This window comes from Bos mutus, chromosome 6, assembly GCF_027580195.1.
Source record: "Bos mutus isolate GX-2022 chromosome 6, NWIPB_WYAK_1.1, whole genome shotgun sequence".
Classification (NCBI taxonomy): Eukaryota; Metazoa; Chordata; class Mammalia; order Artiodactyla; family Bovidae; genus Bos; species Bos mutus.
In genome coordinates, this window is record NC_091622.1 from 19,491,662 (window position 1) to 19,716,629 (window position 224,968).

The window sequence follows — 224,968 nt, forward strand, 5'->3', positions numbered from 1 at the left end:
AAATTTCCCCTTCATTCTTAGTAAAAATACCTATTTCAGAGAATTGTCTACTATATAATAACATTTGATTTTAAAGACATAAAGAAAGAACAGAATTACATTAGCATTCCTTTCCTTATATGCAGGGATGTCACCAACAGGCCTGTCTTTTTAAACTTCTTGAACACTTACACACATATGGGATTTTATTTCCCTTAGACCCAACAAAATAATGCCTGACTAAAAAATTACAATTACTTGATTTTAAATAATATACTTTTAAAATATATATATTGTATAATTTTTTTTAAAAAGCCTAAATAGCATATGAAATGTAGGTCGTATTTTTAAAATAGCAACAGCATTGCTTTATAGTAATGCATATTTGCCACAATAGTGGGGAACTGCAGAAGGTGGCTTCACTGGAAGTCTTGCTCAGTTACTAACTGCAGCTGTGATTTCAGTGGTGTGGTTTCTTCTAAGGTCAGACAGGAAGCATCAATCTTAGGACTACACAGGTAGACAGAACTTCTCCTATACATCTACATCTAGTCACTTATTTCAGCCAGAAAACCAGATATGTGTTGTTTATATAATTCTTCATTTCAGGGAGGAGTATTTAGGTCACAGCTAATTTATATAAAAATTCCTCACTAGTTGTTGGTAGATTCATGATATGCCACAAGTTACAAGTTTGGATTTCCTTTTGCTTTATCCTAAGCAAACTGGAATTTACTTATGTTTCACTATTGAATACAAAGGACCCTTTAAAAGACAAAAAGTTGCTGTACATCCAATCTTTTGGTACCTGACTCAAAACAAAGTTTTATGCAGAAACAACTTATAAATAGAACCTGATAAACCTTGTTTAAGAATTTTAGAAACAATATCATAAAATATAAATTTTTCTGTCATGTAATGTCTTCTCATGAATTTCTATGGTTGTACATGCCCTGTGTATGTTAAAGGTCAACAGCTCTCTGAAAAACGGCATTCTTCATTTTTTTGTATTCCTCAGTAACAGATGTAATAATATGTAGTATTGAGATCAAATCTTTGAGAGTAATTTTAACTTTAAAATTTTAAAATTTAATATATTAACACATTTTATATGGACAATGAAAATCTACCTTAGTTTGGTTTTTAAAAGAAACCACTTAGTCAAATTTAATCTTTATTTCTATTCCAAAGAAACATCTTTCGTTCAATAAAATGTCTTGAGACAAAACATGCCTGAAATCTTAGAGGACAGTTCTGAGCTATTCCTAAATGAAAGTTCAGTGTCCCGGGACATTGTGTTATAGCAAGTGCTATCCTCAATGCCTGCCTTGTCTAAGTACAAATCAGCAACTAAGAATATTTACATCTTGGCTCAGAACATGGAACACATATTCCTCATTCATCATCTACATGATTGAGTGATCCAAAAATATTTTCTCATTAAAGTATCGTTAGTGATCATGTTGGATAGTTTTTAAACAATTTCACTTTCAACAATGTTTAAGCAAAAAATAAAAATAATAAACTTAGGTACTTCCTATTCTCTAAGCTAATCATGGAAGTTCCAATAGCCCTTGATTTTGAAAAATTTCTCAATACTTAAATATGGACCTAAGAGGAAAATGGTCCTCATCAGCATTGATTATTTTTATCACTATGTTCTTTGCTGATAGTAAATATATACCATGTAATGTTTATGGGTATGGACCTCTATAACTAGATCTAGGTTTGAATTTCAGCCCTGCCACTTACTAGCAATGTAACTTGGGCTAAATAAATTATTTCATCTATTTAGGCCATAGTTTCCTCATAATGTTTTGAGTATCAAATAATTTACCACATATAAAGCATTTATAATAATGTCTGGCACTTGATATGCATTCAGTAAATGTTAGATATTACCATTATGTTAGTCAGGGTTCTTTTAAATTCAAAACTTCCATTAAAGAGAGAGTCACGTAATTAAGTAATCGATTTCTGTTCTTATGTCTTTTTAGTACACTCCCTGGTTCATGCATATATATGTATAATCTGTACCACATAGTACACATACATGTGTGTAAAACCATGTAATGTTATGGTATATATGTGTGTGTAGGTATATACATGCATGCGTGTTCAAAAGAGAAAAATATAAAAACAAAAACATTTAAGGCAAAATATATAATACAGAAAAATAAAATACAGTAAATTGAAAAACCTTTATCTTAGACCCAGCCTTTCATGATGATAAAGAATACATTTACCCTTTCGGAAGATCACTTTTAAGGAGTTGATAGTTGGAGCTTTTGGCTGTGTGTTTCGCCGTTCTGTGTGTTTGGTGTTTCCTTCAACATGCATTCCTAATTGTACATTTTGAAATAATCTTGTTTGGAAGCATAGTCTTCCTTAAAATCTGAAATGGTGTCAGCTCTTAAATTAATAGTTTGGAGGTTTCTTGATTTCTAGGCCAACATGTTGTAATGGCAGTTTTATGAGGTAGTCAATCAACAACTTGCCAGATAATGAAAGTCAAAGGCTTATTTTCTTAAGCATAAGTCATCTTCCCAAGGTAGTTAGCTGGAACATAGCCTTTCTGTCCTTGAACTTCAGCTAACCACCACTCTTTATTACCACTTAGGTCACAAAATCTAAGTATATGAACTCTTTGGTATTCCTGAAGGCTAAGTTCATGGTCACTCCGTGCTTGAAAGGCATGAACTGCATAGAAAATCTAGACAAAGAAGCAAATGATATTATTAGAAGCAGAACCTAAAAATTTAGACAAACATAATAAAGATTTCCAAGATTTAGAATTTCATAAAGTTACATTTCCCCAACTCCTTTGTTGGATTTATTTTGCCAAAGTATGGTCCAAGATGAAAACAGTGAAATTGCCATTCTTATTGTTCTGTTGGAAGGAGTCTAAATTATTCATTCTTGAAGGCAATTTGGAACTTTTTATTAAATCTTTTTAATGTTAGCTTTTTTTGATTCAGTAATAGCTCAAGAGTCTCTTCTACAGAAATGGAAACACTGGAAGAGATTATTGCATAATAATGTTAATGTAATACCCACTTATAAGGTGAAAAGTGGGAGGGAGGTGGAATAACATTAAAGGTTCAGTAAACAATAGTTAAATTCTAGATGCTTACACTAAGGAAATTTGTAGTCATAAAAATACTGTTTTCTGAGACAACACAGGAAAATGCTTATGATAAAATACTCAGTCAAAAAGAAACCAGATGTACAATATAAGTCTAATACTGTTAGGTGGTTTTCTTTGAATAGTACAATTATTATAGACGAACATAATAAAGATTTCTAAGATTTAGAAGTATTACTAAATTTTTCTTGTTTTTATTTTCTTATTTTATAAACTTTTATAATGACAGTGTATTAAATTTATAATTTTAAATTCTTTGAGTGACCATAATTTTTCTTTAACCTTAAAACTTCATAATTATTAGATGCAGAAGAAGCCTCTAAGTGTTTAGTCCCTCTTCCACCAAGACTGTTAATAAAAATGTTTAGTTATGTTATAAAATTAAGCAGTCAGCTAACAATATTTATTCATTCATTTATTTAATTAAAAATTACTATGTATTTATTAGTTGCCAGATATTATATTGTCAGAGCACTTATAACCCCACTAGGGAAAAAAATGCCAAAAAAAATGGGAGTACATGCAAAAACAACAAAGCAAAACAAAACAAAAAAAACCATGCAAATGCAGGTGATACATACACACATAAATACACACATATATATGTGTGTGTGTGTGTGTGTATATATAAGCTAGTTTGTGAGCTGGGTTTTGGAAGAAGTAACCTTTTATAGGTCACAAAGTTAATAAAGAGGGTAGATATTTCCTATTCAAAGGTACAGAGATGAATACACGGAAACAGTACCTGGAAAAGGCAGGCAGATTCACTTTCTCAAAACTGAGGGTCAGGATAAAAAGGAAACGAGAAATAAGATAAATCCATTGAGCAGGAGACTGGGTTGTGGAGCGGGGACTACAGTTAATCCTTGGGCAATACCCAACTGAGTGGATCCACTTACACACTTTTTTTCAGTAAGTATATTGTAAAAAAAATGGGGAGATTTGTGATTATTTGAAAAAACTCACAAATGAACCACATAGTTAAGAAATATTGAAAAGATAAAAAATAAGATGTCATGAATGTATAAAATACTAAATTACTAAAGCAGATGAGTGATATTTAACATAAAATTAATAATGTTATAATGTTTTCTTACTGTTTGATAACTTTGCTTTCAAAGAATTATATTACCATTCAGTATGCCTCTCATAACTGAAGAGACTGCATATCAGCCTATCATCATAGGTAAGTGATTTTTTTAAAAAGTGTAACATTTCCAGTTTGTATTAGTGGGCAAAAAATTTGTTTGGGTTTGTTTGGATTGTTCAAAAAAACCCAAAAAAACTTTCTGGCCCACCCAATACTATGACTATGACTGTAATACTGTATGCCAAAAAAATTTTATGATTTAGTCATTAGTGCATAGGTTAGGCTACTGTGAAGCAATCATACTGATTATACTAAGCTACCATAAAACAATCCGAGTGCTTCTTTGTTTTCGATGCATAAATTGTTATACCTGTAAATAAATATGATTTTCTTTTTTATATAATTTTTTCATTTCTGATGTCTAGCATTAGTAATGCAAATAAAATTACATTTGCTTTATATCATATAATGTTGATGTATTAAGAAATGATTCATTTTGTAAATGACATAAACTTACATATTGGTAAATACAGTAAAGTATTTTAAATGTATTCTTTTCCTTATGATTTTCTTAATATTTTTTCTAGCTTTATTGTATGTATATATATAAAATACATAAACATAAATGTTAATCAAGTGTTTATATCATCATCAAGGCTTCTACTCAAAGTAGACTATTAGGAGTTAGGTTTGGGGGGAATCAAAATTTTTTGTGGATTTTCAGCTGCCCAGGGGTCAGCTCCCTCACCCCAGAGTTGTTCAAGGGTCAATGGTACAGATACAGCGTAAGCTGTTCTTTAGAACTTGAACTATTTAGCTTTTGATGGTATTCTGACACCACTGACATGTATCATTTCAACAGCTCTAGCATGAGCTAGAGGAGACAAACCACATTTTAATTTTTCTCCATTGACCATATCAATGATATATAGTAGGAATTCAAATATATGTTGGTTTGTTTTGAAAGTAAGGCTGAAAGGCTTGAATATCATATGAGAACACATGAGATTATCTTGAGTCATACAAGATACATACAAGACAGACTGGTGGGTATGTATCATTTTGCAAATTAAAGAAGTAAAGAGAAAACCAAAAAGGAGATGCCATAAATTCTTGAGCAGTGGAATGGTAACAATCAGTTCAGTTCAGTTCAGTCACTCAGTTGTGTCTGACTCTTTGTGACCCCATGGACTGCAGCACACCAGGCTTCACTGTCCATCACCAACTCCCGGAACCTACTCAAACTCAAGTCCATCGTGTCAGTGATGCCATCCAACCATCTCACCTTCTGTCATCCCCTTCTCCTCCCTCCTTCAATCTTTCCCAGCATCAGGGTCTTTTCCAGTGACATGGTTCTTCACAGCAGGTGGCCAAAGTATTGGAGTTTCACCTTCAGCATCAGTCCTTCCTATGAATATTTAGGACTGATTTCCTTTAGGATTGACTGGTTGGATCTCCTTGCAGTCCAAGGGACTCTCAAGAGTCTTCTCCAACACCACAGTTCAAAAGCATCAATTCTTCAGTGCTCAGCTTTCTTTATAGTTGAACTCTCACATCCATATCCATACATGACTACTAGAAAAACCATAGCTTTGACTAGACAGACTTTTGTTGGTAAAGTAATGTCTCTGCTTTTTAATATGCTGTCTAGGTTGGTCATAGCTTTTCTTCCAAGGAGCAAGCATCTTTTAATTTCATGGCTGCAATCACCATCTGCAGTAATTTTGGAGCCCAAAAAATCTCTCAATGTTTCATTGTTTCCCCATCTATTTGCCATGAAGTGATGGGACCGGATGCCATGATCTTACTTTTCTGAAAGTTGAGGTTGAAGCCAACTTTTTCACTTTCCTCTTTCACTTTCATCAAGAGACTCTTTAGTTCGTCACTTTCTGCCCTAAGGGTGGTGTCATCTGCATATCTGAGGTTATTGATATTTCTCCTGGCAATCTTGATTCAAGCTTATGCTTCATCCAGCCCAGCGTTTCTCATGATGTACTCTGCATATAAGTTAAATAAGCAGGGTGACAATATACAGTCTTGACGTACTCCTTTCCCTATTTGGAACCAGTCTCTTGTTCCATGTCCAGTTCTGTTGCTTCTTGACCTGCATACAGATTTCTCAGGAGGCAGGTAGGGTTGTCTGGCATTCCTATCTCAGATGAGAGATGGTAGCAATAATGACCACCTTTTATAGCTCTCACAACAGTTTACATGTCAAATGTGCTGTCTCCTTAACAACCCTGTGAGATGAAACTTGGAGAAGTAACATGCTCCTAATCATAGAGCTAGTTGGTACTACTTGGACTGTATCTTCCAACTCCAAATCGTGTGCTTCATTCATATCTCATAGTACTTTAGGAACCAAACTCTTCTTCTAGCAAGGATGTGCAGAGTGTATTCTTGTAGAAAGGGACTGGAATCTCTAATATACTGTTGCTGCTGTTTTTGTTGTTTAGAAAGTGAAGGCATTGAATATACCCATAAGAACAGAGTGGAAGATATGGTTTGCAAAAGCTTTCAGGAATATGATATATTATAATACAGCTTCTGAAATAATCTTTTAAGAGCCCACATTAGTAGTTGCTAGCCATCTTTTGCAATTTTTATACATATTATGGGGCTTCCTAGGTTGCGCTATTGGTTAAGAACCTGCCTGCCAATGCAGGTAGACATAAGAGACATGAGTTTGATCCCTGGGTCAGGAAGATCCCCTGGAGGAGGGCATGGTAACTCACTCCAGTATCTTTGCCTGGAGAATCCCATGGACAGAGGAGCCTGGCAGGCTGTAGTCCATAGAGTCACACAGAGTTGGACACGACTGAAGCAACTTAGCATGCATACATGCATACATAATATACATACTTTATCAGTGCAGCTATAGATTTTTTATCAAGTCAAATTACCTACTAATAATATGATTCCTAAATATTTATGGTGGTCTTTCAATTTGGGAGATATACTCTCAGGGAGAATAAAAAATCTACCTAGCAAAGCTTATATTTTAAACATTCAACATAAACACTCATAAAATTTTAAAGTTAAATTACAAAATTATACACTTTGAATACTTTAGATGATCATAGTCCATAGTTAGCTTAGGATGAGAATTTTTCAATTTTTAGATATGTTTGTGCCTCCATTTAACACAAGATAAATATTCAAAATGGAAGTAAATCTGCTTTTAAAGAGACAGTAGTTGATAACATTAGACTACAAGTTAGAAATTTTCAGTTATGAATTTAAGAGCTAAAGGTTTTCTCTCTTTTTAAAAAATGTTTTCATTGTTCTAAGCCATATCCTTCAACTTTCAATGTTACTATGTTTTGGTCCAGACACATTTATTACAGTTTTAGAAATTTAAGCCATAATCATCTGATCCTTTCCTTGGCATTCAGTAAAATATATTTTATTAATTACTTCTTTGCAATATATAAAGCTCTGGTTCATTTTATGTACAATATTCTGTGACTACAATCCAGTTCTCCACATTTCCTTTTTTAATAACACCCTGTATTATTGTATTATTGACCGATACCCAATGTATTACTTGCTGTTTACAACCACCAGCTCTTTCCTTGCGGTGCCACTGCCAATTCGCCATTTCCTAATTCTGTAACTGTGCATTTAATTATTCCTCACTTAGTGAGCCACTCTACCTATCTTCACTCATTTTACTGATTTCATCCCAGTTCTCTAATTGGCAGCAACTAAAATCATAACATATCTTAATCTTCCTTTCCAAAACTAAAAAATCTGCAAAATGAGCATTTACAATATTACATCATATTAGCTCAGGAAGCCAAGATAGTCATATTGCGTGAAAAATGCTCATTCTCTCTCACCCACAAAAGCAAGCCTTCATGTTCTTTAGTTAAAAAATATAAATTGTTATCATGCAAGTAATTTTTGTAAAAGAAAAGTTTCAAATAAAGGTAAGCACACAAAAATTTACCCAATTTCTGTGAATACCTTGTTCTTTTATCCTTTATTCCTTGTCCTCTTCTTTTCTTTCTACCTACCTAAAGTGGTATTAAGTATGTAATTATAGTACACATAATTTTTGCAACCTGCTTTTTCACTTCAAGATATATTTTAAAATCTTTTCATCTCAATAAATAGCTCTCTAAAGCATCATTTTAATGACTAGTTAGATACATTATGTTACAGCCTTCTAACTTTTGAAGCACTTTTTAAATGATTACATGCTAGACATATAGCATTATTATAAGCAGTTGAAAAACATTAAGAGGGGGGATCAGATAGTGAATCTAGAATTATTACAAAACAACCAACTTTTCAGAAGTCAAAAATTATGTTCTCAGTATTATTCACATGGAAAAAGAAAAGAGCACTGATTCTCAAGACATTACTTCCCTCTAGAGCTGGATTTTAGCCATTATTAAACTTGGTCTTCTTTGAGAAGTACCAAAGATTGTGCCAGCAAGAAAATGGAAGCCTTGGTCTTACTGGAACAAGGAACTAAATTCTGCCATCACCACGAGCTTGGAAGAGGATCTTGAATTTCAGAAAGAAGCACAGCCAAGCAAACGTCTAGACTGCAGCACTATGAGATTCCAAGCAAAGCACCCAGCTAAGCTGTGGTCTGGACTGCTGACCAAGAAAATGATAAGATAATAAATTTATGTTGTTTTAAGCTACTTAGTTTGTGATAATTTGTTATGCAGCATAGAAAACTAATATAGACCATGCCATTATTATTTAATGGAAGAAATCTGAAATTTGAGTTGGGTTATTTCAAGTCAAAGGAAGGGTGCAGGGGATCCTATGTGTTCACAGATCTGAGCTGCCTTTTCTAATTCAGTTGTACCAGTAATAATATTTGTATTTATATCCATGACACCATAGCCTATTTTGAATTGGTTTGAATCTCAGAGGAAAAGGAGAACAAACAGCACTTTGGGAAGATGTCATTAATATACTTTGTTTTGAGCAAAAGAAGATTCTTATTTTCCCCCTCAGTAATGGAAACTTCTAATGGACCTAATTCCCATGATGCATATTGATAGGATTACTCAAAGCAATTAATTACTCTGCAGTGGCAGTAGCTACTGGCACTAGATGCAGTGTTAAACTACAAAATCCATGCTGAGCCTAAGTGAGGCACTTCATCTAAAAGTTCCTATAAAGCCAAGTAAAAACTAGAACTCAACATCTAACCAGCTTTAGGGTGTCTTCACAAATTTCGTCCTCCAATGTCTGTCCTTCCAGGTTATTGAGGTAAGGCAAAGTCAGCCAGGACATTTAATCAAGTATATGGATTTCACTAAAAAAAGTTCATTAATCAGTTGGTATTGTAACATTATATAGTCTTATAAAAACTCTGAATAAGCTGAGAGTGAATAAGTGAAAAAAGGGTTTTGAAACTTCAAGACAGGAAAGTGGTAAAAACACACAGGAATGTAGAGATGAGTTTAGAATCAGCCATGGCTGGGAGAAAATACTTGCAAATTACATATCTGATAAAGAACTGTATCCAGAAAAATAAAGAATTCTTAAAACTGGATAATAAGAACAGAAGTGAACCCAATTTTTTAAATGGGCAAATACCCGAAAAGACATTTCATCAAAAAAAACAACCAGGAATGGTCAATAAGAACATGAAATATATTCAACAGCATTAGTCATTAGGGAAATGTAAATCAAAACTACAATGAGATACCACTTCACTTCCATTAAGACGGCTGTGAAAAAAAAAAAAAAAAGCAATAAGGCAAGAATGTGAAGCAACTGCAGTTCACAATCCTTACGGATTGTTGTTGGATACATAAAATGGTGCAATCACTTTGAAAAACAGCTTGACAGTTTTCTAAAAATTTAGTGGTACCAATAAGCAACTCCACTCAAGAAAAATGAAATTCACACAAAGACTTGCACAAAAATGTTCATAGCAGGATTATTCATAATAGAAGTTATCCCAGATGTCCATCATTTGGTGAATGGATAAACAAAATAAGCTATATTCGAAGAATAAAATACTATTAGGCAATAAAAAGCAACAAACTACATATCCATACTACTACATGGGTGAATCTCAAAAAACATTATGCTAAGTGAAAGCAGCTGTCTGTAAGACACCACATACTGTGTGGTTTCATTAATACAAAAAATACAAAGAAGGCAAATCTATGGAGGAAAAAAGTAGATTAAAGATTTCTTGGGGCTAAAAGTGGGAAACAGGAAGGGCTCCAAAATGAGTGCAAAGAATCTTTTAGGGTAAAGCAAATGTTCTAAAGTTGGATTCAGGTAACTGTTAGTATACTAAATGTCAGTGAATTGTATATTTAAATTGTATAAATTTTATGATATGTAAGTAAGTACTTAATAAAACCATTTTTAAAGTTTCAGACATGAATTGGACAGCATTCAGTGTATTGTTGAAAGAAATTGAATAGATAAAATATTTTTGAAGAGCAGTATGGCACTGTCTATCAAGACTTTATATCTCCTTTGATGCTCCAATATTTTTAGGAACTTGCCTTATAGATATACTCATTTAAGTGTATAAAAATAGATGAATAAGGATCTTGCCTGAAATATTGTTTGAAATTTTTAAAAAGCTCAAAATATTCTGAATGTCTATTATTATGGTAATAGTTACATAAACTGTGATATATCTGAATAATGAAGTGTTATGCAGAATTTGTTAAGGAAGAAGGTAGATATTTAAGTATGGTTGTGTCTAAGATATATTGTTAAGTGAAAAGAAATTATGTACAACATATATGTTCCCACTCATGTAAGTATAAACATACTCAGATAAATACAGTATTTGAAAAGATATACCTGCATGTTATCTCTGCAAAGTAGGACTGAGGAGAGAATAAAGATCTTTACTTTTAATTTACGTATATTTTTCTACTATTTTGACTTTTCACAAATAACATGTATTAACCTTATTTTTTTAAAGAAGTTAATATTAATTAATAAAGCCAGTAAAGAAAAAAGCAAGTTTAAAAAAAGGAACCAGTTAATTGGTCACCACTGGGGATTAACAAATATACCGAAACTTTCTGAGGTAGCAAAAGGAGCCCTATATAATAGTTAACTTACCATTTTGGGAAAGGATTATGCCAATAGACTTTGCACTGGTTAAATGGGGGAATGGTAGCTTTTCAAAGTTTCAGTATATAGTATACGTCATTATGTGGTGGTGTTATGCTAGAGATTAAAAACAACCAATTCATAGATAGCTCACTTACACATTATTTCTAATCCTCGCATCAACTTGGCCAAGTGGGGATTACTGTCTTCTTTTCCTCATTTGAGGAAACAGGCTCAGAGAATTAAATCCCTTGAAAAAGGTACACAAAACGGAAGCTGACACTTCCCGAGTCTCACGGTAAGAGAGAACATATTTCATGATTTGAACAGCCAAGCCTCTTCACATCAAGGTTCAAATTCTTACCTGTTCATCTGCCTCTTGAAGACTGTCAGCGTCGGTACCATTTGTTTCAGACTTCCCACATGTTCCACTAAGAGATGAGCTGCTACCACTTATGCTACCTTCTGGGGTGCCTGCGACACTGTCCCTGGCTGGCCGTGAAGACACAAAGAGGCTGATGTTATCAAAATCGTCATCGCAGAACCTGTTCTCAGCATCCACCTTCTGCACTCTTGCTGGATTGTAGGGTTTTAGGAAGGAGGAATACACATATCCTTTTATAACTGGGTAGGAAATAAAAAGAAGAAACAAGGTTATTTATATACTCTTTCCAAACAGTTGCACTTGGAGAAGCACACAGAGGCCCCTGGGAAGATTTCAAGCAGTAGAGAGGTGGAAGTTCTTTGCATCTTATGCAAAAAACTCACTTCCTGTGTCAACAAGCCACCTGCTGGTACTCCCCAGTGGATCTTTTTGTTCGATCACAGCCACCAACTCCCCTTCCAGAAGATTGATGTCATATTCTTGTGTGGCATTGCACTTGCGCTTAGCTTGGTAGAGTGCCTCTGTGCTGTATGTGGATAGAAGTTTGGAGCGGTGAGTGTCCGTCTGGCGTGGCACTTCTGGCTGGAAAGTTAGGAGAGATGTTTATTTAGACAGATGTATAATAAAATCCTCACAAATAAATACTGGTAAGTATTTCTTCTCTGGAGGTTTTTTTAAATGTGGAACCCAAACATTAATTTGGGATTATTTCAATGTTGAGGCATAGATCAGGTATTATTGTGAAAGTATTTAGCTGACTTACGCAGTGAAAAATTTTCTAGTTAGCACATGAGGGCAGTGTTGTCGAGAAGAAAGAAAATTCGGCTGAGAATAAAAAGGCAGAGGTTCTAATCCTTCTTGGTTGTTGAACATTTTTAAATTTTTTGCGATGTTGTAGGCACTTATGTATTAAGCACTTGATAAACAATATTTAATTAATTACATTGTATATGTGCATGTATTTTTCTGGGAAATAGTAAATTAGGCAGGAGTCAAGAGGCTTGGCCCCTATCCCAGCTCTACTACTAAGTGACATTGAAAAAGCCACTTCATCTCTGCAGAATAAGATTCCTTATCTAGAAAAATGTAAGGTTTAAACTGTAATGATTTTGCTCTGTAAAATTCTGTTCATTCACCTACCAGATATTTATACAGTGCCTACCTGCGTCAAGTACACTTAGGCACTTGTTCTGTATACATCTTGTACAAAACAGATAAAAACCTATGACCTTATGGAGATCATAGTGCAGAAGGTAGAAATAAATGAGAAATTCTATGTGTAATAAGTAGGTAATTATAAGATACTAGAATGAAATAAGTGATATGAAAAATAACATACTATGATTTGAACAAGGAAAGCAAGTGATAGTCATCATTGTTACTGAATGCTACCAAACTCACCAGAGTTTGCACAGGCTTCTTCTTTTCAAAACTAAGTTTCCTCTCAATAAAGGTAGCACTGTTATCCTTTACAAAATTCAGGTTTTGAACCTCTTCTAGTACTCGATTCTGAATTTCAGAGATGCTTGAAGCCAACTGTGGTACCTAAAGGTAGAAATGATACAACATTTCTCTTGGGACACTTTAGGGAGACTCTAGTCACTATAGAAGAAGTCCAGTTGCACTGGCGTCACCATATTAAAAGACCATCTTGAAAGATCCAGTGGGAGTGGGGTGGAAGGAGTGGGGTATCTGCAACCCCAGCTATTCCAATCTCCAACTGCTTGAGTCTTCTATCATCATCCAACCACCAACCTTAGACAATGGCCTGAGAAAATCTTTGTGACACTTCAGCCCCGGTTATTATCTGACTGAGACACTGAGAGTGATTACCTGACCCCAGTGAACCCCAGAACCATGAGAGACCATAATAATAAGTGACCATTGGTTGTTTCACACCACCATGTTTGGTGTAAACTGTTATGCAGATATAGACAACTGGAACTGTTCTGAAGCATTTGGATCCCAAGATTCCTTCTCCATCTCAGTGAATCTTGGTGACTTTCAATACTTGAGCAGAAGATGGAAGTTTTCTTCTCTGCAAATGGTAAAATGGAGAGTCTCTAGACTGGGACACTAGGCACAAATGACAGTGGGGACCCAAGTTAGAAAGAGGGTGATTAAGTGAGTGGATATAGACTGGATCCAGAGACCCTGCCAACCGGGCTTCACAGTCAACCATTTCCCTTTGGACAGAAAACTTGAAAGGACATCTCTGAAGATTCTGAACAACACAAGAGGAAAGACCTGTTGATGGCTATCACCAGGAGTTCCCGAATGAAATTGCAATCAGATCGCTCCACACACTAGTGGACACTCAGAAATCTCTCCTAAAGATATTAATACATTTGCTCACATATAAAATCACTCTTGCACTATTTGTAATAGAAAAAGATTGGAAATAACTCAAATATCTATCAATCAGTTCAGTTCAGTTCAGTCGCTCAGTCGTGTCCAACTCTTTGCGACCCCATGAACTGCAGCATGCCAGGCCTCCCTGTCCATCACCAACTCCCGGAGGTCACCCAAACCCACGTCCATCAAGTCGGTGATGCCATCCAGCCATCTCATCCTCTGTCGTCCCCTTTTCCTCCTGCCCCCAATCCCTCTCAGCATCAGAGTCTTTTCCAATGAGTCAACTCTTCGCATGAGGTGGCCAAAATACTGGAGTTTCAGCTTTAGCATCATTCCTCCCAAAGAACACCCAGGATCTCCTTTAGAATGGACTGGTTGGATCTCCTTGCAGTCCAAGGGACTCTCAAGAGTCTTCTCCAACACCACAGTTCAAAAGCATCAATTCTTCAGTGCTCAGCTTTCTTCACAGTCCAACTCTCACATCCATACATGACCACTGGAAAAACCATAGCCTTGACTAGATGGACCTTTGTTGGCAAAGTAATGTCTCTGCTTTTGAATATGCTATCTAGGTTGCTCATAATTTTCCTTCCAAGGAATAAGCGTCTTTTAATTTCATGGCTGAAGTCACCATCTGCAGTGATTTTGGAGCCCCAAAAAAGAAAGTCTGACACTGTTTCCACTGTTTCCCCATCTATTTCCCATGAAGTGATGGGACCAGATGCCATGATCTTAGTTTTCTGAATGTTGAGCTTTAAGCCAACTTTTTCACTCTCCCCTTTCACTTTCATCAAGAGGCTTTTTAGTTCCTCTTCACTTTCTGCCATAAGAGTGGTGTCATCTGCATGTCTGAGGTTATTGATATTTCTCCCAGCAATCATGATTCCAGCTTATTCCACCCCAGCATTTTCATGATGTACTCTGCATATAAGTTAAATAAGCAGGGTGACAATATACAACCTTGACGTACTCCTTTACCTATTTGGAACCAGTCTGTTGTTCCATGTCCAGTTCTAACTGTTGCTTCCTGACCTGCATATAGGTTTCTCAAGAGGCAGGTAAGGTGGTCTGGTATTCCCATCTCTTAAAGAATTTCCCACAGTTTATTATGATCCACACAGTCAAGGCTTTGGCATAGTCAATGAAGCAGAAATAGATATTTTTCTGGAACTCTCTTGATTTTTCCATGATCCAGCAGATATTGGCAATTTGATCTCTGGTTCCTCTGCCTTTTCTAAAACCAGCTTGAACACCTGGAAGTTCACGGTTCATGTATTGCTGAAGCCTGGCTTGAAGAATTTTGAGCATTACTTTACTAGCGTGTGAGATGAGTGCAATTGTGCAGTAGTTTGAGCATTCTTTGGCATTGCCTTTCTTTGGGATTGGAATGAAAACTGACCTTTTCCAGTCCTGTGGCCACTGCTGAGTTTTCCAAATTTGCAATAGGGACAGATTAATATACACAAGAATACATGCTGTGTGATTTCATTTATATAAAATACAAACCGGGCCAAACAGTGCATGGTAATATAAGTCAGAAGAGTGGTTACCTTTGGAGGACTGTAATCTGGAAATTATAGTTCCCTAACAGGGAACCACAAAAGGCTTATATCTAGATCTGGGTGGTGGTAACTCAGATGCATATATGTGCAAATATTCATTGAGATATACACTTCAGATAGATGCATTTTACTGCATATAATCTTATAAGCTACACTTCAATTTTAAAAGTTTAAAAATGGGGGGGATTAAAAAATTAAAATAGGGGACTGATCAGAGAAATGCAAATCAAAACCACAATGAGTTATCACTTCATATCCATTAGGACAGCCATAATAAAAAGACAGATTGAGGAAACTGGAGCCCTCAATCATAATTAATGAGAATGTAAAATAGTGCAACCACTTCAGAAAACAGACTGGCAGTTCTTCAAAAGGTTAGCATAGAGTTAGCTTATGATCCAGAAATTCCACTCCTAGGTATGCACCCAAGAGAAGTGGAAACATATATCTATTAAGAACTTGAATGTTCATAGCAGCATTATTCATGATAGCCAATAGGTACAAATAACCCAATTGTTCACCAACTGATGAATGGATACATAAAATGTGATATACCCATAGAATGTAATATTTGGCAATAAAAAGAATTAAGTTGTAAAACACATCTGCAACATGAACAAAACTTGAAAACATTATACTAAGTGAAAGAAGCCAGTCACAAAGAACCACATGTTGTAAAATTCTCCTTATACCAAATGTCCAGAATAAGCATATCTGTTGAGACAGAAAGGAGATTTGTGGTTGTCTGGGACTGGGGAGGCTAGGGGAAAAGTGGAGTCACTGCTAATGGCACAGTTTCTTTGGGGGGTGATGACCATTTTCTAAAATTGTGGTGATGGCTGCATGATTCTTGTGAATCTACAAAAATCATTGAATCGTTATATTTTAAACAGGTGGAGTATATAGTATGTGAATTATATCTCAATAAAGTTGTTACCAAAAAATATTGTACAAGTATGCAGTAGACATATAAAGATGTAGAAGAAATGACGAGGCTATGTACTGACATGGATGTTAAACACAAGTTGCAGAAGGGTACTACAGTTTGCTAGTTTGTGTAAGAAATAAAACACATATTTGCATTTATTAGACTTTTAATGGCACAATAAAAATAAACTAATATCAATGGGGGTGAGAGCAGGAGATGAGGTGGTTTGGAGTCAGAATGGGTGTGAGGCTGCTTATACATTTTTATATAGCTTTTTCTCTTGAGCCAAGTAAATGTAGCACCTATTTATCCAACTTAATTCAGAGGATAAGTTAAAAGTTAATTATACAATATATTTTTCTCCAAATGTCCATTAGATATCTAACCAGCTGAAAGATAAGTAATACACTTGAAAGGCCAGGTAACAAAGCTAATTTTTTTTAAGTTGATATTAGGGTGTAAATATCTTTCTTCTTCTTCAGAAAATGATTATAAAATTATACCCTAATGGAAAGTTAAGATATATAGGTATAGATATATATTTTTCGTACTACTATATCTATGTTTTATATACACATGCATGCTCAGTCGCTTCCGTCATGTCCGAGGCTTTGTGATCCCATGGACTGTAACCCACCAGGGTCCCCTGACCATGGGATTTTCCCCACAAGAATATGGGAGTGGATTGATCACCATTTACTCCTCCAGGAGATCTTCCTGACCCAGGGGTGGAACCCACATCTGCACTGCAGGTGGCTTCTTTACTGCTGAGCCACCAAGAAGCCCTGTTTTAGATATATGCACATATATATGCACATATTTCTCACACACACACACACACACATACACACACACACATCAGGCTTCTATTCCTCAGAGAAACACAAAAGCAAAACAAAGACTGGTTTGACGGATATCCTATTTCTGTCACTACACTGAGATGGCCTTATTTTTGGATCCATGTCTTAGTCGTGGTTAACATTTAGAAACTGTTGAATAGGAAGATAATACAAAATATAAATTGATAAGCTTCAAGATCGCATCAGGCAGATGGAGCTACTTTGGCTCTGCCAACAAAGGGAGCCAAGCTGAAAGATGTTCGGTGTTTGAAAAGGAATCTCCAAAAAGAACTCCGTGTGTGTAAGTCACAGTAAACCTGCACTAGGAAACTTGCTTTTAGCTTCCTGTGGGGAAGAGGGATAAGGCGCAGAACACTCTCTGCCTGGCTTCAGTTAAAACGGACACCACACACATGCACACCACACTCAGGCACGCTATGAGCAGGCTGTTTTGCACGGCGTGGTTTCTGACAGATCCTGCTGCTGTGCTTACCGGCACCGTGGTGGTGTGAACCCCCTGGGCCACGATCATCAGGTCCCTGAGCAGGGTGACGAAACTGCACAGACAATTGAGGAGGATCTTCCGCGCGGCCAGATTGAACACCTGGAGCTCTTCCACCAGCTGGGCATTGAGGGCCTCATATTCCCTTTTGGCCAAGTCTGACTCATCCGCCGCCGCCCGCTGCAAGTAGCTGTTATAGTCCAGCAGTTTGTCATAGCGTTTCTGGATTAGCTTCTGAGGCCCTGGGAACAGGGACAGCAGGGCTGACAGGGGCGTCAGGACGAGCTTCTGCAAATGAGCTGCCTGCCAAAAGAGCAGAACAACGCCATCACGGAGTGAACACCCGATACCAAGCCCAGAGCTGTTAGCAACAGGCTTACTTCCTCTTTGCTGGAGCACAAAGGAAGGCAGAAAAGTACCCAGCCAAGTTCGAAGAGCAAGGGATCATGTTGTGTTTCTTTCTTTTTTTTTTTTTTTGTCTAGCTAAACCTGTGCAAGGACCTAAAATAGCAACTCTAGACTCTAACGTTGGAACTGAAGAGTGAACAGGAAGAAGAATACAAAAGTTGAAACTTGCACACCCAAACTATGCTCCAGTCTTCTCTCCACAACTATTGGCTTTGTCAGTGGGGTCATCTCCCTCCACACTTTCCCCTTCCCCTTCTTTCTAATCTCAGAGCCAAGTGGAGCTCCTCCCGAATATAGCATTGCAGGTAATCTCCACCTTGGACTACCAAACCTGTATTATTAATAATGCACATATCATTCGCCTCCTTTGCTAGCAATAAAAGGAGGACAGTTGGTCTTAGGAGAGGCTGTGTCTGTTCCTCCCACACCTGCAACGCCCACCCCTTCCCTGTCTACCCTGCTGGTTAAATTTGGTAGTGCAATTGTATCCTCTATACAGAGAGTACCCCCTTATTACAGGTATTTTGTTCCTGTTACGGAAATGGCTAGATAGTTATTGCTTCCTCTTTAAATACCTTGCAAGATTAAGCTGATGCTGATCCTGTGTCCTAAATTGTTCTATTTGTGGGTCTGAGGCATTGAAAATGAACACTGAATCACTGTTTAGCTCCATGCCAGCACCCGAGCAGTCTAGATTTAATTTCTTTTGTTTCCTCTTGCCTCCCCTCTGTTCTAAGTCTCCTATGTTTGCTAACTACCCAATATTTCCCTTTATTATATAGGCTTGGGTGTCATGATTAGGCTATAGCAATTTGGAAAAAGATTTCTCTTTTGTACCCTGAAAGATGTTCTAGTGAATCAACATCTGAGTAGCTGCTGCTGCTGCTGCTAAGTCGCTTCAGTTGTGTCCGACTCTGTGTGACCCCAGAGACGGCAGCCTACCAGGCTCCGCCGTCCCTGAGATTCTCCAGGCAAGAACACTGGAGTGGGTTGCCATTTCCTTCTCCAATGCATAAAGTGAAAAGTGAAAGTGAAGTCGCTCAGTCGTGTCCGACTCTTCGGGACCCCATGGACTGCAGCCTACCAGGCTCCTCCGTCCATGGGATTTTCCAGGCAAGAATACTGGAGTGGGGTGCTATCACCTTCTCCGTCTGAGCAGCAGTTTGTATTAAATAACTTATGTGATCCCTGGTAGGGCTTCCCAGGTGATGCTAGTGGTAAAGAGCCTGCCTGCCAGTGCAGGAGACTTGGGTTAGATCCCTGGGTTGGGAAGATACCCTGGAGAAGGACATGGCAACCCACTCCAGTATCCTTGCTTGGCGAATCCCATGCACAGAGGAGAGTTGGACACGACTGAACGACTTAGCACACACTCATGAACTCTGGTAACTTTGTCTGAACTCATGGGAACTGGAGAAGAGGAGGGAAACCAATCTCATATTGGTGCCAGCAATAGCCAGCACAGATTAAATTTGATATCTAGCTTATAAAATAATCAATATACACCTTCAGATTATTTAATGAGTCTGTCAACTAAGCAAAGAATCTGTTTACTGTTCTGGGATGAATTACTGTGTTTGTGACATAGTTGAATGAATAATCTAATTACAATGCTCAGTCACTCAGCCATGTGCGACTCTTTGTGACCCCATGGACTATATCCTGCCAGGCCCCTCTGTCCATGGAATTTTCCAGGCAAGAATACTGGAATGGGTTGTCATTTCCTACTCCACTAATTACAATATTAGAATATAGTTACAATATATATGTTCTGTGACACACAGACATGAACCAGTTCATCTGTACATAGGAATTATGATTGGAACAGATAAGAATCAGATTTTATTCTCATATTTTGTGCTATACAAAATGTGTAGATAGATATTCTCATGGTTAGATAAAAATAATTGCTCTGCCTTTAGATAGATTTGAGTGCTTAATATTTGATTTTTTAAAAGAGAGTTCAATACACTTTGTTTATACAAAGGTACTTTTATATTGAGCTTTCTAATTTAGCCTAATTTATCATCCTGTGGTTTTATGCAAGGTAGGGAAGGATACCTTATCTCTTCATTCTGTCAGGTTCTGGAGCATGCTTGATGATGGGGAAGCTATATACTATGGTCTTACAGGGTGTTCAATAAATATTTATCACCTTAATGAGTCAGAATTAAACCAGAGAGCAAACCCATGAGGACTTTTCTAAAATGTGCTCACTGTAATTAAGTCCAGAAAACATATAAAGAACTAGGCACATTTTTTCCATTTAACATGTTATAAAAACCCTCTCCTTTCTCCTTGCCTCTCCCAGCCCCTTCCTTCCTCCCATCCATCTAATCTACCATGTTAGTTTCAGATGTAATCATGACTTTTCATTACCCAGTGCCAGGAAAGCTAGATGTCTCTGGGTATTTTTCTACTGGAGTGGGTGCTGTATCACTTCCCAGGATTCGAAAATATGAGATGGCAGACATTTACTGGGGTTCAGAGCCTGGTAGGAAAGCTAAATATCCTCCAATACAAAGGCCACTCAGTGAAGATTCATCTGACCCCAAATGCCAATAATACCAATACAAAAATAATGTCATTTTCAAGGACCTTCAGAATGATGGAGGAGTCTATTATATCTTTTATATAATACTTGAAATATTATTATGAAATAATAATACCTATCTAGCCCAAGATACTAAATTAAAATAAATATTACTCAGACTAGTTTGCTGCCCAAATACTTTCTTGCCTCAAGCATGTTTTTAATGATTCCCAATTTATGCTTTATAATTCTGTATATTTTATATAATTCTTAGGAAACAAATATTTTACCACAGAACAGAAGATCTATGACTCTTAAATAAAAGCCCCTTGCGAACAGAAAGGTCTTACTTGGCTTCACTGGTAGCTCAGCTGGTACAGAATCCTCCTACAATGCAGGAGATGCCTAGTTGATTCCCAGTCAGGAAGATCTCCTGGAGAAGGAATAGGCTACCCACTCCAGTATTCTTGGGCTTCCCTGGTGACTCAGATGGTAAAGAATCTGCCTGCAATGTGGGAGACCTGGGTTCAATCCCTGGGTTGGGAAGATCCCCTGGAGAAGAGAACAGCTACCCACTCCAGTGTTCGGGTCTGGAGAATTCCATGGACAGAGCAGCCGGGCAGGCTACAGTCCACGGGCTCGTAAAGAGTTGGATACAACTGAGCGACTATTACTCTCTTACATTCCAGTGTATAGTATGTTAATAAAAGTCATCCTCACAGAATATCTTCACTCCTCCTGTAAAAACTCTAGGCATTTCCAGAGATTCCTCTAAGAAAATCACAGCTTCCTAACTTAATAAATCCCTAATATACCATTTGCAGACTTAAACTAAATGTTGATTTTAAAAGCTGCACAGACACTGGATATCCTACAAACACAGTCTGGAGCCCTCTTAAATTTTGATTATAATAAAAGCCTCACAAATCCACTTCAAAATATTTAATGATTAAAAAAACTCCTGTTTAAATCTACTAATTTTCACATTAGTATTTGCTTTAGTGCACGTTTTATTTTTAGTTCCAAAGAAGTAAATGAAAAGCAGCTTTTCTTCTCACCCTACTATTTCCATTTGCATTCATCTGTGAATATAAATAACTTACAAAGTCTTCAGAGGGATTTGGGGCATTACTTGGAGACTCTGAATAGCTGCTCTCCTCCTCATCTTTGTTGTGTGAAATCTCCTGGAGCTCCATCATGCTCTGCAGAGCTAAAGGCATGGCATCCTGGAAGCCAAGAGCAAAGTTACCAAAAGTGCAAAGTTCTGAAGTGAGTACAAGGGAGTGCATCCTAAATCTGCACTTCATCAATATAACTGGTACCACCGAGAGAAAAAGACAAAGGGAAGGAAAAATTCTGTAAACACTTTGCACAGTCACGTTACTTGTAATGACCTATATCCTTACTTTTCCCTTTGTCGCTTTCTCATATTTCTCCGTTGGTACGACACCCTTTTTTATTAAGTAGAATCCATCTTAAATTCCCTTGTTGGCTATTTTTAATCATTCAATTCTTACAGATCTCTTATTTAAAAAATCACTCCTTTTTGATTTATGTCATCAGTTTTCCTTGATGAATTTAATCTTCTCTTTGAGAGAAGACGATCACACTTTTGTTGAATCAGTTAGTGGAAATAGAAGACTTTTCTGTAGATGTTCCCAGGAGGCACTGACTTCTTGAAAAGTGTTTCAGGCACAGGGTTTCCACTGCTCTCTGGATGTTATAACTATGGTTTGATTTTCCTTTCACAGAAATCAGGGCTTTAGGAAGAGATTAGCAAATCTGACTGCAAAATCAGGTTTTGCATCAGTTTATAAAAAGAATATGGCTTGTTGGTTATGTAACATAGAAACTTGTCTCCAAATCACTATGCCTGTCAGCTTAATCTTCTGTATGATCGTCTTTTAAAGCATGCAAACATCTTCCAAAACATATCCAAGAGAAAAACTAGAAAATAGGAAGGGACCATTTATTAACTAGGACTTCCTAAGTGGCTCAGTGGTAAAGAATCCACCTGCCAGGGCAAGAGATGTGAGTTTGATCCCTGGGTGGGAAAAATCCCCTGGAGAAGGATCAGAACTGTAAAGGGGGTGTTACAAATTACCAGTTATAAAATAAATAGAGATATTTGGTTTGTCTTAAAATTGCATGATCATATCTCCATTTGGGGGTTGACTGGGAGGTAGCCTACAGCTAAATTTGAGATGCACATGTGGGTTTTTGTGGTTTTTTATGATCATGGCATCTGGTCCCATCACTTCATGGCAAATAGATGGGGAAACAATGGAAACAGTGAGACTTTCTTTTCTTGGGCTCCAAAATCACTGAAGATGGTGACTGCAGCCATGAAATTAAAAGACACTTGCTCCTTGAAAGAAAAGCTATGACCAACCTAGACAGCATATTAAAAAGCAGAGACATTACTTTGCTGACAAAGGTCCTCTAGTCAAAGCTGTGGTTTTTCCAGTAGTCACAAATGCACGTGAGAGCTGGACCATAAAGAAAGCTGAGTGCCAAAGAATTGATGCTTCTGAACTGTGGTTTTGGAGAAGACTCTTGAGAGTCCCTTGGACAGCAAGGAGATCAAACCAGTCAATCCTAAAGGAAATCAACCCTGAATATTCATTAGAAGGACTGATGCTAAAGTTCTAATACTTTGGCCGCCTGATGAGAAGAACTGACTCGTTAGAAGAGACCCTGATGCTGGGAATGATTGAAGGCAGGAGGAGAAGGGGACAACAGAGGATGAGATGGTTGGATGGCATCACCAGCTTGATGGATGTGGGTTTGGGCAGGTTCCAGGAGTTGACAATTAACAAGGAGGCCTGGTGTGTTGCAGTCCATGGAGTCTCAGAGTCAGACACGACTGAGAGACTGAGCTGAACTGAACTTATGGCCTTTATATTATGCACTTTTTACTTTTTAATTTCTCTAGTTTTATTTTTTCCCCTCTTTTGGTTTTCTTTTTTCCCTCAGTCCTAATCTTAAATTTGCAAATATGTGTTTTCAGGCCAGGAAAAACATATGTTGGTATAATCAAACAAATAATGTTTCTACCTCGTCTGCCATTTAGCATATTATAAAGAAACTATGCTAATGGTCCGGCCCCATGTGGCAAGCATGTGAACCATGCTTGTCCCACTGTATGATGACTTAGATTAGGGGAAGGATGGAGGAGGAAGGGGACAGAGAGCAAAATCCAAGTCTTTGTATTTGCTTCCTTCACCAGCACCTTGGAGCCTCCCAAATTTGGTCCAATAGGTGTCATCATATAAATGAATGAACAGTCACATCTACTCCTTATTAAAACCAGAGACATCAAGACCTTCTTGTAGAGAAACATTGAAAAAGACAGTGGTGTCGCACCCACCTGTACGTGTTGGAGACAGGATGAAATGTTCTTCACACAGTGCCTCACAGTCTTTTCTAAAGATCGAAATAGCTTTTCTTCTCTGTTAAAGGTATTGTCTTTCACCTAAAATATAGATGAAATTATTTTTATAATTCAGAGGAATCTGGTATTTTTTTTTTAAGAAAACCACAAACCATGTTGGCCCAGCATGTTACGAAAAAACTCCTTGTTTAGATGAAAACTTTTCATACTATGCTGACTGTCTTAACACAGTCCTTTCTTTGTCCAGCAATTGACACAACTGATGTTCAATAGTGCAGCAGAGCTGTGTGCTTCACCCAGTCACAGTAGATGTGGGATGCTAAACTTCCCTCTAGAGTTTTTAATGGCATGTATTATATGTGTTCTCCTAAATTACACTGCATTTGTAGGTCTATCAGATAATTAATAAAATGTAAAATGAAATTAAAAATTTGATCTATTGAGTAGAATTTATCATTTTGCAGATATGATTCATCCCTATTTATTTCCCAGTGGTTACTCAGAAAATATTCTTAGGGTCTTGGCTAAAGAAATATCATAATTCGTTACCAGCTCAAATTTGAAAGATGATGAATAATCTTAACAAAAACAGTTCCAGTAGTAAAACTCTGCAGAGTTAAGATGGTGCCCACATGTGTTCAGTTTTTTGTTGTCATTGGTATCTTACATGTATACCTGTTAGCATTCAGAAAAATATGCTTTTTATGTGCTTGTGGCAATTTCTAAGAAGACATTATGCTGTTAATGACTAGAAATATATCTTGACATTCAAAATTATACAAAAAAAGATCAGAACCAGCTTTGTATCGGCAAAATCTGTGTGAACACACGCCTGTTTTATGGAATATGGTATGTCTAATCAGTTTGGTACTGGCTAATAACTGAAGTTGTTCTCAGTTCTTACATCCATTAGTTTACATGGTTGACCTTAGAACTGAATGCATAGAAAATGGTGACATTTTATTTTAATATTTTTAAGTCCTTTAAAATTGTTTATCTGCAAAGCTTTTCTTTTTTTAATTATTATTATTATTTTTTACTTTACAATATTGTATTGGTTTTGCCATACATCAACATGCATCCGCCACGGGTGTACACGTGTTCCCCATCCTGAACCCCCCTCCCACCTCCCTTAGCCTCATTCTTTGTAATCTGCACAAAATTCATCACCCTCTGCCCTAGGAGCTCTATGCTCTGAGCCAGTTTGAAGCATAATGCTTGGACAGATTTCTTTGAAATGTAGTTTTCAAGGACCAACTACTTTACTCTGTGTGTCCTGGCTGGGACCCAGATGATGCTAAAATAAGAGTTTCAAGGATCATGGCATGAAAAATATTTCCCGGTTCCACTTCCCTATTTCCAAGCCTTCTCATGCTGTGCTATTTTGCTGGATTATGCTGCTGTCCCTTTTCTTCTCTGCAAAGTCCTGTTTATTTTTTTTAAAGACTTGCTCAACTGTCACCCCTGCTACAACTCCTTCCTCTAATTCCTGTTCTTTCCACTCCAGAAAATTAATTGCACCATCCTATGTGCTCTCACTAGTTAATGATTTAAGCAATTCTCTCCATTGATGGATTGCAAGCATTGGAAAGGAAGTATTTTTTATTAATAATAATAATCTGTAACATTTACTAAACACTAACTATGTTTTCAGACAGTAAAGAGCCTGCCTGCAGTGTGGGAGACCTGGGTTCAATCCCTGCGTTGGGAAGATCCCTTGGAGAAGGAAATGGCAACCCATTCTGGTATTCTTGCATGGAGAATCCATGGACTGAGGAGCCTGGTGGGCTATACCATAGGGTTGGAAAGAGTCGAACATGACTGAGTGACTGACACTTTCACTTCACTTTCAAATGTGTTTTAGACACTTATGCTAAAACCTGTCTTCCGTTTTCTCATTTAAGTCTTACACAACCCTATGAAGTAGATACTATGATTACCCCCATTTTAGAGATAAAGAAACAGAAGTTCCAGGAGGTGTGGCAGACATTTTGAACATTCCCCATGTCGACCTTCTACCGATAGAATCTGCCCTTTTAGTTTAAGATGGACACACAGCTGCCCTGGTAGACAGCCCTTCCCAGACTCCCTTGCAGCTGGTTCTGCCCTGGTAACTGGGTTACACGGCAAATTTGGGCAAATAGGATGTGAGCGGAAGTGATGCATTTCATTTCTGAATCTTGGCTTACAACATTGTCCTTGGGACTTTGACTGAAGACATGGCAGTGACCCAGCTTTAATGAGGCAGATGAAGACAATATGTTTAGGGAAGAGCACAGCATAAAACTGGGAACTGGGATCCTGGAGGATCTTGTGCAGCACAGCACATCTGGATGATTATAAGAGAGAGAATCTCTCTGTGACCTAATATAAAAAGTTAAAGAAACTTACCCATGTTAATAGGACTAGGATTCCAGCCCAAACTGTCTGAATTTAGAACTCTTTGCATTTGCAATCTCTAACAGTGTTGGGTACAAAGGAGTTCAATATATGTGTGATGAATGGAATAGAATCTTCCTCTTGGGTAACAGTTTTATACCCTAACTCCACCAAATATTTCACTTGAGCTGCTGACAAGTGCAAAATTGACTGATTTGAGATTTATCTTTTCTACAGTCCAGCATATGCAGCTGATTTTCTGATTAACAGTGAAATGCTTCATTGCTGACAGGACATCCTCTCAAAAGATTAATGGGAAAAAATCTAATTAATATCCCTTCAGGCTACTTTAACTACAATTCACTTTAAGTTTGCAGTTGGAAAATATCAGAAGTTGACGGCAAATGCATTAAAGACTGGAACAGCTTCTACAGGAGCCTGCCCAGGATTAAGACCTGGATATTGTTCCTCAACAGTATTGTCTTGGATCAGAAGCAACATTTTAAAGAGTAGAGGAGAATTGTTTACATTGCATTTACACATGTTCATGGAGGCTACGGTCTCTTCTTCAAATGAATTCCCAATTCAATTCTGTTACTATGACCACACGCCATAAATGTCCCAAGCTTCCCATGTTATAGTTCCACATTGAAGAGAGGGAGGCCTGGAATTATCTCCTCTATTCAATGGAAGAAAAGCAAGAAGTAAATACAGGATGATATAAGCCATATGTTGTAAGAATATCCATATTGGGTATGGTAGGGAACGGACAATGCAGCCACAGGAGGAAAAGAGAATGAAGCTTGGAGGTTGATTATACTCACAGGTCCTAGAGAAGTGGTCACCGTATGTCATGCAGGATCACAGGGGAATCAGTGAGATTGCGTCATTTGGCAGGAAGGAGCAAGGGAAAAGTCAAGGCTAGAGTCTTTATTGGAGTTTCTGTGAGAAATCACAGAGAAGGAGCTGGGGCAGGGTAAAATGTTTAGAACTAGCCAGTTTGAATAATTCCAGCAGGCTTTGGGCTATAGAAGTGGTTCTGGTTGCCTGGTACCTGGCCTTGGAATGATCGAGGGCAGAGAAATATTGGTTTCACCTGTGAGATTTAGATAAGGAGATGGTTGTGGCTCTAGACCCAGGATTCGTTGGTCTGCAAATGAAAGAAGCAATTCCAGCTGAGTTCTTTGCCCTCTGTAAGAGTGGGTTAGCCCTACCAGTGGCATTTTCTTTGGCCTGCAAGCTTTTTTAAGATGGCAAAACATCATAAAACACAGGAAGTATAAGATATGATTAATACATTAAGCATAAAGAAGTTTTATCTGCAAGGGAGTAAGAAGTCTGCAGGTTAAAAGATAAATAACAGTATTTTATATGCAAAATAAGATAGTGATGATGATAGCCAATATATTGAATACTTACACATTATGTTAAGTACTTTTTAAAATATGTATCATTTCATTGTGTTAGGCAGTTAGAATAGGAAAAAGGAGTCCAAAATGGCAGTGGCTAAAAGACAAAGAGAGGAAAAAAACCTGCAAATATGGAACAAAAGAAAACCCGAGGACAGGAGTGAGAACCTCAGGTGAAACCAACAGGCCCCCTGCTCAGCCAGCCCAATTTGCATAGGGCAGGCTCAAGGGGTGGAATAGACAAACATAAAAAAGAGGAATCCAAGACGGATAGATGCCTCTCCTTAGGGCGTCTATCCTTTGGGGTCAGCCTGCCCTCATGCCTTGAGGGTGTACTATCCTTTGCCAAATAAAACTCTGAGCTATAGCACTCGTCTGCCATTTCAAATCTTTGCTGCGGCAAGACAGAACCAAGGCCATTACACGCTCCCCCAACAATTGAATCCTCACAACCACTTCCTGTATTAGGTCCTACTATAATCCACTACTATAATTTACAGATGGTTACAAGGAGATCCAACCAGTCCATTCTGAAGGAGATCAGCCCTGGGTGTTCTTTGGAAGGAATGATACTAAAGCTGAAACTCCAGTACTTCGGCCACCTCATGTGAAGAGTTGACTCATTGGAAAAGACTCTGATGCTGGGAGGGATTGGGGGCAGGAGGAGAAGGGGATGACAGAGGGTGAGATGGCTGGATGGCATCACCGACTCGATGGACGTGAGTTTGAGTGAACTCCAGGAGTTGGTGATGGACAGGGAGGCCTGGCGTGCTGCGATTCATGGGGTCGCAAAGAGTCAGACACGACTGAGCGACTGAACTGAACTGAACTGAATATTGAATTTATGCACCTAAAGAAAAATATTTATTAAGTGGTAAAATTGAGGTTCAAACCCAGGTCTGAATGACTTCAGAAACTTTGCTCTTAATTTCTGTGCTGACTCCTGCGAATACTAACAGGGCCAAGGCTGAGATACATTGAGTAAGTGTGTCAGGCGTTCAGAAGAGAAGAGACCACTTCTAGCTTAGTGGTCTGAAAGCTGCAAAGACTTAATGAAACGAAAAAAAAACACAGCAGCCAAACAGTGAGGTAGATAAGAAGAGTCAGAGCTGAACCAGTTGCCTCTAGTTCAAAGTAAAAACTTTTGTTAGAGATGCTAACATAATGAAGAATGAAATCAGGCACAGGAAAAGGGGGGTCGGGAAGTACTATCTAGTATCTTAAGAACTGTTCTGCCTACTTTTGGTTAGAGGCCCACTGTATTACCACTTCTGGGCCTTGACCTTTCTATCTTGTGATTTTCAATTTCCAGATCGATCAGCTTAAAAGTATCTGGAGTCTTTATAAAAATACAAACTTTGAGGTTACACGTTTGAACCAAGTGGAACCCAGGAATTTATATTTTGGCAAGTTCCTCAGGTCATTCTCATGCACATTAAAGCTTGAGAGGCTTTGCTAATCCATTAATTGTTTATTAGGGATTCAGATGAAAGTGTTCAGGATGACACCAAAGAGTTACCCAGGAATATAATGCACCTGAGAGTAGGGGAAGAGGTAAGGGATAACAGGTAGGAAAAATCACACTAAGATAGGCCTCCAAACACTATAGGTGAAATAAATATAAGATGAACACGAAGGGTACTAAAAGAAATGAGATTTTAAAAAGCAGAAAGGAGACAGATGAAAGGAGGGCATTGCCTTGGGTGAGATTATGTGCTAATTTGGATTCCCCGGTGGCTCAGATGATGAAGAGTCTGCCTACAATGCGGGAGACCTGGGTTCGATCCCTGGGTCCCCTGGAGAAGGAAATGGCAATCCACTCTTGTAATCTTGTCTGTAAAATCCCACGGATGAAGGAGCCTAACAGGCTACAGTCCACGGGGTTGCAAAGAGTTGGACACAACTTTCTTTCATGTGCTAATTGATGGTATCAGGACTCCTGGGGCATCTTTTGTTGATCCCTGTCCTGTCCTTATCTCTCTTTTGTCCTCTCCATGAACGGAAGCACCACAGCTAAAATAGAGTCAAAACTACCCTCTAAACCACCACCACCCAATGCATTATCCCACAGGAGGGAGGGAGGGGGCGGGGAGAGAGAGAAAGAAAGGAACAGCTCTGGGCAGTTACCTCGATTGTCAGTGTGTTCCAGAAACAGCTCTGATAACAATAAAATGAAATCTCACAAAAGTATCAGTGTTCGTGTTCCCCAGGAAAATGTTTGTGGCCCAAGAAGAAAATTTACCTGTGATTCTCCTCTGGTCAGAATCTTTAGATGATTTGTCACTCTTTTTGATTTCTTGCTAATTGAATGAATATTTAGTTTAGACAATTTATCTTTAAGTGATTCTTCCTCATCATTCTTCTTGTATTTCAGAACTGAAATGGAAGAAGGCAATAACATATTCGAACATATGCGGTACAGAAAGTGTGTGTTTCATCCAAAGTATTTAAGAATAATATTTATATTTGAGATAAAACTCTGAGTTTTGGCTCATGCTTGTTGCTCTTCCCCACCACTAACCTTCAGAAACCATCCTAGGACTTGAGCTCCTCAAAGCCCAACTGCATTTACCTCCCACATTAGAGAAATTCCTGATACTGGGGGAAAAAACTAAGCTCTTTTCTCTCTTCTTAGACAATACGCTTGTTATTTGGGATCTCCAGAATGAAGCATCAAGACCTAATGGAAAGACAACTGCAGCCAACATGAGACCTCATATCCATCCTAAAATTGTCTCCACTAGCTGAGAGATTTAAGGTAAGTTGAGCCATCCCTCTGAGCTATACTTTTTTATCTTTAAAATTATTTTCCCTCTCATATTGTTCAAAATGTTAACTATCCCCAACCTTCAGCTTTGGTAAGGATGTGGTGAGAGTGGCATACTAATACACCATTGATGAAGAGTAAATCAATATAGTTTTTGTACAGAATAATTTGGCAGAACCTTAAATATAACAATAGTATAGTCTATGACCAGGAAGTCCATGTAGAGAAATATACTTCCCATAATCAAGCCTACAAAGTTTTATTTGCTAGAGCATTTTTCCTAACGGCAGAATGTTGGAAACAATCTAAAAGTTTATCCATAGAGGTATAGTTTAATAAATTATGACACATTTTTAAATGGACTACTATGGAGCCATTTAAAAGAAGACCACATTAACTTGAAAAATGTTCATGATATACAATTAAGTTTTTTGAAAGACCCAGAAAACAGTAGTGTCATACATGTTGCAGAAGGAAGGGAAGAAGGAGGAGAGAGATGAAAGAAAATAGAAAAAAAAGGATATGAAAATTCTAAAGAAAACTTACTAAAATGTTAGTATGCAAACTGGAACCATGGAGTAGAAAAATTTTCCTCATTAAAACTTTGAAATTTGAAGATTAAGCAAACAGCAAAGTTAATTTAATACAACAGCTATTGTCCATATCCCAGCTTTATCAAACACTCACATTTTGCCTTGTTTCTAATCTTTTTATTTAAAAAAAATCACATAATAGTTGAAGCTTCTCTGATCCCCATCTTTGATCCCTAAATGGTGATACTCAATTATGAGCTTTATTATATCTGTATCTATTTCCATGCCTTTATTTTGTAGGTATGTAGTCATATACCATATAGTATTATTTTGAATATTTTCAGTCTTTTTTAAAAATGGTACCATATTGCATTCATTCTTCTGTCACTTGCTAGTTTACTTTTTTAAAAAAGTCAACATTGTGTTTTCAAGATTTATCCAACTGATACATGTACTTTAATTTTATGCTCTTATGGTACCGTAGTTTATAATACACAGTTTATCTATCTGAATTAATATGGAAGCCACTCTCCATTTTCTTTGTGTGCTTGTTTCTTTCTTTTTTTTCCTTTTGCTATTATGAACATTGCTAGTTACTTGTATACCTCTCCACCAGCATATGAGCCAGTTTCTCAAATATCTAGAAACTGATTTTCTGTGTCTTGGGTGTATGCATTTTCAACTTAATAAGTATTGTCAAATTGTTCTCCAAAGTGGTGATTCCAATTTACATCCTTCTGTTCAGTTCAGTTCAGTCACTCGGTCATGTCTGACTCTTTGCAACCCCATGGACTGCAGCACACCAGGCCTCTCTGTCCATCACCAACTCCTGGAGCTTACTCAAACATATGTCCATTGAGTCAGTGATGCCATCCAACCATCTCATCCTCTGTCTTCCCCATCTTCTCCTTCCTTCAATCTTTCCCAGCATCAGGGTCTTTTCAAAGGAGTCAGCTTTTTGCATCAGGTGGCCAAAGTATTAGAGTTTCAGCTTCAGTATCAGTCCTTCCAGTGAATATTCAGGACTGATTTCCTTTAGGATTTACATTCTTACCTGCAAACTAATACTCAGCACTTAACATTATTCACTAAAAATCTCATTGCCAATCTTATGGGCTGAAAACACTTGTCATTATGTTTTTAATTTGCATTTCCCTGATTACTAGTGGATATTAGCATTTAAAAATGTATTGGTTTTTTTCTGTGAGTTGCTCATTTTATTATTAACATTTTTTTGTATTAGAATATTTTTATTATTTATTTAGTATCAATAATTATATATTCTAGATAGTAATCCTTTGTTTATGGGCTATTTTTTATGGCATCTTTTGTTCTGCAACTTTCCCTTTTCACTCTATGCTCTTCTTTATAGTTACAATTTATTAATACAAATACATACAATTTTTAAAATAAAAATTAGAAAATAAAGGCAATAAAAATAAACACAGTGGTTGGATCAATTAGCTCCACAGTTCTACCATTGCTCTAAATGTTGAACTGAGATTTAAAGTTAGAACTACAAAGCCAATTAAGAATTTATGGACACAAATCACACTGAGAGAGGACCCATAGTCTACCCCAATGCACTGCTAACTCTGAGAAGATAGAAACCATCTAATTGTGCTTCCTGTTTTAAAATCTACATTCTCCTTGAGAGGTGAATCTTACCTCTTAGCTGGGCTTCCCTGGTGGCTCAGATGGTCAAGAATCTGCCAGCAGTGTGGGAGACCCATGTTCGATCCCTGGGTTGGGAAGATCCCCTGGAGTAGGAAATGGCAACCTGCTCCAGTATTTTTGCCTGGGAAATCCCATGGACAGAGGAGCCTGGCGGGCTATAGCTCATGTTGTTGCAAAAAGTTGGATACAACTGAGTGACTAACACTTGACCTCTTAGCTAATGAACAGTTAAGAATAATTTGTTAATCTGAGAAAGAAATATAATTGCTCCCTTCATGGAGCAATTATTGCCCAAAATACCCATTCTCTGTGTTCCAGAACCAAATAAGCCTGTTGTTTAGCCAGGTCATCCTCCCTGTATCCACCTTTCTCACCACCGCTTTTCAGCTCTAGCTATTCACTGCTCCCAACTACCTGGCCATTCCTTCTGCCATATATATATAACACCAAGAACAGGAGGATCATATGCTGTAGGTTTCTTCAGCCCATAATATGTCACCAGGCATGTGGTGGTCAAAAGAGGTTGAGTGTAGGGCTGTTTGATGAAAAGTTGTCAAAGTTTGTGTCTCGTGATCTTCTTCAGAACCTAGCTAGAAAGGCAAAACCATCCTCTCCTCCCTGGCCTGTATCTCTAGATATAAAATGATCATTATCACGGCACCTTCTGTAACTTCTGACACATTCTGATCCTCCAAAAGATAAACAGAAGATTTCAACCCAAAACTCCCACTTCATCATATCTCCTCTTACCTAAATCTTTTCGTCTTTTGAGTTCATTAATGTTTACATTAATGTGTTTCACGGCGGCATAGGCATCTTCCAGTGCTTGGAAGTCTGGGTGAGAGGAAGGGGTGGAATTCCGGAGTTCACACAGTAATAGCGGGTACTTCATCACTCGCTGAATTGGCTTGATCATCAAAGAGCCCATGTCCAGTAAGTTTGGTTTGCCTCTGCAATAAAGATACATCATATCAGTTTCACAAACATTTGTCTTCTTAACTCCTTTTTATTTTTGTGATTTTTTTTATGATTAATCTTGAAGATGATTTTCACCCTTTTCTTCTCTGATTTGGCTATGTTCAATTTCTAAATGAAGCAAGGGCAATAGGTGACAGAAAGAAGCAAGGCTGAAAGAGTCTACTTCTAAACAAAATTTAAAAGAAAACAAGTATATTTGTCTACCTAAAAGGACTGAAAGCATGATTTCCAACTATGTTCCACTTACAGGTTTTTTTAAATAACAGGCTTCATAATAATAGTGGGAAACAATTTTAGACTGCACTTTTCCATGACAACGAAGAAAAATGCATTTTCTTGATGTTATTTTTGATATTATTAAGTGAGGAGAATAAAGTCATCATTTAAAAATCTAAACACAAAGTTTGTTTTCTTTCTTCTACCAAATTGAGAAGTTAAACTTACAGTGTTCCAGAGGTTCCACCACAGTCCCCAAAAGAGATTTATAATAAATGCAATGCTGCTGCTGCTAAGTCGCTTCAGTCGTGTCCGACTCTGTGCGACCCCATAGACGGCAGCCCACCAGGCTCCTCTGTCCCTGGGATTCTCCAGGCAAGAATACTGGAGTGGGTTGCCATTTCCTCCTCCAATACATGCATGTGACCCTACAGACGGCAGCCCACCAGGCTCCTCCATCCCTAGGATTCTCCAGGCAAGAATACTGGAGTGGGTTGCCATTTCCTTCTCCAATAAATGCAATACTTCTCTAGATATTATTAATGCCATGACTATCACTGATCATTACTAGTACACAATGCCTTTCCATGTGGACTTCCTCTTAGCCCACAGGTCTTCAAATGGCTACACAAAAGTGAGCACTCACCCCTGGCTATCCCCTTCAGAGCTTCTGAGATGAGCCTAGAGTCAATCCCACTAGCCGAGAAGTCTACAGGAAAAGAAAAAGCTACAAACTTGATCATGCCATTGTCCACTGGACATCCATTGTCCAACCAACTGGATTCATTTTTTTTCAGCCAGAAATCAGTGGTTTCTAAAAGCCTCTTTATGCAAAGAGGCAAAAAAAGAGACACTGTAAGAGGAACATGGATGAAAATTGTGTTTTGAGCCCCTTCTGATGGAAAGATATACTCATTGGTTTTCCTTTAGATTTTTATTTAGAAGACAGAGAATACAGACAGACATGGCTTTCAAATTCTGATGGGTGAATGTTTCATTCTTCAATTATTTTTCAAGTACTTTATGGATAGACAACAGACTACATAATTGAAATGGTGAAATGGATCTAAAAACTTGGAACAAAGTTAGCAAAGTTACATCACTAGAAAAGAAATGAAGATACCCCAGAGATCATCTATTTGAACTCTTCATTTGATAAATCAGAAACTAAGGAAATTTATCACACATAAGTGCAAATATGGTGCACACACACACACCAATCACTCTGTCACATGTGCTCATTTTATTTTCACTACAGCACTTAGCACTATCTGGAATTGTCTTTTTTTCTCTATTGATCAGTTTATATTCAATTTGTCTGTCACCATTATATGTCCAACATGACATATAATATTCTCTCAATGAATATTTGTAGCTTGAAATAATAGATTACTTACATTTTCTGTAATGTGCTGTTATTTTACATTGAACTTTTTCCCCAAAAAACTTGCACAGTAGTCCTGAATAAATGACTGAGTTTTATTTACATGTTGAGAAAATAATTGGTATCCACAGAGACAAACGGTGAATCAACCCAAAAGACAACATTTTTTAAAGGAAAACCAAAATAAATGTTAAAGGTTTGCAAGGGAGTAAAGAATTGCTTTTTATTAGCTTAAAATTTCTTGAAGTATAGTTGATTGACAGTGTTGTGTTAATTTTTACTGTACAACAAAGTGACTCAGTTATACCTATATATTCTTTTTCATATTCTTTTCCATTGTAGTTTATCAGAGGACATTGAATAGAGTTCTGGTGTTACACAGTAGGACCTTGTTGTTTATCCATCCTGTATATAATAGTTTGCCTCTGCTAACCCCAAACTCTCAGTCTTTCCCTTCCCTATACTCTCCTCCCGATTGACAACAAGTCTGTTCTCTGTGAGTCTGTGAGCCTGTTTCTGTTTCATAGTCGAGTTCATTTGGGTCATATTTTAGACACATATAAGGATATCATGTGGTATTTGTCTTTGTCTTTCTCACTTACTCAACTTAGCATGATAATCTCTAGATTCATCCATGTAGCTGCAAATGGCATTATTTCATTTTTATGGCTGACTGATATTCCATTACTCAGTGTGTATTTATAGTGTCTTCTTCATTCATATGTTGATGGACATTTAGGTTGTTTCCATGTCTTGCCTATTGTAAACAGTGCTGTTATAAACATGGGAGAGAATGTATCTTTTCAAATTATAGTTTTGTCTGGATATCTACCCAGGAATGGGATTGCTAGATCCAATGGCAACTCTATCTTTAGTTTTTTGAGGAATCTCCATACTGTTTCCACAGTGGCTGTACCAATTTACATTCCCACCAACAGTGTAAGAGGATTTCCTTTTCTCCACACTCTCTACACCACTTATTATTTGTAGACTTTTTAATGATGGCCATTCTGACTGGTGTGAAAGAGTACCTCATTGATTTTGATATGTATTTCTCTAGTAATTAGTAACACTGAGTATTTTTTCCTGTGTCTATTGGCCATCTATATGTCTTCTTTAGAGAAATGTCTATTTAAATCTTCTGTCCATATTTAAAAATTGGTTTGTTTGTGTTTTTTTTTGTTGTTGTTGTTGTTGAGTTGTGTGAGCTATTAGTATACCTTGAAATTAAGCCCTTGTCAGTCCCATCATTTGTGAATATTTTCTTCCATTCCATAGGTTGTCTTTTCATTTTGTTTATGGTTTCTTTTGCTGGTTACAGTTTTCAAAGATTATAAGTTTGATAAGATCCCATTTGTTTATTTTTACTTTTATTTCTACTGCCTTGGGAGATTGACCTAAGAAAACATTGGTACTATGTACATCAGAGAATGTTTTGCCTATGTTCTTTTCTGGGACTTTTATGGTGTCTTGTCTTATACTTAAGTCTTTAAACCATTTTGAGTTTATTTCTGTGTATGGTATGAGATGTGAAGTTGCTCAGTCATATCTGACTTTTCGCGACACCACGGACTGTAGCCTACCAGGCTCCTCCATCCATGGAATTTTCTAGGCAAGAGTACTGGAGTAGGTTGCCATTTCCTTCTCCAGGGGGTCTTCCCAACCCGGGGATCAAACCCAGGTCTCCCACATTGCAGGCAGATGCTCTACCCACTGAGCGACCAGGGAAGCCCATCTGGTCTGAGGGTGTGTTTTAACTTCATTGATTTACATATGGCTATCCAACTTTTCCAGCACCACTTGCTGAAGACACTGTCTTTTCTCTGTTGTATCAATACATTCTTGCCCACTTTATTGAGAAACTGTTGCTTTAGTATGATTTATCTTGCACTTTCTACTCATATGCACCAAATCTACTAAGGAAGGGAGGTAAGGAGACAGGGTGGAAAGAGGAAATGAGGGAAAGAAGGAGAAGGAGAAAGAGATGTTATTGGTTTCCAAGAGGACTGGGTAAAATGGATGGGAAAATATGTAATCTTTTATGAATACTAAAAAATAATAACTAAAAACATATTTTCTAACTGCTATATCAATAGCAGAACTTTTGAATCTGAACTATAGCAGCCTTATATATCTTAACTGTAAGTTCATCAATAATACAACAATTTAGACACTTAAATAGAAATAATTTCCTTAAATAAGAACAAGTCAGGAATACGGAAGGTACTAACTTGAGTAGAAGAAATCATATTATCCTTATGAATATGATCAGATTTCTTCTGAGTTTTTCTTTTTACTATCACAGATATTAATTTGAGCTTCCCTGGTGGCTCAGATGGTAGAGAATCCACCTGCCATGTGGGAGACCTGGGTTTGATCTCTGGGTTGGGACGATCCTCTGGAGGAGGGCATGGCAACCCACTCCAGTATCCTTGCCTGGGCTACAGTCTATGGGGCCACAAAGAGTCAGACACAACTGAGCAACACAGCACGGCACAGGATTAGTTTATTTAATCTTTTCAAATCACTGAAAGTACTATCAAAAGGTAGATGTAATCAAACAATTTGATCAAATAAAGTCAATTTTATTAAGATAGTTTATCAGTGTGGTCTATTGTTATACACATATTTTAAAACTTTTAATTACAAAAAGTAAATCCCCAGATATATTAAAGAATGTACTTGTATCTTTGAGCTGCTCTCCTTCTTCCCTTATCAGGATCCATCAAAAACCCAACCTAGGCCCTTTAGTTCTGTCCAAATCTAATCATTACTTTTTTGTATCACTCTTTGGCATAAAAGTTCTATTCTCTCCCTTTCAGGCTTCAAATGAAAGCAATAACAATTATAAATAATAACTGTTTCTCTTAAAAGCATCACAAATGTGAATACTAAAAAAAATTTTTCTCAAAAGTGAGAAATCTCCCAGACACCTTTGTCTTAAGATAAGCACTTTGGACAGTTGCCCAAGTGATGAGCAATGATGCTCTGATACCTGCATTACACAGACAAGCAGTGTGGTAGAAAAGATAGAATGTATTACTAGATAATGACGCTCCAGGCATTCAGTGCCACAATTCTTACCCAGTCTAATTCCTCCCAGTAAGACTGAGTCTGACAGCTGTGCAAGGTAGATGAGTCTTATATGTGATATAACTTTCTTAGCCAAGCAGCCAATTATCACTAGCCTACCCCCTAGAAAGTAATCAAATGCATCACAATTCCCCATTTATGTTGTGCTGAAAACTAAGGTAGTTATTAAATTGTAATTATGTTTCATATTCTTCTACATTATCATGAACACTTTGGCAAATATTTAGTACCAAAAGTAGCTACACTAATCTCATTACAAATTATTATCAAAAAATTACGAAGTCAAGTAAACACAGCTGGCTTTGTTTTAGAAGCATCCAGTTTTGCTATAAAGATTTTGCATCAAGTATAAGAAAACAGTTGCACAATGAAAATTAAAGTGATATTTAGCAATGTAAAAACTATGATGAAAACAAAAAATCAGATTCAACACTGAGATATATCTATATTTCTTAATATGAAGGAGAAAATGAAAAGAAAACTAATCATGTAGCTATTGATCAAACTACTTTGAATTTCCTCTATTTTATGGCCACAAGAATCCTAAATTTAATATTTAATCAACAGAAGCTACAAACCATCCATACTGCTATCGAATTTTTTTCCATTTACTCTTCTTTAAAAACATCATAAGTCAACTTGAGAGGAAACTATATATTGCTGCACAAATAATAAACAAATAGCACTTGTCATAATTTTAAAATAGCTTTGAAAATAAATACAGAACCACTAGCAAATCTTAGAAGATTTAAAGGAGATGAGCAAACGGTAATTGACATAGCAGACCAGAAAGAACCAGTAATATGAAGTAGTTATTTCATCACTCCTCCAAAGTTTCATTAACTAGAGTCCTTGAAAATATATGGAAGTAAAGGGAGAAGGGTGTGGGTTTTATAATAAAAAGAACCAGTTGAAAACCTCTTTAAGAAACAGTGTAATTCTTAAGGTGCTATACAAATAAGGGAGATCATTTGGAGGATTAAGGAAGAGCTCTTGGAAACTAAAAGGATAACAGCAGAAATAAAAACTCGTAAATGTTGGAGAAAATGTTCAAGAACTTTCTAGAGGAAAGAGCAAAAATGCAGAAATGGAAGAAAATATAAGAAAATTAGAGGATCAGCCTAAAAGGTCCAATATCAAAATAATAAGTCCCAGAGAGAAAGAAGAGGGCACATATGGGAAGGAATTCGTCTGTAAGATAATTCAATGCAAATGAGTTAGCGCTTTGAAAGAACTTGCTGAGGTCACAGCACAGTGAATGAAACTGCCTCACACCTCGGAATTATTAAAACTTCAAATTATCAGGGACAAAGAGAAAAGCCTACAGTCCTTCAGAGAGACGTGTAAACTAAGCAGTTACAAACAATTAGGAGTCAGAAAAACCGTTGAATTTCTTGTAGCAACACTGAAAGTTAGAAATGATGAAGAATTACCTATATATTCTGAAGATGAATGATTTTCAATTTAGAATTCTATTCCAAACCACACTATATATAAGTCAAGTGTGAGGGTAAAATAATGACCTTTTGGATGTAAAGGTTCTTAAAATTTCCTTCCCATGTATTCTTTGATGAATAGAGGAAATTATTGAAGGATGTCCTCTACTAAAAACAGGCAAGAGACAAAGAGAAACTAGGTATGGCAGTTTGTATGTATGCGCTGAGTTGCTCAGTTGTGTCTGACTCTTTGTGATCTCATGGACTGTAGCCCACCAGGTTCCTCTGTCTTTGGAGTTTTCCAGGCAAGGGGAGTTAGTGATGTCCAGTGTAATTTGTCCAAACTCAATAGGTCAGAAGTCTCTAGGAAAGGGTTTTACAGAGAGATGAAATGGATAGCCTACAAATTTCATCAGGCTGACTTTAAGATGATTAGCTGTGAGTTTGGCATTAATGATTACAAAGAAAAGAAAAGTAAAGGGGAAAAAGATAATAGTTAATTCCCAGCAAAATAAGTATTTGTTTATTCCAAGGTTTATCTCTGAAAAGAAATTTACTCAGGTATAACAATTCAAACACTAATTATTGCTCTTATCCAAATTATAATGTAACTCCATAGGGAGAATGGAGAGGTGAGAAGGATATGTGTGTGTGTGTGTGTGTGGTGGAGATCAGCTAGGGAAGAAAGATAAATTCTTGTCTTCCATAGAGAGAAGTGAATACATAAGAAGGAAGAGTCAAATGTGTTTTTAGAGTCATGAAAATAAATACCAAAATTGTCAACTAAATGAATATACTTGAGTTCTGGTGAGGAGCATTTAGGGGAAGGGGAAAAGGATTAGTGAAAGGGATTAGTCTTTTCCTTTTCTTTTTTAAATTAACTAACTTTTTGATTGAAGTATAGTTAATTTACACCATTGTGTTAATTTCTGCTGTACAGCAAAGTGACTCAATTATATACATATATACATTCTTTTTATATTATTTCCCATTATGGCTTATCCAAGGGGATTAAATATAGTTCCCTGTGCTATACAGTAGACTACTATTTTTCTTATAACTTTTAGAACTATTGGGCTTTTCAAACCATGTGTGTGTTAGTCACTCAGTCATGTCTGACTCTGCAACCTCATGGACTGTAGCCCACCAGGCTCCTCTGTCAATGGAATTTAAGCAAGAATACTGGAGTGGGTTGCCATTGCCTTCTCCAGGGGACCTTCCTGACCCAGGGATCGGACCAGGTCTCCTGGATTGTAGGCAGATTCTTTACCATCTGAGCCACCAGGGAAGCCCTTATAAACCATGAGTAGATATAATTTTAACAAAAGAGAATGTTTTTAAAGAAGGAAACATGCAAGAATATTCAAGAAAATTTTGAAAAGGAAGAATACTAAGCTGAGATTAGTTGTATGCGTGTGTGTGTTTGTGTGTTTAGTCGGTAAGTCATGTCCAACTCTTAGAGGCCCCATAGATTGTAGCCCACCAGGCTCTTCTGTCCGTGGGGTTCTCCAGGCAAGAAAACTGGAATGGATTGCTTTTTCCTTCTCCAGCAGATTTTCTTGACCCAGGGATCAAACTCACATTTCCTGCATTGGCAGGTGGATTATTTACTACTGTACTACCAGGGAAGCCCAGAGATTAGTTATACCTGATATCAAAATATAAAACTACAAAAATGAAGGCAATTTGGTATGGACATATGAAAATCAAGCACAAAATAGAAAATCGAGGAATAAATACAGGTATGTATGGAAATTAAGTACATGGTAAATGTGACATTCCTCCTCAGTAGAAAAGAGGAACTATTCAATATCAGGTATTGTGATAATTAGCTAACCATATAGAAAAATAAAAATTAATTCATTACAGCAAAATAATTTCCAGATCAAAAATTTAAATGTTAAAAATGAAACTATACAAGACCTTTGGTGAAAACATGGGATTACAGTTTAAAAACAAACTTGAAGTTTCTAAGTGAGATACAAAATCCAAAAGCTACAGTACAAAAAAGTGATCAATGTATTTTAAAATTTAGCTCTGTAAAACTGAACAGATAAAAACATAAACAGAAGCAACTATTGTTGTTGCTGTTGCTGCATCGCTTCAGTTGTGTCCGACTCTGTGCAACCCCATAGATGGCAGCCCACCAGGCTCCCCCGTCCCTGGGATTCTCCAGGCAAGAACACTGGAGTGGGTTGCCGTTTCCTTCTCCAATGCATGAAAGTGGAAAGTGAAAGTGAAGTTGCTCAGTCATGTCTGACTCTTCGCGACCCCATGGGCTGCAGCCTACCAGGCTCCTCCATCCATGGGATTTTCCAGGCAACAGTACTGGAGTGGGGTGCCATTGCCTTCTCCTGGAAGCAACTATATACTATGTTAAAAGTCAAGTAATAAGAAGGAAAATTATTTACAGTACATAAGATAGAAAAATGGATAATACACTCACTAAAGAGCCATTATCAATATTTTAGAAAAAGACAAACATCTCCAAAAAAGTGAATAATCAATTAAAATGATAATTCATTAGTGGTGAAATACAAATGGTTAAACACATAAAAATGCTCAAGATCATTTTTAATGGTAATGAAAACATTACAATGCTATTTTTGGCCTATGATATTGCCATAAATTGTAAGGATCCAAATATTTTATCTAGTGCTAGCAAGTAGTAGATAAATGGGCAACTCATACATAGTAGTAGGACTAAAACTTAGTTCAACTTCTCTTAAATTATCTGGCAATAAGTATCAAAAACACTTTGATCTAGAAATTCCAGTTTTAGAAATTCATCAAAAGAAAATAAACTGTTGTTCAAAATTTTATGTAAGAATGAACACATAAAGTCATCTGCAAGACATATAATTCAAGTATCTGTAAGAGTTTGGTAAACTAAATTATGGTACATACATCAAATAGAATATTATGTAGTCATACAGCAAGATGGATTTATATTTACTGACATAGAGAGATGTCCATGATGTATTGATGAAGAGGTAGCAAGTTGACATACAGGAAATATATAGCTGTCCTATTTCAGTCAACATGTATCTGTATAGAGGAAAAAATGGCAGGAAAGTGAGGGACTCATGTCATGTTAAAGTAGTTCACTCTGGAATGTAAGAACCAATCGTTCTTAATGTCCTCATTTTGATTTTCTATGTTTTGCAGTGTTTCTTCAATAATTAAAAAAATAAAAACCTTAACAAACAAAATAACTTATAAAACTTTTGAGATTGATTAAAATCCTGCAATGCAAAGGTAGAAATAGCTGGTCAGACTACTTCTAAGCATATAGAAGAGTCTAAATAATTAAGATAAAGAAGTTTATTTCTGGAGGTAAATTTATAATAGGGATATTTTTCTAGCTTTAGAACATGGTACTTGGATCAGATGCTTTGAGGGAGACTCTGGTAGAAGAATCTATGATTCTTGTCACTTTAATACTGTCTTTGATGTTTGCATTAGATTATAATTCAAAGTAAACCTTTCAGAAGTTATAATATCATTGCCTTTCTGTATTTTTAAAAATGTAGATTGCAAAAAAAAAAAAAAAAAAAGACCATTTTTAGTTTCAGTAAGTAAGAGATCTTTTTTTCAAAAAAGTCATTAAAAAACCCACATCCCATAAACGCCACTCTAGCTGCAACATTTTGGCCTTGGCTACTGAGGAGCTCAACAATTACATAGCACTTGACATTGCCTTTTACCCCTTTATGTAGTAGCGTGTGTGATGCCTGACCTGAATGAGAGAATCAGGAAGGAAAATAACTCAAGGCAAATGTGGCTTTGATGTTTGTCCAGTTACACACTGTGATTCTTCTTCCTCTTTTCGAGTTCTTAAGCTATAGAACAGGCTAGAAGGGCACATGCAGTCAGCTAGTCCCACACAGCAGGACTGTGGCAAAAGCTAGTGCAATTTTCAAGCAGCATTTCAATACAAGGTACTGTTTGTTTAAGTAGTCTGTATGTAGGAGCCTGTGCATGCTAACGTATTAAAAGAATTGCTCTGGAGAAGGAAATGGCAACCCACTCCAGTATTCTTGCCTGGAAAATCTCTTGGACAAAGGAGCCTGGCAGGCTATGGTCCATAGCATCTCAAAGAGTTGGACAAACCTTAGCAACTGAATAACAAAAACACACAATCAGGTACATGGTGATTTGGGGAAATACTTTTTGATGGAAGTGCAGCATAAAATGGAGAGTGATGGGATCTAACAATAGGGGATATATAGTTTTGTAAGAAATTGAAATTTGTGTATAGAATAGTAGTTGCAAATATTCAAATAATAAAGTCTGTGGCTAAAGGAAAATTAAAATAAAAGAATTGCTCACTTTCCTCCTCACAATCTATCCTGTTGATGTAAATTTTCAGCAGTTTAGAATACATACAGATACACCTACACACACACACACACACACACAAAGCAAACACACAAACACACTAGGAGCTCAGGACTTTAGATTGTTCCTGAGCATGCTAAGGCAGATGTGCTGTATTAAGTCCTGGTAAATATGAGTTCATATTTAAGTCAATATCATCCTTTCACTATTAGGCTAGATATGCTTTCTTTCTATGAAATGGACATCTTTCAAAGTAGGTGTATGTGTGTGTTGCTTTTATAATTTCTATATTGCCCTCAGTTCAGTTCACTCGCTCAATCATCGTCCGATTTTTTGCGACCCCGTGGAAGGGGCATGCCAGGACTCCCTGTCCTTCACAAACTCCCAGAGTTTGCTCAAACTCATGCCCTTTGAGTCAATGATGCCATCCAACCATCTCATCCTATGTGACCCCTTCTCCTCCTGCCTTCAATCTTTCCCAGCATCAGGGTCTTTCCCAATGAGTAGTTCTTCACATCAGGTGGCCAAAGTATTCGAGCTGAAGCTTTGGCCTCAGTCCTTCCAATGAATATTCACGACTGATTTCCTTTAGGATTGACTGGTTGGATCTCCTTGTAGTCCAAGGGACTCTCAAGAGTGTTCTCCAACACCACAGTTCAAAAGCATCAATTCTTTGGCACTCAGCTTTCTTTATGGTCCAACTCTCACATCCATATATGACTACTGAAAAAAAACCATAGCTTTGACTAGTCGGACCTTTGTTGGCAAAGTAATGTCTCTGCTTTTTAATATACTGTCTAGATTTGTGATACCTTTCTTTCCAAGAAAAAAGTGTCTTTTAATTTCATGGCTGCAACCACCGTCCTCAGTAATTTTGGAGCCCAAGAAAATAAAGTCTGTCATTGTTTCCATTGTTTCCCCATTTATTTTCCATGAAGTAATGGGACTGGATGCCATGATCTTAGTTTTTGAATGTTGAGTTTTAAGCCAGCTTTTTCACTCTCTTCCACTTTCATCAAGAGGCTCTTCAGTTGCTCTTCACTTTCAGCCCTAAGGGTGATGTCATCTGAAGTTATTGATGTTTCTCCTGGCAGTCTTGATTCCAGCTTGTGCTTCATCCAGCCTGGCATTTTGCATGATGTACTTTGCATGTAAGGTAAATAAGCAGGGTGACAATATACAGCCTTGATGTACTCCTTTCCCTATTTGGAACCAGTCTGTTGTTCCATGTCCAGTTCTAGCTGTTGCTTCTTGACTTGCATACAGATTTCTCAGGAGGCAGGTAAGGTGGTCTGGTATTCCCATCTCTTTAAGAATGTTCCACAGTTTATTGTGATCCACACAAAGGGTTTGTCATAGTCAATAAAGCAGAAGTAGATTTTTTCTGGAACTCTTGCAATTGATGTTGGCAATGTGATCTCTGGTTCCTCTGTCTTTTCTAAATCCAGCTTGAATATCTGGAAGTTCTTGGTTCACATACTATTGAAGCCTCGCTTGGAGAATGTTGAGCATTACTTTGCTAGCGTGTGAGATGAGTGCAATTGGGCAGTAGTTTGAGCATTCTTTGGCATTGCCTTTCTTTGGGATCGGAATGAAAACTGACCTTTTCCAGTCCTGTGGCCACTGCTGAGTTTTCCAAATTTGCTGGCATATTGAGTGCAGCACTTTCACAGCATCATCTTTCAGGATTTGAAATAGCTCAACTGGAATTCCATCACCTCCACTACCTTTGTTCACAGTGATGTTTTCTAAGGCCCACTTGACTTCGCACACGAGGCTGTCTGACTCTAGGTGAGTGATCACATCATTATGGTTTTATGGGTCATTAAGATCTTTTTGTGTGTAGTTCTTCTGTGTATTCTTACCACCTCTTCTTAACATCTTCTGCTTCTGTTAGGTCCATACCGTCCTTTATTGTGCCCATCTTTGCATGAAAGTTTCCCTTGGTATCTCTAATTTTCTTCAAGAGATCTCTAGTCTTTCCCATTCTATTGTTTTCCTATATTTCTTTGCATTGATCACTGAGGAAGGCTTTCTTATCTCTCCTTGATATTCTCTGGAACTCTGCATTCAGATGGGCTTATCTTTCCTTTTTCCTTTGCCTTTCACTTCTCGTCTTTTCTCAGCTATTTGTAAGGCCTCCTCAGGCAATCATTTTGCCTTTTTGCATTTCTTCTCCTTGGGGACGATCTTGATCACTACTGCCTCCTGTACAATGTCACAAACCTCTGTCTGGAGCTCTTCAGGCACTCTATCAGATCTAATCCTTTGAATCTGTTTGTCAATTCCACTGTATAATTGTAATAGATTTGATTTAAGTAATACCTGAATGTCCTAGTGGTTTTCCCTACTTTCTTCAATTTAAGTCTGAATTTGGCAATAAGGAGTTCATGATCTGAGCCACAGCCAGCTCCTGGTCTTGTTTTCACTGATTGTATAGATCTTCTCCATCTTCTGCTTCAAAGAATATAATCTTTTTTTTTTTTTGGTGTTGACCGTCTGGTGATATCTATGTGTAGAGATGTCATCCAGTTATTTCATCTTCACACATACACATGTGTGTGCACAATTTTTTTCTCTGCAAATCAGAGTCTAAGTCAGAAGAAACTCAATATTTTACTATAATGAATAAGTAATCTCTTATACATTAATCTATATAACCTTAAAAAACATTATGGTATTAATCTAAAATTTTTTAGACTAATGTTTCCTTAGGAAGAAGTGTTTTTGGACACATTAAGATTCTTTAATACATGTGTGATGAACAATTCCCAAAGAGTTCCTGTTACCAGCAAACTTGTGATTTAAGTAAATTATTCCCCAAGATTCTTCCAAAAAGTTTAATAAGGTTAAGATAATAATAATCTAATATGTAAAATCAGCTGAGACAAATTGGAAATAAATGCATCAAGAATGTCTAGGGTAAATGTCTTTGAAATCTTGACTTACTTATTAAAAGCAATGAACATCATTATAAAAACTAAAAATCCTAATTTGCACAGAAATATTCATTAGCTTTTTCCCTGATTTTTATATTTGCTATTATTTAAACAAAAGTACTTACTGTTGCATGTATATGTTCCTACAAGAGAAGAAAAAAAAAGTAAATTAATATAAATCCAGTTATCTGAGGTAATGAGCAAAGATTATAAAAATTTTAAAATCTTATGTAAAATAGCAAGTCATTTTCATGAATGTTTTTGTAGAATTAGTCGTATAATCATGTCCCTAAAATTTTATTTTAGTATGCATCTACCATATTTGTTTCACACTTTATATAAACTTAGCAACTCTTGATTTAAACTATAGTTAGTAAATTTTAGTCTTTTGAAAATGGATTTAAATGTCAACATTTGTTTCTATTATGAAATAAGAATCTATTAAACATATTAATAGTAGTAGGAGAAACAGATTACAAGATTACAAAGGAAAGTGTAACTGGCATGCAGAAAACTACAATCTCTGTCTATAAAGTTTTATGTAGATTGATTATAGACAATTCATCTATTCAGTGAGATAATTTCCATAGAAAATTTCACTCGGCATCACTAGCTTTTGTGGCTTCCATTTCACTCAAGCAAAACTAAAGTCCTCCCAAGGCAATGCAGTCTGCCTCTCCTCCCCTTCTCTCCCTCGTTCCCTGTTGTTCAGCTACTCCCCATCTTTGGCAATTGCAGGCTTCCCTGCCCTTTTCAAAGAAGGCAGGCAGGCTCCTGCCTTGAGGTCCGTGCACTTGCTAACTACCCTTCCTCCAGTTACCTGTAGGACTCCCTCCTTATCTCCTCAGGTCTTTGTTCAAATGCCCCTTCCCAGTGAAGCCTTCCCTGCCTGGCATTTTAAACATTGTACCTGCCTCTCATTGGACTCTTTATCCTCATTCCTTATGTTTATTTATCCCCATAATGCTTTGTCACTTTCTAAAATAATGTATTTATTTGGTTTATTGTGTTTATCTCTCCACTCCCAGATGCCAGCAAGGGCAAGGATTTATGTTCGTCTTGTTCTATGTTGTAGCCCCAGTTCCTGAAAAACTGACTGGCATATGGTAGGATCACAAAACATACTTGTCAAATTAATTAAACAATTAGAAAATGGGAATCTTTCAAGTTAAATTTCAAGGATAAAGGAGATACAAGCCTCATGTGGATATAGAGAAATACAGTAATAACCTGTATTTAAAACTGATCACCTTGACCTCTGCTTTTCAGTCTTTTGGAATACAACGATTGTTTCCAGCACAAAAACATTTTATGGGGACTTCCCCGGTGGTCCAGTGGCTGAGACCTGGTGCTCTCAGTGCAGGGGGCCCAGGTTTGATCCCTGTTCAGGGAATTAGATCCCACATGCTGTGACTATAGATCCCACTCCAATGCAGCCAAATAAATAAATAAAATTAGAATAATAATAATAAACATTTTAAAAATAATAAATTAAAAAATTATGATACCATCACATTCTACTAGGTGGTCTTTTCATATTCAATGATTGAGAAAAAATTCAACAACTGTGCTGAATTTCATAAATTTTAATGGACTTAATAAATCAAAAAAATTAATCCTAGTACTTTATATATGTATAAAACAATGGTGTACATATATGTAAGGCAATTACCCTTCACTCTCCTGACATAGTGTATGAATGGATTCCTAGACATCTTGAAATAACTAGGTTTTACTGAATCCCAAACCTCCCAGCTGGGAATCCAACAAAGGATTATAAACTTTTAAAAATCAGCAGGTGCTACAATTTCAGACAATTATTAACTGCTGTTTGAAGAACTCTTCTATCTCAATGAAAGAAAATACTCCACCACTACCCCCTACCCAGTATTTCTTTCCATTCCTTTCTTTTAAACTCACATTCTTTCCCTGATTTCTATCTCCTTCTATTAAGGAATTTCCTTTCTCATTTTGCTCTGTGAGTCATAGATGAGAAAATTTGGGACAGAAGTTGAGTAAAAATAAAAATGCAGTTTTCTATGAAAACAAACAAGTGAAAATGTGATCATTTTGGAACCAAAACACATACTTTGAAGTTGAAAGACAAGATTGTTCTTTTTAACTCCTAGAGAAGACATGGACAATTTTTTTTCTCTATTTCACTTATTTCAATGAAATAAAGCCTACATATTATAACATATATTAAATACTGTATTTAATATAAATGCAGGCTTCCCTGGTGGCTCAGCTGACAGTCTGCATAATGTGGGAAACCTGGCTTCGATCCCTGGGTTGAAAAGATCAGAACCTGGAGAAGGGAAAGGCTACCCACTCCAGTATTCTGGCCTGGAGAATTTCATGGACTGTAGAGTCCATGGGGGAGAAGGCAATGGCAAGCCACTCCAGTACTCTTGCCTAGAAAATCCCATGGATGGAGGAGCCTGGTAGGCTGCAGTCCATGGGGTTGCTAATAGTCGGACGCGACTGAGCGACTTCACTTTCACTTTTCACTTTCACACAATGGAGAAGGCAATGGCAACCCACTCCAGTGTTCTTGCCTGGAGAATCCCAGGGACGGCGGAGCCTGGTGGGCTGCCGTCTATGGGGTTGCACAGAGTCGGACACGACTGAAGCGACTTAGCAGCAGCAGCAGCAGCAGAGTCCATGGGGTCACAAAGAATCAGACACAGCTGAGCGACTTTCACTGCTACAATGTAAATACAACATTATATGAAAACAAACCTGAGATTTTCCAACAGGGAAATCTAGCTGGAGTTGTGGCATAGTGGTACTTTATTATAACAACTCCTTTTTACTTGTTTATCATTTAAAAAAAAAAAAATCTCCTTTTTAGGCTAAAAGTTTCCAGGAGTTAACCCCAGCCAAGGACACTTCAGGAAAGAGGAAGTTAAGTTGGGTCCATTTACACTTTTGGGGCGGGTAAAGTAACTTAATATATTCACCACCCCACCTTACACCTTCATGGGCTCATTATAATTTGACTTACCATTAACAAAAGTTTTTATGTGGCTATTTCTTAAGGATTATCGTCTTTGTTCAAACATGATACCACATAACCAGGAAATGAATGAGTTTCCAAAAGAGATTTTAATTTTCATTTGGAACACCCTATTAGAATAATATTAAGATACATAAAACATGGTGAACAAATTTAAATCTATTCCTTTGATGCTGCGTTGCATGAGCTTTTAGCTTCCTTCCTACTCCCTGTATGGAGAAACTACAGCAGCAATCTGATCAGTCAAAATGTCTAGATGACTACAGGTTGGAAGTTTTCCTCCTGAGGATGGTGACCTTGGTTAGGAAGAAGAAAAATGTAGATAAACTTGTCATAACTAGACATGAAACTAGAAATGCATCTTCCTGCTACCTCCCAAAAAACTTGGAAAAGTTCCTTCATTCTTATCCTATTACAAATAAGTCTCTAGGACCTCTGAAAGGCATCAGAGACTTGGTGGTATTTATAACTAGAAAAACAGACAAAGGAGGCTACAGACAGCCTATTCTAATTATAGCTACACTTGCATTCATGGCTGTTCTATTTTTCATTTTCCTCACACAGATCAGAAACCTTAAATAACTCCAAAGAGGCTAAGGAACTAGATCCTTAGCAAATAACTTGCATAAATTTAGAAACTGTACTGAATCAATATTTCATGTAATCTTAGAGGTCACTAATATGACTCCGTAAATACTTATTGTTGAATAAATTAAAAACTTGCAGATTTCCAATTTATAGGCTATAGACAAAGATGTGGGATTGTGCTTCTGGATTGTTTTGGCCTTTTCTTTCTTAACGTCTCCAAATCCTGAAATTACTACTTAGATTGTATCTACAGTCATGGAAACAGCTTCAGGGAAAGCAGGAAATGGGTACCATGGGCATGCTTTCTCCTCCTAAAGTAGGTCTTTTTTTTTTAAAGTAGGTCTTAATTTGAGTGTGTATGCACGATTACCCAAGGGAGCTTGTTAAAGCACAGGTTCATGGCCTGGATGCCCAGCAATCCTAATTTTTCTGGTCTGGAGCAGAGCATAGGCACCTGCTCCTTTAATACGCATCCCTTTCAGGTCTGATGCAGGAGGACTCACACAGCAAGAAACACTGCCCTGACCTTTCAAGGGGAATCAAAATTATTTTCTGGATACAAATATTATGTGTTCATTTGAAAGATACTGGGCTTCAAAGGATAGCCCTAGGTTATGAGCGCAAGTCTCCCGGTTACCGGACCAGGAAATCTTTCTACTCTCCTTTTGGAAATTAGTCTTGAACCTCACCGTGACAGCTTCTAGTATGTTATTTAAATTAACTTTTGTATTATTGTTAAGCTTTCCACATAGTTTTGTTTATCTACCAACTGGAAGGTATGTTCCCAGGAGGCAAGAATTATGCTTACATATTTGAAAAAAAAAATTTTCAACATTATTTAGTATTTATAATAAATATTAATTAGGCCCTCAATAAACATTTTAATTTTGGTTAAAATGCAACCTCTGTGGCTTTAACTTCTGAGGCATAAAGCCACCTTCTCCGTGGATACCGCTTCAAACACACTTGTTCCAATACCCTCCGGCCTGGTAGAAAATGGAGGCCATACCTAATACCCATTAGAAATTGGCAACTGTGTACTTGGGCTCTGTTATTTAGCCACAAGAAAAAGGCAGAGCCCCAGTAATAGCTTTGACTGATTACCTGGCAAGGGAAGTCAAGCCCTTGGGGTGTTCCAGACTCTCTTTGGCCTATAAACCTGTTTGAAAACCTGTTTCTCAGAATTTAAAGCTTAGCTCGTTTGAGGTCAGTATTATACTAATGTTAATAATTCTCCTGCTCTCAGCTTTCAGGCAGACTAGTACAATTCATCATTAACTTTATTTTCATGGCAAGGCAACTTTGGAGAAAATAGATCTAACTTAAACTATTTTATTTTGATTTTCTTTCCCTGAAGAAATAGTCCTGCCAATATTACTTCCTTTGGATTTTGTGCTTTGTAAACCTTAGCACCTTCCAACACCTGAAATAATTCCCTAAAATCAGAATGGGGCAGAATATACAAGATTTGGGATATCACCAGGGCAAGAACTTGAGGCTTTTAGAAAAAAACGTCAAATAAGCTGCTGGATCTGAAAGTAATTTTCAGTAATGAGGAAGTTTCCAAACCACCTCTGCTTTAGCTTACTTTTTAGGGGATATGATCCTGACCTGTACTGACTGATGGACTATTTTGACAGAGTTAATTTCTTCCTCTTAGGACTCAAAAGCTATTGTGCACCCCACTCTGAACAGACTGCTTCACTTCTGGTCAGTTGTCAGAAGCACGTGCCAAAATAAACTACATCCTCTCCCCATATCGACTTCCAGTCCTGGGGTTGGGATTGGAGTGAGGATTCGAGGTGCTACTTTTCACGTGCTGTTAAGATCTCTCTCTTTTATTTCTGGAAACTGAAGAAGGAAAATGACTCAAGATACACATTTATTGGATCTTGTCACTAGTTTAAGATAAGAAAGGTCATCCTTCACACTGAGGATAAAACTATTATTTCCTCTTTGGAAAAAGTACCTGTAAATTTAGATGTTGCTTCTAATATATGAATTTATTAAGATGGATACAACTTCAACTTTAAAGCTTACCTAAACTGATTTGCTAACACTGAACTAAACAGTAATTAATGGAGAAATGGTGAACTGAAATCACTCATTGCATATTATCTTTAAGAATTACCTAATCATATGGAGCTGCTTGTGGGCAGGGTCAAAGACTGATTTATTTTTGTATTTTCAGGAACCAGATCAACGCTTGCTATAACAAGTACTATGTAAATGCTTGCAATTTAGTGACTCAAAATTGTTATTTTTCCACAGGATGAAAAATGGTTAAAGAACTGCAGTTACTTAATGGCCAGTAGAGGGCAATAAAGTTAATTTTAAGAAATTTGTCAGGTCCAATTTAAACCCATTTTCAGTCCCAGTTCCAGTCTGGAAAGGCATTATCCAGAACAGTCTCATTTAGCTTCCTGATTTCACTCTAGTTCAGTTGTACTATATCAGGACCACCCTCTGCCCCCATAAGAGAGTACATGAAAGGGGAGAATCAGACGGGTTGGGGTGCATTGATTTAAATACCATAGCACTCTGCTTGGTTCATTCTTAGCCTAATCAAAACCATTTGACAATGGATAAACCTTAGAAGTGAAAAACCACAATAGAACCATGTGGTAGGATGTAGAGTAGGGCAGACATTTTGGCTTTAAACTTCATTTGGTAGAAAACTGTAGATAAAGCCAGATACCAATTCCATTTATAAGAATCAACCCAATACATCTTCATATTTATGCATACAAATAGGATCAGAAAAAGTGCAAACTGTGGTTTTTAATCCATGGTTAGTAAAGAATTAATAGATGGAATAGTAAGGTTTTTTTTTTTTAATCTTATTCATGCTTTTTAGTGTATTTTTTTCAGATTTTTTTTTTTTTTTGGAGGGGGCGGCATATATGTGGCTTGCAGCATCTCAGTTCTCTTACCAGACATTGAAGCTGGGCCACAGCCTGGAATCCTAACCAGCAGGCCACCAGGGAACTTCCTTTTTCAGATTTTTATAGCAAACAAATATTTCTACCAGATTAAAAAAGAACACAACAACACTGTACATTACATAGCACTTCCCATGAACAATTTAGAGAAGAGGAAGGCATAACTAATTTTCCTGAAACTACCTCTAAAAGGGCCTGACCTGTCTTTGCCAGTCTCCCCTCGGGCCCCCGTCTCAGAGCAGCCAGGGGCATTCAGAGGGTCCTGGGACATCCCCTAGCTCTATTATTTGATGCGCTCCCGTGACCGTGGTGCCACACGGGCTTCCACTTATTTCTTGACCTAGGTGGGAGCAGACAAGTAACCACAGCCTGAAGAAAGGCTTTTCTTCTACGTTTCATTTTTTGATATTGCGTTTTTTCTATCTCTACAGAGCCCTGTATCTTTCCTGTGTTATTTTTAGTCATCCTTGCAGGGAAAAAAAAAAAGTCAATCAGGGTTTCTGGCATGTCAGCTTTTCATGAAGAGAACACAAAGTAGTGCTCCCAGCAAGCCTCATAAAACATAAGATTTATGGGAGACCTTTCATCTACATCCAGTTAAAATGTTCCCTGCTAGGCGACTGAGAGTGCATGGAAACCATCATTTGAAAAGGCCTTACTTTAAGGACTGGATACAGAGGCTCAAATGTTGCTTCAGCTCCTCTTCCTTTTCATAGGACTCCAGTACACTATGCGCTTCATCGTGGTGATAGCAGTAGATTTTATAAATATCTTCCAGTGGCCCTTTAATCTGCAAGAATACTTCTCCTGATAAATCCAAAACAAAGGCAAGATGACATCAAGTCAGACCAAACTGGCACTTCACGTATTTGTTTTGCAACAATGTTGATTAGCATTAAAAAGTTGGGCAGGCTGCATTTTATGCCCATGTTATGTCGGGGTGGCGGGGGGAGCAATAGACAACACTGAGTCACCTTCTTTACTCCCTTTTTTTTCTTTTTCTTTGCACCCTCCTCCTTCTCTTCTCTTTTCATCCCTTTCCTCTTTTCTTTTATAAAATAAAGGATAATGAGCTTAATGAAGATGGGCAGCAAAAGAAAGCTGGTTTTCTCAGATTATGCACTTGGCTGGTGTAGAGAGTTCTGGTGTAAACAGAGAAAAAGGGCATCCCTCCCCACCTGCTTCTATGAGGGCTGTCCCCACGCACTGTAACTGCCCACCCTGAGAGGAATTCAGGATGAAAAACCACAGAGGCACTTGGTTCTTTGGATAAACAGGCCCTTTGATAGTTGGGTGTATGTCTCAGGAAGCATTTCAATGACCCCAGACTCTTGCATCTTGCCGTTCATAGAAAAGCACTAAAATTATTAACTTGGAATATCTGTTCTTTGTGACTGGCAGCAATCTTTTACCAAGACGTATGCTTGATTGCATGTATTTCCTAGCTCCCAAAATCATGTATGAATTGGCTTCTCTTCCCCCTCTTTGGCATAGCTTCCTCAGAGCCACTGAGAGGCCATCTCCTGGGCTAGAGTCCACGGTAAGTTCCTGAATAAAACTTAAACTCATGACTCTTACTTTGTGGGTTTTTCTTACATCGTGGGTTTTTCTTTGACATGAGTTAAAGCCTACACTTAGACTCAGTCTGTATGGTACAGGCCAGGCTGTGCAACAGACTTGGACAGGTTATGACTTGGACAGGTTATTTTTTACTCTTTGAACCTGTTTCCTCACATATAAAGCAAAGACATTAATAGATCCAGTTTCATAGGGTCATTACAAAATTAAAGAGATAGTGTATGCAACAGTCAGATTACAATACATAGATAGCAAATGCCCCAAATGGAGCAGATATTGTCAGTTTGTTAGAGTGAGTGCATGCATGCTCAGCCGCTTCAGTTGTGTCCAACTCTTTGTGACCCTAAGGACTGAAGCCTGCCAGGCTCCTCTGTCCATGGGATTTCCCAGGCAAGAATACTGGAGCAAGTGGCCATGCCCTCCTCCAGGGGATCTTCCCAATCCAGCGATCAAACCTGCATTTCTTATGTCTCCTGAAATGGCAGGTGGATTCTTTACCCCTAGTTAGAGGTATGGAGAGTGAAATTTCAGGGTCTAGGTCAATTATTTTTCTGTTTATTTTACTAACATTTCCTGAGTTTGTCTGAAACATGCAATGAAGTTGAGGAAAATATTTTCTCTTACATGATAATAGAATTGGCCATCATTCCTGTTATAAATCAGTTGCATAATACTATAAACCAGTGTTATGACTATTCATAAAGCAACTTGGGCTAATTATGTCCAGGCATTTAAGGAGTCCTTTTTGATATTTTGATATATGATAAAATGGGATCTATCACTGATGGCTCAAGTCCATATTGGACAATAGTTTGATTTAATTGTCACTTCATCTAATAAAAATGCATCCACTATCCAACCCAGAATTGTGTTAAGGTGATTTGGGAAACACAGAAGAAATATGTAATAGATCTGCTCTCAAAAACATTGTGAATTTGGGATTGATAATGATTGGGACTGAACTGATTGCAAGTGATATGGACCTGCTAATCTGGGTCTATTATAATAACAAAAGGCATTCTTCCTACAGAAAAAGAAGTGCCCTTTAGCTTTTCAACATATTTTGGTTACATTAACTACTTGAATCCTTATACATATGAGGAGAAAGGGGCTTATTTATCCATATTAAATAAGAATGGACAAATCTAACTTCAAAACAAATACATGGTTTTTCCACAGTTCTATCAGGAGGTGGAGAGCCAGGATTAGAGGCCATATTCTCCTCATTTTCTCCTTAGATTTTAGCCCTTCCCATAGGAGAGTTTTGCTGTATGCAGGACACAGTGACGAGTTGGCAGAAACACTGGAGTCAGAATCAGAAATCATTGTCTAGGATTGTGTGGTGACTGCAGGAATGACTTAAAAAAAAAATTCTTTGAGCCTTAATTCTTTCAGATGTAAAATGGAGATAATAGTTACACTTGAGATGAATTTGAGAATTAAATGAGATGCGGATGTTAAATCAGCTGGCACTGACTAGTTCCTCCATATATGTCACTTGCTTTCTAATGCTGCTCTACTGTCTCGAGAATTAAAACACTAGGTCTTCAACTTTTAAAAAATTTTATGGAAGTGTAGTTGATTTATAATGCTGTGTCAGTTTCAGGTATACAGCAAAGTGAATCAGTTATATACATATATGACTGGTGTATATATATATATCCATTCTTTTTCACATTCTTTTCCCATATAGGTTATTACAGAATATTGAGTAGAGTTCCCTGTGCTATACAGTAGGTACCTGTTAGTTATCTATTTTATATATAGTAGTGTGTTAATATGTTAATTCCAATCTTCTAATTTATCACTTCCCATCATATTCTCCCTTTGGTAGCCATAAGTATAATTTCCAGATCTGTGACTCTGTTTGTGTTTGTGAATAAGTTCATTTGTATCATTTTAAAATTAGATTTCACATATAAGTGATATCAGGTGGGATTTGTCTTTCTCCGTCTGACTTATTTCGCTTAGTATAATAATCTCTAGGTCCATCCATGTTGCTGCAAACGGCCTTAGATTTATGGTTGAGTAATATTCCATTGTATATATGTACCAAATCTTCTTTATCTGTTCTTCTGTGGATGGACATTTAGGTAAATTTCATGTCTTGGCTATTGTAAATAGTGCTACAATGAATATTGGCATACATGCATCTTTTCGAGTTATGGTTTTCTCTGGATATATGCCCAGGAATGGGATTGATGGATCATACGATGGGTCTATTTTTCATTTTTTAAGAAACCTCTATACTGTTCTCCATAGTGTCTGTACCAAATTACATTGCCACCAACAGCGTGGGAGGGTATACTTTTCTCTACACCTTCTCCAGGATTATTGTTTGTAGATTTTTGATGATGGCAGGGCTTCCCTGATGGCTCAGATGGTAAAGAATCCTCCTGCAATGAGGGAGACTTGGGTTCAATCTTTGGGTTGGGAAGATCCCCTGGGGGAGGGGCATGGCAACCCACTCCAGTATTCTTACCTCAAAATTTCCATGGACAGAGGAGCCTGGCGGGCTACAGTCCATGGAGTTTCAAAGAGTCAGACATGACTAAGCAACTAAGCACATTCTGACCAGTGTGAGATAATACCTCATTGTAGTCTTGATTTGTATTTCTCTAATAATTAGTGATATTGAGCATCTTTTCAGGTGCTTTTTGGTCATTTGTATTTTTTTTTTTTTTTGGAGAAAAGTCTATTTAGATCTTCTGCCCATTTTTTGATTAGTTTTTTTATATTGAATTGCATGAGCTGTTAGTATATTCTGGAGATTTACCCCTTGTTGGTTGCTTTATTTGCAAATATTTTCTCCCATTCTGAGGGTTATCTTTCCATTTTATGATTTCCTTTGCCGTGCAAAAACTTTTAAGTTTAATTATGTTCCATTTGTTTGTTTTTGTTTTTATTTTTACTAAGATACTAATAATTTTAAAGTATTATAAAGTGTTATATTATTTTCTAATTTGTGCATGCTAACTCGTTTCAGTCACGGGCAATGATTTGCAACCTCATGGACTGTAGCCCACCAGGCTCCTCTGTCCATGGGATTCTCCAGGCAAGAATACTGGAGTGGGTTGCTGTGCCCTCCTCCAAGGGATCTTCTGGAACCAGGGATCGAACCCACATCTCTTACGTCTTCTACATTGGCAGGCAGGTTCTTTACTACTGAGCCACCTGGGAAGCCCATTTTCCTAATTTACATACAACTAATAAAAGATGTTTCTTTCTTTTCACTTATGGGATTTCCCTATGATTAAAATTAGACTCTGCATGTGTGTATATGTTTTACTTTTATTTTTTTTTTATGTTTTTTTGGACTTGTAAGAAAATGCAGTGACTGTAAGCATTTTGGGAACTGAAGGGATGAGGGCTTCTTATTAGATTTCTGGGATTTTACTGAATTGATCCTCTTGCCAGTGGAGGTCTTGTAGATTCACCCTTCACGACAGTTAGCAACACAAATAGTAAGAAAAGAGAGTAGTTAAAGGAGGAGAGAATAAAATAGGACAGTGGCTAAATTTAGTGTTGGGCATAAAAAAAGGCAAGCCTTGCAGTCACTGCAGCAGGCAGCAAATAGGAGCGAGGGCTTTGGCTGGCCTAGGGAGTCAACGCTCAGATGGGCTTGGCAGTAAGTCAGGAAGGGTGAACCTGAATACCTGCAGCCCAATGCCAGAGGAAATTGTAAATACGTATGTTCACTACAAAGCAGCTTAGAGTACAGACAAAGGAAGAAAGAGGTCTGGACAATCTCATAAATCCACAATGGGATCAAGTCAGAAAGTCAAAACACAAAGGACAAAGGCATTTATTTTACACGCAATGAAACCATTAATTGTAAATTCGCTTGTATTTTCTTTAAGAGAAATGTTCTAGCTTGAAAAAATTTATAGCTCTCTCCTGAACAGCAGAGTTGAATTTTTTACTCTTTTCCAAGTAAAATTCTGTTGGGCCTCTAATAACAATGATTAAAGTTAAAAGATATTTAAGCACTCTAATTGAAAGTCATCTATTCACCCAGAGGCCAAGCACAATACTGGCGGGCAGAATATTTGATTCCCCTCCCAGCCCTACCAATGTATTCTGCTTCATAATAGTGCAGATGAAGCGATGTGTCTTGAAGCAAAAAAAAAAAAAAAGATTCTGTTTCCACGGTAACGTAACTCTGGGCTGCGTTTCTTCAGTGGTGAAGGACAACTGCTCTGTCTACTGTATGTGAGTTTGAAGGGATGATTAAGAGTGGAGAAGGGTCTGAGCCAAGATTGGCGAAGGTAATTTCCCTCCTGGATATCTGTCACAAAAGCACCAGAATCCTATGTAATAAATATAACTATCGTGTGCTTCTCTTTAAAAAATTCTGCATCCCAAGACTTTCTACATTGGCTTCCCCTCAGAATAACTGCCATGCAAAAGGAGGAAGAAAATGCACTTTTTAAAATGCACTTACTTATCTCCTTTAAGAACAACTCTCAGGATTATTGAACACATTTTATGTCCTGGCATCACTATCCTGTGGGGCACATTGCTCCCTTCACTAATGTAAACATATTCATGTTCTTCTTGGCCCACCTCTTTACCTCCAGACTCTCATGTCCATCCCTAAGATGTACCAAACCAAGTGATAGGCGTCTATATTATTCTGACCCCACATCTAGATGAATTTCCCTTGCAGGTTAGTGATCCGGGGTGAAACCAATGATGCCCAAGAAGCCTATCAGAGGCCTTGTTTAGGAAAATGGCATAAAAGGAAATGAAGCAATTATAGTCTTTATTTAGTTCATCCTAAAATCACTGCAGATGGTGACTGCAGCCATGAAATTAAAAGACGCTTACTCCTTGGAAGGAAAGTTATGACCAACCTAGATAGCATATTCAAAAGCAGAGACATTACTTTGCCCACAAAGGTTCGTCTAGTCAAGGCTATGGTGTTTTTTTTTTTTTTTGAAAGAGATTTCAAGTAGTTTTAAGGTTATGGTTTTTCCAGTGGCCATGTATGGATGTGAGAGTTGGACTGTGAAGAAGGCTGAGCACCGAAGAATTGATGCCTTTGAACTGTGGTGTTGGAGAAGACTCTGGGGAGTCCCTTGGACTGCAAGGAGATCCAACCAGTCCATTCTGAAGGAGATCAGTCCTGGGTGTTCTTTGGAAGGAATGATGCTAAAGCTGAAACTCCAGTACTTTGGCCACCTCATGCGAAGAGTTGACTCATTGGAAAAGACTCTGATGCTGGGAGGGATTGGGGGCAGGAGGAGAAGGGGACGACAGAGGATGAGATGGCTGGATGACATCACTGACTCGATGGACGTGAGTCTGAGTGAACTCCGGGAGTTGGTGATGGACAGGGAGGCCTGGCGTGCTGCGATTCATGGGGTCGCAAAGAGTCAGACACTACTGAGCGACTGAACTGAACTGATTTGATAGCCATTTAATGAGTGACTGTGATGGTGCATGCTCAGTCATGTCTGACTCTTTGCGACCCCATTGTAGCCCACCAAGCTTCTCTGTCCATGGAATTTTCCAGGCAAGAATACTGGAGTGGGTTGCCATTTCTTCTTCCAGGGGATCTTCCCGACTCAGGGATGGAAGCGGGGTCTCTTGCATCTCCTGCTCTTTGGCAGGTGGATTCTTTATCACTGTGCTACCTGGGAAAGCCAATGAGTGACTAGCATGCCCTGAGTACTTTGGTAGGTCTGCAGAGAAAAAGAATCAACACTTCCCTCAAGGTCAGTAAAGGATAGAGAAGAGTAAACTCCATTTAGCATGCTGTGGGAAAAGTATGACAGTAACTATAAATACAGAGGGTGAGCCATTCTGCTCTTGAGAAACTTTGAGCTCTTTCCATAAGAGTCTACCCTTGAAGTAGGAGCTATGAGTGAGTACAAAAGCACAGAGATGCATGGAGGAAGCAAGTTCTGCTCAGAAACTGCAAGTGATCTCAGTTGGCTGGCTGGTGCCACACCTGGGGGGAGGTTTCAGAAGAAGCTGTATAGGTAGGCAGGGGCCAGACCATGCAAGACTTTGTGCATTATTAAGAAGTTGGAACTTTAACCTGAAGGTGATGGAGAAGCACTGATGGATTTTAGGCAGCAGATTAACACGATGAGACTGTATTTTAGAAAGTTTTCTGTGGGAGTTAGTCATCTGAACAATGGAATTTGGGGGAGGAGTTAGGGAGATTAGAAAAGAGAAACCAATTGAAAGACTTCTATAAATATTCAAGAAATAAATAATAAGGGCTAAAGTAGAATGTTATAGCGGTTGAGAGAATGCTCTCAAATCAACTGCCTGGTATCAGATTCTGGTTTTACCATTTACTCATGTGACATTTGGGAAAATTCCTGATTTCTCTGTTTCTTAATTTCCTCATCTGTAGTAAGAAACCATCATAATGGAAGAGTTGTTTAATGATTAAATGAGTTAAAATATGTAATGTGTCTATATGGGCATGTGCAAATGTTCATTAGATGTTAGTTATAACCATGAGAGCAAAATCAGGGAGGATGAAGAAGAGAGAACAAAAAAAGGACATTGAACATGTAAGAGATGAAGAGGATAACTCCATGCATATCTCAGGAAGCTGATTTCAGTAAACACGTGGATAGACAATGATGAGAAGATAAAGAGGGTGTTTTTATGGGAAGACAACAAGTTTAATTTTAGAAGTATTGAATTTGAGTCACCCATAGAATATTAAAGTGAAGAGCCCTTTATAGAATTGCAATATGAGTCTGGGATTCAGGAAATAGAAGATCTAGAAAAGAGATTAGGGCTTCCCTGATAGCTCGGCCAGTAATCCTCCTGCAACTCAGGAGACCCCAGTTTGATTCCTGGGTCGGGCAGATCCCGTGGAGAAGGGATAGGCTATCCACTTCAGTATTCTTGGGCTTCCCTTGTGGCTCAGTTGGCAAAGAATCTGTCCACAATGCGGGAGACATGGGTTCAATCCCTGGGTTGGGAAGATCCCCTGGAGGAGGGCATGGCGACCCACTCCAGTATTCTTGCCTGGAGAATCCACGGACAGAGGAGCCTGGCAGGCTACAGTCCATGGGGTTGCAACACAGAGTCGGACACTACTGAAGCAACTTAGCACGCATACATCTTATTTGAGCTGGTAAGGTTTTGTTCTTTGACTTTATGTTTAGATAAGAGGATGGGTGTTCTGTAAACTCATTGTGATAATCACTTTATGATGTATGTAAATGAAATCATTATGCAATACACCTTAAACCTATACAGTGTAATATATCAATTACATCTCAATGAAACTGGAAGGAAAAATTCTCAAGCATAAACTGTGATCTAAGATCTATCCCAAAAGGCAGTTCTGCAGTTCTGAGTAAAACCTGATTATCAGGACAGAGCATTCAGAATACAGAGACAGGAGTGGGACCTCTCTGAGGACAGAGCATAGGTATGACCCCCTTCCAGAAAAGAAGTTCTGAGATCCGAGTAAGATAATACAAGCCTCTGAATGACACTTCCTGGGTGAGTAAATATGCCATCATGAGATGAAAAAGCTCCCCTGGCAGCTTGCAGCAGACTGACTGGGAGAGTTTCTCATGGTCTGCTGTCCTCCCTGGACGGAAGCCCAGCCACTGGGACGAAGCAAGGCAGCAGCTCAGCCAGCCCATATGCCAGGTGCATACATTTCATTCCTTTTATTCTGAGCCTCCTCTGTTCTCCAGGGGAAGGCAAAATGAGGAGGGAGGTGAGAAGGAAGAGGTTGTAGAGTAAACGCTGCTTACAGAAGCCACTATCCTTTGCCTTTGGTCTCGTTCAGTTCCTGCCTCGCCTGGGGATAACACTGAGTACTGAGAGATACTCCAGGGACGCTGGTTAGGGTTATGAAATTCAAACCCAAGTGCCAGGTGGAATATGTAGCCACAGGATTCAAACGAGCATGTCCCTTGAGTATGAATTTTATAAAGATATTTGAAGAAAAAAAACATTATTTTCATGTGAAAGGATAGCATGGAAAATTTACTTGAATTCTTAAGATAAAATGAGATTTCAAATTATTTCATGCCTGTGGCTGTGGCTTCAGGTTGGAACTCCACATTCCCTGGGGCTCATGAAATTTCTCTTCTGATGTTAGGAATTATTCGGTTAAAAATTTTCAGAAGTGCTGCTGCTGCTGCTGCTGCTAAGTTGCTTCAGTTGTGTCTGGCTCTGTGCGACCCCATAGACAGCAGCCCAGTAGGCTTCCCTGTCCCTGGGATTCTCCAGGCAAGAACACTGGAGTGGGTTGCCAGTGCCTTCTCCAATGCAGGAAAGTGAAAAGTGAACATGAAGTGGCTCAGTGGTGTCCGACTCTTAGCGACCCCATGGACTGCAGCCCACCAGGCTCCTCCATCCATGGGATTTTCCAGGCAAGAATGCTACCATATGATAAATTCAGAAAAATGTGTTCATTGGATTTGACAATTCTGAGGTCTCTGGTGATGTGGTAATAGCAATTTTAGAGTAGTGGTTTTAGGAGGGAACAGGGCAATGGCACCCCACTCTAGTACTCTTGCCTGGAAAATCCCATGGACGGAGAAGCCTGGTGGGCTGCAGTGCATGGGGTCGCTAAGAGTCGGACACCACTGAGCGACATCCCTTTCACTTTTCACTTTCATGCATTGGAGAAGGAAATGGCAACCCACTCCAGTGTTCTTGCCTGGAGAATCCCAGGGACAGTGGAGCCTGGTGGGCTGCCATCTATGGGGTAGCACAGAGTTGGACACGACTGAAGCAACTTAGCAGCAGCAGGGTAAGACCAGTAAGAGACTGATAGACCATAAAAGGAAAAAAAGAGAAAGGAAGGGAGCCAGAGCAGACTGTGGGGTCCTGTCCCATGACCACAGTTGCATCCAGTGCCACAGAGGACAATGTCATAATTGTGCTGGGGTCTCTCAAAGGAAAGGCTATTCCATCACTGACAGTGTAACAGATGGGCAGGATAAACTGGGGAGCAATAGTAGGCAGTAGTAATGGACAGTATGTAATATGTAATAAGACCTATATCAGGAAGAGCTAGGGCTCCCTTATAACTGTGTCTGGAATTAGTGATGCTATTTGGAGAAACTCAGGCTCTTAGCTTTTTCATCTGAACAGTGAGATGGTTGGATTGGAATTGGGCTTCCCTGGTAACTCAGATGGTAAAGAATCTGCCTGGAATGCAGGACATGTGGTTTCGATCTCTGGGTTGGGAAGACCCCATGAAGGGAATGGCAACCCATGCTAGTATTCTTGCCTGGAGAATTCTAGGGACAGAGGAGCCTGGTGGGCTACAGTCCATGGGGTCACACAGAGTTGGATAAGACTGAACGACTACACTTTCTTTTCTTTTTAAGTATTAGTCTAGAACTAACACTAACACTCAAGGAGGAGAAGGCAATGGCATCCCACTCCAGTACTCTTGCCTGGAAAATCCCATGGACGGAGGAGCCTGGTAGGTTGCAGACCATGGGGTCGTGAAGAGTCGGACACTACTGAGCAACTTCACTTTCATGCATTGGAGAAGGAAATGGCAACCCACCCCAGTGTTCTTGCCTGGAGAATCCCAGGGACGGGGGAGCCTGGTGGGCCGCCGTCTATGGGGTCGCACAGAGTCGGACATGACTGAAGTGACTTAGCAGCAGCAGCAGCAACACTCAAGGATAAAACTGTTGATTTTGATAATAACTCAAGGTCTCTTCCTGAACCTTTTTGACTTCCTGGATACCTTAACTCTATGATGGGCTTTTTATAACAACTCACACATTAAGGAAACATTGGTTCTCTGAGAGTTGAAAGTTAAAACGTTTCTGCTGCCTAGGTTGGGAAAAGGTACAATAACTTTTCCCTCCTCAGGATTGATAATGCTAAAGACCCCATTCTCAGCCCACCTTGGTAAATACCTCTCTTGAGAATGCTTGCCTCTGCTAGTTGCTCTTCACCACCTACCAGCCTTGGAAAACAACACAGGAAAAACCACAGGAGGACTTGGTAACAACAAGAGCAATGACAATGACTGTATTCCCTCAGTGTACCAACTGGCATCCTGGATATTGAGCATTGTCTCCGCCATTCATTTCATTCATTCACCAAGTACTTATTGAGGACACTGTTCCAAGTGCTGGTAATACAACAATAACAAAACAGACAAGAAACTCCCCCCACCTGGGGCTTGTGTCCTAGACAGGTGCACTCTCTGTCTCTCCCCTCTACCACCAAGGTCTGGCCATCCCCATTGGAAAAAATGAACCAGTGAACCTGCTTTCTGTTGCCAGTTGCTTATCTATTCTCTCATCTCCCAAACTTTTATTGTTTGGACCACACATGCACCCAGTTAAAAATACTAACCTTTTCCCCAGTCTCTGGTAGTTCAGGTGGTTAGGTCTCTGTGTGTGTGTGTGAGAGAGAGAGAGAGAAAGGGAGGGAGGGAGAGAGAGAGAGAGATGGAATAATGTGTGTGTAAAATGAGATCATGAGGTATAGGAGAAGTCACTGGGAAAGCTTTCTATTTCCCCCAAATGAAAAGAGCCAGAGCAGGAGATGGTTTTGCTCTTATTACCTGCAGGAAGCATGCTTGGCAGTGGAGTAACCATCTTGAGGCCATGAAGCCAAATACCACAAGTTAAGTACTGGGAAGGAAAAAGCTGGAAGTAGCCAGCAAGTAGCTGTCTCTGTTCTAGGCTATTGAGTTATGGATTTCTTGTTATGTGAGGGAAAAAGCTAAGTCTTTTTGGTGAAGTTTCTATTCCAGGCAGGCGAGGGCAGTCCTCACTGATCAAGTGACTTGCCCCAGCACGGGGGTAGCAGTGATGGAGCCAGTGTCAGGGCACCGATCTGGCTCCCTCCTAAGGCTACATTCCTGCCAGGCTCTTGTACCCCTCAAGTGTGGCATCCCTGCTAACAGCTTCTCCTCTGACTTCCTAACAGTTGGGAAAGTGTTCAGGGACTCACAGCACTCTTACACTCACAGAAGTTTAGGACTTCTGTGTGTATTCTGTACAATATCTGACTTTCCACAACTCCTTTCAAGTCTAACAGCACAACTCAGCCACTGACCCCCAGGAGCCAGCTCCACATTGTAGAACTTCACTTTCTCCTCAGAGAACAGAACTATAGAACTTGTTACTAAGCCCTCCCGGTTTTCTTTTTATTATGAGAAATAAGTCCTGGTAGACCTGGGGCCCACCCTGACCTCACTCAGGAGACCGGAGGTCCAGCTTCTGCACTGTGTCCTGGTGACTGCCTCCTGCTGATTTTTTCCTTTCCTCTGTGGATTTGTGTGTACTTGACCTTGAACCACCCCCCTCCACCTTTTTTTCTGTCCTGTTTTCTGAAGCCGACAGCTTTCTTGTTACTGACAGTTTTTGGAATAAAACGCCCTGACCTTTCGCTGCTGTGTCCGGGTCTCTCTCCACCTGCTGGCCTCACATATCCCACTGAGCAGGGGGGAAGCTCCCAAACCTGCCCTCACTGGTCAGGATGAACAAGCCAGGCCTTTCCATGTTCTGAGTAACACACACACACACACCCACACACACACGTGTGCACACGATATAATAGTACCAGAACAGTGATTCAGGTGAACTACTTTGTGGCATCTCCCACACAGCATCACTGTCAATGACTAATCTCTTTTCACAGAATCACTGCTAAGGGCACAGATTCCTGCTTCAGGGACATACAAGAGACACAGCTTCAGGAGAACAAAGGACTGCCACAGAGTAACAGTGCTTCACCCACTCCATCTTCAAAGAACAGAAAGCTCTATACCGTCTTTGTCTCCGAGGATAAACTCACCCTGAGGAAAAAGCATGTGAGAAACTGTAATTCCTATACCACAAGCTTCTGTCAGCTCTGGTTCTCTTTACCCTGTGTGTGAAGTAAGCAGAGAAAGTAACCTCACATGTGTTCATAACTCAGTCTTTTAAAAATACTTTGAAACATTACAACATTGTTGAAAATTTATAGAAGAGGACACAGCCCTGTTTTGGTTCTCTGTCATTATGTAACAAACCACCCTGAAATTTAGTGCCTTAAGACCAGAGACCATTTGATCTTCTCTCCTGATTCTGTGGAGAAGGCAATGGCACCCCACTCCAGTACTCTTGCCTGGAAAATCCCATGGACAGAGGGGCCTGGTAGGCTGCAGTCCACGGGGTCACTGGGAGCCGGACACGACTGAGCGAATTCACTTTCACTTTTCACTTTCATGCATTGGAGAAGGAAATGGCAACCCACTCCAGTGTTCTTGCCTGGAGAATCCCAGGGATGGAGGAGCCTGGTGGGCTGCCGTCTCTGGGGTCGCAGAGTCAGACACGACTGAAGCGACTTAGCAGCAGCAGCAGTAGCAGCCTGATTCTGTGGGTTGGCAGGTATCAGCTCAGTGGTTCTCCTTTACTTGAGATTTGCTGGGGCTGCACTCATTCAGAGGGTTAACTGGCTGGATGGTCTGAGATGGCTCATTCCCAAGTCTGGGTGCCTTGGCAGGGAGGCTGGGACAGTGGGACCACTTTCTCACTAGATAGTCTCAGCTCTAATCTTTCTCCATGTGATATTCCACTGGCGTAGCTGGATTTCTTAAATGGCAGGCTCCCCAAATCAACAAAATGTAGAAACATCCAGCTTTCTTAAGGCCATGCCAGACTTCGGCACAGGGTCTCCTCCTATGCATTGTATTAGTTGATGACTCTCAGGGCCATCTAGAGGCGTTATGGGACCAGACTGCATGGCAGTGTGAACACCAGAAGGCTCAGTTCCTTGAGGACTACTACTGCAATTGCTGTTCACTTTATCAAATGTGGAAACGATACTTGGTATCTCAAATCATCCTGCATAGGAGGAAACATGTTGCCAAAGTACCAATAGATAGATAAATGATCAAGATGCACACATATGGGGAACACCTGGAAACCACACAGGCCGGTGAATCTTTGAAAAACATGATCAGGATCTCTAAAAAGTTCACATTTTGCATATAAGAAATCAAGCTTTGTGAATAAGTGGGTATGTTTAATATTCTCAGGGTCCTAACAAGTTAGTAACATCATGCATTGGCTATTGATGAAGGATGGGCACTGGTTATCATTATATACATTATTTTATTTAATCTTCATAAATGCTCTGTAGGGTAGGTATTATTGCCTCAAATTTAGTTCAGTGGGGCTTTGTGACTCGCCTACAAGCCCACATCTAGCAACCGCCCACATCTAGCAACCGCTGAGCCTGGATACAAACTAAATCAGCCTGAGATTGCAGCCTGTGTGTTCTTCAACTCTGCACTACCACTTCACTTGTTTGGTCCTTGTTCACTATTCATTTGTTACAAAATGATCTTTAAGTGGAAACAAGAGTCACTTCTCACACTCCCATCCCTAAAAATTTCAAACCCATTTCCTGTCTAGGCAGCTTGCTCAGTCAAGATTTTAAAATCCAGTTTCTATCTTGGTATGATAGTCCAGACAATTTCCCAGAGTTCTTGGATCTACAAACATGTGCTCCGCTGTGCTTAAACTTGAACCTCATCCAAATCCCAAGTTCTTTTTTTTTTTTTCTAATTGAGTAAAGCTCTCCTGGCTTATCTATGTATCAGGAAAGTTTCTCCTTTGGCATTAGAACTATGAATCACAAACTCTTTCATGCGATCTAAGGACAAAAAAATGGAACAGCTGTGCTTTTCATTTTGTGGCAGCATGACTTTGGAAATCTCACCCCAAATCGGTTTACCTTTTGGAAAGCAAGATGAAAGATTTAGTGATGGCAAGTGCCAGTGAACTCCATTGATATGGCTACTTGTACTCCTTGTCACTGTGCTCCAGTCACATTGAACTGCTGTCCTCTATAAGAACTTCCCGTACTCTTCTGCTTTCTGCCTCTATGTCATTTGAGAAGTCTTTTGCTCAAATCTCCATCTTTGTAAATTCAAGTCCTCGCTTAAAAGCCACCTTCTAAATCAAGTTTCTCTTTATTATCTGAGCTGAATTAGTTAATTTCTTCTCTGTATCTGTATTAGTTAGCTGTTGATGCAGGAAATCACCCTCCTTCCCTGCCCCAAGAAAATTTTAAAGGCCTAAAACAACGCTATTTATCTGCTCATGATTCTCCAGGTTGATGATATGAGTAGAGCTCAGCTGGGATGGGGAGAAGGCAATGGCACCCCACTCCAGTACTCTTGCCTGGAGAATCCCATGGGTGGCGGAGCCTGGTGGGCTGCAGTTCATGGGGTCGCTAAGAGTTGGACACAACTGAGCGGCTTCACTTTCACTTTTCACTTTTGTGCATTGGAGAAGGAAATGGCAACCCACTCCAGTGTTCTTGCCTGGAGAATCCCAGGGATGGGGGAGCCTGGTGGGCTGCCATCTATGGGGTCGCACAGAATCGGACACAACTGAAGTGACTTAGCAGCAGCAGCAGCAGCTGGGATGGCCTGTTTCCTTGTGGTGTTAATGGGATTTACTGATAGGTTTGCAGTCTGTAGCATGAAGTCAGCTGGCCAAGGAGGGCCTGACTCACATGTTCAAGGCCTTGACCGTGTTGACTGGCCTGACTGGGTTGTTTGAACCTTCTCTCTCCCTGAGCAGACAGTGACTGTCACAAGGCCATTGTAGAAGATCACTTTGCTGCATTTTATTGGTCAAAGAAAGTCATGAAGCCAGGCCAGATATAAAGGGTAGGGAAATTAAAATTATGCCTCCAACTCTTTCTTTTAAATTATGGTCCTACTGGTTTACTTTTTATTTTCATAAATTTTCTATAATTTTCCTCAGTATTGCAATTTATCATTAGTGAACTTGAAATTGCGAACAACTTCAATTGGGTTTTATCTGCAAACCATTATATATTAAGCATTTTGAATTAATTTTATGTTTTATAGGAAAGTTGCAAAAATAGTACCAGTAGTTTTCAAATATCCCTCACTCATTTTCCCCAATATTCCATCGACATAGTACAATTTTCAGTAAAAGGAAATGACATTTGCTCTAATACTATCCACTAAAAACTTTACTTGGAATTGTGACACTAATGGTCTTTTCCCATTCTAGTCTATATAGGCTCCCACTTGCATTTATTTGTTACTCCTCCTTCGTCTTCTGCAGTCTTCAAGAGTTCCTCCTCAGTCTTACAATGTCTTTAATGACTTTGGCATTTTAGAACCATATTAATCAGTTATTTTCAGCGTCTTTCACTGAATTTGCTATTGTCTAATGTTTTCTAATGATTGGATGTGATTGCACATCTTTTTGGACAAAAGTACCACAGATATGATGTTGTGCCCTGTGTCACAAGGTTCGTGATATGAATGTGTGTTATTTCCTGGTACTGTTGACCTTGATCACTTGCTTGGTTAAGATACTCTTTGCCTGGTTTCTCAGTGAAAAGTTACCATCTTTCCCTTTGAAGTTAACACTTTTGTTGGAGACAGTTTGAAACTATGAAAATATATTTCTCCTCAAACTTTCACTCAATAAATCTGGCATCACTCAGTGGAGTCTTCGATAATAATTATGACTACAGTTTTTACCTAATGGAGATTTAAATTTTTCCTCTTTCCTTTATATTTACTTGCTGATATTTAAGTAAGGAAGAGCTTTCCTTTCTCCTCATTTATTCATATCAGTGTGGACTCTGTTTTATTCTATGGTTAAAATCTAATGCTAGTATTATTTATTTGGCTGCTCAAATATATAAACCATAATATTTTTAATTGTGGAAATACTTTCCTCCTAACACAAAGGTACCTCATAAGCTAGGAGAAAATTCTACTAAATGTAAGATATTAAAATTCAGATTATATATTGCTCTATATTAAAATATATAAATATTTGAGTTTAAATATTTTCAAAGTTCTGTCTTCTTGCTTCCATTTTCTTTTCTCTCTTTTTGCAAAGTAAAACTCATCAAACAAGTTGTTTCTATTTGTGATTTTTAGATATTTTTCTAGATGTTGTAAAATCTGGTACAAAGTATATTACTTTATCCTACTAAATAGAAGTTCTGCCAACAGCTTCTTTTCATAATTCAAGTTTTCCAAAATACAATTACAAAGTTTCACAATTAAATCTGTTATACAGTATAATCTCTCATTGTTTAATTATCTTTCAGTTAATTCCTTGTTTCCATAAGGGTAAATTTTGTTTTCAGTAATTGCAATCATGAAGACTAACAAACTGAAGTTACTTTTTCCATCTGTTTGTTGAATATCTTAACTAAAGACTTCTACTGATTTTGAACAAAATGCAATTTCTAAAAGCTAGTGACCAACACCAAAAAAAGTGTGCATATTCTCTGAATATTATATATAGTTCACTTCAATTTTATATACGTAAAACTGCATGTGAGCTTTAACTACAGTTACCATTTCAATTAATAAAATATCACAGGTCTATTACATACACACCACAATACTTTTGTTTCAGAGATTTCTTACTTTAGTAAAAAGCATTATTTTACTGTGATGCTCCACCAAAATATGTATTCATATGATAATCTACATTAACGCATTTTCCGAAGTAAAGTTAACAGTAGCATTTACAACATGGTCAGAAAATTCACCTTTGACACAAATGGCCTCCACTTTCTACACGTATTTCATTTGCATCTAATCTTTAATTCTCTACGTATCCCTCTAAACCCACTGACTGTCATTCTAGGGGCTTGATGCCTCCCACTAGTCATGGCATAGGGCATAAGCCACCCAGTGTGGGTCATGACCCCACTTGCTGCTCTACCCAGTGGCTGCAGGACTTACAGCATCAAGTACATCTCCCACCCTCACCAGAACAGGAAGCAGTTAGATCTTGCTAGCTATTCATTTCCAAAAGTCTTCATTTTATCAGTCGTTTCCCTGTGTGCTGTACTTCAAAGGAAGATATAAGTATCCTTGAGACTAGAAAAAGTTGGGAAAAGAGAGACGGGCTCTCTTTTAGAGTTTACCACATAAGAACTCTTTAAAATGCACCTGACTCTTAACATTCTGCTAAGAGAAGCCATGTCAGAAATTAAAGCATGATGAAGAGGTCTTACCAAATCTCTGTGGCGCAACTATAAATAACGATCGTCCTTAACAAATGAGGAAGTCCGGGACAAATGCTAAACTGGACTGGATGCTTGAACAGGCTAAAACCAAGATGTTCTAGACAAATCAGAATACAAGACTTTTTACACCTGGAACTGTTTTTGATTCCAGCAAATACAACCAACCCCTACATTTTGTTTGTGCTTTTTCTACATTTCTCTTGAATCTGACACCTATTTTCTATTCTCAGTGTATCCACCTTAGCCTAGCTGCTTCTTACCACATGGCTAAATTATCTATGACTTGTTTACTGGTCGAGGACTCATTTTCTCTTTCTATCCATTCTTTTCATACCTGCCATAGTTTCTTTTCTCCAGAAACTTTTGTGTCTCATCACATCCTTGCTGAAAAATCTTTTAATGGCTCCTCATTATCTGCAGAGTAAATTCCAAACTTTGATTCCAAGTACAGCTGGTCCCTGTTCTACACTTAACAGATTCATTTCTCACTCCTCCCTATGTGATTTCTTCACTCCAGCTCAGCTTGGTCACTCACCGTTTCCTAAACACACTTGTCATTTTCTGTCCATGGTTTTGTTCACGCTATTATTTCCACTTAGTCTTCTCAACATGGACCTCACTTGCTGAAATCTGACTTAATACTTTAAGCCCAAGTAACATTTTCAAGAATTCTCTGATTCCCCATATAATATATTCTCTTTATGGCCTGAAGTTCTGCAGTATATAAGGGGGACATTTAATCACAAGAAACGACAATTAAAAACTGTGGGGGAATATTTTTAAGTGGGGTGGCCTTTTGACATGTAAAACACTACAAATGGCCCAGGTTGTTTCACCTTTGTGTAAGATCAATCTTGCTTATTAAATTTTGGATCTTCCTTAAATATGAAACAAAATCAATTTCATGCCATTTTTCCGTTGTGTGTGTGCATGCTAAGTCTCTTCAGTTGTGCCCAACTCTTTGAGATGCTATGGACTGTAGCCTGCCAGACTCCTCTGTCCATGGGATTCTCCAGGCAAGAATATTGGAATGGATTGCCATTTCCTCCTCTGGGGGATTTTCCGGACCCAGGGATCAAACCTGCATCTCCTGCAGCTCCGGCATTGCAGGCAGGTTTTTACCGCTGAGCTACCTGGGAAGCCCCATTAACAAACACATAATGAGGGGGAATAAAAACACAAGGTGTGAGTGTGTGTGTGTCTCAAAGGAAGGACGCATATCAAACTGACAATAATGGTTATTTAAGGGGATGCTCATTGCGTTGGTGGGTTGAATTACACTGTATACTCCCAAATTGTTTTAATATTTTGTAATGAGCATATATTAAATATTTTTTGTGAAACAGAAAAAATGATTACAGCACATTAAAAAATGTTTGGCCTACATGGCACTGTGTCTGTGGTATCTTGGTTGTGGCAATCGCCTTCAAGTAGTTCACAACACCACATTCCCTTGAAGCTCCTAAGAATCCTGGCATATGCTACTGTTTAATAGATACTCATTAGGTGATTTGATACATAAATGCCCAATGAATGGAGAATATAGAGGGAACAAAAATTTGACCCAACACTTTTTCAGTGATTTCTCTGTATTTTTTTTCAAAATCTTATCAGAATAAGAAAATTATCTATGACTGTGTGAGAGTAGAAACATATTTGAAAAGCAAATAATATAGAGAAAAAGGAAAAGCATGGAAAAGTCATTGTTAAGTTGTTTTAATAATCATATAAACTCTCCTTGCAAATGTTACAATCCCCAAATCCGTGGATTCCTAGTCATAAGATGAATAAGAGACATTGTGACTAAAATCAGTAAAGCTATTAAAGTATTTAAATGTTTAATTCTTTAAGAATCAAGTAACTGTTGGCCATAAAACTAAATAAGAGAACATCTGGAAGGCAAAGAGGTTGAAAGATTGGAAATTAAAAAAGCAAATGGTGTGCTTAGTGCTACTGAGGGACTTCGGCAAATGGATATAAACCCATGTGAAAATAAATACAGAGTGTGTGTAATTACAATGAGCCCTAAGATGCGTTAAGCGTTTATATATCTCCTGGGAAGCTTGGTGAGTCAGAAACATAAAGCCAAAGCAACGGGAGGCTATTAAAATATTATTTCCTGTTGTATTGGAGAACTTGAGAAGAGAATAAACATACCGATTACTTGCATGGCTGGTTCTACGTCTGTCGTGGCCTCTTCCAGCAATGACAGCAGCTTGGCTGATATCTGATGCACCGATTCGATGTTACTAAACAAGCTATCCACATCCAGCCGATCAACCTGAAGAAACACAAACACTGAGCACCAGCTGATGGAGAGAGAGATGCACGCTATTTAAGACGTTTCCTCCTGCTAAACAGTAAGCATTTTATATGCCAGCCCATACTGCTTTCATCAGCTGCCTCTGTAAACATTCTTATTTGGGGTTCCTAGAGGGAATGTGCAGTTCTTCATGCAAGAGATTGGGATGGTGCATCTGTTGTTACCTTCCTCTTTTTCTTTATTTTGACTTAATTTTAATGAGTTGAGTATACATCTACATAACCCCCTGTAAGAACCAGAGTGTGAAGAAGATATGGGGTCCATAATTGGTATTTTATTAATTGCCCTCTATGAGGGTATGTATGAGTACATATGAATTTAGAACATTTTACTGCTTATACAGCAGAAGTCAGACCTTACTCTAGGCAAGTAACTATTTTCAAAGTTGTTTTAAAACCACAGATGTTCTGAAAGTGATGACAAGTAGATGTGCTGAGTTGTTTCCTGCTTTCTTTCCTTAAAAGAAATGTAAATGGAAATCTCCACCAAATATGTTCTACTAATTAAAGATTCATCATATTTTATAAATTCATGCACACCTTCAAAAGTGCTTCCCAGGCGGCGCTTGTGGTAAAGAATCTGCCTGCCAATGCAGGAGATGCAGGTTTGATCCCTGAATTCAGAAGATCCCCTTGGAGAAAGAAATGACAACACACTCCAGTATTCTCGCCTGGAAATTTCTATAGACAGAGGAGCCCGGCAGGCTACGGTCCTTGGGGTTGCAAAGAGTGGGACACAACTGAGTGACTAAGCACACACACACACACCCTCAAAAACCAGTGTAATGGGTTCTAGATGTTATAGCTGGTGCTTATAATAATTTATTCATTCTTTTACTAAATAATTTCTGAAGTCCTTTTATGTACTAAGAATTGCAATGGAGGCCAATCTCTGTCAAAGGCATTGTGTGATTAGTAAGGGATGGCCCATGATCCTAACCTATCCAGGAAGAGCATGATGAGCTATGTGCCAGATTTTGCTGGATCCTACTCAAAATCTTTTTGATGATTTTAAACCAGATCTCATTTCATAATCAAACAGCATCTTGGTTCAGGCTCCACTCAGCTGCCACAGGGAAAAGGAGCAGATGTCTTTTATTTATGGTTTTTTTTGTACATGAGGAATAGGTGGATAACTAAGTCATCAATAGTCAAGTCATGGAGAAGCTTAAAAGATGAAAAACAGAATTACTTGTCCAAAACAAGTCTGGCAAAATTAAGGGTGAGAGAGAGACAGCAAGTTCATCTAAGGATCAGAAGAAAAGGAGTCAAGAAATGAAGGGAAATTGGGAACAGGATATAGAATAAGAGACAGACCTGGAAGAATTCCGGGAAATGAAGGGCAACAATTGCCGCTTCTTTTTTATGCTTTCAACATCAGTTTCTTCTGTGAGTTAAGAAGCAACAGTTAGAACTTGACATGGAACAACTGACTGTTTCAAAATTGGGAAAGGATTACAACAAAGCTGTATATTGCCACCCCGCTTATTAACTTACATGCAGAGTACATCGTGCAAAATGCCAGGGTGGATGAATCACAAACTGGAATCAAGATCGCTGGTAGAAATATCAGTAACCTCAGATATGCAGATGATACCACTCTAATGGCAGAAAGTGAAGAGGAACAAAAGAGCCTCTGGATGAGGGTGAAAGAGGAGAGTGAAAACCCTGGCTGAAAACTTAACATTAAAAAAAAAAAAATGAACATCATGGTATCTGGTCATATCACTTCATGGCAAATATTAAAAGTGGAAATAGTGACAAATTTTATTTTCTTGGGCTCCAAAATTATTGCAGACAGTGACTTCAGCCATGAAATTAAAAGACACATGCTCCTTGGAAGGAAAGCTATGACAAACCTACACAGCATAATCAAAAGCAGAAATATCACTTTGCCATCAGAGGTCCATATTGTCAAAGCTATGGTTTTTACAGTAGTCGTGTACGGATGTGAGTGCTCGACCATAAAGAAGGCTGAGTGCCAAAGAATTGATACTTTTAAGCTGTGGTGTTGGAGAAGACTCTTGAGAGTCCTTTGGACAACAAAGAGATCAAACCAGTCAATCCTAAAGGAAATAAACTCTGAATATTCATTGTAAGGACTGATGCTGAAGCTCCAATACTTTGGCCACCTGATGCAAAGAGCCAACTCACTGGAAAAGACTCTGATGCTGGGAAAGATTGAGGGCAGGAGGAGGAGGGGGTGACAGAGGATGAGATGGCTAGATGGCATCACCAACTCAGTGGATGTGAATTTGGGCAAACTTTAAGAGATAGTGGAGGACAGCAAAGCCTGGCATGCTGCAGTCCATGGAGTTGCAAAGAGTAGGACGTGACTTAGCGATTGAACAACAACAGTTTCTTCAGGAGTGCTGCGTATATTTAGGAGGCAGGGAGGAGGCGGGCTGCTCATTTTTTATCCCATCCTTTTTTGGACATTGATCTCATTCTTGAAACCTTGTTCCACAACTGGACATGGATATTAGTTTGATCAGGATGAAAGTGAAAGCCACTCAGTCCTGTATGACTCTTCGTGACCCCATGGACTATACAGTCCATGAAATTCTCCATGGACTTTCATGGAGTCCATGAAATACTGGAGTGAGTAGTAGCCTTTCCCTTCTCCAGGGGATCTTCCCAATCCAGGTTGCAGGTGGATTCTTTACCAGCTGAGCTACTAGGGAAGCCCAAGTTGATCAGGATGTTCTGAAACATGAAAGCAATACTACATATTGCACCTTGCTTAAAATTTTGTGACTATGTCAGTTGCTTCCTGTGGAATATATTCTGGCTGGATATATGGATTTCAACCATCTTGGGAAATTCCTCACCTTATTATCATTAGTCTGGTCCTCAAGAAAACTATAGGACAGGGCACACGTGGCTCTTCTGCCTAATATCTATGGGTTTTCAAGACTTTATTTTATATTAGTAAGTATGTTTAGTATTATACAAAAATACCTAAAAGGCAGATAACAATCATATGACTTTTTGTTAATTATAATTTTAAATGACACATATCTCTTGAGTACACATATCAATTGAGTAATGTATTGAGCATTAATTAAATCACAAAGGCATAACTGCATAGTGCAAAATACGTTTAACAAAAGTTCTGTATGAGTCAATTTTTTCTAGATTGATTGATTCTAGATGTGCTAGTTTAACATTTTGTAAAATCATATTTTGAAATAAATCCTTCTAAAGTATCAAATTTCATCCCTAATTTACTTGTTTTATAAGGAAATATTTCATATAGTGTACCCTATTATTTGACCATAAAAAAGGCTGATGCTAAAGAATTGATGCTTTCAAACTGTGGTGCTGGAGAAGACTCTTGAGAATCCCTTGGACAGCAAGGAGATCAAACCAGTCAATCCTAAAGGAAATCAACCTTGAATATTTATTGGAAGGTCTGATGCTAAAACTGAAGTTCTAATTGTTTGGCTTCCTGATGTGAAGAGCTGACTCACTGGAAAAGACCCTGATGCTAAGAAAGATTGAAGGCAAGAGGAGAAGAGGGCGACAGAGGATGAGATGGTTGGATGGCATCACCGACTCAACAGACATGAGTTTGAGCAAGCTCCAGGAGTTGGTGATGGACAGGGTGGCCTGGCGTGCTGCAGTCCATGAGGGTCGCAAAGAGTTGGACACTGAGCGACTGAACAATAACAACAACCTTACTATTATTTCATTTATTTGGGGGTCTTCATTCAGAAGGACATAAAGTGCTTAATATTTATTATTTCCTATATTGTTCCAACTTCTCTGTAAAATATGAATCAGTGTGAAAACAGGGAAATTCATGCAGAATGAAGAGAGTTACCATGCCCAAAATTATGAAGTTCAAGACAGAGTTTGAGCTGGAAATTGACCTTTTATTTCTATGCTACAGTCCATAATAATACATAATAATAGAATACTTCATCATCTCTGTTTGGATTTTTTAGCTTGAAGTTTTCACAAATTTGTCACCTCTACAATTTATTTCTCAAGGTCAGAATCCCACATATCTAATTTATATTTTAAATTCATTTTAGTAAGGATCTAACTCTGTATTCTATCTACAATCAGAGCTTGATGCAATGAATTCTAAATAAAAAAAACATAGGTTTTGATTTCTTTTATTTCTGAAGGACAGAAAGTATTAAAACATCAATTGGTACAGTTTCAATCACCAGTATCACCATAGCCCATGGGGATCTTGTGAATCATGAGATGAATTCACATTTAGTCTCTACTATGCCAAGGAACAAACAAATGTCTCATCTAAATAGGCTTTTAAAACTGGTAGATGATTTTATAATTACTGATGTAAGTTCAAGGAAGCATTTGCATACATTTATTATTTACTAGAAATGGGCAGTACTCAGCCTAGGCTGAGTTGTATTTTAAATGAAATAAAATTCACTTTTTGATAAAGAGATTTAGTTTAAGTGTATACATTATTCTAAGCAAAGTCAATATATAATCTTTTGAAAATACAAGACTGAAATATTAAAGGTCAGTGTTTTGGTGACAGTTTAATTTTTTGCTTCACAAAAGTATTCACAGGATATACTTCAAATAGTAAGTTCCCATTACATTTAAATAATTGCTGTATGTATGGTTGCATGTATATGCAAATCTGCCCAGCCATAAGTGTCTAAGTAAAAGAAAACACATCATTAAAATTTTCTCTGTTCAGAGACTCTAATCATCAGTATAGACTTCCTCTGTCACCACCAGCATCTTGTACTCACTCTTTTCAAAACGTATTTTGCATTTTCCCACGATCACATCCCAGCCCCAAGCTCTTTCCTTTGCTCACAAAGGCTTTGCCCTCATATACCTTACAACACTCTACCCATCTGAAATGAAATATGGTAATGGTAGCATTTGCCCAGTAGTTTTGCTCAGCTCCCTGTATTTTCTGTTGCTTCTGGGAGAAGCCACGGTTGCCCAGTTCTACCTGATCTGGTGGAATTATCAGTCATGGTGCCTGCCCCTGCCCAACTCCCTCCAGTGGTGAGCATGTGACCCACTGCCATAGCAATTGGCCTAGGATGGCAGGTTGCTAAGCAGAGCCAATGAGAATCTTCATTGATTTTTAATCAATAGTTGTTGGGAAATAGAAGAGCCTAGATTGCCAGCCCTAAGAATGTAAGTTTCTGTCTTTAGCAGTCATCTTTGTGGAGAACTTGACTGCTGCAAAGCCAACACAGAGAGGAAAACTGAATCTGACATCATCATGTTAGCTCCTGTATCTACCTTGCCTAAAGCAAGACATCCTTATTATAGAAGCTGATGAGCTGATTTTTAAAATTCAAGTTAGTTGGAATTTTGTTTCAGTAACTAACAGGGGACTAACACACTTCTCTTTATTCAGAAGTGAGCCAGAATCTCACTTCCTCTAAGAAATCTTTCCTGCTCCCTTGGTTGGAATTAACCTCTCCCTGTCCTGAGCTGCCATGACTCTTGCTCTGATGACCCAGTGCTTATATTGAAGCCCATTTTATATTTAGGAGATATTTATTAATTTGTCTGTCTTTATGTAAAAACTGTGAGTTCCTCCAGGACATTTGTCTTCATGAGTTATTTGAATGCCCCACTGTTTCTAATACAGTGCTAGACTCCCACCTAGTTACTCAATAAAAGTTTGACAATTTGAATTGAATTGAATCACTACAATTGAAATGATTGATTTTCTCTGTGGGAACCATCAATAAATATCCTTTTTCTCTACTCTACTGGGCCTTGAGTCACAAGTATGAGGAGATCAAAGTGGTTTAAAGAAAAAAAAATCAAAATCATCTCATTTGGTTGTTCAAAATATCACATTTAGTGGCTATTTTATAATTTTCTGCTAAATTTTATCTGCAAAGAAAACTGTTGTGCTCAGTTTGGCCATTACTAAACCTGGAAGATTTGCTAACAAAGGCTACACTTCCTCCTTCATTTACAGCTGGGAAATCCCTGCTTGTTGTCTTCTGTTTAATGAGCTTTGGGACGGTCAACCTACACACAATCAAAGACAGGAATAACCAAACCTTCTCAGGTGTTGCGCAAACCCCAACCACAAACACCTTTAAAAGTGACCATTGAAAAGAAGTTGAGGAACAAAGTTAAAAAAAATTTTTTTTTCCAGAAAAGTAGTTCATGTACACTGTAGAAAATGGTTCTGTGGTGGATTCATTTTGATATTTTTTTAAAAAAAAAAAAAGAAAAAGAAAAAAAAGAAAAAAAAAAAAGAAAATGGTTGCTCTAGTGGCAAAGAACCCGCCTGCCAAAGCAGGGAGACATCAGAGGCATAGGCTTGATCCCCTGGAGAAGAAATGGCAACCCACTCATTTCATACTGATGAGAAACATACTGATTCTTACCTGGAGAACCCCATGGCCAGAGGAGACTGGCAGGCTACAGTCCATGGGGTTACAAAGAGACAGATACGACTGAAGCAACCTCGCACACACAGATAACTAAAAGAAAGAAAATGCCATTGCATATAATTCTACCCCACAGAAATGACCACTGACATTGCGAGGTATGTCCTGCCATATTGTTTTTCTCTGTGTGTGTGTACAACTGTACAAAAGATTTATATACTTTCAACCCTGTTATAAGTTGTGTTTTTTCAACTTAGTATAATATGAACATCTTTTCATGTCATTAATTTTTCACAGTTGCACTATTTTAAATGTCAATATTATATGGAAATACTGTAGTCTACTTAATTAGTCATTAAATCTTTGAAATCTAGATAGATTGCTGTATTCACTATGATAAGCAGCTCTTCTGACTAAAACCATATTCACACATCCATGATTATTTCCTTATGATAAATTTCTTAAGTGTAATTATTGAGCTAATGTTATTAATATTTCTTAAGGCTTTCTAACTAGTCTTGGCAAATTATAGCAGTAATTACATTGTTTTCCTCTAAAACCCAATGAATTAAAAACCCACAGTTGGATATTACTGCCCTGACCTCAATGTGGAAATGTATTTTAAGCTTCTAATTTGATGATCAAAATCACACAACTTTAATGTTCAATGTATATACATACAACAGTTCTAGAATAAGGAAGAAAATAAACAACATTGCTTTTGAGGACTATTGTGATTGCCACCATCCAAATGCTTCTCTGGAAATTGTTTCTAGAGAAGACTTCAATATTTCTATTTGATGTGGTTTGACAATAAGTCTAGGTTCAATATGGGCTTCCCAGGTGGTAAAGAATCCACCTGCCAATGCAGGAGATGCAAGAAATGTGGGTTCAATCCCTGGATGTGGGTTGGGAAGACCCCCTGGAGTAGGAAATGGCAACTTGATCCAGTATTCTTGCCTGGAAAATTCCATGGACAGAGGCGCCTGGTGGGCTATAGTCCATGGGGTCGCAAAGAGTCAGACACAACTGAGTGTGCACACATACAAACACAAACACACACACATACAAAGTAGGTTCAATATAAGGTCCAACTCTGAACCCTGTATTAGAGTTCATATAGAGGAAATCCATCTTGGATATCATCTGACTCAGTCTCAGAAAACCTGGGTCCTATCTGTCCTTTCTACAAGCCAGTACCATGCACACAGCATTATGGTGAAGCCTGGGCATGGTCACTAAATTAGTTTGCTCCATTATTAATGTTGAAAGCTAAAAGCCCAATGATATTAAGATTTTAACTGTAACAAGGTGAGAGTGGAAGAACAGTGAAAATGTATTAAAAACAACTCTAGGAAGTGGGGACCCAGGAGGGATGTTCTGAAAGGGAAGAACCAGGTCTAGTTTTATTTTTTGGTGAGGCAACTGAGAAGAGGAAGCCTTGTGAGACAGAAACTGCAGCAAGTGGGGAAGAAGGATGTTGGCAGAAGGCCCTGGCAACTGCAGGGCTGGAATAATTATCTAATTACGATGGCATTTACTCAGATGGTTGGCTTCTAGATTGCAAAGCTTTTCAGGGTAAACTAGCCATTATTTCATCAGGTTTCTCAAAACTACTGATTTGTATGTGTGAACTTTCCTGCTGTGAAACTAGACTCTAAACTGGCTAATTGAGTTAAACTGCAAGTTAAGTCACTATCACAGCTAGACAGCAAGCCTTTTCACTAATCTTGCAGTTAAATGCCCCAGTTACTTGATACCTGCCCGGAAACAGTCCCAGGCTGGGAGACATTCACGTGGAAAGGCCTGATCATGCAGAAAGTAAGGCTGGGACCCTGGGACAGACCCCTCAGGATGAGCAAGAGAAGGAGCACAGCCAAGAGAGGTGAGTGACGAGAGTCTTCATTAGACCAGAGACTGTGGTCAAATGTCAGAGCTTTTTGGAGGCCTCTGAGAGGAGCTACTCCATGTTCAAGGTCAGGAGGGGCGGCCGTGAGGAGATACCCTCATCCAAGGTAAGGAGCAGCGGCTGTGCTTTGCTGGAGCAGCCATGAAGAGACACCCCATGTCCAAGGTAAGAGAAATCCAAGTAAGACGATAGGTGTTGCAAGAGGGCATAAGAGGGCAGACACATTGAAACCATAATCACAGAAAACTAGCCAATCTGATCACATGGACCACAGCCTTGTCTAACTCAATGAAACTAAGCCATGCCGTGTGGGGCCACCAAAGACAGGAAGGTCATGGTGGAGAGATCTGACAGAATGTGGTCCACTGGAGAAGGGAATGGCAAACCACTTCAGTATTCTTGCCTTGAGAACCCAATGAACGGTATGAAAAGGCAAAATGATAGGATACTGAAAGAGAAACTCCCCAGGTCAGTAGGTGCCCAATATGCTACTGGAGATCAGTGGAGAAATGACTCCAGAAAGAATGAAGGGATGGAGCCAAAGCAAAAACAATACCCACTGTGGATGTGACTGGTGATAGAAGCAAGGTCCGACGCTGTAAAGAGCAATATTACATAGGAACCTGGAATGTCAGGTCCATGAATAAATGCAAATTGGAAGTGGTCAAACAGGAGATGGCAAGAATGAACGTTGACATTCTAGGAATCAGCGAACTAAAATGGACTGGAATGGGTGAATTTAACTCAGATGACCATTATATCCACTACTGAGGGCAGGAATCCCTCAGAAGAAATGGAGTAGCCATCATGGTCAACAAGAGTCTGAAATGCAGTACTTGGATGCAATCTCAAAAATGACAGAATGATCTCTGTTCGTTTCCAAGGCAAACAATTCAATATCACAGTAATCCAAGTCTATGCCCCAACCAGTAACACTGAAGAAGCTGAAGTTGAATGGTTTTATGAAGACCTACAAGACCTTCTAGAACTAACACCCCCAAAAGATGTTCTTTTCATTATAGGGGACTGGAATGCAAAAGTAGGAAGTCAAGAAACACTTGGTGTAACAGGCAAATTTGGCCTTGGAATACGGAATGAAGCAGGGCAAAGGCTAATAGAGTTTTGTCAAGAGAATGCACTGGTCATAGAAAACACCCTCTTCCAACAACATAAGAGAAGACTCTACACATGGACATCACCAGATGGTCAACACTGAAATCAGATTGATTATATTCTTTGCCGCCAAAGATGGAGAAGCTCTATACAGTCAGCAAAAATAAGACCAGGAGCTGACTGTGGCTCAGATCATGAACTCTTTATTGCCAAATTCACACTTAAATTGAAGAAAGTGGATAAAACTACTAGACCATTCAGGTATGACCTAAATCAAATCCTTATGATTATACAGTGGAAGTGAGAAATAGATTTAAGGGACTAGATCTGATAGATAGAGTGCCTGATGAACTATGGATGGAGGTTTATGACATTGTACAGGAGACAGGGATCAAGACCATCCCCATGGAAAAGAAATGCAAAAAAGCAAAATAGCTGTCTGGGGAGGCCTTACAAATAGCTGTGAAAAGAGAAGCAAAAAGCAAAGGAGAAAAGGAAAGATATAAGTATCTGAATGCAGAGTTCCAAAGAATAGCAAGAAGAGATAAGAAAGCCTTCCTCAGCTATCAATGCAAAGAAATAGAGGAAAACAACAGAATGGGGAAGACTACAGATCTTTTCAAGAAAATTAGAGATACCAAGGGAACATTTCATGCAAAGATGGGCTCGATAAAGGACAGAAATGGTATGGACCTAACAGAAGCAGAAGATATTAAGAAGAGGTGGCAGGAATACACAGAAAAACTGTACAAAAAAAAGCTTCATGACCCAGATAATCATGATGGTGTGATCACTCACCTAGAACCAGACATCCTGGAATGTGAAGTCAAGTAGGCCTTAGAAAGCATCACTACGAACAAAGCTAGTGGAGGTGATGGAATTCCAGCTAAGCGATTTCAAATCCTGGAAGATGATGCTGTGAAAGTGCTGCACTCAATATGCCAGCAAATTTGGAAAACTCAGCAGTGGCCACAGGACTGGAAAAGGTCAGTTTTCATTCCAATCCCAAAGAAAGGCAATGCCAAAGAATGCTCAAACTACTGCACAATTGCACTCATCTCACACGCTAGTAAAGTAATGCTCAAAATTCTCCAAGCCAGGCTTCAGCAGTACATGAACTGTGACCTTCCAGATGTTCAAGCTGGTTTTAGAAAAGGCAGAGGAACCAAAGACCAAATGGCCAACATCTGCTGGATCATGGAAAAAGCAAAAGAGTTCCAGAAAAACATCTATTTCTGCTTTATTGACTATGACAAAGCCTTCAACTGTGTGGATCACAATAAACTGTGGAAAATTCTGAAAGAGATGGGAATACCAGACCACCTGGCCTGCCTCTTGAGAAACCTATATGCAGGTTAAGAAGCAACAGTTAGAACTGGACATGGAACAACAGACTGGTTCCAAATAGGAATAGGAGTACATCAAGGCTGTATATTGCCACCCTGCTTATTTAACTTCTATGCAGAGTAAATCATGAGAAACGCTGGGCTGGAGGAAGCACAAGCTGGAATCAAGATTGCTGGGAGAAATATTAATAACCTCAGATATGCAGATGACACCACCCTTATGGCAGAAAGTGAAGAGGAACTAAAAAAAAACCTCTTGATGAAAGTGAAAAAGGAGAGTGAAAAAATTGGCTTAAATCTCAATATTCAGAAAACTAAGATCATAGCATCTGGTCCCATCACTTCATGGGAAATAGATGGGGAAACAGTGGAAATAGTGTCAGACTTTGTTTTTTGGGGGGCTGCAAAATCACTGCAGAGGGTGATTGCAGCCATGAAATTAAAAGACGCTTACTCCTTGGAAGGAAAGTTATGACCAATCTAGACAGCATATTAAAAAGCAGAAATATTACTTTGCCAATGAAGGTCCGTCTAGCCAAAGCTATGGTTTTTCCAGTAGTCATGTATGAATGTGAGAGTTGGACTGTGAAGAAAGCTGAGCACCGAAGAATTGATGCTTTTGAACTGTGGTGTTGGAGAAGACTCTTGAGAGTCCCTTGCGCTGCAAGGAGATCCAATGAGTCCATCCTAAAGGAGATCAGTCCTGGGTGTTCATTGGAGGGAATGATGCTAAAGCTGAAACTCCAATACTTTGGCTGCCTCATGCGAAGAGTTGACTCATTGGAAAAGACCCTGATGCTGGGAGGGATTGGGGGCAGGAGGAGAAGGGGACGACAGAGGATGAGATGGCTGGATGGCATCACGGACTCGATGAACACGAGTTTGAGTGAATTCCAGGAGTTGGTGATGGACAGGGAGGCCTGGCATGCTGCGATTCATGGGGTCTCAAAGAGTCAGAAACGACTGAGCGACTGAACTGAACTCAACTGACAAAGGAAGAGGATCGAGAAGTTCATCCCAAACTTTATTTTGACTAATAGCATAAAAGGAAGATACCCAATTTGATATCTTGGATAAAAGGTAGAAAGTCGACCCAGGGTTTCTGCTTTGTTTCTCCAATCTGCCTTAACTCAGGGACAGGTAGGAAAGAGTTACTTGATAAGGGTTAGAGGTGCTTTTTGGGCTTCCTGTCCTTTCCTGCTCAGGGTTTTACATAAAATGTTCAGAGGACAAATAATTCTGCTAGGAATAGCCCTTCTGAGTTGAAGGTTCAGTAAATTTTGTGGCCCTTTAGAAAATCTTTTTAAAAGTATAAACACCGAATTATATTGTGAAAATACAAGAGAAAATAATTTGAAAACTGTTTGAATCACTGACATTATTTTAAAAATATGTAAAATTTTTATGCACCAAATTATATTTAAGGGCTTCTTGCTGAGCACAATTAATGGGGTAAACATTTTTGTGTTCTGATCACTTGAGTATTCATTATGTGTGTGTATACTCATATGTTTATCCTTTCTTCTCCCTGCATACTCAGACTCAGAGCTTATTAGGTATAAAAACCAACCAGTCAGAAACAACCAACCAAAGAAACAAAAGTATAATCTTTTCAACAGAACATCTATTTCCTTCAGATCTAATATCTGAAAGAAATTACTGATGTTAGAAAGGACTGACTCAACATTGGCCAATTTCCCCCCCTTTAATAACACAATTGCAGAGTTTTAATTTTCAAGAACCGAACCAATGCCCAGGAGCATCCGTCCAGCCATTTCTAACAGGAAACGGTGGATGATATCCTGCATGCAGGCCAGCCCTCAGGCAGGTTCCATACAGTGTCCTCGAGCTCCCAGTAGGATATGGGCCCCAAGTGGCCACAGAAGTAATCTGCTTACAAATTTTCCCTATCTTGTCCTCCTTTCCCTGGCTCATTTCTCATTCCTTTCCCGCCCTTCCAGAGGTTGTCTCCCCAATAAACAACTTGCTGTAAAATCTTTCTAATGGAGTTTTTAGAGGGAACCCAGTGTAAGACAGAGTGAGGTGGCCATGGAATATTTTATTGAGTAAAGGCTTGAAGGAGGTGAAGGAGTAAGCTTTGAAGTTATCTTGGGGAAGAATGTTCAAGGCAAACAAAACAGCAAGAGCAAAGGGCTTGAAACAGTGGTGCCTCTGGCTTGTTTAAGGAACACCAAGAAGGCAAGAATGTGGAAATAGGTGAGGTCAGAGAGAATGAAGGACTATCTCATTTTAGGACCATGTAGGTCACATAAAAATGTTAGATTTTGTTAGTAAGCTGAAAAGTCATTTTGGATGGCTTTGAGTAGAAGAGGAATGGGCTCTGACTAATATTTTTTTTTAATTACTGTTTTGTTGAAACAAGGATGGAGAAGAGTTGCATCAGGAGGCAGATATAATAATCTAGGTGATTATTTATAGGTTCTGGAATCAGAATGGAAGTAAAGGAGGAGGTGAGAAGTGGTCTGATTTGGGGTACATTTTGAAGGCAGAGCTAATAGCATTTGCTGGTAGATTCGATAGACAGTTTGAAAGAAAAAGTCAAGAATGACTCCAGAGTTTTTACCCAAGCAACTCCCCTCTCTACTGAGGAGAGAAAGACTGTAAGGGGAGCAAATTGTAAAGAGAAAATTAGGGACTCCGGTTTAACATTAAGTCTGCATTGTCTTGTAGACGATCATGTAGAGGTTCGAATGGGGAGATGAAAATAAGCAAAGCAAGCCTTCAGGGAAAATGTCCAGGCTGGAGATACAATTTATCAACCTTCAGCATGTAGATAGAATTTAAAGGCACGAAACCAGATCAGATCCTCAACAGAGTGAATGGAGACAAAAGAGAGAAGAGGGCCACAGACTGAGCCCTGAGCTACTTCAGCATTTACAGGTAAGGATCAACCTGCAAAAAAGACAAAAAAGATTGAGGAGGAGTCTTTGGAATAGTAGGGAGAAAAACATGGGTATGTGGAGTCCTGGGACACAAAAAGAGATAGCTTTCCTTTCAAATTCTGGTATCATTTTTCTGCTAATGTCTAAAGTAACTGTTTACCGCATAAGTAATTAGCATAACTAATAACAAACTGCCTTCTGTTGTGATCATTTCTAGCACTGCCTTGAAACGTATCTTTGATTGTTACTTGGCCTTTTATGCATTTATGAGTCATTTTCTTGACCATATTATAAACTCTTTTAGGGCAGGATCATGACATAAATTTCCATGATTTCCATGCAGAATTCAACAAAGGGCCTAGACACTTTACAAACATTTAATGTTTTAATTTGCATATTCAACTAAAATGTTCCATTCTCCATGAAATATTGCCTGCTTAATCTATCTGGAAGTGATCTGTCCCTTCTGTGAACTCCAACTGGATTTATTGTCTGCACTTATCAATTGTTGCTTTGCATTCCAAGTTATCTTTTCATAGCTGTGAATCTTGTCACCTCTAACTAGGGATTCTTAACACCTCTAACTAGTCTTTCGATGATGAACGATGAGTCTCACATGTCTTTGTGTATTCCAAATAGCCTCAAATTATTGACTCGTGTAATCAATGATCTTGTCTGAATCTAAAGTACCCTAAATAAGTGTTATTAATAAATACATGTATCCCCAATATATGCTTCCTTTCTGACTTAGTATTTTTCTTTGGAATCCAGGATTCATAGCCCTAGGCACAGCAGTGCTCATCTATGCTTAGTTCACCTATGTGGAAAGGTGCTCCCCATCTCTGGTGTCCTGTTAGAGAGGTTTATAGCATCATTATAATAATCACAGCCACTGAAATTTTGTTGCTTACGTTTACAGATAAAAGCAAATTAAAATAGTGGTTTATGCATCTTAGTTCTGAGCAGTGAGATGATGAGCACGATCTTGTTACTCAGGCTGAAGGGATGACTTTCCTAGATATTAAAATAGATTTTGCCTATCACATCTCTCCTTTTTTTCAATTTTGAGCTTTCCAGATCCTGCACTGAAATGGAAAATGCATTCATTTATCTCCTCACTTGGCCTATCAGGTTTCGATCTGGACAATAGATTATAAAACTTAGAGAAAACTGTAGTTGCCTTAAAATGAAGCTTATGAGGTGATTATAAATGTAACGAACTGGGGGAGAGTTTCCATCACAAAACTGTAATTCAGGGATTTTTTAAAATCCCATATTTTTTTGAGCTGAGGACTTCTGAACAAGCAAAGATAAGAGCTTTTCTTGGCTAGGAAAATAAGTTTCACATACTGGAATATTGATGTATCACTTCCATACCCAAGTAAGTCTGAATCCAATCTGACAGCAAACTGTCTTCCAAGATGACGAAACAGAAAGCTTCCTCCCAGGGAAAATCTGAACAGTGATGACTCAATGTCAGTTACGTATTATATGTTAACACAGTGACCTTGTGTTTGGCCGCACTGTTTACTTATGTGATTTTTATTTTTAAATTTAGTGTTCCACAACTATAGCCTTTTCCAAACTGATCGACAAACTTTTTAAAAAGTGAGGAAAACTTCATTGACTTTCTTCCCCCCTTTTCTAATGTGACATCAATTATTTGACCTTATAATGGAGGAACAAAGGCCAGATAATGTAATAAATGTTGAGATTCCACAATGAGTGTAAAAATGAAGTCTTTGATCTTAAAAAACAGGGAGTTCTAACCTGGCCATATCGATCATGAGATTCTTCATTGTGATGAGATCTCAGTAACCATGAAAATCAGTATTCTTTTAAGGTTTGAATATATGTATGTATTTTGGCTGTGCTGGGTCTTCACTGCTGCGCACAAGCTTGCTCTGGTGCGATGAGTGACGGTTACCGTCTAGTTGCGGTACCCGGGCTTCTCATCGTCCTGGCTTCTCCTGTTGCGATCATAGGCTCTGGGCATTTGGCTCAGCAGTTGCTGTTCATGGACTCTAGAGCCTGGACGAGGTAGGCAGCTGTGGCACACGGGCTTAGTTGCCCCTCAGCATTTGAATCTTCCTGAACCAGGATCAAACCCATGTCCCCTTCATTGGCAGGCAGATTCTTAAATACTGGACCATTAGTGAAGTACGAAAATCAGTATTTTCAGAGGATTTAAGGATATATGTATCAATGCCTCAAGCAGATTTCCAGCAAAAGTATAATATTTTAAAGTCAGCACATTAGCTCAGAAAAGCCAGTACAAAGCAGAATCAGAAATTCAAATGCATTTCTGAGTCATTGCTCCCGGCACCTGAATTATGGTTAGTAGGAATTGCTTTGATTTATTCAGATTTTTATTTAATATAGCAATTAAAGTGCTGTGTTTTCTGACTTTCTGGGCAGCTTTCGTTTTTATATTATCAACCTGCCTTTTATCTCTGCACTCACTCTGTGAAGTCTTGTTACTGAGAAGTTTGATCATAGGAGGTGATGGACTGTACAGGGGAAAGGACTAGATTGAGAAGGAGGAAGAAGTGGAGAGAGGGACTTTAGTTGGCTTTTCCCTCCCTTTGGTTTAAAATATAGAAGGATTTCTACTATTCTATGCATAGCACAAGAAAGAGCCGACATATGTAGGCGATTATTAAATAGTACAAATTTTCTTATAAACAACTTAATGTATATCCTTATTCTAAAAATGTAGTCTTTTCCTCCCTGAAATCACAATAAAAAGAGAATTAATTGGAAAGTTTGGCAAAGTAAATAAGGTAGAGTCATAGAAAAGGTTTTTATTCTTGCACATAAAATTTTACATGTATATTTAAAAGGATAATGTAGTTTTAAAAGAGAAAGGAAAAAAGAAAAAATAAGGGCATTATAATTTTAAATTTAACTTTTTATTTTGAAATAATTATAAATTCACATGCAGCTGTTAAAAAAAAATAGAGGGATGCCCTTTACAAATTCCTCCAATTATAATATCTTGCAAGACTCTGTGTGCATTGAATTTTGATATATTATAGAATACATCCATTGGATCATCAAAAAAAGCAAGAGAGTTCCAGAAAAACATCTACTTCTACTTTATTGACTATGCCAAAGCCTTTGACTGTGTGGATCACAACAAACTGTGGAAAATTCTGAAAGAGATGGGAATACCAGACCACCTGACCTGCCTCCTGAGAAATCTGTATGCAGGTCAAGAAGCAACAGTTAGAGCTAGATGTAGAACAACAGACTGGTTCCAAATAGGGAAAGGTGTACAACAAGCCTGTATATTGTCACCCTGCTTATTTAACTTACATGCAGAGTACATCATGAGAAATGCTGGACTGGATGAAGCACAAGCTGGAATCAAGGTTGCCGGGAGAAACATCAATATGCAGATATGCAGATGACATCACCCTTATGGCAGAAAGTGAAGAAGAACTAAAGAGCCTCTTGATGAAAGTGAAAGAGGAGAGTGAAAAAGCTCAACATTCAGAAAACTAAGATCATGGCATCCAGTCCCATCACTTCATGGCAAGTAGATGGGGAAACAGTGGAAACATTGAGAAACTTTACTTTTCTGGGCTCCACAATCACTGCAGATGGTGATTGCAGCCATGAAATTAAAAGTCACTTGCTCCTTGGAAGAAAAGATATGACCAACCTAGACAGCATATTCAAAAGCAGAGACATTACTTTGCCGATAAAGGTCCGTCTAGTCAAAGCTATCAGAGAAGGCAATGGCAACCCACTTCAGTACTCTTGCCTGGAAAATCCCATGGACAGAGGAGCCTGGTAGGCTGCAGTCCATGGAGTCACGAAGAGTCAGACACGACCGAGAGACTTCACTTTCACTTTTCACTTTCATGCATTGGAAAAGGAAATGGCAACCCACTCCAATGTTCTTGCCTGGAGAATCCCAGGGACAGGGGAGCCTGGTGGGCTGCCATCTATGGGGTCTTACAGAGTTGGACACGACTGAAGTGACTTAGCAGCAGCAGCAGCAGCAGTCAAAGCTATAGTTTTTCCAGTAGTCATGTATGGATGTGAGAGTTGGACCATAAAGAAAGCTGAGTGCTGAAGAATTGATGCTTTTGATCTGTGGTGTTGGAGAAGACTCTTGAGAGTCCCTTGGACAGCAAGGAGATCCAACGAATCCATCCTAAAGGAAATTAGTCCTGAATATTCATTGGGAGGACTGATGCTGAAGCTGAAGCTCCAATACTTTGGCCACCTGATGCAACAAACTGACTCACTGGAAAAGACCCTGATGCTGGGGAAGATTGAAGGCAGGAGGAGAAGGGGATGACAGAGGATGAGATGGTTGGATGGCATCACTGACTCAATGGACTTGAGTTTGAGTAAACTCCGGGAGTTGGTGATGGACAGGGAGGCCTGGCGTGCTGCAGTCCATTGGGTTGCAAAGAGTCAGACATGACTGAGTGACTGAACTGGAACTGAACTGAACTGATAGAACATATGAATGGAGTATGGTGATTGCTTGCATAAATAAGACATGTCTATGAAAAATTAATATCTTGATTCTACTTAGTTCAGGGAAATTTCATGGAAGAGATGAGGTTGATTTTTAAGAAAGTTATGGTTAGTGAACTAAGGTGGAATCTGTTTGAGGCCTAGAATACAATCTGAAAAATTTGGAAGTTAACAGATACACGAAGAGTAGCTGGGAGTTTCTATGAGACCAGAATTATCCTAATGCCAAAACCAAACAAGAAAAGAAAACTATGGTCCAGTATCTCTCATGAAGAGGGAAGCAAAAATCACCAACAAAATATTAGCAAATCAAATTTTAAAATGTATAAAAAGGATGATACATTATAACTGAGTGGGATTTATCCAAGGTATGCATTAACAGTTCAATATTCAAAAATCAGTTAATATAATCCAACACACCAGTGGGCTTCCCTTGTGGCTCAGCTGGTAAAGAATCCTCCTGCAATGTGGGGGACCTGGGTTCGATCCCTGGGATGGGAAGATCCCCTGGAGAAGGGAAAGGTTACCTACTCCAGTATTCTGGCCTAGAGAATTTCATGGACTGTATAGTCCATGGGGTCGCAGAGAGTTGGACATGACTGGGTGACTTTCACTATCACATCAGCAGATTAAAAAAGGAAAAAAAATCATATGATCATACGATAGATACAGAAAAGGCATTTGTCAAAATCCAATGTTGAGGAATTGATGTTTTGAATTGTGGTCTTGAGAGTCCCTTGAGAGTCTTGTAGTCAAGACTCTCTCTTGAGAGTCCCTTGGACAGCAAGGAGATCCAACCAGTCCATCCTAAAGGAAATCAGTCCTGAATATTCATTGGAAGGACTGATGCTACAGCTGAAACTCCAATACTTTGGCCACCTGATGTGAAGAACTGATCATTGAAAAAAACCTGGATGCTGGGAAAGATTGAAGGCAGGAGGAGAAGGGGATGACAGATGATGAGATGGTTGGAAAGCATCACCAACTTAATGGACTTGAGTTTGAGTAAACTCTGGGAGTTGGTGATGGACAGGGAAGCCTGGCGTGCTGCAATCCATGGGGTTGCAAAGAGTCAGACACGACTGAGCGACTGAACTGAACTGAACTGAATGTCCATTCATGATTTTAAAAAAACCTCTCAATAAACTAGGAATAGAGAGGTATTTCTTCAACTTGATAAAGAATATCTACAAAACACCTACAGCTAACTTAATGGTGAGAAGCTTGAAGCATATTTACTAAGATCAGGTACAAGGCAAAAGATGTTCCCTCTTATCTCACATTTTCCATGTTGTACTGGAAATTGTAGCTAGTGCACTAACACAAAGGAAATGAAGGGCATACAGATTGGGAAGGAAGACATAAAACTGTCTTTGCTCATAGATTACACTATTGTCTATGTAGAAATACAAAATAATCAACCAAAAATCCTCTTGGAACTAATAAGTGATTACAACAAGATTGCAGGTTACACAGTTAACAGACAAAAGTTAATTGCTTTTCTACATACCAGCAATGAACAAGTGGAATTTGAAATTAGAAACACAATACCATTTACATTAGCATTCTGCAAATGAAATATTTAGATATAAATCTAACAATATATATACAAGACCTGTACAAGGAAAACTAAAAATTCTAATGAGCAAAGTCAAAGAACTAAATAAATGGAAAGACAGTCCATGCTCACAGATTGGAAGACTTGATATTATCAAGATGTCAGTTCCTCCCAACTTGATCAATAGATTCAATGCAATCCTAATCAAAATCCCAACAGTTCTTTTGTGGATATTGATAAACTGATTTCAAAGTTTATATAGTTTATATGAAGAAACAAAAGACCCAGAATAGCCAACACAATATTAAAAAAGAACAAAGTTGGAATACTGACACCATCTGACTTCAAGACTTACCATTAACCTACAGTAAATCAAGATAGTATGGTATTGGTAAAAGAGCAGACAAATAGATTAATAGAAGAGCCCAGAAGTAGAGTCACACAAAGATAGTTAACTTATCTTGGAGAATGGAATAAAGGAAATACAATGGAGCAAAGATAGTCTTCTCAACAAGTGGTGCGGAAACAACTGGATGTCCATGTGTAAAGAAATGAATCTAGACACAGAGTTTACCCTCTTGATAAATTTAACAAAATGGATCATAGAACTAAAAGTAAAATGCAAACCTAAGAAAAACACCTCACATAGGAGAAAACCAGATGATTGAGTACAGCAATGACTTTTTAGGTACATCAACAAAGGTGTGATCCATGAAAGAAATAGTTGATAAGTTGTACTTTATTAAAATTAAAAAACCATGAAAGAGCAGGAGAATGAGAATACAAGCCATAGACTAGGAAAAATGTTCTCAAAGACACATCTGGAAAAGGAATATTAATCAAATATCAAAGAACTGTTAAAACTCAGTAACAGAAAAACAAACAACCCATTTAAAAAATGAACCAAAATATTAATGGACACCTCACCAAAGAAGATCTCTGGATGACAAATAAGCATATGAAAAAATGCTTCACATCCTATGTTACTGGGGAAATGCAAATTAAAGCAATGAGACACCATTAGAATGGCCAAAATCCAGAATACTGATATTACTAAATGCTTGTGAGAATATGAAGCAACAGCAACTCTCAGTCATTGCTGGCAGAAATGCAAAATTGTACATTCACTTTGGAAGACAATTTGGTGGTTTCTTACAAAACTCAACATCTCGTTACCATATGATTGAGCAGTCACATGTCTTGGTTTTCACCCAAGTGGACTCAAAACTCATGTGCACACAAAACTGCACAATGTTGTTGTAGCAGCTTTATCCATAATTGTCAAAGCTTGGAGCAACCGTGATGCCCTTCGGTGAATGGATAAACAGACTGTGGTGCATCCAAACAATGGAATACTGTTCAGTCCTAAAAGAAAGTGAGCTATCAAGCCATGGAAAGACGAGAAGGAATCCTAAAGACATATTACTAAGTGAAAGAAGTCGATCTGAAAAGACTACATACTGTGTGATTACAACTGTAGGACATTCTGGGAATAAGAGAGGATTTTTAGGGCAGTAAAAGTACTCTCCACAATACCTCAATGACACAGCATTGTACATTTGTAAAATTCCATGTGTGTGTACATGTGCTAAGTATCTTCAGTTGTGTCAGAATCTGCAACACTATGGACCATAGCCGGTCAGGCTCCTCTGCCGATGGGACAACGCTAAAAGGCAACCATCATATGAACTATGGATTTTGGGTGGTAACGATATATCAGTGTGCTAATATTCATCAGTTGTAACAAAACCAACACTCTAGTGGCGGATATTGATGATGGGGAGAATTATACATGGTGTCAGGCCAATACAGGAAATCTTCCCTCAACTTTGCTATGAACCAAAAGTGCTCCAAAAAAAATGTCTTTAAAAAAAGAGTAGCTGGATGATAAAAAAAAAAAAAAAAAAAAAGGAGGGGAAAAAATTGCATAGTTGCCTGTTAAAAATGAATGACTTATTTTTGGCAACAGTTAAAGTCTTTTAGTGGAGGTGACAGCTAGAGAGGACAATTTTGACAAGACGCTTCTATGACATTTCAAAACTCATGACAAAAAAAATTTGCTCACCTATGATTTCCTCTATTTGTTATGTAAGCAAAGTTTTAACAAATAGCTTTGAGAAGTCTAATTTATCTACCTATCGATCTGTAAGGGCTTCCCTAGTGGCTATATATCGATCTATAAATGAAATATATAAATAAGATATATATAAATGATATATGTATCAATCTATAAGTGAAAACTGGGTCTATTTTAATAATTATTAGATAAAATATTTCTGTCTTGGTTCTTTCATCTTGTTTTTCAGTGAATTATCATGATCATAATTCTGTTCTTTGTTCAGTTAGATTGGTAAAATTTCATTACACGTGATTGTCTAAAATCCTCTTAAGGAGAAGTGGGTGTCTAAGAGCTGAGCTGGGTGGGGATTAGGGAGGAGGTTCAGACAGAACTAAGGTAATCTCAGGGCTTCCTTGGTGGCTAAGTTGCTAAAGAATCTGCCTGCAATGCAGGAGACCTGGGATCGATACCTGGAGAAGAAAATAGCTACCCACTCCAGTATTCTTACCTGGAGAATTCCATATAGCAGCCTTGCACGCTGCAATCCATGGGGTCACAAAGGTCAGACATGACTGAATGAAGAGTATGGTGGTGGTTTTGGAAGGGTAATCTCAGAGAGTGCATCCAAGGAGCAAAGCTAAAATTGAGAGACAGGCAGGCTGTCCAGCGGGTTTGCTACACAGCCTCTGTGCTCTGTATAACTCCTGGGAGCACCTTTCATCTAAAGAGCCATCCAAGGGCTGCATATTGAGGTAGAGCCCAGCTTTGAGGGGTCAAGGCAGACACCAGTTATGTCAAATCAGAAACCTCAGATGAGAGGGCAATCTTCAGAAATTCCCAGAACATGTGCTGAAGCTGCAGTCCCTTTCATGTAGGCCAACAATGGACTCATTCTGGTGAGGAGGGAGTCCTTACAAATATGGCCACTTGGGACTTCCCTGGAGGTCCAGTGGTTAAGACTCCGTGGTTCCACTCCAGAGATCGGTTTGATCCCTAGTTGAGGAACTAGGATCCCGCATGCCACATAGCATGGCCAAAATAAATAAACAGATACTTTTAAAAAATACAGCAAACTCCAAAGGAAAATAAAAATCATTCATCAAACTAAAATGTAGTAACTACAAATTAAAATTCACAGGACAGCAACTGAGCCGTGACTATCTTTTTGCTGTGTGCATGCTTAGTCACTCAGTCATGTCCGACTCTTTGTGACCCTACAGACCATAGCCTGCCAGTCTCCTCTGTCCATGAGATTCGCCAGGCAAGAATACTGGAGTGGGTTGCCATGCCCACCTCTTCAGGTGGGCATTCTATCCCTGGGTCAGGGGCATCTTCCTGACCCAGGGATAGAATGCGCATCTTTTACACCTCCTACATTGGCATGCAAGTTCTTTACCACTAGCGCCACCTGGGAGGCCCACATACAGATTTCCATGGCGTTGCCATATTTGAACAGTATTTTTATTACCATCATGCATTTACATCCTCCTCCTCCCTGGCTCCTTTCAGAGATGATTTGATCTACTCTATGTTCTCTCCTTATGCATAAGCTTCTCTATCAGGGTTGATGCCATAATTTAAGCTATAGCAGCTTCACTCAGGTGGAGGACAGGAGCAGGAAGCTGAATTCCCTGGGCCCCGTGGTCCCTTCCCTCTCTTGCACTTTGAAAACAAAGGGCAAGTTAAGGATTTGTCTTAATTCCTTGCCTTTTGTGTTCTCCTATTCCAGGCCTTCCCTTACCCACTTTGGACCCTGGAGGAGAGGGTTTTGGTAGGATGTCAGTACAGTGTGTCATAGGCCACATATGTCGCACAGTACAACGGCCATCACAACATCTAGACTTGCATGATAATGCTGGTCGGCACCATTTTCCACTCCATCCAGAGAGAGCTTGATATTGTTCTCAAATGTATGGTCCTTCAATAAAGAAAATAAAATATTTCTCCATTTAAATTAGTACTTGTTATTTGTGGTTTAAAATACAACATGTAAATAAACGTTTTTTGGGGAAAAGTTTCCATAAGGGTATATATATATACATGCACACACATATGTGGTATGATTATAGTATCACGAAATATTTGGGTATGTCCATGATGCTTTTGAACTGTGTTGTTGGAGAAGACTCTTGAGAGTCCTTTGGACTGCAAGGAGATTGGTCCTGGGTGTTCTTTGGAAGTATTGATGCTGAAGCTGAAACTCTAGGACTTTGGCCACCTCATGCGAAGAGTTGACTCGTTAGAAAAGACCCTGATGCTGGGAGGGATTGGGGGCAGGAGGAGAAGGGGATGACAGAGGATGAGATGGCTGGATGGCATCACCGACTTGATGGACGTGAGTCTCAGTGAACTCTAGGAGTTGGTGATGGACAGGGAGGCCTGGCGTGCTGCAATTCATGGGGCTGCAAAGAGTTGGACATGACTGAGTGACTGAACTGAACTGATATATGTCTAGACAATAAACCAAAATATTTATTGTGCTTATTTCTAAGTGGTAAAGCTATACATGTTTATTTTCTTCTATATATTTTTTCAAATGAAAATTATTTACAAAATTGCTGCCAGAAAGAGTATCCCAATTCTAACAGGAAATTGCAACTGAGCTCTTGTCACTACAAAATGATTTGTCCTTTTTTCATAAAATAAAAAAGTCAAGTATAAGTTCACACAATTAGAGCAGATATAAACAAATCCAGAATAATTACACATAACTTTCTTGTTACATAAATGAAAACAGACTAAATGTGTATTCAAATATATACACATAAATAGAATATCCTTGGAAGGATAAAAAGAAGCTGCTAATGATGTTTGTCTCTAGAAAATGAAACTGAATAGCTGTAAGATGTTATTGTGTCCTTGAGATCTTTGGTATTTTTGTATTATCTGAATTTCACAAATTAAAAAAAAAAACTAAAAACATGTATTTAAATTTATCTGACTATGCTTTTCAATCACTTCTTGGTCCTTTCCTTATACATAAAACTGTTTCCACTGTTAGGTTATTCCAGACAGTCATCTGTACCCTGATTCATTCAAGCAAGTTCACTCAGATAAGCACAGGGCTTTTCTCAGTTTTCAACCTCCTTCTTCCAATTTTCACTCTTATAAACTGACTTGCTTCTTCTGGGGCTGAAAAGACATGAATCAGCTGCCTAGAAAGAAGACATGGAGGGAGTACAATGTGGTGAAGAGTCTTCTCAGCAAGAGAAAAGACATCCATCAGATGACTTCCCAAAGTCCCTTCCAGCCTAACCTGTACATGTGAAATATTTATTTATGTTGCCGTAAATAAATATTTATTTATGGTTTAGCTAAGCATGGTTGCAGATCATTTCCATAGTAACATGAAAACTATGTATTAGTTTCTAAATTTTGACACCAACTAATGACAGGTGGCCTATGTGGAAAGTCCATGGTATTGAAACAGGACAGAGAGTGAATGTCCAAGGAAAAGGTGGTAAAGTTAATGAACTGGTGGTGTAAATTAACTACCTCAGTATGCAGATAGATTTAGAATGATTTAGATTTAGATTCAGAATCCTCTGAATCCTCTGAATTCCTAAACATGTATTTCACTTGTTGCTGCTGCTGCTAAGTTGCTTCAGTCGTGTCCGACTCTGTGCAACCCCACAGACGGAAGCACACCAGGCTCCCCAGTCTCTGGGATTCTCCAGGCAAGAACAGTGGAGTGGGTTGCCATTTCCTTCTCCAATGCATGAAAGTGAAAAGTGAAAGGGAAGTCGCTCAGTCGTGTCCGACTCTTAGTGACCCCATGGACTACAGCCTACCAGGCTCCTCCATCCATGGGATTTTCCAGGCGAGAGTCCTGGAGTGGGGTGCCATTGCCTTCTCCGGTATTTTACTTAACCAAAGCTTAAAAGCATAATGAAGTGGGAGAAAGGTGGATCTGACATGAGAATTCTGAGAAACCTCCAACTGATCGCTATTATAACATTAGTGGAAAGGACATAGACTACTGGACTGAAGCTAAATTCCACAAAGAGGAAGGCAGAGAGCACTGAAAGATAACTACGCGTTGGGAAGTGCCGGATGTGAAAAATCAACAAGCTATGAACAATCCAGATAGAATGACAAAGGAAATGGTAGTTAGAATTATGAGAATGGTAATTCAAAGTATTAAGAGTCAAAGTTAAACAAGCCAAGTAAATAAACATGTTACATAACAGAAACATTTTATTTTACACGGTCTGAAGCACCAAGTCTTAGCATTGCTCCTAAGAGTTACATAGGAAGCAAAAAAATAAGACAACAGAAGTGAAAAAGCAAGCAAAAATTAAAGCGCATACCCAGGTGTACAGCTCAGGAATGGAATGTACACTGGCGGCACCAGTTTAATTCACCAGTGTAGCTGATGCTCTAAAAGTGAAGACATTCTAAATAAATGTCTTATTCCATTTGATTCAAAAAAAGATTATTAATTCAAAGGAAGGCATTTTCTTGTATATGTAGTCTCTTTTTTTGGTATTGATCATTAACTCATCAAGGGACAGAGCTTTGGCAAATTGTGTTTATTTTAAAACATGTTTCAGTCACACATGCTTTTATACATATTAAATACTTCAGAGTCAACTTAAAAAAGAGAAAGAAGTAAAGACAGAGAATATAGACAATTCTTTTAGGATCAAGGGAGAGTTTTTGTTTGTATTTTTTAAGATAGCCGGTGATGGTGAGAAAAATCCATCCAATAGGCAGAGTAAAACCGATTACACAGGACAGAAAAAGGACACTGGCAGGACCAAAATTGAGGAGTAAGCTTGAGAGGATAAAATCCTGTGAGTAGAGAGGTTCTCCTTAATGAGAAGCAGGATCCACCAGCCAGGTTATATGAGTGGAGATGCAGGTAGGTTTAGATTTTTTGAAGAGTGTGTGAATCTTCTTATTGTGACTATTTTCTCCATGAAATGATGGAAGATGATGCTAACTGAGAGTTAGAAGAGAAAAGAGAGTGTTTGAGGTGTGAGGAGCAAGAAGAAGATATGAAAGAGTCCTTTCAGAGACATTATGGGGGCCCCACTTGAAAAAAATGGTTATGAATTTTAAGAGAGATTGGTTCAGCTGCATATGGTAAAGGTAGAAAGTATACAGACAATTGAACTTCATTAAAGGCAGCTTTTTTTCAGGCAAGTAAATGAAAGAGAGCAAGAAAAGGGAATTGAATTCATCTGCAAGGAGTGATTTTACAGTGAAGGAGCCTGGAAACTACACCAGGTGTGGGCTTGATGAACACGTGAATAGGCAGGGGTGAGCTCAGTAGCTGAGGAGCCCTGGCAGCACTGCTGGAGAAATTGCTCTGGAAATTGCTGGAGACAGGACCAGCGGGAGTGTGCTGAAAGACAGGACATGGGGGTTAGAGAAAGGTAAGCTTGGAATTCTGGTTCAGAAGGCATGAAGTTACTGGTAGTGATGGTTGTAGGATGGGCCCCTGGAGAGAGCGGCTGAGATGGGGTTGAGGAAAGCTCATTGACTATAACGAACAAGTCAAAGAACTGAGTGAAAGGCTGTGCCTGAATGTTGAAATTACTGAAAATGGATGGCAAAATTAGGTACAGAGAGAGAGAAATTATGGAGACAGTGTGTTAGGTATAAAATTTTCTGAAGAATAGGAGTAAGGACTGGACCATAAGGGAGGGTAGATATTTGATAGAGTCTGAGGCCACATGCATTTAAAAATCAACATTTGAGTAAATATGTAAATAAACATTGTATTAACAACCATGACTATCTGCCAGAGAGGAGGTTGCATCAATGCAGCTAGCTTAAATTAAGTGAAAAACACACCAAAAATACTTTAATATATTGAGCAATGAATCAAGAGCAGCTTTTTGTCATGAGTGTAAGTGTTATTCTTACTCTTACAGAATTACTAAGAAATTTCCAGATTCATAAAATTGTCTTCTAACATGAAAACTGCAAGAGGATTAAATCGGAATACTAATGAAGTGTTTGGATCAGGACCTGACAAATAGCAATACCTAATAAAAAGTCATGAAGGAGGAAAATGAAAGATGACTCCTGATGAAGGGAAAATGTTTTGCCTATTTGGCCTCTTTGCTTTACACATTGGCCTAAATTTAAAAAAAAAAAAAAAAAACCCTTTTACATCAAAGGTCACCTTGATCTACACTGGTTTTCCCTGATTTTTAGACCACTTCATCTGTTATTTCTGAGAAGAGTCTTTTGCTAAGAAATGTAAACTACTGGGGAAGAGGCTTAATAACTGATGTTAGAACAACTGACTTGCCATCTTTTTATAATCTGGGGTACATGTTAAGATGCCAAACCCAGAATCCACAAAGTTGGATATATCTGGCCACTTAAATATGGCAAAAACAAATGAATAAGCCTTAAAGAAGGTTTTGACTTTTTAACCTTGGTCAATGTTAGAAGGCAAAAGACAAACTGAGAAAATCAGCTGCCACATATAGATAAAAGGAGGTTTTATAAAACAATAAGAAAAAGACAAGCCATAATTTTTTTCAAAAGGGCAAAAGATCTGGATATGAATAAGGATTAAAAAGAAGCAGCAGATGAATATATACTTGTCAGAAGAAACCAAAGGTACCTGGTCTTCACTGTTGTTTATAAACCAATAATGCTCAGCTGTAAAGATGATGCAGCCGCATACCAGCTCAAGCAATGTGTGTGGCAATGAAAATTAGAACACTGTCAACTTTTTGGTTTTAAGTTGGCAATTTTTATCAAAATCCTAAGCATGCATATCCTTTGACTTAGCAATTCCACTCCTAAGAATTTATTCCAAGCAGATAAGGTGACAATACCCAAAACATGTGTGTTTCAGCATCAGTAATAGTAGAAAAACATTGAGAAGTGTTAGTGGTCATGAAAATAGGTCCAACAGACTGCTGAATGTAACAAGCATATTACAAAATAGCATGTGTGGTTCTGATTATGTTTATCTATAAAATATATGTGAGTGTTTTGATATGCAAGTATCCAAACTGATGTCTGAAAGGATGTTTCCAACCATGTAAATAGTGATTATCATTGAGTCATGGAATTCCTGATCATTTTTACATTCTGGTTTATGTTTTTGCATATTGTTTGAATTGCATGTGAGGACCACTTACCACCTTAGTGATTTAACATATATGTAAGAGAAAATTCTTGTACCTTTATTCTAATTCCCTGAAAAGATCTTGAATAAAGAGGAGGAGAAACATTAACTTATAAACACCTCTATTTTTGTCTTAGGCCAGTTCTGCCTAAGAGAAAATTGTTACCCTACATTCAAGTTCATTTCTATGCTTCATTTTACTTAGCTAATAGGCATAATTCAATTGAGCTCTCAACATAGGGGAGGAAAAAAAACCCACATAGTTTTCTCTTCTGAAAACTTGACCATCTTTAGATCAAATTAAGTGCTTTGTTCTTAAACTGCTTAAAAACTCAACCACTCAGAGTTTGTTGGCAGTTCCATGGGCATTCAAGAAAGAACACATAGAAATTTCAAAGTGGCAAAAACTGAATTTCCATTTCCGCATATCTTAGAATACAGTTTCCCTGATGCTGGGTGTCCCTGTGCTGACAGAAGTCTGAGTCTGGTGATGACTTCTGCTGTCTTGAACCCAGGGCTTCAGGGGAAGGGCCCATTGCTCCTGCCATCGCAGCGATAGAGGATAAGGATCCTCGGATACACTTGGGTTCTGTGATTTCCCGGTTCTGGTGATCCTATTTAGGATGGGGCTGGAGGGACCCTCAAAGTTGCATTTACCTGTTTATTTCTCAAGGGCTGAACCACTTCTCGAACGCACAGCTCTAGATCATTGAGATAGTCCTTTTCCGTCTGTATCAGCTCCTTGATGATTTTCGCACGCTTTGCCATCATTCTCTGAATCTGATGCTCATCCTCCTGAGTTAGGGTCTCAGCTGTGGAACACCCAGCCTGTGGCGTCATCTTTTCTGTTAAATGAAAATGTGTATTAATACACCTGAGACATTCTGTTAGGATTTCTTGTTCATTTGTTACAAACATCCATCACTGCAGAATTGTTGTTAGCAAGGAAGAAGGCTTAGGTGTCTTCACCTGTGTTCTTGGAAAGTGATGTGTAGATGTTCTCCTTCAGGCTGGAATGCTGTGAAACTGTGAGCAGGAGTGGCGTTTCAGAAAGAATATCTCTAACAAGTCAGTTAAAAAATACTTGACATGTCTCGTCTTTAAAATACCCCATTGCTATTATAATAGATTATAAACCTGATCTTCAGCTAGAGGTAAAAATGTATAAAATCCTAGTATGGAACTTCTCGACACATTTCCTTTTAAATCAAGGGAAGATTTTTTAATTTGCGAATGGAACACTTTCCAATTTTGTATCTATTAAAAATAATTGTCCCTCATTCTAAGTAGGTGGTATGCAAATCTCCATAATATGGAAAATAATTACATGTGATTGAGATTTGTCTTTCAGTTCACAATCAGAATCCATGAGGAGTGAGGCAGTGGTAGGTTAAATACATTTCAACCAAGATTTCTTATGCCTCATCTTCAATACTATGCATATCTTGTTATTGCAAAATTTTTGAACTGCCAAATGGAAATATTTGATAAAAAAATCACAGTGCTCAGGAGATGTTGAAATAAGTGGGAAGGCTCACATGTAGCCAGGGTTTTATAGAAGATATAATGTGAGCAAGCTAAATATCTTCAAGGATGAGTTTCCCACAGTGATGTAAAATTTTGGAAGCCACAAACTAGGTCACAGATGAAATCAGAGCAGTGATAGATAGTGGGGCAGCGAGTATGTGTGTCTGTAAATGAATTCACTTCAGACTTGAAGTCATTACAAACTTAATTTTCATCATAGTCTCTGTAGTTGCAGAAGTAACTTTATTTCCTTTAAAACCAATATGATTCTAGTAACTGAAAAGTAAGACCTTTTTAGGGCTTCCCAGGTGGCATTAGTGGTAAAGAACCTGCCTCCCAATGCAGGAAACTTAAAGAGATATGGGTTTGATCCTTGGGTGGGGAAGATTCCCTGCATGGCAACCCACTTCAGTGTTCTTTGCCTGGAGAATCTCATGGACAGAGGAGCCTAGTGGGCTATGGCCCATAGAGTTGCAGGATCTTCTCTTGGCTGACTCCAGAAAGAGCCAAGACAACTGAAGAAATATAATAGCAGAGCTAATGATTCCATGTAAAGAGAGACTGCCCCAAGAATGTGAAGAGACACAAGAAGTATTGAGCACTCCTTTCTCTCTTGCTCAGTAATTTCAGGAGTCCAGGCAGAGGCTGGAATGATGCTGTGAAGGTAATTCCATCATTAGTTTGAAAGGTGTACTAGTTTGGTTTTTGAACAATCCTGACTTGAAGGTGAATATGCTTCTGGGTCATTTGCCTGGAAACTATTCTTCCTTCCTCAGGAAAGAAGGATTTGACAAATACCATCTAAGAGCACATGGTTTTACAAAGCTTGGGCCATTCAGTGCTAGAGAAATAATCTATATCAGTTATTGAAGGAGAGAATCGTGGAAGGAGCTTTCATATCTTGAAGCAAATTTTGAGAATTTGGGGGTGCTTGATAATTTATAGTACTCTTATTGGAAGGTATAAAAATCTTGTCTTTCAGCACCCCAGATTCGAAGGAAAAGTTATAGTGAGATGTCAGTATTGTAAACTATTTTGGATATAAAAGAGGAGGGCAGGGCTGGAGGTGAGGAGATATGCAGTGAGCAGATTGTATTTGTAACCTGATCTTGTGACCTGTGTGAGCCTCCTTTTGACTGATCCTTTTAAAAGCTGGGGGGTTGGAAGTCAAAGGGCAATGGGGAATAATGGGGGTTCAAATAATCTGTCAGTTTTGGGGGACTAGCAAAGAGAAGGGAGTCTTTTCTGATTTTTGGCCAAGAAATATTCTAAAAATACATTCTCAGGTTTTTGTTAGTTCTCAATTCTGGAACTCAATTACTACATCAATTACTACTCAATTACTACTTCAATTTAATTTACTTTACCAATTTCTCCAGTTGCTGCACTTTAAATGTACAATCCTAGATTTATTAATGAAAAATTATATGTTCTAATCCTGCACAGTATCTTGTTCAGAACCAAGTTAGGAGGTCACAGTGGTGGAAATAGTGTTAGTCAAGATATTTAACTTCAGAAACTTTTCTGTTCAGGTATAAAAACCTTCTGAGAGAATTCAGAGTGGCGTGATCTTGTGAGCTATCTTGTTTGCTCTTTTGACTCAAGTTTATTGTGGGAACAAAGACTTACATCATTTTCCCATCCAGTCTCTAAACACGTTCTACGTCTGCATTTCTTAAACCAACAAACTCTTCATGATACACTGTGAGCACAAGCTTTGTTGTTATAAGGTCCTTCTTGACCTTTAAAACTTTTATCTTTTAGTTATACAGTGTTTTTACATATACTGTGTTTTTATATAAAACTATTTGTAACACATGAATACAACCAACATAGATTACCAAGTCAGCAGTCAGCTATGATCATCTTTTATTTCTAGATAAAGCCACAGAGGAGCTGAATGTTTAGGAAAGAAGGAAAAATAAAACTTCCAAAATGACTATTTTCCAGGAGCTAGCATAAACTAACGGAGATGACAATGGCACCCCACTCCAGTACTTTTGCCTGGAAAGTCCCATGGACGGAGGAGCCTGGTGGGCTGCAGTCCATGGGGTCACTAGAGTCGGACACGACTGAGCGACTTCCCTTTCACTTTTCACTTTCATTCATTGGAGAAGGAAATGGCAACCCACTCCAGTGTTCTTGCCTGGAGAATCCCAGGGACGGGGAAGCCTGGTGGGCTGCCGTCTATGGGGTCACACAGAGTCGGACACGCCTGAAGTGACTTAGCAGCAGCAGCAGCAGCATAAACTAAAAGATTGTGCCAAAACTAAAGGGAAATGGAAGCTAAAAGAACATTTAGATAGTCTTGAAACTTAAGCGGCAGACCAGTGGTTAAGACTTTTTGCCTTCCAGCACAGGGTGTACGGGTTCAATCCCTGCTTAGGGAGTTGGGATCCTTCATGTTTCGTGATGAAAGACCCAAACATAAAACAATAGAAGCAATATTGTAGCAAATTCAATAAAGACTTTAAAAATGGCCAACAGCAAAAAAAAAGAAAAAAATCAAAACTAAAAAACCCCATTTAGTTTGTTTTAACCAGAATATTGCTACCATGCATGAAAACTGTAACATGTAAATGATCCTCAACTCCAGCCTCTTTCTTTCACCCTCAAGTTTTATTTTTCCAGCAGTGATGATGAATTTTCACTATTCTAGCCACAAATTTCATGAGGAACATATGTGGAAATTCTTGGCCAAGGAAGTTTATGTAAAAGGATTTTGCAGCAGTTTGGGGAAAAGATAATCAGACTTAAGATCAGCTTTGCCACTCTTCACAGAGAAAACTTGGTGGATAAAAAAAATAGTTAACCTTACACAGCCTCAGTTTCTTCATCTGTAAACTAGGAGCGAAAACCATCACATTAAATGAGCAACTGTATATGGAAGTTCCATAGGGTCTTTAAAACCATATAAATGTTAGTTATTTCCAGACACGGGAATAATAGGCTTCCTTTTTCTCTACTCTTGACCTTTTCCACCACCTAGGGCAAATAACGATCTCATTATTTTATAGTTATCAACTTGGCAAGAAAAATGTATGACTTGAAGTGGGTGGACAGCTATGTTCAGATGGGAGAGAAGGAGAAATAGGGGCATAGCTCGCGGAGGAAATTGAGACTAGAGCTGACGTTTGGAATCCTGCATAGCTTTCCTGGGCTAGCTGTGTGCGTGGGGAGAACCCTCATCTTTTTGAGGGGTGAAAAAGCCCCCAAAGGTTGCTTGTGTGGGGCGTGGTTGAGGAGGTTGATGACAGTCTTCACTGATAGCCCATGTTTTGCTTAGAGTTTGTGTGCGCTCTTTCTGCTTTGCTATTGTTGCTGTTGCTATTGCTGCTGCTGTTATCGGGGTGATTTGAAGGAGAGGTAAGTAGTTTTTTCAAGCTATAAAATTATATTTTTGAGGTTAAGTGCCTAGACTTTGTGTCAGACTTCCTGAGTTCAAATTCCACCTCTAACATTAGATATGTGACCTTGAACAAGTTATTTAACTCTCTGTGCACCAGTCTCCTCATCTGTAAGTTAAGTGATTGTAGAAGATGAAATGAGTTAATGTTTGTTAAGTACAATAGTGTCTTTAAAATAGTAGATACTCTGTAAATGTTTGCTATTATTATTAGAGGCAATTCCTGTTTATTAGCTATAATATAGTTTTCCCTGTATTTTTAGCTGTATTCTAATTTACTGTGTAACCTTCTCAAAATATTTTCATGCACATGTAAATGTACATACAGAAGTTACAATAGATATTTTTTGGTGAGCATATTATATGTGTGTATATATGTATATATACACACATATATACATGTATATACATTTATCTTTATTCTTTACAATAACAGTATGATCATCAGACACTGCCATTTATTTGCCTGAGCAATATTTAGTCTCCCACTTTTTAAAAATAAATTGAACTCTGAATAGATAAAAATGTTTACTTCTTAGATTGTTTTTCAAACTATGTCTCATTTATGGCAAATAAGATGTTAAGCAGAAATCTCTGAGAGTGGTTTCGGGAGTTTTTAAAAAGCAAATTTGGCTGGGATTCTGCTTCTTCCATCCTCCACCCCTTATGGTTCTTGCCTTCTTTTTATTGTCTGGAATGTGAATGTGAATCCTGGAGGGGCGGCAGCCATGATGGAACATGAAGTACTAGTCACAAAGATTAAAGCTATACACAATGGACAGCAGTGTGTGGAAAGATGTGAAGTATCTCTTTACTCCTAGACTTCTTGTATGAGACACATAAATATCCATGTGTTAGGTCACATTTTTTTCTGTTCTTTTTATTCCTATGAGATAGATATTTTGATATCTAGAAATTCGAGTGCTGCAAATAATGCAACCTATGTGAAACTGATCTAGCAGGGGAGGAAGGTTATCAGGGGGACATTTGTAGTCTGGAGAGTTGGTTACCATTAAAATCTAGTGGCAAAGTATTTGGTAAATGTATATTTCTGCATACCAAGACACATAATTAGGGAATTGGTAGAAAATCAAAATGTTAGCATGTTTTGATTCTTCCTTGTCACTTTCAACAAAAGCTTACCAATGAGATATGAGCTCAGACCACAGCTAGCCAATCTACAAAAACAGATGGATGAAAACACCCAAAAAAGATATTCTGCTGGTGGCCTATAATTTAAATAGCCTGAGAGTCCCAAAATTGATTGAAAATGCCAACCACTGCCATTCTTAAAGGAAAGCCCAGGAGAAGATGAGAGTGATGTCTCAGGGCTGCTGCTTCCATGAAGAGTACTCTGCCATTACAGAGAGGGAAAAGCATACCAGCCTGGATAAATTTTAATGGTGTCTGAGAGATGGCCAGAGGCCATCAGGCTAGGGAAATTCTATTAATGCCAGATCCCACCTTCTTGGGCCTCATCCCTGAGTCTGATTCATGGTTCTCTGCTAATACCCTGCTGCACTTCTGAATGGAGAGACTTCTGGGTTTTGGAAAGTATCTCTGGGCATTAGTGGTCCTGACTTACCTCTTAATTATTGATATACTTTCTCCTGGTTTCTATAATCTGGATTCTTGCTCACTGTAATAGGCAGAAAATGGCCTTTCAAGGATGTCCACATCTTTGTCCTCGTAACTTGTGAGTATGTCACCTCACCCGGCAAAGGAGGCTTTGCTGATGTGACTAAGGTTACAGACTTTGAGATGGGGAAGTTATCCTGGATTCTCCTGGTGGACCCAATCTAATCACATTCAGCATTCAAAGAAGAAGAGAGCAGAGGATAGGTGAAGACTGTGAGGGACTTAACTCACCATTGCTGGTTTTTGAAGAGAGAGGAAGAGGGCCTAAGGGCCAAGGAACGTGAGTGGCCTTCAGAAGGTGAGAACAGGCCACCAGGAAATAGGAACCAACAATCTGAAGAGTGAGGAATGGCTTTCCCTCTCAAACCTCCAGAAAGGAGCATGGCTCTATTGACACCTTGCTTTCAGCTGTGAGACTAGTAAGCAGAGACTCTGGACTTCTAACCTGCAGAAGCTGAGACAATACGTTTGTGATAAACTACTGTATTTGTGGTGATTTGTTACAGAGGTGATAGGAAACCAGAATCCCTAAATAATCTGACCCCTGAGAGATCAGTCTCTGTTTAGACTACCCTTTTAAGAACATTGAACGACACGTTGTAAGATTCCTTCCAATTTTCCATGTTTATCACTGAGTCTTCCTGAGCTACTTGTCCAAGATTGCCTGCATCCCAGTAGCGTGAGCTTTGATAATGAAATAGACATGAGATTGTCAGTTAGATGTTTTCTGTCAATACAGTTTTTCATTTTTCCTCAATGTCTTGGTTTCCAGTATAGGCCATAAAAACCACCCTTGGACCATAGGTACAGAATTGGACAGAAATTTTCCATTTGAGAGACATCAACAATAAAGCAGAGAGTCCCTGTGATCTGATGAATTACTGTATTGAATTCATTGTAATAGTTTCCCAGAACAACCACACAACGGCCCCAGTGGCGCAGTGGCTTTGAAGGTTACAGCGATGACAACAGCAAAGAGAAGAAATGAACAACTATAGAGGAAAGGCACGCCGCTTCAGGTATATTCCACAGATCCTGAAAGTGAGTGAGTGAGTGAGTGAAGTCCCTCAGTCGTGTCCGACTCTTTGCGACCCCATGGACTGTAGTCTACCAGGCTCCTCCCTCCATGGGATTCTTCAGGCAAGGGTACTGGAGTCGGTTGCCATTTCCTTCTCCAGGGGATCTTCCCAACCCAGGGATCGAACCTGGGTCTCCCGCATTCCAGGCAGATGCTTTAACCTCTGAGCCACACAGATCGTGAAAAATGAATCCCGACTTGCTGGTAGAGACTCAGAGAGTTTACAAAACAACAGATAAAACATTTAAAACTATTTAAATGAATGAATAAGCCTTCATAAATGGTTAAGAAGTCCTCTGAGGTCTGGAGTAAACTTGAAGCTCAGACCAGGGAATTAAGTTTGGAGGCTGCAACTACCAATTACCCTGGAGACCTCTACAGACACTGGTGTCCTGGGAAGATGGGAACTCTGCGTGTTCACGATGAGGAGACAGGGCATGTTAGAGATGGGATCTGGGCGAGATCTCTGGGCAGGGGGGGAGCCTGTTTAGACAAACAGCATAAAGCCAGGAACAGAAAGGAAATACACCCAAGGAAAGGTGAACTGGTTCAATACAAATAATGCTCCAGTGGGAGAGACAGCAGTAAAAATTGTCTTATCCATGGCTTTGAGTAATGCTAGAAGAAAAAAAAAAAAAAAAGCGGGGGCAGGAAGGAATGTTCCCTAATAATTCCAGAACAGTAATTGCCTCTTATGTGGGTTTGGGGCCTGGATTCAATGACTGTTTAACAAATGATTAAGGGCCTATTATAAGCCTGAAAGTGTTCCAGCAGTTGAGGATACAGTAATTTTAAAAATATGTTTTTAAAAATCCGTTTTCTCATGGAGATAAATTTTAGTGGAGGAAGAAGAATATAAGTAAGTTATTTAGTATACAAAAGGTAGTAAGTGGTATGGAGGAAAATACAGCCATAAGGGAAGTACTCAAAAGGTATGAAATTTTAAAAAAGACAGCAGGGAAGTTCTCAAATTAAGCAAAGACTTGAAAGGGGACAAAGAGTAATGCATATATCTGACTCCTTCCTGGTCCTTGAACAGGGCATACACACTCTCACCTTAAAACTTTCCACTGGTTGGGTCCTCTGCTAAAAACTGTGTACCCTAGATACATGAATGACTGAAGTGGTAGGTGGCTGAGAGGGAGTAGGAGATACCGGAGGAGAGGGCAATTTTATAAGTATTTTAAACTTTTAAACATCTTTGTAGTGTTGCAGAAAATGTAAAGGCATTGATGTAATTTAGATATTTTTCAATTAAGAATACATGTCAAAATTTCGAGGCCAACTATTAAAATAATAAAAATACTATGTAAAGACATATTACCAACAAAGGGATAACAATTAGACTCGTAGCTGCCTTTACATCAGCATTGCCACAAACCGTGACATAGTAGAGTAATGCCTTTAGAGAGCTGAGAGAAAAATAACTGAAATAACTGTTGAGCTGCCTAGCAAAACCTTCTCAAAAATGACGGTAAAATAAGCACATTTTAGAAACATAAGATCTTAGTTTACCACCAAAAGAGCCTCATTAAAAGTAATTCTACATGTACCTTGCCCAGAAGGCTGGGAGCTTTCCAGGTGGCCTTTGTGTTACAGAACTTGCCTGCCAATGCAGGAGACATAAGAGATGTGGGTTGGATCCCTGGGTCAGGAAGATCCCCTGGAGGAGGGCATGGAAACCCTCTCCAGTATTGCCTGGAGAATCCCATGGACCGAGGAGCCTGGCGGGCTACAGTCCATGGGGTCCCAAAGAGTCGGACATGATAATAAAGTGACTTAGCATGCATGCGTGCACAGAGTGCTGAGCCACCAGAGAAGCCCACTGAGAGGGCAGATGGTCCCATAGGGGAGAAGGAAGTGCAAAAAGGAATAGGATATAAATAAACAGGGAAAGATAAATCATATGGAATATTAATCTAGAAAGAAGGAATCTGAATAGGTGGAGAGGTTATGTTAGAACAGTAACCAATGAAACTGATAAAACTGTCTTATCTTTCTAGTTCTGAAATATTTAATCACCTTTTATGTTTTACACATTGTAAAAAGGAGCACACCTAAACACATTATAGAGAAATTTTTAAACTCTAAGTATTAAGAGAAACTCTTATAAGATTCCTGAGAGAAAAAAATTCAGGTGAGAGTAGCACTTGAATTAAATTTCATATGTGTAACGGTGGATGCTAGAATTCACTGGAATCAGGTATAAAGGATTCTGAGAAGAAAAGATTTTGATTTTTGCCCCCTTGTTATGTATCATTTATGTGAAAAGGCCACTACTTTAAAGTACAGGAGAATCTGGCAAATAGCCACCCTTGTAGTCTCTCTGAAAACATTACTTTAGTAAGAGTACCAGTTAAGTGGAGATAGGACCCAAACATCTCAGTAGAGCAGGAGACGAAACGAGAGAGACTTCTTGTAGAGACTCACTCTCTCCAAACTCCCAACAAAAACATTCAACAAGTAATAGGATATTGCTAGTGGGCTCCCGTCTATGGGGTCGCACAGAGTCGGACATGACTGAAGTGACTTAGCAGCAGCAGCAGCAGAAAGTTTAGCAGTATCAGTACTTTGAGGCTAGGAGTTCTTTGGAGAGAGAAAAGATGGGCAAAAATGCTCACTCTTGTGTCTAGAGAGAAAACAAGGCCTTGGAGGAGTTTGGATCAAAGACCGGAGGCCTACAGCTCCTGCTGCTGCCCAAAAGGCTCTGATATAAGTCCAGAAAGGCAACCTAAGGTGAGCAAATAGAGCTAGTATTTTATCAAAGCAGAACTAATGCAAGAGATAAAAGAGAACATCAATAAGTATGAGGGTAATGAGACTGAAACAGATGCAAATAGAACAGACACACAAATGACCTTATGAGTATATTAATTTTTTTCTCAAAATTTAACGTTTATTATAGTAACTTCAAAAAAAAGAAAAAGAGTTTCAATGTCAGAAGCAAGTCATGTTTCAAAGACAAAATGGTTTGGATTTGGAGCACAAGACAATTTAAACAAAAGGGACCTTCTCCTCTTCAAAAAAGAGAAAAAAACTTTACAGGAGTTTAAAAAAATCACATAGAAAGGAAAGCTTATAAAAACGAGAACCTGATGTATAAACAGCATAACTGTTTCAAATATTATACTGGTGATGGAATGACCTTCAGAGTTACTATATCCTTGTATCTCGCAGGAACTTGGACTGTACATCATGTACCGCACACATAACTAATGCACTTTAGCTTGGCTTCTTTCTATCATGTTCCATATGTGTGCTACATCAAATTTCCTGGCAAAAATGTTATTTCAAGGTAATGTGTATAATAAAATGTTCTCTTGGTTTCATAACAATATTATTTCTCCTTTGACAATATCATTAGAATAATGCCCACATTGATTGATACTCACCTGCCAATTCAAATAGAAACATATGTTGTGGATAAAAATAGTCACACACACTTTCTCCCTCATAAAATATAAAGACTAAAGTGACTTCTCGGTGAAACTCAATATAAAACATCAAAAATATTACTGAAGAAGCAGGGGATAATCTTAAGACTCATTTCTTATTTAAATAATTTCAATAATAATATTTTCCTCTTATACAAAAATATATTCTTTTTCCCCCTATCATTGCAGCAAATATAGATAACATAAAATTCACCATGTCAACTAGTTTTTTCAAGGGCATAGTTCAGCAACATTAAGTGCATTCAGATTGTTGTATAACCATCACCACCATCCTTCTCCAGAAGTTTGTCATCTTCTCAAAGGGAAACCCACATCCATTAAACAGTAACTCCCTGTTTCCTCCTCCCCCAGCCACCATTCTACTTTTTGTCCAATGAATTTGGCTACTGTAGGTCCCTCATATAAGCAGACTCATAGAACTTTTTTTTATGAATGGTTTATTTCACTTAGCATAATGTCTTCAAGTTCATCTGTGTATAGTAGATGTCAGAATGGTCTTCCTTTCTTTAGGCAAGAATATCAAATGGGAAAAAGTCACTCTCTTCAGCAAGTAGTGCTGGGAAAGTTCCACAGTCACACGTAAATCAATGAAGTTAGAACACACCCTCACACCATGCCCCAAAATAAACTCAAGATGGCTTAAAGACTTAAATATAAGACAAGACACTCTAAAACTCCAAGAGAGAACACAGGCAAAACATTCTCTGACAAATCACACCAATGTTTTCTTAGGGTAGTCTCCCAAGGCAATAGAAACAAAAGCAAAAGATAAATGAGAGCTAACCAAACCTATAAGCTTTTGCATAGCAAAGGAAAACCATTAAAAAAATTTTGAAAGATAACCTACAGAATGGGAGAAAATATTTGCAAACGAGACAGACAAGGGCTTAGTATATGATCAGCTCCAAAATATACAATAAGCTCATACAACTCAAAAAAAAAAAAAAATCAGAAAATGGTCAGAAAACCTTAATAGACATTTCTTCAAAGAAGACATACAGATGGCCAGTAGGCATATGGAAAAATTGCTCAACTTTGCTAATTATTAGAGAAATGCAAATCAAAGCTACACTGACTATCACCTCTCACCAGTCACAATGACCATCATTAAAAAGTCTACAAATAACAAATGCTAAAGAAGGTGTGGAGAAAAAGAAACTCTCCTGCGATGTTGGTGGAAATGTAAGCTGGTACAGCCACTATGGAAAACAGTATGGAGATGCCTCAGAAAACTAAAAATAGAATTTCCATATGATCCAGCAATCCCACTCCTGTGAATATACCTGGACGGATCCATAAACCAAAAAGATACACACACCCCTATGTTCATAGCAGCACTATTCACAATAGCCAACACATGGAAACAAACTAAATGTCCACTGACAGATGGATGGATACAGAAAATGTGGTACATATATACAATGGAGCACTGCTGCTGCTGCTAAGTCGCTTCAGTCGTGTCCGACTCTGTGCGACCCCATAGACGGCAGCCCACCAGGCTCCCCCGTCTCTGGGATTCTCCTGGCAAGAATAGTGGAGCGGGTGGCCATTTCCTTCTCCAATGCATGAAAGTGAAAAGTGAAAGTGAAGTCGCTCAGTTGTGTCTGACTCCTAGCGACCCCATGGACTGCAGCCTACCAGGCTCCTCCATCCATGGGATTCTCCAGGCAAGAGTACTGGGTGGGTTGCCATTGCCTTCTCCGAATGGAGCACTACTCAGCCATAAAAAATGAAATAATGCCATTTGCAGCAACATGAATGCAACTAGAAATTACCATACTAAGTGAAGTATGTCAGAAAGACAAAGATAAATACCATGTGACATCACTTATATGTGGTATCTAAAATATGTCATGAATGAACATACCTACAAAGCAGAAATAGACTCATAGACGTAGACAACAGATTTGCAGTTGCCAAGAGGGAGTGGAAGAGATGGAGGGACTGGGAGTTTGGAGGTGGTAGATGCAAACTGTTACATTTATATACAGCACAGGAAACTATACTATGATAAACTGTAATGGAAAAGAATATAAAAAAAGAACATACATGTGTATAATTGAGTCACTTTGATATACTTCAGAGACTGGCATAACATTGTAAACCAAATATACTTCAATTTAAAAAATAATTGTCTTTCTTTTTAAGGTCAAATAATATTCCACTATAAGTATAGAGCATATTTTGTTCATATAATAGACGTTGTTGTTCAGTCACTCAGTTGTGTCTGACTCTTTGTGACCCCACGGACACTATCCTTCACTATCTCCTTGAGTTTACTCAGATTCATGTCTATTGAATTGATGATGCTATCCAACCGTCTCATCCTGTTGCTCCCTTCTCCTCTTGCCCTCAGTCTTTCCCAGCATCAGTATATTTTCTTAAAAAATATTTTTGATAGTAAAGCATTATACACTGTGACTGCAATTATACTAATTGTATTGTGATCACCTATAAGAGTAACAATTATCAAGTACCTGTTATATACCAATGAAAAATATATACTATATTTTATCTATATATAGATATATAGATATCTATATCTGTATCTATAATCTTCCTCACAATGCTGCAAATGGAGTATCACACTAATTTTTCAAATGAGGAAAACGAATGCAGTGGCTCACAGAGTATGCAGAAGTGATGGGATTCAAACCAGGCACGCTTAACTCTGAAGCCCAGGCTCTCTTCCCTCCTTAACCAGTCTGCTTATGCTGTGATCAGGGTATGCTGTGTTGTGTGCAATAAAATTGTGCTGGACAGGCACACACACAGTTCAATTCTGACTCTGCCACCCACTAGCTGTGTGACCTTGGCCAAGTCATTTGGACTCACTAAATTGCTTCCTCTGTAGAGGAAGAATAAGAACAATCGTGATAGCGGTGATAATGGACATGCGTGCTGAGTCACTCAGTTGTGTCCAACTCTTTGCAACACCATGGACTCAGCCCGCCAGGATCCTCTGTCCATGGGATCCTCCAGGCAAGAATACTGGAGTGGGTTGCCATTTCCTACTCCAGAGGATCTTCCCAAGCCAGGGATCCAACCTGTGTCTCGTGCAGCTCCTGTATTGCAGGCAGATTCTTTACCAGGAAGCCACCAGGAAGCCACCAGGAAGCCCCCAGTAATGATAATAAAACCTAACATTTCTGAGTACAGTCAGTCCTCTGTATCTGTGGGTTCTGAACCCATGGATTCAACCAACCAAGGATTGAAAAAAAAATTTTTTTTAATTCCAGAAAGTTTCAAAAAGCAAAACTTGAACTTGCTGAGTGCCCAGCAACTATTTACATGCCACTAACAATGTATTAGGTATTATGAGTAATCTAAAAATGATTAACAAATACTGGAGGATGTGTAAATATTATGCCATTTTATATGAGGGACTTGCACGTCTGTGGAGTTTGGTATCTGTGTGGGTCCTGGAATCAATTTCCCATGGATTCCAAGGGATGGTTACTTACTTTGTGCTAAATACTGAGCCTGTCCTGAATTAGCTCTTCAATCCTTACAAAAATACTACATAATGGATTTTTTTAAGTTCCATGAATATTTACTGAGTCTTTATTAACCAGACATTTTTCCAGGGGATGGGGGTCTCACATTGGTAAACAGAAAAGAGGAGGAGAAGGGGGAAAAGCTGGTGTTTACTATGGAAGTTGCTTTCTATTTCAACTATTCTATACAATGTCTCATCTTATTTATTAGTATATCATGAAGGTTTATTAGTAAATCATGAAGGTTTTAGACCACCTATGTTAGGCTAAGACAAAGTGAACTCCTTCATAGTTAATATTTCCTAAAAGCAAAATAAAAATGCCTATTTTTTTTCATGTGTTCAGATAATGCAGGGGAGTTAGTGCAAAGTGCATCCATCCAATCTTTCTAAAGATAATACACTGGAAACATTTTAATTCCCTTCCTTTTATTTCCATGTGAAGTACTTCCCAGGTGGCTCAGTGGTAAAGTATCTGCCTGCCAATGCAGGATATGTGGGTTTGATCCTTGGGTCGGGAGAGGATCCCTTGGAGGAGGAAGTTACAACCCACTCCAGTATTCATGCCTGGAAAATTCAATGGACATAGGAGCCTGGTAGGCTATAGTCCATAGGGTTGCAAAGAGTCAGACACAGCTGAGCACACACAAAGAAGTGAAACACAGGTTAAGGTTAAGGCCCAAGGTCACACCATAGTAAGTAGATTCAGACTGGAAACCTAGTCAGCCTGGTTTCTAAAGCTGCGTTTTGACCACTGCCCACTGCTAGGAGATTGTGAGAATCCAGATAAAGCAGGTCAGTTGCTTAACTCAGTGTCTAACACACAGAAACCTCTCAAAGAATGTTGGCCGTTATTTTCATGACCACGATTTACTTGTCATATTTCTATATCTGGTTCAGAATGGCTGCACCTGCTTTTCCTCCTTTTTTTCTCTCCTCAGAAATGTTCCAAGTGTGGGAGGGGTCATGGAGCAACCATCAGGAAACTAGTCTTCTTGGCTCTGGACCTGCTCTAGAAAAAAAAGCACAAAACAGCAAGATCTTTTGCAAAGTCTGTTCAATACCAGGCCATTTAATGTGCCCTCTTCCTATTCAGGCTGAATTCAAATGAGGTAGGGATAATAGTTCTTCTTTCTTGTTTAGTGTAGTATAAACCCTTGAATTTAAAAAAATCTGATTCTCTCTCATTTGTCCTAGAGCTAAATCACCAGTGCAAATAAGTTTCTCAGAAATTCACTGAAAATGTGCTTCTCAAGAAAGTTGAAAAGCAAGATGACTAAAATATGTCCTGCTAACATACACAGCTTTTTAATATTCTAGGTCTTTATTTATTTGGATTAAGGATCCTGCTGCTGCTGCTGTTGCTGCTGCTGCTAAGTTGCTTCAGTCGTGTCCGACTCTGTGCAACCCCATAGACGGCAGCCCACCAGGCTCCCCCATCCCTGGGATTCTCCAGGCAAGAACACTGGAGTGGGTTGCCATTTCCTTCTCCAATGCATGAAGGTGAAAAGGGAAAGTGAAGTTGCTCAGTCGTGTCCGACTCTTAGCGACCCCATGCACTGCAGCCTACCAGGCTCCTCCGTCCATGGGATTTTCCAGGCAAGAGTACTGGAGTGGGGTGCCATTGCCTTCTCCAATTAAGGACCCTAGCTGCTATTATTTATCAATGGCTACCAATAAATGATCATGGATTTTTATTTCCATTATGATGTGGAAATCTCATTTATCACTTAAGGAAGTTTGGAGCTAATATTTTAATACACAAAGCTTAAAGTTTTACTTAAAGTCTTGCTTACCAACATCTGCCCTCACACCCATTTCATGCCCCCAAGACCAGACCAGGCAAGTATACATACACCATGCAACTCTTACTTATTATGTAATTCACAGAGTCATTTGACTGTGGACAACACAAGGATAACATAAGGTAAGAACCTGACCCTAATCCATAATTTAATCACAACAACACGTATGTTTATAATTAAATAAAAATAGCAGAATTTGAAGATAATTTAGCAATTTTATGAATTTCATATTTTTAAAGAAATCTTGTATCTAATTTAATATTGATTTCTTAAATTACATAGTAGGTTTGAGCTGGGACTATGCTTCATGTTGGTTATATTATAGTGAATAAAACAGCAGTCCTTTCTGTCAAGAAATGTATAATCTAGAAGTAAAGATAGGTTATTAAAGTAGCAGGATAAATCAATACCTTCCATTCTTTCCCTAAGAGGTAGCCACTGATGCCTGTGCACTTATCCACTTAATGATCAAATTGCACTTTTTCCAATAATCAGTTGTGTTCAACAGCAAACCTGATTATGTCAGTTGTACTTCTTATAATTGCATTAATTCAAACTTAACTAGTGTTAAAAGAGTATGTGTGTTTCCATGAAAACTGCTTTAATGCTTTGAAATGATTTGAAAATTTTAAGTTGCCAAAACACTGCTGCTCTACCAGGAGTTGAATGAGACAACTGTAAAAGAGGAGAAAATTATTGAGAAAGATTCTACAAACAAACCACTTTGCAATTTAAAATATCAGTCAGCATTTAAAAACTGCTGTACAAGTATAATTACAGCAAACTATGACCCATATGCTAAGCAGAACATAGCCTAATGGTCAGGCCTGTTGAAAAAGAGATGTTGAAAAAGAGTGAAATCTGAGAGTAATACTGGTGAGGAGATAAGGTCAGGGATCCTGAGCAGAAGCAGCAGCATGTCCAAATGCTTGGCAACAAACAAAGGCTTGCAAAAAGCTTAGTGTGATGAAAGTATCAATGTTAAAGAATGTGCTATGGAGATGAGTCTAGAGAAATGATCAGGAGACAGATCCTGAAGGCCTTATTAGGGAATATAAAATTTTTAAAAATTTTTATATATTTATTTTTGGTTATGCTAGGTGGCTCAGACAGTAAAGAATCCTCCTGCGATACAGGAGGCCCGGGTTCAAACCCTGGGTTAGGAAGATCCCCTGGAGGAGGAAATAGCAACAGACTCCAGTATTCTTGCCTGGAGAATCCCATGGACCCAGGAGCCTGGTGGGCTATGGTCCATGGGGTCACAAAGATTCGGACATGACTGAGCCACTGAGCACACACACACAGGCCTTTGTTGCTGCTTGCAGGCTCTCTCTAGGTGCAGTGAGCAGGAGCTACTCTCTATCATGGTGCGCAGGCTGCTCACTGCAGTAGCTTCTTTTGTTGTAGAGCACAGGCTCTAGGTGCACGGGCTTCAGTACTTGCAGCTCATGGGCTTAGTTTGTTCACAGCGTGTGGAATCCCCCCTCCACCCAAACAGGAATCAAACCCATTTCCCCTGCATTGGCAGGCAGGCTCCTATCCAGTGTGCCACCAGGGAAGTCCTGTGGAATACGGAATTTTTAAGAATAATAGGAAATGAAGGAGGAAATTTTAAACATGTGAGTGACATCAAATTGTCTTCACAAGATCACTTCGACCTCAGTAGAACCAGATTTTGGGGAAGAAGGCAGAAAACAAAGATGAAGGCGAGGAGACAGGCAAGTGGCCATGAACCTGGATCTGTGTGTGCTTAGTTACTCAGTCCTGTCCTCCAGGGGATCTTCCCAACCCAGGAACTGAACTGGGGTCTCCTGCACAGCAGGCAGATTCTTTACCAACTGAGCCATCAGGGAAGCTAGGGGAGAGCTGGGGGAAATTAAGCTTTGTCTAGTTGTCAAGAGGATAGAGAGAAATGAACAGATCAAGATAAATTTAGGAGATGAAATTAACATGAACTGGTGTGTTGGGGGCCAGAGTGAGGCACTCCGCCCATGGCAAAGGTCATGAGGAAGGAGGCTCGACATAGGCAAAGGCGGGATCGAGCCTCAGAAGTCCCCCTGGAAATCCTCGAGCATCTACCCCCATAACCAGATCCTGCCTACTTTACTACTTTGTGCTCTCACCTACACCTCTGACTTTATGGGGGCTGTCCCCCACCACCTCTTTCAGAGAAGGAGTTAACTTAGAGCTCCAGTTAATAAAAACTCCTGGGCGTGACAAGAGTGTTTTAACCTACAAACTCCTCTGAAGGTTCCCTAGTCTGCCTGACAGGCTTGTCTGGCCACATGTGATTGCTCACAGCCTCCCAACCATGAGAGGCACGAGATGCTTTAAACCCTCTAAAAACAGGTTCCTTAGAAAAGTTAGAAAACTATTAGTATAAGTATAATGGGCTGATTAGAAATTGTATTGGTGAAGGGTTTTTCATTTGTTGAGCCAATGTTTGTTGCTAAGTCTCCACATCCCCTGCCCTTAACACGTTAATGAATATATAGAAAAAATAAGTATTAACCTTTGATAATAATCCCGTTAAACCTTAGGCTAAGTAAATTCTTTCCTTAACTAAAACCCACTACACCCTCACCCTATAGGAATGTAACTTTATTTGGGTGGCGTCTGTTTTAAGAATAATCACCCCTCTGAGAAATAAGTGTCCTGGTTGACTGACCGCTGTCACAAGGAGAGGGTCATAAATTGTCAGCAGGCCCCCTGGCCAGAAGATGATGTAACACCCCTAAGACCTCTGTATACATTTGTATGAAGCACCTGACTTTGATAAAAGTCAGGACTGCTGACGCCGCGTGACTTTTGCATAACATCTCAGTGTATAAAAGTAGACAATGGAAAACAAAGAATTGGGATCAGTTTCTTGAAATACTGGTCTCCCCATGTCGCTCGCTCTCTCACTCTGGCTGAGTCTCCATCTGGAGCGTGGAACCCACCAAGCTTACTAATTTTGCCTGGGCTTCTAAGATCCGACCGGGGAGGCCTCAGTGTCTCCTCTCCTTTGGGAGAACGGAAGGACGCCTGCGGCCTTTGTAAGTGGTGCAAACTTCTTGTCTTGAAGTTTTATTGGTCTCCCGAGTAAACCAAGCTACTCAGCCTCTTTTCTCCACTGAATTTTCCTGCTGAGCTATCCTCATTCTATTACTCTTTATATCTTTAATTAATATCTAATTGAAGCTATTGTATCCTGATCCTCGCTGATGCCGTCCTCGCTTCGAATACCCTGGATCAGCCGGAGCTGGACCCAGGCACTGGTGAGCAATCCGGGTAGGTGTAAAGGAGAAGAGAAGTCAAAGCTGACTCTCGGATTTATGGCTATTAATGGGATACTGGTGTCATTTAAAGAAATATGGAATATTGGAGAAAAAGTCAGTAAGGGACTTAAGGTGATAGAGTCTATCAAGTTCAATCACATTATACAAAGAAGGAATCTAATTTCTAGAGAAAGTAAGTCTTTTACCTTAAATAACAGGGTCAGAAATTGAGTTCAAATCTTCTGACCATTACCCATAGTCTCCTTTCTACCCATATAGTGTGAACACTCACCCATAATGCTACCTAGGGTTTTGTTGCAAGTAGATCATTACCAAACCACCAACATGATTAATTTTGTCCCCCTCTCTGCTGCATGTCATATCTGCCCCCATAAACCTCAAAACAACCCTTGGCTTAAAAAATAAAATAAAATCCAAATCCCTTGGCTTAGCATTGCATTGAACTCTACAGACTTAAGCTTCACACAGTAAAATCTTTTTATCAGTTTCAGCGGAAAGCTGATCCACAGAAAGATGAATGGAGCAGGCCTTCTGTGAAATAGGTTGCAAATAATTGCATGTCAGGCAGGTTTTGGAGAGAAGCCAGTGAAGTATTAAGTGAAAATATGGTGGAGCAGACCCTCCACTGCTCTGAATTTGAAAGCTCAAACACTGGGGCAGGGAAATATTTTATCCTCATTCAAAGGGCATGTGATTTATTTCCTCTGACTGCTAATTGCTGCAGAAAGTAGAGAAGTAGATTTCAAAAGGGAATTCAACAAAGCTTACCTGGCTTGAAAAATGCTTAAGTGGCATTGGTTCGAATTTACAGAGTCCTTTGGTGATCACTTTCGCTTTTCATGGTGATCAGCATAGGGAGCAAAAACAATTAGAAACTGAACAAATGAGAACTGTTTTTACTTCAAGTATTCAGCAGGAAAAGATGAATAAAAGAGGACAAAGTCGAAGCCCCGAATGGGAACAGAACTTTTCTATTTGAGAAAGTTCTCTTTGCATTTAATTTTTCTGTTGTAATTGTTCTACTGTTGAGAAGGCAAACTTTTGACTTGAGAAATACTGATTTTATCCATTTTTTTAAAATGCAACAAATATTTATTGAGTGCTCATTGTGCCAAGCATTGTTTTAGATCAGCGATTTTCAATCTCAAATTTTGCCTCCTCACACAACCTGCCTGGGATGTTTGACAATGTCTGGAGTAATATATGGTTGTCACAATTGGGGGATGAGGGTGCTGTTAGAATCTAGAAGGTAGAGGTGAGGGATACTGCTGATATTCCACCATGCACAGGATGACACCCCACAACATAGAATTATCTATCCCAAATAGTCCAAACCCTGAGAAATCCATTTGTAGATGCTGACAATACAACAATGAAAAAAAGCGAGAAAAACATCAGTACTTATGAAACATTTTAGTGATAGAAGAGAAACAAACAAATAGTTAATAAAGAAATATATAGCATACCGGGAAGTGATGAGGCATTATGAAAGAAAATAAACCAAGTGGTGGGTAGTGGTTACTCCTGCATAGAAAGAAGTCAAAGAAAACCTCATTAATAAGAGGACTTTGGGGCAGAACCCAGGAAAGAAGGAAATAAGGTCTGGGAGTGGGGATTAATCCCATTCTTGTCTTTAAATATATATATATATGTGTGCTAATCATGCATGAATTGGGGATAAAGACAAATTTAAGGTGGGCAAATTAGCCGAGTGTCACTGCTTTTCTCCTCTTTTTTATTGACAAAAATGTTATGCTGGTTTAGATGTAGAAAATATCATTCTTCAACTTGTATATATTTTATACAGGTGAGAAAGTTGCCTTTCTTTACAATCAATTGAAACAGACTCTTTTAATTCAGCTTAATTATTGCAGGCCACAGGTTCCAAAGAGTGTATACAAAACAGTGATCCATGTAACATTGCATATGTGTATAGGCATACCTCAGAAATATTGCACATTCATTTATAGACCACTGCAATAGAGCAAGTCATGAATTTCTTCATTTCCCAGTGTATATAAAAGTTATGTCTACACTATGCTATATCTTTTAATGTGTGGAATAACATTGTGCCTAAACACAATGTACATACCGTAATTTTAAAATACTTTATGCAAAAAGAAAGCTGATCATCATCTGAATTTTCAGTAGGTCATAGTCCTTTTGCTGTGGATGGTCTTGCCTTGATGTTGGTAGCTGCTGACTCATCAAGGTGGTGGTTGATGAAGGCTGGAGCAACTGATGGGCTTCCCCGGTAGCTCAGTGGTAAAGAATCGTCCTGCCAATGCAGGAGATGCAGAAAATGCAGCTTTCATCTCTGGATCAGAAAGATCTCCTGGAGGAGGAAATGACAACCCACTCCAGTATTCTTGATTGGAGAATCCCATGGACAGAGGAGCCTGACAGGCTACAGTCCTTGGGGTTGACTGAATGACTGAGCACACATGCACAGGGTAACTGACAATTCCTTTTTTGTTTTAATTTACTTTTTATTGAAGTTTAGTTCATTTACAGTGTTGTGTTAGTTTCAGGTATACAGCAAACCGATAAGTTATACATATATCAATTCAGTTCACTCACTCAGTTGTGTCCAACTTTTTGCAACCCCATGGACTGCAGCACACCAGGCTTCCCTGTCTATCACCAACTCCTAGAGCCTGCTCAAATTCATGTCCATTGAGTTGGTGATGCCATCCAACCATCTCATCCTCTGTCGTCCCCTTCTCCTCCTTCCTTCAATTTTTCCCAGCATCAGGGTCTTTTTCAGTGAGTCAGTTCTTTGCATCAGGTGGCCAAAGTATTGGAGCTTTAGCTTCAGCATCAGTCCTTCCAATGGATATTCAGGACTGATTTCCTTTAGCATGGACTGGTTGGACCTCCTTGCAGTCTGAGGGACTCTCAAGAGTCTTCTCCAACACCACAGTTCAAAAGCATCAATTCTTCGTGCTCAGCTTTCTTTGTGGTCTAACTCTCACATCCATACATGATTCCTGGAAAAACCGTAGCCTTGACTAGACAGACCTTTGTTGGCAGAGTAATGTCTCTGCTTTTTAATATGCTGTCTCGGTTGGTCATAACTTTTCTTTCAAGAAGCAAGTGTCTTTTAATTTCATGGCTGCAGGCACCATCTGCAGTGATTTTGGAGCCCAAGAAAATAAAGTCTGTCACATATATACATAACTATATTTAACACAGACAAACAAAGACCTACTCTGTACCACAGTATACTTCATACTTTGTAATAACCAATAAGGGAAAAGAATCTGAAAAAATTCTATAAATACATAGATAAATATATTTTTCAGATTCTTTTCCCTTATTGGTTATTACAAAGTATGAAGTATGGTATGGTATACAATAGGTCTTTGTTTATCTATGTTAAATATAACTGTATATATATGTGTTGATCCCAAACTCCCAATTTATCCCTTCCCCCTACCTTTCCCTTTCAGTAATCGTGTTTGCTTTCTAAGTCTGTGAGTCTCTTTCTGCTTCATAAATAAGTTCTCAAATCATTTTTTATATTCCACGTATTCATGATAGCATATGATATTTGTCTTTCTCTGTCTGGTTTACTTCACTTAGCATAATAATCTCAAAGTCCGTCAATGTTGCTGCAAGTGACATTTCATCCCTTTTCTGTCCGAGTAATATTCCACTATATATGTAAACAAGACATTTTCTTTATCTGTTCATCTATCAGTGGACATTTAGGTGCTTCCATGTCTTGCCTATTGTAAACAGTGCTGCTACAAACAGGGAGACAGGTACCTTTTTGGATTAGAGTTTTGTCCAGATATATGCCCAGGAGTCGAATTGCTGGAACATATGGTAGCTATATATTTAGTTTTTAAAGGAATCTCCATACTGTTCTCCATAGTGGCTGCACAATTTACATTCCTATCAACAATGTGGGAGGGTTCCCTTTTCTCCACACCCTCTCCAGCATTTATTGTTTGTAGACTTTTTGATGATGGCCATTCTGACTGGTGTGAGATGATACCTCTTTGTAGTTTTGATCTGCACTTCTCTAATAATGAGTGATGTTGAACATCTTTTCATATACTTTTTGGTCATCTACTTGTCTTCTTTGGAAAAATGTCTATTTAGATCTTTTACTGATTTTTTTAATTGAGTTTTTTGTTCGTTTTTGTTGTGGTTGTTTTAGTATTGAGCTATAGGAGCTGTTTGCGTATTTTGGAGATTAAATTCTTGTCAGTTGCTTCATTTGCAAACATTTTCTCCCATTCTGAGGATTGTCTTTTCATATTGTTTATGATTTCCTTTGCAGTGTAAAAGCTCTTAGTTTAATTAGGTCCTATTTGTTTATTTTTGTTTTTATTTTCATTATGTTAGAAGGTGGATCCAAAAAGTTTGTGCTGCTAAATATGTCAGAGTGTCCTGACTATGTTTTCTGCTAAGAGTTTTATAGAATCTGGTCTTACATTTAAGTTTCTAATCCATTTTGAGTTAATTTTTGTGAATGATGTTCAGTTTAGTTCAGTTTAGTCTCTCAGTCGTGTCCAACTCTTTGCGACCCCATGAATCGCAGCACGCCAGGCCTCCCTGTCGATCACCAACTCCTGGAGTTCACCCAGACTTACGTCCATCGAGTCAGTGATGCCATCCAGCCATCTCATTCTCTGTTGTCCCCTTCTCCTCTTGCCCCCAATCCCTCCTAGCATCAGAGTCTTTTCCAATGAGTCAACTCTTCGCATGAGGTGGCCAAAGTACTGGAGTTTCAGCTTTAGCAGCATTCCTTCCAAAGAAATCCCAGGTCTGATCTCCTTCAGAATGGACTGGTTGGATCTCCGTGCAGTCCAAGGGACTCTCAAGAGTCTTCTCCAACACCACAGTTCAAAAGCATCAATTCTTTGGCGCTCAGCCTTCTTCACAGTCCAACTCTCACATCCATACATGACCACAGGAAAAACCATAGCCTTGACTAGACAAACCTTTGTTGGCAAAGTAATGTCTCTGCTTTTGAATATGCTATCTAGGTTGATCATAACTTTCCTTCCAAGGAGTAAGCGTCTTTTAATTTCATGGCTGCAGTCACCATCTGCAGTGATTTTGGAGCCCCCAAAAAAGAAAGTCTGACACTGTTTCCCCATCTATTTCCCATGAAGTGATGGGACCGGATGCCATGATTTTCGTTTTCTGAATGTTGAGCTTTAAGCCAACTTTTTCACTCTCCACTTTCACCTTCATCAAGAGGCTTTTGAGTTCCTCTTCACTTTCTGCCATAAGGGTGGTGTCATCTGCATATCTGAGGTTATTGATATTTCTCCCGGCAATTTTGATTCCAGCTTGTGCTTCTTCCAGTCCAGCATTTCTCATGATGTACTCTGCGTATAAGTTAAATAAGCAGGGTGACAATATACAGCCTTGACGTACTCCTTTTCTTATTTGGAACAAGTCTGTTGTTCCATGTCCAGTTCTAACTATTGCTTCCTGACCTGCATACAAATTTCTCAAGAGGCAGATCAAGTGGTCTGGTATTCCCATCTCTTGAAGAATTTTCCACAGTTTATTGTGATCCACACAGTCAAAGGCTTTGGCATAGTCAACAAAGCAGAAATAGATGTTTTTCTGGAACTCTCTTGCTTTTTCCATGATCCAGCAGATGTTGGCAATTTGATCTCTGGTTCCTCTGCCTTTTCTAAAACCAGCTTGAACATCAGGAAGTTCACAGTTCACATATTGCTGAAGCCTGGCTTGGAGAATTTTGAGCATTACTTTACTAGCGTGTGAGATGAGTGCAATTGTGTGATAGTTTGAGCATTCTTTGGCATTGCCTTTCTTTGGGATTGGAATGAAAACTGACCTTTTCCAGTCCTGTGGCCACTGCTGAGTTTTCCAAATTTGCTGCCATATTGAGTGCAGCACTTTCACAGCATCATCTTTCAGGATTTGAAATAGCTCAACTGGAATTCCATCACCTCCACTAGTTTTGTTCATAGTGATGCTTTCTAAGGCCCACTTGACTTCACATTCCAGGATGTCTGGCTCTAGATGAGTGATCACACCATCGTGATTATCTAGGTCGTGAAGATCTTTTTTGTACAGTTCTTCTGTGTATTCTTGCCATCTCTTCTTAATATCTTCTGCTTCTGTTAGGTCCATACCATTTCTGTCCTTTATCGAGCCCATCTTTGCATGAAATGTTCCCTTGGTATCTCTAATTTTCTTGAAGAGATCTCTAGTCTTTCCCATTCTGTTGTTTTCCTCTATTTCTTTGCATTGATCGCTGAGGAAGGCTTTCTTATCTCTTCTTGCTATTTTTTGGAACTCTGCATTCAGATGCTTATATCTTTCCTTTTCCCCTTTGCTTTTCACGTCTCTTCTTTTCACAGCTATTTGTAAGGCCGCCCCAGACAGCCATTTTGCTTTTTTGCATTTCTTTTCCATGGGGATGGTCTTGATCCCTGTCTCCTGTACAATGTCATGAACCTCATTCCATAGTTCATCAGGCACTCTATCAGTTCTAGGCCCTTAAATCTATTTCTCACTTCCACTGTATAATCATAAGGGATTTGATTTAGGTCATACCTGAATGTTAGTGGTTTTCCCTACTGTCTTCAATTTAAGTCTGAATTTGGCATAAGAGAATATTTAAATTTCAGTCTTTTACATGTAGCTGTCCAGTTTTCCCAACACTTCTTACTGAAGAGACTGTCTTTTCTTCGTTGCATATTCTTGCCTTTTCTATCATAGATTAATTGACCGTACGTGCATGGGTTTACTTCTGGGCTTCCTATCTTGTCCTTTGTATTTCTGTTTTTGTGTCAGTACTAAACTCTTTTGATGGCTGTAGGTTTGTGAAATAGTCTGAAGTCAGCCTGATTCCTCCAGTTCCGTTTTTATTTCTCAGGATTGCTTTGACTATTCAGGGTCTTTTGTTTTTCCATACAAATGTAAAAATTTTTTGTTCTAGGTCTGTGTAAAACGCCACTGGTAATTTACTAGGGATTGCACTGAATCTGTCGATTGCCTTGGGCAGTATAGTTCTTTTGACAATATTGATTCTTCCAAACCAAGAACATGGTATAACTTTCCGTCTGTCTGTGTCATCTTCAGTGAGTCATTGATTGTTCAGTAGTGCATTGTTTTAGCCTTCACATGTTTGTGTTTTTTACAGTTTTTTTTTTTCTTGTAGTTGATTTCTAATCTCGTAGTGTAGGGGCTGAAAAAGTTGCTTGATATGATTTCAGTTTTCTTAGATTTATCGAGGGTTGCTTTATAGACCAGCATGTGATCCATCCTGGAGAATATTCTGTGTACACTTAAGAAGAATGTGTATTCTGCTGCTTTTAGATGGAATGCTCTATAAATATTAATTAAGACTATTTGGTCTAATGTTTCATTTAAGGTTTGTATTTCCTTATTAATTTTCTGTCTGAATGATCCGTCCATTGATGTAAGTGGGGTGTTAAAGTCTCTCACTATTTTTGTGTTACTGTCGATTTCTCCTTTTATGACTGTTAGCATTTGCCTTATGTACTAAGATGCTCCTATGTTGGGTGCATAAATATTTAGAATTATTATATCTTCTTCTTGAAGAAGGTTGATCTCTTGATCATTATGTAGTGCCCTTCTTTGTCTCTTATAACAGCCTTTGTTTTAAAGTCTATTTTGTCTCAGTATTGCTACTCCAACATTCTTTTGATTTTCATTTGCATGGAACGCTTTTTTCCATCTCCTCACTTTCAGCCTGTATGTGTCCTGTGTCTGAAGTAAGTCTCTTATAGACAGCACATGCTGCTGCGGCTGCTAAGTCGCTTCAGTCGTGTCCGACTGTGTGCGACCCCATAGACGGCAGCCCACCAGGCCCCACCGTCCCTGGGATTCTCCAGGTAAGAACACTGGAGTGGATTGCCATTTCCTTCTCCAATGCATGAAAGTGAAAAGTGAAAGTGAAGTCGCTCAGTCGTGTCCGACTCTTCGTGACCCCATGGACTGCAGCCTACCAGTCTCCTCCACCCATGGGGTTTCCAGGCAAGAGTACTGGAGTGGGGTGCCATTGCCTTCTCCGAGACAGCATATATGCAGGTCTTATTTTTGTATCCATTCTCCCAGTCTGTGTCTTGGTTGGAACATTTAATCCTTTTATGTTTAAGATAATTTTCAATATATATATTCCTTTTTCCATTTTGTTAATTGCTTTGGATTTGATTATGTAGATTTTTTTTCTTCCCTTCCTCTTTTGCTGTCTTCTCTTATTATCTGATGATTATCTTTAGTGTTGTATTTGGGTGGTTTTTCTTTTGTGTATATGTGTCTATTGTAAATTTTTGGTTTGTGGTTATCATATGGTTTTGATATAGCAATCTCTCTCTCTATATATACAAGATTGTTTTAATTTGCTGGTTTCTTAATTTCAAATGCATTTCTCATATCCTTCATTTGTACTCTTCTCACAATTGCTGGTTTTGATCATCTGTCAGTGGATGATTCCCTGCCTTTACTGTATGCTTGTCTTTACTGGTGAGCTTTCCCATTTGTAATTTTATCATTTCTATTGTGACCAATTCTTTTCCATCCAGAGAAATTTCTTTAGTGTTTGTTACAAAGTTGGTTTGGTGCTGCTGAATTCTTTTAGATTTTGCTTGTCTGTAAAGCTTTAAATTTTTTCATCAAATCTGAACAAGACCCTTGCTGGTATTCTTGGTTGTAAGTTTTCCCTTTTCATCACTTAAAATATATCATGCCACTTCCTGTGGCCTGCAGAGTTTCTGCTGAAAAGTCAGCTGATAAACTTATGGGAAATCCTTTGTATGTTATTTGTTGCTTTTCCCTTGTTGCTTTTGTCTTTAATTTTTGCCAGCTTGATTTCTATGTGGCTTGGTGTGGTCCTCCTTGGATTTATCCTGCCTGGGACTCTCTGTGCTTCCTGGATTGAGTGAGTGTTTCCTTCCCCATGTTAGGGAAGTTTTCAGCTATTACCTTTTCAAATATTTTCTCAGGCCTTTTCCCACTCTCTTCTTCTTCTGGGACTCCTATAATGTAAATGTTGATGCATTTAATGTTGTTCCTTAGGTCTCTGACTGTCTTCATTTCTTTTCATTCTTTTTTTTAAGTTCTATTCCACAGCAGTGATTTCCACCAATCTGTCTTCCAGTTCACTTATTCATTCTTCTGCCTCATTTATTCTGCCGATTCCTTCTAGCACATTTTTTGTTTCAGTTATTATATTGTTCATCTCTGTTTACTTATTCCTTAAAGGTTCCAACTCTTTATTAAACATTTCTTGCATTCTCTTGGTCAGTGCTTCTATACTTTTTCCAAGATCTTGGATCGTTTTTGCTGTCACTACTCTGAATTCTTTTTCAGGCAGATTGCCTCTCTCGCTTCACTTACTTGTTGTTCTGCAATTTTATTTTATTCCATATTTCTCTGCTGTCTCATTTTGTCTGACTTTCTGTGTTTGTCTTCTCCATTCCTCAGGATGCAGGACTGTAATTCTTCTTGGTTCTGGTGTCTGTGCCCTGATGGGTGAGGCTGGTCCAGGGGCTTATGCAGGATCCTGGTGGGAGGAACTGGTATCTGCCCACCGGTGGATGGAGCTGGGTCTTGTGGCTCTGGTAGGCAGGACCTTGTCAAAGGGTGTGTTTACACGCTGCTGTTAGCTCAGGATGACTTTAAGTGACCTGATGGGTGGGGCTGTGTTCCCACCCTGTTGGTTGTTTGTCCTGAGGTGACCCATTACTGGAACCTGCAGACTACTGTGTGGGTCTCAGTGCCAAAACGGCAACCACCAGGAGCGCTCATGCCAATGTTTATTCTCAGGGTGTCCGCCACCAGTCCTTGCCCTCACAGTGAGCCATAGCCAACTCCTGCCTTCCCAGGAGACCCTCCAAGACCCACAGGTAGGTCTGATCCAGGCTCCTATGGAGTCACTGCTCTGCCCTGGGTCCCAGTACATGTGAAGACTTGACTTGGAGAGTGGAGTTTCTGCTTCCCTCAGTCCTGTGGGGCTCCTGCACTCAAGCCCTGCTGACCTTCAAAGCCAAGTGCTTTGGGGGCTCCTCCTTCCAAGGCCACACTCCCACGTTGGTGAGTCTGATGTGGGGCTCAGAACTCTCACTATTGTGGGAAAAGCTATGTGATATAATTTTCCAGTTAGTGGGTCACCCACCCAGCATGTATGGGATTTGAATTATATTGTGAAAGCATCCCTCCTACCATCTAATTGTGGCTTCTTCTTTGTCTTTGTCTGTAGAATAGCTTTTTTGGAAGGTTCGAGTCTTTTTTATTGATACTTGTTCAGCAGTGAGTTGTAATTTTGGTGTTTTTTCGAGAGGAGGTGAGTTCAAGTCTTTCTACTCCACCATCTTACTGCTCCAGAAGCCTGAGAGTCAGTATGATACAATGGCCTATATACTCTATTTGAAGACTTGGGGCTGAGTCTAGGCTTCCTGTTTACTTTTCCTCTGGCCCTGAGTCAGTGATTTAATTTCTGTGGGTCTCCCTCACAGTCTCAAAATATCACTGACTCTAAACAAAGAATTTTGGGTGGTGTATGCACAAGCATGGCCTTGCAACTTGGGCCTCCTTCTTGCTCCCCCCAAAGCAGTCACTACCTGCTCTTAAGGAAACTGCTACTGAGCCTGGCAAATCTTTAAAATAAGACGATGATGAAGGCTACCTCATCAATTGACTCTTCCTTTCATGAAAGAATTTCCCTGTAGCATGCAAAACTGTTTGATAGCATTTTACCCACAGTAGAATTTCTTTCAAAATTGGAGTTAATCTCTGAAACCATGCTGCTGCTTTAGCAGCTAAGTGTATGTAATGTTCTGAATCCTTTACTGTAATTTCAACAATCTTCATAGCGTCTTCACCAAAAGTAGATTCCATCTCAAGAAACTACATCTCCTCAACTGTTCAAGCTTTATCATGAGATTGAAGCAATTTAGTCACATTTTCAGCCTCCACTTCTAATTCTAGTTCTCTTACTCTTTCTACCACATCTACACTTCCTTCCTCTGCTAAAATCTTAAACCCCTCAAAGTCATCCATGAGGAATGGAATTAACTCCTTCCATACTCTTGTTCGTGTTGATATTTGACTGCTTTCTATGAATCACACATGCTCTTACTGGCATCTAAAACGGTAAATCCTTTCCAGAAGGTTTTCCATTTACTTTGCCCAGATCCATCAGAGAAATTGCTACTGATGGCAACTATAGCCTTATGAAATGTATTTCTTAAATAATAAGACTTGAAAGTTGAAATATACTTTGATCCACGTGCTGCAGAATGAACGTTATGTTAGCAGGCATGAAAACAACCATTAATCTCATTGTATATCTCCATCAGAGCTCTTGGGTGACCAGGTGCACTGTCAATGACCAATCATATTTTGAAATAAATGTTTTTTTCTGAGCAATAATTCTTAACAGTGAGCTTAAAATATTCAATAAATCATGTTGTAAATGGAGGTGCTGTCATCCAGGTTTTGCTGTTCCATTTATAGAACACAGAAAGAGAAGATTGGGAATCATTTTTAAAGATCCTAGGATTTTTACAAGTAATTTTATTTTTATTTATTTGGTTATGTTGAGCCTTCATTGCTGCACTGGCTTTTCTCTAGTTGTGGCGAGCAAGGGATCCTCTCTAGTTGCAGTGAGCAGGCTTTTCATTGCAGTGGCTTCTCTTTCTGTGGGGCACAGGCTCTAGGGCACACAGGCTTCTGTAGTTGTGACATGTGAGCTCAGTAGTTGCGGCTCCTGGGCTCCTCTAGAGCACAGGCTCAATCATTTCAGAGCATAGGCTTAGTTGCCCCGAGGCATGTGAGATCCTCCCTGAACAGGGATTGAATCCATGTCTCCTGTATTGGCAGGTAGATTCCTTACCACCGAGCCACAAGGGAAGCTCAAGATCCTAGCATTTTTAGAATGGTAAGTGAGCACTACTTTCAACTTAAATCTACCAGGTACATTAACCCCTAATAAGAAAGTCCTCCTGTCTTTTGAAGTTTTAAAGCCAGGCATTGACTTCTGCCCTCTAGCTATGGAAGTCCTAGTTGGTATCTTCTTCCAACGCAGATGAGAAGGCCATCTCATCTGCATTGAAAATCTGTTGTTTAGTGTAGCCACCTTCAGTAGTTATCTTAGCTAGATCTTCTGGATAGCTTGCTAAGCAGCTTCTACTTCTTTCCTTAAACCTCATTAACCAAGCGCAGCTGGCTTCTAACTTTTCTTCTTTAGCTTCCTCACCTCCATCAGCCTTCATGGAATTGAAGAGTTAGGGCTTTGCTCTGAATTCAGCTTTGGCTTAAGGGAATGTTGTGGCTGGTTTGATCATCTATCCAGACCACTGTGACCTTTTCCATCTCAGCATTAAGGCTGTTTCACTTGCTTATCATTTATGTGTTCACTGGAATTCCATTTTTAATTTCTTTCAAAACCTTTTCCCTTCCATTCAAAACTTGGCTAACTGCGTGGTGCAAAAGGGCTAGCTTGTTTTTGACATGCCTTCCCACTAAATGCCATCGTATCTAGTTTTGTGTGACTCTTCCCTTCCGGTGAACATTTAGAGGCCGTTGTAGGTTTATTAACTGGTCTAATTTTCAACACCCTTGTGTCAGGAAGTAGGGAGGCTTGAGAAGAGGGAGACAGGGGAACAGCCTGTTGGTGGGGTGGTGAGAACACACACAACATTTATGGGTTGAGTTTGCCGTGCTGCATAAGTGCAGTTTCTAGCATTCTAAACAATTACAATAGTAACATCAAAGATCAGAGACCACCATAGCAAATGTAATAATAATGAAAAACTAAAATAATACTGTGACAATTACCAAAATGGGATACAGAGACAAAAGGTGAGCAAATGCTGTTGGAAAAATGGTACCGATAGACTTGCTTGACGCAAGATTTCTACAAAACTCCAATTTGTAAAAAACAAACAAACAAACAAACAAAAAACAGAATATCTGTAAAGAACAATAAAGTGAAGCACAAGAAAATGTAGTATGTCTGTATTGTTAGTGTATATAATTATATAGTATATATGCACATGGTATACACAATGAGTATATGAAAAGGCTCTTCCTATATATGATATAATCTGAGAATAGGAAAAGTTATCAGAGTTTGAACACAAACATAAATATAGAGAAGAATATTTTGGAAATAAGAGCAAATTGTGGTTTGAGTTTTTTGTTTGGTATGATTATTTTTGTTGTTGGTAGTTTGTACGTATAGATAAGAATGTATGGAAAAAAAGATACAGGACCTTAGCTTCTCTGGTAGGTTTATCCCAGTCCAAAATCTTGTTTGATTTATAATTCATTTTAAAAAATTTAACTACAGTTTTATGTTAATTATACTCTCTGTATGAAATGTCAAAGGCATAAACAATTTTCATTTGCAACTGCAATATAATGAAGCTTCAATTTTGTCAGAGAAGTATTGACTTTGCTTCCCAAGAATTTAATAATTAACAGAAATCTAATTTCATATCTTAATTTAATATTTTCCTTCTACACAGAAATGCTCAGAATCAAGAAGAAAATACACCTATGAGATTATAATTGTATTATTTTAAAAAATTTTTTTGTTTTGAATATTTTAAAAATGGTAGCACCATTATAACAGAATGCCTGTCTTAAATGTCTGATTGGTGTGACATTAACAAGCAAGTCAAACTCTAGGAGAGTATTTATTTTCAATACATTATTTATATTTTTTGATGTATAGATTTTGTTAATCAAAAAAAAAAAAAAAGGAAATCACTCAGAATCTTCACTTAGCCCAGAACAAAAATAATTTAATTTCTTTATCTAAATTTGGTTATAAAAGTATAAGATTAATTTCAAGGGATAATCTATAGGTTCCCCAGGATGAGGTACATGTGATGTTTGCATGCCCTTGCTAATGAGAACAGAATTGTGAATGGTGACCAAGAAAACACACTACGAAGGAGGGAAATATGCAGTATGATAAAAATTAAAAATTATTCCCTCATGTGAGTTATATCCCTACCCAGGGGCTGTGATCCTGAAGTCAGTGCAGAAGTGATTCAGATCTGGCTTCAAGGAAGCCCACCCATGGGAAGGTCCTCCTGTAACCATTCTGGATTTCACCACACTTTCTGGATTTCATGGCCACACCACCCATTTACTGTTCATTCATTCATTCATTTACTCACTTACTCACTTAACAAACAGGATTATTGAGTACAGGCCAGCCTTCCCTAGGTGCTGGCTGGTGATACCAATGCTCCTGTCCTAGAGAAGTTCTATCAAAAGTAAGAAACCCTGACCTGTGAATAATGAATATGAGAAATGTATACAGCAGGGGACACTCAAAGATATTTGGGGCATAATAACAGAAAGGTAGACTTGAAAAGGTGAATAGGGGTGTATCAAACAACCAAGGCAAGGGAAAACACTCCAGGCTGAGGAAACAGCAAGGATAAAGGCAAGACAATCTGAAGTAAAACTGTCCCTCAGGCCAGAGATGGAAAGATATAGTCATGGTTGAGTGGCCTTGTGTCTATTTTACTGTTAGAACATGGTGTCTCCAAGCTTCATTAATTTTTTATCATGGTAAAATATACATAACATAGAATTTACCATGTTAACCATTTTTAAGCTTCAATAAGTACATTCACACTGTTGTGCAACCATTCAGTTCAGTCAGTTCAGTCACTCAGTCGTGTCCAACTCTTTGCGACCCCATGAATCGCAGCATGCCAGGCCTCCCTGTCCATCACCAACTCCCGGAGTTCGCTCAGACTCACGTCCATTGAGTGAGTGATGCCATCCAGCCATCTCATCCTCTGTCGTCCCCTTCTCCTCCTGCCCCCAATCCCTCCCAGGATCGGAGTCTTTTCCAATGAGTCAACTCTTCGCATGAGGTGGCCAAAGTACTGGAGTTTCAGCTTTAGCAGCATTCCTTCCAAAGAAATCCCAGGGCTGATCTCCTTCAGAATGGACTGGTTGGATCTCCGTGCAGTCCAAGGGACTCTCAAGAGTCTTCTCCAACACCACAGTTCAAAAGCATCAATTCTTTGGCGCTCAGCCTTCTTCACAGTCCAACTCTCACATCCATACATGACCACAGGAAAAACCATAGCCTTGACTAGACAAACCTTTGTTGGCAAAGTAATGTCTCTGCTTTTGAATATGCTATCTAGGTTGGTCATAACTTTCCTTCCAAGGAGTAAGTGTCTTTTAATTTCATGGCTAGAGTCACCATCTGCAGTGATTTTGGAGCCCAAAAAAAGAAAGTCTGACACAGTTTCCACTGTTTTCCCATCTATTTGCCATGAAGTGATGGGACCGGATGCCATGATTTTCGTTTTCTGAATGTTGAGCTTTAAGCCAACTTTTTCACTCTCCTCTTTCACCTTCATCAAAAGGCTTTTTAGTTCCTCTTCACTTTCTACCATAAGGGTGGTGTCATCTGCATATCTGAGGTTATTGATATTTCTCCTGGCAATCTTGATTCCAGCTTGTGCTTCTTCCAGTTCAGCATTTCTCATGATGTACTCTGCATATAAGTTAAATAAACAGGGTGACAATATACAGCCTTGATGTACTCCTTTTCCTATTTGGAACCAGTCTGTTGTTCCATGTCCAGTTCTAACTATTGCTTCCTGACCTGCATACAGATTTCTCAAGAGGCAGGTCAAGTGGTCTGGTATTCCCATCTCTTGAAGAATTTTCCACAGTTTATTGTGATCCACACAGTCAAAGGCTTTGGCATAGTCAATAAAGCAGAAATAGATGTTTTTCTGGAACTCTTTTGCTTTTTCCATGATCCAGTGGATGTTTGCAATTTGATCTCTGGTTCCTCTGCCTTTTCTAAAACCAGCTTGAACATTAGGAAGTTCATGGTTCACGTATTGCTGAAGCCTGGCTTGGAGAATTTTGAGCATTACTTTACTAGTGTGTGAGACGAGTGCAACTGTGCAGTAGTTTGAGCATTCTTTGGCATTGCCTTTCTTTCGGATTGGAATGAAAACTGACCTTTTCCAGTCCTGTGGCCACTGCTGAGTTTTCCAAATTTGCTGGCATATTGAGTGCAGCACTTTCACAGCATCATCTTTCAGGATTTGAAATAACCGCCATCCATTTCCAGAATTTTTTCATCTTCCCAAACTGAAACTCTTGGACCCATGAAACACTAACTCCCTACTCTCCTTTCCCCAGTTTCTGGAAACCACTTTTTGTCTGTGTGTATTTGACTATTTCAGGTACCTCTTTTACTTGGAATCATATAATTTTGTTTTTATTTAGTTGCTCAGTCATGTTCAGCTCTTTTGTGACCCCATGGACTGTAGCCAGCCAGGCTCCTCTGTCCATGGAATTCTCTAGGCAGGAATACTGGAGTGGGTTGCCTTTCCTTTTCCAGGAGATATTCTGGACCCTGGTATGGAACCCTCATTTCCTGGATTAGTAGGCAGATTCTTTGCCACTGGGCTACCAGAGAAGCCCAGAATCATATAATACTTGTATTTTTGTGTCTGGCTTATTTCACTTAGCATCATGTCTTCAAGATTCATCCCTGTTGTAGCCCGTGTCAAAATTTCATCCCAAACTTTTTTGTTCACGTGTCAGTTAAATTGTTTGGATTAACTGTACCTCCAATACATGGACTGTATTAATGTATTGCATAATTATAAGGAATAGACAAAAATAGATATTTTCAAAAGATAAGACTAAAAACTAAACTCATTTTTCCTTTTATAATGAATTGTCTCAAAATCTCTGGGACTTCCCATACCTTTCTTTGGATACCACTGCTAGAGAACATGAAAAGGCATTGAGGGGAATATGAAGCAGAGGAGTGATATAGTTTAACATTCTGACCGAGTTTTCCATCAAACATTCTCCTCTTGCTCTGTGCTCTATAGTTAGTGAGGAGGGGTAGTTTTCAAAGACTAGATAATTCAAATCATTTGGTTTATATTTTTAGAATAGAAGGTTCTAATCAATTTATCAAGTGTATCCCTCATTCATTGCAATTGCATATCTTTCCAACTTCAGTCCACATAAAACATTTTATTGAAAGCATAAAATACAGCTCCTGGAAAGTACCGACTAGTCACTGTGGTTTTTAAGATTGCAGGTGAATATGCTGGTAGAACTTAAGGGTCTCTTAATATTTTTGAGTATTGTTCAAAATTGTATCAAAATCAGTCTATTCCCTAAAAACAAACTGCAAAAGAGGTACTACTAAAAACTACAAAAGCGAAGTCGCTGTTGTGTCCGACTCTTTGTGACCCCATGGACTGTAGCCCACCAGGCTCCTCAATCCACGAATTTTCCAGGCAAGAATATTGCAGTGGGTTGCCATTTCCTTCTCCAGGGATCTTCCCGACCCAGGGATCGAACCCTCGTCTCCCATATTGCAGCCAGGTGCTTTACTGTCTGAGCCACCAGGGAAGCCTACTAAAAACTGGTTAGAACAATAGAGTTCATATTGGTTGAAAAAGTATGGATCTTGGAGCCAAGTAGACCTCAGTATAACTCTGACATCACCACTTACTAGCTGTGAAACACTTGGCAGGTGCCTATACTTTTGTTAACCTTCATTTTATTATCTATAAATATTTGACAATAACTTCTTAGCAAAGTTGTTAAGAGTATGAAATGATGTAATGTTCCTGTGTGCCTTCTACAGATGCTAGTTGGTATTAGTATTGTCTTTTCCATCTTTGAAGCCCAAACAGAAAAACCAGTTTTATTACCTTGTTCCATGTACTAGGACATATTTAATCCCTTTTTCTGGAATGCCCTCTTCTATCCCCTCTCCCCAGAAAAAAATCCAAACGGGATTTCAAGATTCAGATTTCAGTGTCTCTTATTTTGACATTTTTAAAGGTCCAATTAAGCTGTTTCTCATCACAATTCCTATACTGATTTACTTATGTCTCTAATATAATAACAACCACTAATTTGGGGTCAGTGCTGTGATGAGCTGACCAATTCCCCTTCAGGAAAAAAAGGACTTATTACCCCTATTCTGGGAGTGTCACCAGCCAACAGCTCCTTTTTAGGAATCATCTCAGATGAGAGTACCTCTCAGGTCATCTCTCTCCCCAGGGTGTCCCCATCCAAAAATTGAAGAGTGATATAATGGTCTAGGACCTCCAGATCACTGAGACAACTCCAAAAGATCATCTCATCTTCAGAACTTGCCTTAGAGTAGGCTAAGGCTTCCACTGAGACCAAGTCACAGCTAAACTTTTCTCTTTCTCTCCCAGTCCTCTGCCTGTCTTTTCTCTTCTCCAGGTTGTCATAAGGACATTTCCTAATAAACCCCCTGCACTCAAATTTCTATCTCAGAATCTGCAACCCAGGAACCCAAACTGCAGCCTTACTTCATGCACTTATTGCTACAATTACTGGTTCATGGCCTGTCTCACTGTATAGTCTGGGTTTAATTTGGTTTATCTTTATATTCTCAGGATCTAGTATCTGGTTGGTGTGAACTAGGTATCAGCTTGTTGGATAAATTCAATAAAACTGAAATTTCATAATCTCTGGCCAAGAAATTTTTTCTATTTTCTTGTTTAATTAAATTTATTTATAGCCTCTCTTTTTGCAAAAAGGGAAATGAGAGGAGTTAACTCAAAAACTGATTCCAATTAAGTAGTAGGGAAATTGAATGCCAGAATTGTGAAAGCCAATATACCAATGCTAAGGATTAACATAGTTGTAGTGAGTCATTGCATAGTTTTGAATCATTGAGTAGGTAGTCTTTGAGCTGAGCATCTACCATATACCAAGCACTGCTTAAGTGTTAAAATGAGACTAACTCTCTTCCCCCAAGGAAAATTATGTTCAAGTGAAAGAGAAAGGCAACAATAGAATAAAACAGCATAATTCTAGAGAGCTGGTGTGAAGGACACTGCAGGGGATCAGTAAATACCATCCCCCAAATATGTCTTACTGGCGTGTTCATTACTTTGAGCTGAAGGCAGTTGGGAAGCACCAGATTCAGGCAGGGCTCTCTGCCCTTCCTGTATCAGGAAGAGGAGAGAATTCTTATCACCAGAGATGAGGAGTTGACATCATGATGAGTCTGTACAAACAAACATTACTAAAATAACCTTTATATTCTGTTAGTTTCCCTCATATGTTTCCTTTTTACTTCTTCACAATTTAATACCCCCAGCTCAAAACCCCTTTTCCTTTGTCTTGGCACATTTCCAGAATTTATCACTCTTTGTTAAAATGATATATAAGCCCCTGGGTCTAACTGCTTTGGGATTCTCACTTCTTTCTATGAAGTCTTCTGTGCCAAGTAAAAATATTAACATCAAATAAAATATACACGCACTTTATCCTTTTATTCTGTCTCTTGTGGCCCCCAGCCACAGAACCTCAGAGAATAAAGGGAAAGGCTGTCCTCCCCTCTTTCACTGCAGGTAGTATGGTCTGGAATGACTCTCCCAGAAGGTGAGCAAAGATCTCAGTGAGGAGAATCCATTCTTTCAGATATTTGGAGGAAGGAAATTTTAGTAGGGGCAGGGAGATGCAGCTGATACAAAGGCCAGAAATTAGGTACAAAAGCGAGTCTGCGTTTCAGGTGGCTAAACATGATAAATTGCTTGCTTTTATCTGGAAAGATAACATATTCTAGGAGAAGGCAATGGCAGCCCACTCCAGTACTCTTGCCTGGAGAATCCCAGGGATGGGGGAGCCTGGTAGGCTGTCGTCTATGGGGTCGCACAGAGTCGGACACGACTGAAATGACTTAGCAAGAACAACATATTCTAATTTTTAGGAGGAGCCAAAGTTTTTCCTTGAATAAACCTGGATGGCACTGAAAGAGATGAACAGTGTCTTCATCAACTATTCCACAACAAAGACCGAAGCAGAAATCTGCAACAGCCTTTGCAGTGACATTGGAGACCTAACATTAGGAAGCATTCAGAAAAGACAATTTCTGTGAGGGGCACAGTGTCTCAGTGTACTTAAAGCAACAGCTAGACGACATGACCTTTAGGTTTTCTTCTTTAAGAGCTAGGTGTCAGACTGTCAAGATCGTATCTACTCTCAAGGGCCTCAGTGCAGGTATTACTAAGTCTCCATTTCTTCTCTGACTCATTAATCAAGGAAAAAATTGTTTGGAACAACCTGGGACAAAGGCTTTTAATCATAACATTCTATTTCCTGCTGCATTTAAGACTCGCAATTTAGACTAGCTACATAGAATTCTACGGAAATATCACCTACCCAGATAAAGAACTACTTGTTTTCAGCATATAATTCCATTTTTTTCATTTGCAAATGCACACACCACCACCACCCATTGCTATAAAATAGGGGTTTTAATTTTTTAGATCTGTTTAAATTTTAATGAGATGCAAATAAATGATAACAGGCACAAAATTAAGGAAATGGTGTCAAGATACCCAAGGAAGTGGGAAATGGAGAGGAGATGCTTAAGCTATTACAATAGGGCAGATTTGCTTAACCTACCTTTGTAATTTTGTTTCCTAATAATTAAACCAAGAGATAGCACTTATTAAATAGCAACAATACTCCCGCAGAGGAATGTCACAATAATGCCAGAGAAAGAATGTGAATTCCAAAGTGAAAATGTTAGCAGATCTAGTTTTATCATAGTAGCAGAGGGTTGTCAGCACGTCACACAGCATGTATCACAATCCTCAAAGTGCTTTGACTTCTTATTACTAATAAGCCACACAGACAAAATATCTAGTAAGACAATGAATGTGATACATTCGATTTTTGCATATATTTATAGCACTTGTAATCAAATCTAAACTCTACCACCTGAAGGAGTTCAAGACATGCCACTCCCAAATTTGCTACCTTGGTCATTTGAGTTGAGAGCACTTGAAAAGCAGCAAATGCAGGGAGAGGCTTTCTGTGTACCCCCTTATCTGCCTGGAGATAGATCCTCCAAAAGGAGCTCAGCTGTCAACCAGGGGAGGTTCACTCCTCTCACAGGACAGGAAACTAGAAGTAATACCACAGGTGGACAGACTTTGTCACCAACCTCTCTCTGCAATTCTAAGTCCATCTTTCCTTATTTACTCTCCCCTATTTACTTATTTACTCTCCTCCCCTTCCTCTAGCAAGATAGTTTATAAGCTCTCTGATTCTAACCTTTTTTGAGGTATTTACTTCTTTTTTCATATGAAGCCACCCCCCCTGCCCCAGTACATAATATTTAAAATGAATATACTTGTATACTTTTTCTCCTGTTAATCTGCCTGTTATTTCATAGATCCAGCTTTTGAATGTAGGAGGGTAGAGAGAAAGTCATTTCTCCTTTATATATCTATTTTCCAACTATAAAGCCAGAACTGAGAAAGTGTTGGGATCAAATGACAATGTGTGAATGCCCTGGCCGAGGGCTTCCCATGTGGCACTAGTGGTAAAGAACCTGCCTGCCGATACAGGAGACGCAAGAGTTGTAGCTTTGATCCCTGGATCGGGAAGATCCTCTGGACAAGGGCATGACAACCCACTCCAGTACTCTTGCCTGGAGAATTCCATGGACAGAGGAACCTGGTGTGCTACAGTCCATGGGGTCGCAAAGAGTTGGACACAACTGCAGTGCATTGGAGAAGGAAATGGCAACCCACTCCAGTGTTCTTGCCTGGAGAATCCCATGGATGGAGAAGCCTGGTAGGCTGCAGTCCTTGGGGTCGCACAGAGTTGGACACGACTGAAGCGACTTAGCAGCAGCAGCAGCAGCAGTGACAGCATGCACGACATGGTTGTTGGAGAATGGCAGTCATGCTGTCTTCCTTCCCTTCCTTTTCTCTTTCCACAGCTTAGTATAGAAGAAAGGCTATGTCCTGAACATAGACAACAGTACTAAGCAGCCTCCTTTGGGGCCTGGAGCAAGTGTACAAATGGAGGCCAATATCCCTTATCTACAAAATAAAAAGTTGTAAATCAAGCTGGCAAATTGTTAAATATGTTATATCCTTCTATCTTGATAAATACACTTTCATAACAATCCAGAAGGCCAAGTTCAAGTTTAGATTTCTCAGGTCCCTCAGAGTTTCATGCCAAAATCTGGCAGGAGGCCCTGGGGGTACAATCCTTCTCCCCAGTCATGAGGCTTGTATCCCTACCCTTCCTTCTACCCACTTCCCCACCCACAAGGGGTCTGCTAGGCCTGGTGTGAACACCCCAGCATGATCAAGCTCCAGACACATCTGCATAAGCAATGGACCCTGGAGTCAAAGGGTGTGCACCCCTGCAACTACAGTCTGTCCTAAGGAGAAACTGAATGGAAGAGGTTCCAGCAGGTCTTGGAGCCAGTATTTGGGCCTGTTGAACAGAAAATCCCATGGTTCTAGATACCCTGAACTCAGTCTAGAAATGAGAATAAGGATCCCAGGCAGGCAGGAACCTTGGGCCCCAAGGACTCCTCATCTGCTTGGTAGAAAGGGGGTGATGGGGGGCACTCTAAAGCCTCGCCTGAAGCCAAGTCTTGCCTCGTTCTCAGGGTGACACTGTTGAAAAGTTTAGAAATTCCTGCCATAATTCCATCATCACCAGGAAACCAATGCCCACAAACATACTGAACTTAATATGATTATGGTATCAAGAAAAAGTAATTCTACAAAAAACGATTTTCTACTTTTCCTGTATCAACAGAAACAAAGATGAATATAGCTTGAGTGCTCACTCGTCTTTTCCCAGCTCTATCACTAAAGTGACTTCTATTTCTACTCATGCTTATCTATGGAATTCCCTCCCACCCTCCCTCTCTTCTTCCTTCCTTCCATTCACTCCTCCCGCCCTCTTGATTTCTCATTTTGTGTTTTGATAAACCCATCATGTTGATGGACAAAAAAAACAATGAGAGGCTGAATTTGCTAGTTTTAAGAAAGTTATAAGGCTTCCCTGATGGCTCAGGCGGTAAAGAAATCTGCCTGCAATGTGGGAGACCCAGGTGGATCTCTGAGTTGGGAAGTATTCTTGCCTGGAGAAATATCTAGAGGTACATCAGTTAAACGTGGAAGAAATAAATTTTCCCATCTCAATGGAATAGCTCAAACTTCCTTGATTTCTAGGACTCTGTTTATTTGATGCATATGTGTCCTCTAAAAACTGCAAAACGCCTTTACTGGAAAAGAGAGTAAAATAAGCTTTTTAAAATGTCTTCGCACATGATGAAAGAGAAATCACTTAGTTTCAAAAGTACCTTGCCTTTTTTTTTTTTTTCCTGTAGCTTATTTATTTTATCTTATTTTTATTGGAATATAAGGTTGTGTTAGCGTCTGCTGCACAACATGAATCAGCCCTATGTCCCCTTCCTCTTGAGCCTCCCTCCCACTCCCCCATTCCATCCCTCTAAGTCATCACAGAGCACCAAGCTGAGCTCCCTGTGCTATACAGCGGCTGCCTTTTATAAATATTTGCCATTCAAACTGTGAAACACACCTTATTTTTGTTGGTGTCACATTACTGATCCAAGTACTTCCCATTTCACTAAAAGCAAGTAAAGGGGAATGAGTTACTTTACACTCAAAGAACAAAGGCAGCAACAAAAAAAGACCCATGGCCCCAGGATAGAAACTGGGACAAACAGCTGGACAATACTTTTATTCCACCCTTCATTACTCCCTGAACAAAAATCAGCAAATCTGCCAGTATTGACGACTCCTCTTGCTTGTATTCTCAAAAGTCATTACAAATTAAATGTTCCCATAATCTGACCAAGTCTAATCTAGTCTTTTACCTCATACTGCAAAATATATTATTCTGTATAAAGTCCATGCAGAAGAGTGGTTTGTTCATTAACATCCATAGTAAGAACATCTCAGGCTTTCATAAAAACAAGCCATCAATCCTTTTATGATGAAAATGATATGATAGGCTTTGCAAAAAAGAAAGCATCACAGAACTAACATGAACTGGAGATGTGCCTTTTGTGTTGTTATCTGCCAGTGTGAGGACATTTAACCCACCATTCTCTCTTTCACCTGACACTTGATAAGCAAAAATACGCATTGGCCAAAAAATTAACCAGAGGCTTACTGAGGCCATAGAGGATGAAAGTAACTGCGCAACTACCTTGGTCATTTTGGGCTGTTGTAACAAATATACCATAAATAGGGTGGTTTAAACCACGAACATTTGTTTATCACAGTTGGGAACTCCAAGGTCAAGGTTCAAGGTGCTGGTGAGGCCCCCTTCCTTGTGGACAGATGTCTGTCATTTCACATCCTTACATGGCAAAGGGCAGAGAGAGAGGGAGCAAATCTCTCATATCTTATAATAGCACTAAACCTATTTATGAAAGCCCCACCCTCCTGAGCTAATTACCTCCCCAAAGTCCCTCTCCAAATACCATCACGTTGGGGGTTAAGCTTCAATAAATGCATTTTGGGGAAACATAAACATTCATCCCATAGCATGCACACTGAAAGGAAACCAATAATGTCAGCTATATCAATCATATAGGGTTTGTAGAAAAGGCTGTTGAATGTTAATCAATAAACTTTTTATGAAAAGTTTCAATCATTAAAGAAGTATGTCTCAAGTACACACACACACATACAACTTAATCTGTAGCTACATACAGTAGACACATCAGACAGATGAATGATCTGTATATTCACAGACACTTGTGCATAACTGTTTAAATGAGGTGCGTTTCAAATATAGAGTTCACACATACAGTCATATACAAAATCATTTCCCAAAGAAAAAACTTTTAACAACTAGCCAGTAAATTTCCCTTGCTTCGATCATTCTCCATGGCTCCCAGTAAAAAACTCTCAGCTCCCAGTGAGGGGCTGAGCAAGCTGGGACACTAAAATGATGTAACTTTTGTTGTTATGATTGGAAGAAGAGCAGTGAGCTGAGGTATGGCCTGGTGTGCTCTGAAAGGCAGAATTTTGTCAAAAAGGCAATTCTGTGCACTGTTACCTCGAATATATTTGTTTATTTTTATTGAAGAATCTTGTTTATGAACAGAGACATATATCCTCACATATGAAGACACAGGGCTCTTAATTCAGGCCTTCATATCTTTCCTCCTACTGATTCCCTGCCTAGACTGGATGGTTCAAGGCATTCATTCTATTTGAACATTACTGAGGGCTTCCCATGTGTTGGGCATGATTCTAAGTACAAAGACAGAAAGTTAATGAGACAGATATGGCCTCTTGTACCAACTGGCAGGGGTGGGAGTGGCAAGAGATGGGAGAGGAAATGGGTCAATAATAAGCAATAAACAAGGAAACAAACACCATTATTTCAGACAGAGATAAGCTCAACAAAGACTTTAAAATGCCTTTCTCTCCCAATTCCGCACCTTCACCCCATTCCTACCTTATCATCTCTGAGTGCAGTGTTTTCTAACAACCTCTCTGCCCAACCCTGATCCAGGCGCCTTTGGAGTAAAGGTCAGATGCTTTTTCTTATTGATTTTGTAGTTGTAATTCCTGGCACATATTGTTTTTTGCTTACCATATAACATATTCAATAAATGCTAATTAACTGAAATGAATCTGTTGAAAAAATAAGCCACTAACAGTAGGCTTAGCATCGAACTATTATTGTACAACTTAAGGCTTAGTAAGAATGATGTGATTATAATCTCTTACAAAGATTTTATGATGTTCTCATAGGAATCATGGTCTATCGTTTAACTTAGTAGCTCTCATCCCTCCCTTACCATTTTTAAAATATTACAACTTAAGATTCACACTGCTAAAGTGATGTTGGTCAGAAATTGAATAGAACAGATAAACTGTATAGTTGAGAGGTGAGCCCAGAGATGCTGAAGACAGATCTAACATCTTCCAGAACCCTAGAGAACTTGCTTACAGGGACAGAGCAATGAATTGTATTACTCAGATAGTGACACAGTCCTGAAGGACAAGCAGTGCTCAATCAATAATTTGAGGCTGCTTTCCACTACTGGAAACCACTGTGACCTCATGATGGCTCTGGCCATCTGTCTGTGGGCTCTAACCAGCTCAGGTCTTTGTTCACTGCCTCCCAGGGAGCTATCAGTTCCAAGGTAGGCAGAAGAAAAACTCTTGGCATTGCAATAATAAAGAGTTTCTTAGGGTGACTTAGGGCTTCACAGGTAGCACTAGTGGAAAACAGTCTGCCCACCAAGGCAGGGGGCACAAGATGCTGGTTCGATCCCTGGGTTGGGAAGATCCCCTGGAACAGGAAATGGCAACTCACTCCAGTGTTCTTGCCTGGGAAAGCCCATGGACAGAGGAGCCTGGCGGGCTACAGTCCCTGGGGTTGCAAGAGTCAGACACGACTGGGCACTCACACAAAGGTGACTTAGGACTCATCTGTGTGACAGTGGGAAGAGGACAGACCAGAGTGCAAACCACAGAACTGACTGCTTCCGACAACAATGAGAGATGCCCTCTATTGTTGCCAAAGCAATTATAGAAGAATCATACTAAAAGTGCTATTAGGTTTTAGAGATCAGCCATGGATTTTATTGAATTGCATCTTTAAAATCTTACTTATCAGGAGGCCAGCCCATCTTTACCAGCTCTAATGTGCTCCTCTGTACTCTGACAGGTCTAGGACCATGGATTAACTCCTGAGTCTTTCCTTCCAAGACAGGATCCAACAGAGCACAAAAAAACCACAACTCCAGTGGCAAACATGAGAAGCCTGAAGTCTTCTGCAGAATAACCAATAAACATCTACTGTACTTTGTGGCCACAGACTTTTCTTTCTTTTAGCTAAGTTTAGGAAGTGAAAGCAAAAAATATTTTCTGTTTTTATTCTGCTAATGGATCAAAAAAATACTGAATTAGTGAATCTCACAAAGAAGAAACATTATTAAAGACAAAGCAGTGGGTTTTTCCTGAATTTCTTATTTGTCTCTTTCTCAAAAGACAGAGTTGAAACAGATTGAAAGTGAAAGTCACTCAGTCGTGTCCAACTCTTTGTGACCCCATGGACTATACAGTCCATGGAATTCTCTAGGCTAGAGTACTGGAGTGGATAGTTGTTCCCTTCTCCAGGGGATCTTCGCAACCCAGGGATCGAACCCAGGTCTCCCACATTGCAGGCGGATTCTTTACCAGCTGAGCCACAAAGGAAGCCTGAAATAGACTAGTAGATTAAAAAATGTGGGTTAATAAAGGGCAAGTCTTGTTCTATCATTGTGGTACCCATCATTTCTAAAATTGAAAATAACTGCTGTTTATGAAGCACGGTGTGTCAACCAATATTCTAGATGTTTCATGTAATTATCTAATTTCATTCTGCCAATAACACTATGTGGTAGGTGTAATTTTCTTACTTTCATAGACAAAGAAATTGAAGCTCAGAAATTTTCAGTGATTTACTCAGTCTTATAGGTAGTAAACTGAAGTGCCAGGATTGGAAACAGAATGTGTATGACTTTAGCACTTTCATTCTTTACTGGGGAGGAAAAGCAGCCCTGTCTGCCCCAGTAAGACTTCCCCAGTGGCTCAGTGTGGCTCAGGTAGCTTATGAAAGCTCATACAGGAGACACAAGAGATGCGGGTTTGATCCCTGGGATGGGAAGGTCCCCTGGAGAAGGAAATGACAACCCACTCCACTATTATTGCCTGAAGAATCCCACAGACAGATGTGGGCTACAGTTCATGGGGTCACAAACAGTCGAACATGACTGAGCATGCATGCACGCACACTGCTCCAGCAAAGAAGGGGAGAGAATCCATCCCCAGATTCCCTCCTTGGGCTTCATTTCTGTGCTTCCCAGGCTCCTCCCTGTGGCCATGTACAACAAGCCTTTCCCAGGCTGGAATGGGAGTGTGGGATCACCCCCTTCCCAGGGCCTTTTGATGTTCTCTTGTGGAGAACCAAGACCCCTGAGGCAACTGCCCACAGTTTTGCCCTGCTCCACTGGGGAGGGTAACTTTCTTTTCCCTCAGGCAAACAGCTCCTGTCACATCCAGATCTGTTCAAGCAGAAGTAAGTGCTCGTGGCCAGTGATTTCTTGGGCTCCAAAGGCTGAGTGTGTACCTAAAGCATAGGTTTTAACTTGTTGTTCACCTTTGGCAAAAACAACGTCTTGTGTAAGGAACACTCCTAGCACCCAGATCATGTTCTCCAAATACCATTCCCCATTGAAATCAATAGATATTTTGGGCTTCCCTGATAGCTCAGTTGGTAAAGAATCCACCTGCAATGTGGGAGACCTGGGTTCGATCCCTGAGTTGGGAAGATCCCCTGGAGAAGGGAAAGGTTACCTACTCCAGTATTCTGGCCTGGAGAATTCCATGGACTGTACAGTTCATGGGGCCGCAAAGAGTTAGACACGACTGAGTAACTTTCATTGAAAGGAAACAGTCTCCTTGGAGAAATGGCAGTCTGGTTCTTGGGAGCCTCCTCAAGATGCTATGTTTCCTGGTTCCTGGCTGGAATCAGCCATGCCTGAACAGATCTAGATATCAGTTGCTAAGATCAGAGAAGGAGAAGAGAACTAGATATCATAAGCCTCCAGGTGAAAAAGCATGGTGCTCCCATGAAGTAGTCTTGCCAGGAAAATCAAACCTGAATCTGATCAACACTAGATCTGACCACCAACTGACAGAAGAGCAGACCACGGTGGAGCTTGTCTGCAACCCTGGGGGAATGGATGCAACTAGCAAAGTCCTGACTGTAAAGCAGTTTGAGGTAAACCACCAGATTTCTTCAACAAACGAATTGCAAGGAGAGAGAAGAAAAGGAACCCTATATGATAAAAGAGAGTTAAAAGTAACCCATCTCACTGTGCAGAACTTACTGCGATCCTAATTTAAACAAACACTATTTTAAAATTTTATTACGTTTATGAGATGTCTTTGTTTTTTAATCTGACTGCATCTTTGATGATACTAAGGAATTATTGGAGAGTTTAGGGTACGATTATCATATTGTGGTTATGGTTTTTGTCTTAACCTTCTTATACTTACAAGTACATGCAGAAATATCTAAAGATATTGCCGATACAGATATTGATATATTTGATATTATCATATCTTGGATTAGCTTCAAAATTATGTGAGTGCAAAAATGTCCCCCCCAAAAATAAATAAATAAAATTTTGTTTATGAAAAAAAAATTTTGCATGCTTTCCAATTTATCCATATCCTTGAGAATAAATTATTTCAAAGTTCAAACAATACCCCTTTCCTATTAAAAAAAATTCTTTAGTTATAAGAGTCAACTTTGCATTTTAATCCTGAGCTATATTTTTTTAAAAGTATGAACTCATAGCAGGAATCTTAAATATTTAATTTACATACATTTAACTTATTTAATTTAATTTGCATCACTAAATCCAAGCACATTTTTTTTTTATGAAAGGGACCTTCTAAATACAAGCTTGTCCCATTGGTCTTTCTAGTTTCATGGTAGTTTTTCAGTCCAGAATGACAGCTCATGGTGGGATAATGAGCCCTCAACCACAGTGTGCCTCAAAGAGGGAGAGACCAGTTCCAGGGATCACATAACAGGTATCTGATTAAAATGTTGCATGATATCCACATCAAAATGAAGTTGACTAGAACAAATGACCTTCAAGAGAAAAGAAGAAGAAAAAGAGAGGGTGCATGGGAAGGAAGAGCAATTCAGGACCTAAAACAGGACGTGTTATAATAACTGTGCCAGATTATCTTATGACCATCACAAAATAAACTGAAGTTATTTCCTCAATTCAGTCTAAGCATGCTAAGCATCTCTTACCATATTTGGATGTTACTTGATTCACTCTAAAGGAATGAACATCTATGTGATTTTTCAAGAAATCCTATTATACTATCCAGTGACTATAACATTCCTTATTTTTCACAGATGTGGTTGTACTTTCATGCCCCTATTTAAGATAACCACAATCACAGTTCACTACAATTACCTGGATAGATCTCCTGGTGTGACATCTCACACCTATCTGTTGAGATAAACTATCTTGTGTAGGGTTCTAAATCATTTGCTCTTTAGTGCTTCTGGCTTCTTAAATCGGGTGGAGGAGGGAGAAGCAAGGTAAGGGAAGGTGGCAGACAAAAAAAGACACGGTACTATTAAGAATAATTTAGAATTGGCTCTTTAACTCTGGAAGGACATAATAAATTTGTACTATAATTTATGAATTACACTTCCTTCATTTTTCTTATTTTCTTACTTTCCTTCTTATAGAGGAAGGTGATGTTTGCTCTTCTCCTCTACCTTGAATGTTTTCTTTGTAAATGGAAGAGTAGGAAGGAAAGAGCTGGGAGTGCGGTAACCCCCGGCCCACTGGTTTCTTGTAGGTTACCTTGTAATTTCTGGTTGTACTCGCTCCTGTCAGACTGGCTCCTCCTCAAGGTACCAGAGTGGTCCCCAGGAACACTGCTCTCAACCACAGTGTCAGTCTTCCTTCTCTCCAGCATATAGAGCCTGGGCCTCAGGAAGGGCAGATTCTTTTTCTTGGTGCCCATGTTTTCTTTCCCGGGAGCTTCTTTGGGCTCCATCGGAGGCTGAGACCACTTTGAGAGGCCGGCGGGCAATCGCTGGCTGCTAAAGGGCCTCCCGGGTGAAGGTTACAACCCCAGCCTGAGGAGTTTAACTGCCTCCTTCCAACCAACCGGCTTCTCTCCAGGGTGACCTGTCTGTGACTGCCACCTCCACGGAGTCCCGGGGCTCCACCCCTATGAGGTCATTCTTTTTTATACCTAGAATCCAACAGGGGAAGCTGCCACCTGTTACCTGAGAGACCTGCCACACCAAGCTAGGCAAAGCAGGGACTCCGCCGTCACATGCTGCTGAAGCAAACAAAAATCCCATTGTGTGGGGCGAGGGCTGGGGGTGCGGGGGGTGGGGAAAGGGAATAAGGTGAGGCGGGAGGAGGGGAAGCACGCCTGTGTAACCTGCGGCTTATGGGTTTAGTGTGCGCCTTTGGGTGTGGACAGGTGCCCTGGGACACGGAGCTGTTTCTGCTGCCTGGAGGCAGATTGAGCTCCTATGTGACTTTCAGCTAGAGTCACCCACATGTGACTGCGGAGCTTGTGTGGGGCCGTGAGAATTTGCGTTTACATCACAACATTGGAGACAGATTTTTTTCTTTTTTGAAAGGATTACTGTGCTCACTCAAAGTCATGCTTCTGCCTTTGAACACTGAGCACTCACAGATTGTTTGCTAAAAACATACATGCCAAACCCTGATCCACAATCCTGAGAAAACAAGTGTTTACACTGGCCAGGGGTCAGGCACTTAGCATTGTGGGAAAGACCTGGAGCCTTTTCAATATCTTGCTCTCCACTTGCTGCCCTAGGTTGAAATAAGTCCTTTCACAGCCCAGGCCCATCCTTCTACACCCTGGTCCTGGGGAAAATCAGCACTGTGCCTATGTGTGATGTCCGAAGGATCTTTTCCCTCTCTTTCGCAGATGGAGTGCTGGAGAAAAGCAGCTGACCTTGGGGAAATGAGAGGAGGGGAAGGGTTTGAAAGTGAGAAAAGTCACTTAGAAATTGGAAAGGCCTGGGGAAGAGGGAGGGTAGAGAGGCAAATAGTGATGGGCCTTTCATTAATTTTTTTGAAGTTGTTTTTCCTTGTATTTTCTGAGATTTCTCAAGGGGGAAGTTCTCAGAAGCTCTGGGAATGTGCAGAGTGTTTTGTATGCCCTCATTAAAGAAAAGAGACCCGAAGGAGAAAAATAGGTTCCTTTTTTGCTGTAAAGGGACGGCCAAAATCTAGCTTTGTGCTGCCCATTTTGAATCGTGGTTAATTCTTGTTAGACAAGATTTTAAAATGAAGAAAAAGAGAAAAAAAAAATATTTCCAACTCCGAGTGTGTGGGCTGAATAAAATTTGCATAATTACCTTAAAAGATAAATGACAAATCTTCACCCACTATAGAGACATCTATATATAGCTTGGCATATTGAATGGCTTGTATTTAATATAATTGATAGTCTTTTTAACAAGCCGTCCCAAATACATTTAATAAATGCTTCTCAAGGCACATTCACTGCTAAGAGGTGAAATAAGCTTTTTTTTTTTTTTTTTTAATTCACATTAAAAATGCCTCAGTTGTATTCTACTATTATATATACATATATGTGTAATGTATGTTGTGTTTATTTACCTGGTTACTGACAGACATATGCTGTTAGATATAGTGCTAGTGCAAAATTGTGCAATTGGAACCGCAGGACTTACGGGAAATACGTGGTTAGGGTTAAAACACTCAGAAACTTTGTCAGAGACCAACTAAAAAAAGATAAAAAAAAAACTGAAAAAAAAAATGGTAGCATGGTTTTACTTGTGATAAATGGCTAAGAAATAGATAAATACTACAATAAACGTGGCTCTTTGTATTGAAACAGCACTAAACATTGCTTGTGGAAGTGAGTAGTAGAAGGGTTACAGCTGTAAGTCATGAGGAAATGATGAAAGCGGTGGTATTTAAAGTCAGATGGAAATGTACATCACCACATGTGGATGGGTGTGGCTAGTACAGCAGGCCCTGAACTGAAGGGCCTGGTAATCTTGAGGGGTGTTCATGCATGAGTTTTGTGTACATCCCCATGGCTCAGGGCATCTGGATATGGTTTTCTGCATTCACCTAATGTTTCAAGTAGATAAAATCACGCATAAGCAAATGTGAAATTGTGTTACACTCAAAGAGTTCCCTAATATATCACTTTTGTTGAAACAAATTTATGTTTTCAAAGCAAGAATAGCAGAACTGGCTGTGGTAACTTTATTATATTTTAAAATTTCACCAGTTGAGAAGATACACAATATATTTTTGGGGGGCTCCAAAATCACAGCAGATGGTGATTGCAGCCATGAAATTAAAAGACGCTTACTCCTTGAAAGGAAAGTTATGACCAACCTAGATAGCATATTGAAAAGCAAAGACATTACTTAGCCAACAAAGTTCCATCAAGTCAAGGCTATGGTTTTTCCAGTGGTCATGTATGGATGTGAGAGTTGGACTGTGAAGAAAGCTGAGTGCTGAAGAATTGATGCTTTTGAACTGTGGTGTTGGAGAAGACTCTTGAGAGTCCCTTGGACTGCAAGGAGATCCAACCAGTCCATCCTAAAGGAAACCAGTCCTGGGTGTTCATTGGAAGGACTGATGCTGAAGCTGAAACTCCAATACTTTGGTCACCTCATGCAAAGAGTTGACTCATTGGAAAAGATCCTGATCCTGGGAGGGATTGAGGGCAAGAGGAGAAGGGGATGACAGAGGATGAGATGGTTGGATGGCATCACTGACTCGATGCACATGAGTTTGGGTGAACTCCGGGAGTTGGTGATGGACAGGGAGGCCTGGCGTGCTGGAATTCATGGGGTTGAGAAGAGTCGGACACGACTGAGGGACTGAACTGAACGAATTGAATAGTTACCATGAATTGCCTGGTGACTCAGACAGTAAAAAAAATCTTCCTGCAATTCAGGAGACCTGGATTTGATCCCTGGGTCAGAAAGATCCCCTGGAGGAGGAAATGGCAACCCACTCCAGTATTCTTGCCTGGAGGATTCTATGGACAGAGGAGCCTGGCGGGCTACAGTCCATGGAGTCACAAAGAGTCATACACAACTGAGTGACTAACACATACACTATGAATTCAGTAGTAAATATATTTTGCAATTTATTCACAACAGTTTCTATGTCAACTTTAAAAATAATAGATAAATTCTTTCAAAACCGTCTTTTAATCAATCAACGAATGGGGCAGACCTTGTTAATAGCTTTCTTGATGTTCATTCCTACCACCTCCCACTGCATGCTATTCCTTGTCAACAGACCCTTACTTTGTTCCAGGTGACATTAGGCTTGGCCAATTATAATGATAATGTTGTGTCCATTTTCTAGTTGCTGTCTAGGTTGGTCATACCTTTTCTTCCAAGAAGCAAGTGTCTTTTAATTTTATGGCTGCAGTCATCATCTGCAGTGATTTTGGAGCCCAAAAAAATAAAGTCTGTCATTGTTTCTATTGTTTCCCCATCTATATGCCATGAAGTAATGGGACTGGATGCCATGATCTTAGTTTTTTGAATGTTGAGCTTTAAGCCAACTTTTTCACTCTCCTCTTTCACTTTCATCAAGAGGCTCTTTAGCTCCTCTTCACTTTCTGCCGTAAGGGTGGTGTCATCTGCATATCTGAGGTTACTGATATTTCTCCTGGCAATCTTGATTCCAGCTTGTGCTTCTTCCAGCCTGGCATTTTGCATGATGTACTCTGCATAGAAGTTAAATAAACAGGGTGACAATATACAGCCTTGATGTACTCCTTGGCCATGTACAGGTGGCCATGTAATCCTAGTCCTTTACAGGTGGCTGTGTAATCTTAGTCCTGGCAAATGAGACCTCTGGTAGGATGTGGGGACAAGGAGTTGATTCTGGGAAAGCATTTCTTCTCTACAGCTGGCTTCAACCTTCCCCCTTCGTCCAAACTTGATTTCGGGTGCAATGCATGAGGTTACAGCCACCCTGTGTCCATAAGGAAAGACCAGAGAACCATGAGCTCTGGTTACACTGAGCTACTGAATGAATATGAGTGGCCATCCACCTTTACACTTCTTGTTATGAGAATAAAAAGGAACCTCCATCCTAAAGATATTGTTAGTTGGAGTTCTTTTCAATACATTTCCAAGGGATTCAACAGAGAGTCCTTGAAATAAAATGAATCACTGTTCTCTTGCTTATCTTTTTGACATGGTTTAAGCCAGTGTGTTTAGTATCACCAATGTAAAAAACATGGTTTAGTTTTTCTACCTGTAAGAATGGCTAGATTAAAGAGATTTTGAGTGTTTTGCCACTGGAATGTTTTACTAGAAAATGAATGAGACTGAAGGAACAAGGCTTCTAATTTGTCTGCTTTATATTTTACGAAAGAGGTACAAAATGTTTCCATACAAGGTTTTTATACTACTTAATCAGATATTGATATTAATTCTCTTAATTTTATTAGGAGTAAAGAACATGCAGTTCATGGCTCATTATTTTAAAAAGCACTCTACAGTGAATCCAGGACCCAGTTCTAGTTTCAGCTAAAACAGCTTCATGACATAGATCAACTTTGTGACATTGTTGTTGTTCAGTTGCCCAGCTGTGTCTGACTCTCTGAAACCCCATTAACTGCAGCATACCAGACCTCCCTGTCCCTCACCGTCTCCCTAAGTTTGCCCAAGTTCATGTTCATTGCATCAGTGATGCCCTCCAGCCATTTCCTCTGACTCCCTCTACTCCTTCTACCCTCAATCTTTCCCAGCATCAGGGACTCTTCCAATGAGTCAGCTGTTTGCATCAGACGACCAAAATACTGGGGCTTCAGCTTCAGCGTCAGTCCTTCCAATGAGTATTCAGGGTTGACTTCCGTTAAGATTGACTGGTTTGATCTCCTTTCTGTCCAAGGGACTCTCAGGAATCATCTCCAGCACCACAGTTCAAAAGCATCAATTCTTTGGCATTTTGCCTTCTTTATGGTCCATTTCTCACTACCATATATGATCACTGGGAAGACCATAGCCTTGACTACATGGACCTTTGTCAGCAGAGTAATGTCTCCGCTTTTCAATGCACTGTCTATGTTTGTCACAGTTTTCCTGCCAAGAAGTAAACATTTGATTTCATGGTGGCAGTCACCATCTGCAGATGGTATTCCCATCTCTTTAAGAACTTTCCACAGTTTTTATTATGATCCTCACAGTTGAAAGCTTTGGCATAGTAGCTGAAACAGAGGTAGATGTTTTTCTGGAGTTCCCTAGCTTTCTCTATGATCCAGCGAATGTTGGCAATTTGATCTCTGGTTCCTCTTCCTTTTCTAAACCCAGCTTGGACATCTGAAAGTTCTTTGTTCACATAATGCTGAAGCCTGCATGTTTGCAAGGTCGCTTCAGTAGTGTCTGACGCTTTGTGACCCTGTGAACTATAGCCCAACAGGTTTCTCTGTCCATGGGATTCTCCAGACAAGAATACTGGAGTGGGTTGCCATTTCCTACTCCAGGGGATCTTACCAACCCAGGAAATGATTCCATGTCTCTTACATCTCCTGCATTGGCAGGGAGGTTTTTTATCATTAGCACCACCTGGGAAGCCTGGCATGCAAGATTTTAAGCATGACCTTACTGGCATGAGAGATGCGTGCAATTGTCCAATGGTTAGCATATTCTTTAGTACTACCCTTCTGGGGAATTAGGATGAGAACTGACCTTTTCCAGTCCTGTGGCCATTGCTCGGTCTTCCAGATTTGCGGACATTTTGAATGCAACACTTTGATGGCATCATCTTTTAGGGTTTTGAATAGTTCTACTAGAATTCCATTGCATCCACTAGCTTTATTAACAGAAGTGCTTCCTAAGACCCACTTGACTTCGCTCTCTGGAATGCCTTGCTCTGGGTGGCTGACCACACCATCTCATAGTAATCTGGTTCATTTAGATCTTTCTTGTATGATTCTTCTGTGTATTCTTTCTTTCTCTTCTTGATCTCTTCAACGTCTACTAGACCTTTACCAATTCTAATCTTTATTTAGCCCATCTTTGGGTGAAATGTCTCCTTGATATCTCCAATTTTCCTGATGAGATCTGTAGTCTTTCTCCTTCTGTTGTTTCCTTCTAGTTTTATACACTGTTCATTGAAGAAGTCCTTGTCTCCCTGTACTGTTCTTTGAAAATCTGCATGTATTTGTATATTCCTTTCCCTTTCTCCCTTGCTTTTAGCTTCTCTTCTTTCTTCAGCTATTTGTAAGACCTCCTCAGATGACCCTTGCCTTCTTGCTTTTCTTTTTCTTTGGGATGGCTTTGTTCACTGCCTCCTTTACAGTATTACAGACTTTCATCCATAGTTCTTCAGGCATATTGTTTACAAGTTCCAGTCCCTTGAATCTATTAATTGCCTCCACTGCATATTCATAGGTGATTTAATTTAAGTCACACCTGGCTGGCCTAGTGGTTTTCCCCACTTTCTTTAGTATAAACCTAAATTTTTACTATGAGAAGTTGATGATCTGAGCCACAGTCAGCTCCAGGTCTTGTTTTTGCTGACTATATACAGCTTCTCCATCTTTGACTACAAAGAATACCAATCTGATTTTGGTATTGACCATTTGGTGATGTCCATGTGTAAAGTCATCTCTTGTGTTGTTGAATAAAGGTATTTGCTATGACTGGTGCATTTTCTTGGCAGAATTCAGTTAGCCTTTGCCCTCCTTCATTGTGTTCTCCAAGGCCACACTTATCTGTTACTCCAGGTATCTCTTGACTTCCTACTTTTGTATTCCAATCCCCAATGATGAATAGACCATCTTTTTTTGGTGTTAGTCTTATGAGGTCTTCTAGCTCTTCATAGATCTGATCAACTTCAGATTCTTCAGCATCTCTGGTAGGAGCATAAACTTGGATGACTGTGATGTTGAATGGCTTACCTTTGAAACGAACTGAGATCAAGTACTACATTTTGGGCTCTTTTGTTGATCATAAAGGCTCCTCCATTTCTTCTGTGTGACATTACCAGTGACAGTCCTGAATATTCACTGGAAGGACTGATGCTGAAGCTGAAGCTCCAGTACTTTGGCCACCTAATGCAAAAAACTGACTCACTAGAAAAGATGATGGGAAAGATTGAAGGAGGGAGGAGAAAGGGACTACAGAGGATGAGATGGTTGGATGGCATCACCGACTCAAAGGACATGAGTTTCGGTAAGGTCCAGGAGTTGGTGATGGACAGGGAAGCATGGCATGCTGCAGTCCATGGGGCCACACAGAGTTGGACATGACTGAGCAACTGAACTGAACTGAACTGATAGATTAAATGATATATAAATCTTTATAAGACCCAGTGCTTTTAGTTTGTAAAACTCCTAATTCCAAAACAAAAATCACATCTCTGAATAAAATCATAAATACCTTGGATTGGACAAAGGAAAAGAACTTATCAGTGTAAGTTAGAAATGTATTACAAGAGTTCAGGCAAGAAATGCGTGGTCTACGGTAGTCGTGGTAGAGATGGACTCAAATACGTTTTAAAAGTTGAACTGACAGAACTTGTATGTGGTGTGATTGCAGTGAATAAGTAAGAAGACAAATGAGGGCTGAATTCCAGGTTTTGAGTGACTAATTGGGAGGAAATTGATGCTATATGCTCAAACAGAAGGACAAGAGGAAGAGGAATTTTGATGGGGTTGTCAAGAATTCCATTTAGGAATAGACTAAGGTTAAGATGGTTGTAAGATATTCAGGGGAACTGTCAGGTAGACATTGGATTTATAAATTTGGAAGATAGGCTCAATAAAGGACAGAAATGGTATGGACCTAACAGAAGCAGAAGATATTAAGAAGAGGTGGCAAGAATACACAGAAGAACTGAACAAAAAAAATCTTCACAACCAAGATAATCACGATGGTGTGATCACTGGCCTAGAGCCAGACATCCTGGAATGTGAAGTCAAGTGGGCCTTAGAAAGCATCACTACGAACAAAATTAGTGGAGGTGATGGAATTCCAGTTCAGCTATTTCAAATCCTGAAAGATGATGCTGTGAAAGTGCTGCACTCAATATGCCAGAAAATTTGGAAAACTCAGCAGTGGCCACAGGACTGGAAAAGGTCAGTTTTCATTCCAATCCCAAAGAAAGGCAATGCCAAAGAATGCTCAAACTACCGCACAGTTGCACTCATCTCACACGCTAGTAAAGTAATGCCCAAAATTCTCCAAGCCAGGCTTCAGCAATACATAAACCGTGAACTTCCAGATGTTCAAGCTGGTTTTAGAAAAGGCAGAGGAACCAAAGACCAAATTGCCAATGTCCGCTGGATCATGGAAAAAGCAAGAGAGTTCCAGAAAAACATCTATTTCTGCTTTATTGATTATGCCAAAGCCTTTGACTGTGTGGATCACAATAAACTGTGGAAAATTCTTCAAGAGATGGGAATACCAGACCACCTGACCTGCCTCTTGAGAAACCTATATGCAGGTCAGGATGCAACAGTTAGAACTGGACATGGAACAACAGACTGGTTCCAAATAGGAAAAGGAATACGTCAAGGCTGCATATTGTCACCCTGCTTATTTAACTTACATGCAGAGTACATCATGAGAAACGCTGGACTGGAAGAAGCACAAGCTGGAATCAAGATTGCCGGGAGAAATATCAATAACCTCAGGTATGCAGATGACACCACCCTTATGGCAGAAAGTGAAGAGGAACTCAAAAGCCTCTTGATGCAAGTGAAAGAGGAGAGTGAAAAAGTTGGCTTAAAGCTCAACATTCAGAAAATGAAGATCATGGCATCCGGTCCCATCACTTCATGGGAAATAGATGGGAAAACAGTGGAAACAGTGTCAGACTTTATTTTTCTGGGCTCCAAGATCACTGCAGATGGTGATTGCAGCCATGAAATTAAAAGACCCTTACTCCTTGGACGGAAAGTTATGACCAACCTAGATAGCATATTAAAAAGCAGAGACATTACTTTGCCAACAAAGGTCCATGTAGTCAAGGCTATGGTTTTTCCAGTGGTCATGTATGGATATGAAAGTTGGACTGTGAAGAAAGCTAAGCACCGAAGAATTGATGCTTTTGAACTCTAGTGTTGGAGAAGACTCTTTAGAGTCCCTTGGACTGCAAGGAGAGCCAACCAGTCCATTCTAAAGGAGATCAGTCCTGGGTGTTCTTTGGAAGGAATGATGCTAAAGCTGAAACTCCAATACTTTGGCCACCTCATGTGAAGAGTTGACTCATTGGAAAAGACTCTGATGCTGGGAGGGATTGTGGGCAGGAGGAGAAGGGGACAACGGAGGATGAGATGGCTGGATGGCATCACTGACTCGATGGACATGAGTTTTGGTGGACTCCAGGAGTTGGTGATGGACAGGGAGGCCTGGTGTGCTGCGATTCATGGGGTTGCAAAGAGTCGAACATGACTGATTTAGATTTCAGATTAAAATTTGGAAGTCATCATAATATAAAGAATATTTAAAACCATGCATTGATGAGACCATTTAGGAAGAAAATGTACCCAGAGGAGAAGGATCAAAATCAGACCTTGAAGAAGGAAACCCAGCAAAAGAGGCAGAACTGCCATTGAGGTGGGAAAAAAGCAGAAGAATATTGCATCATAGAAGTTGGAAGCACGTTTTTCCAAAATGAAGCAGTAGTCAGTCTGCTGAGAGGCTAAACAAAATGAAAATAGAAAATGATTCTTTAATAGAGAGATACTTTCAATGAACTAGATTTACTATCATTCATAGCTTGGGGTTAACAGACCTTGGATAAAATATGTAAATTAAGAAACAGTGACATAAGCATAGTGCTTATATATATATATATATATATTTATAGTGCTAACCATCAAAAAAATTAAAAACTTTCTTAAAGGTGGTTACTTTTGGGTGGTGAGACATGGAGCTTGGGGAGCGGTTTAAGGAATGAAGCAGGAAACTTTTATTTTTTCTAATATTTCCACCAAATACCATTCTATACCTTTTGAATTTTTTAACCAAGTACATATATTACTTTTATCATAGGTAGTTCTTATACAATTTTATCATTTTAGTTTTGTTTAATTTTAGGTTTAAGGCACATGAGAAAATTATAATGTATCTATTTTTAGAGTTTTACGGTCTGAACATTTATATTTTCCAGATAAAGCTAAGCCATTTCACACACACACAAGAAATGATTGTTTTAATTTGGCACAGTTGTTTGACAAGCTTTTCAAAAGTAGCTTCAGTAATGGGGTAGAAGTATAAGCCAGAATGGATGGAATTCCATGAAAGGAGATAAGGAAGTTGAAACCCAAGAGAATAACACTTCTGAAGAAGTTTTCAATAATTTATTATTAGACAGCTAGTATACATAAGGATTATATCCAGGTAGAATAGTGAGAGAGGAAGGATCGTATCTGTATTTTCAAAATTGGAAACAGATTCAGAGAAGTTGAGTAATTTTCCCAGAATGACACAACTCATAAATAATGGAATACTCAAATTCAGACCTCTCTTTTATGGCAGAGCCTGATATCTTAGCCACTCTGCTTGATATAAAGTGCCAGCAAATTGTCTGATATAGAACAAGTACTCACAAACGCACTTTTCAGCATTCAGAGAATCTAGGAACAATTCTCCCTTACCTATCCTTTATTCCTTGGGATGAATCTGAGGGATCTGAAATCTTATCAACATCTCACTTCCTCTCCATGCACAGTTAAACTTGGACAATTCCTGCAAGCATTCTCTTTGTCTCCTGGTCTCTACTCCAATTCATCATGTCCAGTGCCTCTTGAATTTCATTCCTAAACCATAAATCAGGTCATGTCATTCTTCAGATTAAAAAGCTTGATGGATGGTTCACCACTGCACATAGAAGGAAATGCAAACATTCTCTAGGCTTCAATCAGACTGTCCAGTTTTGTGTCCATTACTTACTGTTCCAGATATCGATTGCTGAGTAACAAATCACCTCAAAACAGTTGCTTAAAACAATGCCTATTATTGCATTCATGCTCACAGTTTCTGTGGGTCAGGAATTCAGGGAAGGCTCAGCCAAGCAGTACTGACTCAGCTCTCTCATGTCCTAGTAGACAGATGTTGGCAGGAGGTGAAATAGCAGGCAGTCAGAATAGCCATGGGTGGACCAGCAGCCTTCTCTCCTCACGTGGTTTCAGGGCCTCTTTGATCTCTCCATGTGGCTGGTTTGAGCTTCCTTCACAGCATGGCAGTCTTTGGGAAATCAGAATGCTTATACTGTGGTTCAGGGCTTCAAGAAATCCAAGCAGAAATTATATGCACTCTGATGACCTATCCTGTGAAGTCACCTAGCATCACTTCCACCAGAGTCTGAGAGCCTGACGAGATTCAGGGGGAAGGAACACAGACCCCCACCTTCTCAATGGGAGGAATATCAAAGTCCCGTTATGAGAAGAGCTTACCAAAGGGGAGAAATTGCTGTAGCTATCTTTAGAAAACGCAGCTGGACTCATATATACCCATCACATACACCAATTTCTATTCTCTTTTAGGTTTGATTTTGTTCAAGCTGCTTATTTTACTTGGAATCACTCTCCCCATCCTGTGAAGTCCTACTCATTCTTCAAGGCCCATCTTAAATGTCCCCTCTTCTGTGACATAGATTTCCTGTCCCCTAAAGAACAATCACTCACACCCTCCTCTGGAACTACGTAGCGGCATATCTCTATCATCATAGCAGAGGGAGATTTGTATATTCTGTGACTTGTTAGGTTATGCACCCTTCGAGCTATTTGCCTTTGAAATCTTATGACGAGCAATATGAGATCAATATAAACTGCTGTAATTTTTTTCTCTCTTTCTGATTAGTATTTTCTTTCCCAGAAAAGAAAGATATGGGTCTGAAAACAAAGGAGAAAATCAGGGAACATTACTTCCTCAGAGATGAGGTCATTAGTGCATCTGTGATATGACCATAAAGCCAGTTCTGAGAGCTCCCTATTCAACTGTAAATTGTTCACAGTGACCCTGTTATCTTGTAGCTGGGTTTTTATACTCACTGTTGTGCTTTCTGAAAGCAACAATTTCTGTTAATGCACTGACCACGCAGCCGCATAATGATCTTGTCAGCAAACAATGAATGGGAGCTGAGGTCTGGAGGGAGGGAAACCTTCTGATGTTTTGATCCTCTTGACGGAAGAAATTTTAGCAATGACATATGATCACAGTTGGGGTTTTGTCTCAGCTGTCATGAATCATCCATTACAAGATTTTCAAGGTTGTCCAGGGGGAAATCTATCTTGGGAAGGGGAAGAATCTTTGCAAGTGCCTGGGATAGCCTGTCCATGATCAAAACCAGCTGTGTAAGCAAGAAAGCGTGTCCATGGAATATTTGAAACCCTCTATTTAATGATACCAGTATCTAGGAGCATTGGTTCAATTTCCAATGCTCTTCAGACTTTATCTAACAGTTATTCCAGCAGACCAGCAACTTTGGTCAGTATGATCAATACAGGAGATGCTGCTGCTGCTGCTGCTAAGTCACTTCAGTCGTGTCCGACTCTGTGCAACCCCATAGACGGCAGCCCACCAGGCTCCCCCGTCCCTGAGATTCTCCAGGCAAGAATACTGGAGTGGGTTGCCATTTCCTTCTCCAATGAGATATTATCATTTCCCAGGGAGAATCCAGAAGATTTTTTTTTTTTGACTCCCTCTCTGATTTCTCCCATCTTTATTCCCTAAAATCTAGGCTTAATTGATGTTAACTAGCTTTTCAGTTGGAGAAGGCAATGGCACCCCACTCCAGTACCCTTGCCTGGAAAATCCCACGGACAGAGGAGCCCAGTAGGCAGCAGTCCATAGAGTCGCTAGGAGTCGGACACGACTGAGCGACTTCACTTTCACTTTTCACTTTCATGCATTGGAGAAGGAAATGGCAACCCACTCCAGTGTTCTTGCCTGGAGAATCCCAGGGAAGGGGGAGCCTGGTGGGCTGCCGTCTCTGGGGTCGCACAGAGTCGGGCACGACTGAAGCGACTTAGCAGCAGCAGCAGCAGCTTTTAAGTAGGAGATAGAACTGTAAAGAATTTTAGTTGTAAGCAGTCAACTTTGTTTCTTTTATTGTAAATGTGAATAATTCAGAAGCAATTTATTGAAAAATAAAGTCTTAATATTTTGGTTGAATATTTAGTTTTATATGACATAGTACCATGTTTTATAGGCAGGACTATATGCTGCAGACTCATAATATATGACCATTAAAGGATCTTGGAGATGCAAATCAAAAGGAAAGACCTTTTGTTCTCCCACCTCCAAGGCATTTTCTTTTTTATTTCACTTGGTTTTCACTTGTGCAGAAACCTGTTTGTTGTAAGACCTCAGTATATTGACTCCAAGCAGATGCTTGTGCTTTCTTAGTTTGGAGTTGAAAACCAGTATTTGTAGATGACTAGAAGAAGGAGTGTATTTTTAATAAGTACAGCAAGGTCTTATATATCGGTTAAGCTAAGAAGAATTTTTTATGGATTGAATGACTTTTAAAAGCACATTGGCTACTGAACTAACCAGAAGCATTAGTCTCACTATTTCTGAGATTTTTCTGTGACTCTTTCACTTTCTGTCTTGCCATGGAATAAATCATTCAGCCTCTCTGACTCAGTTTCTCGACCTTTCAAGGCTGAGATTCAGGACAGGCTCTGCATTTTCAGGATCTGTATTACTATTCCTTCAGAGGATATTATTAAATTCAAAATTACAGTATCCATGGCAACCATAACTAGGTCAGTCTGCCCTTGAAGTAACAAATAACAGCAGAACATCTATATCCTTTCCCAACCAGCCTCTGTTTTCAAAACTCTGTTAGGCTGCTGAAAGTAAGTGGCTTTACAGGAAAAGGGCCTAGTAGCATCTGGGAGAGTTATTTTCTTATTTGTGATCCACATGCTCAGAAAACTTCATGCAAATTAGACAATGTGTATATGATTTTATATATAAATCCCCCAACCACCATGATTATTTGAAAAATGAGATTTTTATTGTGAAGTTATATTTCTTTTAAAATATTGTGACTAATGTCTAATGAAAATAACACCTGCAGAATTCTTGTAAAAGAATTCTGTGACATGGGGATCTCTTCTTTCCGCTTTGGTCACAGCTAATATTTTATCCCAAAGATACTATTTTCCTACTAAACCAAGAAATAATCATTGTACCTTTCCACTCATCATTTAAGTATTTTTATTTAACAGGATACATAATGTGATATATTTCTAAGGAAAAGAAGCAATTACATTTATGTACATAAAATTGCACATTTGGGAAAAGTTTGGACAGATACATATATGAACAGAGGACCTGGAGGGGAGAAGACGGGAATTTTCTCTTTTTTATTAAAACATTTACATATCTCTGTGCTTGACATTTTTAAAATGTTTTTGAAGTATAGTTGATTTACAACGTTGTTTGTTTCTGCTGGACAGCAAAGTGATTCAGTTATGCACACACACACACACACACATATTTATACATTCTTTCTCATATTCTTTCCATTATGGTTCATCACAAGATATTGAATATCGTTCCCTGTGCTATACAGTAGGACCTTGTTTATCCATCTTATTTATAATAGGTTGCATCTGTGAATACCAAACCTCCAACCTTTCCCTTCCCCACTGCTCGTCCCCCTTGGCAACCACAAGCCTATTCTCTACATCCATGAGTCCGTTTCTGTTTTGTAGACAGGTTTATTTGTGCAGTATTTTAGATTCCACACGTGTGATACCATGTGGTATCTGTCTTTCTCTTTCTGACTTGACTTTACTTTGTATGATAATCTCTTGGTCCTTCATGTTGCTACAAATGGCATTATTTCATTTGTTTTCAGGGTTGTATTAGACGTTCTTAAACACCCTACAAGTTACCAAGTTCTCTGTAGCACTGAATTCTTCGGGTCACTAACCCAGTCAAAATAGTCTCCTTTTCAAATCAAAAAGCCAACAAGAGTGTCAAGACCAGCGACAATTTATAGAGCACCGACCATGTTCATGCTATTTGCAAACTATAACTCAGGCAATCCTCAAAACAATTCTAGGAGGCAAATACTGCCATTCTTGTTGTTCGGATGCAGAACTGAGACTGAAGGAAGTTCCAGACCCCTCTCTAGAACATCTGGTTGAAGCAGTCATGAGATTCTAGCCCAAGTGCGTCAGGCTCTCAAACCTGTGCTTTTCCCATTGAACAGCATTTTTCCTCATAAAAAGAGAAGTCCCTGCCTTTTCTGTAGTCTCTGATCAGGTGTTTTCAAAAGAAAGCAATGCCTGATTGTCAGAGTGAATGAATATTGAATTAGATTTTCAACCTTAAACTACATATTTCACTATTTCACATCTTAGGAAACAGGCGTCCAAAAAACTTGAGTGATTGTGAAAGTTCATCCAATTGACTAGTTGCAAACCCAGAACTAAATGGAGTCTCTGATGCCAAAGCTGTTTTCCCCCTCTTTCAACAACATGTTAGTAATCCAGACACAATTTCTCCTCTATTTCATGTTTGCAAAATGAAAGTGAAAGTTGCGTCCAACTCTTTGCGACCCCATGGACTATACGGTCCATGGAATTCTCCAGGCCAGAATAGTGGAGTGGGTAGCCTTTCCCTTCTCCAGGGGATCCTCCCAAACTCAGGGATTGAACTCAGGTCTACCACATTGCAGGCGTATTCTTTACCAGCTGAGCTATCAGGGAAGCCCCCATGGTTGCAAACTGTGATATAACTGGCCCAGATTCTCAAAGACAAAAATTTCATTTTGTAGGCATTCTTTGCATAGATATCTCCCTCCTCCTTTCCTTGTGACAATATATATGTAGATTACGAGTAATCCAGAGCAACCAGAGACAAACTTAAAAACAAATACGCTACTTGATTTTAAATGTGCTAAATGTTGTCCTAATATTAGTATGAATAATGTATAAACGAAGTGTGCAGACCATTTTGGGTGGGATTATAAAGGCTGGAAGGAGAAGGCAATGGCAACCCACTCCAGTACTCTTGCCTGGAAAATCCCAAGGGTGGACGAGCCTGGTAGGCTGCAGTCCATGGGGTCTCTAAGAGTCAGACACGACTGAGCGACTTCACTTTCACTTTTTCACTTTCATGCATTGGAGAAGGAAATGGCAACCCACTCCAGTGATCTTGCCTGGAGAATCCCAGTGATGGGGGAGCCTGGTGGGCTGCTGTCTCTGGGGTCGCACAGAGTCAGACACGACTGAAGCGACTTAGCAGTAGCAGCAGCAGCAATAAAGGCTGGAAATAAGAATCGTTAAGAAAGCCAAAAGTTTTTAGAATGCAAGTAAGTTGAGAAAATAGAAGGATCTTTTAGAAGGCAATAATCAGAGATTTAGTGAGACCATCAAAAGCAAGAGAGAAGAAACAGCGCAGAGATTCTGAACTAGGACTGTGTACACCCCAAGAGAGAAGTTTGTACAGGGAAATTCAGTAAGCAGACTATTCAACAGGGTGATATTTAATCCAACTTGGGCAGACTGGGATAACTGCTTTAACCTATTACCGAGGAAATGGAAGGAAGCTTGACTTCTCTGACAGGTTATAAGAGAAACCTTGAGTATATAATTATGGCAAGGTGCAGGGCTGTATATGTATCAGGAGGTAGAAGGGGAAAGTGAGAATGCTCAAGGGTAGATAGGAAGATGAGTGTGACAATTCATGTAAAGATTTAGAAAAAGTCACAAGAAAGTCAGAAGTAGATAGTAATTATAAACTAGCAACAAGGTCAATTGACCAACATGTATCTGTGTACTTTATCTTATCGCTTTAACTAAGACTCATTTTGATTTTAGTTTCAAGAAATTATTTATGTCACTTATACAGTTTGTTCTGAAGGGAAATTAGGGTGAGAGGTGAAGTCACAGAGTCAGTCATTGAAAACTGTCTCCTATTTGTCTCCACCCACAGTGGTGATAGGCTGTATCACCCAATTTAATACACATTGTATTAACTGATTTTTACCTGTTTGCTAGCAAATATTGTTTAGTAAATGTGAGTGTATGTGTGTGTGTATGAGAGAAAGAGAGAGAGAGAGAGAGAGAGAAAGAGAGAGAGAATGGGAATTTGGTATAAGATTTATTTTTGTTATGGACCTTTCTACTTTTAGTTACTGGTAACTATAGAAGCTTAGAAAGAACCTAATAATTTAAGATGATTAAATTTCCTTTAAGGTGTATCTTTAAAGTTACTTAAAATGTTAAACAAAACAGACAAAATGGGGTACCTCTAACTTTACCAGTGAATATGTGTATAATGCTCATAGAAAACATTTCTAGAAGTATATTGTTATATTAAATCCAAATCAGTACCTTTCTTTTAGTCAATGAAAAGCTACTATTAAATATAAATGCTGAGTTACCAAGTTTCATTTCATATTAAAATACAGACTTTAATTTTGGGAATTTCTGTCTTTGGGATGATTTATTTCTCAGAGTAAATCACCGAGGTCTTATTTCCTCCCTTTAATAATGAAGAAGGTGATACTGGTTTAACTGTAAACAGAACAGAGAAGAAAAGAGTGATCAGAATGGTAGCTTCTCTATCTCTTCATCTTGTGATTTGAAGAGAGAGACTCTACATATTTATCCACAAAAGTGACAATAAATAAACTTGCATATAAACTCAAAGGAAACATAAATATTTTCTCAAATACCATCTGATTTGAGTCTTGGACAAAAGCCATAAGTGTTAGGACAATTATGAAAACTTGAGATGGAGAGATAGAAATGAAAGTTTCTCATTCCTGAAGGTTGGTATCTCAGTTACCTTATTACATCAAAGCACTGTGATTGAAAAAAACCAAAAACCAAAAAACTCCTATCAGTAAAGAATGGCTTTCAACGCTCTCCTTTTTTTTTTTTTTGGTCAGTGTAAGCATTCCAGATAAAAGAAAGGAAAAGTGTCTTCACTGTGGCTTCAGGACACCCTAGAAAACAATGGCTTCAAGTTGGCACCTAAATTACTGTTTCTTAGACCAGAGTATAGCATGGATTTATTTATGGTGTGGTGGGGTGGTGGTTAGGGCAAGATTTTTTCCCCCAAATAAAAATTCCTGTGCACCCAACATGTTAAACAAATAGAAGAATAGAATGAATCTGTAAGGCAGACAACAGTTTTGTTTTTTAATAAGTGGAAAACATTCCATTGTTGCAGAATCCACGAGCACATTCTCAGAACCCTGTATATCATATTCAGAACTGTCCCATATTGAGTTAGGTCAGTTTGGACAGTTTGACGATGTAAAATCTTTTAGCCTAGATCGAAGAACAACTGCTTGAGGAAAATCACAAGAGCTTTCAACACTTGCCAGAGAAAGTTAATGTTCTGTTTAGTACATTGCATACCAAAGAATGAGAAAAGGTATCCTGTAAGCATGTCATTGAATAAAAGAGATTCAAAACATAAACAGAGGTGCTTTATGCTTCTTTCTGTGTTATATGTCAAGGATGCTAGGGAAACATATCACTAGCTAGGATTTATTGAGTGCTCAGTATGTGCAAGCTATAAGCAAGGTACTTCTCATAGATCATGGCACTTAATTCTCACAAGAACCTCATGAGATAGGTACAATGACTCTTGATGTACAAAGAGTAAAATTAAGGTTAGAGAGTTTAAGTAATTTCCCAACATTATAAATGGTAAGTTATGGAGTCAGAATCCAAACTCAAGTATAAATTTCTAACTATTATGCCATATACCTGTAACATTATTGAAAAAATATTTCTTTTAAATAAATTACATTCTAATTGTTTTGGCCTAGTTACATTCTCATAATTATACCTCCCTCACCACCTCTGTGACACTGGCATATAGTTAATGACAAGGAAATATAGTTATTACTATGATTTTCAACAAATCAATACATCACAACCTCACTGATGACATATTTGTCATCAGAAGAGAATAGCTTTTACAATGCTAGAACTTAACTTTTAAAATCAGAACAGGTGCTAAGAAAGACAAATTTTGAGAGTTCATTTCTAAGCAACGTTATTGACAGAGCAAAGGTCACCTTGGATTGATAAATACTAATCTGCATCTGGCTGCTAAACTGTGGTATACAAAAAGAATACTCTTTAAGCCAGTAATAATTCAATCTCAATTATCTTTTAAAAGATATGTTTTAAAATTATGTCTTGAAGTTCATCTGAAGGTGAACATGCTTAATTCACAATATGTGCTATGCTTTTAAAAGGTTTTTACTTAAATTTGAAGACAGAAAAATATTTGAAATTTTGATTGCAAGAAGAAGTGTTTGAATCTGAATAGTAGTTTCCACTTAGTTTTTTCAAATGTTTATCCAATCGATTAAAACCCAACGTCACAGTTCTCCTTTACGAGACAAGCAGACATTCCTTGTATTTATTTCCCTTTGATCTTTCATTTAGAAAGCAAAGATTAAAGTTGAAATTCTATAAGTCCATTAAACTATTATTTGACCCAACCCCTGCTGCTGAAATTTATTATGATTTTTCTTATGATTATAACATGAGACATGTTTATTATAGACAGTACTGAAAACACAGAGTGAGTGAAGTTGCTCAGTCGTGTCCAACTCCTTGTGACCCCATGGACTGTAACCTACCAGGGTCCTCTGTCCATGGGATTTTCCAGGCACTGGAAAATTTTCCAGTACTGGAGTGGATTACCATTTCCTTCTCCAGGGGATCTTCCTGACCCAGGGATTGAACCCGGGTCTCCAGCATTGTAGACAGACGCTTTACCGTCTGAGCCACCAGGGAAGTTGAAAAAACAGAAATAGTATTTTTTTCCAGGTCCTGGAGTTGCAGTTAGAGATAATAAAAATTAACTGCAACTCCAGGACCTGGAAGTAATAGTATTTCTTTCACAGACAGTATATCCTTTGTGCAATTTCTCTTTTATGCATTTCTGTACAAATATGACTCTTGAAAGTCCCTTAGACTACAAGAAGATCAAACCATCCTAAAGGAAATCAGTCCTGAATATTCTTTGGAAGGACTGATGCTGAAGTTGAAACTCCAATACTTTGGCCACCTGATGTGAAGAACTGACTCATTGGAAAAGCCCCTGATGCTGGGAAAGATTGAAGGCAGGAGAAGGGGAAGACAGAGGATGAGATGGTTGGATGGCATCACTGACTCGATGGACATGAGTTTGAGTAAGCTTCGGGAGCTGGTGATGGACAGGGAAGCCTGGCATGCTGGAGTCCACGGGTTTGTAAAGGGTTGGACATGACTAAGCAACTGAACTGAACTGAACTGATACAGATATGAGACCATACTTTGCAGATTTTTGTAATTATTTCAATTAAGAAAATGTAATGAGCATCTCTCTGTGTCATATTAATATGTATAATTTATATAACTAGTTTCTCAAGTTAGAACTTGGGTATTCCAATTTTTATTATAAGTGATGTGACATTGAACATCCCTGCACATAAATCTTTGTGTACACACTCTTCTTTTTCCTTTCCATAGACTAGAAATATTTTGCATAAATTTAAAATATGATTCCAGAAACACTAATTCATTAACATAATGATATTTTGTAAATTATTTGAATATATTTATAGTTCCAGGGCATCCTTCCTTTGAGCATTTTGAGAAGTTTCATATACATTAAACTTAATTCCTGTTGTCTGATGGGTCAGCTTGTTTTAAATGAAGGGAATGAAAGAAAGTGGCAAGAAAGAGTTTACCGAGTGAGAGGACAGAGAAAGCGAAAAAGGGGAAATAATCTTTGGTGCTTCATTCATTCTTTTCTAGAGTACTTGTCCCTGCCTTGTCTACCTGAGCAACCCTTTTCAGCCTCCTAAATCTACATGCAGCTGTACCATCATCTCCCATGTCTATGTGGTGATGCTATGTGTGAGTTCTCTTAGCCACTTTCTATAAATCCTGGCTCTTTTCTTTGTGTATTGTAATTTGACATCACTGGCAATAATATTTTGTAGCTCTGACTTGTCATCTGGCAGGGACTCAAGGAAAGGCCTGTATTCTATTCATCTCTGCATCTCTGGTGACTAAAGGAGAGCTTATATAAATGTTATTTTATAAATGTTTAAAGAATAAATGAATAAGTGAATGGCAAAGTCTACCATCTCCACAAAGAAGCTATATTTACTGTTCTGGGATAAGGGGAGAAGGTTAGGAGAATTTATTGCCTGGGCTCCTGGATTTTTTTTTCCCTGAAGGGGAAGAAAGAAAGGGAGGGAGAGAGTTCTATATCTGCAGTCTTAAAAGCAGACTGCAATGACTCTCATTGTCTGTGTTCAGGGACCTGATAAACAATCTGCTCAGTTAAGTAGATAAAATACAAACCTCAGCAATACAAACACAATTCATCATAGTAGCAAATTCATGGAGGTTTTAAACCTAGGTAAAATAAAAATTGTATATCTGGGTCCTTTGGACAAATTTGTTTCCCTTTCTTCCCTCTCTCAAAGGAAACAAAGATCAGCAAATACTGGCAGCCAAAAGCTTCCCTATATCTGTCTTTGTGTGCCTGCTAAGCTTTAGAGTATTCCCTTGATTGTAGCTAACAATGCGTTATATAGAACTTAGAGACCAGTGCTAGAAGACCCATTGGTGCTTTCTTGTGGAAACAGCTGTCTGGTGGGTTTGTGTTCGCAGAGGAACTCGTATTAATAAAGCTATGTTAATATAGCTTTCCCTAATGCTTTTTAATGGTTTTGCAGTTTGTTTTTATAGATGACTTGACAAATCCAGTCTGAAACAAAGGGTCATTTCATATTGTTCCTTCAGTCACCAAAATATTTTGCCATACTTTCCATGGAAGTTCTAGATCAGTACTATTTCCACTCAGATTTCAGGCAGAAAGGACACAAGGGGTTCAGTAGAGGCACCAAGCCTTCCCTTCTGTTCTCCTTCAAATCCAAAACACCAGGCCATGCTGGAGAAATGAAAATCTCTACTGAAAGCACGTAGACACACACACGATCTTAAACAATGCTGTAAACAAACTGAGGAGGCATGAAAAGGCGGGAAGGATTAGTTTAGGATGATTTTTTCATACCATGTTACCCTGTCATCTGCTTTGTGTTTTATGCATGTCTGTGTTGTTTGAGTTTGTTATATGGAACATATATTTATAACAAAAACAAAGACTCAAAAACGCAAAAATAAAATCATAAGGCAAATGAGAAAATCACAAATATGAAAAACAGTTAAGATCATTAATAATATCTTAATGGCAAGAATTCAAGCGAATTGATAAAAAGAACATCACCAAAGAGTCCCACATGACTTAGTGATTTAACGACAACCCCTCAATAATAAAATGTGGGCAAAATCATGAATAGACATCTCCCAAAAAAGGAAGTGCAAATGGTAATTCTTTTACAACTGCGCTCTCTTTTCTACCTTACAAAGGACAACAGAGTTATTTTTCTAAAACAAGATCATATTTACTCCTCTGATGCAGTTTTTTCTCCATATTCTAAGTGCTTTTCAACTTTTGTAAGAAGGGAGTTACAGTATCACAGATTGACAGAATCTGTGTTCATTAGACAGCAGTCTGTGATTGCTGACGATTGAAGATCATTTTCAGAAAAGTATAGTGACACGAGCTAGATTTCATAGGTTTAAAGAAATAATTGTGAGAAACAACTTCAGGATAAATATAATCCACACATATGAGAAGCTTGTCAAAGAAAGGGAGTAGAACACAACAATGGCTAAGACTGTGTGTTAGTCGCTCTGTTGTTCAACTCTTTGCGACCCCATAGATATAGCCTGCCAGGATCCTCTGTCCACAGAATTCTCCAGACAAGCATACTAGAGTGGGTTGCCATTTCCAACTCCAGGAGATCTTCCTGACCCAGGGAAAGAACCTGGGTCTCCCTCACTGCAGGTAGATTCTTCACCATCTAAGTCACTCACTTCAGTTCAGTTGCTCAGTTGTGTCCGACTCTTTGCAACCCCATGAATCGAAGCACACCAGGCCTCCCTGTCCGTCACCAACTCCCGGAGTTCACTCAGACTCGTTCACTCACGTCCATCGAGTCAGTGATGCCATCAGTCTAAATCACTAGGGAAGCCCAATAACTAGGAGGGGAAATGGTTATTAACCTCCCCATGTGTCTAGCAGACACTGAGTATTGATCTTGTTCTGGCTTCCTAAATTCCTGTTAATTTGTTTCTATGCGTTTTTAGAAGGATAAGCAATGTAACTCGCACTCATGGAAGATTTGAGAAGTACAGATTAGTACAGAAGGAGATAGAAGACATCATCCCAAGGTCCCACCATCCAGAAACAGTAGTGATATTTTAGAGAATTCATTTCAACACCTTTTATAGAATCCCTTTACATTTTAATATGTATGAGATATTGTGAGGGACAGGAAGCCTGGTGGGCTGTAGCCCATGGAGTCGCGAAGAGTCAGACATGACTTTGTTAGTGAACAACAACGCATGAGATATTACATTTCTCTATAAATCTGAGATAATGTAAGGCCTGTTTTAATTTTGTGCTGTTTCTAACCTTTGTCGTCCAAACAGGTGGTATTTCTGCAATGTAAGTCTCTTAACATTTTTTTTTAGTCTTTCATGAATCTCATTGAAATTTAGCTCATTAAACAAAAGTCACACACACAAATCTTTTTAAGATAAATCCTTCTCTACCTTAGACTTCTGCTAAGATGGCCTAAGAATAATACTATGTGCTTCTTAAAAGCCTATGTTCAACAAAAATATTCCCCTTAGAGTTTTCTGAGGTTTTACCAAAAGACTTTAAAGTCACACTTTCAATTTTATCTTTAGAACATGTTTTACTGAGAGTGGCTGGATTTGATATTTGCCCAGAAGCTATTTCTTAATTTTCGCATCATTTTAAAAATCATGGTTATCATTGTACATCTACTATCATTATATACATTTTCATTGATATGCTATTTCCTACATATTTTCTGTATATGTATCAAGTCAGTCATTTTAGTTGCTCAGTCATGCCCAACTCTTTGTGATTCCGTGGACTGCAGCACGCCAGCTTCCCTGTCCATCACCAACTCCCGGAGCTTGTTCTATATATGTATATATATGTAAAATAATTAGTGTTAAAGCATATCCAGTTTCCCATGTTACCAAATATTTCATGAATAACACTTTGGCAGTTCTTATCCTATATGCTGGTTTTCATCTAATCATTTCCCAGGCGTATGCATGGTGGCAGTTGTTTCTGTTAGTAAGTTTTGTATTTATAAGCCACATGTTGAACAACTTTGGTTGAGATGGTTGGATGGCATCACTGACTCAATTGACATGAGTCTGAGTAAACCCCGGGAGCTGGTGATGGACAGGGAGGCCTGGCGTGCTGCAGTCCATGGGGTCGCAAAGAGTTGGACACGACTGAGCAACTGAACTGACTGACTGACTGAAAAGATAATTATCAGACAAGGAGAATATGTTCACAACATTAAAAAAATAAAGGACTCGTATCAAACATATTTAATAAATTATTACATATAAAGTAGAAAAAAGAGTAAAAAATCCAGCCCCTTCCAATCCAGAGTTGGCAATAGGCAATGAATTTGAGCAGGTTAGTCCTTGAAATAGTAGAAAGCATACTGATGATTAAATACATAAAAAGATTGCATTGTTACTAGTAATTTGGGCAAAAATATTAAAACAATAATAGTGATTTCACATCCATCAGATTAGCAAAAATGTAAAACTTCTAACAATTCCAAGTTTTAGCAGTGATGTGGATAAATGATTACCCTTTCAGGTTATTGATTAAAGTATACATCGGTACAACTACTTTGGAAAGCAATTTTAACATACATAAAAATCTGAAAGTTTTCAGCCATTTTGGAAAGAAAGAAGTTTGGCAATATCCAGTATCCAGTACACTTTCAAATGTGGGAACCCTTTGACCATCAGTTTCTTGTTTAGGCCTATTATGGAAAAGCTCTCACAGAAGACATAAACAGAGTCATTCATTGAAGTATCATTTAATAGTGAAAACTGAAACCAATGCAAATCTCCACTAATAGATGGCAGCATAAATAAGACATGATATCTTCCCGGGCTGAAGAAACTAACGCAGCAGTTAAAATGAATGAGCTACCGAAAATAGGTTGCCTAATATTATACATAGTATAATTCTTTTTGTATGCATTTTTAAGATATGCAAAAGAATACTATCCTAAAAGCTTGACCTACCTAAACTGGCAGATAATGATAATTTTTTTTTTTCTGGATAAAAAGAAAATTAGGGATTATGCAATACATGCAGCACAAATATACATGGATTTGTGTGATTTTCTGTATTTTTGACTAAAAAAAAATAAAGAAAAACAGTGCATAATAAGTGGAAGTTAAGAAATCAAATAATATAAGATCCCTTGATAGTACAATTTCTTCTTACACATTTGATAAATACCTGAGATGTCTAGACCTGGTGAGCTCTTTACTGAGTGAGTAGAAATCAGTATACAGGATAGATACAACTGCTGCTTAAAATGTTAAAAGGATACAGACAAATGTAATATCATGTATGAGACGAGTCGCCAGTCCAGGTTCGATGCACGATGCTGGATGCTTGGGGCTGGTGCACTGGGACGGCCCAGAGGGAGGGTATGGGGAGGGAGGAGGGAGGAGGGTTCAGGATGGGGAGCACGGGTATACCTGTGGCGGATTCATTTCGATGTTGGGCAAAACTAATACAATATTGTAAAGTTTAAAAATAAAATAAAATTAAAAAAAATTTTTAATTGGAGGATAATTGCTTTACAATGTGTTGGCTTCTGCTGTACAACAATGTGAATCAGCTATAAAAGTATACACATATCCCCTCCCTCTAGAGCCTCCTCCCCACACCCCTATCCTACCCCTCTAGGTTGTCACAGAGCACCAGGCTGAGCTCCTTGTGCTGTACAGCTGCTTCCCACTAGGTGTTTCACACGTGGCAGTGTATATATGTCAGCGCTGCTCTCTAGATTCGTCCCTCTACTCCCCCCGGAGATTCGTCCCTCTACTCCTCCCCACACTATGTCCAGAAGCCCATTCTCTACACCTGTGACTCCATTCTTGCCCTACAAATAGGTTCGTCAGTACCATTTTTCTAGATTCCATGTGTATGGATTAGTATACAATATTCAGACAAGTAAATTGATGTAACACCATGAGAAATGTGCGGACATAGAGAAGTACACAGTACTAATGAAGCTATGAGAGGGCCGACCTTTGTGTTAGTTACGATGTCTTAGATGAAAGGAACAGAAAATAGCTTACACAATTACAGGGATGTATTCGTTTAAATAGCTGGCAAGTTTAAAGATGGATCAGGATAGGTTTGATTCAGCAACTAAAAAGCATTAAACCTCAAGGTTCTCTCGCTCACTTCTGCAGTCTTCCCCGTCAGTTCAGCTTCACCCCACTGTTGGCGCCCCCTTGTGGTGCCACATGGCTACCAAATCTCCAAGCTCAATGTTTCTCCGGTTCATGACCAGGGAGAGACACAAAAGCCCTTCTCTAAGAAATGAGAAATCTTCTTTCTTCATTAGCCTCCAGAAATCTCTTTATCACAGGGCCTTTGTACTGCTGTATCCCCAGCACCAGGTAAAGTGGAGGACCTCAGTTAAAACTGTTCAACTGACCTGAATCTCTACAAATAATAAATTCGCAAAACACTCAGCAGGGTATCAGAAGCTCAATACTTGGTAGGAGCAAAATACTTTTAGTTTTATAAATTTTAACAAATAATTTATTCACTTGTTTTCTAAATTTGAACCTTTTTTACTAGAAGTGTTTTCATTAGTTCTCAAATGATGCTTTTTAAGTATTTATTTTGAAAGTTATAATCACAAATTATATATTCTGCTATTATGTTACTTGGAAATTTATAGTGATTTACTAGCAAATAAGTATATAAACAAGATTATTTTTAAGTGTAAACTCATAATTAAATGAAAAATGAAAGAATAAGATGCTAGGGAGAAATACAATTAAATAATTTTATAACTTAGTTGACAAAATTCTACCTAGATGTAACATACAAATCAATATAACATATAAAAGAGATAAATTGACTACCTAAAATTAAAATAACTGCATATAAAAATACCTAACGAAGGAGGTAGATACAATGAACTCAGAATTAATATTTTAACATATATGATTGACAGGCTAATCACCATAAATTACAAGAACTACTACAAATCAGTATCAAATAGCCAAATAAAATAAGGAAAAGGCAAAATTCAGAAAAAAACAATACAAAGAAAGAGTGCAAATAACCACTCAACGTATGAAAGATGCTCCATCTGACTACTAATGAAAGAAATGTGAATTCAAACAATAAGATAATTTTTCTTGGAAAAGATTAAAAATAAATGATATCTTAGTGGTGAAAACAGACCATTTTAGGAGATGGGAATGTAAATTAGTACTTAATCAACTTTATAAAAAGCAATTTGGAACAATCTACTTAAAGTAAAAAAAAAAAAAAAAATCCGGAGAAGGCAATGGCACCCCACTCCAGTACTCTTGCCTGGAAAATCCCACGGATGCAGGAGCCTGGTAGGCTGCAGTCCATGGGGTCGCTAAGAGTCAGATACAAGTGAGTGACTTCACTTTCACTTTTCACTTTCCTGCACTGGAGAAGGAAATGGCAACCCACTCCAGTGTTCTTGCCTGGAGAATCCCAGGGATGGGGGAGTCTGGTGGGCTGCCCTCTATGGGATCGCACAGAGTCGGGTACGACTGAAGCGACTTAGCAGCATTTAAAGTAAAATCAAATTCAAAATTTAGATATTGATAATTTTAGATTCAGAAATTGCAAGAATTCTTCCTGAAGAAATAATTGTACAAATGTAGAAAGATGTATGTACAAAGGTATGCATTGCAACTTTGTTTTCAAAAAAAAAACAAAAAAATAGAAACCACTTAATTGGCTATCAGTTGAGATCAAGTTAAAAAACATATACTAGTCATCTATGGAATATAACACAATTCCTAAAATAATGTTGTATCTATACTTAGTGATGAGAAAAGATAAAGACAACTACATAGATGATTTTATAAACTGACAGATTATGTATAATTTGATCACATTTTTATGAAATCCATGATACAGTGGTTTAAAGATGTTTTTAAGAAATCCAGAAGAATGTGTCTCAAAGGAAAACTTGTGATTGTCTCTTGAGGGTGGAATTGTGGAAAAGTAAATTCTTAACCTTATACATTCAATATTGCTTAGATATGTTACAGTGGGCATGTAACACTTTTGTACCTAAATATTATATATATATATAATTTTACATATTTAAAATTTATCATTTTATTTGTTTAAAATATATATAACACAAAATTTTTAAGAAAGAAATTAATAGTTAATACTCTTATTACTGTATTTACCTGACACTTCAGTGACAGCTAGCAGAGTAACTCAAAGTTTTTTAAATATTCATTTCAAGATATTAGTAGACAATACAGGAAATATTAGTAGACAAGAGTAGAAACTTCTAAATGGGGGAAATGAAGGCAATAAAAATAGAATATTGAAGATGGTGATTATTTGGGAGAGTTGAATGGCTAAAGAACGTGGAGAATGTGACATTCAAGATGCTTTGTAACATCAGTACTCAGTAGACCCAGTTTTGTTTACTGATGATTCCCCAAAAATATATTTAAAAAATTAGCACCAATTGAGTTCTATGTTTCTCTCTGATCAAGTGACCTATATTTCTTGTCTCAAATAAGAAAAGATGTTCCATTTAGTAATGGATATAGCCATAAATCAAAACTAGCTAGGTAATTCCCCTCAAAAAGCACCATTCTTCTCTCTTTTACCAATTTTTGATATTCTGTCTGGGGCTGAGTTATTTCTCCACTGAAAACTCAGTGGAGACAAAGCAAAAATAACACCCAGATGTGGATGTGACTGGTGATAGAAGCAAAGTCCAATGCTGTAAAGAGCAATATTGCATAGGAACTAGGAATCAGGGAACTAAAATGGACTGGAATGGGTGAATTTAACTCAGATGACCATTATATCTACTACCGTGGGCAAGAATCACTTAGAAGAAATGGAGTAGCCATCATAGTCAACAAAAGAGTTCGAAATGCAGTACTTGGATGCAATCTCAAAAACGACAGAATGATCTCTGTTCGTTTCCAAGGCAAACCATTCAATATCATGGTAATCCAAGTCTATGCCCTGACCAGTAATGCTGAAGAAGCTGAAGTTGAACGGTTCTATGAAGACCTACAAGACCTTCTAGTACTAACACCCCAAAAAGAAGTCCTTTTCATTATAGGGGACTGGAATGCAAAAGTAGGAAGTCAAGAAACACCTGGAGTAACAGGCAAATTTGGCCTTGGAGTACAGAATGAAGCAGGGCAAAGGCTAATAGAGTTTTGCCAAGAGAACACACTGGTCATAGCAAACACCTTCTTCCAAAAACACAAGAGAAGACTCTACACATAGACATCACTGGATGGTCAACACTGAAATCAGATTGATTATATTCCTTGCAGCCAAGATGAAGCTCTATATAGTCAGCAAAAACAAGACCAGGAGCTGACTGTGGCTCAGATGATAAACTCCTTATTGCCAAATTCAGACTTAAGTTGAAGAAAGTTGGGAAAACCACGAGACCATTCAGATATGACCTAAACCAAATCCCTTACAATTATACAGTGGAAGTGAGAAATAGAACTAAGGGACTAGGATCTGATAGACAGAGCACTGAAGAACTATGGACAGAGGTTCATGACATTATACAGGAGACAGGGATAAAGACCATCCCCAAGAAAAAGAAATGCAAAAAAGCAAAATGGCTGTGTGAGGAGGCCTTACAAATAGCTGTGAAAAGAGGAGAAAAAGCAACAGAGAAGAGGAAAGATATAAGCATCTGAATGCAGAGTTCCAAAGAATAGCAAGGAGAGATAAGAAAGCCTTCCTCAGTGATCAGTGCAAAGAAATAGAGGAAAATAATAGAATGGGAAAGACTAGAGATCTCTTCAAGAAAATTAGAGATACAAAAGGAACATTTCATGCAAAGAAGGGCTCAATAAAGGACAGAAATGGTAGGGACCTAACAGAAGCAGAAGATATTAAGAAGAGGTGGCAAGAATACACAGAACTACAAAAATGATCTTCACGACCCAGATAATCATGTGTAATCACCCATCTAGAGCCAGACATCCTGGAATGTGAAGTCGAGTGGGCCTTAGAAAGCATCACTATGAACAAAGCTACTGGAGGTGATGGAATTCCAGTTGAGCTATTCCAAATCCTGAAAGATGATGCTGTGAAAGTGCTGCACTCAATATGTCCGCAAATTTGGAAAGCAGTGGCCACAGGACGGAAAAGGTCAGTTTTCATTCCAATCCCAAAGAAAGGCAATGCCAAAGAATGCTCAAACTACCACACAATTGCACTCATCTCACACGCTAGTAAAGTAATGCTCAAAATTCTCCAAGCCAGGCTTCAACAATATGTGAACCACGAACTTCCAGATGTTCAAGCTGGTTTTAGAAAAGACAGAGGAACCAGAAATCAAATTGCCAACATCTTCTGGATCATCAAAAAAGAAAGAGAGTTCCAGAAAAGCATCTATTTCTGCTTTATTGACTATGCCAAAGCCTTTGACTGTGTAGATCACAAAAAAACTGTGGAAAATTCTGAAAGAGATGGGAATACCAGAGCACCTGACTTGCCTCTTGAGAAATCTGTATGCAGGTCAGGAAGCAACAGTTAGAACTGGACATGGAACAACAGACTGGTTCCAAATAGAAAAAGGAGTACGTCAAGACTGTATATTGTCACTCTGATTATTTAACTTATATGCAGAGTACATCATGAGAAACGCTGGGCTGGAAGAAGCACAAGCTGGAATCAAGATTGCCAGGAGAAATATCAATAACCTTAGATATGCAGATGACACCACCCTTACGGCAGAAATTGAAGAATTAAAGAGCCTCTTGGTGAAAGTGAAAGAAGAGAGTGAAAAAGTTGGCTTAAAGCTCAACATTCAGAAAATGAAGATCATGGCATCCATTCCATCACTTCATGGCAAATAGATGGGGGAAACAGTAGAAACAGTGACAGACTTTATTTTTGGGGGCTCCAAAATCACTGCAGATGGTGACTTCAGCCATGAAACTAAAAGATGCTTACTCCTTGGAAGAAAAATTATGACCAACCTAGACAGCATATTAAACTGCAGAGACTTTACTTTGCCGACAAAGGTCTATCTAGTCAAGGCTATGGTTTTTTCCAGTAGTCATGTATGGATGTGAAAGTTGGACTCTAAATAAAGCTGAGCACCAAAGAATTTATGCTTTTGAAGTGTGGTGTTGGTGAAGACTCTTGAGAGTCCCTTGGACTGCAAGGAGATCCAACCAGTCCATCCTAAAGGAAACCAATCTTGAATATTCATTGAAAGGAGTGATGCTGAAGCTGACACTCCAATACTTCGGCCACCTGATGCAAAAAGCTGACTCCTTTGGAAAGTTCCTGATGCTGGTAAAGATTGAAGGTGGGAGGAGAAGTAGACAACAGATGAGATGGTTGGATGGCATCACCAACTCTATGGACTTGAGTTTGAGTAAACTCTGGGAGTTGGTAATGGACAGGGAAGCCTGGCATCCTGGGGTCCATGAGGTCACAAAGAATTGGGCATGACTGAGCGACTGAACTGAACTGGGTCTGAGAATCCAGGGATAAATAATATGTGTATGTGCTCTCATAGGAACTTGAACTCCAAATGAGAAGCCAAACAAATGAAAAAGAAATGGGAAAAATGTTCTAGTATATTGAAATAAGTGTTGGTTAAAACTGTAAATACGATTCTGTGGGTTGGGAGTTCTTAAAAATAAAGCTGGCCTCCCTGTATTTAAGGGTGGAGATTACATGTCACTTTTAGATAAATATTCAGTGACAAAACACCTAATATGATTCTCCTTTGGTTATCAAATTAGGATGAATACTCAGGAAAACTGGAGTTTGGGTTTTTTTTTTTTTATAGGGGGCTCAGAAAGATACTACTACACTTAGTACAACAATTAGGAGAACCAAGAAATCAAATATTTGATTTCTTCTAATTCATCAGTAAGATCTGGGCTTCCCTGGTGGCTCAGATTGCAGAGTCCACCTGCAGTGCAGGAGATCCAGGTTTGATCTCTGGGTTGGGAAGATCCCCTGGAGAAGGGAATGGCTACCCACTCCAGTATTCTTGCCTGGAGAATCCCATGGACATAGGAGACTGGTGGGCTACAGTCCCTGGGGTTGCAAAGAATCGGACATGACTGAGTGACTAACACACACACACATGTAGAACTTGTAGAATCTACAAATTCTATCCCTCAAATATATTCTGCCATTAATAATGCAAAACTACCATTTTTTTTGTTGTTATTGTTCAGACTATGGCAACAGCCTCTAAATTGGTCTTCTAGCAGAACAAATCTTAAGTAGGGAAATCATGTGTTTCTGAGAACTCTTGCCTCCTTAATCCTGCACACAGAAGCCAAAGTGAGCTTTCTACAGGGTGATGCAAACCCTGCCATACTTTGGTTTAAAATCACCCAGTGTCTTCTCTTTATAACCAGAAAAAAGAATCCACCATCCTTGCGATGCCTGCGTGCTGATTCCCCTGCTGCCTTGCCTCCCCTTTGTTCCCTACTCCCCAGCCATGTTGCTTTTTCTGCCTCTTAAACAGTCGGCTCCTTTCCATCTCAGGATTTTGACATCTGTTTTTCTTTAACCACGTGTCTGCCTCCTACTCATCATTCAAGTATCAATCAAAATGTAACCGCAAAGAAGTGACTGCCTTAGTTAAAGCAGCCCCCTCACTCAGTGTGAATGGCTTTCCCACATTTTATCTTCTTAGTGCTATCACACCTTGAAATGCCAAGTAATTAAAACCTCACTGAAGACATAGACTATGTTTTACACACTTTAGTATTTCAAACCTAGAATGGTCCTGTGTATATTTGGTATTTTGGTTGTTGATTGGTTGACTGAATTAATGGACTATTTGCATCTTAAGGTAGCCTTTCAGAAAAGATCTACAAATTAGGGAAACTATAGAACATTCTCTTTCTAAACACAGGCATGAGGACATATTGCAAGTTTGGTTCCAGACCACTGCTATAAACCAAATATCATAATAAAGGGAGTCACATGAATCTTTTGGTTTCCTAGTGCACATAAAAGTTATGGTTACAATATATTGTAGCCTATTAAATGAGAAATAGCATTATGTCTAAATAAACAATGTGCATATCTTAATTTAAAACTACTTTATGGCTAAAATATGCTAACCATCATTTGAAACTTCAGTAAGTCATAATTTTTTGCCAGAGGAGAGTCTTTTTTCATTGTTGATGGCTGCTGGCTTATCAGAGTACTGTTGCTAAAGGTTGGGTGGCTGTGGAAATTTCTCAAAATAAAGCAGTGATGAAGGTTGCCACACTGATTGACTTCTTTTCATGAATGATTTCTCTGTAGTGTGCAATGCTGTTTGATAACACTTTGTCTACAGTAGAATTTCTTTCAAAACTGGAGTCAGTCCTTGGGAATCCTTGATGCCACTTTATCAAGTAAGTTTATGTAGTGTTCTGTGTCTTACTCTTTACAACCCCATGGACTGCAGCACACCAGGCCTCCCTGTCCATCATCAACTTCTGGAGCTTGCTCAAACTTATGTCCATCGAGTCAGTGATGTCATCCAGCCATCTCATCCTCTGTTGTCCCCTTCTCCTCTTGCCTTCAATCTTTCCCAACGTCAGAATCTTTTCCAATGAGTCAGTTCTGCACATCAGGTGGCCAAAGTATTGGAGTTTCAGCTTCAGCATCAGTCCTTCCAATGAATATTCAAGACTGATTTCCTTTAGGATTGACTGATTGGATCTCCTTGTAGTCCAAGGGACTCTCAAGAATCCTCTCTAACACCACCTCACTGCCAGCACCAACTCCAACACCAGTTCAAAAGCATCAATTCTATGGTGCTCAGCTTTCTTTATAGTCCAACTCTCACATCCATACATGGCTACTGGAAAAACCATAGCCTTGACTATATGGACCTTTGTTGGCAAAGTAATGTCTCTGGTTTTTAATATGCTGTCTAGGTTAGTCATAATTTTTCTTCCAAGGAGCAAGCATCTTTTAATTTCATGGCTGAAGTCATCATCTGCAGTGATTTTGGAGCCCAGGAAAATAAAGTCTGTAACTGTTTCCATTGTTTCCCCATCTATTTGCCATGGAGTGATGGGACAGGATGCCATGATCTTCTTTTTTTGAATGTTGAGTTTTAAGCCAGCTTTTTCACTCTCCTCTTTCACTTTCATCAAGAGGCTCTTTAGTTCTTCTTTGTTTTCTGCCACAAGGGTGGTGTCATCTGCATATCTGAGGTTATTGATATTTCTCCCAGCAATCACTTGTCCTTTATCCAGCCTGGCATTTCGCATGATGATGTACTCTGCATATAAGTTAAATAAACAGGGTGACAATATACAGCCCTGACATACTCCTTTTCCTATTTGGAACCAGTCTTTTGTTCTGTGTCCAGCTCTAACTGTTGCTTCTTGACCTGCATACAGCTTTCTCAGGAGGCAGGTAAGGTGGTCTCATATTCTCATCTCTTTAAGAATTTTCCACAGTTTGTTGTGACCCACACAGTCAAAGGCTTTGGTGTAGTTAATAAAGCAGAAAGTAGATGTTTTTCTGAAACTCTGTTGCTTTTTCTATGATCCAACGTATGTTGGCAATTTGATCTCTGGTTCTTCTGCCTTTTCTAAATCCAGCTTGAACATCTGTAATTTCTCAGTTCACATACTATTGAAGCCTGGCTTGGAGAATTTTGAGCATTACTTTGGACATGTGTGAGATGAGTGCAATTGTGTGGTAATTTGAACATTTTTTGGCATTGCTCTTCTTTGGGTTTGGAATGAAAACTGACCTTTTCCAGTCCTGTGGCCACTGCTGAGTTTTCCAAATTCGCTGACATATTGAGTGCATCACTTTCACAGCATCATCTTCCAGGATTTGAAATAGCTCAACTGGAATTCCATCACCTCCACTGGCTTTGTTCATAGTGATGCTCCCTATGGCCCATTTAACTTTGCATTCCAGGATGTCTGGCTCTAGGTGAGTGATCACACCATCCTGATTATCTGGGTCATGAAGATCTTTTTTGTGTAGTTCTTCTGTGTATTCTTGCCACCTCTTCTTAATATCTTCTGTTTCTGTTAGGTCCATACCATTTCTGTCCTTTATTGTGCCCATCTTTGCATGAAATGTTCCCTTGGTATCTCTAATTTTCTTGAAGAGATCTCTAGTCCTTCCCATTCTATTGTTTTCCTCTATTTCTTTGCATTCATCACTGAGGAGGACTTTCTTATCTCTCCTTGATATTCTTTGGAACTCTGCAAACTTGAATTTGCCTACCCAATGCACAGCAAAGCAATATACTGATACCAGACTGTGGTGAATGAAAGTACAGCATTTATTGTAAGGCACCCATTGTGGGGTGAAGGAAGGAGAATGGTAGCTTACACTCAGAAAACATGAACTCCCAAATGGCTTTCAGAGAAGCAATTTTAAAGGCCCCAAGGTAAAAGAAATAGTTGCAGGGTGAGTGATCAGTTCATTCACATTCTTGGTTGATGGGAGGTAACCTAGCCAGTAGTTCAGGGGTCAACATCATCAGTCTTATGCGTTCCAACTGGCCTGGGGTCTATGTGAGGGTGTTTAGCATCCAGTTAACTTCTTCCACCTGGTGAGGGTTTTAATCTCTGCAAAACAACTCAAGGATAGGGCTCAGAATATTCTCTATAGCCCTTGATGGGGAACTAAAAATCCTTCACTTTGTTTTATGCCTAAACTAGTATTATCTTGTCTCAGTTGACTATTTTCCTTTATTTCTCCATTTTCTCACTTTTCTGATTAAATTTTCTCTTTATAACTCAGGGAAGGCCTAGGAGCCTGCAGATTTTTTGCAAACAAGAGGCAGGGGGCAGCGGGGAGGGGTCTGTCCCTGGGAAGGCCCCTCAGGGTCCTGCTCAGCTTCACTTCTGGCAGTGGCCACACAAGGTGGTGTTTGGAAGTGGTAGGAAATGAGACCAGAGGAGCAAGCCTGGACCCAGTCTTGAGGCCAAAGGATCTAGCCATGCTGAGGAGTTTGAACTTTATTGTGAGGGCTTACAGTTTAGAAAAGAAAAGGAGAAGAAGAGAAGGAAAAAGGACTCATTTGCCTGATTGTGCATTCTAAGTTCCACTTAATTTCTCTTCCTTTTTTTGCTGCCAAACTTCTCAGATGAGTCCTCTGTACTGAGGCCTCTGTAACAGGATATGAAAGTAAGGTGGTTACTATTTTTTCAGCTTTAGGTGAGGCTCTAAACTTGAGAACAGAATGTTGAATTACTGACAAATTATAAAAAGAGATGACTAAAAAAGAGTCCTTCCTGGAGAAGGAAATGGCAACCCTTCCTTCCTAGAGAAGGAAATGGCAATCCACTCCAGTATTCTTGCCTAGGAAATCCCATGGGCAGAGGAGCCTGGCAGGCTACACCAGGGGATCTCAAGAGTTGGACATGCTTAGTGACAAAATCACTGAAAAAGAGACAGTTTGAAAATTAATGAGGTGATGCATTCTTAGCCTACGTTAAAGACACTTTAAGGAGAAGCTTGGAAATGAGTAAGTTACTTCCCTAGGGGGAGAATTATAAGAGACTAAATATACAAATGAACAATGACTGCTACTGCTAAGTCACATCAGTCGTGTCTGACTCTGTGCGACCCCATAGGCGGCAGCCCACCAGGCTCCTCTGTCCCTGGGATTCTCCAGGCAAGAACACTGGAGTGGGTTGCCATTTCCTTCTTCAATGCATGAAAGTGAAAAGTGAAAGTGAAGTCGCTCAGTCGTGTCCGACTCTTAGCGACCCCATGGACTCTAGCCCACCAGGCTCCTCTGTCCATGGGATTTTCCAGGCAAGAGTACTGGAGTGGGATGCCATTGCCTTCTCCAGAACAACGACTAGATCGTATATATAAAGTGAACACTCACCCACATCCTCTCCAGCAACCAGCTGGGAAAGCCAAAGCCCAACGTCTGTAACAATCAGCCAGAATGGTTAGGACTTGGTCCATGACTGCCAGCTTCCTATTTTTTTAACCTCACTTTCAACTCAGAACTAGTCCGAAAAATCCAAATATGCGCCTTAAACCCATCACATAAAGATGCTCTGCTTCAGCTCTGTGGGGAGGGAGGTGGGAGGGATGTTCAGGAGACGGGAGATAGGTATACCTATGGCTGATTCATGTTTATGTTTGGCAGAAATCAATATAATACTGTAAAGCAGTTATCCTTCAATTAAAAATAAATTAATTTTTTTAAAAAAGATACCCTGCTTCTAGTTAGGTCTCCTCTGGCTCTTCCCCACACCAACCATCTCCAATCAGAGCATACCTAAAGCCACTCATCTTCCCATACTCTGGAGCTTTCCTGTTCCTCTTCCTGCCTTTGATTCTCTGCCAAACTCAAGTGATGCTGCTGACTTCCTTACTATAATAGGCTGTGAACAAATAGAATCTGTTTTCATCAAGGTGGTCTTTATTTATTTTCAGAGTGCTATGACATTTCTCCTCCTCTCTACCTAGGGAACACGATGGGGTGCTTCCTTCTTACCTATAGTCAAAGGCTCAGGGGCTGACATGCTATCCAATTCCCACAAATGTCTAAAGGAGAGGCAGGTTGAAGGTAGCTTTGATGGCTGAAGAAAAAGGCATGGCTCTGATGAGACAATTTGGTAGGACAGGATGCGTGCAGATGTCACGTGGACCAAGTGTGGATCCCTTGGGCTATCTTGAAAGGGAACCCAAAGATGACTTCCTGGGAAGGTGAGTTGACCCCAACAGAAGCCCCAGTGAGAGAAATCATCAACTTTTTGATAGACCAAATGGCAAAAACTGTACTAGCTAAGTAATAGTGTGCCTGTCTTTGTCCCTTTTCCCTCCCACCATACCATATTTAGAAAATCCATGGGTAGCATAGTGAATAGGAGAAATAGTAAAATTTTCTTATCCCTTAAAATTTTATTATTTCAAATAGTATTATTATTGGGATGTCATTTATTTTGCCAACATTGATTTCTTTGCCAAGTCTTCTGAAATAATTACAGGGAAAACTACCCTGCATGTCCTCTGCTAGGCCATGACACTCTTCTTGGTTAAACAGTGAGTAAAAAGCTGTCTATAAAATACTAAAAGCTTAATATTAGAGATAAATTTGACCAGTCTGCTTTCTCCCATTGTGTTGTCATTCTAATTCAATTGAGTGACAAACTGTGAATTTGCTTTGAGGAGACCACAAATTAACTTGCAGTTTTGCACAAAGCTCTGTGTCTGCTCATCAGGCCACTGATGAGTACCATTAGCCTCTACTGATACCAGAAGAGAAGAAAACACTTCACTGGTGTTCAACTGGGAACTTTAGACCAGGAAACCCTACTGCTGCTGCTGCTGCTGCTGCTGCTATGTCGCTTCAGTCGTGTCTGACTCTGTGCAATCCCATAGATGGCAGCCCAGCAGGCTTCCCCATCCCTGGGATTCTCCAGGCAAGAATACTGCAGTGGCTTGCCATTTCCTTCTCCAATGCATGAATGCATGCTAAGTTGCTTCAGTCATGTCTGACTCTGTGCGACCCTATGGACAGCAGTCCACCAGGCTCCTCTGTCCACAGGATTCTAGAATAGTGGAGTGGGGTGCCATTTCCTTCTCCAAGAAACCCTATAGTGCTTCTCATCTCTCTGACCTGATGTCACCACTGCAGAGACAGGCCTCTCTACACTTCTTCCTGAATTCATCCCCCCATTCTTGTTTTTCTAGCCACTCAGTGGGATGTAGATAAGAGCTGTGGTAAAGAGAAGAAGACATGCCAGCAGTGAGGGGAGCAGAGGCGTTTCTATTTTCCATAGTGTTGTTAGGAATGGCCTCACTGGAAAGAAGATAATTGGACAGAAAACTTCAAGAATTCACAATAAACCATGTGGGATGGGGAGTAGGGAGGATGATAACATTTAAGTCAGAGTGGTGCAAAAGGTTGAGGACACAGGCTTGATGACTCTATAATAGCAAGACACAAACATCACTGGAATGAAGTAAGTGAGACAGGAATTATGAAGAAAAAGAGCTAATGAAGTAAGAGGTGGTGTGCATGTGTATGTGTCAGGGAGTGGGGATTATATCACTTAGGACTTTGTAGTTCATTGCAAGACCTTTGGCTTTTCCTCTGCGTGAGATGAGAAGCCAGTGGACAATGTTGAACAGAAGAGTGATTTATCTCGTTTAGATTTTAGAAGGATGACTCTCGCTGCTCTGCTGTTAAGGGAGCAGTGGTAGATAAGGACTGATGTAAAGGAGACTATTATACCAATACAGCAGGAACTGGGTGGTGGACCCGGGTAGGTAGTGACGAGGGGTTGAATTACGTATATGTGTTGGAGATACAAGCACTAAGATTTGCTGGAGGATTGAATATGAGAAATGAGAGGGAAAAGAGGTGTTAAAGGTGATTCCAAAGTATTGTCTTAGGCAACCAGCAGGCCATTCACTGAGAAAGAACACACAGGGAGTAAAGGAGGGAGTCAGTAGTTGGCAGTCCATACAGGGGAGAGAAACAAAGTGCTAATATTTACAAGGAGGTAGAGACTCTGCCCAAAGGTTCAGGAAGGGGCCATAGGGTACATACTCTCAAGCTATGCCTTAATATATGGGTAGGTTTTCATAGAGTAGAAAGAAGCAGACTCTGTGTCTTTAGCACAGAGAGAAAAGGCACACGAAATGTGAAAGCATGGGCTATTACTTGGAATGGTGATCATTGTGGTTTGGTTGCAACACATGCAGGAACTTGCAGAAAAATAGGTTTGGGAAAGCGGGGTGGAGCCAGAGGGTGATGGCCTTGTGTGCACAGTGGAGTTTGGACTTGACTTGCTAGGAAACTAGGATGCTCTGCAGAATTTTAAGCAAAGAGATAATATTACTGATAATATTAGCCCCACAATGGAATGTGGGATGAACTGGGGGCAAGTGAGGGAATGGAGTTGAAAGCAGCAAAGTAATGAAGCCATTGTGCTGAACGGTTCCTATTTGCTTCTCCAGGTTCATTCTCTGTCCTTCTCCGACCTGCCTTGGGCCTTTGGAGGCGGACTTGTATAGACTATTTCAACAGACTACCTTTGCCCTCTCATTTACGGTTAATTCGGCCAATAGGAGACACAGCAGAAGAAAAGAGCAGGTGGAAGGTGAGACCAGGGTGACTGTTATCCTGAGTCACTCACTGCCTGCTGGGCGTATCTGCTTCCTTGATTCCTTAGGCCTAGAGGCCAAACAGGCTTCCCTGAAGTTGGTAAATGTGTTCATTTTTTTTAGTCCTGCTCACACGCTTGTAAATAGTCCCCTCACTGAACTGTCCCCTGTGTGTGTGCTCGGCTCTTTCAGTCGTGTCCAGCATTTTTCAACCCTATGGACTGTAGCCCACCAGGCTTCTCTGTACACGGGATTCTTCAGACAGGAATACTGGAATGCGTTACCATTACCTCCTCCAGGGGATCTTCTTGACCCAAGGATTGAACCCACATGTCCTATACTGCTGGTGGATTCTTCACCTCTGAGCCGCTGGGTAAGCCCAAACTGTGCGCAGTTACCATATTCAAGCCTGCTATCCATTTGCCACAATAAGTGCAACTATGTGCCGCAGAAAACAGTCCAATCGTGGTATTTAAAATTTGATATTTCACTTTTCTTCCAAAAGAAGTCACAGAAGTGGGCATTCCAGGGCTAGTGTGGTGGTTTTGTGGTCATCTTGTCTTGGCTCCATAATCCTTCACACACTAGCGCTGCTCCCATATGCCTGTGGAAACACTGCCTGTTACTTCTACCCTACAGTCAGCAGTGCAGAGGAAAGTGTTAATCACTCGGTCATGTCTGATTCTCTGTGAATTCATGCACTGTAGCCCCCCAGGCTCCTCTGTCCGTGGGCTTCTCCAGGCAAGAATACGGGAATGAGTTGCCATTCCCTCCTCCAGGGGATCTTCCCGACTCAGATTGAACCCATGTCTCCCACACTGCAGGCAGATTCTTTACCATCTGAGCCACCAGGGAAGCCAGCAGGAAGGAGGGCAAAAAGGGTCCACTTCTCAGCATCTTCAAGAAGCCTTCTAGGCAGTCTCCTCCACCACTTTTGTTTCCATCTCTTTGGCCAAACTTCATCATGTGGCTCTGCCTAGCTACAAGCAAGGCTGGGAAATGATTTTCCTAGCTGGGTGTATTGTAGCTCTGAGGGTTTTGTCCTAAAGAAGAAATAGAAAATAGTATTGTATAGGTAAGTACAAGCATCTACAAGCCTATGCTCTGGTAAAATAATCCAGAAAAGTAGAATAGTTAACAGGGAATAAGGACCTGAGAAGGGATTGAGGAAAGAGGGAAGTGGCAATGCATACTGTGAGAAATGAATGAGATGAGATGCTAACGATGGGATAAGCCTCCTTAACACCCTCTCCCCTATGCCCCCATTCCTCCACAAGGCATATGGGATCTCAGTTCTCCTACCAGGAACCAAACTTGTGCCTGCTAAGTGGAAGCTTGGAGTCTTAACCTTGGGTAGCCAGGGAAGTTCCTCCTTAAAATTCTCTTTATTTGACAATATTATATTTATGCTCCTTTGATCTAATAAAATATTATTTATCTGAGTACACAACTCTCTAACAGCTACTTTTTGAGGGCTTTTGTAGAATATAAGCACAAAAGGAAATGTACTTAAGTCTGAAAAGAAGCTAGAAAACAAAAGAATATTGGCAATTTCCACTTCTGCAACTTTGGTAATGTTGAATGATTCTGGGGCCAGATTAAATGACATAGCTGCAGAGTTTCCACTGATCTAAATAGCTTCCTGAAAATAAAGTGGTCACTATACTTAGGCTGGAGAAGGCAATGGCACCCCACTCCAGTACTCTTGCTTGGAAAATCCCATGGGTGGAGGAGCCTGGAAAGCTGCAGTCCATGGGGTCGCTGAGGGTTGGACACGACTGAACGACTTCATTTTCACTTTTCACTTTCATGCATTGGAGAACGAAATGGCAACCCACTCCAGTGTTCTTGCCTGGAGAATCCCAGTGACGGGGGAGCCTGGTGGGCTGCCCTCTCTGGGGTCGCACAGAGTCGGACACGACTGAAGTGACTTAGCAGCAGCAGCATACTTAGGCTTCCCTGATGGCTCAGAAGTTAAAGCATCTGCCCGCAATGCGGGAGACCCGGGTTCGGTTCCTGGATCGGGAAGATACCCTTGAGAAGGAAATGGTAACGCACTCCAGTATTCTTGCCGGGAGAATCCCACGGACAGAGAAGCCTGGTAGGCTACAGTCCACAGGGTCGCGCAGAGTCGGACACGACTAAGCAACTTCACTTTCACTTTCACATACTTAGACATTATTTTCCTGAAAAAGGTCCATATAGTCCAAGCTATGGTTTTTCCAATAACCACACATGGATTTTAGAGTTGGACCATAAAGAAGGCTGAGCACCGAAGAACTGATGTTTTCAAACTGGAGAAGACTCTTGAGAATCCCTTGGACAGCAAGGAGATCAAACCAGTCAATCCTAAAGGAAATCAACCCTGAATATTCATTGGAAGAACTGTTGCTTAAGCTAAAGCTCCAATACTTTGGCCACCAGATGTAAAGAGCCAACTCGCTGGAAAAGACCCTGATGCTAAGAATGATTGAGGGCAAGAGGAGAAGAGGGTGACAGAGGATGAGATGGTTGGATGGCATCACCAACTCAATGGACATGAATTTGAGCCAACTCAGAGATGGTGAAGGACAGGGAATCCTGGCGTGCTGCAGTCCATGGAGTTGCAAAGAGTCGGACACAACTGAGCAACTGAACGACAACAATACTTAGAACTGTTGAATTATGATCACCACACACACCCTTTTTAGCAAAGCATGCCATTCAATGGGAGGCAAAGTTCAGTGTTACTGATAAACATTAAAACTGTTGATGTTTCAAAGGTCTAAACCTGTGAGATATAAGCTTCCTTGATAAGCCAAATCTTAGGAAAAGTAACAATTTTGTCTCTCCAACTTTAACACAAAACATTTTCCAGGATCTTATGTTTTTTATTCGTTTATAGAAAGTACAGAAATTCTTCTCTCTATGAGGTTTTATATTCCTTAAGATATAAAACTATATTTCTGAAAGCTGTGTGCATTTTATGGACAATATACTTATACATATTTGCAACATATTTTTCTTTCCAAAACCTTCCTGGCTGAGTTAGTTACTAACAGAACATTGCTCTGAAAGTCATTGTATAAGAAAAAAAATTCCCACCTTTAAATGCATTGTAATTTATGCAGTTGTTCTTGATTTCCAAACTAAGAAACAAATTTGGAACAATGTGAAAAGTGTAAATCGAATTTTTCATTGAAATATATATGTTAATACCATCATGGTGACTATCTTTTTGAAAGAAGTGATAAATATATATTCTAATTTAGTCCAGCAAGGGTTAGATTTGGAACTGGGAATCTTACATCTGTTCTTCAAGGAAACTCACTGTCTCTCAATTTTTATCACAATTAATTTGTAATTTGCTAAATATGAGCTAGTCACATTGTGCTTCATTTATTAAAAAAAAATTAACATTCTAGCTTGGCTTCCCTTTGCAATCCATCATGCTCTGTGGAGCCATTGGAAAATATACATTTATGAAACATGTCACGGCTTGTAAACCTAGAAGTCTGTTTGTAATTCAATTCCCTCTTCACAGTTTACCTTGTGTTAATTTATTTAACAAATATTTACCAGATTCTTCCTGTGTCAGGCTCTGTGCTAGGAGCAAAGTATTTAACCTTGAGCTTTATGTATTGGTAAGTTCCCCATATATTTCTAGTTGATTATATGTCTTGTGATGCCCTTGAATTTTGTGTATGGAGAGGAACAACTAAAAGTGTTTGCACTTCGTTTGATTTTCAGCTTTGTTGTTGTTGTTTAGTCACTCAGTTGTGTCCCACTCTTTGTGACCCCATGGACTATAGCCTGCCAGGCTCCTCTGTCCATGGGATTTCCCAGGCGAAAGTACTGGAGTGGTTTGCCATTTCCTTCTCCAGGTGATCTTCTCGATCCAGGGATCAAACCCACATCTCCTGTGGCTCCTGCATTGGCAGAAGGATTCCTTACCACTGAGACACCTGGAAAGCTTACTGAATTCATAATTTTACTTACTAAACTCATATATTTACATTGATGGGTTGCTTAACTAAATTTACTTTAAAAAGATAAGCAGCAATTCCACATTTAGCATGACTGAACACCTGAAACAGTAGATAAAACAAATACAAGAACTATACAACTTTTAAATCACATATATCTTTACATGTAGGGATTCCCTGGTGGCTCAGATGTAAAGCATCTGCCCACAATGTGGGAGACCCGGGTTCCCTGGGCTGGGAAGATCTCTTGGAGAAGGAAATGGCAAACCACTCTGGTACACTTGCCTAGAAAATTCCATGGATGGAGGAGCCTGGTGGGCTACAGTCCATGGGGTCGCAGCACACCATGGACTGTACCTTACCTCCCTGTCCATTAGCAACTCCCAGAGTTCACCCAAACTCATGTGCATCAAGTCGGTGATGCCATCAAGCCATCTCATCCTCTGTTCGTCCCCTTCTCCTCCTGCCCCCAATCCCTCCCAGCATCAGAGTCTTTTCCACTGAGTCAACTCTTCGCATGAGGTGGCCAAAGTACTGGAGTTTCAGCTTTAGCATCATTCCTTCCAAAGAACCCCAGGACTGATCTCCTTTAGGATGGACTGGTTGGATCTCCTTGCAGTCCAAGGGACTCACTTTACATGTATTCTAAAATATTAATGTAGTAAATTAGGTTAATATCATCAATATTCCTTGTATTGCTGTATAATATTTTTACTATACTTAATTTGATATGTTCCTAAGGTTTTGGTAATACTATTTTAATAGTATTTCCAGGGGAGATTTTAAAAAAGAAAACAGACTTTTTCAAACTAGACAAGGTCACAGGACCTCTGTTATCAAACAGTTGATTATTGGATGAAGAAGTGGGTATAGAATTTAGCTGTAGATTAAAAATCATGATAATTATTATTAGGCTATTTCTTTTTATGGTTAAATTTTGCAACCACTTGTCTCTCTTAAAGTGATGTATTTTGAAAATTAATAGTTTCTTCTATGTCTTGTCATCATGGTATATTGACCTGGTCTGTTAGCATTATTACAACATTTTTTATTCCTTAACTAATATCTTACGGCTTCCCTTGTGGCTCACCTGGTAAAGAATCTGCCTGCAATGCAGGAGACCTGGGTTCAATCCCTGGGTTGGGAAGATCCCCTGGAGAAGGGAAAGGCTACCCACTCCAGTGTTCTGTCCTGGAGATTTCCATGGACTGTATAGTCCATGGGATCGCAAAGAGCTGGACACAACTGAGCGACTTTCACTAACATTTGTAGAGCCACCTAACAATGTCATCTCCCAATAGATGTAAAAACAAGACTACACATTTCTCTTTAAGACATTTTGCTAATTCAAATACTTTAAAATGTACTCAATACTATTAGAACCATTTTCTACTTGATACTACGTGTGGCTATGAGGGCTAATTAGTTCTCCTTGTTATGGATACAGTACTTTTTATGGACAATGTAAAAATTAACAAATTATTTGCTAAACTGATTGTAGCATTTTACGTTTCCTGCAGCCATGTATGAGAATTTTTACTCAATGTTCTTCAATACTTAAGGTTGTCAGACCATTTACTGATCATTGTAATGGTATTTAATTGCAGTTTCATTTGCATTTTCCTGATGACTAAAGATATTAAGTGTCTTTTCATGTGCTCATTAGTTATTTGTATGTTTTCTTTTATAAAATATTCACCCATGTTTATGGGCTGCTGTTCATATTATTATTAACAAATTGCAAAAGTTCTTTATTTCAAATTCACTTCTTTTGTCAAATACATGTAACATGAATATATTCTTCACTGTGCGGCTTACCTTTTCATCTTCCTGACAATGTTTATTAAAGAGCCCACATCTTTCTTTAGTGAACACCTTAATCAATTTTTTGTGACTCGTGCCATCCCAGAGTATAAAACATTTGTTCCTATGTTTTCTACTGAAATTTTAAGTTTTATTTCTTAAGTATAAGTCTACATTTAATTCTGATTTTGTTACTTGGTATGAAGTAAGGATCCAGGCTGGTTTCTTTTCATATGTGTATCTAATTGTTTGAGCATCATTTTTTAAAGACTGTCCTTTCCCCCATTGAATTACCTTTGTAATTAAAGGTATTGAATTAATTAAAGGTATTACCCTTAATATCTTTGTTAAAAACCAAATGGCCATTTATATGTGGATCTTTTTCTGAACTCTACATTCTGTTCCATTGATCTGTATGTCTATTCTTTCACCAATAGCTCATTCTTAGTTAATTTTTTTGTAATAGATCTTAGAGTCCAGTGGTATATATCTTCTTACTTTGTTCTTCCTTCCTAAAATTACTTGATTATTCTAGGTCCTTCACATTTCCTTATATATTATATAACCAGCATGTCAGTTGCTGCCAAAAATATGTTGGGATTTGATTTGGATTACTTTGTAAATGAATCTAGATACTGGGAGAATTGCCATTTTAATCCATGAAATCATATATTCCTCCACTGATTCAGGTCCTTTAAAATTTGTTTCTGCAATGTTATGGGGTTTTCAATAAACATATATGCAAGCACATATTTTATTATATTTACCCCTTAAAATGTCATGGTTTTGATACTATTGTAATGGAAATGTTTTATAATATATTTTCCAACTATTTGTTGTCAGTATATAGAAATGCAGTTGATTTTTGCATGTTAGCTCAGATTTGGGGACCTTGCTAAAGTCACTCATTAGCAAGTAATTTTTTTTTAGGTTCTTTAAGATTTTGTATATATATGATCAGTTTGCTTGCAAATTTCTCTCTTTGCAATCTCTGTGGTTTTTCTTTCTTTTCTTGCTTTGTGGACTGACTAGCATCTCCAGTAAATATTGAAAAGGAGTAGAGAAAGCAGGGACGTTCTTGCCATGTTCTTGATCTTCAAGAGAAAGTGATGAATCTTCATGGATGCCCTTTATCAGGTTGAGAAAGTTTTCTTAGCTCAGTGAGATCACTGTGCTTTGCTTGGGGTCCCCCTATCAGTACCAAAAAGTAGAATGTCTTTAGGCAAAAAGCCAGGGTTATGTAGCCCTCATCTCATTTGTTTCTCATCTGTATCAGAGATAGTAGTTCTACATTTCCTGTTATCCCAAGCCTGAAAACACTTTTTCTTATATTTTTTACACTTTTCTAGTTATTAATATTTGTTGTGGCTGGTAAATCTGGTCCAGGTTACTATGTTATGGCCCTACATTCAGGGGAGATAAACATCCATATATTAACATCCTCTATTTAAATCAACAAAATTAAAAATAGCTCTGTATATTCAAGATGTTTATGACTTTTATCATATACTTCAGTTAATTTTTTTTATGTTTAAATAGTTTCTTGAAGTATAGTTGATTTATAATATATTAGTTTTGAGTGTAGAGCATAGTGAGTCAATAGTTTTAAACGTTATATGCATTTAAAGATATAAAATAATGGCTATATTTCCCTGTGCTGTATAGTATAAGTATATCCTTGGTGCTTATCCATTCTATACAATATGCAAGCATACATGAACTCCGGGAGCTGGTGATGGACAGGGAGGCCTGGTGTGCTGTGGTTCATGGAGTTGCAAAGAGTCGGACATGACTGAGTGACTGAACTGAACTGATCTTTAATCAGATATAAGATTAAAACTTTTTCCTTTAATTTTTTGGTCTGGCCTATGGTGACTTAGGTTATCCATCTTATTTCCTTTTATGCACTGGTTATTAGGAATCTGGATAAGGAAATGGCAACCCACTCCAGTATTCTTGCCTGGAGAATCCTATGGACAGAGGAGCCTGGTGGGCTGCCATCTATGGGGTCACGCAGAGTCGGACTACACTGAAGCGACTTAGCATGCATGCATCCTAAGTTGCTTCAGTCGTAAGTCACTTCAGTCGTGTCCGACTCTTTGTGATCCATGGACTGTAGTCTGCCAGGCTCCTCTGTCCATGGGATCCTCCAGGCAAGAATACTGGAGTGGTTAGCCACTTCCTTCTTCAATTTTAAACATAGTAGTTTGTATCTCTTAGTCCCCTACTCCTCTCTTGCCCTTCCCCTTTCCTTTCTCCCCACGGGTATCCACTAGTTTGTTTTCTAAACCTGTGAGTCTGTTTCTGTTTTGTTGTATACATTCATTTGTTTTATTTTTTAGATTCCATGTACAAGTGATAACATACAGTGTTTATCGTTCTCTGACTTATTTTACTAAGTATTGATATAATACTCTCTAGATCCATCCATGCTGTTGTAGATGGCTGAATTTCATTTTTTTAAATGGCTGAGTAATAGTCCATTACTCAGCACATCTTCTTTATCCATTTATCTGTTGATGGATACTTGGGTTGTTTCCATATCTTAGCTATGTAAATTATGCTGCTATGAACATTGGGGGTGCATGTATCTTTTTGCATTCATGTTTTTAATTTTTTTCAGATATATATCCAGGAGTGAAATTGCTGGATCGTATGATAGTTCTGTTTTTAGTTTTTCAAGGAACCGCTATACTGTTTCCCATAGCAGTTGTACCAGTTTGCATTCCCACCAATACTATACAAGTGTTCACTTTTCTGCATATCTTCATCAACATTTGTTATGTGTAGACTTTTTGGTGGTAGCCATTCTGATGGGTGTGAGGTGATATTTCATTGTGGTTTTGATTTTCATTTCTCTAATAGTTAGCAATGTTGAGCATCTTTTCATGTGCCTGTACTTCCATTAATTTTTAATTTTTAACTTTAGAATATCTATTATAAAATGAAGGCTTTTGAATAACTCAATCTCTTTGGTTAAACATAGTGATAAACAGAATAATCCTGCAATGCATAAAACAACCCCTTTACAAACACAAAGAATTAAATTCCAGGACATTCTGGGTTATCCCACTAATGAGCTGAATAGGCTTCAGTGACACTGGAGAAAGTCCTCAGAAAGTGAGACCAAAAGGAGACCCCTGAGATAGAAAACAGTTTTATTGTAGGAAAGTGTCCCATACTGCTTGTAAACTCAATGGCTCTCCCACAATACCTTCCTCTAAAGTCAGACTTTCATGCAGCTTGGGATTGTGTCTTCTTCTTGTCTGGATTCTAACAGTTTCAAGCACAATGATTTTTCACATTGTAATCCCCAGTACTATTGGCTGAATGGAATTGCAAACTTTTATAATGCATAGAAAGACATCATGTTTACAAGAAAACAAATTTTAAATGAAGTATATAATCAAATCTGAATTATTTTTTTTCCCTTTTGGTGATTTAGGTCATGAAAATTAATTAACATTTTAGTCAGTCATTCACCAAACATTTATTGGACACTTCTTATAGGGCAATAAATATTTGTCCACTATGACAGATACTGTTCGTTGCCTCAAAGTATCTATTCTCCCTTCCCTTTTGGTAATAGAATCCTGTAATTTTTGCTTGGTACATTGTTGTTTAGGGAAAGTCTATATTTCAATCTCCTTTGCATCCAGGTATGGTCATTTGATTTAGTTCTGGCCAATAAAATCTTAGCAGAGATTTTTGTGGAAATTGTAGGAATTCTCCTTGAAAGAGTAAACATATATTGTCCCTTTTATTCCCATTCTTCTTCCTGAGTCTTTGATACAGAAGCTGTCCTAGCAATTTGGGGCATTAAGACAAGGGCCATATCCTAAGGATGGCAGAGCCATGCACAGGAAAAGCCTAATGACCTCAGAGAATCACTAAGCTATTAGTGTGAATTGCCTGACTCTAGACTGCATTAACTGAGAAAAGTAAAATTCAATTTTGATTAAGCCATTGTTATATGAGTTTTTCTATTATATGCATGCAAATTGAATTACAATTAACAATTTGAAAAAAAAATATTTGAATATTGTACCTTGGCTAATCTTTTAGGAGACTATTAACTTGCTTTTTCACCCACTCCAGTGTTCTTGCCTGGAGAATCCCAGGGACGGGGGAGTCTGGTGGGCTGCCGTCTCTGGGGTCGCACAGAGTCCGACATGACTGAAGCGACTTAGCAGCAGCAGCAGCAACCTGCTTTTTCACTATGATAGTACTGTATAACATATAGTCCTCCACTTCTCAGGGGCTTAAAATAACAAAGACAGTTCTTGTTTATGAATCTGCATGTTGGGGTCTGGCTTCCCAGGTGGCGCAGTGGTAAAGAATCTGCTTACCAATGTGAGAAATGCAGGTTCGATCCCTGTGCCGGGAAGGTCCCATGAAGTAGGAAATGGCAACCCACTGCAACAGTCTTGCCTGGAAAATGCCTTAGACAGCAGAGCCTGGTGAGCTACAGTTCTTGGGGGCTGTAAAGAGTTAGACATGACTGAGCATGCACACACTCACACTCTCTCGCTGGCTGCTGTTCATCTGATCTTAGACATGATGATGCTTTTGGTTCAGCTTGATCGGACTCTGCACTCCATCTGTGTACCACATGTTGTCATCATCTGGGTTCAGCAGCTGCCTATCAACTTCTAATGATGAAATGCCAAGAGTGCAAGAAGACAAACCAAATTAGACAAACATATTTAAAATTTAAGCTAATACTAATATTTTATTGGCAAGTCACACAGCCAAGGCCAACATCAATGAGGTGGAAAAAATATACTCTCACCCACTCTATTGGGAGGAGTTACAATGACACCTGATAATGTTATGTGAATGAATAATTTTCTAACAAGGGGAGAGTGAAGAATCTGTTATGGAGAACTTGGAAAAGTTATAGAGATCTTGGAAAGGTTACTTTAACCTCTCTGTGTCTTACATTTTTTCACTTGTGAAGCCAAAATATCAGGTTAGATGACTTATACTCTTGAGTTTTAAACTTCTGTGAATGTAATTCTAGATCATCTTATTTCCTTCCTGGTTCTCAGGAGACAGAGACATTCCAAAGCATGAAACTAAAGACTATTTTTTAAATATAATTTTATTTGTTATTTTTGGCTGTGTTGGGTCTTCCTTGCTGTGCAGGCTTTCTCTATTTGCAGAGAGCAGGGGCTACTCTGAAGTTGATGAGCACAGGCTTCTCGTCGTGGTGGCTTCTCTTTTTGCAGAGCACAGGCTCTAGGATGCACAGGCTTCAGGAGTTGTGGTGTGGGCTCAGGAGTTGCATTTTGCAGGCTCTAGAGCAGAGGGTCAATAGTTGTGATGCACTGGTTTAGTTGCTCTGTGGTATGTGGGATCTTCCTGAATCAGGGATTGAACCTGTGTCTCCTGCAATGGCAGGCAGATTATTTACCACTGAGCCACCAGGGAAGCCCTAAAAGTGTGTATGTATTGATTAGGCTTATTGAACTTTAAATAAAGAAGGACAAAGCAGATGTCAGTGGGTATATTAGGGATTTTCCTCTATGAAATATCTTGTTCTCTTCATCTCATCCTACCCTTAAAATAATAAGGGGCACAGTCCATATAAATGTTCAGATTCAGATGGTAAAGTTGTGTTACTGGAAGGTCATTAACATCATATATCTTGATGACCATATCTGCCCTGAGGATGTGGATATGCTAAAAATCGTCTAAATTGGAACAGAGAATGAAAATACATAGGGAGGAGGTATTATAACCTTTCTATAATCCTCTTTTTTGCTCAATGCCCAATACAGAAGACTCTTTTTCTTTTTTAAATGACCGTGCAAAGAGTACTTAGTTCAATTAAATCATAACAATAAGCTCTGAAGAATTGATGATGTTGCTGCTGCTGCTGCTGCTGCTAAGTTGCTTCACTCGTGTCCAACTCTGTGCAACCCCATAGACAGCAGCCCACCAGGCTCCCCCATCCCTGGGATTCTCCAGGCAAGAACACTGGAGTGGGTCGCCATTTCCTTCTCCAATGCATGAAAGTGAAAAGTGAAAGTGAAGTTGCTCAGTCGTGTCCGACTCTTAGCGACCCCATGGACTGTAGCCTACCAGGCTCCTCCGCCCATGGGATTTCCCAGGCAAGAGTACTGGAGTGGGGTGCCATTGCATTCTCCTTGATGATGTTATCTGAGCACAAATTAGCCACAAAGTCATTCCCCAGTGATTATGAATATTTTCCCATAATATGTAGTATTCTGCTTTAACAGAAAGTCTTAACACAAAGGCCACACACACTTAGGTCAGTGGACGACCCGAAATTTTAAGCAAACTTTATATGATGTGCTTGGTGGGGGAAAGGGCCTATAGCTTTCACCAGATTCTGAAATGGGTCTGTGACTCAAGAAACTGAATCCTATTGAGAGAGTAACAGGCAGGAAGGCCAGCAGTCTCCAAATGGAGAATACAGGCTGCAAGTGTCAGACATTTTTTCAGTGCAGTTCAGGTCAGTCACTCAGTCGTGTCTGACTCTCTGTGACACCATGGACTGCAGCACGCCAGGCCTCCCTGTCCATCACCAACTCCCGGAGTTTGCTCAAACTCATGTCCATTGAGTTGGTGATGCCATCCAGCCATCTCATCCTCTGTTGTCCCCTTCTCCTCCTGCCCTCAATCTTTCCCAGCATCCGGGAAAGATTTTCAAGTGAGTCAGTTTTTCGCATCAGGTGGCCAAATTATTGGAGTTTCACCTTCAGCATCAGTCCTTCCAGTGAATATTCAGGACTGATTTCCTTTAGGATGGACTGGTTGGATCTCCTTGCAGTCCAAGGGACTCTCAAGAGTCTTCTCCAACACCACAGTTCAAAAGCATCAATTCTTCGGCGCTCAGCCTTCTTCACAGTCCAACTCTCACATCCATACATGACCACTGGAAAAACCATAGCCTTGACTAGACGGACATTTGTTGGCAAAGTAATGTCTCTGTTAAATGACAACGCACTCCAGTACTCTTGCCTGGAAAATTCCATGGACTGAGCAGCCTGGTAGGCTATGGTCCATGGGGTCGCAAAGAGTCGGACAGGACTGAGCAACTTCACTTCACTTCACTAGGTTGGTCATACCTTTTCTTCCAAGGAGCAAGCATCTTTCAATTTCATGGCTGCAGTCACCATCTGCAGTGTTTTTGGAGCCCAAGAAAATAAAGCCTGTCACTGTTTCCACTGTTTCCCCATCTATTTGCCATGAAGTGATGGGACCGGATGCCATGATCTTAGTTTTCTGAATGTTGAGTTTTAAGCCAACTTTTTCACTCTCCTCTTTCACTTTCATCAAGAGGCTCTTTAGTTCTTCGCTTTCTGCCAGACATTTTTTTACCTCTCCCTTAAGCAGCAGGAGGAAACAAACTACAAGTGTCAGGTTTTTTTTTCTTCTTTTCTGTACAAAATTAAAAGGAGGTTTTTCTATGGAAATGTTTTTCTTAAGCTATGTTAATGAAACTATTTATTTGCTTTGGAATTTGCCTTTCTTCAAAATGGTTCCATCTAAGACTAACTTTTTTTCTTTTCTCAAACCTTGGGCTGATAATAGGTCAATAAACCAGTATTCATATCAATTGTTTTATGGATGGGGAAGACACACCTCATGCCATCCTATCTCAAAAATGAATGTTGTGGGAGAGGGGCCTGGTGAGACTCCATCAGCCTTGAGGTGTCTCTCTTATCTGATTAATACTTTCTAACAGACATTAAACAGCTTGCAAAAGACAAGCAGGGGGACACTCTCCGTCCTGCTTCTGATGTATACGTCAGAACCTTTCTCTGTCCTTTTTATACTTTAATAAAACTCTGCTCTACAAAAGCTCTTGAGTGATCAATCCTGATCCCTGGTCCCGAAATTAAATCTTCTTCTTTGGAGATCACAAATCCGACACCGTTCACTGTAAGCTCTTACTATTGACTCCGAAACAAGCCATAGACACCCCTGCTTTCTCTCTTTTGGGCTTCTTTTGATATTAAGAACCATATATGGTTTTAAAACATTAAATTCAATCATTGCTTTTTTTTTTTTTTTTTTTAGTCTACCATGTGTCAGACACTGTTTGAAGCACCAAGAATCTGGTCCCTAAATGTCTCCTCTGGGGATAGTAAGCCCTACAACAAAGAGGCTGATTTTCAGTAATGTGATGCTGAAAGATGCACATCAGGTTCTTGATCTCACATCAACAGAAAGGAGAAAAGATCATTATAAATGTGCAAAAAGTTGAGAGACTCCTGCAGGGAAATATAAAACAAGGCTTTATGGAACATAGTTTGAAAAATCAGTCTCCTTTGGAGCAATGTTATTAATCACTCATGAATTATGGCTACTTACTCAGCCATAAGTAGCCAGAATGAAAAGACCTAATGTTAATAAGTATTGGTAACTTCCTCTCCCTGCCTCCAGAATTTTCCTGATTAGTAGAAATCAATAAGGGAGATAACATCCTCATCTTTCAGATTGGAAAAAAAAAAAAAAAAGAGTTGTTGGAAGGCACCAACCAGTTCCTATTTGGGGAACTAAATCTGATACAGATGTAATTCTCTGTCTCTACCTCCTTCATCCTCCACCCCTTTCTACAAAATAAGTCAAATGCCCTACAAGTAGAGTTGCAGAGACTGAGGACAAATGATTTCCTTTATCCTTGGTAAGTGGGTTCCTCAGACAGGCTTGGGGCTCTGGAAAGAGAATATAAACATTTATTTTCTTCCCAAGGCACTCCTGGCTGAGAAACAAAAATCAAACAATTGCTCAGATTTTTGAGGAGATAAATGCTTATCTATTAGTTGTGTTTTTGGTGATGATTGGTGTCTTAGTCTGCTTGGGTTGTATAGCAAAATACCGCAGCCTGGGTGGCTGATAAACAACAGACATTTGTCTCTCATAGTTCTGGAGGTGGGGAAGTCCAAGATCAAGGCACAGCAAGTGAGGGTCCTCTTCCTGGTTCATAGCCAGCGGCTTCTTACTGTGTCTTCACGTGGTGGGAGGGGACAGAGAGCTCTCCAGAGTCGTTTTATTAGCCCCATTTATGAGGGCTTCACACTCATGACCTAATCACCTCCCAAAGGCCCCATTTCCTAATATGATGATACCAGGCATTAGGTTTTCAACATACGAATTTAGCGGAGACACAAAAATTTGGACCACAGTGAACATAAGCTTTTGGAAAACTACACATCCTCTTGAGAACTCTTTGAAATAATTAAAGTCCCGAAATAACGAAGTGGTGAAAGGGTTGAAATGAAGAATGAGTTCAGCACTATCCAGGGAAAAGCAACTCAGAAGGCAAATCATTCCCATTTCTGAGATAAGGAGCTGATTATAGACAAGAGGCCTTAGGATTCATGTTAGATTAGACAGTGCAGGTGGTTAGATATGTGGGCATGATTCCTGATTTCACTGAGGCTAATAGAAGTGTGACAGGGGACAGAGTTTGGGCTTGTGAACACTCTGAACCCTCATACTGCTTGTTTGAATCAATGACAGCTACTTATTGCAAGCGACAGAAATGTAACTAAAACTAGAGTAATAAAGAGGATGTAATGGCAAGGTACCAATGAAACTCCCAGGCCCAATACAAGATTGAACCTTTTAGAAAGGCAGGGATTAGACCAACTCTAGGAATTTCAACAACTAGAATGAAGGATTCAAATGCCATAAAGACTGATTTCTGCCTCTTGATGTTTCTTTTATTCACTGTTGCAGACATGTTTCTTCATATTGTGCTGTATGAAGGGATATGGCTGTGTACTCATATATTTATTACTTCAGTTCAGTTCAGTTCAGTTGCTCAGTTGTATCCAACTCTTTGCGACCCCATGAATCACAGCACACCAGGCCTCCCTGTCCATCACCAACTCCCAGAGTTCACTCAAACTCATGTCCATCGGGTCGGTGATGCCATCCAGCCATCCCATCCTTCTCCTCCTGCCCCCAATCCCTTCCAGCATCAGAGTCTTTTCCAATGAGTCAACTCTTTGCATGAGATGGCCAAAGTACGGGAGTTTCAGCTTCAGCATCAGTCCTTCCAGTGAACATCCAGGACTGATCTCCTTTAGGATGGACTGGTTGGATCTGGTTGCAGTCCAAGGGACTCTCAAGAGTCTTCTCCACCACCACAGTTCAAAAGCATCAATTCTTCGGTACTCAGCTTTCTTCACAGTCCAACTCTCACATCCATACATTACCACTGGGAAAGCCATAGCCTTGACTAGACAGACCTTTGTTGGCAAAGTAATATCTCTGCTTTTCAATATGCTATCTAGGTTGGTCATAACTTTCCTTCCAAGGAGTAAGCATCTTTTAATTTCATGGCTGCAATCACCATCTGCAGTGATCTTGGAGCCCAGAAAAATAAAGTCTGACACTGTTTCCACTGTTTCCCCATCTATTTCCCATGAAGTGATGGGACCGGATGCCATGATTTTCGTTTTCTGAATGTTGAGCTTTAAGCCAACTTTTTTACTCTCCTCTTTCACTTTCATCAAGAGGCTTTTTAGTTCCTCTTCACTTTCTGCCATAAGGGTGGTATCATCTGCATATTTGAGGTTAATGATATTTCTCCTGGCAATCTTGATTCCAGCTTGTGCTTCTTCCAGTCCAGCATTTCTCATGATGTACTCTGCGTATAAGTTAAATAAGCAGAGTGACAATATACAGCCTTGACGTACTCCTTTTTCTATTTGTAACCAGTTTGTTGTTCCATGTCCAGTTCTAACTTTGCTTCCTGACCTGCATATAGGTTTCTCAAGAGGCAGGCCAGGTGGTCTGCTATTCCCATCTCTTTCAGAATTTTCCACAGTTTATTGTGATCCACACAGTCAAAGGCTTTTGCATAGTCAATAAAGCAGAAGTAGATGTTTTTCTGGAACTCTTGCTTTTTCCATGATCCAGCGGATGTTGGCAATTTGATCTCTGGTTCCTCTGCCTTTTCTAAAACCAAAGCTTGAACATCTGGAAGTTCACGGTTCACGTACTGCTGAAGCCTGGCTTGGAGAATTTTGAGCATTACGCACCGGCTGCGATGGACCACGAAGAAGTGTGGCCAAGAGGAGCTACTCCTCATCCAAGGTCAGGGGCAGCGACTGAGAGTGCCAGGCTGCCTCCGCACAGGAGCGGTGGAGAGGAGCTACCCCACGCCCGAGGTCAGGGGCAGTGGCCGAGAGGAGCAACCCCACGTCCAAGGAGTGGTGGCTGCGCAGGCACAGGAGGGCCGAGAGGAGCTACTCCATCTTCAAGGTCAGCAGGGGCGGCCATGAGGAGATACCCCTCATCCAAGGTAAGGAGCAGTAGCTGTGCTTTGCTGGAGCAGCCATGAAGAGATACCCCACGTTCAAGGTAAGAGAAACCTAAGTAAGACAGTAGGTGTTGCGAGAGGGCATCAGAGGGCAGACACACTGAAACCATAATCACAGAAAGCTAGCCAATCTGATCACACGGACCACAGCCTTGTCTGCTGCTGCTGCTGCTGCTGAGTCACTTCAGTCGTGTCTGACTCTGTGCGACCCCAGAGACGGAAGCCCACCAGGCTCCCCCATCCCTGGGATTCTCCAGGCAAGAACACTGGAGTGAGTTGCCATTTCCTTCTCCAATGCATGAAAGTGAAAAGTGAAAGTAAAGTCACTCAGTTGTGTCCAACTCCTAGCGACCCCATGGATTGCAGCCTACCAGGCTCCTCCGTCCATGGGATTTGCCAGGCAAGAGTACTGGAGTGGGTTGCCACTGTCTTCTCCTACCTTGTCTAACTCAATTTATTACTTACTGCTCCCGTTTTAACAATTTCAGGGAAGGACTCTGATTGGCCTGCTTGAGTCATGAGCCCATGTTTATCTTCTCCTAAAACACAAGACTGTTTTAGAAGTGGGTCTCAGAAGGTTGTTTTTTTTAAAGAACAAATTAGAATAGGCACATATTAATATGTATCTTTCTTTTTTGTTTGTCTTAAAAGGATATACATTTTCCAAAGAAGGTTGGTGTATCAGTTAACCATCACTGCAAAACAAATCACCCCAAAACTCCATGACTTAAAACAACAGTACCTTATTTTTCATGCTTCTGCAGGTAGGCAGAGGGCCAGCTGATCTAGGCTCAGCTCAGTTGGGTTAGCTTCAGTCCACATTCACTCACTTTCCTTGGACCAGTGGACTGGTTGTAACCAAAGGATAGTCTTCTCGTGGACATGAAAGAGACACAATAAGCAAACAAGACACAAAATCTCATTGTATGCCTCTATTTGTGTTACATCTGTAAATATCCTTTCAACCAAAAGAAGTCATGTGACTCAGGGATTTCTGACCTTCAAGATCTAATGCCTGATGATCTGAGGTGGAGCTGAAGTAATAAAAATAGAAATAAAATGCACAATAAATGTGATGTGCTTCAATAATCCTGAAACCACCCCCTCCCCAACCAGTTCATGGAAAAATTGTCTTCCATGAAACTGGTCCTCGGTGCCAAAAAGGTTGGAGATGCTGATGTAGCTGAACCCACCATCAAGGAGTGGTCAAATATAGTCTGCCTCGAGAAAACTGCAAAGACACATGGGAGATGGCATGGACACAGAGGAGGGTAAAGAGTTTGGAAGATTTCATGCAATCTACCATGCAGACAGTTAACACAACTATTTTGGATTTTCAAGTGATAGTATTCTGGTTAACTATTACTCTGGATCAGGAACTCAGAAAAGGCTCACCTGAATGATTCCGGCTCAAGGAGTCCTGTGCAGTTGCAGTCATATGATGACTAGGGTTGGACAGAGGGAGTGATGAAGCTGATGGCAGCTAGCTGGATATCTTGCCCTCATGGCCTGACCATGGAGTCTTTTTACAGGAGTTAGTTTGGGTTCCTTATAGCATAGTCTCAGGCATCGTGGACTGCTTACTTTAAATAAAAGCCTTAAAGAACAAATATTCTAGCTCATGAAGTTATCACTGAAAGGCAAAATAATTTCACTTTTGCCACTGTATTCTATTAGTTACAACTACATCACGGCTGGTCCACATTCAAAGGAAAGATAATCTTCTATTTCAACTTCACTTCTTGACAGGCGGGTACCAAGCTACGATACACATTACTATGAATGTGTATCCATTGCAGAAGTGGATATACATTCATAGCAAGTGACAAACAAGAACTACAACAGAAGTCCAATTTTCTGCTTTATCATAATGCCTGTGGCAGATAACATATTCCAAAATATAAAAATCACCAACATCTCTTACCCCACATGCTCTAGAAGCTTCCTACTTCCCTGTCAAGAAATGAAGTTGAAATAGAGCATTATCCTTCTTTTGAATATGGACCAGCCGTGATGTAATTGTAACTAATAAAATACAATGGCAAAAGTGAAGTTACACTGCCTTCCAAGTCTAACTTCATGAGCTAGAATATTTGCTCTTAGCAAACATCAAAGGAGCATTCCACCCAAAGATGGGCACAATAGAGGAATAAAATCGTAGAGACTTAGCAGACACTGAAGGGATCAAGATGAGATGGAAAGAAAACATGGAAGAACTGTATAAAAAAAGATCTTAATGAACTGGATCACTACAACGGTGTGGTTAGTCACCTAGAGCCAGACATTCTGGAGTGGGAAGTCAAGTGGACCTTAAGAAGCACTGCTGTTAATAAAGTTAGTGAATACAATGAAATCCAGCAGAACTATTCAAATCCCTAAAGGAAGATGCCATCAAGGTTTTGCATCATTATGTCAGCAAATCTGGAAGACCCAGCAGTGGCCACAAAACTGGAAAAGGTCAATCCTTATCCCAATTCCCAAGAAGGGTAGTACCAAAGAATGTGCTAACCATTGGACAACTGAACTCATCTCCCATGCTAGTGAGGTCATGCTTAAAATCTTGCATTCTAGGCTTCAGCATTATGGGAACTAAGAACTTTTAGATGTCCAAGCTGGATTTAGAAAAGGAAGAGGAAGTGAAGTGAAGTGAAAGTCGCTCATTCGTGTCCGACTCTTTGCAACCCCATGGACTATACAGTCCATGGAATTCTCTAGGCCAGAATACTGGAATGGGTAGCGTTTCCCTTCTCCAGGGGATCTTCCCAACCCAGAGATTGAACTCAGGTCTCCTGCATTGCAAGTGGATTCTTTACCAGCTGAGCCACAAGGAAAGCCCAAAGAAAGAGAAACTAGAGATCAAATTGCCAACATTTGCTGGATTATAGAGAAAGCAAGGGAATTTCAGAAAAGCATCTATCTCTGTTTCACTCTAAAGCCTTTGACTGTGTGGATCATGACAAACTGTGGAAAGCTCTTAGAGAGATGGGACTGCCTGACCGTTTTACCTGTTTGTGGGTCAAGAAGCAACAGTTAGAACCCTGTATGGAACAAATGATTGGTTCAAAATTGAGAAAGGAGCACGACAGGCCTGTCTGTTGTCACCATGTTTGTTTAACCTGTAGGCTGAGCATATCATGAGAAAGTCTGGGCTGGATGAGTCACAAGCTGGAATCAAGACAGGCGGGAGAAACAACAGCCTCAGATATGCAGATACCACCACTCTAATGGCAGAAAGTGAAGAGGAACTAAAAAGCCTCTTGATAAGGGTGAAGGGGGAGAGTGAAAGAGCCACCTGAAGACTAACTTAAAAAAACTAAGATCATGGCATCCAGCCCCATTACTGCATGGCAAATAGAAGGGGAAAAGGTGTAAGTAGAAACAGATTTCCTCTTCCTGGGCTCCAAAATCACTGTGGATGGTGACTGCAGCCATGAAATCAGAAGACAATGGCTTTCTGGCAGGAAAGCAATGACAAACCTAGACAGAGTGTTGAAAAGCAGAGACATTACTCTGCCAACAAAGGTCTGTGTAGTCAAGGCTATGGTCTTCCCAGTGGTCACATATGGTTGTGAGAGCTGCACCATAAAGAAGGCAGAATACCAAAGAATCGATGCCTTCAAACTGTGATGCTGGAGAAGACTCCTGAAAGTCCCTTGAACAGCAAGGAGATCAAACCTGTCAATCTTAAGGGAAATCAACCCTGAATATTCACTGGAAGGACTGATGCTGAAGCTGAAGCTCCAGTATTTTGGTCATCTGATGCAAACAGCTGACTCACTGGAAAAGTCCCTGACGCTGGGAAAGATTGAGGGCAGAAGAAGAGAATGTCAGAGGAGACGGCTGGAGGGCACCATCGATGCAATGGACATGAACTTGGGAAAACTCTGGGAGATGGTGAGGGACAGGGAGGTCTGGCATGCTGCAGTCCATGGGGTCACAATGGATATGACTGGGCAACTGAACGACAACCACAACAATGAATCTGTAACTTTAGACATATTCTCTCATCTACCAGTGTTGGTCTGTAATAGACATCATGTAATATTTATCAAATGAGTGACTGAGTGGCTTCTTCAGAATTCAGTTTCTTCCTCTACATGGGATTAATAATGCCTAAAGAAAGTCATAAAGAATTAATGAGATGAAAGACTTGAAGATGTTTTGAAAATTTGAAAGGACAATTATCTATGGATATTCTTGTCCTTTTTCGTCAGTGCCTAAAACATTGTCTTGGGAATATTCTCAACAAAGACAATTATTTTGTCCTAAATAATTTGACTTTTGTAAGAGCTGAGAGTTATTTGAAGCAGGGAAAGGACTTATGATTTCACTGAGTAATAACATTTTGGGGTCTAAAATGAGATACCATTATGATATGATGAGACTAATATTTTTAAATTGGCTGGTAACCTGTTCTGAATGATATTTCTAAGAAAAGATTACAGAGAATATTTCAAGCAAAGGCAGGGAAATTGAAATAACTGTATGATGGCTGCAAATAAGGGAAAATGTTAATTTGAATATTTGCTTAAAAGTAGGATTAAATGCTTCCTCATCATCTCTCTTGTCTAGTATCTGGAGAAAGACTCAAGCATCATTTTTAAGATGGAGAAATTTCTCTTTTATTGAAGATGAGTTGAAAATGAAAGCTAATAGGAATTAAGTAAAATAACTGAATTTACAGGTAAGAACCAGCTATAGATTTCCAAAAATTATTCAAAAGGCATCTTAGTTTAGTCATATTCATCACTTTAAGGTTAAATTACCTTGTCATTTTTTATTTATATATGTTTATTTCCTTTTTGTGGTCTTAAAGATGGTGAATGGGAATTTATTTTTAAGTACTACTTATATGGGTTTTTCTTTTCTACTTACAAAAAATAAATTATTTCTTAGTCACTGAAGTAAAAATGAATAAAAAGGAAAATGATTTCAGCAAATGGGGCTAATCAGTTACTGGCATTTTCTTTCTTAAAGACATATGGTAATAGTTTTCTCTAGGGAAACCTCATGTATCTGTGATAAAGTGGACAGCACTCTGATACCAAATTCAGCCAAGATACCAAATTCAGCCAAGAAGAGTCCCATGAGACTACTTAGGTAATTTTGATATTATTTGCATATATAAAGTTTTTTTAAGAAAAAGATTTTAAAATAAAATTTTGTATAATTAAATTTTATTCCACATAATTTATACATATGTTATAATAGGATGGATATATTTTACAAGTATACATTGTAAAATTGGGTGAGAGCTTTTAAAAGGTAAATATGCTAGAATCGTGCACCAGACTAACAGTCTAGCTAATAGCATACTCTCCTAAAAAGTTCTCCAAAAACCATTGCATACTCATTTCTTCTCAAACATGAAAGTAGTGAGCAGCAGTCAGAGATTTTTTTGGTGGCTTATGGTCTGCTTGACTTTATGGAAAAGGCCTCCACTTAACTTCACTTCCCCACTTCCCTTTCCTCTCCTTCGATAAGGTCAAACTCAGTCCTAGACAGTTCAGACAGCCCACGGGCCATTGCTGATTGAACCACTGGCTGGTCTAGCCGAGAAGGAGGATATTTTTTACATTAGCCTGACAGGAAGTTATGAGCCCTGATTGGTCTTATATGAAAAGGGCCGGGGAATGTAGAATTCATGAATGGCTCTGACAAATGATGCTCATTTCCATAGCATGAATAGGATGTATAATTGCTGCTGCCTTGCTCCACATCCTTAGAGAGTTCAGATCCTAAACTCAAGGACCATCTCTCCTTGAGGGGCTTCTAACCTGAGACCCAGATGGGGCTGAGGGTAACTTATAACACAAAATTTATAGCTCCTATTGATTAAAATTGTGTTAATTAAGTAATTCTACTTTGTGTTAGAGGTATTACTATTTATCTTGATTGCAGTGGGAAAGTTCTTTATCTTAAAGAATACAATATTAAGTGTCTTTATGAGAAGAAAATATATTTTAGAACCTAGCTTAGAAGGTAAGAAATATACAATAAACTAGCTTCAGAAGTATCTTCCTCAACTAAATGTCTGTTCAAATGTGCTGTATTACACCAGGTACCACTGAGCAGATATATATTTTGTAACAGAAGAGATATTTTTCAGTAATAGGAAAAAACTGAAACCTGCTTAGACATAATAAAAGATATTGGTTTTCCTAATGAGGTGGATGAAACTGGAGCCTATTATACAGAGTGAAGTAAGCCAGAAGGAAAAACACCAATACAGTATACTAACGCATATATATGGAATTTAGAAAGATGGTAACAATAACCCTGTGTACGAGACAGCAAAAGAGACACTGATGTATAGAACAGTCTTATGGACTCTGTGGGAGAGGGAGAGGGTGGGAAGATCTGGGAGAATGGCATTGAAACATGTAAAATATCATGTATGAAACGAGTTGCCAGTCCATGTTCGATGCACGATACTGGATGCTTGGGGCTAGTGCACTGGGACGACCCAGAGGGATGGTATGGGGAGGGAGGAGGGAGGTGGGAGGAGGGTTCAGGATGGGGAACACATGTATACCTGTGGCAGATTCATTTTGATATTTGGCAAAACTAATACAATGATGTAAAGTTTAAAAATAAAATAAAATTATTTTTAAAAATCCAAAAAAAATTTTTTTAAGATATAACATTTAGTTTTTTAAAAAGTGCACAGTTATTTTATCTTTTCTTAACTGATGCTCAAAGATACAGGTCACTACTTGTAGCTCAGTCGGCAAAGAATCCGCCTGCAATGCAGGAGACCTGGGTTAGATTCCTGGGTTGGGAAGATTCCCTGGAGAAGGAAATGGCAACCCACTCCAGTATTCTTGCCTGGAGAATCCCACGGACAGAGGAGCCTGGCAGGCTACAAGGGGTCACAAGAGTCGGACACGACTTAGAGACTAAACCACCATTACTCCTATTTTTTGCCCTCCAAATTATAGCTCTACTCACTTTCCTAACTTTTTTTTCATTTTACTCTTAACTCATTCTTCCTCAGTGCCATGGTTCTTAGTTCCTTTTTTCCCCTCCACTTTCGGTCATCTTTGTCCTCCTTTCTCTCAGACTGTTCTTTCTGTGTGCTGAATTTATTCTTTCTCCTCCATCCTGGAATTTTTTTCCTATATCAGCTTTTCTACCTTTCCTATTAACTCCATGACCACAGGAAAGCCCCCCGTTTCCTGCCATTTTTGTTGCCACTCCCGCTGCTCCCATTGGATCTTTCTTGGAGTCTTTCAGTAGCCTCTTAATCAGACCCCTTGGATGTGAGAGTTGGACTGTGAAGAAAGCTGAGTGTCAAAGAATTGATGCTTTTGAACTGTGCTGTTGGAGAAGACTCTTGAGAGTCCTTTGGACTGCAAGGAGATCCAACCAGTCCGTCCTAAATCAGTCCTGGGTGTTCATTGGAAGGACTGATGTTGAAGCTGAAACTCCAATACTTTGGCCACCTCATGCAAAGAGTTGACTCATTGGAAAACATCCTGATGCTGGGAAAGATTGGGGGAAGGAGAAGGGGACGACAGAGGATGAGATGGCTGGATGGCATCACCGACTCGATGGACATGAGTTTGGGTGAACTCTGGGAGTTGGTGATGGACAGGGAGGCCTGGTGTGCTGCGATTCATGGGGTTGCAAAGAGTCGGACACGACTGAGCAACTGAACTGAACTGAACTGAAATACAGGCAGATGGTGAAAGACAGGGAAGCTAGGTATGCTGCAGTCGATGAGGTCTCAAAGAATTGGACACAACTGAGCGACTGAACAACAAAAACACAGGTAAGTTCTTTTTTAGGCAAGCACAAATTAGAATATCTCACCCCAAAATAGCTGAACCTCAGAATATAAGGCTAGAAATAGAGATGCTTTTACGATGAACTCCTATAAAATTTTCTGCTTGCTTTTCCTGTGGACTGTGGGGACAGTTACACGTATCAGTCCATTTAACAGTTTAATTTCTGCCCACCCCCTAACCCAGTGTGGAAATTCAGCTTGGTCCCTGAAAACTCCGGTATACCATCTAACAGAGTTGCTTGCTCCTTCATGGAGGAAACTGTATCACATTGAGAGAGACCTTTGTTTAGAAATCCCAGGATGAGCAGCAGTGGAACTAACTACACCTTCATCTATTATTGGTTTCATCATCATTAAACTCTTTCCAATGCAACGCACAACAAAACACAAAGGCTTCTTATCCTATTTTGCATTTTTCTTGTTGCTAACAATGGGGTTGAGCTTGTTTTATACATTTGTTGATAATGTGATTTTTCTGTGAATTGCCTACTTTTGTCTTCTGTTGGTTATTGGGTTATTTGTCTTGTATTGATTTGTAAAAGCGCGTCATAATATTGAATATTGGGATGGATACGGACATGTGTCGCCCAGATCCCCCTTTCAAGGAGGAGCTTGTTGTCTCAGCTGCAGGGAGTACTATTAGCAGAGAGCCTTCAGCTATCAGCTTCTTCTGGGATGGTGTCAGAAGTGAAAAGCCACATAGCCCAAAGTCACATCCTCACCACAGTGACTGATAGCCAAAGACTGACATGATGAAAGAAAGGTTTAAAGGTCCAGCCATTCTGGCCCAATAGGATATGATCCTGACAGGCCATTTTACCTCTAGAACTCCCTGTGTGGTCAACCAGAGTTGTTCTTTGGCTCTGTGATGCAGTGAACTTGTCCCTTGGCCAAATCCTAAATCCTTCCCCTGCATTCACAGGGATTAATCCAAAAGTACTTCCTAACAAATATTCTGTCTCAGGTTCTGCTTCCTGGAGAATCTGGCCTGCCAAAAATATATATATTTCATATGTCGTGGCAAATGTTTTCTCAGAAAATATTTCTCAGGCACATATTGCCTCAGGACCTTTGCACGTTCTCTTCCTATATCACTTTACCCTGACTATCTCCTACCTCTCCTTTAGGTATCAACTACAATGTCATATCCTTACTGAGGTCTTCCCTGTTCTTCAACCTCGTTCAAGTTTCCCTCTTATTATCTGTCACAGCTTCCTATGTTTTCTTTCATAGCACTTACCTCAGCTTTTAATCCTATCAAGAAGTTTATGTGATTATTTGTTTATGCCCAAATTCTTCATCAGATTCTAAATACCATATGGATAATAAGTCTATTTTTCATCATTCTATATCCAGTTACTATCATAGTTCCTGACACATGAAACATCTTTAGTTAAATATTAGTTAAATGAAAGAAGGGATGAAAAAAGGAGGGAGGGAAAGGATGAGTTCTCTTTCTAAAAACTTTCTCAAATATGGAAAACTTTCCAGGTACTGAGTTTCTAATATAAGCTTCACCAGCTGAAATTGTGAAACCATTCTGCATTCTTTTATTGGACCCTGAGATTCTTTTGTGGTATGAGCATTAGGTTTGATATAAACTAATCCTGTCCATATTTTTTTGCAATGGGTTATTTTAAATTTATTTCAAAGAACTGCCTTTAGAACCCAGGGTTCTTCTGAATTCAATTGGAAAATCTTTATTCCATGTAATTAGAACAGTATAAAAGAGGGAAAAAAGCAAGTTCTATGGTTAAGCCATTTAAAAACAGAATTAATTCCCACAGCTCAAGGCCTAAAGGGAAAAGCTAGAAAAGGGACAGAGAAAATGGGTTGTCTCATTAGATTTTGTTCAGGACCTATTATTACCAATATAGCAGCTCACCCCTGAATTGGATTAGAGTATTACTATGATTACTAGATTTATAATATTATGAGGGACTTATAATGTGTCATTTGAGGCTGAAATTTCTCATGATTATTTTAGCCTAGAAGCAATAACAATACTTAATCAAGCAAAACTTTCTATTTTTTTCATGCCATTTAACAATGTGTAGTTAAATCACATATGATTCTTGTATGATGGATAAATTTTATTACATCCAATTTAGTAGATAGCCAGAAAAACCAAAAGCTTAATATCAAATACATTCTGTATATCACTGGGACTTAGTTAAAAACAACTTGATTATCTTCTATTTTTAAGAGGTATAATGGCCTCAGGACACGGACTTATTTTCACGTATATACAATCATTCAGAAAAGGATTTCCACATGCTAACAACATTTTTTTTTTTTTTCAGACAAAGGGGAATAAAACTAATTTCTTATCTTTCAACCAATTACGTCTCTACTTGCTGGGTGAGTTTGCTTCTTGGGCCATTTGTTTCATCAAATCTTGGATCAACATCTTTTATAAAATAGGATAGAAAAAAAATAGAGGACACACAGATGTCTTATCTGCTCTTCAGTTTTAGCGATCTTAAAGAGGAATCCAATTCACCAACATACTTTTTTCCTTTGTCCTGTATTCTTCTATTCAGCTCTTCTTAATCACTTCTACCAAATTACTCCTAAGATCAAAGGGGAAATAATAGATGTCCCTTCCCCTAACTATATGTTTGCCTTTGGGGATTCTGAGGTAGAATTTTGGGGGTCAGTGAGCTTGGATTAAAAATAAGGATTATGCTTTCATTTTCTCTTACTTTGATTAAAATTTAGCCTTTATGAATGTAGGCAACAAGCCCTATAGTAGTGTTAGTACTATCTATGATTTTTTTTCCAATAGAAATGGTACATAATTATTAAATATTTTCCTGATATTGCAGACATCTCTGAAGATCATTTATACCCATCATTACTTCAAAATTATGATAGTTATTAATTCCATTTCACTTAATGCTTCAGTGAAGAAGCATGTCTATTGTTAGTTCACAATGTTTTTTCAGTATTTTTGTAAATACATTTCAGTGTAACTGGTCTACTTTTTAGCTATGTGTTTTATTTTATACATTTAGAAACACTGTTTTGAGGAGTTTTACAGGCCTTACAGGCAGCTAATGGGGTATATAGAAGGCATCTATAAAACATTTATTTCAAACTTCCTAGACCTAACTTTTTCCCTTTTTAAAAATTTAGGTGAAATTCACATACTATATAGTAAACCTTTTTAAAGCATACAATTCAGTGGCATCTCCTGCACTCAAAATATTGTGCAACCAACCATCTCTCTAGCTTCAAATGTTTTTAATACCCCAGAAGAACACCACTTACCCTTTAAGTATTCACTCCTTGTTCTTCCCTCTCCCCATCTCCTGAAAACTACTAATCTTTTTTTCAAAATATCTCTAAGGATTTGCCTATTCTGGGTATATCATATGGAAGGAATCATACAACACATGACCTTTTGTACCTGATGTCTTTCACTTAACCTTGATGATTTTGATGCCTATCCAAGTTGTATAATGCTTCAGAACTTCATTCCTTTTTATGGCTGAATAATATCCATTGTATGTGTATACCTCAACTTGTTTATCCAACTCAACAACAAAAAGACAAATGATCTAATTAAACAATGGGTAATGAACTTGAACAGACATTTTTCCAAAGAAGATATACAAATAGCCCAAAAAAGAACCACACAGGAAAAGATGTTCATTGGTCATTAAAGAAATACAAATAAAAACCAGAATGAGATACCACTACACGCCCAATAAGATGGCTATAATAATTTTTAAAGAAGGAAATAATTATGACAAGGATGTAGAAAAATTGTACATTGCTGTGGGAATGTAAAATGGTAGAGTTGCTTTGGAAAATAGTTTGGTGGTTTCTCAAAGTTAAAAATAGAATTGTCTTGTGACCCAGGAGAAATGAAAACATGTTTACACAGAAACTTACATATGAATATTTATAGCAGTAATATAACAGCCAAAAGATGGGAATAATCCAAATGACTATTAATGGGTGAATGGATAAACTAAACTTCCTTTTAAATAAGAAATCTTTTTGTAGCAACATCTTTACTTTCTTGAAATGGAATTGATAGATAATAAAACCTACTATGCTGATAATTTTTTTTAAAAGTCAATGTAATGCCCAACTTTCATATAAAAAAGATGTAAAGGAAAATAGTTTGTAATAAAATTACACATATTTCAATATTCAAATACTCAGGCACCAGTCCTTGTGATCTATGAGGTAGCTGTATGTAGGGACCCCTGCAGAGAATAACAATGAATTGAGTTGTAGGCACAGACTGATACAGTATTAGAGACTCAAATATCATGAGCATATTAAAAATGCAAAAATACTTTGTGTCATATACAAAATGACATTAGTTTTTAAACTGAGATAATTTGGGGGAAAAAACAGATTCTGTAGCTAAATGAATGTCTGAAGGGAAATTTGAGAGCAATGAAGGATGTAGGATAATACTTTCTTGGGTAGGGCTTCTAGGAGACTTTTTGGTGTTTTTGGTATTAGGAAACTTTATGGTGTTAATTTAAGGAAGAATTCTCTAGGGAAAATTCTTTTTGCCATTTTCAAAAGAAAGCCATTGTTTGATTCTATTCAGTCATAAAAAAAGAATGAGATTTTGTCATTTGTAACATCATGAGTAGACTTGAGGGTATTATGCTAAGTGAAATGAATCAGACAAAGACAAATACTGTATGATATTTAGAACCTAAAAGAATACAACGAACTAGTGAATGTAGCATAAAAGAAACAGACCCACAGATACAGAGAACAAATACGTGGTTACCAATGAGGAGGGGGAAGGAAGGAATGGCAGGAAAGGGGCAGGGAGTTTAGAGGTACAAACTACTACTGTAAAATAAATAAGTTCAAGGATATATTGCACAACACAGCGTATCTAGCCAATAATTTATAATGACTACAAATGGAACATAACCTTTAAACATTGTGACTCGTTATGCTGTACCGGAAAGTTATATAACACTGTACGGCAACTATACCTCAATTTAAAAAAAAAAGGTCACTGTTTTGAATGCCACAGAACAATAATGTCTAAGAATCACACATCTGGAATGTCTGATCTTCTTCTAAGAGTATCTGGATCATTGGAAAATAGCTCACAACTTTATCTCAGTAGGATTTTGTCTCGTTGAAACATCTGAACTTCAAAGGTTGATGGAACAATTGCACTTTTTTTCTATATGAGGAAACAATCAAATCATACTACCACTTTGATATAAAAGAAATTTCCCTCTTTTTTAAGGGGAGAGTCCACCATACAGTTTTTCACCTGATCAAGATGACACATTACAAAGCAACTACTGTTGACAGAAACACTTTAGGATCTACTACCTAAGTAGGGAGTCTGTCTACTGACAGTATCTCCTAGAGATCTTTTTGGGAACTTGGGTAGATCAGTCTCCTAATTTTAACTGTCATGAAATAGTAATTGGAGATGCTAAAAGAACTCAGGTACCCAAGAATGTGAACCTTGTTCACAGCTGGAGTAGAAATATGTAAAACTTCTCATAGACCTAAGGAAAATTGAACTATAGGAAAAGAAAATGACATTTATGGCAGGCTGCTGGTTGTTCTCCAATTTCCTTTTTTTCCATAGTAGTATGGTTCCTAATTTTTATCTGGGCTTTTGATCATCCAGAAAAAGGACTTCTAGTTTATAGTCAGTGCATCACCGACTCAATGGACGTGAGTTTGAGTGAACTCCGGGAGATGGTGATGGACAAGGAGGCCTGGCGTGCTGTGATTCATGGGGTCGCAAAAAGTCGGACACGACTGAGCGACTGAACTGAACTGAACTGAACTGATGGGCAGTCAACTAGGTGCTGCTCAATGGGATGCAAATATATGTGGTATATGCAATATCTGGGATGTGTTGTTAAGGAAAGAGCACATCCTACTTTTTTTTTTCTTCTTTCTTGCTAGGTAGAATGAAGATGGGATGCTTGGAGCTGTGGCAGTCATTTTGAACTACAAGGGTTAACTTAGGACTGGAGATGGAACACATCAGTGTAACAGGATAGAAGTAATGTGGCTCCCTCATATAGGAGAGCCCTGTATCACTTACCTCCAGATACTGATGTTGATCAAAATCCTGGCTA

General features: G+C 39.1%; 1 protein-coding gene across 1 annotated transcript; it reads right to left on the reverse strand.

The window, feature by feature from the left end:
- Window positions 1–866: 866 nt before the first annotated feature.
- On the reverse strand, window positions 867–153,881 carry ARHGEF38 (Rho guanine nucleotide exchange factor 38). Its single transcript, XM_005907719.2, has 14 exons — window positions 153,552–153,881; window positions 104,297–104,484; window positions 74,626–74,749; window positions 54,543–54,690; window positions 47,460–47,477; window positions 33,698–33,897; window positions 30,213–30,346; window positions 24,159–24,263; window positions 21,892–22,014; window positions 17,839–18,150; window positions 13,063–13,206; window positions 12,045–12,243; window positions 11,641–11,900; window positions 867–2,692 (listed from the first exon to the last, which is right to left on the reverse strand). Exons 1-14 carry the CDS (start codon window positions 153,745–153,747, stop codon window positions 2,507–2,509), a joined length of 2,337 nt encoding a protein of 778 aa, XP_005907781.2. The 5' UTR covers window positions 153,748–153,881; the 3' UTR covers window positions 867–2,506.
- Window positions 153,882–224,968: the final 71,087 nt, after the last annotated feature.

Excerpts from the sequence above, each read along its gene's own strand:
- ARHGEF38 (XM_005907719.2), bottom strand. The coding sequence starts at position 153,747 with ATGGAGCCCAAAGAAGCTCCCGGGAAAGAAAACATGGGCACCAAGAAA. Across the intron at positions 104,485-153,551 it reads GTACAACCAGAAATTACAAG|AAAAGATGACGCCACAGGCT; the intron begins GTAACCTACAAG and ends TTCATTTAACAG. Across the intron at positions 13,207-17,838 it reads TTCACACCACCACGGTGCCG|GTACCACAGTTGGCTTCAAG; the intron begins GTAAGCACAGCA and ends TTCTACCTTTAG.